This window comes from Pelophylax lessonae (genome assembly GCF_965119305.1).
Source record: "Pelophylax lessonae genome assembly, chromosome: 1".
NCBI lineage: Eukaryota > Metazoa > Chordata > Amphibia > Anura > Ranidae > Pelophylax > Pelophylax lessonae.
The window spans coordinates 449766540-450054897 of record NC_138768.1 but is presented as its reverse complement, the minus strand read 5'-3'; the positions used below and the strand labels follow the sequence as shown (position 1 = coordinate 450054897).

At 43.5% G+C, this 288358-nt stretch overlaps 1 protein-coding gene across 5 annotated transcripts; it reads left to right on the top strand.

The window, feature by feature from the left end:
• Window positions 1-70028: 70028 nt before the first annotated feature.
• ANO8 (anoctamin 8) lies at window positions 70029-238147 on the top strand. Of its 5 annotated transcripts, none has more exons than XR_014225598.1 (19): window positions 70029-70244; window positions 159861-159971; window positions 160070-160202; window positions 167511-167649; window positions 171940-172036; window positions 173237-173353; window positions 179899-180026; window positions 199748-199909; window positions 200312-200464; window positions 201974-202100; window positions 203829-203884; window positions 204137-204211; window positions 205998-206141; window positions 210873-211601; window positions 217736-217927; window positions 218137-218268; window positions 233692-233802; window positions 234410-235678; window positions 237506-238147. XR_014225598.1 is itself a non-coding variant. In XM_082265895.1 (19 exons), the coding sequence occupies exons 1-19, from the start codon at window positions 70163-70165 to the stop codon at window positions 237547-237549; spliced, it is 2907 nt and encodes a 968-aa protein (XP_082122021.1). In that variant the 5' UTR covers window positions 70029-70162; the 3' UTR covers window positions 237550-238147. The 5 variants fall into 5 exon arrangements, 4 of the variants coding, with proteins under 4 accessions (XP_082122021.1, XP_082122019.1, XP_082122018.1 ...); XM_082265895.1 differs by having other exon boundaries at window positions 234410-234584; XM_082265893.1 differs by lacking the exon at window positions 237506-238147 and having other exon boundaries at window positions 200312-200392; window positions 234410-235800.
• The last annotated feature ends 50211 nt before the right edge of the window (window positions 238148-288358 follow it).

Genomic DNA, 288358 nt, shown 5'->3' with positions numbered 1-288358 from the left:
GACAATTCACCAATTACTATAGGGTGTAGGCTGCAGAGGTAGGCAGGAAGGTGTACTGAAGTTGAAAAACCTTCAGCTGTTTAGAATGAGGCAATTAAGGCCTCTATAATTTGTCCAAAGGAAGTCTATTGATTGCTGCCTCCTGAGGCTGTTTGAGCTGGGGAGAGCAGTCAGATGAGAGACTTCTAAAGGTGAGGTGTTGAACTTTTTCTGTGTAAAGAAAACACAAATGGACATTTGAGTGTCTGCTGTAGGATCAGCAGTGTCTGCCCAACAGTAGGTTGGGAAGACTCCTTAGGTAGGTTCCTGTGTGTGAGAAGGTAGACGCCCACAGCGGCCAGGATTTAGTTTGTGTTTTATTTTGATTTTTTGATGTTTTTGCTGCATGAACTTGTTTGAAGAAATTGGAAGAATAAACCATAAACTGTTGTTTTCAACCACTCCTCGGCTATCTCCCTGTGTAACGAACCCCCCCAAAGGGGTCATCCACACCCGCTACCGAGCTAATCCCTCATAATATATATATATATATATATATATATATATATATATATATATATATATAATATATACACACATACAGTGGTGGGATTCAAACATTTTAGTAACTAGTTCTGACATGGTGTAATTTTTTTTAATCTAATGTCAGTTAGGGGTCCGATCTGTCGGCCGCAATGTTGCAGTCCCGCTAAAAATCAGAGCAGTGCGTGACAGACAGCCCAGTAATATCTCAACTGGAAGGCTTTTGTAAGGAAGAATGGGCAAAGATACCTCAAACAAGAATTGAAAGACTCTGGCTGGCTGGCTACAAAAAGCGTTTACAAGCTGTGATACTTGCCAAAGGGGGCAGTACAAGATATTAACTCTGCAGGGTGCCCAAACTTTTGCAGATGCCATTTTTTTGTTTTCTGTTATTTTGAAAGTGTAAATGATGGAGATAAAATCTAACTTTTGTTGACATATTATAAGAATGTCTAATCTGTAATTTGATGCCTTTTGGAGATTTTTTCATCTTTCCTTGGCTTCTTTATGCACATTAATACAAATTTTTACCTGGGATGCCCAAACTTTCGATCCCCACTGTGTGTGTGTGTGTGTATATGTATGTATGTATGTATGTATGTATGTGTGTGTGTGTGTGTGTGTGTGTGTGTGTGTGTGTATATATATATATATATATATATATGTCAGCCTGTCCTCTCTCTGTCAACCCCCCTCTTTGTCACCCCACCCTCTCTTTCACCCCCTCTCTCTCTGTCATCCCCCTCTCTCTCTCTCTCTCTCTCTCTCTCTCTGTCACCCTCCTCTCCCCCTCTCTCTCTCTCTGTCACCCTCCTCTCCCTCTCTCTCTGTCACCCTCCTCTCCCTCTCTCTCTGTCACCCTCCTCTCCCTTTCTCTCTGTCAAACCCCCCTCTCTCTCTCTTTCTCTCGCCCTGTCACCCCCCGTCTCTCTCTCTCTCTGTCCAACCCCCCATCTCTCTCTGTCCAACCCCCCCCCACCTCTCTCTCTCTCTCTCTCTCTCTCTCTCTGTGTCAACCGCCCTCTCTCTCTGTCAACCCCCTCTCCCTCTCTTTCAAACCCCCCTCTTCTTCTCTGTCACCCCCTCTGTCAACCCCCCCCCTTCTCTCTCTCCCTCTCTCTCTCTTTCTCTCTGTCAACCCCCCCCCCCCCTCTGTCTCTCTCTGTTACCCCCTCTACTGCTGTTTAAATCTGGCACAATGTTTGCCCACTAGAGAGCTCTATACTGGGCCAACAAGGGACACCTGAGAACCTTTCAATTCCCTTTGTTTACTATTTTTTTTTTTTTTTACAGGACAGGGAGGATTAGGAAACAAACTATAATGCTATATATGTTTCTTTAGTTTCCCTTTACATGGTAGAGAACTAATATAGGAACATCACTTTTTCAAAATGTAGAAAATAATTCAAATTGATCTGAACAAGAAAAAAAAAGACATTTTTATAAGGGGGGGCGCCGATACAACTCCTCGCCAAAGGCGCTGGAGAGTGGAGACCCTAGGTTTGCCTCTGAGAAAAAATAGACAAAAATATCTGTATTCGGAATGAATCTTTGACTTTTTGTTCGTTAGTGCAGTGATTTTGAGAACTGATATGGGCTGTTCAGACAAACTCTTTTCGAAGGGACACAATGGAAAACCTTTCATAATGTCCGATTTTTAATTTTAATTCGTACAGCATTCATCCAATAAAATGAAATTAGCAAGTCTGTGCATGTTCGGAAACACAGTATGACCATATAAAAAATGATTGCAGTGCTGTAAGTGCAATAAAAAATTATATGAAATTATATCTGTCTCTCTATCACCCCACCTTCTCTTTCACACCACCCTCTCCCTGTCACCCCCCTCTCCTTCACCCCACCTTCTCTCTGTCACCCCCTCTCTCTTTCACCCCACCCTCTCTCTGTCACGCCACTCTCTCTGTCCCCCCTCCCTGTCACCCCCACCCTGTCACCCAACCCTCTCTTTCACCCCCCTCTCTGTCACCCTACCCTCTCTCCTTGTCACTTACCTCTCTTTCACCCCTCCTCTCTGTGTCATCCCCCTCTCTCTGTCACCCCACCCTCTCTCTGTCGCCCCCCCCCCCGTCACCCACCTTCTCTCTGTCACCCTCTCTCTCTCTGTCACACCCCCCGCTCTCTCTCTCTGTCACCCCCCTCTCTCTCGGTCACCCCCCCCTCTTTCTCTCTCTCCCTCTCTCTCTCACCCCCTCTCTCCCTCTGTCACCCCCCCCTCTTCCTCTCTGTCACCCCCCCCCTCTCTCTCTCTCTGTCACCCCCCCTCTCTCTCTCTCTGTCACCCCCCCTCTCTCTCTCTGTCACCCCCCTCTCTCTCTCTGTCACCCCCCCTCTCTCTCTGTCAACCCCCTCTTTGTCACCCCCCCCCTCTCTCTCTGTCAAACCCCCTCTCCCTGTCGCCCTCTCTCTCTCTCTTTCTCAAACCCCCCCTCTCTCTCTGTCAGACCCCCCTCTCCTCTCTCTCTCTCTCTCTCTGTCAAACCCCCCCTCTTATCACTATATAAAATAGTGATAAGTGCCCTTAATCACAAAAAAAGTGTCCTTCGTATCAAATCTAAGTGCAGATAAATATCAATCTCAGGTGTCACCCGTGGTGTCTTGCCTCCACCATATAGCTGAAACGCAAACTCACCAAAAACCAGTTGCTGTCTATATTATACGCAGCAACAATGCTTCCAGCTACTACTGATTTTCCTCTCTGGTTATCAATGTTAATTGATAAGATGTGGTAGGTCTCCCAATCTTTATGATGAGGTCATCGGGGAACTCTCAACTTACCAGGCAGGAAAGTGACCAAATGCAAGAGAAAGTACTCATAGTGTAGTATTTATTATACCAAAAAATTATAAAAACGACAAATTAATTTAAACCTAAAAATAGATAAGCTTGACTCACATCAGCAAACTGCCAAACTCTGAATTGAGAACTGGCAGCTGGACCTCAAGTATAGTGCAACTGAAGCAAATAGTCCATAACGTACATACGAAGCATAGGGCAAATAACACTTACATAAGGTGCCACCCCACTGGACTCAGAATGGTGGCTGGACCTCCTGTATAATCAAGCTCAACAGTGAGTACACCCCTCACATTTTTGTACATATTTTATTATATCTTTTCATGTGACAACACTGAAGAAATTACACTTTGCTACAATGTAAAGTACACTGTTATACAAGCTGTACACTCACTAAATTTGCTGTCCCCTCATAATAACTCAACACACAGCCATTATTGTCTAAACCGCTGGCAACAAAAGTGAGTACACCCCTAAGTGAATATGTCCAAATTGGGCCCAAAGTGTCAATATTTTGTGTGGCCACCCATATTTTTCAGCACTACCTTAACCCTCTTGGGCATGGAGTTCACCAGAGCTTCACAGGTTGCCACAGGGGCCCTCTTCCACTCCTGCATGACATCACGGAGCTGGTGAATCTTAGAGGCCTTGTGCTCCTCCATTTGAGGATGCCCCAAAGATGCTCAATAGGTTTTAGGTCTGGAGACATGCCTTTACACCTTTACCCTCAGCTTCTTCAGCAAGGAACTGGTCGTCTTGGAGGTGTGTTTGGGGTCATTATCATGTTGGAATACTGCCCTGCGGCCCAGTCTCCGAAGGGAAGGGATAATGCTCATTATCTCATCACTTATTTGGTTCAGATGGTGTCAAGCATGTGTGACGGCAACCAGGTGAGAGGAGTAGAAAGACAATTGTGTCTCACCTAAAGTCAAGCATGGTGGTGGGAGTGTCATGGTCTGGGGCTGCATGAGTGCTGACGGCACTGGGGAACTACAGTTCATTGAGGGAACCATGAATGCCAACATGTACTGTGACATACTGAAGCAGAGCATTATCCCCTCCCTTCAGTGACTGGGCTGCAGGGCAGTTTTCCAACATGAGAATGATCCCAAACATACCTTCAAGACAACCACTGCCTTGCTAAAGAAGCTGAGGGTAAATGTGATGGACTGGTCAAGCATGTCTCCAGACCTAAACCCTATTGAGCATCTGTGGGGCATCCTCAAAAGTAAGTACGAGGAGAGCTAGGTCTCTAACATCTATCAGCTCCGTGATGTCGTCATGGAGGAGTGGAAGAGGAATCCAGTGGCAACCTGTGAAGCTTTGGTGAACTCCATGCCCAAGAGGGTTAAGGCAGTGCTGGAAAATAATGGTGGCTACACAAAATATTGACACTTTGGGCCCAATTTGGACATTTACACTTAGGGGTGTACTCACTTTTGATGTGTAGATATTGTGAGGGATTAGCTCGGTGGTAGGCGTAGATGACCCCTTGGGGGGTGCGTTTTCACAGAGAGATAGCCAAAAAGTGCTTGCAAACAACAGTTTGGTTTATTAATGGTGTTTTCTTCACCAGACTGCATGCAGCAAAAACATCCAAAATAAAATAAAACAGAAAATAAATCCTTGCCTCTGGGGGCGGCTACCTTCTCACTCTGGAACCTAACTAAGAGTCTGTCTCCAACCTACTGTTGGGCAGACTTTCTTGTCCTACAGCGGACACTCAATAGTCCATTTATAATATCTTCACAGGGCAAAACAGTCCTTTATTTCTTTCACACAGAAACAGTTCGTCTTCTCACCTTTGAGACGTCTTCACACTTGGTTACCCTCCCTGGTACACATTACTCCGGGGGGTCTTCTCCCAGGCCCACACATCCTGTCTGGAGGCACACGTCTGACTGTCCTCCTTCTCCCAGCCCACATGGCTTCAGGAGACAGCTTCCGGAGGCAGCAATCCTCAGACTTCCTTTGGACAATTATAGAAGCCTTAACTCCCTCATTCTGAACAGCTGAAGGCCTTTCAACTTCTTTACACCTTCCTGCTGCCTTCTGCAGCCGACACCCTATAGTAACTGGTGAATTGTATCTCCGATCTGTGACAACACTCACAGATTTAGCTGACTTCCTGTCACATTTACTTGACGTCCTGTTACAATATGATAAAAAGGATTTGGTACAAATCTTTCCAATTATTCGTTTTAACCTAAGATCCAGAAAACTGGCTTCAACTTTACTATAAGTAAATAATAATTGGATATTCAGAGTGTTTTCATTTAAATAAGACATGAAATCTTGTAAAGAGGTCTCATCCCCTTTCCATAATAGCAGAATGTCATTGATATAACATTTCTACAGTAGTAAATTATTCCACTGTTTGTTATATATAACTTCTGAATCCCAGCTGGCCATAAACAAATAAGCCAGACTCAGAGCAAATTTGGCCCCCATGGCCACCCCTTTAGTTTGTAAATTATAGGAGCCGTTGAACCAGCAATAATTATGTAACATGGAAAAGTAAGAGATTCTCAATAAATTCCTGTTGTAATCTAGGGACCGTACCAGTGTGTAGATAATGTTCCACTGGTCTATAGCCATCATTATGTGCTATATTGGTATAGAGAGAGGATACATCAGCAGTGATTAAAAATATGTTTTCATCTACCAGTACATCTTTTCGTTCAGAACCTGTTTAGTATCTTTCAAGTATAAAGGAGTTTGTGTTACCAATGTTTGTAGGTAGAAACCGATATATTCACCCACTCTGGCAGTGAGGGAATTTATGCCACTGATGATTGGCGTGCCAGGTGGGTCTAATGGATTTTTGTGTATTTTTGGGAGAAAATATATAATGGGAATTCTATAGGATTTAGGAACTAAATAGTCTTTCTTTTTTTATTTAAAATGCCCTGTTCGAAGCCATGTTTTATCAGATTATTAAGCATTTTGTTGCTGGATCTTTAGGGACAGAGGAATAGGTAGTGGAATCATTCAACATACTTTGCATCTTATTGATATAATATATTTTATCCATCAGGATGATGCCACCTCCTTTATCTGATGGTCTGATTACCGGATCTTGCCTTTCTAACAATTTTTTCATCCCTAAATGGTCTTCCTTTTTGTTTCTGATTTTTTTTAACTTATAACTTCTCCAAATCGTATAAAACGAAATATTTAAAAACATTAATATGGTGATTGCCATTACTAGGTGGATTGAATAGGGAAGCATTTCTCAAAGTAGTATGTTGGAATGAAGAACAATGATTATTTCTCATAAAAGGATTCTGAATAAAGTGTTTTTTAATGCTGATCTGTCTAGTATACTTCTGAATATCCATTAAGGTCTGGAACTTGTTTAAGCCTGTTTTGGGTGCATACCTCAAACCTTTGCTCAGAACATTTTCCTCTGCAGGACTCAAATGCACTGAACTCAGATTGAAAATGCCCAATGAAGGTTTTATTTCCGTCTTAAAAAATAGAGCAAACAGTGCTCAAATATCACTGTATGCAACATATAATAAGTCCATTCATTATACTTGGATCAATATAGACATAATAAACAAACATCTTACATTCACTCACAGATTAAAAAAAAGGGGGTCAAGGTATCAAAACAATAATATATTGAAATACATTTAATCACAGAGAGGTGAAAGGAGGAGTCACACTTAGTCCTTATCTTTCGCTAATGATTTAAGTATTAGACGAGGGTATAGTACGGTCCGAACTTACCCATAGATTCCAAACTTTATGGAAGTTGCAGGGGCAGCCTCTAGCCTCATACGTTAATTTGTATAATGGGAGAGCTTGATTAATAAGGGTAAGCCAAAAGGTTTTATAGTGGGGGGTATTTTGGATTTCCATTGCATAATAATGGATTTTTTGCATAAAACATAACTAGACGTATAAGAGGTTGTGTGTTTTTTAGAAAGAGAATCATCATCAATATATCCAAAGTGGCACCTAAAAGGATTACAGATATTGGGTATTTGGGCTTTAGAACTAATAAAAGCTGGGACTTACGACCAAAACAGTCTGACTGCCGGGCATTCCCACATCATATGATAGAATGTGCCTTTCGCTAAGGAAGACAGTTCACATTTTTAGCACTGATCACTGTATTCGTGTTACTGGTTCCCAAAAAGTGTCGGTGTCAAAATGTCCACTGCAATATCGCTGTCCCGCAACAAGTCGCTGATGACCGCCATTACTAGTAAAAAAAATTAAAAATATCCCATCGTTTTTTAAACGCTATCAATTTTTCACAAACCAACCAATATACGCTTATTGGGATTTTGTTCACCAAAAATATGTAGTAGAATACATATTGGCCTACATTAATGAAGAAATTAGATTTCTTTCAGGTTTTTTTTTTATTGGATATATGTTTTATAGTAGAAAGCGAAAAATGTAATTTTTTTCTTTTTTTTTCTTTTTTTTTTTTTTTTTTTTTATTATTGCTCTTTTTTTGTTTATAGTGCAAAAAATAAACAAACACAGAGGTGATCAAATACCACCAAAAGAAAGCTCTATTTGTGGGAAAAAATTACACATTTTTATTCGGGTACAATTTCACATGACAGCGCAATTGTCAGTTAAAGTAACTCAGTACTGTATTGCAAAAAATGGTCTGGTCAGGAAGAGGAGTAAATCTTCCAGAGGTTAAGTGGTTGGTAGCATAAAGAGCAGATCTTGCTCTTTTTTTGCCCCCTCCTGCTAAAGCACTCAAGACGGCAGTCTCTTTTGCCTTTTCCTTGGTTTAGCCCTGCTGACAAGGAAACGGGTAAGCTTCCTGACAGACAAAGGCATAAAAAAGATGAGGATGATGTTACGCCGAGTAAATAGATACCTAACGTTTCACGCTCTACAATTGCGTATGCCTGTTGAATGGCAACAGGCTGTGGTGCATTAAATTATCCATAGCCAATGTTTATTGGGATTTTGTTCACCAAAAAGATGTAGCAGAATACATATTGGCCTACATTGATGAAGACATTTCCCAGTTTACAGTTAAACAGTAGGTCTGGTGCTAGAATTATTGCTCTCACTCTGACATTTATGGGATTACCTCACATGTGGTGCGATCACCATTTACATATTTGTGCGGAACCTAAGACATTGCACATTTGTACATGAGCACAGGAAAACATAGTCCTTTTTAAAATTGTTTTATTTTATTTATTATTTGTTGTTTTTTTTTACACTGCCTCTTTAAATATTCTGATAAACTTTATTGTGATCACAAGGGATTAAACAATACCCCTAGTGATAGCTGATCAGTGACAGGTCCTCCTTATGGAGAGATTTCGGGTCTATTAAACCCCAGATGTCTCCTCTGCCCTCAAAAGCATCTGATCAAACCAAGATCAGTTTATTCAGAAATTTGTTTACCCAGTGCTAGTAAACAAACCAAAATGGGAAATGACTAAATCCTTATTGCTTCCAGCTTTATTCGCCACAGAGGAGGGAAAGCTACATCGGTACTCAGCTGGCCACACTGGTTGCAGTGGTCCCAGGCCCTCCAATCACACAAGAGCCATGAATGGTGGCATTCCTTGTAAAAGTGATCAGGTGGCTGTAGAGCCACTCGGGTAACTTTTTGACTGGTTACAAATTTTGATACCAGGATCCTGGCTGCAGCTAAAATGGTTAAAGGGAATGAAAAGTACTGTTTGCATTGTTTTCTCTCTTCATTTATTTCAGAAATAAAAATGTACAATTACACTGGTGGTCCAAGCAGGGCTTTACAAATGTTCATTCTCTCCTCACGTCTACCAGGATTCTGACTTTCCCTGAAACCCTTCATTCCTTACATGAGATACCTTTACGTCAGCATTTCTGTTACCTACAGCTCCATCACTTTTTTTTCTCTACTCCTTTGATCTCAACACACCCCATATAGTTTGGTTTCCTTTGAAAGTCTTTGTCACTCACCGGGCCTCATCTCTGGTTTACTCCATGATCATTTCTATCAAGCAACCCCCTGTAAGACAATATAGGCAACAATAGGAGCATGAACTGGGTTCAGAGTTGGATCCTCAGGACTGGCAGATCATGACTTTGGCTGTCTCAAAGTGTCTATGAAATGTTCTTATTCTTGAAAATGCGTAAAATGTTATACCACTGGTATTATGCGTTGGTCCATTTGGCTTGCATTATCCTTAATTTTCCTTCGACTTGTTTTTGCGGTTGTAACCAGCAGGGAACAATGGCACATATCTGATGGAATTGTCCAAAGGTAAGCAGATTATGGATTTGGGTCTTTGCTTTGCTTCGTACATTGTTACAGTGTAACATTAAGAGAAACCCTTTTGAGAGTCTTCTTTTTAAAGGGTAAGTCTACCCTAGCAGTAAAATCACTACATCTACAGGCATCCATGATCTAATATTAACCTATCTAGCCCTGTAAAGAAGAAATCAATGTACATACCTTTTTGGAAGCCGATCCGGTCTGGTCTCCAAGGGCGGAAGCTCTGCAGAGGACACAGCAAACAATGGCTGTGAAATTAATGGGAAGTGACGTCACCCATAGACTTGCTATGGGGCTTTTGTTGTCAGCTGCCTCTTCTGCACCTGCATCCAAAGTGAAGCCACTGCTGACAGCTCAGCACAGAACCAGAACGAAATGGCTTCAGGAAAGGTATGTATACTGATTTCTTCTTTACAGGGCTAGATAAGTTAGTGTTAGATCGTGGATGTCTGTAGATGTAACGATTTTAGTGTTAGGGTGGACTTCCCCTCTAAGCCTATAGATACCTCCTTTCGTGCTAAGCCACAACTCGCTACTCATTTGTTTACAAGACCTCACTATCGCTAGGGCATGGAAATCCCCGGTCCTTAGTTCTAAAGCAATGAAGCACTGAATCAACGATTTTATGGTTAATGAAAAACTGACAACTATGCTATCTGATTCTCATGACGAATTGCTTTGAGTTTGGCAACCTTGGATATCGCATTCTCACCCTACGCGTTTTGAGCATCAGTTGTTGGACATTTGTAATGCCTGCGCCTCTGACCCCTTGGAAGCTCTTGTTACTCTTGCTGTTTTCTCCTCCGGCTCTCTCTTCTCCCCTTTTTTCCCTCTTTTCTCTGTCTTTTTCTCCTCCTGAATGTTTCCCCTCTGGATTATCCATTATGCATAGTGGTCCTTTTTGGCTGGCCTTTTCTGGTCATTTCTCCTATTTTGCTGTTGGACAAATTCACCTTATGTGTGTGAACATGTTTCTATTTGAACTATATGTGGACTTTTATCAGCCCATTGTCTACCCAATATATTCATTTTTTTTGGGCACTATTTTGATACTTTAAAACATACTTACTTTAAAGCTTTTTGTATGTTGAGTGAGAAATAATTATTCCCTCCGTGGAGTTTTCATTGCTGTTTGTGTTGAGATTCGCCCCTCGATCTGTCCCGTTGACTATTGACAGGAAGTAAACGGAAATCTCTCCAGAAACAGACAGCAACAAAATTGCCTGTTACAGCACCTTACTATAAATATGACATATTTACATTTTCAGCCAGCATTTGGAGCTGTTGGCTTAATTTCAACTGAAATTGTAAGGGTCCTACATCTCTTACCTCTGTCTGCTGTGTTCAGAAGAGGCCAGTACTATTGGTGTTCCCTGTACAAAATGTCTATTTGTAAAAGTTTAATTTTTTAAATAAATAAATGAAGTTTGCCTAAAACAATTTTTTCATTGTATACATTCTTTCCTTTTTACATAAAATCTTTATTTTTCAAATATATTTACTTCATTCATTCATTTAACACTTCCGCCTAGTAGCACTAGGTTTGATGGTTCGAATTCCAACCACGGCTCTACCTGCCTGGAGTTTGCATGTTCTCCCTGTGCCTGCGTGCGTTTCTTCTAGGTACTGTGCTTTCCTCGCACCCTCCAAGAACATGCTGGTAGGTTAATTGACTCCTGTCTAAATCAGCCCTAGTATGTGTACTGCATGTATGAAAGTGAGTTAGGGACCTTAGATTGTAAGCTTCTTGAGGGCAGGGACTGAACTGAATGTACAAAATATATGTGTAAAGTGCTGTGTAAATTGACAGCACTATATAAGTACCAATAATACATAAATAAAATGCAGGATGCACCTGTGACATTAGTGTCACAGAATTAGGAGCGAACACCACAGAAGCGGTTTGCTTTCAGACTGCCCTTTATTGATATCCACATGTCCCCACTTGAACAAAGCAGGTATGTAATGGTGAGATAAGCCTCTTTACTGATTTAAGGAAGTGTGGGTCCATAATCTGAGCTTGAGCTATTGAGATCAGTAAAACACAGACTTTTTCAGCAAAGCAGTTAAGAGTAGCATAGTAAATATGTGAAAATTAACCTAAAGCTACACCTGATTGTGACAAATGTGGGATAAACTCAAACCACAATGCCACCAATATGTTAGAAACGGCTGTGCCTCATCTCAGCAACTGCCAAATGTACCCACAGTGGTGTCACTAACTTGCTGCTGTATTCAGTGTCTGATGAAGGCACTATCAGCCTCACCCTGCTCAGTTGTTTTCCAGCTAACAGGACCACAATCTACTGTAAGTGCCAGCAGACTGAGAGTGATCAACACTGGGGCTTGAGTGACTCTGCAGTTAACACCTTACACACACAAATTGCTTGCCACAACCATTCACCAAAATCACTTTAACAAGTTTGATCAATAGGAAATGTCTGTAATACACACTGTCATGTAGAGAGCAATATTTCAGAGATTTACACAATAGTAGCACTCTTCAAAGAGACAGGAATTCTAAAGCCTCAAGGCTTTTTTTTACCTTAACGCATTCTTTGCATTAAGGTAAAAAAACCTTCTCTGCTGCAGGATTCCCCCTGCCCCCCTTTTTCTTTCCTGCTCCCAATCTGATCCAGTGCACGAGAGCAGCCGTTGGTTCCCACTCCTGTGAATCAACTCCAGTGACGGGAGTGGGGCTGTGTCCCGCTGTCTGTGTCAATGGACACAGCAGCAGGGCTCAGGAGCAAGCACAAACAAGTGCCTCCATGGGAAGTGCCTCCCATGGGGGCACTGGACCGATAGGAGGAGCCAGGAGTGTTGGCAAGGGACCCGAGAAGAGGAGGTTGCATAGGGCAGGTAAATATAGAAATGTTTATTTTTTTTGTTTGTTACATTTCCTTGACAATCGCTGGTTCAGCCTATTAGAGATAAGTTTTTATACAATTTGAAAATATTGCATATTAAAAGAAAAGGAAAATGGTGAAGAAAAGTTTTTTTACAGAAAAATATATTACAACAGAAAAATAACAATAACACAACAGCAAACAAAAGGGACTAAAAAGTTCTTGGTTTTTGGGTTCTGACGAAGTTAACTAAATAGAGCATAAAATTGGTTCAAGATTTCAGAGTCATGCGCCCTCAGGAAAAATGGCTCTTGGCAGATATACTTTATTTTGATGGTAAAGGAAAGCTGTCAAGCTACAGATGCAACCGCTTTTTATGAACCATCTAGAGCAGCCTTTTTTAACCTTTTCAACACAGCGGAAACCTTGAAATAAATGTCTGGTCCCGGGGAACCCCTGCTAAAAATTAAAAATCTACAACTTATGACACATTAATGTGACAGTCAGTGATGACTTATTAGTCATTGGGAAGAATTACTCCCTTACAGACAGGGCTTTTTTTCTCGGAGAATAGGTGCAGGAACTTCCCCCTTCTGAGTGACCCCTTGTCTCCATCCCCTACCCACCTCCCACGCACAACAAAGTACCTCAGCCAGCAACAAAATATCCACCCCAGCAACATTAGACCCCCCCCCTCCAGTAGCAATAATGGCTCTCCCAGCAACCAGTATCAATAGATCAGCCAACAATAGACCTCTACCTCAACAGGAGATCCCTACCAATAACATAAGACCCCCCCCCCAGAAACAATAGATCCCCCAGCAGCAGCAACAAAAGACCCTCACACAATAACAGATCCCTACCAGTGACAATAGATCCCCAAGATGCCAGCATCAAGAGACCCTCCAACATACCCCACTCCCCTTGCTATTAAATACATACATTCAGTGCTGGAGGTGCCAGAACTGCGTTCCCCCTCGTTCCTGCTGAAAAAAAGCCCTGCTTACAGAAAGCTAAAAGGAACAATGGTGTAATTGGAAACTTATCGGAGGAGCAGAACTTGCCCATTGCTCAAGGAACCCCTAGCAACCTCAGGAGGGACCCTGGTTGAGAAACCCTGATCTAGAGGATGTCACTGAGCCTTTCCCCACTCAATCACAAGGTTTAAGAGGGGGGGGAGGAAGGGTTCTGAAATATTTTAAAATATTCCATTATACAATGTCAATTTTCCACATGCAATCATAATTTCATCACATGCCCCAATTTATTTATGACTGCCATAAGCTAATATAAAATAATCCTGGTAAAGGTAACTTTATGACATGTAATTAGAAATCTCTGAGGCTTTACAGACTTAGGTCAAAAAGTATTTATTCCACTTGAGCTGCTTAAGAATTACCTGGCCTAATAGATATTATAATAACATAGGCCTGTGTAAACCTGCTTTTATAGGAAGTACTGTATGAAAATACTCATAAGCAGATGTTGGGTTATCAGTGATCTGCTAAGTAATGTTACTGCAGCATTGTTAATGGCTAGTTCTGGGGTTGAATAGAACTCCTTTAGGCTCCATACACACTGGGCTTAAAAAAATGCCAGTTCCCTTGGCAGAAGAAAATGCTCATATAGAGCGTTTTTTTTGTACATAGTTTAGGCAAGTTTAGAAGTTTTGAGTTTTTTTCTGCCAAAAAGCTCCAATCAGAAACGCAAACCAGAAGGGTTTTTTTTTTTTCCTGCCTCTAAATGTTGAGTTTAAATATGCCTCTAATTGTCCTAATGTGCATGGACACATAGGATAACACTGATGTGCTTCTACAGAAAGAACACAAAACTCCTGTTTTAAGCCAGTGGGCATGGAGCCTAAAGTTTCCAAGTCCTCTGAGAAAGTTTTACTTAAAGGAGTTGTAGTCAGAAGGTTTTCTTATCCTAATGCAGTCTATGCATTAGGATAAAAGGCCTTCTGTGTGAAGGAGCCTCCCTCAGCTCCCCTAATGCTTACCTGAGCCCCATCTCTATCCAGCAATGTCCACAAGTCCATCAGCCGCCCGGGACTCTCCCTCCTGATTGGCTGAGACAGTGCAGCGGTGCTATTGGCTGTCAATCAAAGTCAGTTAGTCAATCAGGAGAGAGAGGGGCAGGGCCAAACTACAGCTTTGTGTCTGAATGGACACACAGAGCTGCTTGCTGTGGGGGCACTCCACAGGAGGGAGGGGCCAGGAGCATGGAAGAGGGACCCGAGAAGAGGAGGATCTGGGCTGCTCTGTACAAAACCAACTGCACAGAGGAGGTAAGTATAATATGTTTGTTGTTTTAAAAAAAAAAAAAATTTGACACTTTACAATGACTTAAATAAGCATCTTGTCCATTGTAATAGAATTCAAAAGGTAGTGATAGTGTCCAAAGCAGTGTGCGTAGAGTGTGAAAGAACAGAATCCTTAATGGGTCTAGATGTAGCATTAGACCACCACCTGTGTTTTCTGACACTATAGAGACGAGGAGGCACCGAAACCTTGAGAGTGAGGTTGTTCAACTGTATGTTTCTTATGTGCTTGTCCATGAGATTCCCCACTATAGGAGCTTGTTTAAATTTACGTTGTTTTTTCCATTTAGAGGATCCTTTGGAGGGAATAGAAGAGTTAGAAGATACTTGTAAATGAACAGATTGTGAATTGTCGAAGTTTCCATTGTTAATATATTGCTATTTCCTAGAACCATAGTTAGAGTTTCACTTGTAAGCAGTATTTGCGTCAAAGGCCAATTGGTCTCTTCTGAACTTTTTTTCTTTAGTTACAAGGATTTCTTTAGTAAAGTTTTCAATATGTTCTTTCAATCCTATACCTAATTGTGTATAGTTGGAAGCAGTTTTGAAGAGTTGAAGTTGGGCTGAAATTGTGTCCAATTCTCTATCAATCTGTTTCATTCTTGTGTTATATTCCCCCATTAATTGGGTCATCAAGTTTTTGGAGCAGGTTTTCAGATTTCGTTCCCATTCTTTCTTGAAGGCTACATCAAGGTTCTCAAGAGTTGGGAAAATCTGAATTCTTAGTCCAAACAGATTTATATTGTTTTTAATGTAATTTTCAAACATCTGTATATGCCAATAAAATTAAACTTTCCAAAGACGCGTGACAAAACGTGCAGAAGCACATAAAAATGTGTAAATCGCGTTTTTCTATGTACTTCTAAAAATGCACCAAAAAAGCCCAAATCTGCAGATTCAAGCTACAAAAAAAAGCTCCAGAACTTTTTTGAGCTTCAGGCCTTTGGCTTCAGGTGACTTGGAGTGGAGATGTGATCCATCTCCATAGAGAATATTTGATTTTTTTTTCTCCTCCAGCGTTTGTTTTATAGCGTCACGCTACCAGCTACAAAACGCTCAGGTGTGAATGGGGCCTAAGTGTATCTCATGATAACTTTAGGAAACCATCTGCTCTTATCTGAAGCATGAAAAGATATGTCGGACAAGATAAAATATTCCACTGCAGGCTGTCACTCCTTACTGACCCTCCAGTTCTCAGTGGTTGCTGGCCGCTCAAATGCTCTGCGCACAAACTCTCAAAGAAAAGAAGGAAGAACTGCTCACCATTTAAAAGCCTTAAGTCAAAATAGGGCTCCATTCACGCTGGGACATCAAAGTTGAATGATAAGTTGCAGCACATTCTTTTCAATTGCACCCGCTCAAATCACTGCAACTTAAAGTCACATTGACTTTGAAAAGGTGCCTGCACTACTTTGATATGGCTTTTGATGCAGCTTTAATCCAGAGAGCAGAGGTGGGGGACTCGAGTCACATGACTTGACTTGAGTCAGACTTAGGTCACCAGTTTGAGGACTCGAGAATTGCTTGAGTAAGATTAATAAAAGACTCGACTTGACTTTGACTTGGTATTCATGACTTGAGACTTGACTTTGACTTGAGACATATGACTCAAAATTACTTTACTTTTTTAACCACCTAAGCCCCGGAAGATTTTACCCCCTTCCTGACCAGGGCCTATATTGCGATTCGGCACTGCGTGAATTTAACGGACAATTGCGCGGTCGTGCGACGCTGTACCTAAACAAATTTGAAGTCCTTTTTTTCCCACAAACAGAGCTTTCTTTTGGTGGTATTTGATCACCTGTGCCATTTTTTGATCATGCGCTATAAACAAAAAAGAGCGTAAATTTAGCAAAAATAACTATTCTTCACATTTTTTTTATATGAAATTCCCCCAAAAAAATGTAAAAATACATTTTTTTTAACATTTTCGGCCAATTTGTTTTATGCTACATATGTTTGGTAAAAAAAAAATCGCAAAAAGCGTATTTTGATTGGTTTGCGCAAAAGTTATCGCGTTTACTAACAAAGGGAAAGATTTTTGTCATTTTTGTTGTGTTTTTTTTTTTTTTTTTTTTTAAATAATCTTTATTTATCAATTTCAAATACACGCACAAAAACATAAAACAACAAAGCAGTACAACAGTGCATTCAGAAAAGGAAACACAGAGAAGGCACAATCGGCATCATGTTCAATCCGGACATCATCAATAAAACAAGAGTGTCCATAGGGGTCAGTCAATCGAGCATTGTGAAGGCGTGTGCCAATATCGGCCAAATAGCAAGTGCAACCAATGACCCCCAGGATGTACCGCGTCTGTCAAAGCCGCCCAAAAAGAGGGGTAATTCTGCAAAAGAGCCCGGAGAGCCCGACAGACACCGCACACAGTGCTAACAGCAGTATACATGAATATCCACATTATAGAGTACTTCAGCAGAATCAGCCACTGGCCGAGAGGAAGAGACAGTGAGAGAGAATGAGAATCAGGAGGAAGACAAAGAAGAGAAGAGACAGTAAAGGGAAATAGGCAAAACAAAGAGGGTAAAACAGGTAGGGAAAGGGGGGGCCGGAATGGAGGCACAGATCCCAGCGGGAGAAGGCCAGGTCGGAGCCCAAGAGCTCAGTCGTTTATACTAGATGTGTTCACATCGGAGATTTCATCAGAGTAATACATCCACCCCATCCAGGTGTCCTTAAAGCGTTCCTCTCTGCCCTGGGATGTGAGAACACGCCGTTCCGCCTCCATCACCAGGTTGACTTCACGCTTCCATTCAGAGAGCGTGGGGCAGGTGGAACTCCGCCAATGCCGCGGTATGAGGCACTTGGCGGCGTTCAGCAAGAAAGGAACTATGCTACGTTTGTACCGTTTAATGGAGGAGCGTGTATCATGGAACAGGTATTGAAGGGGAGAGCGGGAAGGAGGGGTAAGCGACAGCTTAGATACCCAGAGATGCACAGCGTCCCAGAAGGGCCGCAGCAGGGGGCACTCCCACCAAATGTGGAGGAAAGTGCCCACCTGACCGCAGCCCCTCCAACAATGGGGATCCGAGCCCGGAAAAATCCGGGCCAACTTGGCAGGGGTCCTATACCATCGGGCTACAAATTTATAGGCCGACTCCTGTATCCTAGTGCTAATGGAGGAGACATGGGTCAAACGCAGAATGCGAGAGAGTTGCGGGGGAGTGAACTCTACCCCCAGCTCCCTCTCCCATTCTTTCATAAAATAGGGGGGCAAGGAGGAAACCCCACTCAACAACAGTTTGTACATGTGCGACAGCAGATGGCGGGATTCCGGAGGGTCAACAAACCACTTCTCAAAGGCCGAGAGGCCGGTAATCGGTCGTGGAGCAGTCGGGAGTGTGGCGAAAAAATCAGTCAGTTGCCTATAACGCCAGTCGGACATCGGAAAGTCGCCGAAGCAGTCGCGAAGAGTCGCTAGGGGTAGCAAAGTGCCCGCAGGAGCGAATTTCCCACAGTACAGTTTGCCATCAGTGTTCCAGGAGCGAAAAAAGCGTACGTCCTCGCCCGGGGGAAACCAGGGAAAGCCCCCCAGGGGAGCCAAAGGGGACACACCGGAGGACATGGCGCCAGACGCGTTAAGACCATCCCAGATACGAAGCGTAGCCAAAGTCAGGGGTGACGTCCAGGCCGACAGTCCACGATCACCCGGCGGGATCCACGGGGCACCCGCGAGATTCCGTCCCGCTAGTGTTTTCTCCAAGGGGACCCAAGGTTTAGAGAGACCCTCATGCGCCCAGTTCAGCATACGAACTAATGCCATAGCCTTGTAGTACAGGGTGACATCCGGGAGGCCGACGCCACCGTCCGCTTTCGTCCTTCTGAGGATAGCATAGGCCAGGCGAGGGCTCTTTTCCTGTTGTTTTTTTTTTTTTTACGAGTACTGGCGGCGATCTGTGATTTTTTTTTTTTTTTTGCGGGACTGCGACATTGCGGCGGACAGATCGGACCCTTGACTGACATTTTTGACACTTTTGGGGTTACCAGTGACATTACTGCAGTAATCAGTGCTATACATATGCACTGTTACTGTAAATGTAAACTGTGGAGATGCGACTCGGTGTACATCTTGTAATATGTATGCTTTCCTCAGACATGTGATCGAGGGCGAATACAAATGCGCAAAATGTAAGCACGTTGCTTCCCTGGAAGCTCAGGTCCTGAATCTAGGGAAGCAGCTGGCAACACTGAGACGAATGTCCATACCGGAGGAGAGCCTGGATCGTACCAGTCAGGTGCAGACTGGGGTCTGCACAGAGGTAGGTGGAGTATTGGAGGTGCAGGCATCAGAGCAGAGTAGAGGGGTGACAGTTAGGAGGGGTAGAAGGGGACAAGGCAAGGAGGCTGATCCTGGGCTGGAGCACCCCAATAAATTCGCCCCGTTGCGTGATGTTGGGGAAACCAGTCAGGGACCAGCATTGCTGGAGCAGAGCGACGCCCCTAGCTGCCAGGGGAAGAACTCCTCCAGTGAGGCTGGGAGAAAGGGAAAGGAAAGACAGGTTCTGGTGGTAGGGGACTCAATTATTAGAAGGACAGACAGTGTAATCTGTGACAAAGACCATGTGTGCCGAACAGTCTGTTGTTTGCCGGGCGCTCGGGTTCGGCACATTGCGGATCGGGTGGACAGATTATTGGGTGGGGCTGGGGAAGACCCAGCTGTCATGGTACACGTGGGTACCAATGACAAAGGCAGAGGAAGATGGAGAGTCCTAAACGATTTCAGGGACTTAGGCGCTAAGTTGAGGAGAACGACCTCCAAGGTAGTATTTTCCGAAATACTACCTGTACCTTGAGCCACACCAGAGAGGACGCGGGAGATTAGGGAAGTTAACGAGTGGCTGAGGAGCTGGTGTAGTAAGGAGGGTTTCGGGTTCCTGGAGAACTGGGCCGACTTCTCAGTCGGCCACCGGCTCTTTGGTAGGGACAGATTGCACCTAAATGGGGTGGGTGCAGCCGTACTGGGTGAGAGGATGGCCACAAAGTTAGAGGGGCTTTTAAACTAGGGAATGGGGGGGAGGGTACAGATGTAGAATTAGCCAGTGGAAAACAAGATTCAGAGGGGAGAAATGGGGGCATTAGCGGTAGGGTGTTTGGAGCTCCTATACCCAGGGTGGGTATGGGGAAAAACCACAAGAGCAGCCTAAAAACATCAAATGAGGATATTTGTAACCGGTCAAAATTACGAGGTTTATATACCAATGCCAGAAGCCTGGCCAACAAGATGGGAGAGCTGGAGCTGCTGATGTTTGAGGAGCACTTAGATTTTGTGGGGATAACTGAGACTTGGTTTGACAGCTCTCATGACTGGATGGCGACCATTCAGGGGTATTCCCTTTATCGCAGAGATAGAGAAGGTAAAAAAGGGGGAGGGGTATGTTTGTATATTAAGAACAGTATACAGGTAAATATGAGGTATGATATTAATAATGGAGCTAAGGACGAGGCAGAATCCCTATGGGTAGAACTTCAAAGGGAAGGCACGGTGGGGAAGGTAATATTGGGCGTATGCTATAGGCCCCCCCACCAGAGGGAGGAGGGGGAGGTGGACCTCATTTTACAGATAGGATTGGCAGCAAGGATGGGAAATGTTATTATAATGGGGGACTTTAATTATCCTGATATAGACTGGGCAGAAGGAACCGCACACTCAGCCAAGGCTCGGCAGTTCCTAAATGTTTTGCAGGACAATTTCATGGGTCAGATGGTGAATGCACCGACAAGAAACAATGCGGTACTTGACCTACTGATTACTAACAATGCAGACCTGCTCACGGATATAGAAATACAGGAGACCTTAGGAAACAGTGACCATAGGTCAATAAGTTTCAGTATTAATTACAGTAATAGGAAGCACAAGGGTAATATTAAGACGCTGAATTTCAAAAGAGCCAATTTCCCAAAACTGCGCTCACTGCTAGAAAATATCAATTGGGATAGAACCCTGGGAACAAAGAACACGGAGGAAAAATGGGAGTGCTTCAAGAGCATACTTAACAAAGGGATTGACCAGTGCATTCCAATAAATTTAAAAGAGCAAAATTAAACCCTGGGTGGCTAAACTCCAACATAAAAATGTATATTAGTGCTAAAGAAAAGGCCTTCAAAAAATACAAGACTGAGGGGTCATTGGCAGCATTTAAGCATTACAAAGAGTGTAATAAGAAATGTAAAGATGAAATCAGGGCGGCTAAAATAGAAAACGAGAGACATATAGCGGAGGAGAGTAAAAAGAACCCCAAGAAGTTATTTAAGTATATAAACAGTAAGAAAGCGAGGCCAGAACACATTGGCCCCATAAAAGATGACAAAGGAAATATGGCCACTGAGGACAGAGAAAAGGCGGAAGTGTTAAATAATTTCTTCTCTTCAGTCTTCACAAAAGAATCGGGGGGCTACACAAACCTAGTTTGTAAGGCCGAACTAAACAACACACCTCAGGAAATACCGCCATGGCTAACAGAAGATAGACTTAAAACTAAACTAGAGAAACTTAACATAAATAAATCACCGGGACCGGATGGCTTGCACCCGAGGGTTCTGAAAGAGCTCAGCCAGGTGATTGCCAGACCATTATTCTTGATCTTTAAGGATAGTTTACAGACGGGTATGGTGCCAGCTGATTGGAAAAAAGCCAACGTGGTACCAATATTTAAAAAGGGGCCGAGATATATCCCGGGTAACTATAGGCCGGTCAGCCTAACATCAGTAGTCTGCAAGATTTTGGAGGGGATGTTAAGGGACCACATACAAGACTTTAGTAATGAAAATGGTATTATTAGTAGTAATCAGCATGGATTTATGAAAAATCGTTCTTGCCAAACCAATCTATTAACCTTCTATGATGAAGTGAGCTGCCACCTAGATAAAGGTAAGCCGGTGGATGTGGTGTATCTGGACTTTGCAAAGGCCTTTGACACCGTTCCCCACAAACGCTTACTGTACAAACTAAGGAAGGTAGGTATGGACCATAGGGTGAGTACCTGGATAGAGAACTGGCTCCAGGGGAGAGTCCAGAGGGTGGTGATTAATGGGGAGTACTCGGATTGGGCGGGTGTGGAAAGTGGGGTCCCCCAGGGTTCTGTCCTGGGACCAATCCTGTTTAATTTATTCATAAATGATCTAGAGGAGGGGATATCTAGTACAATCTCAGTATTTGAGGATGATACTAAACTAAGCATGCCAATATCTTCTGGGCAGGATGTGGAAACCTTACAAGCGGACCTGAACAAAATAACGGGGTGGGCAACTACATGGCAGATGAGGTTTAATGTTGAAAAATGTAAAGTAATGCACTTGGGGGCCAGAAACCAGAAAGCAAGCTACTCACTAGGGGGGGAACCTCTGGGTGAGTCTAGGATGGAAAGGGACCTGGGGGTACTGGTAGACAACATGCTTGGCAGTGGCATGCATTGCCAAGCCGCTGCAAGCAAAGCCAACAGAATACTGGGATGTATAAAAAAGGGGATTCACTCCAGAAATAAAGAGATTATTCTCCCACTCTACAAGACTCTGGTCCGGCCACATTTGGAGTATGCTGTCCAGTTCTGGGCACCGGTCCTCAGGAAGGATGTGCTGGAATTGGAAAGAGTCCAGAGAAGGGCAACAAAAATAATTAGGGGAATGGAGGACATCAGCTATGAGGAAAGACTACAAGCACTGAACTTATTCTCTCTGGAGAAGAGACGATTGAGGGGGGATATGATATCAATGTACAAATACTGTACTGGCGACCCTAGCATAAGGAACAAACTATTCAGAGAGAGGAGATACAATAAGACACGTGGCCATTCACTAAAACTAGAGGAAAGGCGGTTTAACCTTAAAATGTGTAAGGGGTTCTTCACTGTAAGAGCGGTAAGGATGTGGAATTCTCTTCCACAAGCAGTCGTATCAGCTGGGAGCATTGATAGTTTCAAAAAACTATTAGATGGGCACCTTGGAGACCACAACATACAGGGGTACACAATGTACGGTTAAAAGCAAACACACACACACACATCATAGGTTGAACTGGATGGACTGATGTCTTTTTTCAACCTCACTAACTATGTAACTATGTAACTATATGTAACTATGTAAAAATGACACTGGCAGTGAAGGAGTTAACTGTATTGGAGAGGGAGGGGTTAAGTGTGTCCTAGGGGCGTGTTTCTAACTGTGATTGGCTGTGGCTACTAGTGTAAGAACAGAGATCAACGGTCCTACATAGTAGAAACGTATGCTCTCCATTCTTACACAGGGGAGACTAACAGGCGGCTGTGTTTACATTAGCCGCCTGCCTTTCTCCCGCTCTAACGGACGATCGTGAGTGCCCGGTGGACATCGGGTCTGCCGGGCACACGCGTGGGGGGGGGGCCGTGACCGCGCGGGAGCGCGCCTCCGGCAGCGCGCGCTCGCTCGCTCCCTAGAGCCTCACAGGCTAGCGACATAACCCTACGTCGCTTTGCCTGTGAGGGGCTTACTTCCGACGTAAATAGTCGTGCGCCAGTTAAGTTATTAAATATTTGCATTTTCTCAAGATGTGTTAAAGCAAAATGAATGTGCCTGTTATGTTTCTGATACCACAGTCACTTAAAACACCTCAGTGTGTTCTGATTTTTAGGACACTGGCTGTTTAACAATGGAAATACTTAACATGTTTTTAGTGACTGTGGTGTTGAAGTGGTGATGACCGGACGAAGGAATTTGAGCTGTTTGGGCATTCAAAGTGTTTCTTTAATATGCAAAGAAATAAGCACTAAGCAGTTTTGTTAATGTTGAAAATAAATCAAAACCTTTCCTGACCACTGACTTTTAACCTCCCTGGCGGTATGATTATGTCAGGAATTATGTACCAAAAGCGGTACAATTTTTTGCATGGAAATTTGGCGTTATGTATTATAGGCCTACAATTCTTAGTAATTACTTACTTAAACCTGACCAAAACAAGACTCTAGTAGACATCCCAGATGTGATCAATTTGAAACACAAACGCATGAATTATAATTTTTATTATAATACAGGTATTTATACAGGTTATTATTATATTATATAATATTATAATATTATATATATAATTATATTATATATTATAATAATATTATATAATATATATATATATATATATATATATATATATATATATATATATATATATATATATATATATATATATATATATATATATATATATATATATTATATTATTAATATTATTATTATTTATTAGGTTAATACAGGTTAAATTTGTCACAAATGACAATGGCAAGGGGCACTGAAAGGGCACTGTGGCTGATACTAAGGTGATACAGTGTAATCCTCTTAGATTACACTGTATCACCTCCTTTTTATGTGTTTGTGTTTGTGCAACATTTGAATTTCTCTCCCAGTTGCGCTCCCATGCACCATTGCTGCTGCAGGGAACGGAACCAGGAAGTCATCAAACCGACGGGCGGGCGGCGGGGATCTCGGCTGGCGATCACAGCAATGGGAGATCATCGCTGGATCGCCAGGAGAAGGTAAGGAACCCCACTGCAGGCTCTGCACATCTACCCCGAGCGTGACTCAGGGATACCGATCCTAGCATGAAAAAAACACCCCGAGTCACGCTCGGGGTTACCGCTAAGGGGGTTAACTGATTTAAAGGTGAAAATTGGGGTAGATGAGTATTTTGACTTGATTTGTGACTTGACCAAAATAAATGACTTGACTTGACTTCTAGCAGGGCCTCGACTTGACTTGCTTGCTTTTTGCCATAGTAACTTGGGACTTGCTTGAGACTTGAAGGTTAAGACTTGAGACTTGCTTGTGACTTGCACATGTGTGACTTACTCCCATGTCTGCCAGAGAGTGTAATTTCAGATCAAAGTTGCGCTCCAAAGTCGCACTGGAAATCTGAGTTGCGCAAGTGTAAATGGAGTCTTAGTGATCTCTCCATTGTATTGACTGCTCCACCTTGTATATGTGAGCCCTAAGAGGGACGAGGGGATGTAAAGGTATGTATTGTAGAACGTATATATTATGGATTAATGAATTCTTAATTATTCTCCTTTTTTTTTTAGAACCTCTTGATACCGTGGTGATGTTCTCAAGGTGGAGAATCAAACTAAAATATTACACCTGCATTTTCATTACAGTTATTGAGGACTAGAATTCATACTTGAGTCAACTGAACGCCACCACCACAGCAACTGGCCCCCTTGCAGCCTTGGTGTCATGTATTTGCAATGCATGTGCACCTTCTAATTTTTGCATCAAATATTACCAGAATGGCCTTTCAAATATATCGTTCAAAGATGTCTAGAGAAAGCATTTTTAGTTACATATCTGTGAAGGTGTTAATATTTCTGTTGATTTTGCTTGGGTAAGACGTCATGAAACCCTTGTATGTAATACACTCCAACATACAGTATACTATATTTATACCAGTAAACAGAGCCTACAGAGTTAAATATCATCCAGGCTGATGATTTGCTGACCATAGGCTCTTGCTTGTACTTAGCATGACTTTTGCAGACGTGGGCACTAAAATTCCTGTCTCGCATAACAAACGATTTTTTTTTTTTTAGTGTTCCCTAGCCTGACTGTTTTTTTTTTTTTCTGTCCACTAAACATAAAATTTATCAGAGCATGTGTGTTAAGCGTTAGCACTGTAGAATAGGTTTCAGTCAGAAGTAGATAAGATATTAATGTAATTAAATTTGATATGAATATTTTCTGGGGAAAAAGATTTCAAAAAAAAAAAAAAAGAAACACAAATTAAAAATATTTAATTTGGAAAAAAAAAGCTGTAGGTCTGCTTATGCAGTTCTTATTTCTCTGAGTTTTTATTACATTAAATTCAAAATATTTCTTGTAATATTTATGTAGACAGTATGTATATGCGTATATTATTTGGATTTTAACTACTTTAGCCCCGGAAGATTTGGCTGCTCAAAGACTATGCCCTATTTTGCGATTCGGCACTGCAGACTTTACTGGACAATTGCGCGGCCGTGCGACGCTGTACCTGAACGAAATTGACGTTCTTTTTTTCCCACAAACAGTGCTTTCTTTTGGTGGTATTTGATCACCTATGCGATTTTTATTTTTTGCGCTATAAACAAAAAAATAGCGACAATTTTTAAAAAAAAATAACAATATTTTTCAAATTTTTTTATATGAAATTCTCAAAAAAAATTTAAACAACATTTTTTAACATTTTAGGCCAATTTGTTTTCTGCTACATATTCTTTGGTAAAAAAAAAAAAATCGCAATAAGCGTATTTTGATTGGTTTGTGCAAAAGTTATTGCGTTTACTAACTAAAGGAAAGATTTGTCATTTTTATTGTTTTTTTTTTTTTTTTTTTACTAGTAATGGTGGCGATCTGCAATTTTTTGCGGGACTGCGACATTGCGGCAGACAGATCGGACCCCTGACTGACATTTTTGACACTTTTGGGAGTACCAGTGACATTACTACAGTAATCAGTGCTATATTAAAATCCACTGTTACTGTCAAAATGACACTGGCAGGGAAGGGGTTAACTTTATTGGTGATCAAGGGGTTAAGTGTGACCCTAGGGGCGTGATTCTGTCAGGGGGCGTGGCTTGCTAGATCATCACAGAGACATACGTTCCTACATAGCATGATCGCATAGCCTCTGTGATGATCTAAGGGAGAATGACAGATGGCTGTGTTTTACATCAGCCGTCTGTCTTTCTCCCTCTGCAGCGGGGGATCGTGAGTGACCGGCGGCTCCGATGACCGGCGGCTCACTCACGCTAGCTCCCCAGGGAAAGAGCGGTCACTTGCCCAGCAGCGGCTGCCTGCCGCAGTATATGTGCGGTGGGCGGTCATTATGTGGTTAATATATATTTGTAGACCCTAACTAAATGACATTAGGGGTCATTTACTAAAGCTGGAGAGTGCCAAATCTGGTGAAGCTCTGCAAAGAAACCAATCGGCTTCCAGGTTTTATTGCCAAAGTTGCCAACAAGCTGAAGTTAGAAGCTCATTGGCTGCAGCAGATTCTAAATGCATCAGTTTTATAAAAAAATAAAATAAATAAATATACCCATTGTGTTTGCTAAATAAATGAGTTTCATAAATAGTTAGCATTTTGATTCTTAAAGCTGAACTTCACTCCCTCAATCAACATAAACTATTTGTAACCATGCTTATTGTAACTGAAATGTACAAGTTTACTAATGCATTATCATAGGTAATCTTTATTGCAAGAAGTTATTTTTTTCTGCCACAAGATGGAGCTTTATGAACTTGGATTAATCATCAGTTAAGACAATTGAATTTTGGGAGTTGTGGTTCCAGCCAGAAAGAACTCCTGTGTTAAACCAACCCAAAAGGACTTCAAAGACAAGCCTGCTGTTGTATGGGAGGGGTTATATAAATTAGAAAACCCAAACCGCACTATCCCTCTTAAAGGCACCACCAAATTTCCTTTGATGTTCTGCAACAATCCTGCTGTTTAGAACTTTAACCCTGAACATCCGAGATACATCTCATAATATACGCCTGATAATTACCCCTTGCTGGACACTTTGCCACCCAGTGCCCTTGGGAACTCAGTGTTCTACAACCATTTCTTTATTACAGAAAACATTCTCTTTATTTCTTAAACTTCTTCAAGAGCTCCAACATGGCTAGCCGAAAGTTTTACTTTGAAGACTGCATTAGAGCCCTTGCTACCAGGGCCGGCCCTACCATGGGTCCCGGTGGGACCATGGGACCCAGGCGGCACTTAGAGAGGGGCGGCCCCCGGCCGCCTCTTCTCTTCGGCTATTGCTAAAAAAAAAAAAAAAAAGGTCCGCGGCTGGCCTGACATGCACACTGCGCATGTGCCGCCGGCCACCGCCGCTCGGAAAAGCCCGTAAAAGTTCGGCTATTTCCGGGAATAGCCGAACATGTACGGACTTCACCGAGCGGCGGCGGCGGGCGGCACATGCGCAGTGTGCATGTCAGGCCAGCCGCGGACCTTGTGCCGACGTTCGTTTCCCCAGGCACTCGGCTCTGATCGGAACTCCGCCTCCCCAGCACACATGGATTCCGCCCCTCCAGCTTCCTCCAGCCTTCTGAACTCCAGCTCCGCCTCCCCAGCCATTTTTAAAACCTAAGGCGCCCTTTAGGAACAGGTAAGTGAGACTGCTCCATACACAGCCACACTACCTGCCATTATGTGGGGCTGCATGCATGCTACAGAAGATGCAGTGCTGCGGGCATGGTACATGCCCACAGCACTGCATCCCCTGTAGTATGCCCGCAGACCCGCATTCTCCTGCACCATGCCCGCACCCTGCATTCTCCTGCACCATGCCCGCACCCTGCATTCTCTTGTACCATGCCCGCACCCTGCATTCTCCTGCACCATGCCCGCAGCCCCGCATTCTCCTGCACCATGCCTGCAGCCCCGCATTCTCTTGTACCATGCCCGCAGCCCCGCATTCTCCTGCACCATGCCCGCACCCTGCATTCTCCTGCACCATGCCCGCACCCTGCATTCTCTTGTACCATGCCCGCACCCTGCATTCTCCGGCACCATGCCCGCAGCCCCGCATTCTCCTGCACCATGCCTGCAGCCCCGCATTCTCTTGTACCATGCCCGCAGCCCCGCATTCTCCTGCACCATGCCCGCAGCCCTGCATTCTCCTGCACCATGCCCGCAGCCCCGCATTTTCCTGTACCATGCCCGCAGCCCCGCATTCTCCTGCACCATGTCCGCAGCCCCGCATTCTCCTGCACCATGCCCGCACCCTGCATTCTCCTGCACCATGCCCGCACCCTGCATTCTCTTGTACCATGCCCGCACCCTGCATTCTCCTGCACCATGCCCGCAGCCCCGCATTCTCCTGCACCATGCCTGCAGCCCCGCATTCTCTTGTACCATGCCCGCAGCCCCGCATTCTCCTGCACCATGCCCGCAGCCCTGCATTCTCCTGCACCATGCCCGCAGCCCCGCATTTTCCTGTACCATGCCCGCAGCCCCGCATTCTCCTGCACCATGTCCGCAGCCCCGCATTCTCCTGCACCATGCCCGCAGCCCCACATTCTCCTGCACCATGCCCGCAGCCCCGCATTCTCCTGTACCATGCCCGCAGCCCCGCATTCTCCTGCACCATGCCCGCAGCCCCACATTCTCCTGTACCATGCCCGCAGCCCTGCATTCTCCTGTACCATGCCCGCAGCCCCGCATTCTCCTGTACCATGCCCGCAGCCCCGCATTCTCCTGTACCATGCCCGCAGCCCCGCATTCTCCTGCACCATGCCCGCAGCCCCGCATTCTCCTGTACCATGCCCGCAGCCCCGCATTCTCCTGCACCATGCCTGCAGCCCCGCATTCTCTTGTACCATGCCCGCAGCCCCGCATTCTCCTGCACCATGCCCGCAGCCCCGCATTCTCCTGCACCATGCCCGCAGCCCTGCATTCTCCTGCACCATGCCCGCAGCCCTGCATTCTCCTGCACCATGCCCGCAGCCCCGCATTTTCCTGTACCATGCCCGCAGCCCCGCATTCTCCTGCACCATGTCCGCAGCCCCGCATTCTCCTGCACCATGCCCGCAGCCCCACATTCTCCTGCACCATGCCCGCAGCCCCGCATTCTCCTGCACCATGCCCGCAGCCCTGCATTCTCCTGCACCATGCCCGCAGCCCCACATTCTCCTGTACCATGCCCGCAGCCCTGCATTCTCCTGTACCATGCCCGCAGCCCCGCATTCTCCTGTACCATGCCCGCAGCCCTGCATTCTCCTGTGCCATGTCTGCCACCCTGCGTTCTTCTGTACCATGCCCGCAGCCCTGCATTCTCCTGTACCATGCCCACACCCCTGTTTTCTCCTGTACCATGCCTAGAGCCCTGCATTCTCCTGTACCATGCCCGCAGCACTGCATTCTCCTGTACCATGCCCGCAGCACTGCATTCTCCTGTTCCATGCCCTCAGCCCTGCATTCTCCTGTACCATGCCCGCAGCTCTGCATTCTCCTGCACCATGCCCGCAGCACTGCATTCTCCTGTACCATGCCTGCAGCTCTGCATTCTCCTGTACCATGTCCGCAGCACTGCATTCTCCTGTACCATGCCCGCAGCACTGCATTCTCCTGTACCATGCCCTCAGCCCTGCATTCTCCTGTACCATGCCCGCAGCACTGCATTCTCCTGTACCGTGCCCTCAGTCCTGCATTCTCCTGAACCATGCCCGCAGCACTGCATTCTCCTGTACCATGCCCTCAGCCCTGCATTCTCCTGTACCATGCCCGCAGCCCTGCATTCTCCTGTACCATGTCCTAGGCCCTGCATTCTCCTGTACCATTCCTGCAGCCCTGCATTCTCCTGTACCATGCCTGCAGCACTGCATTCTCCTGTACCATGCCCTCAGCCCTGCATTCTCCTGTACCATGCCCGCAGCACTGCATTCTCCTGTACCGTGCCCTCAGCCCTGCATTCTCCTGTACCATGCCCTCAGCCCTGCATTCTCCTGTACCATGCCCTCAGCCCTGCATTCTCCTGTACCATGCCCGCAGCCCTGCATTCTCCTGTACCATGTCCTAGGCCCTGCATTCTCCTGTACCATTCCTGCAGCCCTGCATTCTCCTGTACCATGCCCGCAGCACTGCATTCTCCTGTATCATGCCCTCAGCCCTGCATCCTCCTGTACCATGCCCGCAGCACTGCATTCTCCTGTACCATGCCCGCAGCCCCGCATTCTCCTGTACCATGCCCGCAGCCCCGCATTCTCCTGTACCATTCCCGCAGCCCTGCATTCTCCTGTACCATTCCCGCAGCCCTGCAGGGCACTGTGGCATTATAGACAGTAGAAAGCCTGGTGCGCTCATCTGCCCAGTGTCAACTGCTCTGTCCTGCTCTTGCTGTCACTCCGTACACACTCACACCCCTCTGACTGCTTTCATAGTCCTATAGAATGTGGGGGCCTTTTGGAGGGCGTGAATTTTTTTTTTTTTGGGGGGGGCAGCATTTCATTCTCGGACCCAGGCAGCACAATGTCTTGGGCCAGCCCTGCTTGCTACCCTGTTTAGTCAAGAGTTTATAGTTATTTTACCGTCATTGCATTGTAGCCTAGGCCATAGCCTCCTCACTGTAAAGCCTAGTACACACGCAACAAATTTCCGCCGACCGGTCGTCCATCTTTTGTCCAGAGTGGTGTTTTGTTGGTTGGAATGTGCTCTAGACTGCACACAAATTTTCCCGCACGACAAAATTCTACTTCAGAAGTGATGTCATGTGTTGGTTTGCTTTCTTTGTGTTCTTTCTTCTCTGAGCATGCCCAGTCTTGCTCATAAGATTTTTCCCTGTCGAAATCTGTACTGACTGCACGAAAATCGTACGTGTAAAAATTTTATAACCTGCACACCAGATTTTTTTTGGCCGAAAAGTCGGAGTCGGTTGTCGGAAGCATCATACTAACAAGCCGAAAATCGGCAGATCGGTCGTCGTACGAAAATTCCCGGCCGAATTTCGATTTGTGTGTACGGGCCTTAAGAGACTCTAGGCGACTTAGTCTTTGTTCTATTGATACCAAATTCACTGTCGCCTTATCTTGTTCATTTCTAGTGGGGGAAAGCTACAGTTTATGCAGCTTTATGAAAACCTAAGGAGGAACTCCTACTACATTGATTGATACTTGAAACTGTATATGGTAAAACGTTTACTGCATTGTGATTTGCTGTTATTTTTGACTACTCCTAATATAACTTATCATACTCCAAGGTCTCGAGTCTCATTTCAGGGTGACCCTGAGGCATTTACCAAACCTTGTCAATTTGTGTCTGTTGACGGGTATACCCAAGGTGTCAGAGGTCTTTGTAGAGGTCAAGGTAAGAACAGAGGATCCAATTTACCCAGCAGCTCCTGCGGGGGTAGCGCTACATATTTTTCATACCTCTGCTGCTAGCATTAGTAAATAGATAGGAAAGCATATTTGTTTGTTTTTAACTTTTTATTTTACATTTCTTTAGTTACTTCCTTTTTTCTATGGCTAGGCAAATGATGTCTTACATCCCAGCAGCTTTCAGGAAGGGAGGGAGGGTTCTAAGCTCAGACTATTCCTGAGGGCAAATGGATTCCAGGAAGTAAACGATACATTAAACATCTGCCCTTACTCAAGATGGTCACGGCCAGAAATTCCAGGGGGTTTTTTTCAAAATGATTTCTCAGGAAAATAAAGCATGGAGACACGGATATGTAGCACCCTACAGGTAAAAGTATATTGGGCCTTGGCTGCCTAACAGCTGAGAGGGGAGTCTCCCCACTGGCTCCATGAAAGGGTACTCATTGGGCAGTGGAGGAAACCCAATCAGGGACACACTCAGGCCTGTCTCTACCCCAGAAGGCAGATTCTGCAGCAGAGGATTCTGGCAGTGGGTATAAGTTTTTAGGGAACGCATGACGCAGTGTCTTTGGCGGGAAGCAGAGTCCCAGGAGGGAGAGTACGGTTGTCTCTCCTCCTGTCAGAAGGATGTTTCGGGTGGCTGCCTGGAAATCCAGAGAATGCTGAGTTGAGCTGCAGAGGGGATCCGGTGTGCCAAGGACCAGTGGAGGAAGAGGGGTTCAGTTCCAGGAAAGCCTGCCAAGGTCGTGAGTACTGTGAACTGCCCCTAGGGGTCTTCAAAGTGTACAGGGGACCACTCCAGAGAAGGTTCCAGGGATCCAGGAGTCAGCTAGCTGTAAAGGGGGTGCCTAGTCGGAGGACCCTGAAGTGTTAGAGGGGGTACCTAGTCAGAGGACCCTAAAGTGCAAAGGGGGTACCAGTGGTTGGGCCCTCAAGAGTCTGTGTACAGTGTACAAAGTTAAGAGTTGCAGCAGCACAAGCAGTGACAAGGAGCTACCTCAGCCAGTGAAGGGTTGGAGGGAGCTGTACAGTGACTTTTTAGCTAAATCGAGTGTCAGGAGTCAAGTGTTCTACAGTCAGGGCCGATCCTGGGCGGGTGCGCGGGGTGCACCGCGCCCAGGCGCCACGTGAGGGGGGGGGCGCACTGTCACACATAATCCTCTCCCGCAAGTCGCAGGAGTCTCTCTCACTGCAGCCTCAGAGCCGCTACATCCTTTGTAGTTCCGGCTCACAGGCGGAGTGATATCCAATGCACTCTGCCTGTGAGAGGAGGAGCCGTACAGAGGAAGCAGTGGTTTTGCTCTCTACTGCAGCCACCTGCTTTCTCTGTACGGCTCCTCCTCTCACAGGCGGAGTGCATTTGATATCACTCCACCTGTGAGCAGGAACTACGGAGGAAATAGAGGGGCCGTTCTTATAGTGACAGCTGCAGCCCCGCCGGGATATCACACAGGAGCCCAGCACCCCAGAGCCCAAAGAGCCAGCACCCCAGAGCCCAAAGAGCCAGCACCACAGAGCCCAAAGAGCCAGCACCACAGAGCCCAAAGAGCCAGCACCACAGAGCCCACACCACAGAGCCCACAGAACCAGCACCACAGAGCCAGCATCACAGAGCCCACAGAACCAGCACCAAAGAGCCCACAGAGCCAGCACCACAGAGCCCAAAGAGCCAGCACCACAGAGCCCACAGAACCAGCACCACAGAGCCAGCATCACAGAGCCCACAGAACCAGCACCAAAGAGCCCACAGAGCCAGCACCACAGAGCCCAAAGAGCCAGCACCACAGAGCCCACAGAACCAGCACCACAGAGCCCACAGAACCAGCACCACAGAGCCCACAGAACCAGCAAGACCGAGCCCACAGAACCAGCACCACAGAGCCCAAAGAGCCAGCACCACAGAGCCCAAAGAGCCAGCACCACAGAGCCCACAGAACCAGCAAGACCGAGCCCACAGAACCAGCACCACAGAGCCCAAAGAGCCAGCACCACAGAGCCCACACCACAGAGCCCACAGAACCAGCACCACAGAGCCCAGAGAGCCAGCACCACAGAGCCAGCACCACAGAGCCCACAGAACCAGCACCACAGAGCCCACAGAACCAGCACCACAGAGCCCACAGAACCAGCACCACAGAGCCAGCACCACAGAGCCCAGCACCACAGTCAGAGCCCAGCACCACAGAGCCCACAGAACCAGCACCACGGAGCCCAGCACCACCGGCACCACATTCGGTGCCCAGCATACCACAGAGCCCAGCACCACCAGCACTACAGAGCCCAGCACCACAGAGCCCCGCACCACTGGCACCACAGAGCCCAGCATACCACAGAGACCGGCACCACAGAGCCCAGCATAATACAGAGACTGGCACCACAGGCCAGCATACCACAGAGATCGGCACACCACAAAGGAGCCAGAAATCAGGACAGGCAGCCAGGAATCGGGACCAGCAGCCAGACCCCAGGACCAGCAGCCAAGAATCGGGACCAGAAGCCAGCCCCAAGGCCCCAGCAGCTAGACCCCAGGACCAGCAGCAAAGCCCCAGGAGGACCAGCAGCCAGACCCCAGGACCAGCAACCGGAATACAGGACCAGCAGCCCAGCCCCAAAAACCAGGACCAGCAGCCAGGAATCAGGAGGACCAGCAACCAGACCCCAGGACCAGCAGGCCAGCCCCAGCAGCCAGACCTTAGGACCAGCAGCAAAGCCCCAGAAGCCAGGACCCAGTCCCAGAAGCCAGGCCCCAGGACCAGCAGCCAGCCCCAGTACCCATTATTTAAGGTAAGTCTTCTAGTCTTGGGCCTGGGCATAAAAGTGCTATTAATTAATATAATGTTGTTTATTTTTCTATTGTTCAGTGACACTCTAACGTAGTCTCTCATGGGGGCTGGAGGGGACTCTATCAGAGACTCTCCAATAGGCACAGAGAGGGCCTCTGTAAGATAAACCTCCCTGCAGGTCCCATTAGACTCCGTTGTAGTCTCTAATGGGGCCTTTCTAATATAGACTTTAAAATGCACACAGAGATGACCTCTGTTCCAGAGACCCCCCTCCAGGTTCCATGATACGACCCCATTGTGGTCTCTAATGGGGCCTGGTGGGGGCTGTTTCCAACAGACTCTCTAACAGAGGCCCTCTCTCTGTTCCTTGGAGAGACCCCCTCCAGGTCCCATTAGGAAAAGGGGAGGAGATAGTAAGATGACCACGACCACGTGGGGGCGCCATAAATATTTCTGCACCCAGGCGTCTGTTACCCTAGGATCGGCCCTGTCTACAGTCTTGGATCTTCTGAGTTAACAAACAATTTAAAGTCGAGGTTCCAGCACCAATTCAGCCAAGCAGTATTTGCAAGCGTCAGGAAGCGCTGGTCGACATTCAGCTGGCATTAAGACAAAAGTTCCATTTAAGCCTAGAAGAGCCAGAGGAGTATCCCACTCATTCCCTTCTCCCATCCCCAATATACAATAAACCAAACAAACCAAAGATGCCGCAATGGTCATTGTCATGTTCTCACACCTGGGTTCACAACTTAAATGTGTTGGGAGTGTTACCGGTGCTAATGGCAGACCCACCTCAGGCCCAAGGCCTGGAAACATTGCTACAGATGGATGGGGGAGTTTGCTTTGAATATTACAAATTAATTAAAAAGTATTTTTGGTTTGTGATGCTCAGGTGCAGTGCAGTTCCACCTAATAAAATTCTTGCTTTGATATTTTTTAATCCTTTTTTTCATTCTTGTTCTTGGTATTCTTTTGAAGCCACTTCCTGTTTACATGCATACTTGGGATTGAGCCCACATGAGTATCCCCTTAGCAAATAGCTTGCTAGGGGAGGTACTCAGAAAGCAGGAGGAGCCAGGAGCGTTGTTTGGGACCCAAAAGAGGAGGATGCATCGGACCCAATGTTCGCCAGCACCTGGCGATCTCTCAGGAGAGGAAGAACGGCGGTCTGCCTATATAAACAAGGCAGACCGCCGTTCTGTGAGAGGGGAAGATAGAGATCTTGTGTGTCTGCTAAGCAGGAACACGGATCTTTGTCTTTACCCAGTCAAGGCACCCCCCACACAGTTAGAAAGCACTCCCTAGGAGCACATTTAACCTTTGATCGCCCCTGATGTTAACCCCTTTCCCTGCCTGCTGTGTAATTGGAGTGTCAGTGCATTTTTTTTTTTAGCACTGATTACTGTATTGGTGCCACTGGTCCCCAAAAAAGTGTCAGTTAGTGTAAGATTTGTCTATCGTAATGTCGCAGTCCGTAAAAATCGATGATCGCCGCATTTACTAGTAAAAACAATTAAAAAAATTAAAAATTCCATAAATCTATCCCATAGTTTGTGGACGCTATAACTTTTGCGCAAACCAATTATTATATGCTTATTGGGATTTTATTTACCAAAAACATATAGCAGAATACATATTGGCCTAAAATGATGAATAAATTAGATTTTTTTTTTTTTTTTGGGGAAATGTTTTATAACAGAAAGTAAAAAATATTGTTGTTTTTTTTTTTTCTCAAATTTTTTGTTTATAGCGCAAAAAATAAAAACCGCAGAAGTGAGTAAATACTACCAAAAGAAAGCTCTATTTGTGGGGAAAAAAAGGACATAGATTTTATTTGTGTACAGCATTGCACAACAGCACAATTGTCAGTTAAAATAACGCAGTACCGTAAAAAAGGGCCTGGTCATGAAGGGGGTAAACCTTCCTGGGCTGAAGAGGGTAATGAGAAATGAGGGTCTTTTAGACTTCTAATGTCACCCATGCACTCCCTTGAAGCTAATCAAACAAATTGTGCTTGATTAGCTTCTTCCCCAGCAACAGCAGCTAGAGAATGATACAGGGGCATAACTACAGGGGTTGCAATTGCAACCAGGCCCCATGCTCCAGGGGGCCTGTGCGGCTTCCCTGTACACCTGGATAGGAGGGGCGGCAGCATGTAGAGGAATCACTGTCCTTTTTTTTCCTCCTGTAACTGCAGGAGGAAAATGGAGGAGATTGGTTCCTCTGTATGCTGCCCCCGCCACCCCTCCTATCCAGTTCACTTGTATTCTGCTGTCTCTGGCCCCCCTCCCCCCACTGTGCTCCCTTCCCTCTCCTTCCAGCTGCTGCAGGGGATGTGTCACAATAGAGAACCAGGAAGGGGTCGGAAAATATGTAATTTACCAGCTCCTTCCTTTTCTGAATGGACAGAGTCATAGTCAGTGACATTGTAAAAAAAAAAATGATAAAAAATAATATAATTAAAATATCAAAAAAATAAAAACTACTGACACCAGTGGGTGAGCTGAGCTCCCTCTACTCTACCCACTGACACTCACCATGACTGTCTCAGGGCTGTAGGAGGGGTAGTGGAGGCAAAGGATACATGTGAAAGGAATGGACCGTTTTATAGCCTTCCAAATCATTACCAGGAGAGGGCCAACAGTCAGCTGAAGAAATGTAAACACCTTCCTGTGTGCGATTAAAATGCCATGCTGCCTCCAGCCTAAGCCCTACATTAGCGGCAGCGAAAGGATTAAATGACATTAACGTGTTGAAGCTTAGATTCAATTTCAGTGCTGTGTTTACATATACCTTGGGAGGCTGTCACCCTTCTTCTTTCTTCACTACTTATCTGTGACCTAGATCAATTAGGTAGCTGGAAGTGGTCAGCATGACTGATGTGACCAAAAACATATTTTTGGTCAGTGACTTGGCAAGTAGGGAAGAAGGATAAGGATGACGATTCAAGAGCGCCCCCCTCGTACATTTGAATGATTCAATAATTTTGTCTAAGCAACAAATCATGAAGGATTACTGATTACTGATAATGCAGAGCAATGCCATTTTATTTATTTGATAACATGACAAAATGAGGATGGTGCATGACAATCTAAAGAAATCAGTCAGACGATAGCTTTTATTGGTTACATGAAACGGACGAAAATTAAATATTGGTTGTTAGCTATGCATTATTAACTTAAATCGTTTCTGAAATACTCAGTTTTATACACCACTAGACTACACTTTGGTGGCATTATTATATATAAATTTAGCATGTTGAGTGAATCTCACACAAGAATCAGCTTTGGATGTTGCAAGTATGTAAATGTATGTACTTTTATTGTTTCGCGATAAAGGCAAAAGAGTAGCAGCACATAGCACGCTATCTCACGCAATTGGAGCAGTGTACAACAGTAGCAAGCAATCTCCCGCAATTGAAACTGTGTGCAGTAGTAACAAACCATTCCCTGCAATTGGAGCAGTGTACAATAGTAACAAAAAAAATCCCTGCAATTGGAGCAGTGTACAATAGTAACAAAAAATTCCCTGCAATTGGAGCAGTGTACAATAGTAACAAAAAAATTCCCTGCAATTGGAGCAGTGTACAATAGTAACAAAAAATTCCCTGCAATTGGAGCAGTGTACAATAGTAGCGAGCAGTCTCCCGCAATTGGAGCAGTGTACAATAGTAGCGAGCAATCTCCCACAATTGGAGCAGTGTACAATATTAGCGAGCAGTCTCCCGCAATTGGAGCAGTGTACAATAGTGGCGAGCAATCTCCTGCAATTGGAGCAGTGTACAATAGTAACAAACATTTCCCTGCAATTGGAGCAGTGTACAATAGTAGCGAGCAGTCTCCCGCAATTGGAGCAGTGTACAACAGTAGAGCATTATCTCCCGCAATTGGAGCAGTGTACAATAGTAGCGAGCAGTCTCCCGCAATTGGAGCAGTGTACAATATTAGCGAGCAGTCTCCCGCAATTGGAGCAGTGTACAATATTAGCGAGCAGTCTCCCGCAATTGGAGCAGTGTACAATAGTGGCGAGCAATCTCCTGCAATTGGAGCAGTGTACAATAGTAACAAACAATTCCCTGAAATTGGAGCAGTGTACAATAGTAGCGAGCAGTCTCCCGCAATTGGAGCAGTGTACAATAGTAGCGAGCAGTCTCCCGCAATTGGAGCAGTGTACAATAGTAGCGAGCAGTCTCCCGCAATTGGAGCAGTGTACAATAGTAGAGCATTATCTCCCACAATTGGAGCAGTGTACAATAGTAGCGAGCAGTCTCCCGCAATTGGAGCAGTGAACAATAGTAGAGCATTATCTCCCACAATTGGAGCAGTGTACAATAGTAGAGCATTATCTCCCACAATTGGAGCAGTGTACAATAGTAGAGCATTATCTCCCACAATTGGAGCAGTGTACAATAGTAGAGCATTATCTCCCACAATTGGAGCAGTGTACAATAGTAGAGCATTATCTCCCACAATTGGAGCAGTGTACAATAGTAGAGCATTATCTCCCACAATTGGAGCAGTGTACAATAGTAGAGCATTATCTCCCACAATTGGAGCAGTGTACAATAGTAGAGCATTATCTACCACAATTGGAGCAGTGTACAATAGTAGAGCATTATCTCCCACAATTGGAGCAGTGTACAATAGTAGAGCATTATCTCCCACAATTGGAGCAGTGTACAATAGTAGAGCATTATCTCCCACAATTGGAGCAGTGTACAATAGTAGAGCATTATCTCTGACAATTGGAGCAGTGTACAATAGTAGAGCATTATCTCTGACAATTGGAGCAGTGTACAATAGTAGAGCATTATCTCCCACAATTGGAGCAGTGTACAATAGTAGAGCATTATCTACCACAATTGGAGCAGTGTAAAATAGTCAGAGATGTATAGTAACTAAGTAGAACTACTTCACTACTGTACTTAAGTACCGAAAGGCGGTATCTGTACTTTCCTAGAGTAGAATTTTTTTCTCCTACTTCCACTTTTACTTCACTACATTTTTTCGATGATTTCAATATTTCTACTCCAATATTTTTTTTTTTGTGCTGCATAGTTACTCGTTACTATTATAAACTATTATAAATATTACCACTGCCAGAACAGTAGATGGCAGGTTTCATGAAGCTCAAAACATGTGTATTATCAGCGCATACGAAAATAAATGCTACTGTATGTATAAATAAAAGCTGCATTTGAAATAATAAAAAACAATATGATGTTCAAACTTTTGACTTCTTTCTTTAATAACTACATAACACAGTACTTGTTCTTTTACTTTCAGTACTTGAGTAGCAATTTTTTTTTCAAAACTACTGGTACTTTTACTTTCTGTACTTGAGTAGCAAAATTTTTAAAAAAACTACTTGCAATACTTAAGTACAAAAATGTTGAATACTTTAGTACTTCTACTCAAGTTACTTTTTGATTGAGCACTTCCACTTCTACTCAAGTCACTTTTTGATCGAGCACTTGTACTTTTACTCAAGTATGGGTTTCGAGTACTTTATACAACTCTGAAAATAGTAGAGCATTATCTCCCACAATTGGAGCAGTGTTCAACAGTAGCAAACAATCTCCCGCAATTTAAATTGTATGCAATAGTAGCAAGTAATCCCCTGCAATTGGAGCCATGTACAACAGTAGCGAGAAATCTTTGGGAGCAGTGTACAATAGCAGCGTGTCATCTCCCATAACTGTGGCAGTATACAATAGGAGCATTCAATCTCCTTCAATGGGGGGCACAACAGTGGTAAGCAATGTACAATAATAGCACGTGATCTCTCACAATTGGAGTGATGTACAATAGCAGCAAGAAATCTCCTGCAATTGGAGCAGCTTACAATAATGGTGAGCAATCATCAGCAATTGGATCATTTTCTAATGTAGTGAGCAATTTCCCACAATTGGAGCAATGTACAAAAGTAGTGAGCAATCTCCTGCAATTGGAGCAGTGTACAATAGTAGAGCATTATCTCCCACAATTGGAGCAGTGTACAATAGTAGTGAGCAATCGCCCTCAATTGGAGCAGTGTACAATAGTAGAGCATTATCTCTGACAATTGGAGCAGTGTACAATAGTAGAGCATTATCTCTGACAATTGGAGCAGTGTACAATAGTAGAGCATTATCTCTGACAATTGGAGCAGTGTACAATAGTAGAGCATTATCTCTGACAATTGGAGCAGTGTACAATAGTAGAGCATTATCTCTGACAATTGGAGCAGTGTACAATAGTAGAGCATTATCTCTGACAATTGGAGCAGTGTACAATAGTAGAGCATTATCTCTGACAATTGGAGCAGTGTACAATAGTAGAGCATTATCTCTGACATTTGGAGCAGTGTACAATAGTAGCAAGTGTAGCAAGGTTTCCAGGCCTGTGGCCTGATGTGGGTCTGCCATTAGTACCGGAATCCTCTCCAGCCCATGTGAGCTGAGTCCCCAGGTGTGATAATTGAAACAGTGATCTTTGTTTGTGTTTTTTTTTTTTTTTTTATAAATGAAGGGGATGGGAGAAGGGAATGAGTGGGATATTCCTTTAGGCTTGAACTAATTACAATTTGGACTTTGATCCTGGAAAAATCCCCGTTGGCGCTTCCTTGACGCTAGCCAGCGCCAGCCAACGCTCACTGACTCAAAGAATGCTCTGTAAAACAGAGGAAGTATTGAATCCCCGACCTATAGTCCAGTAGATCCAAGACTGAGAACTGTATAACTTCTGACACTGCTTCACTGTGTAAGTCTTTGAATACTTTCCCCCGCCTGGCACAGCTTGAGGTAGTATTTTGTAGAACTCCAGATAGCTAACACTGTAACTGGCACACGCAATATAATTCAGGGCCCAGACTGCAGGTGCCCCCCTTTGCTCCTTGAACTCTTCAGGGTCCATTGACTATGTACCCCCTTTATACTTCAGGGTCCTCAACCTAGGTACCCCCTTTACAGCTAGCTGACCTTGGATCCCCGAACCTCTTCCGGAGGGGTCCCCTCTGACACTAGGCAGACCCCTAGGGGCAATCCGCAGTACTCACGACCTGTGTAGGCTTTCCTGGGACTAGACCCCTCTCTCTCTCCACAGGCTCTCGGCACACCGGATCCCCCTCAGTTCAACTCAGCACTCTCTGGATTCTCAGGCGACACCCCGAGACATCCACCTTCCTCAGACAGGAGGAGAGACAGTCGCACTCTCCTTCCTGGGACTCTGCTCCCACCTAAGACACCTTGCCACACACTTCCCCCCCCCCCCAAACTTCTACCCACTCCCAGAATCCCTTGCAGCGTAATCTGCCTTCTGGGGTAGTTACAAGCTGGGATGTGTCCCCTGATTGGGCTTCCTACACTGCCCTATGAGAAGTCTCTCACAGGAGCCAGTGGGGATACTTCTCCCCTCAGCAGGCACATCTGGAAGCCATGACACCCTGACTAGATAAATCACAGCCCTGCTGTTAGGCAGACAAGGCCCACTATAGTTTTACCTAGCACCTATTTGTAGGGGGCTACACAAGCAATCTCCCGCAATTGGAACAGTGTACAACAGTAGCAAGCAATCCCCTGCAATTGGAGCAGTGTACAACAGTAGCAAGCAATCTCCTGCAAATGAAACCGTGTGCAATAGCAGCAAGCAATCTCCTGCAATTGAAGCAGTGTACAATAGTAGCGAGCAATCTCCTGCAATTGGGGCAGTTTACAATAGTGGCGAGCAATCTCCCGCAATTGAAACCGTGTGCAATAGTAGCAAGCAATCCCCTGCAATTGGAGCAGTGTACAACAGTAGCAAGCAATCTCCTGCAAATGAAACCGTGTGCAATAGCAGCAAGCAATCTCCTGCAATTGAAGCAGTGTACAATAGTAGCGAGCAATCTCCTGCAATTGGGGCAGTTTACAATAGTGGCGAGCAATCTCCCGCAATTGAAACCGTGTGCAACAGTAGCAAGCAATCCCCTGCAATTGGAGCAGAGTACAATAGTAGCGAGCAATCTCCTGCAGTTGGGGAAGTGTATAATAGTCACGACTCACGAGCAATCTTCTACATTGGGAACAGTGTAGAATAGCAGCGTGTCATCTCCCACTACTGTGGCAGTGTACAATAGGAGCATTCAATCTCCTTTAATGGGAGCACAAGAGTAGTAAACAATGTAGAATATTAGCACATGATCTCCCACAATTGAGGTGGTGTACAATAGTAGCAAGAAATCTCTTGCAATTGGAGCAGTTTACATTAATAGTGAGCAATCATCTGCAATTGGATCATTTTCTAATGTAGTGAGCAATTTCCCGCAATTGGAGCAGTGAACAATAGTAGAAAGCAAGCTCCCGCAATTGGAGCAGTGTACAGCAGTAGCAAGCAATCTCCTGCAATTGGAACCGTGTACAATAGTAGCGAGCAATCTCCCGCTATTGGGGCAGTTTACAATAGTGGCGAGCAATCTCCTGCAAATGGGGAAGTGTACAATAGTAGCAAGCAATCTTCTACATTGGGAGCAGTGTAAAATAGCAGCGTGTCATCTCCCACTACTGTGGCAGTGTTCAATCTCCTTTAATGGGAGCACAACAGTAGTAAGCAATGTACAATAATAGCACGTGATCTCTCACAATTGGAGTGATGTACAATAGTAGCAAGAAATCTGCAATTTTAGCAGTTTACAATAATGGTGAGCAATCATCTGCAATTATCTAATTTTCTAATGTAGTAAGCAATTTCCCGCAATTTGAGCAATGCCCAATATAGCGAGCAATGTCCTGCAATTGCTGCAATAGTAGCAAGCCATTACCTGCAGTTGAAACAGTGTACAACAGTACCAAGATATCTCCCGTAATAGGAGCAGTGTACAATAGTAGCATGAAATCTCCCAAATTTTAAGCAGTTTACAATGGTAGTACACAATCTACCACAACTGGAATAATGTACAATAGTAGCATGCAATTTCCTGCAATGGAAGCAGTGTAGAATAGTAGCATGTCATCTCCCAAAATTGGAGCAGTGTACAATAGTAGTAAGAATTACAATCTTCTGCAAATGGAGAACTTTTCAGTGTAGTGAGCAATTTCCTGCAATTAAGCAATGCCAAATGTAGCTAGTAATCTCCTGCAGTTGGAGCAGGATACATTAGTAGCATTTGTAGTTTGTGAAAAAAAAATGTTTTACATGTCTTACAATAAAGGGTAACTCCACTTTCGTGGGGGAAAAAAGAGCAAATAAAGAAAAAACAATATAGCGTAAAATCAAGGCCATAAATATTGAGATATCGACACAATTCTAATCTTTTTGGCTCTATACACCACCACAATGGATTTAAAATGAAACAAACAAGTTGTGCTTTAACTGCAGACTTTCAGCTTTAATTTGAGGGTATTTACATCCAAATCAGGTGAAAGGTGTAGAAATTACAACAGTTTGTATATGTGCCTTCCACTTTTTAAGGGACCAAAAGTAATGGGGCAGATTAACAATCATAAATCAAACTTTCACTTTTTAATACTTGGTTGCAAATCCTTTGCAGTCAATTACAGCCTGAAGTCTGGAACGCATAGACATCTCCAGATGCTGGGTTTCATCCCTGGTGATGCTCTGCCAGGCCTCTACTGCAACTGTCTTCAGTTCCTGCTTGTTCTTGGGGCATTTCCCCTTCAGTTTTGTCTTCAGCAAGTGAAATGCATGCTCAATCGGATTCAGATTAGGTGATTGACTTGGCCATTGCATAACATTCCACTTCTTTCCCTTAAAAAACTCTTTGGTTGCTTTTGCAGTATGCTTCGGGTCATTGTCCATCTGCACTGTGAAGTGCCGTCCAATGAGTTCTGAAGCATTTGGCTGAATATGAGCAGATAATATTGCCCGAAACACTTCAGAATTCATCCTGCTGCTTTTGTCAGCAGACACATCATCAATAAATACAAGAGAACCAGTTCCATTGGCAGCCATACATGCCCACGCCATGACACTACCACCACCATGCTTCACTGATGAGGTGGTATGCTTTGGATCATGAACAGTTCCTTTCCTTCTCCATACTCTTCTCTTCCCATCACTCTGGTACAAGTTGATCTTGGTCTCATCAGTCCATAGGATGTTGTTCCAGAACTGTGAAGGCTTATTTAGATGTTGTTTGGCAAACTCTAATCTGGCCTTCCTGTTTTTGAGGCTCACCAATGGTTTACATCTTGTGGTGAACCCTCTGTATTCACTCTGGTGAAGTCTTCTCTTGATTGTTGACTTTGACACACATACACCTACCTCCTGGAGAGTGTTCTTGATCTGGCCAACTGTTGTGAAGGGTGTTTTCTTCACAGGGAAAGAATTCTTCGGTCATCCACCACAGTTTTTTTCCGTGGTCTTCCGCGTCTTTTGGTGTTGCTGAGCTCACCGGTGCGTTCTTTCTTTTTAAGGATGTTCCAAACAGTTGATTTGGCCACACCTAATATTTTTGCTATCTCTCTGATGGGTTTGTTTTGTTTTTTTTTTTCAGCCTAATGATGGCTTGCTTCACTGATATTGACAGCTCCTTGGATCTCATATTGAGAGTTGACAGCAACAGATTCCAAATGCAAATAGCACACTTGAAATGAACTATGGACCTTTTATCTGCTCCTTGTAAATGGGATAACGAGGGAATAACACACACCTGGCCATGGAACAGCTGAGCAGCCAATTGTCCCATTACTTTTGGTCCCTTAAAAAGTGGGAGGCACATATAAAAAATGTTCTAATTCCTAAACCTTTCACCTGATTTGGATGTAAATACCCTCAAATTAAAGCTGAAAGTCTACAGTTAAAGCATATCTTGTTTGTTTCATTTTAAATCCATTGTGGTGGTGTATAAAGCCAAAAAGATTAGAATTGTGTCGATGTCCCAATATTTATGGACCTGATTGTATACAATTGCGACACTAGTCATATTGGAATTGAATGTTATTAAAAATTACCTTTCCTTTTCAATCTGCAGCTGTTGTAATTTTCTGAAAATGCAATGCAATATGGCTACCTGGAGAATGTGTACTGACCACACCCCAGAAACATAATTTCTTGCTTGTGTGATTGGCTCACCAATTTTCCCAGAAGTCTACCTAAGATTCAAGTCAGATTTCTGGCATACCTTGCAACAAAAATTTCATTTTTGATGAGATTCTCCCAATACGAACACGTCTAAAGGGATGCAGGCCCAGCAGATTTCCTCAGAGCTCTGAAGCTGCCACAGCTGATAGATAATTATGAAACCACTCCCATTAGACCCACTCAGCACAGAGGAACAAACAATGATGTGTGGGCAGGCTGGCCAAGCTGAATGTACCAAACTGATTGATCAATCAACTTGGGTAGAACCAGCCTGCCGGATTCACTTGCGATTATCGCTAGAGGCTGCTATAGCCACTAGCAATAATAACAACTGTTTTCTCCCAGTGGGAATGCTTCTCCCCCCCCCCCCCCTCGGAAACAGACAATGGCTCAGCAGGAGGGATTCCCCTGTCAGCACTGTCTGCGTTGATGGGGGAATGGTGTGAATTTCTTTGCAGGAAAGAAATTTGCACCATCTATGGCCAGTCTTAGTGATTGACAGCTAACAGTTTTAATTGAGCTACAAAATACCTCCCTTGTAACTCTAGCCTGAAGTCTCTGATCTATAGCAGAAAGCCCATGAGCTCTTGACATTTCTGTGTGCCTGGCAGATAATTATTTAAAACTGATGTATCCAGACAAAAAGGCATATTACGGTGTAACATTCATCTGGTATCTCATAAATATTACTTTAGTTCATCTCAGTTTTGAAACAGATTTCCTTTAAAACCGTAAGTGCCGGTTCACATTTCTGCGATGCGGGAACGCTGCGAATATACAGCGTGTTCCCGCATCGCATCCGCACCCCTGGCAGTTCCCACTGCCATATGCGATACGCTGGGGGTGTCAATTAAGAGTTAACGACACCCCCAGATCAGATTGCGTATCGCAGTGCGATCTGAGAGTTCGCACAGAATCGGATCGTGAACCACCATGCGATCTGATTCTGCTGAGGACCAAAAAAGGGGTCCTGTCCGTCTTTTAGTGCGATTGCAGTGCGAATTCAGCCATACAAACTGTATGGTTGAATTTGCACTGCACAGAGATCGCATGTAGTTTTAGGAGCAGTGCACTTCCCAGAACAAGTCTTTTTTTTTTTTTTTTTTTTTCAGGACATTTGAATATTGTAGCATTTTGTTCACCCTATGCTACCTCTGCCCAAGGCCGCTGATAGGGGGGGGGGGACCACCAGCCCTCCTGTAGGGGCCCAGGCACACAAGGGGGAGAACCAACAGCACAGGGAATTGGTGCGGTTGGGCAGAGGGGCAGTTACAGAAGGAAGCCCTGTGTGGCTCTCTGCAGCATCTGAAAGTCAGTCTCTCCCCCTCCTGCCAGCTTTCAGCTGCTGCAGGGAGAGACACAGACACAGGGCTTCGTTCCTGTAATTGCCTCTCTAAAACAGATCCCCCTCCCTGTTTTGCCTGCTTCTGATCGCCCTCTCCCGAGTGCCCCCTTTTACTGCCTACCTCCCCCCCCCCCCCCCCCGCAGCACTGCAGGCTTCCCTGTCCTGTAAAAAAAATAACAATTTGCAAAAAAAATTAAATTAAGCATTGTAATAAATCATTAGAAAAAATATAAATTAAAATAATTGTAAAAATATTCAACATTTAAAAAAATCTATATACATTTAAAAAAAAAAAAAAAACACAATTTAAAAAGGGCTAGTTCACACAGGCTCTCTGTTATGTTTGTGTCCGCTAATAATGATTTTAGTGTATTTTTAGTGAAAATATTTTTGCAGGGGGGGGGGCCTGCAAGGTAGGCTGTATGAGGCCCCATGATTTCTAACAGCAACCCTGCCTTTGCCTTTGGCAGCTGCGGGCAATACTCACAAATCTTTCCACAGATCCATTGTTTAGTACAGTTGACCTTACAGTAAAGGTGGCCATTACTACTAGTGGTAACTAAACAAAAAAACTTGCAGCTGGTCGGCAAGTGGTTAAAGTGAATGTAAACCTCAGACACGTATGTATATGTATGTATGTATAGGTTACCCTATATATAAGTGAATCTGCTTTGGTCCGTTTGGGATATATGCTGTATTAGGTCCATATATGGAGTACTGATGACAAATGTATGTGTATTTGCACAAATGTTTTTAATATGAATTGTAAATAAAGTGTTTTTTTTTTTTTTTTTTTTTTTATAAGTGGTCCATGCCAGTGCCATTAAAGGATTTTTTACTATATACACTTTGCTGTCAGCATGAGTCACTTCTGACAAGTTTTCCTGACACCAAAAGACAAAAGGTGATAGGGGAGGAACTCCTACTTATTGACAGCCTCAGCTCTGATCCTGAGTGCTGTGTGAAGGGGGGGGGGGGGGTGTCCTCTCCCTCCAATCAGCTCTCAGAGCTCTCCTTACTGAGCTCTGCAGAGTGTAACTGTTTTCTTACAGCTCACACAAGCTTTATAAATTCTGGGCTTTGAACAGCTGTAGAGAAGAGATGAGTGCAGATAAACAGGTACAACGTATGTAGGAAGATTTTTTTTGTCTATCACCTAAGGCCAGTCACTTGACTGTGTTTTTGAAAGGGTTTACAACCACTAAACATTTTCCAACGGGAACACCTTTATTGGTGATAACGGTCTAAGGGGAATTCTCCTAAATTTGTGTTGTGCTGCTTATTTCTTCTCTGGGCAGGAAATGAAGTGAAATCTCCTCATTGGTACATAGACAGTAAAAAATAAACTGACAGGGGTTTTAACCTTTCCTCTATTCCAGGGGTGTCAAACTCGATTTCATTGAGGGCCACATCGGCATTATGGTTTCCCTCAAAGGGCCGGTTGTATCTGTAAGACTATGTATTCAGAGTTCAGGAGTGTGCTACATAGAGTGCAGGGTTCAGGAGTGAGCTCTGTACAGAGTGCACTGTTCAGGAGTGCGCTACGTAACGAGTGCACTGTTCAGGAGTGCGCTATGTACACAGTGCAGTGTTAAGGAGTGCGCTACGTACAGAGTTAAGGAGTGCACTACGTACAGAGTGCAGTGTTCAGGAGTGCGCTACGTACAGAGTGCAGAGTTCAGGAGTGCGCTACGTACAGAGTGCACAGTTCAGGAGTGTGCTACGTAACGAGTGCACTGTTCAGGAGTGCGCTATGTACACAGTGCAGTGTTCAGGAGTGCGCACATACAGAGTGCAGAGTTTAAGGAGTGCGCTACATACAGAGTTAAGGAGTGCGCTAAGTACAGAGTTAAGGAGTGCACTACGTACAGAGTGCAGAGTTCAGGAGTGCGCTACGTACAGAGTGCAGTGTTCAGGAGTGTGCTACGTAACGAGTGCACTGTTCAGGAGTGTGCTATGTACACAGTGCAGTGTTCAGGAGTGCGCTACATACAGAGTGCAGAGTTTAAGGAGTGCGCTACGTACAGAGTTAAGGAGTGCGCTAAGTACAGAGTGCAGTGTTCAGGAGTGCACTACGTACAGAGTGCAGAGATCAGGAGTGCGCTACGTACAGAGTGCAGTGTTCAGGAGTGTGCTATGTACACAGTGCAGTGCTCAGGAGTGCGCTACATACAGAGTGCAGAGTTTAAGGAGTGCGCTACGTACAGAGTTAAGGAGTGCGCTAAGTACAGAGTTAAGGAATGCACTACGTACAGAGTGCAGTGTTCAGGAGTGCGCTACGTACAGAGTGCAGAGTTCAGGAGTGCGCTACGTACAGAGTGCAGTGTTCAGGAGTGTGCTACGTAACGAGTGAACTGTTCAGGAGTGCGCTATGTACACAGTGCAGTGTTCAGGAGTGCGCTACATACAGAGTGCAGAGTTTAAGGAGTGCGATACGTACAGAGTTAAGGAGTGCACTACGTACAGAGTGCAGTGATCAGGAGTGCGCTACGTACAGAGTGCAGAGTTCAGGAGTGCGCTACGTACAGAGTGCAGTGTTCAGGAGTGCGCTACGTACAGAGTGCAGAGTTTAAGGAGTGCGCTACATACAGAGGGCAGAGTTTAACCACTTGCCGTCTGCTCACTCGAGCAGTACTGCGGCAAAGTGGTTCGTTATCGTCTGGTGACGTAGACGTACGTCGCCAGACACTCCCCTTTCTCGCGCGCGCCGCCGGAGGCTCGCTCCCGCTGTATTCAGTCACAGCGGGAGACGGGCCAGGGGAGGAGCAGCGGCGATCGCCGCTGTTCTTCCCCGATCATCGGGGAATCGAGTGTGGAGATCCGCCTGCTTGTGTAAACACAAGCGGGCGGATCTCCTAAGTGACAGGCAGGGTCAGATTGCAGGGTTCAGCATAGCTGAACATGCGATCTGTCCTTGTGTCCCTCAGTCACCTCCCCCCACACACGTTAGTAAGCACCAGGCATACATTAACCCCTCCCTCTCCAACAAAATTAACCCCTTCCCTGCCAGTGTCATTTTTACAGTAACAGTGTATATTTATAGCACTGATTACTATAGAAATGTCACTGGTACCCCCAAAAGTGTCAAAAATGTCAGTCAAGGGTCCGATCTGTCTGCCGCAATGTTGCAGTCCCGCAAAAAAAACGCAGATCGCCGCCATTACTCGTTAAAAAAAACCCACCAAAAATGACAGAAATCTTTCCCTTAGTTAGTAAACGCAATAACTTTTGCGCAAACCAATCAAAATACGCTTATAGTGATTTTTTTTACCAAACATAGGTAGCAGAAAACAAATTGGCCAAAAATTTAAAAAAATTTTGATTTTTACATTTTTTGGGGGGGGGGGGGGGGATTTCATATAAAAAAAATGTGAAGAATATAATTTTTTCCAAATTTACGCTCTTTTTTTGTTTATAGCGCAAAAAGTAAAAATCGCACAGGTGATCAAATACCACCAAAAGAAAGCTCTGTTTGTGGGGAAAAAAAGGGACGTAAGTTTCGTTTGGGTATGGTGTCGCACGACCGCGCAATTGTCAGTTAAAGTCGCACAGCGCCGAATCGCAAAAAAGTGGCCCAGACATAAGACAGCAAAATCCTCCAGTGGTAAAGTGGTTAAGGAGTGAGCTACGTACAGAATACAGAGTTAAGGAGTACACTTTGTACTTGCAAGGAGATCATTGGTTGTCACCTCTCCCCGCCATAAGTGCATGCAGGGCAGGCAGGTATATGTGAGAGCCGCCAAGAGTAAAGCTGTTCTTGTAAACCTTGAAGTGATAGTGGTGAGCAGGGGGCGAGAGCCAGAGGTGGTGGAATGGAGTTCCACCACATTCTGGCAAAAAAAAAAGCCCTGGCTGCAAGGGCCACATGAAATGGCCTGGAGGGACAAATTTGGCCCCCGGGCCTTGTATTTGACATATCTGCTCTAACCTATCCAAAACAAAAAAATTTGGCTATACACACACTTTATGAGTAAATTTGGTAATGGCAAAAGAAAATGTAAAATGTACTAACTAAAGATTGTGATTTACCTTATACTAAGTAATATTATATTTGATATACCCAATATGTGTCATAAATAATTCATGAGAAAAGAAAGACATCAGAGCCTTCTTGCTTTCAAGTGTCACAGTTTTCCATTTTGGCTTCTCATCTGCATTGGTTTAATGCTCTCCTACTATGAAATCCTTTCTTTGAATATGGAGGTCAAGACCTGATTGCTGTCTCCTTCAAAATGCTTTGAAATGATTACAGATCGGAGCTATAATTATAAACTCTCTGCGGTGAAGCATGGGAACAGAAAGCTGCCAATAGCACCTCACTATCACGTTCACAGTAAACAAACACATCTATGTCATATAAAATGTTCAATGATGTCACATGTATAAGTGGCATTTAACAGCGACTGCTCATGTGAGGTGTAATTATAGGATGGGAGTGGAGGTGTAGCTGGTTATATGAGGTTGGCTTGTTAGATATAGGATCCTGTCTTGTCTTTTTGGCCAGAAGCTATTAGCTACACCTTACAAAAATGACATAGTTAATAAGACTGACAAAGGACCCATTCATGTTCATCAAGTTCAACCTCTGCTGTCAGCTCTTATTTTGTAAATGATATCATATCATAATATGTTTTTAGCAATTAATGAGTAATATGCAAATTTTTATACAGCTACCTTAGCAAGAACAGGACCATCTTTTAGGTGTCTATTTATAAAAATGAATGTGATAAACATCCACCCATCCTTGATGATTTTTAACTGTATTTTAATACAGTGATTTCTTATGATTGTCAGCTCTACCTAGTGGCCATTTGCAATATTTTTCTCATTTAGGTATTTCAGGAAAAATAATGTATTATTGCCACTAGATGGAGCTGACATTCAAAAGAAATCACTGTAATAAAGTGGAACTTTAGTCAGAAAATTAAAGCGGAGTTCCACCCTGGGAATACCTTTTTTTAATAAAAATACCCCCGGGACAGTCAGGGCTAGTACATTCCACAATGGCTAGCCTCTGATCTGTCCCGGGTTGCACTTACCTTTTAGGACAAATACTTACCTTGAAAAAGTATTGTCCAGCGCTGCCATCTCAGGTGTGGGCAGCTTGAAGCCAGCGCGATCCTCTTCTGCATCCTCTTCCGTCTTCTTCGGTCCCACGATGCACTGCACCGGCCCCGCCGTCACTTCCGGTGCGCGCGCGTCATCCCTCCACAGCTTCTGGGCATGCCCAGAAGCTGTTTAGAAGGGAATGACGCGCGCGCCCCGGAATTGACGTCGGGGCCGGTGCAGGCGCAATGATTCCTGGGAGCGATGACGTTCAGCTCATAGGAATCATTGCAAAGCCAGGAAGTGACGACGGGCCGTGGCCGCCGAGGGGAGGAAGAAGGAAGTAAGGTAAGTATATTTTCTTCTATACAAGGTAAGTAAAAAAAAAAAAAAAAAAAAATGCGATTATCCATTTGTTTTTCAGGTGACCCGGAGCGAGAAGATGGAGGTAAGTATAAATTTAGGGTGGAACTCCACTTTAAGTCCTGCTAGGATGGGCTCCTTTTGTAGGTATACAGTGTAAATCATTAAAAATAAGCGCCTGTACTGTTTAAAATCCAGTAATACACTGTGTCACCCTGCTCTGCTTATGCTCAGGTGTTCTCTATTTTTAGGCAAGATGCTGAATTTGTAGAGACCAATCTATTGACAGCCCAAAGATTTACAACAAAACGGTTTGCACCGCTCAACGCAGACCATAAAAAGTTACACCACCATAGGTGGAACCAAGTAGCTGTCTTTAGAGTGCTGGGTGCCTACCAGGGTCCGCAACCATGGAATGGAGACAAAAGAGTGCAAAGATGGCTGCACATCCAGTTAAAAATCTTGATGTTTATTTTTAAATCCATGAGAAGCAATAACTTGACATGCACTCACACTCCAAAGAACAATTCAGCATTTTTTTTTCTCCAGCCCAAAGATTTACTGTTGCTCAGGGGCTCTGGGCTTCAGCAAAATGGCAGCCTCCCGCAAGAAGAAACAGTAACAATAATTTACAGCAAACACTAATTTTGGTAGCATATTTATTAATGTGGAATGTATGTTCCTTGCTAAAGAACAATATTTTTATCAAGTTGTAATGGGTAAAGTTCCACTTTAACCACTTGCTGACCGTCCTATAGCAGTTTTACTTCTACAAGGTGGCAGCTGTGCGCAGGATCACGTGTATATATATATATACACGTGATCCAGCACTTTCAGGTAGCGGTCATAAATGCTTGCCACTGGCAGTTTGCTTCCTCTGCTTATGCACAGCGTGAGCTGATCAGCAGGTCCCATGGACTCGATGTCTGCCGACACCGGCTTATCATTAGTTCCACAGGTAGAACAGCAGTATGCCTATATACACAAGGCAGATTGCCATTCTGTCAGTACATAAAGCATAGATCCTGTGTTCCTGCAAATCAGCAACATGGATCTATGCCTTCCCTTAGTAAAAGTACCTCCCATCCAGTGCACAAACACAGACTAGGCACACAGTTAACCCTTTGATAGCCCCTGATGTTAACCACTTCCCAGCCAGCGTCATTGTTGCAGTGACAGTGCATATTGTAAGCTTATTAGTGTCACTGGTCCCCAAAAAGTGTCAGAAGTGTCAGCTAAGGCCCGTACACACGTACCGATTGTCGGCCGAAAATGTTCGGCCGCCGAACGATCGTCCGATTTTCGGCTTGTTAGTATGATGCTTCCGACAGCCGACAGCGCACTTTCGGTCAAAAGAATCTGTCGTGCAAGCATTAAAATTTTTGTTGGCCAACACCAGAACGGCCGATTGTTCGCCAGTCAGTACAGAATTTGGCCGACAGACAGCAGATTTGCAAAACTGGGCATGCTCAGAAAAGAAAAAACACACGGAAAGTAAACCAGCACATGACATCACTTCTGCAGTCGGCTGTTGTTGGCCGACAAAATTTGTGTGCAGTCTTTTGCAGTTTTCAACAGACAAGACAGCCCTCGGACAAAAGACGGCCGATCGTTCGGCCGACGATCGGTACGCGTGTACGGGGCTTTAGTGTATGATTTGTCTGCTGCAATATCGCAGTCCCGTTATAAGTCACTAATTGCCACCATTACTATTAAAAAATAAATACATAAATAAAAATGCAAGTAGAAAGTATAATGTGGGATTTTACCAGCACCAAATGAATTTACCAAGCATATAAAATACAAAAAGGTTATTGTACATAATATTTATAAACCGATGCAAAAATGAAAAAATAAGGAAGTCATCTGTATACATTGATCACATATATTGATAACCTCTATATCCCAAATAGCCACACTAAACTAAAAGTTTGGAAATGCACCCTGACATATTTCAACTTCCGTTTTCTTCTACAGGGGGTAGTGCAGAGAGGGTAATCTTCTACAAAAGAGCAATATATTACCAAAAAAATACAGGAAAATAAATACAATCTTTTAGCTTCAAAGCATATGTAGCAACAAGATACAAAATGATCAGCAACATTACAGTGATGGTAGCAAAGGCCAACCCACATCTATAGAGAACCCTTAAAGTTAGTTTCCGATTTGACTGCTGCAATATCGCAGTTCTGCTATAAGTCGCTAATCTACGCCATTACTAGTAAAAAATAAATAAAAAGTATAATGTCGGGATTTTACTGGCACCGAAAGAATTTAACTATATAAAATACAAGAGGTTTATTGTACATAAAAATTAAAAACATGTAAATCATCTGTATACATTGATTACATATGTGGATGCATACTGTATTTACCCCAAATAGCCAAACTAAACTTAAAGTGTGGAAATGCACTCCAACGCGTTTCAACCTCTGTTGTCATCTTCAGAGCATAGTGCAGAGAGGGTAGTTATCTACAAAAGACAAATATATTACCAAAACAATATAGGAAAATTAATACAATATTTTCAATTTCAATCGTTTTCATTAGTTTTTTGTCAGTATAAAAGTAACAAAAAATACTGTAAAGTATAGAGCATCGAACAATCCTCGATTGCCCTATTACAAGAAAGTAGTAATACATTGGTGGGGAAACATCAACAGAGAAACTTGGAAGAGGATTACATCTACTCATGGGTCGAGGATGTATTATTGTTTGTCAAGTGTATATTAATGAACCAATTAAGGATACGATTTGTAGAAACATGCATAGAAATAAACCTAATAATCTAGTCAACAGCAGTAGATATCTGCATATCCGTTATTTTAAGGTTTCTATGTGAAGCATAAGAGCTCTAGACCCTGAGTTCAAAGTTGACCGACCCGACCAGCAACGAGCCTTCCCAATTGAGGAGCCCATGTCCCTCAGCAAATACAAAACTTTTCCAAGTATTGTAGGAAACCCATTAATAGGGTAATGAAATTCCAATGTAACATTAATACCTCAAAGTAAAAGAGAGGAAACGGAGAATACAATACCAATCAGGTATGTACCAGGAGGGTAGTAGAGGGGAATAGGGAAAGAAGAGGACAGGGAAGAAAGTAGGGGGGTGCGTCTGTCCAGGCATTTCATACATCAACATGTAATGTGTTTATGCCTGTCCTTTTGGAACCTGTAGGCAGGCAAACCAAGCGGACCATACTTTGAAAATGGTTTGTTTGTCCCGTAGGATGCTAACAATTTTTTCATTCAGCATAATCCAAGTGAGTTTGCGTTTCACTAATGAGATGTCTATGACCAGACTTTTCCACGCTGTTGTTATAGCGATTTTGGCTGACAAAAACATGTAATATTAAGGGTTAAGTGTGTCTCTGAATATTTCCTACAGGATTATTTATTAAGGTGATACTCGCATCCTTTGTAATATTGACTTGTGTACCTGTGAAGATAAAAGAATGGATCCTCCTCCAGAAGTGGCGAACTTGGGGCACGTCCACCACATATGTAACAGTACATCTATCTGTCCACAGCCCCTGAAGCAGCGGGCCGAAGCATCCGAAAACATCTCGGACAGACGCTCCTGGACCAGATACTATCTAGCCTGGACTTTGTATCCTGCTTCCACCAAGGGTAACAGTGAGAATGCCTCTGTGGATTTTTGCGCTCCTAAATACAATCTTTTAGATTCAAAGCAATGTAGCAACAAGATACAAACTGATAAAAAAACCTACAGCATTGGTAGCAAAGGCAAACGCACATCTATGGAGAACTCCAAAAGTTAGTGTCCGATTTGTCTGCCGCAATATCGCACAGTCCCGCTATAAGTCACCGCCATTACTAGTAAAAAATAAATAAAAATTCTATAAATATATCCCATAGTTTAGGTCGACTATGGCGAGGCCTGTTCTTTTTTTCAGATCCTCAGAGAGTTCTTTGCCATGAGGTGCCATGTTGAACTTCCAGTGGCCAGCATGAGAGAGTGAGAGCGATAACACCAAATTTAACACACCTGTTCCCCATTCACACCTGAGACACTAACGAGTCACATGACACCGGGAAGAGCAAATGGCTCATTGGGCCCAATTTGGACATTTTCACTAAGGGGTGTACTCACTTTTGTTGCAAGCGGTTTAGACTAATGGCTGTGTTTTAGCTTATTCTGGTCTTTTACCCAGTGAGTAGCAGCTTCAGGACATATACTTTTTATTTATATTTATTTATACTCTTTTAGCGCGGGTTTTAAAAATTTAGTTTTACACATTAATGGCTGTGTGTTCAGTTATTTTGAGGGGACAGAAAATTTACACTGTTATACAAGCTGTACACTCACTACTTTACATTGTAGCAAAGTGTAATTTCTTCAGTGTTGTCACATGAAAAGATATAGTAAAATATTTACAAAACTGTGAGGGGTGTACTCAATTTTGTGAGATACTGTATATATTGGATTTTTTTTTATTTTTCATACTGGTAATGACGGTGATCAGCGACTTATAGTGGGACTGTGATAATGTGGCGAACAATGTGACACTAACTGACACTGAATGGAAACTGACTAACTGACACTGACATCACCAGTGACACTAATGCAGTGATCAGTGCTAATACTATACACTGTCACTGTACTAATAATCCTGGCTGAGAAGGTTTAACATCTAGGGGCAATCAAGCGATTAACTATGTGCCTAGCAATGTGTAATGTGTGTTGCTTTTACTAATTGATGTGGCTGATTTTTCTCCCTGCTTTTCAGAGAGGAAAAAAAAAAAAAACAGCCATATTGCTGCTCCGTGTACAGAGCCCTGTGTTGTTAGTTAACACAGGGCCCTGTACTCTGATTCGCTAAGCCGATCAGCAGGTCCTGGCCATAAATAATTGTCTGGGACTTGCTGGCTGACTTGTGCTGTACAAAATCACAGCACAGATGGGGCGGTGGGCGTGCACGCACATGCACCCCCTACCTGGAAATGCCTGATCACATACATGTACTTGATTTGGCACAGAGCCGCCATCCCACCACCCTATATCTACATTGGGCAGTTCGCTAGTGGCTATTAATGCACTACAAACATGGTAGTAGTAAATATAATCAATTTACCCATGGCCAACCAGCCGCCAGCAGGTCGGCTCTGTCCCACGAAACGATGTACCTGTACATCGCTTTGTGGGACCGCTAGTGGGGGCGTGCGCACGACGCTGGAGATGCATGTGCATGCCCATTGGCCACAGGGGGAGCCAATGAGTGGGTCTGGGGGCACACACGATCGCTCCCCATGGAAACAGAATGGCAGTCTGCTGTTGTAAACACGGCAGACCGCTTTTCTGTTAGTAATGAACACAGTGATCCTGTGTTCCTCTTAATTTGGAACACGGGTCTCTGTATTCATGCAGCAAGCCTATCCCCCCACAGTAAGAAAGCACCCCCTAGGGACACATTTGACCCTTTGCTCGCCCCTGGTGTTAACCCCTTCCCTGTACAGTAATAGCGCATAGTTTTAGCACTAATTACTGTAGTAATGTCACTGGTCCCCCCTAAAGTGTCAAAAATGTCAGTTAGGGGTCCAATCTGTCCACCGCAATGTCGCAGTCCCGCTAAAAATCGCTGATTGCCGCCATTACTAGTAAAAAAATAAAGAAAAATGACATAAATCTTCCCCCTAGTTTGTAGACGCGATAACTTTTGCGCAAACCAATCAATATACACTAATTGGGATTTTTTTTTACCAAAAATATGTAGCAGAATACATATTGGCCTAAAATTATGAAAAAAATTTGATAATTTTTTTTTATTGGGATGTTGTATAGCAGAATGTAAAAAATATTGTGTTTTCTTTTTTTCAGAATTGTCGCTCTTTTATTTGTTTATAGCGCAAAAAAAAAAAAATGGCAGAGATGATCAAATACCAGCAAAAAAAAGCTGTATTTGTGGGAAAAAAGGGGCATCAATTTTATTTGGGTACAGCGTTGCACGACTGCGCAATTGTTAGTTAAAGTAACGCAGTGCCGTATCGCAAAAAAATGGTCTGGTCATTAACCTTCCTAGCGGTATTCCCGAGTGTGACTCGGGGTAAGATTTTAGTGCCAAAAGCGGTAACCCCGAGTCACACTCGGGGTAGCGCTAAGAAGATCGCTGGATGCTGGAGGAGGTTTTACTTACCTTTTCTCCGGGATCCAGCGAAGACTGCGAGCGGTGTGCGGCGGCGGAGCTTCCTCCCGATCGTCTGCGAGCCCCGGCTTCCGTCTCCGGCGACGTGACGTCCGCCGGGGGGTGGAACCGGCGGCAAATTCAAATGTAAAATGCACCAAACACACTGATACCATTCAAAATAAAATAAAATCACATTACATTGCCCCCCAGTGCCCTTTCCTGCAGTTTTACTGTACTTTTTATGTAAATATATGTATATATATATATATATATATATATATATATATACAGTATATATATATATATATATATATATATATATATATATATATATATACACATATATATATATATATATATATGTATATATATATATATACACATATATATATATATATATGTATATATATATATATATATATACGTAATTCTTGTGAATGAGCAGCCCAAACCAACTGTATACATTATATACATATATATATATATATATATATATATATATATACGTAAATATATATAATATATGTATACATAATATATGTATACATACATATATATATATATAATAAATGTATACAGTTGGTTTGGACTGCTCATTCACAAGAATTACATGCAAAATAATGGTACCGCTTTCAGCACCTAAAATCCAAAAGAATCATACCGCCAGGGAGGTTAAAAGGGTAAATCCTTCCGGTCCAGAAGTGGTTAAAAATGTTCATAGTATGTTGGAACTGGGCAAATTTTGATAATTACTGTAAAGGATAAAGGACAGATCAATTACCAAGGCTCTTGGTAAGTACGGCATCTCTGTAAAGCATGAAGATCATGGACATAGATTATCATTTTTGTAACTGTTAAGAGGAGTCGAGGTTTACCAATTAAATATTTAGTATGTGCAGTAATGTCTTTTAAGCTACTCCGTAGGGACACTATGCAATCTTAAAAAGAATAGAGTATCCTCAGAGTCACCAGGAAATGCTTCACTTACAGCTTCTAAAATCTATAGTTGTCATCTACAAAAGGATTTCTATTTAGTTGGCTAGAGCTCTGTCTACATGTGCGAATGCTTGTACTTTGTCATGTCATGTTTTTGTGCCAACTAGGATTTGTATACTAGGTGTAATACAACGATATCAGAGTTTATGGAAGGCGTGGTGTTCTGTAATATTGTGGAAAGTGAGGGTTGTCAGCAGGTGCACTATGCAAAGTGGACCTGTAACCGAGGAGCTAAGTACTTTCTTATATGGCTGTGCACTGATACTTGTATGTAGAAAGTAGAGTGATCTAGACACATTTGCACTTTTTTTTTTTTTATATTATATGTGTAGTACTGTCCCCGCAGGGCCTGATAAATAATGACTTGATGGGCTCCCCTCATTACCAGCACACGGTTACCTTGCGATATAGTTCATTGATCCCTCCTTTACCGATGGCTCATCACACAAATAAACGGTCTAGGGGTATTGTTTTTTTTATGTTTATTTGGAACTTGGATAGGAGAAGGGAATAGTGGGATACTCCAGTCCGAACTATTCACATTAGCTGAGGACTTCTATCCCTAATGCCCCGTACACACGTGCAGATTATCTGCAGACTTTTGTGTGCAGACTTACCTTTTCTATGTAGTGCAAGGGCCTGCCGGATTGCATACAAATTGAAAGTGTTTAGGTTTGACCTCATATTATATGGTTTTGGTAAGTATGTAGACAAAAGTCTGCAGATAATCTGCACGTGTGTATGGGGCATAAGCCTTCGAGGTTGATTGGAAGCAGCTAGGCTGCTTAACCACTTTACCACTAGAGCATTTTGCTGTCTTACGTCTGGGCCACTTTTTGCGATTCAGCGCTGTGCGACTTTAACTGACAATTGCACGGTCATGCGACGCCGTACCCAAACAAAATTTACATCCTTTTTTTCCCGCAAACAGAGCTTTCTTTTGGTGGTATTTGATCACCTGTGCGATTTTTACTTTTTGCGCTATAAACAAAAAAAAAAGAGCGTTTATTTTGAAAAAATAACAATATTTTTAACATTTTTTTTATATGAAATTCCCCCCAAAAAAGATGTAAAAAACTATTTTTTTTTAAATTTTTGGCCAATTTGTTTTCTGCTACCCATGTTTGGTAAAAAAAAATCGCAATAAGTGTATTTTGATTGGTTTGCGCAAAAGTTATTGCGTTTACTAACAAAGGTAAAGATTTTTTGTCATTTTTGGTGTTTTTTTTTTTAACGAGTAATGGCGGCGATCTGCGATTTTTTTTGCGGGACTGCGACATTTCGGCGGACAGATCGGACCCTTGACTGACATTTTTGACACTTTTGGGGGTACCAGTGACATTACTGCAGTAATCAGTGCTATGAATATACACTGTTACTGTAAAAATGACACTGGCAGGGAAGGGGTTAATTTTATTGGAGAGGGAGGGGTTAATGTATCAGCACGACTCATTTTTCTATACATTATCTAAGGGTGTGGTCACACTTGAAGTCGCTGCTTCTTATATAAATTTTTTTTCACCTTAGCGCGGTTATCACTCTTTATATATTCAGGGGTTAATGTATGCCTGGTGCTTACTGACGTGTGGGGGGGGGAGGTGGCTGTGTGAGACAGGAACAGATCGGATGTCCAGCTATGCTGAACAGTCCGATCTGTCACTCCCTGTCACTGAGGAGATCCGCCCGCTCTGTTTACACAGGCGGGCGGATCTCCAAACTGGATTCCCCGACGATCGGGGCAGAGCAGCGGAGATCGCCGCTGCCTCTCCCCTGGCCCAACTCCCGCTACGAATGAAAACAGCGGGAGCGCCGCCTACAGGGGAGGAGTCTGGCGACGTAGGTCTACGTCGTCAGACGGGATCGTGCCACTTTGCCGCAGTAGTACTACGGTACTCAGCGGTAAAGTGGTTAATCCACACTGCCACAAGTGTAGAAAGGGTTACATCTCTTGCTCTTCACTTCCTAGCAAAACGACTTAAGGCCCATACACACGATAAGAAAATCTGAAGGGAAATTTCATCCGACGACCGATCTGCCGATTTTCGGATTGTTAGTATGGTGCTTTCGACAGCCGAATCCGACTTTTCGGCTGACAAAATCCTGATGTGCAGGCTATAAATTTTCTGTTGTCCGTAATACAACGTCCGATTTTCGTCTCATTAATACAGATTTCGACGCAAAAAAATCTTAAGAGCAAGACTAGGCATGCTCAGAGACGAAAGAACACATACAAAGCAATCCAACACATGACATCACTTCTGAAGTAGAATTCTGTCGTACGGGAAAATTCGTATGAAAAAAACCTCTTCACTTTCCACATCAGACTAGCATGCCACAAAAAACGGACGACAGATCTTTCGATAATCTGATCGTGTGTACGGGGCTTTAGTGGATGATAATTTATCTTCAGGACACTCTCACTAGCATTCCCTTTCAACCGACACCCGTCCACTGACTATCCTAGGAGCAGGGGTGGCCCCCCTCAGGTCAGGCCCCTTGACATGAGATTCTGTACTCACTATACTGCAGAGACAGATTCTCCAGTGTCTCCCCTCTCAGTCAGCTTCTCTGGATCTCCGGGTTCAGTTCCTCACTGCTACTCTTCAGGCCCTCAGGATGACCCCGAGGCCGCATGGCACCTCTACAGAGGAGGAGGCAGCCGTCCCCTCTCTCCGAGACTCTGCTATCCAGACAGAAGACCTCGAGCACATGTGCTCCTGGCTTTTATACAGTATCCCAGCATACACCAAGGCACTTTTCCTCTGCCAAATCACCAGGACTGTATCATAGGCCTGTACACCCATTCGTCAGGTTTCCTACCACTGTCCAACATGTCTCCCTATTAGACCAGTGTAAAAACACTCTCTAGCAGTGTCGGCTGGTGCTCCATCAGTCGGGGGGCGTCAGACTGACCTGGCCGCGCCCCCATATCAGTCCAGCCTGCACCAACACATCTCCACCACCAGTTTACTTTCCTTGTTCCTCCAGACTGATAGGGCGGCAGCGGCTTCCCCCTCAGGCTCCTTCATGCCCCTTTCTCAGGGGCCGTCTCCTCCCCCCTTCTTGGCCAATAGCATGCCTTCTTCTTTCGGCCAATCGGGAAACAGGTCTCAGGAACCGCTTCCTGATTGGCCGAGAGGAGAATCAGTGTGACAATAGCAAATATTTATTCGCTATTTGTCACACAACTGGGTGGGCTCATGGTGCAGAGCACCCTTTTTTTGAAGCCTATTAGAACTTCAGGCTCTAATCAGGTGCTTAAAAAAAAAACCCCATTGGAATCTATGCATCCGGCACCTTGCACGTAGATTAGGGGGCCGGATGCATGGATAGGGGGGATGGCACCCCTGCGCCCCTAATGGATGGGCCACCACTGCTCTCAGACAGAATGAATTGCATCCTGAGCACAATGAGTAGACCTCACTAACAGATCCTAATCTCTGGTAGGCAGAGAACAATATAGATTTACCTGCAGCCCCTCTGGTAAGCAGACAGAGCTCAAACAATACTTTCTCACTAGCACCTACTTATAGGGTGCTACATATGTGATACTTTATCTATACATGTTTAGTGGTAATTCATTAGGCTGTCAATATATTATTCTTATAATATAATAGTGCTTTCTCTAGGGTTTTAAGGTCTGTACAATGTTGATTCATTGACTTTATACCAGAGTAGACTGTTCTCATGGAATGTTGCTATTCAAGTTACCTTTGTTGCTAAATATTGTGATCTACATTGGATCGCCACAGTACAGTTACAGATTGATGTTCAGATATGTAAATAATTGGTTATCTTTAACCCCTTCATGATGAAGATAAAACAAATCTTAATGCCTAAACACAGTTTTGCCTCTTTGACACGTGTTGGTAAAACTGTACATACGCTCGCTTATTGTTTTTTTTTCCAGTACAAATTGGGCTTTCATTTGGTGGTAAATGTTAAAAAATAGATAAAAAAACTGTATGTAATCCCACGCTATGGATCTATATTAAGCATAAGAATTTAGCTGCTGCCCCCTCTGTAACTGACCACCCGAAGTGGCGTCTGAAAGAGGTGTACTAAATGAAAGTGGGTGTTGGCACTGCTTGAATATAATAAATATAATAAATACGTGCAAATATCCAAAGATGATGTGTGGTCTTATAATTGAAAAATAAGACCCTGTGCAATGATGTATTCATATAAATAAATAAATTTTTTTTTGATAACAAATTTGCATGTGCTAATTATGCTTAAAAATTATTTTCCAGTACCTATGTAATGTATATTATACATATAACTCCTATAAATCCAATAATACTATTATTCACATAGTGAAAGTGCAAGTGCAATATTGAAAAGTGGCTATGTGCCAGATAACTTAGGTGTTAAAAAAAAAATTGATAATGTGCAAATAACAAAATATAAATGAAGTGAAATATATAAAAGAATATATAGTGGATAAGGGGTATCCTCTTTCATAGAGTATATATCATTTTTAAAGATATGCAGTTCATACAGCTGTGCTAAGTGACTAAAGCCTCGTACACACGCACCGATTGTTGGCTGACCGATCAGCCGTCTTTTGTCCAGTGTTGTGTTGGTTGAAATGTGCTCTAGACTGCACACGAATTTTGTCGGCCAACAACAACCAACTTCAGAAGTGATGTCATGTTCTGGTTTACTTTCCGTGTGTTTTTTCTTCTCTGAGCATGCCCAGTCTTGCTCAACTGATTTTTGTCTGCCGAAATCTGTACTGACTGACGAACAATCGGCCGTTCTGGTTACGGCCAACAAAAATTTTATAGCCTGCACACCAGATTTTGTTCGGCCAAAAAGTCGCAGTCGGTTGTCGGAAGCATCATACTAACAAGCCGATAATCGCCCGATCGGGCGGCGGCCGAAAATTCACGGCCAACAATCGGTACGTGTGTACGAGGCTTTAGAGTCCACTATTCCAAAGTGTTGCTGTCCATCAAAGTGCTTCAAATAGGGGATGATTTCAATAATACCACCAAATCCAAGGAACACCCCCGTGGTGCAATGGCTCCCAGTGCTCTCACTCGTGTTCCCCCATGGGGTTACACTCATCAGATAGCAAACCCCTTTACAGGGGTATACGGCTTTGTATGTATTGCTCTCAAAAGCGCAACTCCTCTCCCCTCGCCTCCACTCAAAGGAAATAAAGTCTGTGCTCTCTCAGCAGGAATCCACTGTTCTCCCTCAACATGTTGAGCTTCTGCAGCGTCCAGGTTTTATTGCCAAAGCTTAAAGTAAAAGTTCACCTTAACACTAAAATCCCTGCATCTACAAACATCCACAATCTAACACTAACCTATCTAGCCCTGTAAAGAAGAGATAAGTATGCATACCCTTTTTGGAAGCTGATCCGACCCGATCCCACGCTGAGCTGTCAGCAATGGCTTTGCTGTGGAGGCGGGTTGCAGAAGTGGCAGCCGACAATGGAAGCCCCATAGTAAGTCTATGGGTGACATCACTCCCCGTTCATTTTACAGCCGTTGTCGGCTGTGTCCTCGGCAGAGCTTCTGCCGCTGGAGACCAGATTGGCTTCAAAAAAGGTATGTATACTGATTTCTTCTTTACAGGGCTAGATAGGTGATCGTGGACGTCTATAGATGCAGGGATTTTAGTGTTAAGGTGGACTTCTACTTGAAAAAACATAGGAGCGGGCTCTACTGTGACTGATTACTGTGGTAGCCAGTCAGAGGCAGTGTTAATTTTGGCAGCAAATTTCAATTTAGTTTTAGTCTTAGTCTTAGGACCAAAATGGCATTTTAGTTTTAGTCCTATTTTAGTCTTTTGCAAGTGTTTTAGTTTTAGTCGTATTTAGTCGACTAAAACTCCAGTACATTTTAGTTGACTAAAACGTTCTATATTTTAGTCGACTAAAACGTCCTACATTTTAGTCGACTAAAACTCATTTTAGTCATCTATAATCGAATGGGTGTAGTTCAATTGTAAATTGTAATGCATTATTTAAGCATTTCTCTACAATTTCCAAACTCATTATATACTACTGCTGGTCCTGGAGTGAAAAATCGAATATGTTATTATTTATGGTATTAAGCTTTGAGCATGCACCAGTGTTAATTTTGGCAGAAAATTTCAATTTAGTTTTAGTTATTTTAGTCGTATTTTAGTCTTAATACTAAAATGCCATTTTAATTTTAGTCATCTGAATTGTTTTAGTTTTAGTCGTATTTTAGTTGACTAAAATTGTGTTAATTTAGTCGACGAAAATGTTTTAGTCGGTTTTAGTCGACGAAATTAACACTGGTCAGAGGTTATCAGCCGATTGGGGATTGGGCCTCCTGTTTCCTGATTGTTGTACAAGACTCAGAGCTCTCCATGACAATTCGGTCTGCATAGTGTACTCAGCATAACCACAGTAGTGCATATATGCAGTCCCACATGTAAAGACCCACTTCCATAAGCCCTTTCAATTTTATTTTATTTAATGCCCTCTTAGAAGTTTGGTGCATCACCACCACTGTCATCACATAGAAAACCAGCAATAAAAGCCTAACCTTGCCATATGGCTAAAGCTAGCCATACATGGATCGACATTCAGGCAGTTCAGCAGGGGCCAGCTACTAGTTGATCCATGTATGGGCAGGCTAATTGTACCCAAGTCGATCCAGCGATCGACTTGGGTACAGCCAGCCTGTCGGATTATTGGCATGAGATTACTGCTGGAGGATATAGCCTCTAGCAGTAATCATTGTTTTCTGTAGTTCGGGGAGGTTCCCGCCAGCAGAACACAATAGCGCTGCGGATGGGAATTCCCCCATCAACACTGACTGGGGAATCAAGTGGTTTTCTCTCCTTCCACCACAGGAAATAGAAACTAAAATAATCTATGGGCTGCCTTAGGCCCTTTTCACACTATCCGTCCATCAGACGGATTCCGTTTTTCTCAGCGGGGGATCGAGCTGCCGATCCCCCGCTGAGCAGGAGGATGACAGCTGTGTCTCCGCACTGTGCGGAGACACAGCTCTCAGTTCCCCATGCATCTCTATGGGGGAAATCGGATGGGAACGGACCGTCTGTCCGTTCTCATCCGATCCGATCCGCTGGACGGATGGAAAATAGGGTTTCCATCCGTCCAGATTTGACGGATCGGGTCGGATGTCAGCGGACATGTCTCCGCTGCCATCCAATGCCCCATAGGAATGCATGGGGGGACCGTTCAGATCCGCCACAAAAACGAACAGGCGGATCTGAACGGTCCGCCTGTGTGAAAGGGGCCTAACACACAAAGAGTGTTGGTGATTACCTCTGTTGTCCAGAAAAGCCTCCTCTGGGCCCTGTATGTGAGATTGGTTTTATTCTTTTATGGATGGCTGAACCTATCTAACCCAGTGCTTTGTAACTAATGTCCTGAATATAGATTGGTGTGATAGTGTGCGTTACTTTACAGGCTACCTAAATTAAAAAATATTACATTCTGCTTTTAGATGCACCGTCTTTTTTTCTCTTTAGTAATTTTCAAAATGAGAAATGTAGGAGCTACAAATGCAAGCTCTATGGCTGTCAACCTCAACTTTGTCTCATAAATTAAAGTGTATCTAGACCCAAGATCAAAAAATGTAATACCAGCTGATCAGGCCTTAGATAGATAGAGTGGCTGCATTCGTTTTTTTCTCACCTTAATTTCACCTAGTGCTCCTGCCAGTAACAACTGGAACAGCAATCTCACCTTAGGGCAGGACTCCAGAACATTAACCTCTCTTCTCCATACCATGAGGGGAGGGGCGGTTAATGCACATTAGAGAACTGGCCAGGGTTTTTGGTATTATTATTAAAAATATGCCTGCAAAGTGAACAAGGCTGCACTGGATTTCTAGTAGGATCAAAGGGTATTTTGTGCACATATTAAACAGTTATAATAAAACACTTTCAATTATATATTTAACTGACTAAAAGAAGCAAAAATTAAAGGCTAATTTACACCAGCCACTGGGTTGCAACGCAGCATCTGGTATACGGTGTGGCCCGGTGGGATTGCTGCAGTGCTGATGCGCTGATATTGGGACAGAGGAAGGGAACGTCTCTGAATTAGAAATGAGCTTGCATGAGCTGTGGGGTTAGAGTGAGAGCTTGGGCTAGAGATAAGTTTGGAGGATGCCTAAGCCCATTTGTTACTCTGGCGAGCATGGGAAGAAGAGACAAGGGAGCTAGAAAACAGGAGGTCTTTGGTACAGCGGAGAGGACAGTTTGGGTGATATATTGAGACAAGATTGGTGATATAGCTTGGGGCAGAGTTGTAAATGGCTTTGTATGTTGTTGTTAGTATTTTGAATATTATTCGTTGGTCAATCGGAAGCCAGTGGAGGGATTGGCAGAGAGGGGCAGCAGACATTGAGCCAGGGCTGTCTTTAATGTGAGGCAAAACGGGCAGCTGCTCCAGGCCCAGTCATTGTTGTGGGCCCAAAGCAGGTGCCTCTTGAGACTGCGCTGCCTGCAAATATTTTTCCCGTTATAGCGGGTACAGCCAATCCCCCGCTGCGTGCTCTCCCAGCTTGATACATGCGGCCACATTGTGACAGGGGAGAGGCACAGCTGTATGCGTTAGGACCAGAGAGTTTGTGACAGGGAATGAGGCAGAGTGGCATTTTGTGTTCCTCTACTCGCCCCCATTCTTGGGTCAGCAGTGCAGAGATCAAACACACAGAGCGGGCTGTGCGTGGATTCTTCTCCCTCACCCTTTTCCTGTCAACAGCAGGGGGAGATTAATAAAGCTGCGACAGGACCAGAGCAGCTTGCAGAGGGGAACACTGAGTTGCAGGCAATAAGTGAGCAGTAATAATGTGCAGTAACCTCTAGCAACCAATGAGTAAGCGGTAAATATGTACTGTAACCTCTAGCAACCAATAGGTGAGCGGTAATGATGTGCAGTAACCTCTAGCAACCAATCAGTGAGTGGTAATGATGTGCAGTAACCTCCAGCAACTAATAGGTGAGCAGTAATGATGCCCACTAACGTCTAGCAACCAATAGGTGAGCAGTAATGATGTGCGATATCCTCTAGCAACCAGTGAGTGGTAATGATGTACAGTAACCTCTAGCAACCAATGGGTGAGTGGAAATTATGTGCGGTACCCTCTAGCAACCAACCAGTGAATGGTAAGGATGTTCAGCAACCTCTAGCAACCAATCAGTGAGCAGTAATGATGTGTCCACCCTTTGTCCCAGCCCTACTACCTGGGTACGATGCCATGTTGGCATCAGGAAAACTGAAAGTTGTATTAAATACTTACCGTAATTTTCCTTTCCTGATGCCAATCCATGGCAGCATACACAGGTATGCTGCCATGTTGGCGGCAGGAAAAATTTATTGTTACATATGAAAATTTAAAAAATGTATTTTTCCCCAAAACCCCGCTGCGCAAAAAATTGCAAAAGGTCATCTATGCATATTCCCCCCCCCCTTCAAGATGTATGAGCATTATGTGTCAGCAAATATCTCCCAACATCAACACTAAGCACTAATCTTCATGCTTACCCCCTAAGTATACATTCCCCCTCCTCCCAGTATAAATCCCCATCCCCCCAGCTCAAATCCCCCCCCTCAGCCCATTTCTTCAGCCGTGATCCACAGCCCCGCACCTGCACTTCTGGACCTGGCCTGAAGACAAAGAGTGGTGGCCCTGGCTCACTACCACTTGCCAGCCATATTCCGCAGGTCCCGGGTCCACACCTGCGCTTTTGGACCTGGCCTGAAGGCAAATAGTGGTGGCCTTAGCTCACTTCCTCACGCCAGCCGTGGTCTGCAGGTCCCGGGCCCGCACCTGCGCTTTTGGACCTGGCCTGAAGACAAATAGTGGTGGCCCTGGCTCGCTTCCTCACACCAGCCGTGGTCCGCGGTTCCCGTGCCCGTACCTGCGCTTTTGGACCTGGCCTGAAGCCAACTAGTGGTGGCCCTGGCTCGCTTCCTCACACCAGCCGTGGTCTGCAGGTCCCGTGCCTGCACCTGCGCTTTTGGATCTGGCCTGAAGACAACTAGTGATGGCCCTGGCTCGATTCCTCACACCAGTCGTGGTCCGCAAGTCCTGGGCCCGCACCTGCGCTTTTGGACCTGACCTGAAGACAACTAGTGGTGGCCCTGGCTCGCTTCCTCACACCAGCTGTGGTCTCCAGGTCCCGTGCCCGCACCTGCTCTTTTGGACCTGGCCAGAAGACAAATAGTCGTGGCCCTGGCTCGCTTCCTCACACCAGCCGGGGTCTGCAGGTCCTGGGCCCGCACCTGCGCTTTTGGACCTGGCCTGAAGACAAATAGTGGTGACCCCCCCCGACTGATGTGCACTCTAGGCGGGCGCCTACCTTGCCTATAGGTAGCACCGGCCCTGATTGTCAGTTAAAGTCACGCAGTACCGAATCGCAAAAAAATGGGGAAAATCTTCCGATCCAGGAGAAGTGGTTAATTATTGGAAGTTCTTTCTGCAAAATAAAAAAATAATAAAATAAAAACTGACTGAGCTGTGTGAGAAATGCAGGTGAAAGCAGCCCTCACTGAATAAAGCTTGGTACCAATAAAGAGAATAATGCAGCGTTTGCATTAAACCAAACTTTATGTGTGTAGTAAGAAGAGTGACAGAGAGCAAACATCCCTGTGAGGTAACACACACACATACACCGAGTCATAGACGAAGACGGCGTGTGAAGGAGGAAGTGAGGGAAGAGAGGCGGGCGGGCCCTGGAAGCGAAATATCCACATCGTGTCGGAGGCTCCTTGCTGCCTGAGTGTCCCTTTGTCCCTCCTCTCTCCGCACAGCCCCAATGACAGCGGGGACCCCCGGACCCATGCCATCCTGATCCCGGCCCCAGCATGCCGGACCCAGAGCCGGACAGAAGCAGGAAAGGCCAGGCGGAGGGTGACAAGACAGAGCATGGCACGGCTGGGGTCCTGGGTAAGGCTTAGAATAAACATTAGAAATAAGGAGGGGGCACAGGATGACACATAGGAGGCTGCTATGGGTGACACCATGTGTGTGCAGCCTGCCCTGCCTGGCTCTATGCAGTCTTTGTGTGTGCACCTTGTCAGCTTGGGGATGCACGACCTGCTGATGCTGCTGGTGGCAGCTGTCATATGTGACATTGCAGAGCCTCTACCTACCTACCTCGTGCTCCTTCCTGGAGGCATGCTTTGTGTACTTTATAGTGGGCAGGGAGGACAATGTGTACTGCATCATGAGGGATGAGGATGACACCAGGAGGGGATGGCTAGACTGGGCATTGCCTGCTGCTGCTAGGGGCTCCACATCACTGGGGAAGGAGATCACCGGTGCTGCAGTGGATGAGTGCATTGTGTTTAGGATACAGAACCCCCCCCCCTCTCTATACACTACTACCTGTCTGCCAACAAATAACCAGACTGCCTACATTCCACATGGCTGTCATCCCTGCTCACTTCTGCATAGCACAATAACAACACTTACTAGGCTTGTGTCCAATGACGTGCCCCATTTTGGTGGCCTGATCTCCAGATTGGGAACCTTAATCTGACCATTGATTTATGACAGCCACTGCTTACGTCCATCCCTCATGCCCAACCTGCGGCCCCGTTGGCCACCTAAAGAGATCCGTGTTTCAATATTGCCCTGTTATAGCAATGATTAGTAGCAGTCTCCTGTAATGTGTTTCCTGGAACATGTCTCCAATAACTCCTGTAGCATGTTTACTGTCTCTGATAGTCTCCTGGTGTTTGTCCAGAGTCTCTGCCCATCTCTTGTGTTATATCTGCAGTCTCTGATCATTTCTTGTATTATATCTTCAATCTCTGACCCTTTCTTCTATTAACTCTCTAACCATCTCTTGTATCATGTCTGCAGTCTCTTCCCCTCTCTTGTATTATGTCCACAGTCTCTGACCATCTCTTGTGTTACGTCTGCAGTCTCTGACCATCTCTTGTGTTACGTCTGCAGTCTCTGACCATCTCTTGTGTTACGTCTGCAGTCTCTGACCATCTCTTGTGTTACATCTGCAGTCTCTGACCATCTCTTGTGTTATATCTGCAGTCTCTGATCATTTCTTGTATTATATCTTCAGTTTCTGACCCTTTCTTCTATTATGTCTGCAGTCTCTGACCATTTCTTGTATCATGTCCGCAGTCTCTGACCATTTCTTGTATCATGTCCGCAGTCTCTGACCATTTCTTGTATCATGTCTATAGTCTCTGACCATTTCATGTATCATGTCTATAGTCTCTGACCATTTCCTGTATCATGTCTATAGTCTCTGACCATTTCTTGTATCATGTCTATAGTCTCTGACCATTTCCTGTATCATGTCCGCAGTCTCTGCCCCTCTCTTGTATTATGTCCGCAGTCTCTGACTATTTCCTGTATCATGTCCGCAGTCCTCTGACCATTTCTTGTATCATGTCCGCAGTCTCTGACCATTTCTTGTATCATGTCCGCAGTCTCTGACCATTTCTTGTATCATGTCCTCAGTCTCTGACCATTTCTTGTATCCTGTCCACAGTCTCTGACCATTTCTTGTATCCTGTCCACAGTCTCTGACCATTTCTTGTATTATGTCTGCAGTCTCTGACCATTTCTTGTATCCTGTTCGCAGTCTCTGACCATTTCTTGTATCATGTCTGCAGTCTCTGACCATTTCTTGTATCATGCCCGCAGTCTCTGACCATTTCTTGTGTCATACCCGCAGTCTCTGACCATTTCTTGTATTATGTCTGCAGTCTCTGACCATTTGTTGTATTATGTCTGTAGTCTCTGACCATTTCTTGTATCATGCCCGCAGTCTCTGACCATTTCTTGTATTATGTCTGCAGTCTCTTCCCTGTCACTTGCAATGGCATCCCAAATGCGGCGCGATTTTGCCGCAATTGTCACCTGACGAATCGCAGTAAAATCGGGCAAAAAGAATCGCGGGACACCTGTCGCCCAAAAGAAGCTCTTGTACTTTTTTGGGCAACAGGCATCCCACGATTCTGTTTGCATGATTTTATTGCGATTCGTCGGGCAACAAACTTGGCAAAATCGCTCGATGTTTGGGGTGCCTTTGCAAGTCATGGGAATTGCACAGGTGTCCTGCGATTTGCAATGATTTGGGATTCTGAAACGCCTATATGGGAAAGGAGCCTTAAGCGATAAGAAATTCGGCCGGGAAATTTCGTCTGACGACCGATCTGCCAATTTTCGGATTGTTAGTATGATGCTTTCGACAGCCGACTTCCGACTTTTCGGCTGACAAAATCCTGGTGTGCAGGCATTAAAATTTTTGTCCTCCGGCAAAACACGTCCGATTTTCGTCTCATTAGTACAGATTTCGATGGGGAAAAATCTTATGAGCAAGACTAGGCATGCTCAGAGATGAAAGAACACAAAGAAAGCAATCCAACACATGACATCACTTCTGAAGTAGAATTCTGTCGTGCGGGAAAATTTGTGTGCAGTCTAGAGCACATTCCAACCAACAGACACCACTCTGGACAAAAGATGGACGACCGGTCAGCGGAAATTTGTGGCGTGTGTACAAGGCTTAAGGCTAAGTTCACATGTAGGCGTTTTTCAGCTCTAAGGATCAGCTCAAAAAATGTCCAACAAGACAAATCCTATTCATTTCAATGGCCCCTGTTCACATCTGAGCGTTCCGACGCCTTGAGCAAATGCCTGACGCTCCAAAAAGCACATGAGCTTCTTTTTGGGCAGATTACAGGCCCCATAGACTTAATATAGAGCGTTTTACAGGCGTTTTACCTGTGAAACACTTGTAAAAACGCCTGAAAAATGCCTATAAAATAGCAACGCCTAGATGTGAACGTAGCTTAAGTACTGTGTATTGCCCCCTTTACATCAATGACCGCATGCAATCTTTTATAATAGTTTTCTATGAGGCCCAAATTCTTGCAGGCGGTATAGCTGCCCATTGGTCTTGGCAAAATGCCTCCAGGTCATGCAAATTCTTTGGTTGTCTTGGATGATCTGCACATTTGAGACTATGGTGGCCACTCGAGAACCTTCACCTTTTTCTGCTGTATCCACTGGAGGGTCAACATGACCTTGTGCTTAGGGTCATGGTCATGCTTTAAAGTCCAAGAGCTTCCCATGCAGAAAAATGCAAATTGTCTGCCAGTATTTTCTGATAACATGCTGAATTTATCTTGCCATCAATTTTCTCTAAATTCCCTGTGCCTTTTAGATCTCACACTTCCCAAAACATCAGTGAGACACCACCATGCTTCACAGTCCGGGGGTTGGTATTCTTGTCGCTGTTGACCTCTCTCAGACGTAGCGTTTATGGTTGTCACTCTAAAGCTCTATTTTGGTCTTGTCACTCTAGATCACAGTGTGCCAGATGCTGTGAGGCATGTCAAGGTGGTGTTGGGCATAATGTATCCGGGCTTTTTATATGGCATTGGTGCAGTAAAGGCAACTTGACCATGCAGCTTATTCTTGTTCAAATATTGTTGTTAAAACAATCGCACTGTCTTTATCCTGAGCAGCCTGGATTTCTCCTAAGGTTACCTGTGGGGTTTTTCTTTGTATCCTACACAATTCTTCTGGCAGTTGTGACTGCAATCTTTCTTGTTCTACCTGACCTTGGCTTTGTATCAAGATCCCTGAATGTTACACTTAATAAGTGATTGAACAGTACTGACTGGCATATTCAAAGCTTTAGATATCTTTCTATATTCTTTTTCATCTTTATAAAGATCAATTACCTTGTTACGCAGGTCTTTCAACAGTTCTTTTCTGCTCCCCATGGCTCAGTATTTAGCCTGCTCAGGGCATCCACTTGAGAGCTAACAAGCTCATTGATTTTTTATACACCGACACTAATTGCAGTTTAAAAAGCCACAGATGTGTGAAATTTACCTTTTTAATTGCCATTTTAACCTTTGTGTGTACCAAGGCCAAACATTCCAGGGTATTGAAACATGTTTGATCAGGGCCATTTGGGTGATTTCAGTGGTTCTGAATTAAAAAAGAGCCAAACAACTATGGGATAATAAATAGCTTCATATGTTTACTATACTTATATAAGATTTTTGTTTTGATCAGTCATATTTTTAATGCCACAATTTCATGATTACTGCCAGGGGTATGCAACCTTTTGAGCAGAATTGTACATTTCTTCATTTACTTCCTGGTTTCCATGCCTAGGCAAATTATGCTTTATATTCCAGATGACCTTAGGAGGTGAGGAGGAGCTTTTTCAGCTAAGCACACCCTCCCTCCTGCATGCCTAAGATAAGGACAGATGAATTCCAGAAAGTAAATGCTACATGAATCATCTGCACTTTCAATTCATAAAGGACCTGTTTTGGGATTTGCACCGCAGGTGTTATTTGTATTGCATTGCTGGTTCACACTACCACTACCAGAAAGTCGCCCCGTGACTTGAAGAGACTTGTTTAGAGACTTGTTTAGAGACTTGTTTAGAGACTTGTTTAGAGACTTGTTTAGAGACTTGTTTAGAGACTTGTTTAGAGACTTGTTTAGAGACTTGTTTAGAGACTTGTTTAGAGACTTGTTTAGAGACTTGTTTAGAGACTTGTTTAGAGACTTGTTTAGAGACTTGGAAGAGACTTGTGCACTACTTTGAAGAGACAGGCGACTTTGTCTGTGGGGAATGCCTGGCTAATCTCTTTCTTCTTCCTGGAAAGTCTGATCACAAGTCGTGTCAATTAAGATAAGGAGGCGACTCCCATTGAAGTATATGGGACAGTTGGATCACAGGTCGCCTCAAAGTAGTACAGGACCCTTTTCTGAAGTCGGAGCGACTTCAGTAGTGCCAATTAAGACGGCACTGATTGATTAACATTGCTTTGTTATGTCAAGCTACCTGGGGCAACACAAGTTGCCTCACAAGTCGCGCTAGTGTGAATGGGCTCTAATGTAACTGGTAAATCTTGTTTTGTAATACAATCTCTCTGTTATGTTGTATGTTGATTGGTGAACCTTGTTTGCCTTTTAATTGTTGTAGGAATCTGTCTTCTTTGAAAAAAATGGGTGAATTCTCTAAAAATGGAGGGTGAACAGCATGAATCCTCTGAAAATTATACATTTTAGGCCTCATGCACACTGGATGTTATAATAATGCCAGTAGCGTTAGCTGTAGAAAGCTGTAGAATGAGTTTTGCAGCGTGTTTGTTGTTTTTTTTTTATAGCAAAACTATACTCCCACAAAAGCTTATGTCCCAAAAACGCAGATAAACGCAGAATTGCAGCGTTTTTCAGCTTTTATCAGAGTTAGAGCATTATATAGCTGAAAAACTTCTCTACAAACCCTCTAGTTCTGGGTTTTTTCCCCAGCCAGAAAACACTAATAACAGCCTATGTGTGCATAGACACATAGGATAACATGCTGGGGAGTTTACTGGCTGTAGAAAAAAAATGTCTGATGCCAAAAACAGCCGCTGTAAAAACGTCCAGTGTGCACGAGGCCTAAGTGCCGGTTCACTATATTACGATCACAGACATCGCATATGATTCGGAGCGCACTGCTCCTAAAATCACATGCGACGTCTGTGCGGTGCAAATTCAGCCATACATTTTGTTTGGCTGAATTCGTGCCGCAATCGCAGTGAACTCGCACAGGGCCCTTTTTTTGGTCCGCAGCAGAATCGGATCGCATGGTGGTTTACACTAGTGCGATCCGATTCCTGTGCGAACTGTCAGATCGCACTGCGATATGCGATATGATTTGGGGGTGTCGTTAACTTTGAATTGACACCCCCAGCGTATCACATATGGCAGTGTGAACTGCCTGTGCTGTTGATGCGATGTGGGAACATGCTGTATATTTGCAGTGTTCCCGCATCGCAATAGTGTGAACCGGCACAACAAGTCAATCATTTTTAGAATTTCAAATGCAATTCACCGACCAGAGGTTCCAATAAATGTATTCGCTCTTAGGGCTGGTTCACACCAGAATGCAGTGCGTTCTGGTGTGCCGCACTTGAAACGCTCTGCCTTTTGTGGTTTGCTGCGGGTGCCAAGGTAATTTTAATGGCATCCCAAAAGAAAATCGCATGGTACCACAGTACCATGTGCCTGGGTGCAGCGCATATTTTAAAAGTAGTGCATGCACTACATTTTTCCCTTGCAGGTGTAAAATTGCACCACCCAGGAACGCCCACCATTAGGCTATCTTCTCTGCAGAATGAATATTGAATGGAGAAAAATACCCCATTATGGCCACTAGATGGTGCACACTATCATAGGAAATAGGTATGCTCTTCGGCTCCATTTAGTGGCTATAATGCACGATTTTCCCCTTTCACACATTTCAGCCTGCTGGGAACATTTGATTTTGCACCATTCACACAGAACAAGTTTACTTGCAGTTTGGATGAATGAAGAGCTATGCAAATCTTTTCTAAACACACTTTAAATGGGCACATACCTGAAATGGTTCTTTTTTTATCTTTGGAGTTTAGCTATGATCGGTTTTTGACAGCTTCTTTCACAAAAAAAAAAAAAAAGGTACAGGCAATCAAGAGCAACTGATTAAAGGCCTTTGGGGAAACAAAAGGAAACTAAGGCTGGCCATGGATCAAATTTAATTTGGCCGATTTAGCAGGAACCAGCCGTATTTTGATGCATACATAGGCAGGTAGGTTGTACACAAGTCAATCTATCAATCCATTTGTGTACAACCAGCCTGACAAGTTTTTCCTGAGCGATCAGTGCCGCTGTCTGTGGTCGGCAACACTGATCATTGTATTTTGACAGCTGGGAAGTCTCTCTGCTCTCAGAATACAATACCACAGCAGGGAGGATTCTCCCACCCACCTCAAATGTGTGGGTGGGGAAATCAAGGTATTTTCTTTTATTCAACTTGTTGGTTGAAAGAAGAAAAACTGTATAATGTATGGGTTTGCCTAACTTTCACACATTTTCTCCATACGATATCCAGGGATAATAGGATTACCTAGTGTTCCACAGCACACACTTTACAGGTAATAGACCTTCACACTGCAAACAGAAAGATGGCACTGTCGACCATTAGATCTAAAGTAAAGCCAGCACTACTGAGGGGAATTTTAAACCTTATCAGATATATTGATGATGTCCTATCCAGCTGTTGCCTCATAAATATACAGTACCAAATGTAAATTGAAATAGAAGACTGCAGGGAAAGAAAATGAATTGCCTCTGCTATTAAAACAGACACAACATTGGCATCAGTGCCTGAAGCAGAATGGGAAAGCAATGGAGCCACCATATAATATGTAGAAGCCAGAGGCTTCCCTAGTGCAATGGAATATCCTTGGCAAAGTCAAGATCCCAATGGAACAGTAAGGGCCCTTTCACACGGGCGTTCCGCATGTCCGTAAATCATCCTATTTTTTTGCGGATGATATACGGACATAATGTATGTCAATGGCATTGCGGATGACCATCCACTGACATCCGATTTTTGTCCTTTCAGTTCTGTCCTGTTTTTTGGAACGGAACAGAACCCTATTTTTGTTCCGTGTAAAAAAACGGAATGGACGCGAAATCGGATGTCAGCGGTGTCATCCGCTGACATCCGCAATGCCCATAGACATACATTATGTCCGTATATCATCCGCAAACGGATGGGATGATATGCGGGCATACGGAGCGCATGACACAAATGTTATCCGCTCCGTGAAAAAAAAAAAGTGCCGGAGCGGATCGCAATGCGGTCCGCTCCGTGTGAAAGAGCCCTAAAATAGGGAAGCTAAGAGCAACCTAATTGTTAATCAACCCTATGTAATCAGTAAATGTGTCTCCAAGGGATGGTGGGCATTGGTATTGGCCCCTTAAAGTGATTGTAAACCTCTGACACGAAATCTGAATAAAGCATGTCCCTCAATAGTGTGTACTTGTCTCAGATATGAGCACTAAAGCCCCGTACACACGTACCGAATGTCGGCCGAACGATCGGCCGTCTTTTGTCCGGTGCTGTCCTGTCGGTTGAAAAGTGCTAAAGACTGCACACGAATTTTGTCGGCCAACAACAGCCGACTGCAGAAGTGATGTCATGTGATGGTTAACTTTCCGTGTGTTTTTTCTTTTCTGAGCATGACCAGTCTTGCTAATCTGCTGTTTGTCGGCCGAAATCTGTACTGACTGGCGAACAATCAGCCGTTCTGGTGACGGCCAACAAATATTTTAAAGTCTGCATGACAGATTCTGTTCGGCCGAAAATGCGCTGTCGGCTGTCGGAAGCATCATACTAACAAGCCGACAATCGGCCGATTGTTCGGCGGCCGAATATTTACGGCCGACAATCGGTACGTGTGTACAGGGGCTTTAGTGTAATTCCTGTCTGCTGCTTCGTTCCTCTATCAGCATGAATCACTTCTGACAAGTTTTCCTTTTTTGACAGCCTCAGCTCTGTTCCTGTATGCTGTGTAAAGGGGGGTGTCCCTTCGCTCCAATGGGCTCACTGAGCTCTGCAGACTGTGACTTCAGCTCTCCGACCCTTTTTCTAACATCTCAGACAAGCTTTATAAATTCTGCTCTTTGAACAGATGTAGAGAAGAGAGAGTTGCAGATTAACAGGAACAACTTATGTAGAGAAGGATGTGTTTCATCTTATCACTTGAGGATAGTCACAACACTATATATGTATATATGAGGGTTTACATTTAAAGTAAGTCTCCTGGGAAAGGAAAAATGTTCCCTTAGGCCCCTTTCACACATGCTGTCCGTTTGTCCGTTTTTCATCCATCCGTTGACGGATGAAAAACGGACATCAATGCATCTCTATGTAAAAACGGATGACAACTGATGATCATCAGTTAACATCCGTTTTCATCCACTTCCGTCAATGTCCGTTTTTTTGAACGGATGAATGTCCTATTTTTCATCCGTCAAAAAAACGGATCGGACGAAAAACGGATGAAAAACTGATGTCAACTGATGACAACGGATGACAACGGATGAAAAACTGATGTCAACTGATGTCAACTGATGTCAACTGATGACAACGGATGAAAAACGGATGAAAAACGGATGAAAAACGGATAACAACTGACGAAAAACGGATGAAAAACTGATGACAACTGACGAAAAACGGATGAAAAACGGATGAAAAACGGATGAAAAACTGATACATTTGACGTGACTGAACTGATGAACTGAACAGACTGTATGTGTGAAAGGGGCCTTACAGTGGAGCTCCCCCAGCACTGCAAATGTTAAATGCTCATTTAAGTCTATGGGCCACAAAAAGCTGTTTTACTACCCAATCCTCTGATCTCCTCTTATCACTGAATGAACATTTAACGCTTGCAGTGCGGGGACAGCAAGGGCAGGTTTTTGTTTTCAATGGGGGTCAGCTATAACCGTAAAGCTTGTGGTGGTGGTGGTGGTGGTGGGGGGGGGGGGGGGGTTCTGAAACACACTTTTGGCAGTTGCAGCCAATTTTCATTTTACAGACTGCATATTGCCAGGATTGCTCAAGGCTGGATTCACACTCACATTGTTTGCACTACAGTGCCCATGTTGCCGTGGGAGTGAATATGCCCATATAGTTTTCCTTTCATGTATTTCAATTTGAAATGTATTTTCATGCAGTGCAATGCATGTGTTTTGCTGCATGAAATTGGATAAGTGTAACTAGGCTCTAAAGCTGAACTCCAGACAGATGGTATAAAAAACAGCATATAATCATGTTTATGTATTTGTTAAAAAGTATTGCGTGTGTCTGTATTTAGAGCTTGTGCAAATATCTTATTCCCATTGTCGGTCATGTGTAAGGGAGACCATAGATGATGCGATTCTCTTTCCTGCAACCAAGAAAATTGCTTAAAACCCTGTCACTGAGTTATTGTGTTCTCCCAGCGGGGAGCCGTCCCTGCCGGGAGAATACAGTGGCTATAGCTGACGGCAATATTCGCATGTAAAAATCCGACATTAATTGGTCAACTTGGGGACAATCAGCCTTGCCTGTAGATGGTTCAAACATCAACCAGTCCCTGCTGAACCAGCCAAGATTCAAACCATCTATGGTTGGTTTAAGCTTCTGCAGAGCAACAGCTAGACTGGTCAGCTGTCTGAGCCAATGAGGGCTCTGTCACCTTGCACTATACATTGCGTCTATAATGAATGCACATACAAAAGGAAAGAACATAAAGGTGTATGCTTCTGCTCCTTTATTGTCCAGGAACCAGCAGCTGTTTTTATATTCAGCTATAATATAGGCGATAACCATCACCATGATTTCAGGGGTAAGTCTTGGAAATGTGCAGCAAAGGTTGAACATATAGTGAGATCCTGAGATGATTATTTTCCCTATTATTCCACCTAATCTAATGTAGCCTTTTAATGTAGAGAACTTGTCATCTAATACTGATTTTTCTCACATTTGTAGCTCTGCAATTATCAAAGCTCATGCTCTTTTACACCAGCTTACTTCCCTTAGCAAATAATAGTTTTACACAAGGAGTTCCTCAATAGCATTGCCGGAATATTATGTGACCAATCTTCCCTGTTTGTTCTATCTATATACTTTGTATCACTTTACTGGTTGTAATGTTAATTTAGTTGTACAGAGTTGAACTTCAATAAAATGTTCTTTAAAAAAAAAAAACCTCATGCTCTCTGCTGATTGGAGAACTCTTGTTCTGAGTCTGCAAGGAGCGTGCCGCACTTCTGCAGAAAGAGCACTGCTTCCTCACAGAGAGCAAGGGTCCTCCTTTGCAGCATGCTGGCTGTAGAAAGGCCTTTTCTTCAAGGCTGTGGCTGTTTTCCAAAGAAAACCAACTTTAAGTCCCCTTTCACACGGGGTGGATCCATTTTGATGGACTCTGCTTGCTCAGCAGGGATCACTCCTCTGATCCCCGCTGAGCAGACAGACGAAAGGTTCGTCTCAAATCACTGTGCAGAGATGGACCTGTCAGAATCCCACTCTCCTCTATGGGGAGATTCAACTTGCTGTAAGGATGGCGAAGGTATCGCCATATGTCTGTCAGCTAACATCCACCTCCCTATAGAGGACAATGGGTGGCCCGATCGGGTCTGCCTGAAAAGGACAGGTGGACCCGATCGTGTTAAGGGACCTTGGACTCTGCACACCTTTTTGTTTTCATGCACTTGGAATATATTTAGCTGATTTAAATTTTTAAACTGTTTAATTTGACTTTAAGAATGTTTTTTATTGTAGTATTTTGTTTTTTTTAATATGATTTCAAGGAACATTAGGCCTCTTGCACACTGCAGCTTAAAAAAAGCTCAGTACAGTTTTTTTTTTTTTCTTACTGAGCTAAAATACAGCCCATTACTTGTAATGTGCCTATGCACACAGGCGCGTAAAAACAAAATAAAAAAATCTGCATTTTTGGGCATTAATTTATGCCTCGTGTGCAAATGTGCGCGAATGCCCATTTATATATTGTGCAGAAAAAGACCGTGAGAAAAAGTAGCATTAGCGTGAAAATGCACGCAAATATATACAAAAAAAAAAAAGTCTGAAAAAGTAGATGCTCAAACCAGGAGTATTGTGTGCAAGAGGCCTAGGGGTCCATTCACACTAGCGCGACTTGTCAGGCGACTTGGTCGCCTGACAAGTCGCGGTCGGTCGCTTGCCATTGAATAGTACAGGACCCGTTCTAATTGGAGCAACACAAGTAAACTTAGAAAAAGGGTCCTGTACTACTTTGGGGCGACCTGGAGGCGACCTGCATTGACAAGGTCGCGGTGCACGCTGTGCACTGCGACTTCACAGGTCGCCCCACAAAATCCTGTCGCGGCAGTGTGAATGGGCTGTAAAGGCAAACCTTTATTGGTGTTTATTTTAGATAGAGTAGAGAGGAAATAAAATTCCCGTCAGGTGTTTTTTTTTTTTTTTTTTTTTGTGTGCTGTCTGCCCCATTGGGAATATTTTCCTTTGCGTCAGAACAGGAAGCAAAAGGAAATCTCTCCAAAGTAAGGGGATTTCTGTTTTAGATCCAGCATTAAGCATTGCTAAGAAAACCTCTTGTGCGGAGCTATTGACAGATAAAAAGAAAAAGATTTCTAGATCTAATAATATCCCTGTGTTTTCCACTCCTTACAGAGCGGAGTTTAATAAAATCAAAAACATTGTTAAAAGATATCTGCCTATTTTGTATAATGATCCCATTTATACACAGGTGTTGTCTAAGGGCATTAGGGTAGTCTCCCACAGGGCACCAACATCAGGCAGCCATCTTGTCTCCAAGTTTATTTCCCAGTAGGAAGGAAAATCCTTCACACTGGCTTCAGTTTAAAGGCACTTTTCCATTGGGCACTAGCAGTTGCCCCTGCTGCTCACACATTAAGAGGGGAGACTCTGTGCATTCTGCAGAAATGTTGACATGACTTCTTTCATTATTTGTAACACTAGGTATATGAGATATGCAATTACGTGCAACCTTTGTAAAATTCAGTATGTTGGCCCTACTACCGCAGGTTGAGGAATCGCCTGCATGACCATCTTTATGATATTACCAAGAAACATTCAACCAATGTAGCTAACCACTTCAATGATTGTCATGCAGATGACCCCTCTGTATATATACAGGGTGCAGAAAAGATCATAGTCCCCAGGAGAGGTGGTGATCAGTTCAGATTTCTGTGTAAAAGAAGTTTCTCTTACGTCCTCCGACAGTCGCCGCCTCTTCATATTCGTCACATATGGGGTATTAGACTTTGCTCCGAAGGAGTAGCTAGGCAACAGAATATGTTAACAATAAAGCTTTAACATATCCCACCCTCAAGGGGTGGTCCCCTCAGTCAATACCCTCCTACTTCCTGCAACCATATCTCAGTTTTAATGTCTAGCTTGTCAGGAGTGGCTGGCTCTCTCTGTGCTGGGACTTTTTGTCCCAGACTCTTTCTTCTTTTTGATATTTTGTTTGAGTTTTCTCTCTACCTTTACTTAGCTGTTATTTTTGTCAGCATTAGTTAGTTCTTCGGACGAAGAGGATCATGCGGACTGGGTCTCGGGCTGATCCCCCTGGTCGCAGGTCGTGGGTCAGTGGCTTCCCAGTCTGCCATCGAGCGTTCAGCCAGGTAACGCTCCTGGCACGGTGAACGACCCATCCCTGTTCGGTGCAGGGATGATTGGTGAGGTGGCTACCTCACCGGACGCTGTGCGGTTTCTGAACCGCCATTGTGTGCGTCTTGAATTGCGACTCTCCCTGCCTCATGTGCAGCGGCTTGTTCGCCTGTGCGGGTTCCCCACGCCATGTGAGGTAAGTGTATCTATGTGGGGACCTGTCTGTCTGGGGGGGGTCTCAGTCTGGGACTGTGTAACCTGCCTTTAATCACACTGCTTGTCTCCCTATCTCTCGGCTGCATGCTGTGGGCTGCAAGGGGGGGGGAGCTGTATGACACTGAGTATGTCAGGCTGGGCAGTGTGAGGAGCTGTGTGCTGTGGGGCATGTTTTTAATGGCATGTTGGGGCATATACAGCGATCGCTGCGGCGATCTAACATGTATCCATATAATGGGATAATATTGTGTGTGATTTTATGCACTGTGGAGCGGCGATTTCGGCGCCAAACGACGCCATTTTACCGGCGCCCGCTCCGGCCGCATGGTTTACATGCACGGCGGCCATTTTCTTGTAGCCTCCATAGGCTTACATAGAGCGCCCTGGCAGCATCATTTCCTCTCTCCTGGAAGCACCGATCGAGGCAGCAGCAGCAGCGGAGTCTCCTCAGGTTTTATCCTTCTATTCCTGTGTTCCATTGCCTGTATTCAGTCTGTATATTCCCTGTGGGGGTCTCATTGTGCCTGAGTGTGGTGCGGTGGGCTGCGCTTGCCGCGCTTGCTGTAAGGGGGCAGTTAACCCTTGGTTGTCTGGCATACAGGGGCAATGGATTCTCAGGAGGGCAAGTTTCCCACAGTATTGGTGGAAAGCCAGGGGACCGCTGTTTCCCCCCCAGGGGGGGATTTAGCCACTATTGTGGCTGGCCTTGCTGCACAGGTGCAAATGCTGGTGGCTGCTCAATCTACTAAACGGCCCAGAGTTGCTCTGTCCTCTGATTCTGAGGGTGAAGGTGATGGGGCTGTTCTGGCGGGGACCCCCCTATCGGGGTCCCGCTCCTCTCTTGATCTAGTGGGGTCTGAGGTAGAGGCTGAAGTTGAGGGGGTTGATACTTCTCCCCCTGGCTCGCCTGAAGAGCTTGCAATCATGGATGAGTTGATTGCTTCCATTAAGCAGACGCTACGTTTGCAGGACGAGGTGTGTCCCCCAGCTGCCTTGGCGGCTTATGGGACGCAGAGAAAACGCAGGACGCCGCAGGTTTTTCCCTGCAATGCTGATTTTCAGCGCGCTGTTAAGGACCAATGGCGCGATTTGCGCAAGCCTTTTGCGGTACCAAGTAAATTTAAGCTGCGTTATCCTTTCTCGCCTGCCACTGATGAACGGTGGTGTGTGCCTCCGCCAGTGGATCATGCTATTGCGGTTTTGAACAAAGCCACTGCGATCCCTGCAGAGGGATCCCCTGTTTTCCGTGATGCCACGGATAGGAGACTGGAGTCTCTTGCCCGTCATACTTATTCTGTTACGGGTTCTATGCTTAAGGCTCTGTTTGCTTCTCTCATGGCGGCCCAGGCGATCGCAAGTTGGACGCAGATGCTTAGGCGCGTCCTAGTGGCCGATTCGGCCTCGGCGGCGACCCTGGATATGGTGGATCAGATCCACCAGGGTGTCATGTATCTGTGTGATGCGGACCTGGACCTGATTCCGTTGGCCGCGCGTGTGCACAGCGTGGCGGTGTTGTCTCGCCGCCTGGTTTGGTTAAAATGTTGGTCGGTGGACCAATCTTCACGTAAAACCTTAGCCAATCTGCCTTATGATGGGTCTCGCCTTTTTGGGGAGTCCCTGGATGTGTTGATTAAGGGGATTACCGGGGGTAAGAGCACTCTCTTGCCCCATTTCCCCAAGGCTAAGGGGGCTTCTGGGAAGAAGCATGCTCATTTTCGGCCCCCTCAGGGGTCCTTTCGTGCCTTTCGGCCGCACTACAAGGGCAAACCGTTCAAGGGCCAGGGCTCTCAGAAGAAACCCTGGTCTGGGAAACAGAAGTCCGGCCAATCCGGACCTGCGGCCCATAACAGTTCGGCCTGAAGGGGCGCCCTCACCCAGTTTTGGGGTGGGGGGACGCTTGCTCGGTTTTCTTCAGCCCTGGTTGGCCCGTGTGCGGGACAGATGGGTTCTGGAAATCGTTCGATCTGGTTACAAGATCGAGTTTCTCTCTCGGCCAGAGAGCAGATTTTTTCCCTCAAATCTACAACTGTCTCCAGAGCGACTGCGGGATCTGCACCTGGCGGTGCGGGACCTGAGGGCTCAGGGAGTGGTGGTTCCGGTGCCTCATCGGGACAGATTTCGGGGGTTTTATTCCAATCTGTTCACCGTGCCCAGAAAGGAGGGCAAGGTTCGTCCAATTCTGGACTTGAAAGCTCTGAACCGCTCTGTGCGGGTTCGCAAGTTCCGCATGGAATCCCTGCGCTCGGTGGTGGCTGCCCTGGTTCCGGGGGAATTCATGGCCTCCATCGATTTGAAGGATGCGTATCTTCACATCCCCATATTCGAGGGTCATCAGAGATACCTTCGATTTGCCATTGCGGAGGATCACTACCAGTTCGTGGCGTTGCCCTTTGGGCTCGCCTCGGCTCCGCGGGTCTTCACCAAGGTGCTTGCACCGGTTCTGGCATTATTGAGAGCCCAGGGCATTGCTGTCCTGGGGTATCTGGACGACATTCTGATTCGGTCTGCGACCAGTCAGGGTCTGGAGAAGGACCTGTCTGTCACGATGCAAACTCTGCAGGAGTTCGGTTGGACGATAAATGTTCCAAAGTCGACACTGAGTCCGTCGGTTCGTCTTCCCTATCTGGGAATGATTCTGGACTCGGTGCAGGCGAAGGTCTTCCTGCCGGAAGACAAACTCAGGACTCTTCAGGAGGAAGTCAGGTCCCTCAGGGACGTTCCGAACTCGTCTCTGCGGACGTGTATGAGATGTCTGGGATTGATGGTCTCGGCTTTCGAGGCGATTCCTTTCGCGCAGTTTCACACGCGGGGTCTCCAGGCGGAGATCTTGTCCAAGTGGGACGGGCGACCTCAATCTCTGGATCTTCAGATCTCGTTGAGTCATCGCACCAGGGAAAACCTTCTGTGGTGGCTCCAGTCCCCGTTGGTGTCCGGGGGCAAGTCGTTTCGTCCGATCTCGTGGACGATAATCACCACGGATGCCAGCCTGTCGGGCTGGGGTGGTGTTCTGGGCGTTCTGTCCGCCCAGGGGACCTGGTCGGAGGGGGAGTCTTCCCTCCCGATCAACATTCTGGAATTGCGTGCGATAAGGCTCTGTCTTCATCGCTGGACGGACCGGCTGCAGGGCTGCCCGGTTCGGGTGCAGACGGACAATGCCACGGCGGTGGCCTACATCAACCACCAAGGGGGCACCAGGAGTGCCCGAGCGGCTCGAGAAGTGGCCGACATTCTGTCTTGGGCCGAGACTCATGTCCCGGCAATAACGGCGGTTCACATTCCGGGAGTGGAGAACTGGCAGGCGGACTATCTGAGTCGCCAGACCCTGGATCAGGGGGAATGGTCTCTCCACCCGGCTGTCTTCCAGATGTTGTGCGCGAAGTGGGGTCTTCCAGATGTGGACCTGTTCGCGTCTCGCCTCAACTACAAGGTGAAGAGGTTCGTGGCAAGGACGCGCGACCCTCGGGCAGACGCGTCGGACGCGTTAGTGGCCCCGTGGCATCAGTACAGGCTGATGTACGCGTTTCCACCGATTCAGTTGCTGTCCCGGTTCCTTCGCAGGTTACACTCGGAACGCAGCACGGTGATTCTTGTGGCACCGGACTGGCCTCGCCGGTCCTGGTACGCAGACCTCGTGAATCTGGCGGTCGACGCCCCCTGGCGTCTGCCTCTTCGGGACGATCTACTGTCTCAAGGACCGATTTACCATCCTGCTTTACAGTCGCTGGCTTTGACGGCCTGGCTGTTGAGACCGAGGTCCTGAAGGAGAAGGGTCTCTCTCCAGAGGTTGTTCATACCTTGATCAACGCGAGGAAGTCTTCCTCGGGAAAGGTTTATTATCGTACTTGGAAGGCCTATTTTGCCTGGTGTGAGTCCAGGGGGTTTTCCCCCCGCACGTACTCGGTTTCCCGTGTGCTGTCTTTCCTTCAGACGGGTGTCGATCAGCGTTTGGCGCTGGATACGATAAAGGGTCAGGTGTCTGCGCTGGCCGTTCTGTTTCAACGTCCCGTGGCTTCCAACTCCTTGGTTGGCACTTTTATTCAGGGTGTGCGGCATCTGGTTCCTCCTAGGAGGGATCCTTTGCCCCCTTGGGACTTGAATCTAGTCCTGTCTGTGTTACAACGTGCTCCTTTTGAACAGATCAGGGTGATCTCGTTGTCTATGTTGTCCAAAAAGGTCGCCTTTTTGGTGGCGATCACTTCGGCTCGCAGAGTGTCGGAACTGGCGGCTTTGTCCTGCAAGTCTCCGTACCTGGTTGTTCATTTGGATAAGGTGGTCTTGCGACCTAATCCTTCTTTTCTGCCGAAACGAGTTTCGGAATTCCATCTTAACGAGGATATTGTTTTGCCTTCGTTGTGCACGAAGCCTAAACATCCAAAGGAGGTGAGATTGCATTCTCTGGATGTTGTTCGGGCGATTAGGGTTTACCTTAAATCGACTGAGTCTTTTCGAAAGACGGACTCCTTGTTTGTTCTTCCAGAGGGTCCTCGGAAGGGCATGGCGGCTTCCGCCTCTACCATTGCCAAATGGATCAGGCAGACCATTGAACAGGCCTATGCCTTGCAGGGGAAGGTTCCCCCTGTGCCTGTGAAGGCGCACTCTACTAGATCTCTGAGTACGTCTTGGGCCTGTCGTCATGGGGCTTCTGTAGCCCAGGTGTGTAGGGCGGCGACTTGGTCGACCGTACACACTTTCACAAAATTCTACAAAGTAGATGTTCAGGCATCGGCGGATGCTTCCTTTGGCCGCAAGGTTCTTAGTGCGGCTGTTCCCTAGGGTCCCTTGTTGGGGACTCCTGGCTGTTGGGATAAGTTTTTGTATCCCCTGGTTTTTTGTCTTTTCCTGGGTTGTTGCTCCTGTTGAGCACTTATTTTTGCTGTTGCCCAGCTGGTTTCCTTCCTTTGGTAAGGTTCCTTTCTTTGATGTGGAGACTGCGTTGCCTTTCGGCGCGGATGCGTTTCCCACCCCTCATGTTTGCACTGCTTTGGGACGTCCCCATATGTGACGAATATGAAGAGGCGGCGACTGTCGGAGGACGTAAGAGAAAACGGAATTTTTGTAAAATCTTACCTGTAAAATTCCTTTCTCTGAGTCCTCCGACAGTCGCCGCCCCCGCCCCTCTTTTGGGGTTTGAATGTATACTCTACTGCTATTCCACTAAAACTGAGATATGGTTGCAGGAAGTAGGAGGGTATTGACTGAGGGGACCACCCCTTGAGGGTGGGATATGTTAAAGCTTTATTGTTAACATATTCTGTTGCCTAGCTACTCCTTCGGAGCAAAGTCTAATACCCCATATGTGACGAATATGAAGAGGCGGCGACTGTCGGAGGACTCAGAGAAAGGAATTTTACAGGTAAGATTTTACAAAAATTCCGTTTTTCTGGATCTTCCACTTGGGTACACTGAAACCTGTAGGGCTCACCCATGAATGGGATGTGTCACTTTATGAATGAATAAAGTGCATCCTAGGTTTTTGCGTGTTTGTGTGTGGGTATGTGTGTGTGTGTGTGTGTATATATATATATATATATATATATATATATATATATATATATATATATATATATATATATATATATATATATATATATATATAATGTGTGTGTATATGTATATATATATATATATATATATATGTGATATATATATGTGTGTGTGTATATGTATGTATGTATGTGTATATATATATATATATATATATATATATATATATAGTGTGTATCTATCTATGGTGGATGTTTGTATGTGAGCTATGACTAAGCGCTAAGGAAGCGTGAAACAGCTGGTGATGCGGTTCCCCTCTATTTGTGTTTTTGGCCATGTTTTTATAGACTTGCTGAAATAAAGGTGATTTTACTGGACGTGTGGCCAACCAGATTTCTTTTTGCTCATAAGGGGAATTCTCACTTAGATATTTCTTGTCCTTATTCTGTTTCCAACCACAAATTTTGGATTTTCGCTCATTCTTTGTACCTATGACATTGATCACCAGGAGAAGGAGGGGCGAATTTCCCTTGCAAGGACAACAATAAAACCTTGATAGTGCCCAAACTACTTCTTAATACAAAACTAGTTTAGCTTTAGGTACCCTTTAAATGGAAAGTATGAAATACAGAATGTAAACTTGATTTCCCACTTGTTTACTTACAGCTTGATGGACAGTAGTTTCCCAGTATGATGAGAATGTAAAACAATGAGTAACACTTTTAAAAGAGGTTTTCATCAAAGATCATTTATTAGCGTTGCCGTCACTGTTGTCAAACAATATCAGACTTAGTTGTTGAACTGAGCACAATAAATGACATGGACATGTATAGAAAATGTTCACACTCAAGTGATCAGGGAAAAAGTAATTACTAGACATTTGTAATCCCGGATTTAAGTACGTTTAATAGTTTTGATGTGCGAACAGTGCCCTACATTGCTTCAGGATACATGTAACTTCCTCTCGCCTTTGGAGTGTGTGAATGTAATTTTATTTCTCACTTTCATGTGGATATGTTAGGTAAATTTATTTTTTTTCCTTTGTAACTAGAACTCAGCGATTCATCTTTTACGTGATCTTTTTTTTTTTTTTTACCAGAGTGTCCTGATATGCCATCCGAGATATTTTAGATTTATTTTTTTTTTTTTTTTCTCCAGCTACCATATTATATCGTCTTTGAAGAGAAAATTGGGAAGGATCTGGTGTCTTGTCAGATGGTTCATATGGTTTTCTTGTCTAAGGGACCCTTTACACTGATGCGTTTTTTACCTTGCCGAAAAATGCAATAAAAATATTTCTCTTTAAATCATATGGGGCTCTTCATACCACTGCACTGCGGGTGTGGTGGCTTTTAATAAATGGAAGGCCTACATTTTTCAGAACTGCACTAAAAATACAGCTCTTCATTCAAATTAAGAGGAAGTGCATCAAAACTCATTAAAACGCATCTGTGTGGCTGTGTGTAGGGCAAGCCCATTCATTTGAATAGGCTTCCATACCCGCAGAAATGCAGTGAAAGAAGTACCTGACCCTTTTTTCAAAATTGCACCGCACCAAAAGCACCCCACGATTGCCAATGTGTGGGGTACCATTGATAATTAATGGCACACCTAAAGAGTAGAACATTTTTCTGTGTGTCAGGAACGAGTGCAATTTTTTGCGTGTTCCACAACATACAGTAACATGAACCAAGCCTTGGTCAAGGGTGCCTCAAGACTAAAAATACTTTTCAAGGGCACCCCGACTAGAAAAAGGTTGATAGACACTGGTCTAGGCTATGTGTGAAACATTGACTTCTCCAGTTAAGATTAAGCAGAAGTCAAGAGCCTGGGTCTAAGATCGGTGGAAGCTCTACAGCAGGAGTCTCCAAATTTTCCAAGCAAACTGCGAGTTTACTGTCCTTCAGGATTTAGGTTGGCCGGATTGTGGCCAGTGGGAGTAGAAAATGTCCCGGCATCAGTGCCCCTTTATTGGTTTTAATGGGTAGACTAGTGCCCCATTGATGGTGTCAGTATGGGGAATAGTGCCCTATCATTGGTGTCAGTTGGTGGAATAGTGCCCTAAGGGCCAGATAAAGGCAAACTGCCACATCCAGCTCTCGGGCTGCAGTTTGGAGACCACTGCTCTACGGCAACACATGGACTGGTTTAAAGGCTGAAAAAAAGGTTGACAACAATGACTACTCCTGCTTGTTGCTTGGCTGTTCTGCTGGCCTAGTGTCTTCTGTTGCTCAGAAGTATGTCGTTTAGGAATTCTACTTGAATATGCTAAATGCTTATTCAATGTCAGTAACTTGGGAAGCACTGAAGGTAAAGATAGCCAGGCAGCTGGCATTTTCAGGAGGAGGTTATTAATGGCAGTCTGTGTATTTCCCCCAGCAAAGAACTGCAAGCAATCTGTAATGCTATAATGTCTTGGTCTGCAGGTGACATTCACTTGTGCGTGATTGCAGACAAATGCAAGAGTAGTGGGAACTCGGATATGTCTGTGAGCCTGGGGACTGAAACATCCACCGCGTTTGATTCATATGTCATATAATCTGTACTTGTGTTTCACATGCCATGCGTAGCGTGCTGATGACAACAGTAACTAATGTATCACCAGGGTTATTGTTGAATGGGGAATAGGATAGAATTTATAACCTGTACATTGCAGACTGAAGACTGTGCAGTTTCTGTAATATGAATATTTCCCGAAGTGCCGGGTGGTTTTCCTGAGTTAGTTTGTTCTTAAACCATTTTATACTTGTAAGAATTTTGAATGTTCAATACAACAGGGCTCGACAAACCCCAGGGGCCAGGTCACATTGGCTACTAGAATTAGCGTATACAAAGTACAGCGCCAATAATAAAATGTTGGAAAAAATCCCTGTGAGATAAAAAGTCCAACAGATGTAAATAACAATCCTCAGTTGAAGATAAAAGTCCAACCACCAAAGAGTGGAATCAAATAGATGTAAACATCAACACCGCGTGCATCAGAATATAAAAGATTTCTGCTTACCAGAACTTCAAGACCCCCTGTTAAGGTGGGTCAAATGAGCATGTAGTAGAGAAATCCAAGGAGGGGGTCCTCTAAGTTGAAGGAACCAATCTGTTAAGATCACTCCAGAACAGGCAAGCTTCCGGCATCCAGACAACTCAATGCAGTAGATGAAGATAATACCAAACCTCAAAATGAAGAGGGAGACTCCAATGGCATAGTAAACTTAAATCTTTAATATGTAGAGGAATAAAAAAATGGCAACTCACATTCGGAACAAGTCAATGCACATGGAAATGGTAGCCAAGAGAAGCGTGTCGACATGCAGGCGTGCCTGACGTTTTGTCCCACTTAGGACATATTCAAAGGCAATTCCCGCACCTGCCTACATGCTATTTATGAGAAAAACCTGATATGCGATCCTCCTACGGGGTCCCAGAAGTCTGGAGCCGCAGGAAGTGCGTCCGCCGGAAGTGTCGGCATCGGCGGAGATACATCACTTCCGGTTCACGGCCCTACTGGAAGAAAGCTTGCGTCTCAGTGCTACTCACCCCAGAGGCCCCAGGAAGTGAACTCCCCTCCATGAGGTCGCCATCCTGAGATTGCACTCTGGTTGGACAAAACCTCCTTCCGGCATTCTGACTCCTCCCCACGGCACCCATTCATAACCCGGAACTCCCGCAGGATTCCAATGACACAGTCGCATAAATAGAGGGTAAACAGAATTAACCCATTAGTCAATTGCATAAATAGAGGATGAACAGAACTAACCCATACGCAATCAAAACATGATATATAGATATAGCCATAATCAAAAGGAAAAATCATCATGAGGAAACTGAAGAAAAACCCCATAATGGAACATACATGAAATAATAATGTTAGCATGATTATAATCACATAAATAAATATAGACACGTACAAAATGTCTTGCTAATAATGATAAAAGGTGGGTAAAATAAGCAGGTCTTTTAACCTGTACAACTGACACCTGAGAATTTACTAAAAAAACATAAGCAGAGGTTATTGTCAGTGATGATGGCATGTCACAATGAGATCCAGAGGCAAACTAAGTTTGAATATGAAATACTTATCATTATTATTAAAACCTGTATTGTTTTCTATGACTTACAGATGCACTCTTAAATTTTTTTCATATGTTGGTAACATTTATACGGGTCCTATTATGTATCGTACAAAACTTCAGTAAAGACTTATTGAAAGTGAAAATGAGATCCCGAGATGTAGGCAGCTGAAATGATATATAAATTTGAACTTTGTCTGTAATCTTAGAGCTTGGCCCCATTTATACAACTGAATCTCCACATTGGTCCTTTTGGACATAGCTTGAATTTAATGCTGAAATATGTTGAATTTGGAGTGGTAAGTGACCCTGTTGGGTTGGCACCATCCAAGACCCCCGATCCCTCCATAAAGAGTACCTGTCACTACCTATAACTGTCACAAGGGATGTCAACATTCCTTGTGACAGCAACAAAAGTGATCAGATTTTTTTTTTTAAAACAGTGTTAAAAATAAAATAAATAGGAAAACATTTTTTTTTTTTTTTAAAGTGCCCTCGTCCCCGTGAGCTCGTCCACGATAGAAAATGCATACGTAAGTCGCGCCTGCAAATTAAATCGGTGTTCAAATCACACATGTGAGGTATCGCCCCGATTATCAGAGCAAGAGCAATAATTCTAGCAAAAGACCTCCTCTGTAACTCTAAACTGGTAACCTACAAAATTTTCCAAAGCGTCGCCTCTAGAGATTTTTAAGTACTGTAGTTTGTCGCCATTACACAAGTGTGCGCAATAACATGTTGGGTATTTATTTACTCCGCGTGACATCATATTTTCACAATATAAAAAAATTAGGCTAACTTTTTTGGTTTTAGTTTTTTTTTTAAATTCAGCGTATTTTTTTTTTTTTTTTATTTGCATTTAAAACACCCGCTGCTCAAATACCGCCTGACAAAAAATATTGCAACAACCACCGTTTTGTTCTCCAGAGTCCGTTGAAAAAAAAAATGCAATTTTTATATATATATATATATATATATATATATATATATACATATGTATGTATGTATGTATATGTGTGTGTGTGTTTTGGGGTTCTAAGTAATTTTCTAGCAAAAAATACTGATTTTTAACTTGTAAACAACAAGTGTCAGAAAGAGGTCTGGTCCTTAAGTGGTTAAAGTGACTTTTTTTTTTTTAACAAACATGTTATACTTACCTGCTCTGTGTAATGGTTTTGCACAGAGCAGCCCTGATTTTCCTCTTCTGGGGTCCCCCGCCGACTCTTCTGGCTCTTCCTGCCTTCAGAGTGCCCCAATAGCAAGCTGCAAAGTATAGTATAGAGTGCCCCTATAGCAAGGTAAAAAAACATCTGCCTTTAGAACTTCCTGCCCATGACTACATGTCCCATGAGGCATTGCTCCTCACACATTCATAAGTTCTCTGGCATGTATTGACATGTATGGATGGTGTACTGAGCTGTATATGTGTGCTGAACTGTATTTCCTGATATGTAAACAAATAATGCATTGTGTATGCAGGCCAACTAATCGGCTAACCAACTAACCGATTATGAAAATAGTTGACGACTATTTTCATAATCGATTCGTTGTTTCGGCCCTCCATAGGATAACACTAGCTTTTAGGAGCATAAAAAAAATGCTAATAACTGCTTCTAGGAGCATAAAAAAAATAAAAACACTAGTGTGCACGGAGCCTTTTAGGCTGCATTCACACTTGAGCGTAGCGTTTTTGCGCGGTTTTTACCACGATTTTTACAGCGTTTTTACCGCGTTTTTGGAGGCTGGCATTGACATCTAACAAAAACGCTGGTAATCAGCCCAAAAAGAAGCTCCTGTACTTTTTTCAGTTGCAGGCGTTTTGCTTCAGGGGGCAATACGCTCAGATGTGAACAGGGGGCATTTAAATGAATGGGGTTTTACTTGTTGGGCGTTTTTGGAACGTTTTTTTTTTTTTAGCGTTTTTGGAGCTGAAAAACGCTCAAAAACGCTCGGGTGTGAATGGAGCCTTAGAGTGCAAGGATAACAACTATGTCAAATCTGTACTCTAGCTTTATTACACATTTTTGGACAGTACATTTCAGTGTGAGCCTTTGGAGACCAGTAATGGAAAGGGTTTATATAGCACAATAGAAGTAAAAAAAAAAAAAAAAAGTGAAACAAAAACGAGTTCAAATGCTGCTTCCTGAAAATAAAAGGAAGCCTAGCATCAGAAGGATACACGATATCAGAATAGCTTGAAAATGGCAGATTTGCTGCTTTTATCTGCTGTTTCATCTCCTGTGTATCCAAGGCACTCAAAACTGACAGGTAGAGTAAGGTTCTATCCAGCCACTAATGCAGTTGCTGATCACATCATTTTTCCTTTAACATGATATGTCGAGTGGGTTCACTTATGGACTGCAAATAGTCGATGATGCATTCCAAGCACGCCTGTAAAACATAAACACCTATTTGGATGACGTTTTCTTTAAACCGATATTTTATTCTGTACTTTGCTGATGAATGCATGAGGGTTAAAAATAGATAATTAGTCCTTTTGGAGCTGCTTTTGATGATTGCACTCTAAGCACAGCCTACTTAGGGCAAAATAACTGGTCTGTTTTAGAGCCGGGATGGCAAGTAGCATATACTAACCTTCCACTCACCTCCTGCCACCCTATTTATCCATTGGATAAAAAAACAGCATGATCAGGTCTATAGACATAAGACTCTCTCCTCTCTGCATTACCAGAGCCATGCAGTTCCACACAGCCTTTTAAGAAGACAAGAGACACAAACTGCTGTAGGGAGTTCTCATCTTTGGAGTCTCAAAGGATTCTAAGAAGCCACTATGCCTACCCAAAACAAAAATATCCTTGTTTTAGGATAACTTTGGGGGGTATATAATATATAATGAAAAGAAGTCCAGTATATTTAGACAAGGCTGGTGGAATATGGTAAATTGACACTTGAGGAATAAAACGTATAAACCTGTAAATGAGTTCTATGGTCACAGCATACATGTTCATTCTAGAACATCAGCATTGTATTAGCAATGCAAAAGTTATTACATTCTCCTATTCATTACTGCATTATCAATGGGATTCATTCCTATGGATGTTTTGTGCTAGAAACACATTTCTCATCCTTTTTGCCTATTTATCTTAGGGTTATCTCCATGCAGTGGCGGCCCGTCCATCTGGGGTGCAGGGGCACCGGCCCCCAAATCTACATGCAGGGCGCTGGATGCATAGATTCCAATGGGCGTTTTTTTTTTTTTTTTTTTTAAGCACGTGATTAGAGCTAGAGGCTCTAATGGGCTTGAAAAAAAGGGTGGGCTCGGGGTGCAGAGCACTGCGCCCTGAGCCCACCCAGTTGTGTGACAATAACGAATGAACATTTGCTATTATCACACTGATTCTCCTCCCAGCCAATCAGGAAACGGGTCCTGAGACCCATTTCCTGATTGGCCGAAAGGAGAAGCCATGCTATTGGTCAAGGAGGAGGAGGGAGGAGACGCAGGGGAAGCCGCGGCCGCTGCTGGGGGAAGCCACCGCTGCCTGCCCTCCACATCAGTCCAGGGTGAGTGAGCCGGGGGGGGGGGTGTTGATATGGTGTGCGGGCTGGAGCTGGTGTGGTCAGGGGGGGGTACGGTGTGGTCCATCTGCCCCCCCGGCCCATGGAGCACCAGTCGCCACTGTCACCTTTTGACTTACACTTGTTTCCAGCAAAACGCATCTTCCATAGGAATAAATGGTAATGGAAATAAAATGTGTCTAAAGCAGTCCATAGATGACTCGATTTTCTTTCCTTCCGCCATCAACAGTCAGTGTGGATGGAGGAATCTCCCCCGCAACACTATTGTGTTCTGCCAGAAGGGGGTGCAGGGAGCCTTCCCGGCCAGCAGAACACACTGATTACTGCTATAGCCACAAGCAGTAATCAAATGTAAAAAAATCCATCAGGCTTGTTGTACCCAAGTTCATCAATGGATTGACTTTAGTACATCCAGCCTGCCTGTACATGGATCTAATCTCGGCTGGTCCCTGCTGAACCGGCTGATTTTTCTTTCCATGTATGGCTTCCTAATTCCCACTATCCCCAAAACACACTACATCTCTTATGTAGAAATGTGATGTGGGTTAGAGGTGTTCAATCAGAATCAACCTAATTTACAAAAAAATAGAAATCAAGTTTTTTCTGTCATCCATGGACTTTGTGAACGATGTGGACAGAATGAATGGTAGTAAATGTCAAAGTTGCTCTTTGTTTTAGTATCCTAAGTTTTTCAGACAATTATTTTACTTATTTTTTTGAGTATCATGGGGGCATTATTCTGACCAACATCAATGCATTCTTGGATGAGGAGGCTTAGCATTAGTCTTGTTTGTGTGGAGTTTCTCAGTAAAATGTCTGTATTATGCATGCAGCACATTACTACCCACTTTGGTAAAGATCGCCTTAGGGTTTAAACTCCGCAAACCTAGTAATTATTTCCCAGTACAGTTTCTTAATTATGTTTTTTTAAAAAGGCACTTTGCCCTCAGTAGACAGCTCTAAATTGAGGGTGCATTTTGCAGCTGAGGGCCATACCCCCCCCTCCCCCAGAAAAAATTGTTTGATTTTAAAGAGAACCTTGCATGCAAAAATGACATTGCAACCTTTTAATTACTAGAGTACATCATGTGCAGTACATTGATCCATTTTGTCCACTCAGCTTTTTAAAATGAACAAGGGAATAATCAATCCTATTTACCTTTCTAAAAAATATTCAATCAGGATTAGAACTTGGCTCTTGTAGGGTACACGGTGAAAGATGAGCTTGTGTATAGACGGTGCTGGTGGAATACATATTCAGTATCATGGGTCACTAGGATTGGTACCTAGCATGGCACGCAAAGATTGTATTGTTGAAAATGTCTAGAGGCAGAGTGGTATCACACTCCCTTCTCTAAGATTGATATGGGAAAATAAAACGCATGTGATTGATTACCAGGGATAAAACAGTGTAGACTGCTCTGAGCTGTGAAGAAGTGCTTGGTGTATGGACAGCCTTCTTCTGATTTTTAGGGCTATTTGTGATATGTTGTTTTTTTTTTTAATAAGTAAAGTAGAGCTGAGGGCAACATTTTTATTTTTTGGATAGCCTAAAGTGCCTCTAAAGTGTGCAGCAGCCCCCCTAATACTTACCTCAGCTCCATCTCGATCCAGCGATGTTGCATTAAAGCCTCTGATGTCTGGGTCTCTCCCTCCTGATTGGCTGAGACACAGCAGTGGGTGCTATTGGCTCTTGCTGTTGTCAATCAAAGTCAGTGAGCCAATGAAAAGAGAGGGGCAGGGTCGAGCTGCAGCTCCATGTCTGAATGGACACACAGAGCCTCGGCTCAGGTGCCAACATAGTAAACTGCTTGCTGTGGGGGCACTTGGCAGGAGGAAGGGGCCAGGAGTGCTGAGAAGAGATCAGAGAAAAGCAAAAAAACACTGCACAGAGCAGGTGACTATAACATGTTTGGTATTTTTAAACAAAAAAAAAAACAGACTTTAATATCACTTTAAGGGAGGGTTATGACTTCTGTCAGTTTTTCATCTCTTCGCCACAATGAAATGAAATGAGAGGAAATCCCTCCAAAGTGAAGTACCCCCTGGTTGTCACCAGAATGAGTGTCCCCATTCTAAGATTCCCCTTTATTCCTGTTCTGGTGACAACCCAAAATTTAGGAATTTACTTTTACTTTTGATAATAGTGGTCACCCAGAGAAGGGTCTCTTGTCATGAAAACTCTACATGTCAGCGGTTTTCAGAAATTGAGTTTAATTTAGCTTTAAAGTAACGCATGGTGAATATATCTCTAAAAAAGGCCACCTTCTTACAATGGCCTGTAATATTTAGTCCTTAAAGTGGTTCTAAACTCTAAAAGTTTTTTCTTATCGTAATGCTTTTTCTGAATTAAGGTAACAAAATGTCATTGCTGTCTTCTCTCCCCTGCAAAAACCTACTTACCAGTATGGATCCAGTGCTGTGCATAGCTGCAGTTCTCTCTCCTCTTCCTGCTCTTACAAGCTTGCCTGACAGCAGTGGGAGCCATTGGCTTCTCCTACTGTCAATCAAATCCTGTGAGGAGGGAGTGGAGCATGTGACTTAACCACACTGTGTGTGTCTATAGGTGTTCTGGGGTACACCTGCACATGTGCCCCTAATAATCAGCTTTGTATGGGGGAGCAAACCACACTGGCGGGGGACTTCATAATAGGAGGAGAGAGACTGCCCTGTGCAATGCCCTTGCACAGAAGCAGGTAAGTATAAGGACTCTTTTCACACGGTCCACCTCCGTAGCCGGCGGGTGATAGCTCCGTCTCCGCTTGCAGAGCGGAGAGGGAGGTGTCTCAGCACCCGCTGCCCTCTATGGGGGATCGGATGAGAGCGGACCGCTTGTCCGCTCTCATCAGATCCGCTCCGATTATTGAACGGATGGAAAAATAGAGTTTCCATCCGTCCAGATTTCAGCACAGGATCGGATGCGGATGGCAGCGGAGGTGTCTCCGCTGACATCCGCTGCCCCATAGAGCTGCATGGAGGATCCGATCAGATCCGCCTAAAAAACTGACAGGCGGATCTGATCGGACCGCCCGTGTCAAAGAGCCCTAATGTATTTTTTTTATTTTAATAAAAAAATAAATAAATACAGCTAAGAGCCGGTTCACACTAAGGCGACACGACTCCTTACTACTTCGGGGAGCGACTTGTGCATTCCCATGCATCACGACTTCGGAGCGACTTGCAGGGACTTCACATAATGGAAGTCTATGCAAGTCGCTCCGAGGTCGCCCTGAAGTAGTACAGGACCCTTTTTCTAAGCCGGAGCGACTTGTGTCTCTCCTATTAGAACGGGTCCTGTAGCGGTCAATGGACCGTGAGGGAGCGCGACTTGTCAGGCTGACAGGTCGCCTGACAAGTCGCGGCAGTGTGGACCGGCTCTAAGGCCCCGTTCACACTGGGGCGATCCGACTTGCCGGGGTGACCTCATAGGTCGCGGCGCGCTGCTCGCACCGCGACCTCGAAACGGCCGGGACGGACTTCATAACATTGAAGTCTATGCAGGTCGCCCCAAAGAAGCTCCGGACCCTTTTTCCAAGTCGGAGCGAACGGGTCCACAGCTTCTCTATGGCAGGCGACCTGTCAGGCGACCAGGTTGCCCCAGTGTGAACAGGGTCTTAAACTGATTGATTGTAAAGTTATTTTTTTCAATTAAAATAACAAACATGTTATACTTCCCTCCTCTGTGCAGGGGTTTTGTACAGAGCAGCTTGGATCCTCCTCTTCTGGGGTCCTTCTTTGGCTCTACTGACCCCTCCCTCCCTTTGAGTGCCCCCACAGCCAGCAGCTTGCTATGGGGGCACCCAAGCAGCATCACAGCTCCGTGTATGCATTCAGACACAGGGCTGCGGTTCATCCCTGCCCCTTTCTCCTGATTGGCTAGCTAATTTTGATTAGCAGGATCCAATGGTTCCGCTGCTGTGTCTTAGCCAATAAGGAGGGGAGTCCCGGATGGCTGAGACAGTAGTGAACATCGCTGGATCGAGGTAGGGTTCAGATAAGCATGGGGGGGCTGCTGCACACAGAAGGTTTAGGATGCATAGAATGCATTAAGATAAAATACCGTCTGACCTTACAACCCCTTTAACGATCACTTTAAAGAGGAAGTAAACACTGCCCCTTTAAAGGCTTCTTCTTAATAAAGGCAGTACAGTAAGGCTTTAGAAAAAGATTCTGCATTAATGTTAAGCCCCTTTATATGTCTCTTATTTGTTTTCTAGTGTTTTGTAAAATCTTCCTGTCTGTGAGAAGCCAGCGCTATGTCAGCATACGTCTTCTGAGTCCGCAGTGCACTCTACTTCTGCCCTTTCTTCTTGTCTCAGCTGTAATCTCGCACATGCACAGTAATTGCTTAGTCAAGCCTCGTTTTTGTGGCTGTTACTATGGCAAGCGTGTCGGCTCTCAGCTCCTGTTTGCTGTACTGTGCGGCCGGCATTTAGGCCTCATGCACACAGGGCATTTTTACAGCTGCTATTAGGAGCGTCAGACATTTTTTCTTTTGCACCTTAAAAATGCCCCTCCATGTTATTCTACGGCCTCATGCACACACAGGCTTTTAGGAGCTGTGTGGCATAGACGTTTTTAAGCTGTAAAAAAAACTCAGGACCAGTGCATTCTGGAGCTGCAGTGTTAGGCTGTAAAAACGTCTGACGCTGCTAAAAGCTGCTTAAAGCCGCATACAGCGTTAGGCCACGTTTTTAGGCTGTAGTAGTGGGATTTGAGGTTGGAAAATAAGAGGGCAGAGAAAGGCTGCTAAACGCTAATGCTGCTAAACGTGGCTAAAATGGGCATTACCGCCAATATAAAACGCTTCTAAAAGCGTGTTTTTACAGCTGCTTTTTCCTGGTGTCAGAACTGGATTTGCAGCTCGTTTTTGTGAGTCACATGAGGTGTTTCAGAAACTTGTGAAAGGGAAATCTTGCGGTATCTCAGTCCAGTGCTGTAGAGGGGAAATGAGAGAGCCATGGCATATAATGAAAGGACTGATGGCACGATGAGCGTGCCGTAAACAGAGTAATATATGCTCATGCGCCAGTGACGTCAGGAAAATAGTACAGATTATGTTAGAAAAGAGAAGGTTAAATTATTTTTCACAATGTGATTAGTAAAGTACTTATCGGAGATTTATATGGGGGAAATTCATCATGGAGAGTTTATAACCACTTTAAAGTGATACTAAAGTCCTTTTTTTTTCTGTTAAAAATAACAAACTTGTTATACTTACCTGTTATGTGCAGTTGGTTTTGCACAGAGCAGCCCAGATCCTCTTCCCGGGTCCCTCTTCTGTGATCCTGGCCCCTCCCTCCCGTTAAGTGCCCCCAGAGCAAACGGCTTGCTATGGGGGCACCCGAGCCGAGCCACAGCTCCCTATATCCATTCAGACACAGAGCCACGGCCCACCCCCACCCCTTTTCTCTCCTCGTTGGCTCACTGACTTTGACAGCAGTGGGAACCAATGGTGCCACGTTGTTGTCTCAACCAATGAGGAGGGGAGGCCCGGGACAGCTGAGTCTCTTGTGCAATATTGCTGGATCTAGATGGACCTTTTTTTATTTTTTATTTTTTTATTTATTAACAATGAGTGCCATCATTTATCAAATGGTGTAATGGTCTCTCTGGTGTAATGTTACAAATGATTTACATTCATCAGCTGACAACATTGCATTCACACAATGATACATTGTTTTCTTTTTACTGGGCAGTGCAGTGTTCCCCTCATCGTTATTTTCTTCGTTCCTAAAATATCGGCTGCTTGTACCATTTGGTAAATAATTTTTTTGTTTGATGTTAGTGAACAGACATTTGGGCCAGTTCACACCATGAATCGCACAGGATTCACATGTCACCCAGGTGCAGTGCGATTTTAGCACATTCATTTGAATGAGCTGAAATTATGCCAGACCGTACCAAAAATAGTGCATGCATTACTTTAAAAAACACACTGCAACCAGAACGCATGGCACCATGCAATACGGAGCAGGCAGACGCACTGCGTTTGCGACCTGCTTTTTGGGATGTCATTGAAATGAACTTGGCCTTAATGAAGCCTTGCTTTTCGTTGTCTGACGTTTTTTTTATTAATGAATTGGCTGCTAAAGATGAATTCCAGGTATGGATATTTTATACATAGTTACATTGGTCCAAAGTGTTCTCTGATTGGACAAGTTGGAGGGGTGGGGCGGTGATGTCATTGGGCAGCCTTATATCTGTGTACCAAATGCAGCAGGGCAGCCGCTGAGCGTTGGATCTAGAAGTAAGTGTAGATTACTGTATCAGGGGTGCCTACTTCAGCGATTTTCAGCTTCAGAGGTTCGGTCAGGTATGGTAAATACATAGTTGCATTGGTCCAAGCAGGACAAATATAACTATGTATAAGATTACCATACCTGAAATTCCTCTGTATGTTTGTGCGAAAAGGTTTTGTGACCCTAACGTCACATTCAATAAACATTAGTGAATTGATCCCTGTTTTTCTTTTTTTTTTTATAATTCTGACGTCAGGATTCAGGTATTTTGTGTCCAAGTACTGAAGCCTTGAAAAAGAAAACACTAGTTTTTTTACATTTTTATTCTCCTAAACCTAGGTTAGTGAGAAGAACTTCCATTAATGTTATACAGCCCTCTATATATCTGCTGGACAGTCCAATTGCCGTCAGTAGCTAAAGAGGCAAGTCTACTGGGCCCAGAAATGTGCTAACATTTCAACTGTTTCAAATAACACTTAGCAAGTATACATGCACGTTGCTATATGCGTTTTCCAGGTGTATTTTCCCAGCAATTTTGTAATGATTCTTTAGAGGAAAAGTAAATTACATTTCACAGCATCTGTTTCTTTTGATTCATTAGATTCTAATTTTGTGCATAATAGAATTTAACACATTTTTATTTTTTTAACAATAAACCTACATAATAGCATGTGATAGGTACTTATTATTTATTTTGTTACGTGAGAAATCCACTTCAAGACCGCAATACGTGTATGTATATATAAATATATATATCTATATCTATATACACACATACACACGTTGCGGTTTTGAAGCAGTTTGCTGGGGTTATGGCTGCAGCTGTCAGCCATAACCCAAGTATTGTTTTTTCCAGCCGGCATTTCTCTTTCCTAAAACAGTGACCAAAGCGGCTGATTAGCCTCTGGATTGCTTTCAGAAGCAGTGGGAGGGGTCGTTCAGTCCCCCCTGCCACTCTCTCTGGCTTACTTGTCTCACCAGGGATTCAATCCGGCAGCGGTTCGTGCGGGTGGCCATAGAGGTGAACAGACACTGGAATGTTTTGGATCATACCTGTGGTCTAGAACAGTGGTCCTCAACCCTGGTCCTCAGGACCCACTAACAGGCCAGGTTTGCAAGATAACTGAAATACATCCCAGGTGATATAATTTACTGCTCAGTGATTACAGTACTCTAGTCTGCATCTCCCCAAGGTAATACTTAAAATCTGGCCTGTTAGTGGGCCCTTTAGGACCGGAGTTGAGGACCACTGGTCTAGAAGACCGGAAGCAGCAGCATGACGTCCCTTCTGGTTTAGAGCAGATGTTTGCATTCCCAATTTTTTTTTTTTTGGGAAAGCATCAGCTCAATGTTTGTTTATACATTTGATCTGATGCTTTTAAGGCTGCATTCACACTTGAGCGTAGCGTTTTACCGCGATTTTTACCGTGACTTTACCGCAATTTTCAGGCGTTTTTGGAGGCAGGCATTGACATCTATCTAAAACGCTGGTAATCAGCCCAAAAAGAAGCTCATGTACTTTTTTCAGCTACAGGCGTTTTGCAAAACGCTCAGATGTGAACAGGGGCCATTTAAAGGAATGGGGTTTTACTTGTTGGGCGTTTTGGAACGTTTTTTTTTAGCATTTTTGGAGCTGAAAAACACTCAAAAACGCCCAGGTGTGAATGGAGCCTAAGTTTTGAGGAGAGATCTAGGGTCTTATTGACCGGAGATGTCTTCATAAAGAGGACCTGTCATGCTTTGTTATCACAAGGGATGTTTACATTTCTTGTGATGGCAATAAAAGTGACACAATTCTTTTTGAAAGGACGGTATAAAAATACAATTTGTTAAATAAAGTAACAATAAAAAAAAATGTAAAGCTCCCCAGTCCCCCTGTGCTCGCACACAGAGACGATTGAATTTGTAAGTCGAACACGCGTATGTAAACGGTGTTCATACCACACATGAGGTATCGCTGCAAGCCCTATAGCGAGAGCAATAATTCTAGCTCTGGATCTTTCTATGTAACTCTAAACTGGTAACCTGAAAAAAAATTTGAAAGTGTCGCCTATGGAGGTTTTTAACTATTGTAGTTTGTCGCCATTCCACAAGTGTATGTAATTTTTTCAGAGTGACATGTTAGAGATCTATTTAACTGGCATAACATCATCTTTCATACTGTGCCAAAAAAATTGAGTTATGTATTTTTTGTTTGCATTAAAATTTTAAAATGTATTTTTTTTTCCATCAAATTCCATTTTAATACCACTGTGCAAATATTGTGTGACATAAAAAACTGCAAAACCCACCAATTTATTCTCTAGGGCCTCTGATTTAAAAAAAAAAAAAAAAAAAAAAATGGGGCTTCAAAGATATTTTCTAGAAGAAATTTTTTTTATGAAAGTGTATTTTTTCCAAAAATAAAATGCGTTTGAAAAAACCACTGCGCAAATACCGTGTGACATAAAAAGTATAACATAGTTACATAGTAGTTGAGGTTGAATAAAGACGATAGTCCATCCAGTTCAACCTGTATAGGTGTGTGTGGACGCAATCATCTCACATACCCTTGAATATTATGATCCTTGAGATGTACGTTCAAGAGTCTTTTAAAAAAGTAGCCATACTCCGTGCAGTTACTACCAATTGTGGTAGAGAATTCCACAATCTTGTAGCCCTTACTGTAAAAACCCCCCTGCACTGCCTAAGGTTAAAAATCTCTTCTCTAATCGCATTGTATGGCCACGTGTCCTCATGCATTAGTTGTGAGTGAACAGTTTTTTTTCTATGCTGAGATCACCGTTGAGGTACTTGTATATCGCTATCATGTCCCCTCTCAGGCATCTCCTTTCCAGGGAGAATAAATCAAGCGCTTGTAAGCACTCTTCATAATTAAGATCCTCCAATCCCCTAATCAGTTTAGTTGCTCTCCTCTGGACTCTCTCCAGCTCCAACACATCCCTTCTGAGTACGGGCGACCAGAACTGGACAGAATACTCCAGATGTGGTTAGACCAGTGATTTATAAAATTGTAGGATTATAGATTTATCTCTGGAATGCACCCCCTTCCTTATGCAGCTAATATTCTGCCAGCTTTGGCAGCTGCAGCTTGACATTGCATGCTATTACTAAGTCTATCTTCTACTAAGACTCCCAGATCTTTCTTCATTTTTGGTCCCCCCCCAAAGCGTATTGGGCCTTTATGTTTTTAGTCCCCAAGTTCAATACCTTACACTTCTCCACATTAAACCTCCTCATTTGCCACATAGTTGCCCACTCTGTTATTTTGTTCAGGTCATTCTGTAAGATTTCTGCCTCACTATGTGAAGTTATTGCCCTACTTAATTCTGTGTCATCTGCAAAAACTGATATCGAGCTAATGATGCCGTCCTTAATGCTATTTATGAATAAATTGAATAAAATTGGTCCCAGGACTCAGCCTTGGGGGGGCCCCACTTACCAGCCCAGACCAGTCTGAGTAAGCATTATTTAATAACCACCCTTTGGACATGCCCCTTTAACCAGTTTTGTATCTAAGAGCAAACTTTGTGGTCGATGCCTGCAGACCTTATTTTAAAAATTAAGCGTTTGTGGGGAACTGTATCAAATGCCTTAGCAAAATCCAGGTACACCACATCTACAGGTCTCCCCCCCCTATCTGGCTAATAGCTCACCTCCTCGTAGAATGTTAACAGATTGGTTTGACAAGAAGGCCCTTTTGTAAACCTGTGCTGATTACTACTGATGATGTTGTTCACTTAAGCAAACTTGGATATAGTCCCTTATCATCCCCTCCGGAAGTTTACATACCATTGACGTCAGGCTGACCGGCCTATAATTTCCTGGTACATGCCACTGCCCTTTTTTAAATATTGGTATCACGTTAGCTTTCCTCCAGTCACCTGGTATATTTCCTGTCAAGATACTATCTGCAAAGATCAGGAACAGTGGTCTAGATATAACCTTACTGAGTTCTTTGAGTACTCTCGGATGTACACCATCCGGGCCTGGGGATTTTACTTGTGTTAATTTGATCAAGCCTTTCCCTGATTCCACCCTCTGTTAGCCATAGCGGCAAGTCCTGTGAAGTACTGCTAACCATACAGTCATGGTCAGTGTACCCCTCCGTTTCCTGTGTAAAGACTGAGGAGAAGAAAGCATTAAGCACGGTTGCCTTCTCAGTGTCCTCTGTAACCATCCTCCCATCATCGTTAATTATGTGTGCAACATGCTTTGACCTGTTGATATATTTAAATAATTTTTTAGGGTTCTTTTTACTTTCCTCTGCTATTTGTAGCTTGAAGTTGATTTTAGCCATTTTGATTTCGTATTTACAGTTCTTATTTGATTCCTTGTATTGCTGGAAAGTCGTTCTATTTCTTGAAGGCCTTTTTTTTCACTAATACGTTTTTTTACATTACGGTTTAGCCAGCCAGGTTTGGCTTTGGCTCTTCTAAATGTATTTCTTATAGGAATGCACTGCAAGATGCTATTGTTTAATATGTTCCTAAAGCATTGCCATTTTTCCTCTGTGGTCAGTGTTCCTATTGTTTGGTCCCAGTTTATTTTCTCTATCATTGAGCACAGTTCGGGGAAGTTTGCCCTTCTGAACGATCGTCATTTTATTCTCTAGGGGCTTTGCTAAAAAAAAAAAAAAATATATATATATATATATATATATATATATATATATATATATATATATATATATATATATAATGTTTGAGGGTTCTAAGTAGCTTTCTAGCAAAAAATACAGATTTTGACTAAAAATTGTCAGAACTTTCACCACTAAATGGTACAAATATATTATAAATTTTGTTGGCACTTTTAGCCACTGAATGTTTGAATTAAATGTCAGATCAAAATTGCACAATGTGCAATGGCTCATTTATGTACCAAACATAAGCTAGTGTTGTGTAGCCTTTTAGGATTGCGTGTCTGCTATGGGCCTCACGTTAAATGACTTTTCTTAAAAGAATACATCCCAAAAAAATAAAAAAAAAACTACACAGTTAAATAGCTACAGTGGATATAAAAAGTCTACATACCCCTGTTGAAATGTCAGGTTTCTGTGGTGTAAAAAAAATTAGACAAATCTAAATCATTTCAGAACTTTTTCCACCTTCAATGTGACATATAAACTGTACAACTCAATTGAAAAGCAAACTGAAATCTTTTAGGGGGGAGTAAAAATAAAAAACTATATTAATATGGTTGCATAAGTGTGCGCACCCTCTTATAACTGAGGTTCAGAATTAAGCAATCACATTCAAACTCATGTTAAATAGTGGTCAGTACACACCTGCCATCATTTTAAAGTGCCTCTAATTAACCCCAAATAAAGTTCATCTGTTCTAGTAGGTCTTTCCTGACCTTTCCAGGGCATTAGACATACCATGGAACACAGTGAAGACAGTCAGTCATCATCAGGTGGAGAAAATATGGCACAACAGTGACATTACCAAGAACTAGATGTCCCTCCAAAATTGATGAAAGAACGAGAAGAGAACTGGTCAGGGAGGCTGCCAAGAGTCCTACAGCAACATTAAAGGAGCTGCAGCAATATCTGGCAAGTACTCCTCTGGATAGATTAATACCCAAAAAGACTGCTGTAAAAAGTGCTGTAATAAAATCAAAAGGTGCTTCAACAAAGTATTAGTTAAGGGTGTGCACACTTATGCAACCATATTTAAGTTTTTTTATTTTTACTTCCCTCCACCTAAAAGAATTCAGTTTGTTGTTCAATTGAGTTGTACAGTTTATATGTCACATTAGAGGAGGAAAAAGTTCTGAAATTGTTGATCTTTGTCTCATCATCACAGATACCTGACATTTTAACAGGGGTGTGTAGACTTTTTATATGTCCAAAGTATGACATTATTATAACATTTTATTTATTATTTTTGTAAATTTGTATGTCAGGCAAAAATAAATTATTTCTATGTTGCTGTTGGAGAGCTTCCTGCACTTCCTGTCTGGTAAAGGGTTATCAAGAAGCAATGGGAAATATCTGTAAAGCCCCTTTCACATGGGCGGTGCGCCCGGCAGACTCCGTTTTGCTTGGCAGGGATCGATTCGCCAATCCCTGCTGAGCAGGCGGATGACCGCTCTGTCTCTGCTTACTTTGCAGAGACAGACCTGTCAGATCCCTGCTCTACTTTTTGGGAGATTGGATGAAAACGGACCGCCTGTCCGTTTTCATCCGATCCTCTAGACGTATGGAAAATAGGGTTTCCATCTGTCTGGATTTTAGAGAATTGGATTGGATAGCAGCGGGTGTCAACGGAGATATCACTGCTGACATCCACTGTTTCATAGGGGTGCATGGAGCATCCGATCAGGTCCGCCTGAAAAACTGACAGACGGACCAGATCGGAAAGCCTGTGTGAAAGGGTCCTAACGGAGAGAGAGAAAGCAGTACAAACAATACAGGGGTTTTAACCCTTCACACTGTATACAAATAAAAAAAAAACGTTTTTCTTATAAGGGAATGTCTAGAATCCTTATTAGATTTTCATTTATGTCTGTGTCCCCACAGATTTTTCCTCACTTCCTCTCTGGACAATCTATTGTCACCAGGACAGAAAGCGAAGGAAACTGCAGATATCAGTAATATGTTACAAGGATTCTATTTTGCAACTCTATCCAAAACTAACATAACAGGGGAAAAAAAAAAACAAGCTTTTGATTGACGTACACTTTAGACCTCATTCACACTTGTGCGACTTGTCATACGACTTTGGACATCAAAGTCACATAACAAGTCGTACCCCATGTTTTCCAATGATAGCCATTCATATTTGTGCAACTAAAAGTCGTAGCGATTTCAAAGTAGTTCATGCACTACTTTGGTCTGACTTTCATGCAACTTGAGGGCCATAGACTTCAATGTTAACCCTCAAAAGTTGCATGAAAGTTGTACCTAAATGTTTTACATACAACAGTGGGTCTGACTTTGCAGAGGGGCAACAAGTCACTTCCAAGTCGCACCCATCCAAAGTTGCACTCCAAACTCAACTCGTTGGGGTCCTACGAATGCGAATGGAGCCTTATGCGCCTCGTACACACGCATCGATTATTGGCGGGGAATTTTCGTCCAATGTCCAATCGGCCGATTTTCGGCTTGTTAGTATGATGCTTTCGACAACCGACTCTGACTTTTTGGCCGAATAAAATCTGGTGTGCAGGCTATAAAATTTTTTTGGCCGTCAACACAACGGCCGATTTTCCGTCAGTCAGTACAGATTTCGGCAGACAAAAATCAGATGAGCAAGACTGGGCATGCTCAGAGAAGAAAAAACACACGGAAAGTAAACCAGCACATGACATCACTTCTGAAGTAGATTTTTGTTGGCCGAGAAAATTCGTGTGCAGTCTAGGCACATTCCAACCAACAAAACACAACTCTGGACAAAAGTCGGACGATCGGTCGGCCGATAATCACTGCGTGTGTACGAGGCATAAGATAACCAGAGAAGATTTATGTAATTTGGTAGTTCAGGGGAACAAGTGAGCAATATCAAAGCTATGTTTTATAATCTAAAAAAACAATTCTTTATGTCACGTGCTTTCCATTGTCTTTCACCCTTATATCAGTTGCTGTTTTTCTTGATGCAGGTGCATGTTTTTCTTGCTGTGGAGGAATAGTCTCAGGGGGCTTCCTTCCTCAGGCATATTAAATATTCTTAGTGCACACAAACAATCATGATCTCTATTGTAATGGAAAAGAGCAGTCTCAAAGAAATGTCAGAAAAATCTGAAAGTTTATTTTATTTGGGCTCATGGAAGGAAATTTCATTCTATTCCACATAGACTGCAGGAAACAGGAACAAAAACAAACAAAAGGTCCAGAACAGCAACCTTCTATTTTTACTGTTGTGAGCTTTAAAGCAATTTTTTTACCATGGAAAAAAAAAATCAATGAAAAAAAGCACCCTATAAAAGTAAAGTACTACTACTCAGCAGCCCTGTAATCTCTGAATTGGATCGTTGCTCTCTTGCAGAGCTAAAAGGTCCGCTAGAAACCTTAGCATCCATGGATTCGGGTGTCTGGTGCCTTGTTGTATAGTGTTTTACCTGCTCATCAAGAATTCTTAGTGTGTCCCTTGGCAGGTGGAACTACATACAGCATGCAGTGCATCCAACACGCTCACAAATTTTGGATACTGAAAATTCTGCTGGACCTTTTAGCTCTACAGGAGAGCAAAGATTCAATTTACCACCCATGGGAATGGTAAGTAGTTGTACTGTTCTTTTACAGTTTCCTGTCTTTTTTCATGAGTCACTTTAAGGACCTAATCACGTTTTAGGGCAATATTCATTTTGAATGGCACCCCAACACATTTGCGTTGTAGCACACTTCAATGAATGATAGTGCTTTGCTATGCATTTTGTTACAAAAGAAGGGTCCTGTCTGATTTTGGACACATGGGGGTGTGTTGGCAGCCCATTCAAAATTAGTTCCTTATTGCAGCATATGCACACACTGCAAAAATGTAAATGTCCTATAGCTAAACTTATGACATATATTAAAAAAACATTTTTTATTCATTGCAAATTAAAGAACACATTTTTTTTCCAAATATTTTATTTAGAAAGGCAGAACAGTGGAAAAGTACACATTGTCGGAAAGGTACAACAATCACAAGGTGTAAATACCAGCAATGCATAGTGTATAATCAAGACAAAGTTCAAATAAGTGCAAAAAAGTAGAGCCATCCCCCGTGCTCAGAAGAAAGCCCTAGGACAATTTTAGGAACATAACATACGGTAGTAGGGTACCTCAACTTCCATAGGCATATCGGTAGGGTAACGAGACATTCCCAACTGTCACTACCTGGCCTTTTCAAGGTGTCAGAGACACAAGAGAAAGGAAATAAAGAACACATTTTAAATGTAGCTAGTGTATGTCTCTGAATATAATATACAAAAAGGAGAAGGCTGCCCTGGGACTTTAAAATGAGGTGGACACACGGGGAATAGATATATGGTAAAATAAGTACATTTATTGAATATAGAATAATTGTCATGTAAGGCCACATATACATAACAAAAAGGTGAAACATAAATACATATGCATATACATGCTTGTAAGTATAATATGAAACAATGCATGATGAAACTGAGGCATCTTAGAACTCAACGCGTTTCATGAGGACATATCTCACTTCTTCAGGATTTGAGGCTTATGGTCGGGTCTAGAGAGTACATAAAGTATCGTTGTCAGGTATACAAATATACAACATAATGTCTAATGGAGTATAACCTCATAATGTCTAATGGAGTATAACCTTATACTCCATTAGACATTATGATGTATATTTGTATACCGACAATGATACTTTATGTACTCTCTCGACCCGCCCATAAGCATCCACTCCTAAAGAAGTGAGATATGTCCTTGCGAAACGTGTTTAGTTCTAAGATGCCTCAGTTTCTTCATGTATTATTTCATATTATACTGGCAAGCAAGTATATGTATACATGTATAACCTTTTTGTTATGTATATGTGGCCTTGCATGACAATTTTTCTATGTTCAATAAATTTACTTATTTTACCATATATCTATTGGCCCCCGTGTGTCCACCTCAATTAAAGTCCTAGGGCAGCCTTCTCCTTTTTGTATATTGTATTCAGGGATGGAGGTGTGACACTGGTAGTACCGGACCTTTTTATCCCTGAATGAATTACTCCGTATGCTGCTACTCCTTCACTGTAAAGGATCAGGAGGATCTTGGATCAAGCTGTACTGCCTAACTGCAGTCAAGAATAGTGAAGTTTTATACCTGGTTGTGCTATCTGGCTGGAGTTCCAGGACCACAAGACTGCCTGAACAGGATTACAAATTCCCTGTCACATGACACCATTTATACTGTATATCAGTGATCGCCCGATATAGTTTTTTTAATGCCGATACCAATATTTTGGTCATCGGATATCGGTATCAGCTGATATCTGCCGATATTTTTGGACATTAAAAAATTATTTATTTTTTATTTTTTTAAGGTACGCCTTGTGGAGGGATCTGGGGGTCTAAAAGACCCCGAACCCCTCCTCGGCACTGAAAAGCATTCAAAACCCGGCGAGTCGCGGAAGGCGGCGGAAAGGGGGGGGATGTCCCATCCCGCACCTTGTAATTACAGCCGAGCGGCTTCTCAGCCTCATCAGTTGTCATTACAAGTCAACCGACCGTCGGCTATCGACTGATAGCTGCAGGCATCACCCCGGTACATGCACTTTCCCTAAATATTGGCAAATCCAAACGCTGATACAGACATATCGGGGAAAGTGCATATCGGCACCTGATATATCGGTGTTGCCGATATTCTGTTGATCTCTACTGTATATAGGAATCTCAACTATTTACGTTTGCATAGAGTTCAGCTTGCAGCACATTTTAACCGCTTGCACGCACATATACTGCAGCAGGGCAGCCGCTCTGTGCCAGATCACGTACCTGGTACGTGACCTAACATTTTTGGGTCTGGGGCGAATTTAAATGTCTGCCAGCATCTGCTGATCGGGAGACAGAACGGTGATCTGCCTATGTAAACAAGGCAGACCGCCATTCCTTGAGAGGGTAATGTACTGATCCTGTGTTTCTGCCAAGTAGGAATACAGATCTTTACCTCCCCCACAGTTAGTAAGCACTCCCTAGGAAACATTTAACTCTTTGATCGCCCCTGATGTTAACCCCTTCCCTGCCAGTGTCATTAATACAGTGACCGTGCATATTTTTTTAGCACCGATCGCTGTATTGGTGTCACTGGTCCCCCAAAAAGTGTAAGGTGTCCAATTTGTCTGTCACAATTTTGCAGTCCCGCTATAAGTCGCTGATCGCCACCATTACTATTAAAAAAATATCCCAACTTTTGCACAAACCAATCAATATATGCCTTTTGGGATTTTTTACCAAAAATATGTAGCAGAATACAAATTATCCTAAATTGATAAGACATTTTTAAAAACTTTTTATTTTATATGTTTTATAGCTGAAAGTAAGTAGGTTTTTTTTTTTTTTTTCCAAAACTTGAATCCGCAGAGATGATCAAATACCATCAAAAGAAAGCTCTAAAAGAAGGACAATCATTTTATTTGGGTACAGTGTCGCACGACCACGCAATTGTCAGTTAAAGTAAAGCAGTGCATATTGCACAAAATGGTCTGGTCATGAAGGGGGGTAAACCTTCAGGAGCAGAAGTGGTTAAAGAAGAATTCCAGGCTTTGGCATGTCATATGGTTACAGTGGTCCAGCTTGGTGGCTGTCACACTCTCCACCTTGTGATATCAGGGAGTGCTTTGCATTCATTCAGAAAATGCATTTTATGAAATTCACAATGCTTCAGGCCACCCACTCGGCATGGGGCCCAGTGCTTTCCAGCTTCCATGGGTATTGGTCATGTGTTCCATAACTGGAATTCTTTTTAAAATATGATAAGCAATTCTACCTTGCAGCACTAAGGTCCTGGAGATCCCTGTCAGGACACTATCTACATGGAGTTTACATGTTCTTCCTGTGTTAAGGTGGGTTTTCCCAGCTACTTTAGTTTCCTCCTGCACTCCAAAGACATGCTGGTAGGTTAATTGGCTATTGTCTAAATTGACCCTAGTATGTGTATGCATGAGACAGACCCTTAGTGCACACTAGAAATTTATTTTTTTTGATTTTGTTTAACCTAACGGGCTTTAGGTGTTAGTGTGGCGATCTCCCCACAGAGCTATTGTATTCTGACAGGGGGACTGCCATTGGCTGTGAGCGTTGATCGGATGCTGGTTTGAGGCCCCTTTCACACTTATGCGACGCGATTTTGCAGCGTGATTTTGACGCAACTTTGCAGCGATTTTGAAAGCAATGGCTATGGCTCAAAACACAATCAAATCGTGGCAAAGTAGTGCAGGAACTACTTTGAAGTCGGTGCAACTTCAAAAAGCACTGATATGAATGGGGCTCATTGAAAATAATGGAAAACGACTTGTCATGCAATTTTTGCGGTCCAAAATCGCGGGACAAGTCGCACTAGTGTGAAAGGGGCCTTACAGAACCCGGTTGTGAGATTAGCTTCTGTCAGATGAGGAGCTGTACACAAGCAACAAGTCGGCCGGTTTCTGCTGAACCAACCATTTTTGGTCTGTTTCCGGCCCATGTGTACCCAGCATAAGATCCTTGAGGATCTGATGTAAATGTACAATATCTAAAACATTGCATAAATTGTCAGCTATATATAAATACTTGTAAAATTTATCAACTTTTTATATTATTACAAATTGCATATTTGTACCTGTTTGGTTGTGGAGGTTGCACTGGTACTGGTTGTGTTGTAAATGAAGGCCCATATTATTACTAGTCGGCCACAGGAATTTCCTGTCTTGACAGCTAAGAGGCGGTCTTTGTTCCTAAGGAATTTCTCCCTTGTTGGCTGAGGCAGCAAGATGTTGCTCCCATGGCTAGATTCAGTGCCTGCGCCAGCGACAAAGCGACATCTCGCGAGGAGAGATTCCATAGTTTTAGTTCTGATATTTAGTGTATACAAAATATATTTTCAGTAGAAGTTGACACTGAGCTCTCTAGCTTCTCTAGCTGCCCCTCCTGGCTGTGGACATCGACTTCCCTCATGTGGCATCTCATCTGAGCTTGCCACTGGAGGGAGGAGGCACATTCATCTTGCAGCATGCTTGGTTAGGGAAAGTAGGCATACATCTGAGATTACTGTACACATTTTGATTGACAGCTTTGGCCTTCCTTAACCATGAAGTCCCTGGGGAAAGATAATGGTACCAGGACTATGCATTCTGGCTTGCATAGGCAAAGAGCCTTTTGCATAGCATCTGTTCCAGTGAGATGCTTGTACCTCCATTACTTTACATCTGTCAGGGTTTGCTCTGATGCTTGAAAAAACTGTTACTTTAAAGCTGAAATCCAAGTATGAATTTTATTGAATAATTACATTGGTCCAGCTCTTGGATCAATGTAAGTATGCATATTCCATATCTGTGGGATCCCTGTGGATGCTGAAAATCACTTTAGTTCCCATGGCTACTATAGTGATGGTCACAGTCTTCCAGGTCCCCCTTGTGTTCACGTGAGGTTGTTTACAAAATGCCTTGCAATTTTTCTTAATAAAATTATTTAACCTCCAAAATACAGGAAAGGTTTCTTTACAGTAAGAGCTGTGAAAATGTGGAATAGACTTCCTCAAGTGTTGGTTCTGGCCAGCCCAGTAGATTGTGTTAAGAAAACACCTGGATTTGTTCCCAAATGCACATAATATAACTGGATACTAACATTTTGTGATAAATTAAAGTTGATCCAGGGAATATTTGAATGCCTCTTGGGGGATCACCCCAACCAAATTTGCTATGTAACTTTGAAATATAAGGCAGTTGGACGAGGTGGAGATTGTAATGTCATTTCCCTGCCTCTCCGCCTTGTCCAGTCACTGAGAAGTCTGAAAACTCAGACAGTAGCTGCTTGGCATGGCACTATAAAGACAGCAGCATTGCTACTACAGTGATTTCCAGGTTCCACAGGGATCCCACTGATATGAAATATGCGCTCGGTTTAAGATGGGACCAAATGTAACTTTGCAATTGAATCCATACCTGGAATTCAGCTCTAAATTTAAACTCCAGGCAGTGAAATACATATCGGTTTTCATACATGTAATTTGATTTATCTGTCAAAGGATTTGTACTTCTATGCAACCAGCTTTGTCATCTAGGCACTCCTGCCAGATGACTCAGCCAGGCCCTTGACCTCTATTGCAGCAGCACAGGTAGGTCAATAATACTACCCCAACCTTCTGACAAGACGGTGAAGGAGCAGCAGCATACTCCTAAAGTCATCGCTCGTCTTTCTCCTCCTGTCAGCATGTGTGCATGCAGCTGACCCAGATTGTCTCCTGGCCCCTTCTCTTTTTTTAGTCTGCTCTTTGCAAATATAGTTAAGCAGATAATCTGTCAAAAAAGGTCACTACAGACATTAATTTTAAAATTACGACAAATTAACACTATACGCATTGAGCACTCATGCCCGTTGCAGTCCCAATATACAATCTACAAGATACAATCTCCTTGTATCCTGTCAGTTCGGTTCACACCAACGTGGTGTTTAGAAATTAATGAAATGTGATTTTTAAATCGGGTTAAAGAAATAAAAAAAAAGGTAAACTGTGTGATATGCTGTAATGTATTGCAGCATTTCTATACAACGCACACCAGTGGGCGCAAATTTTATATAACATAATACGCACCTGCTGGTTTGAATGGGCTCTTAAGCAAGCCATAGATTATGCGACTTTCTTTCCTGCAACCGGTTGCAGGAAAAAAAATAGCTTGATTCCCCCATCATCACAGCTCCCGTGGAGCTATGGTGTTTGACTTTGGTACAATCAGCCTGCCCATGCATGGGTTGAATCTCACCCGGTCCCTGCTGAAGCAGCTGAGATTTGATTCATCTATGGCCAGCTTTAGGGCTACTTTACATCTTCGCGTTGCAGCAACATGCAAGTTTCGGCAATGCTTAGTTTTGCACATGTTTCCACTGCATATGGCAACTCACATTCATTATGAATAGCACCCCAGTGCACCAAGGCAAGACACGTCCATAGTGCATTGTGGTGTGTTTTGGCAAACATTTTGTGACCTGTCCAAAACTTTTATTTTTGTATCTACTGTAAACCCAACAACAATAAATGAAATGTATTTCAGCCTATCGTTCCTCAGATGTGGTGGCTGAACATGCACTTTTTCCTTATTTTCACCTGATAAACCTGCCAGGAGAACACTTCCTGTTGTAGGTTGACAACTGTACTGTATCTAGGACATGGCTTGACAAATTTGTTTGAATCTAGGAGCCAGCTAAAGTTAGGAACAGTTTTTTTTTTGCTTAAAAAAATCACTGGGTGGTATAAGAGGATGCACGTCTCCTTAGGACTTTTGGGGTGTGGGGGTTTGACACTTGAGGCTGCTAGGGCTGGAGTTGTCGGTGTGTTGTGTAGGCTGCACTCTGCTCACCTGTGGCGCTGCACACGGGGATGGATGAGTTTGCACGGATTGGCTGGTGCCGAGGGATGGGGGTGGGGGGTGGGGTTGTGGGGCAGTGTGGGGGAGCCTTTCTGCACAGCAGCTGCCGGTCTACTGGGGGAGTGGGCGGAAAATGTACGGGTGTGCCGGTGTGTGGGGAGGAAAGGAAAAACTTTGGCTCTGCTACATTTTTTTTTTTTTTGTTTTTGGATGTTGGAAGTGGAACTGGGTTGGGTGACTGGAGCTGCATGTCTGTGGTGTCCGGCAGTGGGGGGGTTGCTCACTCCTGGGGTCAGCAGTGAGTGGGCTGGCGTGGGTCAGGGCGCCTGGGATTTGTCAAGCCCTGATGTAATGTGTATCGCAATTGATGTTTTCATGCGAAGGCACCCGATGCATGTGTTTGTACGTAGGTATACGTGGGGGTAGGGGGCATTTTATATGTTTGGGTGTAACTTTAACTTTTTACAATTTCAAAAAATGAAAAATAAAAAACTTTTATCACATAAGGGACAAAAAGTCCCCAATGTGGTGATTTTTTTGGTGACAGGTTCTCTTTAATGAGACATTTCTCTCCTGTGCTCCACTGATTATAATGCAGTACACATCACATTGCAATAAATTTTTTACCGGCCTTGATGGCTGGGGACACTGACAGCGGGGACTCGGAAGTAATGTCATACACATCACTTCTGGGTCAAAAACAAGATTGGGAGGAGAGCAGATGTGTCTATCTGGCAGCACCTGACAAGTATACCCTGCTGATTGCAGGTCTAAATTTAGCAAAAAACCACCTGCCCGGAACTGGATGTCCCGGGTGTCAGTTGATATAATATGTGCATCCCTGCAGTAAGTGGGCTGACAAAAGCCCAGGCACCAGGATGCAATTTCTAGTCGCCATGCCAAGCTGGCACCTGGGATATGTCGAGCCCTGATCTAGGAGGAGCAGTATTGTCCCTATAGGAAGGGAGCGTATTATGTAACACCTTCCCCCCTTTCCATAACAGGGGTTGGTGTTTTATACTCCAGAGATAGCAGAAAACAATGGTAACTGATAACGGGCCAGAGGCAGAGAGTACGGGAAGTTATCAGCTCACAAGCTTTCTGGCTGCATGAACAGTAGTTATTTACTTTTTTTGCAGATATATTTAACACTTTAAGCCTCAGTTCACACTGCTGCGACCCCATTGTTGTGCGATTTCCAGTGTGACTTTGCAGTGCTGCTTGCGACTTTTAATGTGATACTAGAGTGCATGACTTGAGTCCCATTAGTTGGAATGGTCGCCATTGAAATGAATGTGTTTTTACTTGTCATGTGACTTGCGACACAGAATTGCATGACAAGTCGCACCAGTGTGAACCGTAGCTCAATCATATACTTAACAGACCAAAATGTAGCAAATAAGAGAAATTTATTGTCACTTTAAATGTAAATGGGCCCCTACGTAGGTGGCAGCATGTATGACAAATGGAGGTAAATGACGTAGACCTATAAAAAAAAATAGGATATCAGAAATAACATTGTGCTGTTTTTGTTTCTTTGTTTTGCATATGAAAATAATGTTCCTCATTGTTGTAGAAAGTTTATTCTGCGCCGGTTGAATAAATAGGATCAGCTTCAGACGTGTTTGACCTAATTTATGACCCAGTAGAAGTGAGTTTAGAGATGTCATTTTTGTGTTGGGAAGGAGAGAGATTGGTAATCTGTGTGTAGCAGATTTCAGTGCGAGCAAGGAGCGGCGTGATGCAGTGTGGAGAGAGAGGCAGCTCGTGTGACCTTAATCCGAGGAGCCAAGGTGAGTTAGGGGCTCTGGAGGAGGGGATGTGAATGATACAAGACCCGTCAGGAGAGGCTGGCTCTGTCACACATCTGGATTGGGCAGATAAGACGCACACAGTATTGTATAGTGCACAAAACATTTTATATACACATTCAAGGCAACTTCATGTATAGCGTGCTGCCAAGGGGATTGATGGACAAGTTTTAGTTTTCTTTATATCAGAACGTGTGACCCTTTTTATCAGTTTTTTTTATAATTCTGTTTATAATAAAACAGTTCAATCTTCTACAGACAAAATAGAACTGTCATAGTGCTTTGTGTGTTAATGTAGTGATAAAAAAAAAAATATATATTTTTTTCTTCATTGATTTTATAGGTTATAGATATTCTGAGGGGATATTTACTAAACACCGCTAATGTGGAATTCTTCACGGTAGCTGAATTAGGTAGACCCAATGCTGGAGATGGTTGTATTTTGTCAGCCTGGCAGGCAGGGCATTCTAGCATCTTCATTCTACTTCTGGGGGCTGATGAAAAACAAACATTATGGCCTTCTTTCTATATATTATCGTATGACAATATTGAATTGCATTGTATAAAAGCTACAGATGTGACATCTCTATATGGCTAGCAATCAAAAATGATATAATCTTTCACACTCATCTTGGATATTACAGCTTTATTTCATTTGACTTCAACCTGAAATCGCCAAAAAAAAAAAAAAAAGAAAAGATCTAACGTGAATATTAATTTACCCCTTTGTACTGCTTTGTGTTTGTAATGTATATACATCCATTCCCTAGAGCGTTTAGGATGATCAGTAGAGGTCATGTCATCTGTGTTTCAGCAGAGGCTAGAGGAAGGGAGAAACAATCTGTCTAAACATGTCAGACATTATCTTTTCTCTATCGCTCATTGACAGACGTAGTCTTCTTGATTCTCAAGAGCTGGGTTATGTTGTCTCCGCAGGAGTAGGACTAGGCAGAATGACAAAACGTTCTGGCTCCACCCTAGGGGGCAGTCCCTGAGGGTATATCCTCCCTCTCTCTGCTACAGGGAATCAGTTTTTTTCTGTCTAGTCAGGAGTAAGGACCTAAGCTCCTTGCTGGGATCTTTTGGTCCTGGCAAGACTTTTTTCTTTAAAGAAAGACATTTTTTAGGTAGTTTTTTCTCCAGTGTTTTTTTCCTGTGAGATCTTCAAGCAAAAATGCCGGACTGGGCGACACTTGTGGTCACCCCAGCCGGCCTACGAGCGCGTGCAGACCAGGCACTGTGCTTGGTCGGCCGCGACATATTCAAGTAAGTATGCGGGGCCGGGCGACGGGCTGGATGTGAGATCCAGTGGTCACCCCGGTTTCTGCCTAAAAGCGCGTGCAGACCAGTGCGCTGAGTCGGCCGCGACGGAGTCCCAGTAAAGGGACTGACTTTGCGAGTTAAAAGCTCGCTTGGACGCCAGGACCAGAGAGTCGAGGCGTCCACAAACCCCCACCTCGGTGGAGAGGGTATTATGAAGAGAGGGTGCCTGTCGGTTCGGTATGGTGAGTAAACGTTCCCTTTTTTCCTCATTATGAGGCAGTATATATTATGGGCCCCTCCATATATGGTCAGTATATATCTGACACTTGCAAGTCCCCCTTGTAATACAGCATGTGTTTGTGGGAAGTGGACTTGGTTCAAGAGCTAACACTCTACCCAGCAGACTGTAACATTACAGCAAACATAGGAGGTATAATCCTACCTTATGTGCAGTGTATCTCTGTAGATCCATATGTCACCTCTCAGCAGAGTGCAGGTGGATGTGCTGGGAAGACGATATCGGCGGTCCGCCGCCATTTTGCCGTAGACCGAATGCATGTATGTCCTCAGGTCACGTCGGCCGCCATGTTTTTGGAGTCTCATGTCTCTTCTATGGGGGCGGCCATGTTTTGTGAGCCCAGCTTCCTCGTGGAGGGCTGGGAACGTCGGAAGGCGTACACAGGGGGCGGAGCCACGCCTTCTGCCCGGGAAAAAGCAAACAGCTCCTTCCAGTCTGTAAAGACAGACGCTGGCTGCAGTTTGTTGGAAACTGCACTGCATCGGTTGGTGAGCCTTGGGGGTCCCTCTCTCTCTCTCTGTGGGATCGAGAAGCAGGTACTCTGAGGGGCGCTATTGCGCTAGGGGGAGACACATAAAAAAAAAAAAAAAAAAATTTTTAAAAAAAAAAAAAAAAAAAGGTTTTTTTGTTTATTGCTGGCAAAAGTGTCCTGTATTAACATGGACCCTGCCACTCATGTATCTCCTCCGGATCCCCTCGAGGGGTCTGCGGGATCCTCCAGCACCCCATTGACAATTGAATCTTTGTCAGCCATTGTGGAAACTTTTGTGTCCCGGGTGGAAGTGGCTTGTCAGGGACAGGGCGCAAGAAAGCGACCCCCGCCTAACCCCTTATTATCTGAAACCTCGGATTCAGACTCTGAGCCTATTTCTGCAGTTGCAGGTACTTCATCTGGTATTGGTGTCTCGGGTCCTGTCTCTTCAGACAGTGAGGAGGATGTTTCGGCATCCGCCATAGCCCGAGAGGAAGCGTTGGTAAACGCACTCATTGTATCTGTTCAAGAGACCTTAAGGTTACAGGGTATTCCATCAGAAATAGCTGAAACTGAGATCCCCTTTGGGACTAAGAAGCGCATCAAAGTGGCAAAGGTTTTTCCATTGCCCAAATGTTTTGGCAATCCAATCGATGAAGAATGGCGTCTGCCAAAACGCACTTTTAATATTTCCAAACGCTTTGACAGGCGTTATCCGTTTGAGGAAACCCTGATTAAGAAATGGACAGAACCACCTGTGGTGGATTCACCAATTGCTAGATTGAATAAAGCCACGGTTATTCCTTTAGAAGACGCTCCGTCTTTTAAAGATCCAGTGGATCGCAAGATAGAAGCTATGTCTCGCACCATGTTTTCCTTGATTGGATCAGCTTTCAGGCCAATAATTGCTATTGGTCTGGTTTCGCAGGCTGTAACTGAATGGACCAAGTGGTTACGCCGGGACTTAGAAGAAGTCCCTCAGGCGGTATCAGATTTGTTGGAACAAATGATACAGGGGTTACAGTTTGTATGTGATGCGGCGTTAGACGCCACTCCATTAATGGCGCGAGCATCAGTCTCAGCAGTGGTTCTCAGGCGTACACTGTGGCTAAAAGGTTGGATAGCCGACCAAGGTTCCAAAAAAGCATTGGCTAAAATCCCCTTTTCAGGAGAACGTCTATTTGGAGCCAACTTAGATGAGATCATTAAGGATCTCACCGGTGGAAAAAGCACCTTTTTTACCGCAAAATTTTAAAGGTAGAGGAACTCGTCAAAGACGAGGGCCTTCTTTTTCTGCTCACAAGAGGTTTTTTCGTCCAGCGGGTGAAAAAACTAAGTCCTCCAAGGTTCCTACAGGAGGCGTCAGGGGTCGTTGGTTGGGCAAGCAAAAGCCCGCCCCTTCCAGACCTGAAGATAAACCTTCCAAAGCCTGAAGGTGCGCCCCCACCCATAACTGGGGTGGGGGGACGTCTTCGCCGGTTCCCGGATCCATGGCTTTCCAGAATCCCGGACAAATGGGTTTGCGAAGTCATAAAGTCAGGGTACAAGATCGAGTTTCGATCTCTCCCACCGGCGCGATTCTTCCCTTCCAATATCCGACTATCTCCGGATCGTCTAGAAGATCTGCGGAGAGCAGTCACAGATCTACTACCACAAGGAGTGGTAGTCCACGTTCCTTGGACAGAACGGTTTCTAGGGTTTTATTCAAACCTGTTTACAATACCCAGGAAAGAGGGCAAAGTGCGTCCAATTCTGGACTTAAGAGCACTCAATTCTTTCGTCAACATAAGAAGATTCAGAATGGAGTCCATTCGCACGGTAGCAGCCTTTCTGCATCCAGGGGATGTCCTAGCGTCCATAGACATCAAGGACGCCTATCTTCACATTCCCATTTTCGCAGGACATCAGCGTTTTTCTACGCTTTTCCGTAGAGGAGTACCACTATCAGTTTGTGGCGTTACCTTTCGGTCTCGCCACGGCTCCGCGGGTCTTCACAAAAGTGTTGGCCCCAATGTTGGCACTTCTGCGCCAAAGAGGTATGTCGATTCTAGGTTACCTAGACGATCTTCTGCTTCATGCAGAGTCTCCTCAGACCTTGCTACAAAACATAGAAATTACTATGATTTCTTTACAGGAATTCGGGTGGCTGGTGAACCAGCAAAAGTCTTTTCTGGTTCCCACCCAGAGGCTCGAATATCTGGGTCTAATTCTAGACACAGTCAGGACAAGAGTGTTTCTTCCGGTAGGGAAACTTCGAAAGATTCAATCAGCAGTCCAGTTGTTACTGTCCAACAACTGGTCTTCCCTTCGGACTTGCATGAGGGTTCTGGGGTTGATGGTGGCTTCCTTCGAAGCAGTCCCATTTGCCCAGTCCCATACCCGAATTCTTCAGCAAGAGATTCTCCTCAGATGGAATCGGAATCCGGAATCCCTGGACAATCAGATACGATTGAGCAAACAGACCAGAGAGTCTCTGGTTTGGTGGCTTCGGTCTCCAATGCTCAGCCAGGGAAAGTCATTTCTGCCAATATATTGGACAATAATGACCACGGATGCCAGTCTATCCGGATGGGGAGGAATTCTCGGTCAATTATCTGCCCAGGGACTTTGGTCCCCGGAAGAATCCAGATTACCGATAAATGTATTGGAACTGAGAGCGATCAGACTTTGTCTGATTCACTGGACCGAGCAGCTCCAGGGCAGCCCGGTTCGGATCCAGTCGGACAATACCACGGCCGTGGCTTATGTCAATCATCAGGGGGGCACCAAGAGTGTCCGAGCGGCCAAAGAAGTGGCTTGCATTCTTCGCTGGGCGGAACGATTTGTTCCAGCAATCTCTGCGGTGTTCATTCCGGGGGTGGAGAATTGGCAGGCAGATTATCTCAGCCGTCAGACCCTGGATCAGGGGGAATGGTCCCTCCATCCAGACGTTTTCCACCAATTGTGCCTACGGTGGGGCACCCCGGATGTGGATCTGTTGGCATCACGATTCAACAGGAAAGTTCAGAGATTCGTGGCTCGCTCCCGCGATCCTCTAGCAGAAACCGCAGACGCACTGATCGCCCCGTGGGGGCAATACCAGCTAATATATGCCTTCCCTCCTCTCGCGTTACTGCCAAGACTTCTTCGCAGGGTAGAGGAGGAAGGAATCCCAGTAATCCTGGTAGCTCCGGACTGGCCTCGTCGAGCTTGGTACGCCGACATGGTCAGACTGGTGGCGGACGTCCCGTGGAGACTTCCTCTCAGAGAGGATCTACTGTCTCAGGGACCGATCTTCCATCCTGCTTTACGATCGCTGGCTTTAACGGCCTGGCTATTGAGACCCAGGTGCTGAAGGACAAAGGTTTGTCAGCTTCAGTTATTCCTACTCTAGTTGAAGCAAGGAAAGCGACTTCCAGAAAGATTTATCATCGCACATGGAAGTCCTACATTGCATGGTGTGAACCTTTGGGGTTCCGTCCTCGGTCTTATTCGATTAGTCGAATATTGGCTTTTCTGCAACAAGGGGTTGAGCAGAAACTGGCCTTGAGTACTATCAAGGGTCAGGTCTCAGCATTAGCCATCTTCTTTCAGAAGCCTTTGGCTACTCATTCCTTGGTGCGGAATTTCATCCAGGGGGTGCGACATCTGGCTCCGCCAGTGCACGCGCCGTTACCCCCCTGGGATCTTAATTTAGTGTTGTCGGTTCTTCAGAAACCTCCCTTTGAAGATATTAGGGAGATTCCTCTACCCACGTTGTCCCAGAAGGTGGCCTTCTTGGTGGCTATTACTTCTGCACGCAGGGTGTCAGAGCTGGCCGCATTATCTTGTCGTTCACCATATCTGGTGGTTCATAGAGATAAGGTGGTTCTTCGTCCGAATCCATCCTTCCTACCAAAAGTGGTTTCAGAATTTTCATCTGAATGAAGAAATTGTATTACCTTCCCTGTGTCCTAAGCCCAGTCATCCTCGGGAATTTGCTTTGCACTCCTTGGATGTGGTCCGGGCGATCAGGGTATACTTGAAAACGACAGACTCGTTTCGCAAGACGGATTCACTTTTTGTGATCCCAGATGGACCCAAAAAGGGGTTGCCTGCATCTGCCGCGACCATTTCCAGATGGATCAGACAGACGGTAGTGCAGGCTTATTCTATTAAGGGTCGGGAGCCCCCGTTCCCTGTTAAGGCGCACTCCACTCGGGCACTTAGTGCGTCATGGGCCTTTCGCCATCAGGCGTCAGTGGTCCAGGTGTGCAAGGCGGCTACCTGGTCGTCGGTGCATACCTTCTCTAAACATTATAAAGTTGATGTAATGGCATCGTCTGATGCCTCATTTGGCCGCAAGGTTTTGCAGGCCGCAATTTGAGGAGACCAGTGGTCTACCTCGAGGGTTTTTTTTTTCCGTTGGAAAATTTTTTCTTTAGTCTCATTCTTTGTTTATAATGAGCCTTTAAAACTTCTAGTTTGGCACCGATTGGGCCTACTAGATTGGATTTGATTTTGTCAATCCCACCCCTCATTTGTGGCACTGCTTCTGGATGTCCCAGCTCTTGAGAATCAAGAAGACTACGTCTGTCAATGAGCGATAGAGAAAAATGGATTTTTGTAAGAACTTACCGTAAAATCCTTTTCTCTTAAGCTCATTGACAGACGTAGTACCCGCCCCTCTATCATTGAGTTGGGTTGGGTTAATTTCTCTGTACTGCTTTAAACAGAACTGATTCCCTGTAGCAGAGAGAGGGAGGATATACCCTCAGGGACTGCCCCCTAGGGTGGAGCCAGAACGTTTTGTCATTCTGCCTAGTCCTACTCCTGCGGAGACAACATAACCCAGCTCTTGAGAATCAAGAAGACTACGTCTGTCAATGAGCTTAAGAGAAAAGGATTTTACGGTAAGTTCTTACAAAAATCCATTTTTATCAGTTTGTGTGCACAGCATCCAATTCAGCAGCTTGGCATGGCATTGGTTAAGCCTGGTGCTGGAGGTAGGCAGCTGTGTGTGACTTTGCCAGTAGGGTAGTGAGCACATTTTACTGCAGTCACATTACACGGGCTCCTCCCAGCTGCATGAATGGGACAATTCATAGTACCGAGGACTGACTCATGACTGAGATGCACAATTAGCAATTGTCCAATCAGAAACGGAAGCCTAGGTCCATTCACTGTACAGACACTTGGTAACATCACAATACAGCCAGTGATGTTCTGCCTGTCATGCAGGTACACTGTGTGACCTGTGCTCTTGTGTGCACTGTTCTTGTAGATACGTGTCTGCAGTGTTTAGATCATAGGATGCCTGCCTGCATCTCTGTTTATGGCTCTGTTTTCCAAAATGAGGCATGGAGAAATCTGTACACTACAGTGCCCAGTAAAATACTAGAAAAATGTAAATAATAGATGAAGGAATAACATTTATAGTAATATATATCTAACCTAGAAACCACAGAGGTGCTTTCTGCAAACATAGAATGGATTCATTCCGTAATGTTATGAAAGAAAAAACAAAAAATGTTTTATATATATATATATATATATAATATATATATATATATATATTTATACACACACACAATCTAAGAAAAGTGAGTACACCCCTCACATTTTTGTAAATATCTTATATCTTTTTATGTGACAACACTGAAGAAATGACACTTTGCTACAATGTAAAGTAGTGAGTGTACAGCTTGTATAAGAGCTGGTCCACACTGAGGCAATCCAACTTCGGGGGGGCGACCTGTGAAGTCACGTGCACCGCGACTTCGGCGCGACTTGCAGGGACTTCACATAATGGAAGTCTATACAAGTCGCTCCCAGGTCGCCCCAAAGTAGTACAGGACCCTTTTTCTAAGTCGGAGCGACTTGTGTCGCTCCTATTAGAACGGGTACTGTACTACTCAATGGACCGCGACCGACCGCAACTTGTCAGGCTGACAAGTCGCCTGACAAGTCGCGCTAGTCTGAATGGGCTCTTACAGTGTAAATTTTCTGTCCCCTCAAAATAACTCGACACACAGCCATTAATGTCTAAACCGCTGGCAAAAAAAGTAAATACACCCCTAAGTGATAATGTCCAAATTGGGCCCAAAGTGTCAATATTTTGTGTGGCCACCGTTATTTTTCCGCATTGCCTTAACCCTCTTGAGCATGGATTTCACCAGAGCTTCACAGGTTGCAACTGGAGCCTTCTTCCACTCCTACATGATGATATCACAGAGCTGGTGGATGTTGGAGACCTTGCGCTCCTCCACCTTCTGTTTTAGGATGCCTCACAGGGTTTAGGTCTGGAGACATGCTTGGCCATTCCATCACCTTTACCCTCGGCTTCTTTAGCAAAGCAGAGGTTGTCTTGAAGGTGTGTTTGGGGTCAATATCATGTTGGAATACTGCCCTGCGGCCCAGTCTCCAAAGGAAGGGGAACATGCTCTGCTTCAGTATGTCACAATACATGTTGGCTTTCATGGTTCCCTCAATGAACTTTAGCCCCCAGTGATGGCAGCACTCATGCAGCCCCAGCCCATGACACTCCCACCACCATGCTTGACTGTAGGCAAGACACACTTGTCTTTGTACTCCTCACCTGGTTGCTGCCACAACGCTTGACACCATCTGAACCAAATACGTTTATCTTGGTCTCATCAGACCCCAGGACATGGTTCCAGTAATCTATGTCCTTAGTCTGCTTGTCTTCAGCAAACGGTTTGTGGGCTTTCATCATCTTTAGAAGAGGCTTCCTTCTGGGATGACAGCCATACAGACCAATTTGATGCAGTGTGCGGAGTATGGTCTAAGCACTGACAGGCTGACCTCCCCACCTCTTCAACCTCTGCAGCAATGCTGGCAGCACTCATATGTATATTTCCCAAAGACAACCTCTGCATATGATGCTTAGCACATACACTCAACTTCTTTGGTCGACCATGGCGAGGCCTGTTCTGAGTGGAACCTGTCCTGTTAAACTGCTGTATGGTCTTGACTACCATGCTGCAGCTCAGTTTCGGGGTCTTGGCAATCTTCTTATAGCCTAGGGCCATCTTCATGTAGAGCAACAGTTCTTTTTTTCAGATCCTCAGAGAGTTCTTTGCCATGAGGTGCCATGTTGAACTTCCAGTGATCAGTATGATAACACCAAATTTAACACACCTGCTCCCCATTCACACCTGAGACCTTGTAACACTAACAAGTCACATGACACCAATGAGGGAAAATGGCTAATTGGGCCCAATTTGGACGTTTTCACTTAGGGGTGTACTCGCTTTTGTTGCCAGCGGTTTAAACATTAATGGCTGTGTGTTGAGGTATTTTGAGTGGACAGCAAATTTACACTGTTATACAAGCTTTACACTCACTACTTTACATTGTAGCAAAGTGTCATTTCTTCAGTGTTGTCACATGAAAAGATATAATAACAAATTTACAAAAATGTGAGGGGTGTACTCACTTTTGTGAGATACTGCGTGTGTGTATGTATATATGATCTCCCTTTTTATTTCAGACAGCCCCGACCTATTGTTATAAACTTGTGCTATTATCCATAACTTCCTATATCGTGTGCAATTTATGTAACCTCATACATACATACATACATACATACATACATTAGGCTTGTGACGGTATCAGATTTTCATGCTGCGATTAATTGATTAAGGTTTTGCCACGGTATACGGTATTATCACGGTATTCTATTATTAAATTTAAATTATTAAATTTCCACCTCACTTCAATTTCATTGCTAAATTTAGGGGCTTTGGTTCACTTATGCACATTATTATATAGTCAGTCAGTACAGACTCTGTGAACCAGGCCTAAAATAGGTCATCAAGCAGTTTCTGGCCTAACTGGTGATAACTGGTCCTGGCGCTCGGCTCCGATCCGATGGCCTGGTCATTAAGAGGGCAAATCCTTGTGGTCAAGAAGTGGTTAAACCTGAAGGAGGTGTTGTTTATAAATTACTTTACTATTGCTTTAGGCCTGGTTCACATGTATGCGGGTTGGTGGTTCACATGTATGCGGGTTGGTGGCCCACATTTGCACAGGCATAGCAGCCCATTGATTTGAATGGGCTTGAGCCGCTATGCCTGCGTTTTCGGCTGAAAAAAGGTGCATGCAGAATTTTAAAAAATGCAGTGACCATGAAATCCATCCTTCTTTTGCACCATGCGACTTACCTGCCGTTGCTGCACACGCAAACTGTTTTTAAATGCCGTGCCCACGTATACAAAAAATGCAGAAAGCTTGCCAGAGCAGGAACTGCAGGTTAGTCGCATGGTGCAAAAGCAGGATGGATTTCAAGGCCACTGAATTTTAACAAAATGCTGCATGCACCTTTTTTCTGCGGAAAATGAGGGCATAGCAGCCCGTTCAAATCAATGGGCTGCTATGCCTGTGCAAATGTGGGCCGCCAACCCGCATACATGTGAACCACCAACCCGCATACATGTGAACCAGGCCTAAAGCAATAGTAAAGTCATTAATAGATAAAAACACCGGTCCTCCTGCAGGTTTAACCACTTCTGGATCGCAAGGATTTGCCCCTTTAAAGACCAGGCCATCGAATCAGAGCGCCAGGACCAGTCATCACCAGGTAGGCCAGACACTGCTTGATGGCTATATAATAATGTAATGTGGGCTGCTATATGTGTGTGTGTGTATATATATATATTTCTCTAGCGCTCATTGACAGACGTAGTCCTCGGTGATACACCACCTTCGGGTTATGTTGCCTCCACAGGAGCAGGACTAGACAGGAAATTAAAAAGCTCTGGCCACACCCCAGGGGCAGTCCCAGAGGGTATATCCTCTCTCTCTCTGCCTCAGCAAATCAGTTATTTTCTGTCTAGTTAGGAGTAAGGACCTAGACACCTTGCTGGGATCTTAGGTCCTGGCAAGAATTTTTTCTTAAAGGATTTTTTTAGACAGCTTTTTTTCTCCAGTGTTCCTGTGAGATCTTCAAGCAAGAAAGCTGAACTGGGCGACGGGCTGGATGTTGAGATCCGGTGGTCACCCCAGTTCAGCCTACGAGCGCGTGCAGGCCATAGCTCCGCGCTGGGTCGGCCGCGACAAAGTCCCATTAAAGGACTGTCCACGCGAGTTAAACGTCTCGCTGAAACGCCAAAGACCATGAGTCACGGCGTCCGTATCGGTCGACAGCCCTCCCGCCCCGGTGGAGAGGGGTACTGTCAGGAGTTGGTGCCCGCCTGGTTCCGGTATGGTGAGTAGTATGTTCCCCCTTTCCCCCTGACGGGTTTTGTGGTGAACGCGGGCCCCTCTCTGTATGGTAAGATAGAGTCCCTTTCTATCCTACAACATGACACAGATCCTCCTACTTTGAGTGTGATTTTATGTGTGCAAAAAGCCAGGAGGCTTGGTTTGGGAGCTAACAATCTAATTGTATACATGTTTTAAAGATGTAATCTGTGGCATTCTGGGAATCTTATGGGTTAAGAATAAGCTACCTACCAGTCAGAAGCCACGGACATGTAGACTGCCTTCCTAATCAGATCTCCAGCTATTAGCAGGCCTCCCGAACGGCCATGCGGTCCGCCAGGGCCGGTACCGCCAACCACGCCATATCCCCATGCAGTGAGAGTGTTGTGTGCCCTGCAGCACACCGCTATTCAGTACGGGCCGCCGCCATTTTTTTTGCTGGATCGCACGAGCCGCCATTTTGGCGTAGCCTCGTGTCTCCAGCATGGGGGCGGCCATGTTTGAGGTGATCCAAACACCTCGTGGAGCTTGGGGGAGGCGCCGGAAGGCGTACAGAGGGGCGGAGCCGCCTCCTTTCTTCCTGGGCAGCCAGCCAAAAGACTTCCTGTTTGTTAAGACAGCGCTGTAACCTGTTGCAGTTAAACTCTGAGCATCAAGTGGTGAGCCTGGGGGTCTATCTCTCTCTCTCTCGATCGATAGGGATCCCTAGCAGGTAACACTAAGGGGCTTTTGTGGCGCTGGGGGTCGAAAAAAAAAAAAAAAAAAAAAGTAAGTTTTATTTTTGAATTATATTATCCAGGAAGTAACTGGAGTTATCATGGACCCTGCCACACATATTCCCCCACCTGTTTCCCTCGAGGGGGCCACGGGACCCGCCGGTGCACAGAGTATAGAGTCATTTACAGCAATTTTGGAGTCTATGGTGGCTCGGGTGGAGGCGGCCTGTCAGGGACGGGGGTCAAGGAAGCGACCCCCGCCTACCCCTATACCATCTGACACCTCTGACTCAGATTCAGAGGTGGTCACGGCAGTTGCAGGTTCCTCTGCAAGGGCTGTTATCCCAGGTAAAGCCCCCTCAGACAGTGAGGAGGACGCTTCTTTTCCTGCTATTATTCAGGAAGAAGCATTGGTGGACGCACTAGTTGTGGCAGTGCAGGAAACCTTAAAACTTGAGGCTTTACCGGCAGAGGCAACTGAAACAGAGATTCCTTTTGGTACTAATAAGCCCATCAAGACGATGAAGGCTTTTCCTGTACCTAAATGTTTCGGTAATCAGATTAAAGGAGAATGGGAGCATTCTAAACGTACCTTTACTATTTCCAAGCGTATTGCTAGACGCTATCCGTTTGAGGAATCCATCATTAAGAAATGGACGGTACCACCAGTCGTGGATCCGCCTATTTCCAGGCTGAATAAAGCCACGGTTATTCCAGTGGAGGACACTTCGTCCTTTAAGGATCCGGTGGATCGAAAGATGGAAGCAGAGTCCCGCACCATCTTCTCTCTGATAGGGTCAGCTTTTAGACCAGTAATTGTTATTGGTCTAGTTTCCCAGACACTTACGGAATGGGCGAAAATGGTACGCCAAGATCTTAGGGGAAAAGATATTCCCCAGGAGACATCTGATTTGATGGAACAGATTATACAAGGGCTACAGTTTATCTGTGACGCAGCCTTGGACACTACTCCCTTATTAGGGCATGCATCTAAGACAGCGGTGATCCTCAGACGTGTGCTATGGTTAAAATGCTGGTCAGCTGACCTAGGTTCCAAGAAGACCTTGACAAATCTCCCCTTTCAGGGGAATCGTCTATTTGGGGCCAACCTAGATGAAATCATTAAGGATGCCACTGGGGGCAAGAGCACTTTTTTGCCACAGGCTGCTAAAGCTAAGGGACCTCGCAACAAGCGAGGACCTTTCTTTACCGCCCATAAAGGGCGCCCGGCTGGTACTAGCGGGAAAGGCAAGACTCCTCCAGGAGGGTTCAAGAAGGGCTGGTCGGACAAGCAAAGGACCAACCCAGCCAAACCCGAAGCAAAGGAGTACACAGCCTGAAGGTGCGCCCCCACCCGGTTTCAGGGTGGGGGGACGTTTTCACCGGTATTCAGGACATTAGATCGAGCATCAACCACTACTACCGGTGCGATTCTTCCCTTCCAACATTTAAGTACTACAGGAAGCGGTAATTACAGTTCCCTGAATAGATCTTTTCCTTTACCTTTTCCTAAGATTAGTCCTGATACCTCACAGGAATCGGATCTGGTTGACCAGATAGGCCAAGTAGCCTCTAGTCGGGTGACTTCGGTCCCTGAGGTTCAACCAGAAAAGATCACCTTTCCTGATAACTATCAGGTATCTGATAAATGTGTGGGAACAGAAAACGACCAGACTTTCTCGGATGGTCGGGGCCAGATACCTCTAGGGACGCCTGGTTCAGATCCAATCAGCGCCAGTGGTCCTAGAAATTCTAGGCTGGCCTCCTCAAGCCGGCCTGGCCGACTTGGACATGTTAGTCGTAGACGTTCCGTGGGAACTTCGTCTCAGGGAGTGTCTGTGGTCTCAAGGACCAATTTACCATCATGCTTTACAGTCGCTGGGTTTAATGGCCTGGCCATTGAGACCCAAGTACTGAAGGACAGAGGTTTGTCAGCTTCAGTCATTCCTACCCTTATTAAAGCAAGGAAAGCGACTTCCAGCAAAGTCTATTATCACACATGGAAAACTTATATTGCGTGGTGCGAATCTTTAGGATTTCCTCCACGTACCTATTCGGTGTCTCGAATATTGGCCTTTTTGCAACAGGGGGTTGAGCAGAAGCTAGCCTTGAGCACCATCAAGGGTCAAGTTTCAGCATTAGCAATCTTCTTTCAGAAGCCTTTAGCTACCAAATCCTTGGTGCGGAATTTCATCCAGGGGGTGCGGCACCTGGCTCCTCCAGTCCGCGCGCCCTTACCGCCTTGGGATCTTAATTTGGTTTTGTCGGTTCTACAGAAACCTCCCTTTGAAAACATCAGGGAGAGTCCCTTGCTTACTTTATCCCAGAAGGTGGCCTTCTTGGTGGCTATTACTTCTGCTCGCAGGGTGTCAGAACTGGCTGCATTATCATACCAGTCCCCATACCTAGTGATTCATAGGGATAAGGTAGTACTTCATCCTAAGCCATCTTTTCTTCCCAAGGTGGTTTCAGATTTTCATCTGAATGAAGATATTGTACTACCTTCCTTGTGTCCTCAGCCCAAGCATCATCGGGAACATGCGTTGCATTCCTTAGATGTGGTTCGGGCAATCAGGGTATACCTGAAAGCTACGGAATCATTCCGTAAGACGGATTCACTTTTTGTGATCACGGATGGCCCCAGAAAGGGTTTTGCCTGCATCTGCCGCGACCATTGCCAAATGGATTAGACAAACGGTGGTACAGGCTTATTCTATTAAGGGTCAGAGTCCTCCGTTCCCTGTTAGGGCGCACTCCACTCGAGCGCTCAGTACTTCCTGGGCCTTTCGCCATCAGGCGTCAGTGGTCCAGGTATGTAAGGCGGCCACCTGGTCGTCGGTACATACCTTTACAAAGTTCTATAAAATTGATGTGACGGCATCGGCGGATGCCTCATTTGGCCGCAAGGTTTTGCAGGCCGCAATTTGAGGAGACCGGTGGTCTACCTCGAGGGTTTTTTTCTGTTTGAAAAAAAAAAAAAAAAAAAAAAAATTGTTTTCTCTTTTTGTTGAGTCTCATCATTAAGGATGAGCATTGTAAACTTCTAGTTGGCACCGGTTGGGCCTTCTAGATTGGGATTTGATTTCCATTTTCCCACCCCTCAGTTGTGATACTGCTCTGGGACGTCCCGAAGGTGGTGTATCACCGAGGACTACGTCTGTCAATGAGCGCTAGAGAAAAATGGATTTTTGTAAAATCTTACCGTAAAATCCTTTTCTCTTAGCTCATTGACAGACGTAGTCCCCGCCCCTCTGTTTTTTTGAGTTGGGTTAAAATCTCTAAAGACTGCTTTTTCACATAACTGATTTGCTGAGGCAGAGAGAGAGAGGATATACCCTCTGGGACTGCCCCTGGGGTGTGGCCAGAGCTTTTTAATTTCCTGTCTAGTCCTGCTCCTGTGGAGGCAACATAACCCGAAGGTGGTGTATCACCGAGGACTACGTCTGTCAATAAGCTAAGAGAAAAGGATTTTACGGTAAGATTTTACAAAAATCCATATATATATATATATATATATATATATATATATATATATATATATATATTAGAGCTGCACGATTCTGGCCAAAATGAGAATCACGATTTTTTTAGCTTGGAATAAAGATCACGATTCTCTGTGTAACAAAAAAAAAATTGGGATAACTTTACTGTTACGTTTTTTTTTTTTTTATTCATTAAAGTCTATTAATTGCGTTTGAAAGACTGCTGCGCAAATACAGTGTGACATAAAATATTACAACAATCGCCATTTTTTTCTGTAGGGTCTCTGCTAAAAAAATATATAAAATGTTTGGGGGTTCTAAGTACTTTTCTAGCAAAAAAAAAACTGATTTTAACTTGCAAGCAACAAGTGTCAGAAAAAGGTCCAGTCTTTAAGAGGTTAAACTTCCTTTCTCCCTGGCAGAGGGAAGGAAAAGATACAATGTAATCATTTTTGTTTATAGTTACTGGGAGACTTAATGCTGATAGGCAGCTGTGTGAGTGAATGAGTCATCCAGCTCACTTAAATGTATCAATTCACAAGTCAGACTGAGGAGCAGATAAACTCGGTATTTTAAAAATGCCACAATAACAATACTGTGGCTATGCAATACCGCGATATATCGAATTACCGAAAACCGGCATATGTCTAACATACATACATACATACACATTCTGACAGGATAAAAAACAAAAAAAAACAAACATAAAAGTGTTAGGGGTCATTCACACAAGGCGTTTGAGTATATCCACCTGTACAAATGTAAGCTGGTCTCTATATTTCAGTGGACATTAAAAAGGAAGTAAACCCTCCTCTGCAACTTGTACCTATAGGTAAGTCTATGATAAGGCTTACCTATAGGTACTGTAAATATCTCCTAAACATGCACCGTTTAGGAGATATTTACCTTACATGCAGCCAGTGACGTCTCCTTCAGAGTGCCGTGCCGTGACCATCGGCTCCCGCGCAGTGACGTCACCGCGGCTCCGGCCAATCAGATGGCCAGATGCCGCGATCCCGGAAGACGGGCGACTGAACATGTCGCCCATCATACAGGTAAGTGGGCGGCACGGCGGGGGCTCTTTCTAAGGTAAGTATTTCATAATGAGCTTGTATGCGATGCATACTAGCTCATTATGTGTTTCTCTTGCAGGTTGAAAAAAAAAAATAATTGGTTTACAACCTCTTTAAATAGTTTGTGTGGACCAAGCTGGTCCACATTAACTATTTATTTTACTTACAGATGCAGCGGCTGTGTACATTCAGTATATAGGATGTACATACAGTATTCATCTCTGTGTTCCAGTAGCAGGACAGAAACTTCCTGATCCGCTCCTGGAACAAAATGAAATCAGACTGAGCACTGGAATGTAAGGAGCAAGATCTTGGCTGGAGCAGAGCACAATCTGGCAAAAGAAGTGCAGAGGTATGGCTTAAATAGGAAGTTAATGGGAGGAGCAGGGAGATTAAGGTTCAACAGAAACAAGATATAAAGTGGTGTAAAGGGATCGGGCAGGGAGCTGTCCAGCATTTCAGGTGGCACAATAAGAGCAGCTACTGCAAGATACAATAGTTGTCCTGAATTTAGATTTGGATTCTGATAGTAAGCTTCTCTTAGTATTGCCGATTGTGTCAACACTGCCAAAAATCCCCATGCTGTATGCATTAAATTGGGTGTTAAAAGGAATTTGTTTTGGCATAGCATTCTGTTGCAAACTTTCTTTAGGTCTTTCCAATTCGTCCATTAACCAACGCATCTTCTGTGCAATCAAATACCTGGGACAAGACCTGTTAAGAAAACTTTCACCCATCTCCTTTGATCCCTCAGACCACACCTCCTCCCAGACCTTGTTCCCCTAAACACTTTGGGGAAGCGCTGCTACTAGCGTGAAACATGTTTCATTTGTGATATCCCCATAGTGTCTGTGATGTTTTTATGATATTAAGGGGATTTCGAGGAGTGCAGCGATTCTTGAACTTTTCTTTGATCTCCATATTTACACTTCGACTGAACTGAATCGAATAATCAAAATTGAATACAATTTTAATGAAATAGGGAGAGGAATTCAATGTAGCCCTGCCACAATATGAAGTATTGTGAATGTAAAAGATGAACTGGTTCCCAAAATTTCATACTATTTTTGTGGGGAGCAGGTACCTGGTTTTGACAGGTACCCACTCCCATTCAAGCAGGAGTTTGGGGTCCCCCCCCCCCTGCAGGACCATTCACATGGAGCAAAGGCTCATGCATGTGCAATGAAAAGTTGTCTCTGACTCCTCAAACATTCACAGCTGGCGTCCCAAAGTAAACGTGGTTGAGAACCACGCTATATACCTGGACAGGTAAGTGATCTATTCTTCAAAGTCAACAGCAACAGTATTTGTTGCTGCTTACTTTTAATTTTTTGTTTCTTGGGTGAAGGACCACTTTAAGATAAGAAAAGGCCTGTGGACAGCTGAGACGAACAATGAGGTCTGGCTACCAGGTAACATGTGGACATAAGAAGACAGGACTTATCTTTTTTTTTTTTTAAAGAGGGGGCTGTGAGGTTGGCGCTTCTCTGGTGTGCAGAGAAGCGCCAACCTCACACCCCCCCCCCTCTTTTTTTTATTCATTTCAATATTTCCATTTTGAAATCTAGAGGTGGCAGCACACTCCAACACATTGGTTACCACACATACCTACACAATTTCCAGAGCGTGGGATGGTCCCAGACTTCTCTTTTTTAAAGCTCTACAAAGCTTTCATGTTCCAAAACCCAGAACGGCACTTATTACGATCTGAGAAAAACAATGGTTTAACCACTTGCCGACCAGCCCCCATACTTCTACTGTGGCAGGTCGGCTCTGTCCCACAAAATGGTATACCTGTACGTTGTTTCATGGGACAGCTTGTGGGGGCACGCACGTGCAGATTGGCCACAGGTGGAGCCAATCGGTGAGACCGGTAGCCGGGATGTCTGCCGGGCACCCACCATCGCTCCCCATGGAGACAGAACGGCGGTTTGCCGATGTAAACATGACATACCGCTGTTCTGGCAGTAATGAACACAGGGATCCTGTGTTCCTCTTATTTAGGAACACAGTTCTCTGTGTTCATCCAGCAAGCCCATCCCTCACACAGTTAGAAAGCACTCCCTAGGGACACATTTAACCCTTTGGTTGCCCCTGGTGTTAATCCCTTCCTGGTAATGTCACTGGTCCCCCCAAAAGTGTCAAAAATGTCAGGGGTCCGATCTGTCCGCGCAATGTTGCAGTCCCGCTAAAAATCACTAGTCCCCATTACTAGTAAAAAAATAAATAAAAATGCCATAAATCTTTCCCCTAGTTTGTAGATGCGATAATTTTTGGGAAAACCAATCAATATACACTTATTGGGATTTTTTTTACCAAAATTTTGTAGCAGAATACATATTGGCCTGAAATGATAAAAAAAATTGATTTTTAAAAAGATTTTATTGGGAATGTTTTATAGCGGAAAGTAAAACATTTTTTTTTTGTTTTTTTTTTTTTTCAGAATTGTCGCTCTTTGTTTATAGTCCAAAAATAAAAATTGCAGAGGTGATCAAATACCACCAAAAGAAAGCTTTGTTTGTGGGGGGAAAAAAGGACATCAGTTTTATTTGGGTACAGGGTCGCAATTGTTAAAATAGCGCAGTGCCGTATTGCAAAAAATGGCCTGGTCATTAAGGGGGTAAAACCTTCTGATCCGGAAGTGGTTAAACCTTGTAGCCTAAATTGAGTGCCATGCAACACGGCTGTTCCAATCCATCTCAAATATAGGCAAAAGTCCAACGTTGCAGCACTTTTTTTTTTATTGAAAAAAGATTACAGTGTTTCACAGTGCAACAGTTTTGGGCTTAAGCTGGAAACACACTATACAACTTGGTAGATTTCCTTTAGATCTACCTTCAACTATGTAGTGCAGGGGCCTGCCTGATTGCATACAAATTAAAAGTGTTTAGGTTTGACCTCATATTATATGGTTTTGCTAAATCTAAAGGAAAACATCTAAAGACAATTGTCTAGTGTGTATGGCCCATTAGATCAGCCCCTCCTCTGTCAAGGAAACACATGTATTAAAAATTTTAGCAAGCAAGCGTATTTTTGCAAACCGAAACTAAAATATAAAGTAATCACCATGGTATATGGTAACTATACTTAGGCGGATTTTGTATAAAATCAATTCAAAACCTAATTTGAGAGAAAAAAGGTTTATATTTTTCAAAATGTTCAAACCCTACAAGGTAAAGTGTCCAAACGATTAATCAATTGAACTGCTCTCTTTCTCAGCAGCAGTTCATGATCTGTGCCCATCCTATTTTTGGGATATGGTATACCACCCTCAATTTTTAAATTCTACAGAATCTTTAGCTACAGGTAATTGTATAAATGTATTTCTAATTGAGTGTTCGTGTCTTGCAACTCTATCCATTACCCATTGTGTCATTTCTCCTACATATTAAAGTCCGCAAGGGCATTTTAAAATGTATACCACAAAAGGAAGATTGGCATGTGTGGTATCTGAATTTTAATTCCATATTCCCTTTGTGGATCTTTTGTTTTATTCTTCCTTCTTTTTTGATCATATTCTTTTTGATCACTTTTTTTCTTTAGCTTTCTGAAGAAGAAGTTTTGAACTTTTTTGTGCTCTATTTGCTCATGCTACCATGTTGCCTCTAGGAAATTGTTACAGAAGTTTTGCTTTGTATCCCTTTTTCTTTATACTGATTATCCTCTATATGCATATTTACCTTGGTGATTGTGGTTATTTTTTCAGTTCCTGTTTGAATAAATACACTTGCTTGTTAAATTGTTACTAGATATGTTTCCTTGCCTGAGGAAGAGCTGATCTAACGGTTTCACTTTCTTTGAAACCTTGATAACGAAAACCCATATCGCGCTAAAACACAAGGTCTGCTAATGGATCAGCTTCCCACTCTCCTCGGAGTATAAAATACTGGAAGAATGCAGTAAAAAAAAAAAATGTCCTTATTCTCCAGGTTCTGTCTGCTTTCTGTCTCTGAAGCTGTATTAAACTTTTATATGTGAAAGAAAATGCTGACCGGTAGTGGTCTCTTCTGTCTTAAAGGTAATGTACTCTGAGCTGTGCATATGGCTCAGATCACATTTATGGCACCAACCGTGTGCCAAGGTAAAGTAAAATCCTTATGGGTGTGACTTCATTCAAGCGGCCGGGGAGCACACACCCCAAGGGAATACTGGAAGCGCTGGGAGCTGTGACAGCTCAGTGCTGGAGAGCTTCATTTGAGAGGTAAGTCTGTCCATAGTGTGCTAGTATGTGCTGCATACTAGAACATCATGGTGACAACGTGCAGGGGGGGACCATTTAAAAAAAATACAAAAAAAAAAAAAATTGCAGAGCTCAGTACTGCTTTAACCTGGCCTCACAGTAGGAACTTGGGGAGAGATCAAAATACTAAAACCTGCAAGAAGATACTATGAATAAGAGCATTTAAGCAGGATTTGGGATTCTCAATTTCCCAAGATCCAGCAAATAACACCGTTAGATCACTCTCTTGTAGGCAAGCTGACCACAGGCCAGTGGGGAGTAAAGCCCCGTACACACGTACCGATCGTCGGCCGAACGATCGGCCGTCTTTTGTCCAGGGCTGTCGTGTCGGTTGAAAACTGCTAAAGACTGCACACGAATTTTGTCAGCCAACAACAGCCGACTGCAGAAGTGATGTCATGTGATGGTTAACTTTCCTTGTGTTTTTTCTTTTCTGAGCATGCCCAGTCTTGCAAATCTGCTGATTGTCGGCCGAATTCTGTACTGACTGTCGAACAATCGGCCGTTCTGGTGTTGGCCAACAAAAATTTTAATGCCTACATGACTGATTCTTTTCGGCCGAAAGTGCGCTGTCGGAAGCATCATACTAACAAGCATACAATCGGCCGATCGGTCGTCGGCCGAATATTTACGGCCGACGATCGGTACGTGTGTACGGGGCTTAAGGCATTTGGAGTGTGCCACAAAATGGGATCTTATGTAATAATGCAAGGTCCGCTTTAAAGCAGTTGTAAAGGCAAAGCATTTCTTACCTCAATGCATTCCTTGCGTAAGGGCACTTTACACTGGTTCACTTCAAAACTTCTAGTAAAATGCCTGTGTGGTAATGGGGCATTTTTTCTGCCCTTCTGCAGTGTTTGCAGTGCAGTTTTTAAAGGACATGTGACTGCTTAAAAAAACGCTTAGCAGGGGCATTTTTGGGGTGTTTTTGATGCGGTTCCCATTTATTTCAATGGGGAGGAGCATCTTTGGTGCGTTTTTTAGCTCCCCAAACATGCTCCAAAGATGCCGATTGCAAGATTTTTTTGGCAGCAGAAGCACACCGTTCAGTGTGAACACATTTTGTTTTAAAGGGAAGCATTTTTCTTTAGCTTATCAGGCACTTATTTTAGCACAAAAGCGCATAAAAAAAACTCCTCAGTGTGAAAGGGCTCTTAAGGTAAAAATGTACTAATAGTTGTATCGTTCCCCCCCACCTTACCCCTACTTACCCAAGTCTTTGTTGATCCAGCGCTGTACCCATCTGCAGCTGCTCTCTCCTCTTTCCCCTTTTTCACAGTCAGCAGCAGGACCCATTGGCTCCTGCTTCTGTCAATCATATGCTGTGAGGAGGGGCCAAGGCTAAGCCACACTGCGTGTCAATAGGCGCACACAGCCTAGCTCAGGAGCAAAGCCACTCCCTATGGGGGAAAAGGAGGAGCCGAGAGCGCCTGCGGGGGACCCCAAAAGAGGAGGTTTGGTGCCGCTCTGTGCAATACCAAGTATACCATGTTTATTATTTTGATAGAAAAAAATTGCCTTTACAACCTCTTTAGGTCAGACCTTGAAAAATCTCATCCAGATCTATTAGCTAACTTTAACTACTTCAGCCCTAGAAGGTTTTACCCCTTAATGACCAGGCCATTTTTTGCAATACGGCACTGCGTTGCTTAAACTGACAATTGTGCAAAGCTGTACCCAAATAAAATTGATGTCCTTTTTTTTCCCCACAATTAGTGCATTCTTTTGGTGGTATTTGATCACCTCTGTAATTTTTTATTTTTTTTTGCGCTATAAGAGCGACGATTTTGAAAAAAAGAAAATATTTTTTTTTACTTTTCTGCTATAAAAAATATCCAATAAAAAATATATAAAAAAATTGAATTTCTTCATTAATTTAGGCTAACACTAATGCTACAAATTTTTGGTAAAAAAAATCCCAATAAACATATATTGTTTTAAAAAGTTATATCATCTACAAACGATGGGATATTTTAATGTAATTTTTATTTATTTTTTTATTTTATTTATTTCAGGTACTTGTATAGCGCTGTAAATTTACGCAGCGCTTTACATGTACATTGCACATTCACATTACTCGTAATGGCGGCAGTCAGCAACTTCTAGCGGGACTGCGATGTTGCGGTGGACAAATGGGACACCTAACTGACACTTTTTTGGGGACCAGTGACACCAATACAGTGATCAGTGCTAAAAAAATGCACTGTCACTGTACTAATGACACTGGCAGGGAAGGGGTTACCATCAGGAGGGATCGAAGGATTAAATGTGTTCCCTGGGAGTGCTTTCTTACTGTTGAGGGGGTGGGGGGTTGCTCTAACTGGGTGAAGACAGAGGTCCTTGCTCCTGCTTAGCAGTAACACAAGATCTCCATCTTCCCTCCTGTGAGAACGGCGTTCAGCCTTGGTTACATAGGCTGACTGCCGTTCTGCCTCTCTCGGTAACAATCGCAGGTGGTCGGTGGACATCGGGTCTCCCTGACCCGCTAATTCGCTCCCCCTCCCTTTAATCAGCATGCGATTGGGTCTCGGTTGGCGCATGCGCAGCACCTGGAGGCTACTGTACAAAATGACGTACAGGTACGTGATTTCGCACAATATAGCTGACCTGCTGCAGTAAATGTATGTTGCGTGGTCGGCAAGTGGTTAACCATTGTTTTTTTTTTTTTAGATCGTAACAAGTTCTGTTCTGGGTTTTGGAACGTGCAAGCTAGGAGCTAAAAAACCTAGCAGCAAGCAATACTGATTGTATAGCAAGAAGTGTTGTTGCATGCGCTACTTAGTGTACATTTTCAATAAGTAGGGAAACAGAAAGGTAAAAGTCCTTTATTGCATATAAAAAAGTATGTCTCTTGTGCAGTAAAAAGCTGTCCTGGTTGCCTTTTTTTAATTTCTACATAAAGTTCCACCTCAAGTTATTTTTGGTTAGAACAATTCTAATATTTTGAAATATCTAACCCACACTCCTTGATATAAGTAATTTCATGACAACTTGATCATATAATTGTCTGCAGTCTTACACTACTTTTGCCTGGACATGGTTTTGAAATCATTAACTTAAAGCGGTGTTCCAGCCTCCCCCCTCCAAAAATGAAAAGTCAGCAGCTACACATACTGCAGCTGCTGACTTTTATTATTAGGACACTTACCTGTCGTGCGGCTTCACTAGTGGTTCCCTACTGCGCATGCGCGAAGCACGCTGCGCATTTGGATTGGCTCGGCAGCGGGGGAAGGAGGAGGGGGCCAAACTTCAGAGGGTCCGTCTTCCGGAAGTGGGGAAGGGTACCTGTCAAAAAAAGGTACCCGCCCCCCCTCCCCCCCTGAAAGGTTCCAAATGTGGCACCGGACAGTGGGAAGAAGCAAATAAGTGAAAGTTCCACTTTTGGGTGAAACTCTGCTTTAAGTTATTATGAGGAGTGCCTGTTACAGATAGTTTATGCTGTTCATTTCAGTACCTTGCTTAGACTGTGCATCATGTATACAACGTAATGAAATGGTTTTCCTATTGAAAGAGGAAATCCATTTCTAATTTTAGTGTTGTGCTGTTTTCCTGGAGAATCTTAAGGTGAAACGTCACCCATAACAACTTGATGAAAATGAATGTTCTTTAGCAAGGAACATACAGTACATTCCACGTTAATAACTATGCTACCAAATATAGTGTGTGCTGTAAATTGCCTACAGCATTGTTTGTGTTTCTTTATGCTGGGGGCCGCCATTTTGCTGAAGCCCAGAGCCCCTGAACAGCACTAAATCTACTGTCAGCAGATCAGCCTCTGGTGGCTCTCATTTTCGGCACAATGCCAAAAATGGAGAGCACTTGAGCATGTACAGACCAGGGTGAGACAGTGTATTACTGGATTTTAAACAGTATAGGCACTTATTTCTAGCTTAAAGCGGAGTTCCACCCAAAAGTGGAACTTCCGCTTTAGGGAGTCCTGACCCCCCGACATGCCACATTTGGCATGTCATTTTTTGGGGGGGGGAGCGGGTACCTAGTTTTGACAGGTACCCTCTCCCACTTCCGCTCGGAGCGCCGCGGCGCCCTGAGCGGAAGTTCTCCTCTCCCCCTCCCTCCCTGCAATCTTCTGGGACACGTCAGAGGTCCCAGAAGATTGCCGGCCAATCACGGCGCGCAGCGCGACTCGCGCATGCGCAGTGGGTACCCGGCTGTGAAGCCGCAAACTGTAACAGCCGGGTGCCCACAGCAGTGATGCCGGCGCCGAGGGAGAGGATCGAGGCTTCCAGCGGCCGCATCGCTGGACCGTTGGACAGGTGAGTAAATGGCTGGAACTCCGCTTTAAGTAAAGAGTGTGCACCTGCGCCTATGGATACCTCTTGCTTTATGAATCAAATATAATATATAAATTTGTGCACCATAAATAATTTAATAAAATATTCTGTGAGTAAATAAATAAATCTATAAAGTACAGCTGCAATAAACTCCTCCCGCCGGAAGACGGGTAAAGTAAATATAAAGAAGAAGGGGATATAAGAAGGATAACCCCCCACGTTTAGTGCGCTTGCAACCTGTATATAAACAAATTATATATGTGTATATAATATCACACCCTAAATTGTGCAAACAACCAAGTATGTGCAAATATTGCTAAAACAAACCTATATATTACATCCAATTGATAAAAATATTAAATACAAAGACTGGTGAGATAAATAAAGGTGTAAATAAAATAAATATATAAATAGTGTCCACAATGGGTCAGTCTATATGGGGTGTAGGGATTACACCATATATATGGGAAAGAGGTCCAAAGTTCCAAAATTAATATTCCAAACAGAATAGGGAAGAGGCGGTGGTAGGGATGTTCATAAGGGTCACCACAGTGCTCAAGAGGGGTTTGTCAGAAGGCTCACCAGAATTGTTGGATCCCCTCTTACCTTACGGTAGGGGGATTATTCAGGCTTATAGAAAGGTGAAGCTTCTCTCTCCAGGGCTTGAAGCTGTGTAGCTGGTCCTCACGCTACTCCTGGGTATGAGTTCCCTTTTTGATGCACTCTGTGGCCGACCAATATTATATTAAAAAGGATATAAGAAGCCTCATAGTGAGATCCGTTTAAAAAATATATATTTTATTCAAAAAGTAATCTGTCATATAAAAACTGTGCATGCGTAAGAGACAGATTCAAACATGAACTAGGTAAAAAAACGTAAAACAATAAGAAAGGAATTAGCAATGAGAAGGCAGGCACGGATGGTGTGGTATCACTGCGATATAGTGAAAGGAGACGGGGAACGCCGGCTTCCGTGTGTGTTCCACTCCGTCCTGTCCAACTACCAGTCACGTGCCCCCTGCGTGCGTTTCAAAATGACGCGTTTCGTCATCAATATGCGACGTCTTCAGATTCTGGAAATCTGCAAATTTACACAGTTATACAAGCTGTACCCTCACTACATTACATTGTAGCAAAGTGTCATTTCTTCAGTGTTGTCACATGAAAATATATATTAAAATATTTACAAAAATGTGAGGGGTGTACTCACTTTTGTGAGATACTGTACATTGCAGGTCTCCTGGTCAGTTATTGTACATGACATTTTGCAGGTGACTGGTCATATACTGTGGAAGAAGCCTGCAAGATCAAGGAATAAGGTAAGTATTTATACTTATTCCAGTCCCCCTGGACAAATTGATCATTTAATCCATTTTGAGGTAGAGGGGGCACAGCATGATTAAATTTACAACAGCATTTTGTTTAGATACAGTGCTTTGAAAAAGTATTCACACCCCTTGAAATTTTCCACATTTTGTCATATTACAACCAAAAACGTAAATGTATTTTATTGAAATGTTATGTGACAGACCAACACAAAGTGGCACATAATTTTGAAGTGGAAGGAAAATGAGCCAGCATTGTTCTACACTTTGCGATGATCCTAGGATGTTGGCAGGGTATCTCAGTCCTCAAGTTCATTGCAGGCCTCCTTGTCAGTTCTTGTACATGATGACATTTTGCAGGGACTGGTCATATACTGTGGAGGAAGCCTGCAGGATCAAGGAATAAGGTGAGTATTTATATTTATCCCCCTGGACAAATCGATCATTTAACCCATTTTGGGGTAGGGGGGCACAGCATGATTACCGTATATACTCGAGTATAAGCCGAGTTTTTCAGCATGTTTTTTCATGCTGAAAATGCACCCCTCGGCTTATACTCGAGTCACTGACTGGAGTGTCTTTTTAAAAATGGCGCCGCTCGGCGCCGACGTGTCACTGCGCATGTGCCGCATGCCCGGAAATAGCCGAACGTGTTCGGCTTTTCCCGAGCATCGGTGGCGCATTTGCGGTGACGTATGGCGGCGCCGGGTGGCGCGATTTTTAAATCGAAGACGGCGCCTCACCGACAGGTAAGTGAGATGCCTCCGCAGCCCCTGCATTTCCTCATGCAGTGCTGCGGGCATGGTACAGGACATTCTCCTGTACCATGCCCGCAGCACTGCATCTCCTGTGCCATGCCTGTAATTACTGTGCCATGCCTATACCTACTGTGCCATGCCTATACCTACTGTGCCATGCCTATACATACTGTGCCATGCCTGTACATACTGTGCCATGCCTGTAATTACTGTGCCATGCCTATACCATCACCTGTACTATGCCTATACCATGACCTGTGCCATGCCTATACCATGCCTGTACCATGACCTGTGCCATGCCTGTACCGTGACCTGTGCCATGCCTGTACCATGACCTGTAACATGCATGTACCATGACCTGTGCCATGCCTATACCTTCACCTGTGCCATGCCTGTACCATCACCTGTGCCCTGACCTGTGCCATGCCCTTACCATGACCTGTGCCATGCCTATACCTTCACCTGTGCCATGCCTGTACCATCACCTGTGCCCTGACCTGTGCCATGCCCTTACCATGACCTGTGCAATGCCTGTACTATGACCTGCGCCATCTCCTGTACCATGCACGCAGCCCCTGTTTTGTGTCTCGTGGTGGTCCAGTAGCTGCAGCATTTCCCACCCTAGGCTTATACTCGAGTCAATACGTTTTCCCACTTTTTTGTGGCAAAAGTAGGGGTCTCGGCTTATATTCGGGTCGGCTTATACTCGAGTATATACGGTAAATTTACAACAGCATTTTGTTGAGCTACAGTGCCTTGAAAAAGTGTTCACACCCCTTGAAATTTTCCACCTTTTGCTGCAATTACAGCTGCAAGCCTTTTTTGGGTATGTCTCTACCAGCTTTTCACATTGAGAGTGACATGTTTGCCCATTCTTCTTTGCAATATAGCTCAACCTCTGTCAGATTGGATGGAGAGCGTCTGTGAACAGCAGATTTCTAGTCTTGCCACAGATTCTCAATTGGATTTAGGTGTGTACTTTGACTGGGCCATTCTAACATTCCATTGTAGCTCTGGCTGTATGTTTAGGGTTGTTGTCCTGCTGAAAGGTGAACCTCTGCCCCAGTCTCAAGTCTTTTACAAACTCTAACAGGTTTTCTTCTAAGATTCTCTGTATTTGACTCTATCCATCTTTCCATCAACTCTGACCAGCTTCCCTGTCCCTGCTGAAGAAAAGGTGTATTCAGGGTGATGTACAGTGTTCGTTTTCTGCTACACATGGCCTTTTGCTTTTAGGACAAAAAGTTAAATTTTGGCCTCATCTGACCTGAACACCTTCTTCCACATGTTTGCTGTGTCCCCCACATGGCTTCTCAAAAACTGCAAACAAAGCTTCGTATGGCTTTCTTTTAACAATGGTTTTCTTCTTGCCACTCTTCGTTGATTTGTTGAGTGCACGACTAATAGTTGTCCTGTGGACAGATTCTCCCACCTGAGCTGTGGATCTCTGCAGCTCCTCCAGAGATTTTTTTTTTTAACAGTTTTTATTGAGATATTTTTTTGTATACACACATTCAACAAACAAAAGAAATATATGAAAAAGAAAACAAAAAGAGAATATTAAAACTCCACAGGAGAATTAGTGTTAAACACACCAATTGACCGTTCACATGCCAGTACTACATACATACATACAAATAGTTATTCAACCATTCATTAGCTTAGTTCTACTCATACAATCAGATATAGGTTGCACAAATCGTAAATGTATAGGGTTGCACACTAGCCTCAATTAGTTAACATCATGACCAACACACCATGTCCAACATGTTACAAGGATCTCCAGATCCACTGGCCACCTCCAGAGTTACTATGGGCCTCTTGGCTACTTCTCTAATGAATGCTCTCCTTACCCGGCCTGCCAGTTTAGGTGGAAGGCCATGTCTTGGTAGGTTTGCAGTTGTGCCATACTCTTTCCATTTTTGGATGATGGATTGAACAGTGCTCCGTGAGATATTCAAAGCTTGGGATATTTTTTTATAACCTAATCTTGCTTTAAACTTTTCCACAACTTTATCCCTGACCTGTCTGGTGTGTTCCTTGCCCTTTACGATGCTGTTTGTTCACATAGGTTCTCTAACAATTCTCTGAGGGCTTCACAGAACAGCTGTATTTTATACTAGGATTAAATTACACACAGGTGGACTCTATTTACTAATTAGGTGACTTCTGAATGCAATTGGTTCCACTAGATTTAGGTAGGTGTAAGGCCCCTTTCACACGGGCTTTCCGATGAGATCCGCCTGTCAGTTTTTTTTCAGGCCGACCTGATTGGATGCTCCATGTGCCTCTATGGAGCAGCAGATGTCGGCGGTGACATGTCCCCTTACACCCGCTGCTCTCCGATCTGATGTGGTACGTGAAACCCAGATGGATGGAAACCCTATTTTCCATCTGTCTGGAGGATCGGATGGGATGAAAACGGACAGACGGACCATTTTCATCCGATCTCCCATAGAGGACAGGGGGGATCTGACAGCTCTGTCTCTGCAAAGTAAGCGGCGATGGAGCTGTCATCCGCCTGCTCAGTGGGGATTGGTGAAAAGCCCGTGTGAAAGGACCCTAAAGGGGGCTGAATAGAAATTATGCCACGCTTTTTTTTTTGTAGATAATTATTTGTAAAAAAATATGTAAAACCATTTTTTAATTTCACTTTCACTTCATAATTATGTGCCACTTTGTGTTGGTCGATCACATAAAATCCCAATGAAATACATTTACGTTTTTGTTTGTAACATGACAAAAGGGGTAGGAATACTTTTTCAAGGCACTGTACACTGATAATCTGCAGCCCCATCAGAGCCCCCTCATCTATGCCCATCAGTGGAGCTTTATCAGCGCACATCAGTGAAGGAGAAAAATTACTTATTTAGAAAATTTTATGATAGAAACTTAGAAAAACTTTTATTTTTTTCAAAATTTTCAGTCTTTAATAAAAAACAGTGGTGATTAAATACCACCAAAAGAAAGCTCTATCTGTCTCAAAAAAAATGATAAAAATTTTGTTTGGGTACTGTGTTGTCATTCAAAGTGTGACAGTGCTGAAATCTGAAAAATAGCCTGGGCAGGAAGGGGTGAAAATGCGCAGTTGGCAAGTAGTTAAAATAGACCTGCGCACAAAATACACTTTTTTTTTTACACTATTTTTTTTCTTAAGAACTATAATCTAGACCAGAGCACAGTTTCTGTTTTCATCTGCCATACGCACTTAACTTCAGAAATGTTGCATGTCAGGTTATATGGTTACATGAGCAAAAATGTTCCTGTTTGTATCTCCTGCTGCCGACTTGCATTTTTAAAACGTATAGCAACAATCCTCCATATTTTCTGAGATTTTTAAAACCTTATTTAGGAGAATTTTTGTAAAACCCTGAGCTCTTTCATATCCCAGGGATTGTTACCTTAAGGATAACTAAACCCAAGAGACAAAATGTAATACATCGCTGCTTGCCAGTCTCTAGATGTAGAGGCCAAGTTAGATTTCTTTTTTTTTTTTTTTTTTTTGAGGCTAAGAATGTTTCCAGCAAGTGCAGGAAACAACTGATCTTGCCAGAAATGCAGTGTCCTTGTCCCTTCATTCGAGCTTACCTGGAGCCATAAAACAATCCTATTTGTGTAAAATAATAATCTCATTACCTTTCCATGTAATAGAGATGAACAGAGGCAGGCATGTTTGAAGTTCAGCCTGTGTGCCAACCGTGACTCCCTCCATAGATACAGTGAAGGCGTGAGCATAGCCACCCACAACAGGGAATGTGTAATTTTCAGGATTACCAGCGCTACTCCCATAGGAGCCACGGGACTTTTGCCCAGGCCTCATCAGCCCAGCAGCCAGGCACACAGTAGTTTTTACAACCAGCTGCACAGAACACTCGCTCATTTCTTCAATGACCAATATGGGCAATGTTTTTGTTTTTGGAGAACTTGGATAGGGATGGGGTGGAATACTCCAAGAATAAGAACTATGTACATTGAGGACTGTCAGGGTTTACCTTGGTTGGAGTCTGTAGAGCAGAGATGTACGCTCACCCTTGCAGATATCCAGAGTCCAAGGTGACCAGGTAAGGAAGCCACCTGGGCTGTGAATCTGTGCACTGGGGCTTGGCAGGAAAAGTACTCCAATTAGCAGTACCGGCAGAAATACAAACGGAAGGATAGTCCAGGAATAACCGTAGTCAATGGATGCAACGAGTCAGGACATGAAGCTGAGGCAAGGTCAGAAGCCGGAGTCAGTCTGGAAAACAAGCTCAGGAGACAAGAACACAGGACCTAAATCTGCCAACCAGGAACAATGAACTGACACTGCTCTCAGGGAGAGGCAGTGTTTTATACCTTACTTAAACTAGAAATTAGCTTCAGGTGGGCAATGAGAGACAGGAGCATTCTCAGGTAAAGTCCAGCCCCCTAGTGCTGCAGGCAACGCCAGATAAACAAGACTGGATCCATATGAGCTGAAGTGTGACTCGGAGGCAGGATAACAGGCCTAGAACATCAAAGTACCCAGGTTCAAATCCCCTGCAAGGTGCCCAACGGCGGCCACGCCTGGCTGTCTGTATGGCATGGCGAGAGCAGTGACAAGTACTTAATCGTCCTTCCTGCTTTAAGTAGTAGTAGAACAAGTAAAGCAAAGTCCCTTTTTCTTTAGTTAACAGTATCTGGACAGAGCTCTTCGGGGCTATCAGCCAGTATCACCTTTAACCACTTGCTGACTGCCCTATTGCAGTTTTACCATGACAGGGCAGTCATGCTGCACAGGATCACGTGTGTATATATATGTGTGTGTGTGATCCTACACTTCCTGGTATCAGACGCCAGTGTGCACCGCTAGCGGCTCACTCCCGATGTTATTCTACACAGCGGAAAGTGATCAGCAGGTCCCACGGGCCCAATTTCTGCCAGCACCTACTGATCATTTGGTACGAAGGGCAGATCGGCGATCTGCCTATGTAAACAAGGCAGATTGCTGTTCTGTCAGTAGGGAAGGCATTGATCCTGTGTCTCCGCAAATCAGGCACATGGATCTATGCCTTCCCCTAGAAAAAAGCGCCTCCCACACTACAGTAAAACACCATCCAGGCACACAGTTAACACCTTGATTGCCCCTAAAGTTAACCCTTCCCAGCCAGTGTCATTAGTACAGTATCTGTGCATATTTTTAGCACTGATCACTTTATTGGGGTCACTGTTCCCCAAAAAAGTGTCAGTGTCCAATTTGACCGCCGCAATATGGCCGTCCCGCTATAAGTTGCTGATCGCCGCCATTACTAGTAAAAAATAAATATATCCCTTGGTTTGTAGACGACGCAGCGTTTTCACAAACCAATCAATATACGCTTATTATGATTTTTTTTTTGCCAAAAATATGTAGCAGAATACACAAACTGATGAAGAAATTTTGATGAAATTTAGATTTTTTCTTTTAATCGGATGTTTTATAGCAGAAAGTAAAAATATATATATATATATTTTTCTTTCAAACTGGTCGGCCTTTTATAGCGCGATAAATATAAAAAATGCAGGGGTGATAAAATACCACCAAAACTCTATTTGTGGGAAAAAAAGGACAACATATTTATTTGTGTGCAGTGTCATTACTTTAACTGACACAATTGTCAGTTAAAGTAATGCAGTGCCTTATAGCAAAAAATTGCCTGGTCATAAAGGGGGGGTAAGTCTTGCGGAGCTGAAGTGGTTAAATAGACCCACAGCTGACTATACTAAACAGAGGAGGGGTAGCTAAAGCAAAAGGTCCCCAAGATTCAGCAAAGTCTGTACTCACAAGGCCCAAGGATAGATGGATGCCGCCTTCCAATCTTCCAAACGATACCCTCCAGTGATACCAGACAGATCTGTGGCAGACCCCTCCCCTCAGTCAGCTTCATCTAAGCACCCGGGTCTCTGCATTCCTCCCCTTAGGTCGCCCATTTGAGGCTTTTACGTGGCAGCTTGTGCCTGGTGAGGCAGCATGTTTCCCCCAGGTTGGGACTCCTCCACTCTGGGACAAGACTCGGAGCTCAGCGTGCTCCTAGAATAAATAGTCACCTGGCCACTCTAGGGTAGGCCAGGGCTGCATCCATGTTAAAGCCATCATCTGCATGAATTTACACCTTCTATCCAGAAACTTCCCCAGTCTCCTGGACACACAGGGAAAGCTTATGACAGCAGCAGAGCACACAGATCAGACTTCACTAGCAGATTGTGGCTGCACTGATTACAGTGAGCCAAAAAATGCTTTTGCCTAACAAAAATTATCCACACTGCCTACAGTGTGGCAACTAAATTTACCTATGAAAACAAAACTAAAGCTAACCGAATACCTAGCGCCTATCTAGGAGGGTGCTACATTGGTGAAAATAAAAGAAAAGAATCCTGAAACTAATGATGCAGCCACTAGATCAAAGGGTAGTATGCAGCAATCTATTTTTTGTTTTTTGGGTTTTTAATTAGCGGATTACAGGAAAGCAAGCAGAAACAAAGTGTGTTTTTTCTTTGTAGAAGTTGTAGCTGTGTGTTTTTCCCCATTTATGAGGTTGTTTATCTTATGCTAGGGCTAGTGTTATATTCTTCGCTTTAAATTGTGTCAAGAAGTCATTTGTCGAATGATAGATACTTTACAAAAAGGCATTTAGATGCTTTGTTTCTTACCCTTATACAGTGCAGCATAGGAGCTTGAAAGAGAGGGGCTGACAGCAAGGCATAATTTTAGGGTTACAACCCCTTTAAAGCCTGTCTATGGCCACAATGTAAAATGCATTTTAGTGCAGAAGATGAATTCCAAGATGAAAACTAGAACCATTTCGCACTTGGGCCTAAATATGTTGGGCGTGAAGTGTACATATTTAATTTTTTTATATACTCCTATTGTTAAAATGTGTCATACAGCTAGAGGTTACCTTTTATTTTGTATTACAAACAAACCATTTTAAACCTATAGAGTCTGTCTGCACTGCAGAATTTTTCAAAGTAAAATTGCACATGAAGTCCTCTGTATATAGAAAATACTGCTTGCCACAGACAAAATCTCATCTGTTCCCATGTAGTCAAAAATCTGTTTGACATACATCATCCAAATGGAACTTGGAGACACGGTCACCTTGCCCATACGGTGCAGAGAAAACATCTTGTAAACTCCTCCCGATACTACGGTAACATTATCTGCACACTCTGTGCTCCTTTATCCTTTACAGCCAGTGCTAAAATCTGCATTGGTGACCCAAGTTAGTGGTGATGTCACTCCCTCAGTCACATGGCAGTACTCCGGTCTAGTGATTGGCTGGCAGACACTGTCACAGGGGAGCAGGTCACAGGCACCCCCGTACCTGAAAATTGTTGTTGCAACAAGGGAGGTCAGGTAAGGGAGTTTAGGGGATCTTTGTCTTATTGCACTTCATGGGCAAGACCACAGTGTCTCTTTAAATGTTTTTAAACTTCTACTTTCCTTCTACCAACACTTATTATAATTTAAAATGCAAACTGCTGGTTAGGCACTTGTTTTCTTGCAGCCAGCAAGCCTGCAGCATTCAGGCTTTGTTTACAAGGGTTTGTTTGAGCTACCAGGGTGTAGTACTGTGCATATGGCAGGCAGTGGCCTATACTGCTATAAGTTAACCATCTGTTCATATTGTGTCCATATACTGGAGAACATCATAGTCTATGCAGCTTCCTTGTTTATTATTTTAAGAACACTTGCCTGTTTCTGTTTTGGGGCTTTTAGTCTTTTAATGCGGACAATGTCTACTTCATTGAATTGAAAAAATAACTGTTAAAACCCTTTGCCTAGATTTGCTTTACTTATGAGCACAAATAACTATTCCTTAAGTCAGGTTTAAAAATTTAAAGTAGTGCTTAGCACTATGTGCATTCATTGGCCAGAGGAATTGAAAATATGTTTATGCTTGAATCATGGGCCCAACCATGGCTTTGGCATACATGAAAGTAGATAAACAAGAAAGATATGAACAGTTTACTGAGAAGGGGCCTAAAACATCACATTTTGACAGTTTCAAAGAGAAACTACCAAAACACAAGACACCTCATTGGTATCAACAGTGTTGAAGGCCTTTGTTGGAAGAACATGGGAGACAGTGGATGGCTTTGGACTTAATGGCAAATTGTTAGTCCACAGTAGAGCTGTTAATATCAAAATAAAGTGGGCTTTAGTAACTGATACCTCAGAGCATAATGTATTGCACTCTTGATTGTATGTGCAAAACATCAGCTGGCCACGCAGAGCTTTTCTATTCTAAACCACAAGAATTGCTTACAGTGGGCTAAGTAGTGGTTCAATTAGTCCCAGTTCCAGCTGTAGGACTGTGATGGATGATTTTTGCCTTAGAGTTAAATTTAATAGATGCAGTTTCAGCACAATGATCTAGCACTGGCAGCTGAAACTGCATCTGAACAAATATAACTCCAGGATAATATATATCCATCCATACTTCTCCAGCACTAAAGACCTACACATTGATGAAGGGAGGACCTTTTGTATAATCCTCAAAATTTGTTCAATGCCATCCTTCTAAAGACGACTCTATTGGAACAAATAAAAATTTTTTTCTGGACTAATTTTCATGACTTGACGTACTTTTTTTGTCTGGCAGCAATAGAAAATACTTTGAGCTTCGACTCCAAATATACTGGATGTATATAGTTTATATTTATGAAATACCATTTAAAGGGTCAGTCTACTTAATCCAATTTCAGGTATCATTGGGTGGTATAAATTCATATTAAAATGTTTGGGCTCCCTAATAAGTGGTGAGGCTCATAAGGAAGTGGGACAAGTGTCAACTAAGTTAGTTAAAGTCAGTATTTTGCATAATACAGAACCCTGATTTACTATAGTGGAAGTAATTACAGATTTATTTCTGTATTCTGTATTTCTAATTTGCTTTTCTTAGTAAAGAAAATGTCTAAAACAGATGTGTCACAGGTGTCAAAATTGTGATTCAACACACACACCATGTTTCAGTAATTAGCTACATTGGTAATGACAGTAAACTTGTATCAGTCACTCTTCATTTCGCAGACAATTAAGAAAGAAGAGTAAAAATACTTAGTAGTAATGACTAATAGTTGGAATTCATAAGTGGTACTAAGTGACCTGGGCTGGCAGTCAAATTCAACCTGAGCTGAAATTAACCCTTCAGCTGTAGATGGAGTAGTCATTGGATTGCTCTATATTTAACAGGAGTGGGTTGCTGTGACAAGATCAGGTTCCAATGACCTTTGCAGTGTCCAGATATCAACCCTGCCTACAGGTTTCTTGATATCAGTTCATCTTCTAGAGACATTAAAAAGAAAGGAAAGCAAAAACAGAACTGTCTTTTTAATAATATAAAACATTTATGTGCCCTAATGAGCATTGTATATAGACAGTTAAGCAACTACACAGCGGTATGTAATGGTGACAAAGCTATTCACATGTTTTAGAATACCAACAGTTTTTTTATTTTTTAAAAAGATGGAAGACCTTAGTCTAAATTTTTGATTTTGAAAAACAAATTGTGTATTTTCTCATAGTAAATATGGGACAGTGAAAAAGTTTTCCTTACTCTAAGCCAGGCATCCCTAAATGGCAGACTACAGTCCGAAAAACAGACCGAATGACAGTCCTATACGGTCCGCGGCTCAGCCACTTAGCAGCCTGGGTATCCATGCCCAGCTGACATCCTCCTTCCTTCGCTGCAGCCAGAACATTCATCCTAGTATAGCAGGCAGAAGGTGCCGCATGCCCGGATAGGACAGGGCATGCTTTTCAAGTTAACAAGTGAGGTATTGGGGGGGGGGGGGGCAGTCCTAGCAACAAATCACCTGCCTGTTTACATAAAAAGCATGTATCGCCCTCTGGACATGCTGCGCTTATTGCCTTCTACCTATAAGGTAGCATCAGAAAGGTTGAAGTAGTATTGTGATCAGCAGTGGGAAATGTAATGTAAGGGAGGGGGCATTCATATAAAGGGGATTGAGTTGCAAAGAAGGAAGAGGGGCTGTGAAGGGGACCATCATACAAAAAAGGGGATAGAGGGGGCTGTGAAGAGGACTTGGATACAAGAAGGGGGGGCTGTGAAGGGGACTGAGATGAAAGTAAGGGGGAGGGGGCTGTGAAGTGGACCAGGGTGCCAGGAAGGGGGGCTGAGATGCAAGTAAAGGGGGGCTGTGAAGTGAACTGGGGTTCAAGGAGGAGAGGGGACTGAGATGCAAGTATAGAGGGGCTGTACAGGGGACTGGAGTGCAAGGAAGGGGGGCTGTGAAGGGGATTGGGATACAAGGAGGGAGGGCTGTGAAGGGAACTGGGATGCAATGAAGGGGGGCTGAGGACACTGATGTAAAAGGTTGAGGTCTGTAATGTGAAGGGGGGCAGAGGACATTTAAGGAGGCACTAATTAATGCTAGTCTGCAATTATACAAAGCCATCTATTTAGCAAGAGGGTGCCCCAAGAAATTCCACAAAGTTTGGGACATTTGGGTCCCAAGATCCTTCTACTAATATTGACCCTGAACCTACCGGTTATTAAATTACTTTGCAAGGCGTTGTAAGAATATATAGGTATGGTAGAAAACCAAAAATCATTTTGCACTTTAGAGAATGGTGACTTCCAGCTTACCAAAACAAGGTTCAATATTAACCCTATTAGCTGATACCCTACAACGTGCAAAAACCATCCCTCCAAAGCTAATGGAGCAAGTTGTTTAGTTTTAGTGTCAATCTTGGCAGTTAGGATTTTTTTGATGCTTGGTTTTGTTTTTTTTAGGTATGTGTGCCAAGCCTGGGTATGCCCAATAAGCTCTGTTTTTGTATCTTAAAAATTGAAACTGAAATAAAAAAAAAGTAAAGGAGGCGCTGTGATGTAAAATGGGGGGACGTGGATGCAAAGCAGGCACTATAATGTAAAGAGGGACTGTTTTGTAAAGGGGGGTGCTTTGATGTAAAAGCAGGGGGGCTGTATTGTAAAGGGGGTGCTGTGATGTAAAGGCGGAAACTAATGTAAATGAGGGATGTATTGTTAAGAGGGGTGCTGTGATGTAAAGGGGGTCACCAATAGTGGTGCACCGAAATTTCGGCAACTGAAATTTTCGGCCGAAAATGGTCATATATGCCGAAAATTAATTGCCGCCCCAGCAGCAGCTTTCACTTTAAATTATATGGTGCGTGACCAGCCGCGGTCTGCTCCCGAGACCCGCCGTTTGTACCTCCTCACCCGCCCTGTGCTTGACTGATTGCTAGAATCGCCAGCTGCCTGGAGTCTAGCAACCAGTGACGTCACGGTCCGAGAGGAAAGCGAGGTAGAGAAGAGGACCCAGCATGCAGAGCGGAGTAGGATCTTCCTCGTCCTCCGCACCTATTACTGACTCTCTGGCTCCACCCACCTCCTCCCTCCATCTTCTACTGTATGGCTGATGCGGATAGGAGGGTCAGGAGCAGAACCAGAGTCAACCTGCTATCTGTGGGGAGCAGTGAGTGACAACATATTATGTGTTATGATGTGCATAAAATAATTTGGGGGAAAAAAGTTGTTTTCGGCCAAGGGCATCCTGAATTTTCGGTTTCTGTTTCGGCCCAGAATTTTCATTGCAGTGCATCCCAAGTCGCTAATGTAAATAAGGGCTGTATTGTAAAGAGGGGGGGGGGGGGTTCTGCAATATAAAGGGGGCACTGTGAGGTAAAGGGGGAGCTGAGATGTGAAGAGGGCTGTGATGTAAAGGGAAGGACTGATGACACTGATGTAAAGGGGAAACTAATGTAAGTGGGTGGGGCTGTGATGTGAAGAAAGTTATAATCGTAGCACAAACCTGAGAGTCTGACCTCTGCTGGATGAAAATTTTAATGTTCGGAGCGCTGTGAATTTTAGTTCAATACCCCTGCTCTAAGCAGTTTACCTCTCTATGAGAAAATGTGACAAGGACTCTTGATTGATCACTATAGGCGACGACTATGTTTTTGCTCCTGTTTCCTTGTTTTCGTTTATTCATAACGCATAATAAAGTGCATAAGGATACATCTGTGTATAGTTTTGAACTATTTTATGGCATTTAAGTTTTTATGGCATAAATTATGTTAAAAATGCAAATGTATTGGCATTTGTTGCATTGACATGCATTCAAGTAACAGATCGTCTGGTGCAAGTGCCTTTTGAGGTTACACTATACTGTAAATAAAGAAAATTAGCATGGATCAGTATCTCAACCTTTTTTTTTTTTTTTCTTTCTAATTAAATTGCAGATTCTTACATATGTTTTCACCATATTTCTGCCAATGAGATTTTTCTTTTTTGCAGTGCAGAGAAACAGGAAAAAAAAGTCTAATATTTCTTTCCCATTCTGGTCTTGGTGCTTAGAAACCAGGTTACATTTGAGGGACAGAGCAGTTCCCCACAACCTTTCCTCTTGGTTTCCCGATCTAGAGTAGAGTAGAGTCTCCTCTCAGATAAACTCTACAGGGTCAGACTGCTTGGAATTCTGGTGTAATATTCTTCTGCTAAAGAAAAAAAAAAGAATGAAATAGAATCCTTGCGTTTGACTAACCCATTTTTTCGGATTTGTGTAACATTTATAATTGTACAAGAACTTGGGCACATTTAAAAAGTCTGTCCATAAATGCATTAAACACATATTATACCAGTAAAATGCATATTAGTAATAGTAAATGCCACTTTATATCTTTCCATTAGATAAAATGTATGCAGATGAGAACAACATCAATTAGCAACAGACTAATTTGAGTTCTAATGACAGATTGCTTGAAATGCGCATCATTGTAAAAGCGGAAACTAAAAGGCTATTTAATTGCTATGCATATTAGTGTTTCATACTTGAAATTCTGTTTAGCGGTGTGTTCAGTATTTTAGCTTGGCTGATGATCTCATGGAGTGCGAACATGAAATCTGTGTAATGTTTTCTATTACTAGAAAGTTTGTTGCATCTCCTTAGGAAAACATGTAATCTGGGGCTATTGAAATTCACACTGCTATTAACTGCTTCTATTTGCTCTAGTAAGTTGAACAATAGCAATGCGCAAAGTGAATAGTACTGTAGTCTTGTTCGCATTTTTTTTCCTTAAATAGTAATTATCGACTGTTTTTTTTGTTTCAACAGATAAGCTTTTTGGAAAGCGCCTCCTCCAAGCTGGCAGGTACATCACATCACATAAATCCTGGATGAGAACTGTGCCCACTGAAAATTGTGATGTGGTCATGACATTTGCAGGTATTTTCCGCAGTTTTTCTACAAAGCTTTTTAACATCAGGATATTTTCATGAAGTCATGATGTGATTCTCTGCTGGTTACTTTTTATGTGCTTCCAGACACAACAGATGATCACACACTGCTCTGGCTGCTGAATCATGTGCGACTGGGAATCCCTGAGCTAATAATGCAGATCCGTCATCACCGACATACCCGAATCTATGCCTTTTTTGTTACAGCAACATATGAAAAGTATGTGTCCTAAAAATATCCACTATAGCAATTTAAACCTTTTATTTTTTTGGCAAAGCTGTTGCCTTCAGTTACAAAGGGTGTTTACTGTACTAAAATGGATGTTGCTGAAAAAAGAAACTTCTGAATGGGACCAGTGTTAAAAACCCAAAATCTGACTGGTTTGAAAGCTAAGCTAGTTGACTTTTAGTTGTGGACCTTTTTAATTCTTCATTAAATTTGATATTCAGGTCCAGAAAAAAAACATTACAGTGCAAAAAGTAAAAACTTCTTCAAAGGGTTGTGCAGGCATTGTGTGGTAAAAGTTGATTGTCCCCTATTTTTATTTTTATCATTTTTAACATTATACTTTATGCTAAACCTACATATCTATTGGAAATACAAAGAAAAAAAATTGAATACATAAAACCAGGTTATTACAAGATATTCCTCAAGTTACTGGAAAACCTTTTCTTGATAATTAGCCTGTCCATCTTCAAACCTACTAGCCTTAAAACCCAAGGCCACATTTTAAAAATGTGGAAATATGATAGGTGATATTACCTATTCGAGGCAACTTTCTGTTAACCAATCTTTGAGTAAATATTTTAATGTGATCAATATAATTAAAACTGCCATCTCTTTCCTGGGACGTCGGTAGAAACACAGTCTTTTTTTATTTTTTTTATTTTAATTAAACGTTTTTATTAGAACAAAAACATACAAAAAGTACAGTTTACAAGCATACGTACAGATGCAGTTCAGTACAATCAGTAACCAGGTAATACACACAGAAGATATCAGGAGATCAAAATAAGGCACGACACAGTCTTTTTTTTAATGATCATTTTATACGTCTCCTTATTAAACCACTTACCCAACCTGAAATTCAAATCCGTATTCGTATTAAAAAAATATTACATGTTATTGGAGTAGGGGAAGGACTTGATTGTTTACAAATACCTACAGTAAGGCTCCATTCACACCTGGGCGTTTTTGAGCGTTTTTCAGCTCCAAAAACGCTGAAAAAAAAACGTTCCAAAACGCCCAACAAGTAAAACCCCATTTATTTAAATGGCCCCTGTTCACATCTGAGCATTTTAACGCCTGAAGCAAAAAGGCCTGTAGCTGAAAAAAGTACATGAGCTTCTTTTTGGGCTGATTACCAGTGTTTTTGATAGATGTCAATGCCTGCCTCCAAAAACGCCTGAAAAAAACACCTGAAAATCACAGTAAAAAACGCGCAAAAACGCTACGCTCAATTGTGAATGCAGCTTAAGACCAGGTTCTGTGCTTCTGCTTCTTTGTGCATGTCTTCACATGCGCATTTCTGATATGTAGCAATGCGTTTTCATGCTTCGTTTTTTGGTTTTGGCCAATGACAAGGTATAAAAGTTTTCTTTTTTTTTTTTTTGGCATAGTGATAATAGAGCAAAAATGTTTGTATGCAGATGTGTAATTTTAATAGGCATCCATTAGCATATACATTAGCAGTGTAGTTATGTCAAAGAAGAAATCCAAGTTTGCTTACTTTGTGTGGAAAAGTAACTGTCTCGATCTTTGTATACTGCATTGACTATGTCCTGCCATGCCCTCTCATACTAGGTGCAGTCTTTGTGGGTGGTTTTGGATGGGTCATAGAGGAAATGTTTTGCCCTCACCAGCCAGATTAGCTCCTCTGTGTCAACCATTCTGTGGCCTTCTCACTTTCTCATCATGTGCAGCCAGTAGAGTAGATGTTGCCTGGGGGGGGGGGGGTCGTCTTGTTTTTATGCTGCAAAATTCATGCACACCTCTGTTGAGGCCTATTGATGGAAAGTTGCACTTGCACTATCCTGCACTAAACACCTGCAGCTCTTCCAAAAAAAATATTGGATCCCCTGCTGATTTTGTACATGTGCCCACAGACATAGATCAGTCTATAATTTTAATGGTAGGTAGACAGAATGACAAAAATCTAGAAAAACGCATTTCAAAAAAGTTATAAATTGATTTGCATTTAAATGAGTGAAATAAGTATTTGATCCCCTATCAATCAGCAAGATTTCTGGCTTCCAGGTGTTTTCTATACAGGTAACAAGCTAAGGTTAAAGGCACTCTCTTAAAGGAGTGCTCCTAATGTCAGCTTGTTACCTGTAATAAGACGCCTGTCCACAGAAGCAGTCAATCAGATTCTAATCTCTCCACAATGGCCAAGACCAAAGAGCTGTCCAAGGATGTCAGGGACAAGATTTTAAACCTACACAAGGCTGGAATGGACTACAAGACCATCGCCAAGCAACTTGGTGAGAGGGTGAGAACAGTTGGTGTGATTATTCGCAAATGGAAGAAACACAAAATAACTGTCAATCTCCCTCAGTGTGGGGCTCCATGCAAGATCTCACCACGTGGATATTCAGTGATCATGAGAACAGTGAGGAATCAGCCCAGAACTACGCAGGAGAATCTTGTCAATGCTCTTAAGGCAGCTGGAACCATATTCACCAAGAAAAGAATTGGTAACACGCTGCGCTGCAAAGTACTGAAATACTGCAGCACCCACAAGGTCCCCCTGCTTAAGAAAGCACATGTACAGGCCCATCTGAACTTTGCTAATGAACATCTAAATGATTCAGAGGAGAACTGGGTGAAAGTGTTGTGGTCAGATGAGACCAAAATCAAACTCTTTTGCATTCACTTAACTAACGTGCATTTTGACTAGCCAGTCTCCAGACCTTAATCCCATACAAAATATGTGGAGGCAGCTGAAGGTTCGAGTTACCAATCATCAGCCTTGAAACCTTAATGATTTGAAGAGGATCTGCAAAGAGGAGTAGGACAAAATCCCTCCTGAGATGTGTGCAAACCTGGTGGCCAATTACAAGAAACATCTGACCTCTGTGATTGCCAACAAGAGTTTTACCTCCAAGTACTGAGTCATGTTTTGTGAAGGGGTCAAATATTAATTTCACTCAAAATGCAAATCAATTTATAACTTTTTTGAAAAGTATTTTTCTGGATTTTTTCTTTTCGGTCTCTCACTGGTAAAATAAACCTACCATTAAAATTATAGACTGATCATTTCTTTGTCAGTGGGCAAACGTACAAAATCAGCAGGGCATCAGATACGATTTTTCCCTCACTGTAGATGTGAACAGGGCCCCATAGAATAGAATGAAAAATTACATCTTGTGACATCCATAAACATGCAACAAAATGAACAGGTGTGAAAGGAGCCTGAGCTTTGGGTTTACCACTCACCTATAGCCAACAACACAATAAGGCCTACCTATCAGATTTCTTTCTTTTCAAGTGGGTGGGCATTGAGCACATTATGGCTCAAGCACTTGGGGATTGTGGGCGGTTTCGTTCTGCTTTACAGAAGAATCGTAGTCCCTTTTTTTCCTATTTTACAGAGATGAATAAGATATGTTTATATTTATTTATTTTTCTCTATCGTTCATTGACAGACGCAGCTCCACATCTTTATTACTATTGGGTTATGCTCCTCCAATCAGGAATAGTCACTAGGCAGGAAAAAAACTACCATGCCCATTGGGCTGTCCCTGCAGGCATAACCCCACACACTCTGCTTCAGATTGCAGTTTTGTTTCTACCAAGTTTTAGGAATAGGACCTAGCTCCCTGCTGGGACTTCGGTCTTAGCTGTAAATAGGGGCTGCTACCTCTGTGGGATCTCAATTTGGTATTATCTGTTCTTCAAAAGCCTCCTTTTGAGTACATTCGGGAGATTTCTCTGCTTTCGTTACCTCAGAAGGTTGCCTTTTTGGTGGCTATCACTTCTGCTCACAGAGTCTCTGAATTGGCGGCGTTGTCTTGCCACTCACCTTATCTGGTGGTCCATAGAGATAAAGTGGTACTTCAACCTAATCAGTCTTTTCTTCCTAAGGTGGTTTCTGATTTTCATTTGAATGAAGACATTGTGTTGCCTTCACTCTGTCCCAAGCCTAAGCATTCTAAGGAAATTGCTTTGCATTCTTTGAATGTGGTTCAGGCGATCAGGGTTTACCTGGAGGCCACTGAGTCTTTTAGAAAATCAGACGTTCTTTTTGTCCTTACCGAGGGACCTCATAAAGGATTGGCCGCGTCTGCTGCGACCATATCCAGATGGATCAGCCAGACGGTGGTCTAGGCTTATTCGCTGAATAACCAGGTTCCTCCTTTCCCTGTGAAGGCGCATTCTACTAGGGCATTGTGTGCTTCTTGGGCTTTTCGCCATCAAGCGTCTGTGATGCAAATTTGCAAGGCGGCAACTTGGTCGTCCGTGTATACTTTTACAAAGTTCTACAAGGTAGATGTGTTGGCATCTTCGGATGCCTCTTTTGGCCACAAGGTTTTGCAGGTTGCTGTTTAAAGAGAATCTTTTTTTGTTCTCTTTAAGGGTGTATGTTTTTTCGGGGAGACCTCCTTTTTACCTGGTTGGTTAAGTTTAGCCTGTGGGGAATTACTTTCTTCTTTGCGTTGTTCTCCCACCCCTCATGTGTATACTGCTTTGGGACATCCCAATGGTAATGAAGATATGGAGCTGCGTCTGTCGATGAACGATAGAGAAAATTGGATTTTTGTAAAAACTTACTGTAAAATCCTTTTCTCTGAAGTTCATTCACAGACGCAGCACCTGCCCCTCTACTTTTGAGTGTATGGGGTCTTCTAAACACTGCTTGCAACAAAACTGCAATCTGAAGCAGAGTGTGTGGGGTTATGACTGCAGGTACAGCCCCATGGGCCTGGTAATTTTTTTTTTTTCCTGCATAGTGCCTATTCCTGATTGGAGGAGCATAACTAGTAATGAAGCTATGGAGCTGCGTCTGTTGATAAACTTCAGAGAAAAGTATTTTACGGTAAGTTCTTACAAAAATCCAATTTTTTTTTAGAAACTGGCATGAAGTAAAAAATACAATATATTTATTTGCATGAACATGTTGTAAATACAGTATCTCACAAAAGTGAGTACACCCCTCACATTTTTGTAAATAATTTATTATATCTTTTCATGTGACAACACTAAAGAAACCATACTTTTCTACAATGTAAAGTAGTAAATGTACAGCTTGTATAACAGGTGTAAATTTGCTGTCCCCTCACAATAACTCAACACACAGCCATTAATGTCTAATCCGCTGGCAACAATAGTGAGTACACCCCTAAGTGAAAATGTCCAAATTGGGCCAAAAGTGTCAATGTTTTGTGTGGCCACCATTATTTTCCAGCACTGCCTTAACCCCCTTGGGCATGGAGTTCACCAGAGCTTTAGAGGTTGCCACCGGAGTCCTCTTCCACACCTCCATGATGACATCACGGAGCTGGTGGCTGTTAGAGACCTTGCGCTCTTTCACTTTCAGTTTTAGGATGCCCCACAGATGTTCAATAGGGTTTAGGTCTCGAGACATGCTTGGCCAGTCCATCACCTTTACCCTCAGCTTCTTTAGCAAGGCGGTGGTCGTCTTGGAGGTGTGTTTGGAGTCGTTATTGTGTTGGAATACTGCCCTGTGGCCCAGTCTCAGAAGGAAGGGGATCATGCTCTGCTTCAGTATGTCACACTACATGTTGGCATTCATGGTTCCCTCAATAAACTGTAGCTCCCCTGTGCCGGCAGCACTCATGCAGCCCTAGACCATGACACTCCCACCACCATGCCTGACTGTAGGCAAGAAACACCTTTGTACTCCTCACCTAGTTGATGCCACACACACTTGACGCCATCTGAACCAAATAAGTTTATCTTGGTCTCATCAGACCACAGGACATGGTTCCAGTAATCCATGTTCATAGTCTGCTTGTCTTCAGCAAACTGTTTGCAGGCTTTCTTGTGCATCATCTTTAGAAGAGGCTTCCTTCTGGGACCAATTTGATGCAGTGTGTGGCGTATGGTCTGAACACTGACAGGCTGACCCCCCACCCCTTCAACCTCTGTAGCAATGCTGGCAGCACTTAAATGTTTGTTTCCTAAAGACAACCTCTGGATATGATGCTGAGCACGGGCACTCAACTTTTTTGGTCGACTATGGCAAGGCCTGTTCTAAGTGGAATGTGTTCTGTTAAACCACTGTATGGTCTTGGCCACCGTGCTGCAGCTCCGTTTCAGTGTCTTGGCAATTTTCTTATAGCCTAGGCCATCTTTATGTAGAGCAACAATTCATTTTTTCAGATCCTCAGAAAGTTCTTTGCCATGAGGTGCCATGTTGAACTTCCAGTGGCCAATATGAGAGTGTGAGAGCGATAACACCAAATTTAACACACCTGCTCCCCATTCACACCTGAGACCTTGTAACACTAATGAGTCACATGACAGCAGGGAGGGAAAATGGCTAATTGGGCCCAATTTGGACATTTTCACTTAGGGGTGTACTCACTTATGTTGCCAGCGGTTTAGACATTAATGGCTGTGTGTTGAGTTATTTTGAGGGTAATTTCTTCAGTGTTGTCACATGAAAAGATATAATAAATTATTTATAAAAAATGTGAGGGGTGTACTCCCTTTTGTGAGATACTGTATTTGTGTAATATGATTTTGTACCTGCTAAGCTCTTCCAAAATCAGTATGCAAATAAAGTCCCCTTGTAAACATGAAAAACAGAATAAGTTGGCATATGTGTTATGGCTTCTTATGGAGATAAAAGAAGGGAGTTGCCTTAGTTCTTCTATCCCCAGCATCTCCATTATGTTGAATTTTCTTAGTGGTGCTGCAGATCTTATGCATACTGTATGCAGAGGACCTTCTTTAAGTCTTCAAGAATGTATGTTTAATTTTTGTCTGCATCTCCAGGACTATTACAGCCACATAAGGACCCCGAAAACTGTAATCATTTTCACACAATGAGGGTTGCTCCTTTGAAATAGTAACTTTATTTATAAAGGGGACAGTGTTGGCATAATTAGCCTTTCCTAGAATTTTACCTAATCTAAATCTTGTTTTTGTGTGTAAAGTGTGCTGGTGTGGCATCTGTGCTGGCTCCAGTATCTTTCTGATTTCCACTATCTGTGACATCTGCTATAAGAGGTTGATGTGAAAGGTAGTTTGCTAGGCATCTTTTACGTGCCAAATAGAAATCTGGTAAATCAGATGCTTGCTCTTTTTGTTGAAGGTTCTGTCATTTTCCTTTTTCCAGTACACACCTCCCACAATTTGGCACTTTTTATACATGAATATTGGCCACACCAATCCCATTTCTACATACATTATTTTTCCGATGTCTCCATCCTCCTTTACTTCGGTTTGACATGATGCCTTTGTAACATTATGTGCCAGAATTTACATGTACATATGTTGCTCCATAGTACTGCCTCGATAAGTGTTTTTTTTTTTTTCTTCCTGTTTTACTTTTTGCAGTTTGCTCCGCGGTGCGGAGGAGATCGGTCTGCGTAAAAACATTAAAAATGAGTTTGGGGGTGGAACGCGTGCTTTTTCCTGTGAAGAGGACTATATTTATCAAAACATTGAAAATGAGCTGAACTTTTTCACATCTCAGGTAATTCTTCCTGTTTTATAATGTACGATAAATATTTGGTTTACGTGTCATAATTTCTTTTTGTGTTTAACTTAGACACATTTTATTCTTGGGATCTTTCATGAAAGAGCTGTAACCCATAGAAACAAATCCGAAATCATCTTACTGATCTGATTGTTGATCTGAATGCTATGGGTTACAGCACTTCCAATATTATTGCTCATACAATGCCTTGATGAATATGCCCATTTGAGTACTTTTCATCTCTTTATAATTCAGAAATGGTTCTAGCAATGACGGATACAATAATTATTAGTGTGAACATTTGCATGTCAGCATGACCTTTGTCCTGCAGTTTGCAAGAGCAACAGAGAAATCAAACTGTACTGTTGTGAAGTGTACTTCTATAAGGCTTGGCAGTCAAACCTATGGTTTAATGATGCTGGAAAAAAAAAAAAAAAAAAGCACTACAATGGGCTGCAAAGTGTTGTGCTGGCACAACACATTGCTGCACATGGCAGCACGCATTCACATTGCACATAGAGGTGGGCGAATGATTTGGGCCAGGCAAAAGTTAAGGCCGAACATTGCCTGTTTGCCCATTCGGCAAACACCCGAATTAGCAAAGCTCTCGGCAGGTGTTCCCTTGCCGAGCACCCTGCAATGCACTGTGTGCTGCACAGTGCATACTGAGCCCTGATTGGCCAAAGCTTTGCCCAATCAGGGTGCAGTAATTAGCTGTTTTTTGAGAAGCGGGCCGGGAAGCCAGCTGTCACATCCTTGACAACGACGACGAGCGAGTGCCAACAATGCAGACAAACTGAAGGCCACTAGCAAAGCAACCTGGGCTTCCATAACATCTCAGCAGTTCAACAGGCTGATTGCCTCCATGCCACGCCACATTGATGCATTAATTCATGCAAAAGGAGCCCCGACTAAGTATTGAGTGCATACTATACTGCAGGGCTCAAAATTTCAAATCCTGGGCTACTAGCCAGGCCTTAAGAGTTACTTGCCACCAGTTGCCCTTACCATGGCCTGACCCTAATTCCGCCCCTAAACACACCCTCATAAATTATCATATTTTATTTAGATTATACATAGTACAGGAGACAGCCAGAGAGACTGCAGACATGGTACAGTGGAGACAGTCAGAGAGACTGCAGACATGGTACAGTGGAGACAGTCAGAGAGACTGCAGACATGGTACAGTGGAGACAGTCAGAGAGACTGCAGACATGGTACAGTGGAGACAGTCAGAGAGACTGCAGACATGGTACAGTGGAGACAGCCAGAGAGACTGCAGACATGGTACAGAGGAGACAGTGACACTGCAGACATGGTACAGTGGAGAAAGTCAGAGAGACTGCAGACATGGTACAGTGGAGACAGCCAGAGAGACTGCAGACATGGTACAGTGGAGACAGCCAGAGAGACTGCAGACATGGTACAGTGGAGACAGCCAGAGAGACCGCAGACATGGTACAGTGGAGACAGCCAGAGAGACTGCAGACATGGTACAGTGGAGACAGTCAGAGAGACTGCAGACATGGTACAGTGGACACAGTCAGAGAGACTGCAGACATGGTACAGTGGAGACAGCCAGAGAGACTGCAGACATGGTACAGTGGAGACAGAGAGACTGCAGACATGGTACAGTGGAGACAGTCAGAGAGACTGCAGACATGGTACAGTGGAGATGGATGCTTCCCCCCTCCCCTCCTCTGTGTGCAGGCATGGCCAGACTCCTCTGTTTACTTCCCCCCCTCCCCGACCCTTACTTCCTTGTCCCTGCACAAACTTCTACCCAGTAGGCTGTTACCTTGAAGTCTCTCTTGCTGCTGACTCTTCTTCCTCCTCCTCGCTGCCCTGGGACACGCATCTTTTCTGCCCGCTCAAGTCCGGAATGTCAGTGAGAAGAGAATCCATGGGGCTGTGCTGGAAACTACATTTCCCAGCGTGCAGCGCGGCTCACAGCCCTCCATAGAGATGACTAGGGAGGCGGCTCCTGCGGCTTGTCTAAAGCCGAGCAGACCCGCCCCCCACCCTAGCCGAGCCGAGCGGATCTGCAACCACCTGAGCCAAGCTGGAACACTCGCTTTCAAATTCCACTCGCCAAATGCGACCAGGCGAGTGGAAATTTTGAGGGCTGCTATACTGTACATGGACATACTTTTCAGTAAGCCAACATTTCTGTATTAAAAAATCTTTTTTTTTTATTGGTCTTATGTAATATTAAAATTTTCTCAATTTTGGGTTTTCACTAGCTGTAAGCCATAATCATCAAAATTAAAAGAAAGAAATGCTTGAAATATCACTCTGTGTAATGCTTCTATATAAAATATGAGTTTCACTTTTTGAACTGAATTACTGAAATAAATTAAAGTTTTGATGATATAATTTTATGAGATGCACCTGTATTTATTTCCACATTGTATTTCAGTTTTTTTCTAGCCTATCTGAACAAACTAAATGTGTGGGGATTTTCACAAAGTTAGTTTCCTGAATTCTATGAGACGTAATCACTATGCCCTGTGGGTAGGCACTGCTGTGTCAAACATTTCACAGAGCCTGCCTGCCTTCTGAACTACAGAGGTGCTGAGAGGATGAGTTTCAGAAGGTGGAGTCAGTACAGGAATCACTGCTTGCAGGCAGTAAGGTACCATGGGATATGTAGTCCTTAGAAACTGAAAATAAAGAGCAGAGGAGAAGCTGCAAAGCATGCAGGGAATTTAGGAAGTTGAGGAAAAAGATGACCAGCAGACAGGCAGCACTCACAACATGACAAAAGATTTTCCAGAAAACTTATATTGGGTTGTCAATAAAAGATATTGTGTATATTGTTAGTACAATGCTGATGTTCTAAAATAATAGTGTATGTGGTGGCCATAGAACTCCTTTAAGTCTTTTTGCCTTTAGATTACATACAAAATAAAATAATTTTTGCAAGACCATCAAACCAAAGTTTTTTTCCTGAAAAGAAAGATATGTGCATTACTTCATTATCTTAGATAAAATGATTGCAAAAAATCAAAAGGCACATAATGGAAAGGTCAAAACTGCTTTGGTGCAAAAGCTGAAGTGGTAAAAGCCTACTTTATTTCCTTTTCTGTGCAGCTCTGCACTGCAGAGATTGCTCTGATCCCTGGGTATAGGCCAGTGTTTCTCAACCTTTTTTCAGTCAAGGCACCCTTTACCATTCTGCACAATGTCAAGGGACCCCATTCTAAAATGGTAAAAAAAAGAAACTAATAGTGTTACATAATGCAGCAACATCCACACATGTAGGACACCCAAAGTTAAAGGTGATTTATTCTTTCAAAGCAAAACACGCTTTTGCACACAGATACTGACTAGTATTCCAATGTTCATCTTCCTCGCTCGGCTAATGTGACCCCAGTGCTGACAGAAAGGGGCAAGAGTGGGCAAACAAGGAAACAAGGATGCTGTGCAGGCGCTTGATGTCGTCCTTATCAACCAATGTCATTGGTTGTTAGGCCAGCGAATAGAAGGTTGTAATGGTGCATAATGAAAACTTGTGGCTTTCTCTAACTATAAAAGGCAGGCTTTATCCACCCTCTGGTTTGTATACAATTTTTGGGCAATTTTGCCAAGGCACCCCCTGAAGAAACCTGAGGGCACCCTGGTTTAAAAAGGGGTAGTATATGCTGCACAGTGCAGTTGGGGAACCAGAAAACAATTAATTGTAACCACTAGAACTTGGGACCTATCTCTACAGTGGGAATCAGGCTAGAGAGTGGGAGGAGATAGGTGGAGTTTACCAAATTGAGTTGAATGAACAACCCGGAAGCAATCAGATCTGAGCCCTTTGGTTCCAGGGCTTCAGAATCCCAGTAAGATGCTGATCTGCAATCTGTATGAAATAAAGGCATAGGCACCATAAAGAGAACTTGACAGTGCTAGCACTATCACATGGGGATTGTCCACTTCTTGTGATAATGGCGTTCTACTTTTTAGCAAAGGTTCCTGTAGCTGAAGATGGGAATTGGTTTGTTCTGTGGAAGCCTGGCGCATAGGAAATAATTGCCAGTCTGCCACAGTTCTTGTTTCCCAAATCTAAAGCTTAGAGCAGGAGCCTGCTTCTATTGAGATACAGTGAACTCAATGTCTGCATTGGGTGGGTCAAACAGGGAGGCTGATCCCTTTGTAAAACAACCCATTTAGTTTATTTTAAAATAGAAATTCAAGTTTTTTTGGTATTAATCACATCCTGTTTTTCCTGGCATGTATGAAAATTCACCTTGATCTCATTTGTACCTAATAAAATACTAACTGATCTGTTTTTTTTAGGAACGTCAGTGCATCATCCGGTACTGGATGGAAAACCTCCGAGCTAAACAAGGAGAATCTCTGCACAACATTCACTTCCTAGAGGGCCAGCCAATCAGTGAGTACTGCATGGCAATCTACATGAAACAGGATCATTGATAAACCTGTAAAATGTATACAGACATTTTTATAAGGTAATTTTGGAAAGTAGTATTTCTAAAATTGTGCTTTGCACACTTTATTGCACATTTTTCAATGGTTTTCATTCACTACAGGATCTTTGCGCAGAGGCACATTTTATAATATACCTACAGCAATTTCTGCCACCCATTTTTAGGATAGAGGGGGATGTCTCAGGTCAGATTATTATCTGTTCCTCCACTATAGAGATTTCCCCTCTGTTCTTGGTCTGGTGATAGGTGATTACCAGAACAGGACGTGAATGAGAATATCTTTAATCATTCACATGGTAAAGCTTGAATGTTGAACTAAATGGCTGAGGCAACAAAACGTAGCTTCAATTTATGTTCCAAGGCAGCAAAAGGCATATTGGCACAACATACCTTCACTTTGACACTGTGGCATTATACCCTGCTTGCTCCCTAGCAGGCCTCTTCTTCAGATGAGCATTTAACAGCCTGGCATATCGCATGCTAAAAGCTACAAGTACAGGGTACCTCCTTCTACCTTTAAGTGAAACTTATTTTTAAAATAGTATTAAACCCTAAGCATTTTTTTTTTAGCTTAAAAGAGAAGTATGGGATCTAGAAAAAATAAAACCTTTATACTCGCCTAGGTGGATGCAGCATCGATCCGATACTACATCTGTCCCGTCAGCTCTGCAATGAGAACTGAGCGGTCGAAGACAGCTGATCGCGCAGTCCTCCGCATTCCATGAGCAGAGAGCCAGGGACTGTTAGTCGCTGGCTGTCTCCTTTGCCCCTCCAGCACTTACTTGAGTGCTGGGCTGTGGAGGGGGCAGGAGAGGCTGGCTCAGGCTTTCAGCGGAAAGCTGACACGCTGGACCAGGTGGCAGTCCAGGATCTTTTGAGAGCCTGGACCTGCTCTGTGATGTCAGCCAACAGCGGACTTCAGCAGAGGAATTTTGATACTATACTTTTGTTTGCAAAAGGAGCAATTATTTCAGTTAGAATAAAAATTCTGTTTGTAACATTTATGTATTGTATATTGTCTTGCTAGAAATATCTACTCATGCATGGCCAGAAATGTAATATGTACATTTTGTTTTTTCAATCCCCACCCCACGTGTTTCTTATATGTTCTGACCTACTACTTCAATACATCTTTCATTCCACAGTCCCAGAACTAGCAGCCCGTGGAGTTATCCAACAAGTGTTTCCTGTTCATGAACAGAAAATCCTGAGCCGGCTTATGAAATCCTGGGTCCAGGCAGTGTGCGAGAGACAACCCCTGGGTAATTATGTACCTTGTGCTTCTCTAAGAATATACAAGGGGTAGAGGGTCGATGTGCTTTCTGTCAAAAATGCATTTTGTTGTAGTGGTCAAAAGTCTCGGGACAGCACAAAATTAGAGTAGTAGCGGTTGATTTATTAAAGGACTTTGCAGTTGCACTTATTTTCCCCAAAGCTTAGTGAAGGTAGTGAAAATCTGATGATTTCCATCATGTGCAAGCAAAAATATATTTTTTTATTTTTTTAATTTCCTTGCAAACAATTGGGGATTCTGTATAAAGTGAAGCTAGACCACATTCACTAGGCTCTGGGGCAATGAGTGCATCTGGTTTTGCAAAGTGCAGTCTTTTTGCCTGTAGTAAATGAACCCCATAGTTTCCTTAGAGATCAGAATAAAAACAAAGAACTGCGTTGCCTGGAATGATGTAATACTACAAGCCAGTCTCTTTGAATCTTGCAGCATAGTAGAGCATATGTTTGTGACGTATAGTACCTATGCATGCATGTCAGTCTAGTCTGGCTTTCTAAAATGCCAGCATGTTATGTTTTGGCCACTGTATGGTGTATGGAATAATGCAAAAGTTCATAAGCAGCGAGCAGTAAAACAATACAACAGTCCTGGGTCATTCAGCATGTGCGTGTTAGCGTGCTGAATCTGGGTCACAGGAGTGCAGAACTAAGTACACTCCTGTGATCCATAAGCGAAGTATGGCCAAAAGTGCTTTGGCCTAACTTCTCCTTTTTAAAATGTATGATCTTAGAGAGTAGTTATGTTTTTATATCTGGTAATACTGATGTCAGATGCAGTATATCACTCTAGTGAAATATAGACTCTAAGAGCAACAGCTGTACTAACTCAATAGATAACATGTAAAATAGGGAGCTCTTTTGCTATGGTACTGGTTTAAACTACTGTATGTTTTAGAAAAGAAGGCATAACTGTCAATGCTGGTAAAAATAAACTAGATCTAAGGACTTCTGTTAAGAAGTACACAATAAACAACTACTCTTTGTGATAAATGCATATTTAATGTATTCATTTACCATGCCTCTCATACATACAACTAACAACAAAGATGACCCTATTCCTTGTACAAAGAAACCTTTTCTTTACAAATACTAACTGGTTGTTCGAAATAAGTGGCATTCTGGTAACATGAAACTGTTATATGATGCTATACACACTACAAAATAGTGAAATAGTAAATTACCATTGCTAGCTTGCAATTTCTTTAAAGGATAAGTGCATATTTGTGGTAACATGCTATGCTGCTCCACACATCTGTTTGATTCAGTGCCAAGAGCCATACATTATGATTTCACTAGATCTCTACAGCACCCAACTTCTGTGAAAATGTAGAAATGCATGTGTTAACAACACAGGGATGAAAAAGCTGCAGAAAATGGGCTTCAGCACAGGTCCTGTAAGCTGAGCCAATTTTATGACACCGGATATGCCTACATTGATATGTCTGTTGCACTTGGTGCCCAGATCAATTAATGTTTGGAACACTGCCTAGGAAAGAAAAGAACTTTAGATTGGCCGCACCCATGTTAATGGTTTCCACAGGACAAGAAAAGACAGGAGGTTATGGCTATATATATATATATATATATATATATATATATATATATAGTGTATGTGTGTATATGTATGTGTGTGTATATATATATATATATATATATATATATATATATATATATATATATATATATATATATATGGAACAAAATTATAAACGCAACACTTTTCTTTTTGCCCCCATTTTTCATGAGCTGAACTCAAAGACCTAAGACTTTCTATGTACACAGAAGGCCTTTTTCTCTCAAATGTTCTTCACAAATCTGTCTAAATCTGTGTTAAGCCCCGTACACACGTACCGATCGTCGGCCGAACGATCGGCCGTCTTTTTTCCAGGGCTGTCTTGTCTGTTGAAAACTGCAAAAGACTGCACACGAATTTTGTCGGCCAACAACAGCCGACTGCAGAAGTGATGTCATGTGATGGTTAACTTTCCTGGTCTTTTTTTCTTTTCTGAGCATGCCCAGTCTTGCAAATCTGCTGTCTGTCGGCCGAATTCTGTACTGACTGGCCAACAATCGGCCGTTCTGGTGTTGGCCAACAAAAATTTTAATGCTTGCACGACAGATTATTTTCGGCCGAAAGTGCGCTGTTGGCTGTCGGAAGCATCATACTAACAAGCCGAAAATCGGCCGATCGTTCGGCAGACGAACATTTTCGTCCGACAATCGGTACGTGTATACGGGCCTTTAGTGAGCACTTCTCTTTTGCTGAGATAATCCATCCACCTCACAGGTGTGGCATATCAAGATGCTGATTAGACAGCATGATTATTGCACAGGTGTGCCTTAGGCTGGTCACAATAAAAGGCCACTCTAAAATGTGCAGTTTTACTGTATTGGGTCAGTCAGTATCTGGTTGACTCACGCATTTGCCTCACACAGTGCAACACATCTCCTTCACATAGAGTTGATCAGGTTGTTGATTGCGGCCTGTGGAATGTTGATCCACTCCTCTTTAATGACTGTCTGAAGTTGCTGGATATTGGCAGGACCTGGAACACGCTGTCGTATACACCAATCCAGAGCATCCCAAATATGCTCAATGGGTGACATGTCCGGTGAGTATGCTGGCCATTCAAAAACTGGGATGTTTTCAGCTTCCAGGAATTGTGTACAGATCCTTGCAACATGGGGCCGTGCATTATCATGCTGCTGGTCATGGATGAATGCACAACAATGGTCCTCAGGATCACATCACGGTATCTCTGTGCATTTAAAATGCCAGTAATAAACTGCTCCTGTGTTCATTGTCCATAGCATATGCCTGCCCATACCATAACACCACTTCCACCATCGGCCACTCGATCCACAACGCTGACATCAGCAAACCGCTCACCCACATGACACCATACATGCTGTCTGCCATCTGCCCTGTACAGGGAAAACCGGGATTCATCTGTGAAGAGAACACATCTCCAAAGTGCCAGATGCCATTGAATGTGAGCATTTGCCCACTCAAGTCGATTATGACGACAAACTACATTCAGGTTGAGACCCCGATGAGGACGACGAGCATGCAGATGAGCTTCCCTGAGACGGTTTCTGACAGTTTGTGCAGAAATTCTTTGGGTATGCAAACCGATTGTTGCAGCAGCTGTCCGGATGGCTGGTCTCAGACGATCTTGGAGGTGAAGATGCTGTATGTGGAGGTCCTGGGCTTGTGTGGTTACACGTGGTCTGCGGTTGTGAGGCGAGTTGGGTGTCCTGCCAAATTCTCTGAAACGCCTTTGGAGACAGCTTATGGTAGAGAAATGAACATTCAATTTATGGGCAACAGCTCTGGTGGGCATTCCTGCAGTCACCATGCCAATTGCATGCTCCCTCAAAACCTCTGTGGCATTGTGCTGTGTCATAAAACTGCACATTTTAGAGGGGCCTTTTAATGTGGCCAGCCTAAGGCACACCTGTGCAATAATTATGCTGTCTAATCGGTATGTGGATATGTTGGCAAAGGAGAATTGCTCACTAACACAGATTTAGACAGATTTGTGAACAATATTTGAGATAAATAGGCCTTTTGTGTACACAGAAAAAGTCTTGGATCTTGGAGTTCAGCTCATGAAAAATGGGGGCAAAAACAAGTGTTGCGTTTTTTATAATTTTTTTCAGTGTGTGTGTGTGTATGTATGTGTGTGTGTGTATGTATGTATGTATGTATGTATATATGTGTATATATATATATATATATATATATATATATATATATATATATATATATATATATATATATATATATACACACACACACACACACAGAGGTGCATCTCATAAAATTAGAATATCATCCAAAAGTTTATTTCAGTAATTCAATTCAAAAAGTGAAACTCATATTTTATATAGATGCGTTACACAGTGATAGTGATATATTTCAAGCACGCCTTTCTTTTAATTTTGATGATTATGGCTTATAGCTATGAAAACCCAAAATTCAGTATCTCGGAAAATCAGAATATTACATAAGACCAATAAAAAAAATAAATAAATAAATAAAAAAAAAAATAAACAATTTTTAATACAAAATTTTGACATACTGAAAAGTATGTCCATGTACAGCAAAATACAAAACAAAAAACCAATGCGCTATCAAGTGAGAGGCAATCCCTAGGAAAAAAAAAAACGGTGTGTATATATAAAGAACTGGATATAGCAGCCAATCCTTGTAGTGTCACCACATAAAAAATGAATAAAGGGGTATGGAGCGGCGCTATATACAAAAATAAAATAGTGAAATAGTGAAGAAATGTTTAGAATGACATAATCTAAATCTCATGCTTCAACACATATAACATATAAAAATATTGTTATGCGCTCATAAAACCCACATATAAACGTGTCCAGATACACTGTGCAATAGTGATGGGTGATCGGCAAAAAGTCTGTTGATTCAAAAAATATGTGACCCAAACAGTGACAGATGTGTCCTTTTCCCCACAACCGATATCCAACCTTGAGTGCAGTGGCCGCTCACCTTAGGAGGAATGATATTGCCTTTTTTTGGGAGTCAAACATTGGCTGAAGAGGATCACCCCATTATTGGTCAAATGTAGCTTATATAAAATAAAATGAGGACCTCCATAGTGTAATAAGCCGGGTGACGTCACTTCTTCGGTCTACAGCCGAGACCGGAACTTCGGAATTTATGGCCGCTATCTTCCTGGGACCCCTCGGTTTGGCTCCTAGGTTACATCTGCTGTCTCCTACTTAATTGTAAGTGACTATTGTTTTCATTAAAGCCTTATTTTACTTATTACACTATAGAGATCCTCATTTTATTTTATTTAGCCAGGCTTGGATGTTTTTTTTTTTTTTTCCGTAAGAAAAGGCTTCTGTCTTGCCACTCTACCCCATATCCCAGACATATGAAGAATACGGGAGATTGTTGTCACATCACACAGCCAGTACTTGCCAGATATTCCTGCAGCTCCTTTAATGTTGCTGTAGGCCTCTTGGCAGCCTCCCTGACCAGTTTTCTTCACGTCTTTTCATCAATTTTGTGGTGACATCCAGTTCTTGGTCATGTCACTGTTGTGCCATATTTTCTCCACTTGATGACTGTCTTCCATGGTATGTATAATGCCTTGGAAATTCTTTTGTACCCTTCTCCTGACTGATCCCTTTAATAATGAGATCCCTCTGATGCTTTGAAAGCTCTCTGCGGACCATGGCTTTTGCTGTAGGATGCGACTCCGAAAATGTCAGGAAAGACCTAGAACAGCTGAACTTTATTTGGGGTTAATCGGAGGCACTTTAAATAATGGCAGGTGTGTACTGACTCCTATTTAACATGAGTTTGAATGCGATTGCTTAATTCTGAACACAGCTACATCCCCAGTTATAAGAAGGTGTGCACACTTATGAAACCACATTATTTTAGTTTTAATTTTTACTTCCCCCCTCCTAAAAAAAAAAAGATTTCAGTTTGTTTTTCAATTGAGTTGTACAGTTTATAGGTCACATGGAAAAAAGTTCTGAAATGATTTATCTTTGTCTCACATTTTTTTTTTACTTCACAGAAACGTGACATTTTAACAGGGGTGTGTAGACTTTTTATATCCACTGTATGCCATTATATAACATTGTGGCATCAATGCCCTTATCAAAGTGGTTTTGCCTAACGTGTATGTCCACACACACTCTTATTTTCAGTTATTGATAGAGTGAAGATGGATTAGAACCTCTTATAAGCTTTTTGCTTTCTGGGACTTCACTCGAGAGCTTCTGCCTCACAACCTGTTTTGGTGAAAATTGTTTCACCGTTTTTTTCTTTTTCTTAGTAGAGTAGGGGAAGAGTAGAACTACTGTCAGCTTTTTTTTTTTTTTATGTATTTGTCCTTGTCGCAGATTATTTTCTCTCACATCCTACCAGGTTACTGGGTCAGGAGTTGTGGGGAAAAATCTAAAATGGGGCCCAAAAAAAAAAAAAAAAAGCAGACAAGGGTTGTAATCCTTCTGCGCTCTATCAAAAAAAAACAAAAACAAAAAAAGTTAGGGCTGGACATACACTTAAACCACTGTTGACTCATTGAGACATTTTTAGAAAATGCATGTTTGCTGAATATATCAGAGGCATTTCAAAGACAAGCTAATACTTGCAGGAAACAATAGATTATGCCAGGCTAAAGAAAATAAATGAGCAATGACACATATTTATCGCAGGAAGTATTTATTATGCTATAAAAATCCTATTTATGGATTGCCCTACATTTCAAGTTCAGTGACCTTTTTAGAGGTAATTACAGCATACACATGGTGAAAATTTAAAATAATATATTAATTTCCTCATTGTTTTTTAATTTCAAGTAGCTTATATTGTATTATCAAAAATAACTATTGTATAAATTGCTAATACAATGTTGATGTTATGAAATAACTGACCATAGATCTCCTTTTTAATTTGCTCTTTTTAAGAAAGTGTACTTTTTGGTGGTATGTTTTGTAATATATGTTTTTATTTTCTGTACAGATGAAATCTGTGAGTATTTTGGGGTGAAGATTTCCATGTATTTTTCGTGGCTTGGATTCTACACATCATCGTTGGTCTACCCTGCTGTTTTTGGAATGATGCTCTGGTTTTTCACTGAATCTGACCAGGCAAGGAATAACATTTTGAACAAAAAATAACATAGCTGACCAACCTCTGCAAAAATAGCAAGGTTATATAAGGGATAATGTACGCACATATGATTTTAAACTCAATAAGCAATGACAGTTAATTCTTAGAAATAACCCTTTTCCCTCATTTTTTTTTTTTGCCTTAACTGTATGTTGGGAAGAAAATACATCCCTTTCAGCGTTTATTACTTTTGTGTCTTTAAGATCTGTGTTTCAAAGAGACCTCAAGATCAATTTTTGGAAGTGAAAAATCTTTAGCTGGTCAAACAAACCATCAAAAGCTCCTTTATTTGGCTAGATAATGCAGTTCTTCTGTGGATCTGGCTTGCTAAAGATCTAAATTTAACTAAAGGATCTAATTGAAAGGGCAATTTAAAGCTAAGCTTCAGGAAAAAAACATTTATTATATTTTTCTAGTACCAACCATAGCTTCTTCATAATAACTGATCATTTTACTTCTACTCCTACTATTCTCCTGCCAAATGATTGTATGTGAACTACCAAGAGGAAATGCTTACTGTGCAGTGTGATGCGTTGCCTCGCTGTCCCCCTATAGTCTTAAAGAAGAAGTACAGCCAAAGCTCGTTTGGCTGTGCTCCTCCTATGGATCACAGGAGTGCAGTTCATTCTGCAGTTCTGTGAGCCGTTTTCAGCAGCTGTCAGCTGATGTCACCGAGCCAGTCCAGGCTGGGGAAAGATCGTGACCATATAGTTGGGATCCACCCAGATACCTGGACTGGCACCCAGCTCAGCCTCTCAGTAAGCCGCTGAGAGCCTGAGTCAGCTGCTCCTGTCCCCTCCACAGCCATAGCCCAGCATAGGAGGTGAAGAAAGGGGAGCCGTCACCAGCTCTTTGCTCATGGAGCACTGAGAACCGAGCGATCAGTGGGGTTTCAACGCTCAGTTTTCCACCTTATGGTTGACGGGGGACAGATGCAGCATCAGGCCGGTGCTGCATCAAACTAGGTAAGTATGATTCCAAAAAAAACGAAACTCTTCCTTTAAGCCAGCCATAGATGGTGCAGGAATGAAAATCGCTCGACCTCCCTCATCAACGCAGTCAGTGTTGGTGGGGGGAATTCGTCCCGTGGAGCTATTGTGTTGTCCCGTGGGAGCCGTCCCTACCAGGTGAACACACAGTGATTATTGCTAGTGGCTATAGCCACTGGCATTGCATGAAAAATCTGACATGCTGGTTGTACCTAAGTTAATCAATCAATCAATCTAGGTACAACCAGCCTACCCATACATGGTTAGAATCTTGGCCGGTCCCATCTATAGCCGGCTTTACTGTGAGTAGTATTACAACAGAGCAGAAGGATCACCAACAGAGGATATTGGTGGGTTTTACGTAAGCCTTACCTCCCCTTCTTGGTTTTGCTGTCTGCATCACTCAGCCTGTCCCTGGTAGAAAACTACTAGCTCTGAAGAAGGAGGCCAGTCCTTGGAAACACATCAGCCTGAGGGGGTCTCATCCAGGACCCCCCACTCCTAGGTTTGGTGATTCGAGCAACCAATGAGAGATAACCACACCTGTGGCCTGACGAGTGTGTTTTTTAACTTATGTTTGCTAGTAGACATCTTTATAATTGTATTCATATTTTTTAATAAATCTTTTAATAAAATGCTCTAGGCCAGTGCGCCCTCTTTTTCTTTTTCTATTCTCACGGCACTGTCAGGACTACCCCAGTCCTAGAGGGCAGCAAGGCATTTGAGATTATCCACGATTTGACCAGGCAACTGTGACACTACACAGTCAGCTGACTCTAGCACAGGAGTGTGTTGTTCTTGTCTGCATCACTCAGCCTGTCCCTGGTAGCAAACCAATAGCTGTAATGACAACAGAGATGATCCTTGACCCCAGAGGCTTGAACATAGAGCTAGATTTAAACTGCTTCATTAGTGATCAGTAGTCTATGAAGAGCGATAGACTAGCGGTTCACTCTTCCTTGTTTAGTTTCCTGAGTATTCTGTCATTTATAATATCAAGGATGGGTTATACATCATCTTTAAAACCTCCTGTGATATGCAGGGTTTAATTTAATTTAATTTAATTTAATGCATTACCTTTTGTGCATTTTGGCATTGTTTGTTTTTAAGAATTTTACAAAATAATGAATGAATTTTATATTGAGACAATGTTAATATTAATTAGGTGTGCTATTTGTCTCAATATTCTTTTGTAATTTTTTTTTTATTATTTATCATTTTTATGTGGGGTGAATTTTCATTTAGTCGTGTTTCAGCTCATTTTTATTTACCGTATATACTCGAGTATAAGCCGACACGAATATAAGCCGAGACCCCTAATTTTACCACAAAAAAGTGGGAAAACTTATTGACTCGAGTATAAGCCTAAGGTGGGAAATGCAGCAGCTACTGGACCCAACTGGACCACTACAAGACACAAAACAGGGGCTGCGGGCATGGTACAGGAGATGGCGCAGGTCATAGTATAGGCATTGCACAAGTCATGGTAAGGGCATGGCACAGGTCAGTACACAGGTGATGGTACAGGCATGGCACAGGTGATGGTACAGGCATGGCACAGGTGATGGTACAGGCATGGCACAGGTCATGGTACAGGCATGGCACAGGTCATGGTACAGGCATTGCACAGTATATACAGGCATTGCACAGTAGGTATAGGCCTGGCACAGTATGTACAGGCATGGCACAGGAGATGAAGTGCTGCGGGCATGGTACAGGAGAATGTCCCGTACCATGCCCGCAGCACTGCATGAGGAAATGCAGGGGCTGCGGAGGAGTCTCACTTACCTGTCGGTGAGCCACTTTCGATTTAAAAATCGCGCCGCCCGGCGCCAATACTACGTCACGGCAAATGCGCCGCCAATGCTCGGGAAAGCCCGAACACGTTCGGCTATTTCCGGGCATGCGGCACATGTGCAGTGACACGTCGGCACCGAGCAGCGCCATTTTTAAAAACACAGTGAAGCCAGTGACTCGAGTATAAGCCGATGGGGGCATTTTCAGCATGAAAAAACATGCTGAAAAACTCGGCTTATACTCGAGTATATACGGTAATATGTATTCACTTTGGTTGTTTTTTGTATTATTGATGTTATGTATCCGCATCGCGCTGCAAGGCCTTATTACTGATTGCTTTATTATTGATCAGTTGAGTGGCTACAATTATTATTGATCAGTTGAGTGGCTACAGTTATATGCCTCTGTGTGGTATATGCTGTGTATTGATGACAGCCATATATATGTAGGATTGATCATCAAAGAGTTAAAGGTGCTGGTAGTAATTTTATCTGTCTCCCAGGGATTTTACTTGAGTAAGATCATTCCCTTGGATATGGGGTACGTATTACTGCCCATTGTTATACACATATATGTGGAGCAGGGACCGCCTAGGTGATCATCACTTAAGCCACGGCTGTGTGGATGCGGTGCTTTAAATCCGGTGAGCTGTGCCGTATGGTCACTCCCCTTTGACAAAGTCGGAAATGACGAAAAGCATCAGGGCGTGACCATACTGCAACCGTAAGTGTCCAGGGGTGAGTAGCGGAGCGGTTTGGAAGTCTACACCAGCGTGGAGCGGGTGAAGGGAGCCAGGATCATCCGTGAGTGACCCCCTATATTCTATTTGACTGCATTCTCATCAGCTATTCTTGTGAGTGAATTTTTAAGGGATAATAAAATTGGAGTTTTAAACAGTATCACACTAGTGCGGGCCTTTCTGTTTGTTCTTTCCCCAAACTGTTGCCATCTATTGGGAGACCGTGGAGGAGCTGAGGAGAGGGGTGTGTACTAGCATAAAGGACCCACAGTGGATGCCATTTTTGATCAGCGCTGGATACAGGAACCAGGAGCCAGGCCATTGTGGAGATCATTTATTATGCCTTTTTGCCTTATCCTTGAGAGTGGGTAGGCATTGGCCTCTGGTGAGTTACCATCTGCACTCTATTTGTTTGCACAGTGGTGAAGGAGTGTGAGGTGGTCTCGGCTGTACACTGGGATTCCTGTGGGTCTGATCTTCAAATATAAGCCTATCGACTGATATATAGACTCTGTCAAGACATTCTATCCTATCTGGTGGACTGTGCATGTTCTGTGGATTGATATTTTATGGGACAATCTTATTGTTGCCCCCGACTAAGTTTTGTCTACGCTACTAATACCAATTATCTTTGGATTTAATGGTGTTCTCTCTAAATGACAACAGAGAGCAGCGGTAAAGAGGCAACTGATCTGGTGCTTTATATGTGCTGGTCTGATAGATGTCCAGGTGTCCTACTAACCTGCAAATCAATGCTGCCTAATCTCAACCAATGCTGTGAGGAAGTCAATGTAAAAAAAAAAAAAATCCAAATTTCTTTCTTGACCATTGAGGGACTCAGCCTTTTACTGTCAGGTTGCACTGCTGCCTACAGGAGGATTGGACACCAGTAAAGAACAAAAATCTGTAAACCAGCCCAGGATAATCCCTCCTTTTACCCATCATGCCTCAGTTTTCTGCTGGTGTCCTAGAATAGAGATATTTTCTTCTGCTTTTCTGGGAAAGGTCAAACTAGTTTTGCTAGCTTTTTCTTCAATTCTTCTTCAAGCTTTTTTCTTCAACCAAGATTCCTTGGTGCCATGCTGTTTGGGCTGGTCTCATTATGACGGCTATCTGGATCAATCTTTCCTTAGCCTAGCTTCAGAGTGCCATATGAAGTGGCCTTCCAGCACTTCCCAGCAGAGTTCTGCTTTAGGTGCTTTCCAGACCCTGTTTTAGTAACAAGTTAGCCACAAGGCGCTTTTCAGGTCCATACCAGTTGACATTGCTTCAGCACTTGCCCTGTCTCTGTGAGTAGGCTGATTTGGTTTCTTTGCACTTTTTTGAGTTCCTTGCTGGTTTACCTGTAGAAGAAGTTAATGCTGGGGGACTGAGTAAAGTCATCCATGGGTGGAGTTTTGCACACGTGGGCTCCATGCGCTCTTTCCCTCCACTTCTGCTCCTGCTTTGCAAAACTCCCATAAGGGATTCCCATCTCTGGTCTATTCCTGCTGCCCGTCTACGGTGTCACTAATCATCTCTGGCCATCAGACCCTCTTCGACCACCAGCTCGCTGAGTTTTTTTGTGTTTTAGCCTATCAAAGTCTTACTCCTAGTTAGTCTAACTATGAGTATGGCTCGCTGAGTTTGTTAGTCCTAACGTGTTTTAGCCTATCGAGGCCTTACTCATAGTCTAACTATGAGTAAGACCTTGATAGGCTATAGGCTGAAAAGCATTCGTGTTGGCTCGGTTTCGAACAGGTGTACTCCTTGGATGAAATAAAGAGAAATTTTATTTTATCCTCATCTGGTTGCCGACTTATCTACATAGAAGGACTCGTGTTGTGAGGTGGAGACCGCATTTAGGCAGGGTGAGTGGAAACGGAGCTGGTCGGCCCTGATTACATGATTGAGCTGCAGTGCTATTATCTTGCATGTGAGTTTGTGAGTACCTCACAACCTCACTTACCTTTATATCCTAAGCTTAGTTGAATTACCGCCACAAGGTCAATAGATGTCTGCATCTAGGCACCTATGGGACAGTCCAGCTGCAACTGGTGACCCCATTAACAATTTCCATTGGTTGTCAGAAACATGCTCCTTCTCCTTCCCTTGCAGAGTCGCTGATTTCCCCATGGCCTTAGGAGGTTTAGCCACTGGTCGCAGTGACCATCTCTGACTTGGCGTGACTTGGCGTCCCCCACAGTCTATCTCTGATAAGATGTTTTTGAGGAGTTAGGCTCCTGCCATTATGTTAGACATACCAGGGACCAGTATCAGAACTACCAGGGTCGCAAAGGTCGCTGGCGCAAGCATAAGGCAATCTATGCTGAATTTGGCACTGAGTTTCGTTTACTTGCCTATCTGTGTCAGCTAGTGTGTGAACCCAGTTCACTTGTCCTCCTATCTTGCGGGGTGCCTGAGGTCCCAAACTAGCGATTGCCCCCTCTGTGGCATCCGGAATGTCTCACCGCCAACCGCCTGCACACAGACTTCACTGAAGTTCACAGACAGTAGGAGGAGCCACCGTGGAGGAGGGACATTACATTGCAACAGCCGCACTGATAATCAGGGGGACAGAGTAACGGGGGTGGGATGGCAGTTAATAGGAATATCCATCTGGAGGAGTAGTGGGGAAAGGGGGGGTGTAAGAGGATGTGTGCTGGGAGGTGCTTTGGGAGGGGGGAGGACTTGGGGGGGGGGGGGGTGGGGGGTTCCGCTGTGATGGGACTCCTGTGCTCTCTGCTGCATCCCCCACAGTGCTGTTGGGTTTCCCTCTCCCCTCTCCTGCCGGCTGCTGTGGGGGATGCTTTCAGGACGGAGAGCAGGGAGGGGGGCCATTAAATGTATCATTTACCGGCCCCTTCCTTGTCTGATTAAATAGTCAGTGATCCGTACCAATCACTGACTCTGTCCATTCATAACTGAAGCATAGAAAACGCTTCATAACTGTGTTTACTATGCTTCGGTTTGTGAATGAACAGGAAGCTCTGTACAGAGCTATTCCTGTCCATTCATTCTGTGCAGCTGATAATGCAGAGGTGGAGACTGAGGGCTGTGTCCTCGATCTACTTTCTCTGTCTCAAAGGGGGGACATCATAGGTCTGTTTAGATCACTGATATTTCACCAAAGCCCCCAGTGGGGCTCCTAAAATAATAATAATAATAAAAATAATTTTATAAAAAAGTAAAAAAAAAATGAAATGCATAAAATAAATTGGTAAAAAATGACCAACACCAGTGGTAGAGCTACCAAGGTTGCACTTGCGACCAAGCCCTGGTGTTCTGCCATCATTGGGGAGCCCAGACCAGGGTCACAGGGGACCCTGAATGGTTTCTTGCACTGGGGCACTGAAGGTTCTAGTTACGCCCCTGCCAGGGACCATTCCAGCTCTAGTTGATGCTGTATGAACTACTTTACATCTGCAGAATCAGACTGCTGTTTGGATATCTAGGCAAAACTTTTTTTTTTCCATTTTGGATAGTAAAATAGTAAACCCCTGTCAGGTTTTTTTTTTTGCCATTTGTAGCTGAATTTATCTGTCAAACTATGGCAGGCTGGGTTAAATCCCTTAAAAGTGATCTCTCCACCACTGCAGAAGACCTCTTCCTGATCATCTGTAGAGCAAATATCTGAAGCCCTATATTTCCGTTGTTATAGCTTGTTAGAAGCATCTAGTTGTGATAGCTTGTTAGAAGCGCATGAAAATGCGCTGGTGGATGCATTGATTGTATCAGTGGGGGAATCTTTAAAATTGGAGAACGCAGCTACTACTGCGTCTGCTGCGACGGTGCGGTTTGGTACCCGCAGAACCTCCAAGGCGGCAAAGGTATTCCCCTTTCCCACCTATTTTGATAACATTGTCGCAAGTCAGTGGGGTTTCCTCAAACACACTGTCGGGGTCCCTAAGTGCTTTGCTGGAAGGTATACGTTTGAAAAGTCCCTGCTAAAGAAGCTGACAGTACCACCCGTGGTAGACTCTCGGGTTTCCAGGTTGAATAAAGCCACCCTCCTTCCGTTAGAGGACTATCCGTCTTTTAATGACCCCTTTGACAAGAGAGCTGAATATCTGGTATAATACCTTTTTACCATGGCCGGTTCCATTCTGCGACCAGTGTTTGCCATAACCTTGGTTTCACAGACATTAATGTAATGGGCTAAGCTGACAACTTCCTCCTAACCTGACAGAGCTGGCGGACCAGGGGTTGCAGTATATCTGTGATGCCTCTCTGGATGCAGCCCCCTTAGCCTGCAGGGTGTCCGTGACAGCAGTGACTCTGCACCGCAAGATATGGCTGAAATACTGGTCTGCGGACCAGGCTTCCAAGAAGGTATTGACTGATCTCCCTTTTGTAGGAGACCACTTGTTCAGAGCTTCCATGGAGGGGATCATTAAGAGTCTTACAGGAGGTAAGAGTACTATGCTTCTGCAGTCTGCAAGGAGTAAAGAGACTTGTCGCAAGCGTGGTTCTTTCTTCTCAGTCAGTAAATGATCCTTTTGTCCTTCGGGATGTAAGGACCAGGGATCAAAATCCACCTGTAACCCCGCAGTGGGTTCCAAGAGGCCCTGGCTGGGTAAGTCAAGAGTGTGCCCCTCCAGGACCTCAGACAAGCCCGCTTCTGCCTGAAGGGGCGCCCTCACCTGTACTTGGGGTGGGGTGGCAGCTTTGCTTCTTTTCAGATCCATGGACCTCCTGGATTCAAGACAAATAGGTCCACGATTTGATTCAGTCTAGGTACAAGATTGAGTTTCGGTCCTTGCCTCTGGCAAGATTCTTTCCTTCCAATCTGCGTTTGTCCCCAGATCGTCTACAAGGTCTTCTTGAGGCGGTACAGGATCTGCTTTCACAGGAAGTCATCGTACAGGTTCTGGAATCTGAATGCTTTTAGGGGTTTTATTCAAACATGTTTACTGTTCCCAGGAAGGAAGGCAAGGTCTGTCCCATTCTAGATCTCAAGGCTTTGAAACGCTTTGTGCGGGTTCAGAAATTTCTAATGGAATCCATTAGCACGGTGGTGGCATCCCTTCATCAAGGGGATTTTCTGGCCTCTATCGATATCAAGGACGATTACCTTCATATCCCAATATATGTCGGGCATCAGCGTTTTTGTCGCTTTGCTGTGGGAGAGGAGCACTATCAATTTGTGGCATTATCCTTTGGTCTCGGCTCTTCGAGTGTTTACAAACGTGTTGGCCCCAGTATTGGCCCTGAAAGACAATCTGGACATTTTGGTGTGAACTTTGCATGAGTTCGGATGGAAACTGAATTTCCAAAAATCTGTTCTGGTTCTGTCCACAAAACTGGACTATCTGGGCCTGACCCTGGACACGATAGCCGGGTGTTTCTTCTGGAGATCAAACTCCAGAAGTTGCAGGATGCGATTCGGCTTCTGTTGTCCAGCTGGCGATCATCCCTCAGGACTTGCATGCAAGTGCTGGGCCTGATGGTCTCCACCTTCGAGGCAGTTCCATTTGCTCAGTTCCATACCAGGTCTCTACAGAAAGAGATCCTTGTCAAATAGAACAAGAATCCACAGGCTCTAGACAATCTGATTCTGTTGAGCCGGAGTACAAGGAGATCCCTAATCTGGTGGCTCCGATCTCTGGCGCTTCGTCAGGCAAAATCCTTTCTCCCCCTATACTGGACAGGGGTCACAACGGATGTCAGCCTCTCTGAATGGGGAGGTGTCTTGGGTATGGATCCGGCTCAGGGGGTTTGGACTCGGGAGGAGTACAGTCTGCCGATCAGTATCCTGGAAATTCGGGCGATCAGGCTTTGTCTAATTCATTGGACGGATTGTCTGCAGGGGCGCCCGGTGAGGATTCAATTGGACAATGCCACAGCCGTATCATATGTCAATCATCAAGGGGGCACCAAAAGTGCCTTAGAACAGCCTGGGAAGTAGCCAGCATTCTAAGATGGGCAGAAGGCATTGTTCCAGCCATCTCTGCCGTGCATATTCCAGGGGTGGAAAATTGGCAGGCGGATTACCTCAGTCGGCAGAAGTTGGATTAGGGAGAATGGTCTCTCCACCAGGAGGTGTTTCGTCCACTGTGCCTCAGGTGGGGGACTCCAGATGTGGACCTGTTGGCCTCTCGTCTCAACAGGAAGGTGCAGAGGTTCATAGCAAGGTCTCGGGATCCTCTGGCCGATGCCACGGATGCTCTTGTAGCGCCTTGGAGCCAATATCGTCTAATGTACGCATTTTCTCCGCTGACTCTTCTGCCGAGACTTATGCGAAGGATCGAGGCAGAAGAGATTCTGGTCTAGTGGCACCGGACTGGCCTCGCAGGTCCTAGTACGCAGACCTAGTACTGCTGGTCGCCTATGTCCCTTGGAGACTCCCTCTCAAAGAAGATCTGTTAGCTCAAAGACCGCTTTTCCATCATGCTTTACAGTTGCTGGTTTTGACGGCCTGGCTATTGAAAGCCAGGTGTTGAAGGATAGAGGGGTGTCTAAATAGGTGAGTCCTACATTGTTAAAAGCTAGAAAATCTACTTCTAGGAAGCTTTATCGAGTCTGAAGGGGCGTACATTATTTGGTGTTAGTCTCGGGGGGTTTCCTTCTTGTGTCTCGTGTCTTGAAGTTTCTCCTAAGAGGTGTAGATCAGCGTTTTGACCTTGGGTACCATCAAAGGCCAGATATCGGCCCTGGCGATTTTCTTTTAACGCCCATTGGCCACAAATTTCTTGGTTCAAACCTTTGTTCAGGGGGTCCGCCACCTGGGTCCCCCGGTGAGGTCTAGGTTGCCTCCGTGGGACCTCAATTTGGTGCTTTCGGTTCTTCAGAAACCGCCCTTTGAAAATATTTTTGAGATTCCTATGCTCACTTTGACACAGAAGGTAGCTTTCTTGGTGGCTATTACTTCTGCACGCAGGGTGTCGGAGCTGCCTGCGTTGTCCTGTCGTTCACCTTACCTGGTGGTTCACAGAGACAAGGTGATGCCTTGTACCTGTCAGTCGTTGCTTCTTAAAGTCGTCTCTGGTTTCCATTTAACCACTTGACAACCGCCCACCGCAGATTTACTGCGGCAGGTGGCCGCTCCTGGGCAAGCTGACATAGTACTACGTCGCTCGCTTAGAAGACTCTAGGGGGCGAGCGTACGCCGCCACCGGCGTGCTCCCGCCCCCACTTGCCAGCCGGGGAGCCAGTGCGTGTGACAGGCGGCTCCGATGGCAATCTCCCCCGGCTGACAGAGAAGGACGTATGGCTGATGTAAACACAGCCGTCTGTCATTCTCCCTGAAGTGATCACAGAGGCTATGTGATCCTGCCACAGTTAGAATCACTCCCCTAGGCTTACATTTAACCCCTTGATCACTAATAGTATTAACCCCTTCCCTGCCAATGGAATTTTTACAGTAACAGTGCATATTTTTAGCACTGATTACTGTAGTAATGTCACTGGTACCCCCAAAAGTGTAAAAAATGTCAGTTAGGGGTCCGATATGTCTGCCACAATGTCGCAGTCCCACAAAAAATTGCAGATCGCTGCCATTACTAGTAAAAAAACAAAAAACAAATATGACATAAATCTTTCCCGTAATTAGTAGACGCAATAACTTTTGCGCAAACCAATCAAAATACGCTTATTGCGATTTTTTTTTTTTTTACCAAAAATATGTAACAAATTGGCCTAAAATGTAAAAAATTTTGATTTTTAAAATTTTTTTGGGGAATGTTATATAGCAGAATGTGAAAAATATATATATATATTTTTTTCAAAATTGTCGCTTTTTTTTTGTTTATAGCGCAAAAAAGAAAAATCGCACAGGTGATCAAATACCACCAGAAGAAAGCTCTTTTTGTGGGAAAAAAAGAACGTCCACTTTATTTGGGTACATCGTCGCACGACCGCGCAATTGTCCGTTAAAATAACTCCAAATCGCAAAATAGGGCCTGGTCATTAAGCAGCAAAATCCTCTGGGGCTAAAGTGGTTAAATGAAGACATTGTGTTGCCTTCTGTGTCCTAAGCATATGGATGTGGTTCGGGCAATCAGGGTGTACCTGGCGGCGACTGAGTCGTTCCGGAAATCTGATTCTCAGTTTGTCCTTACGGATGGACCCCGTAAGGGAATGGCCGCGTCTGCAGCTACCATTTCCTGATGGATCAGAGACGGTGGTGTAGGCTTGTTCCATTAAGGGTCAGGATCCTGCCCTGTTAAGGCGCATTCTACGAGGGCGCTTAGTGCCTCCTGGGCCTTCCGTCATCAGGCGTCAGTGATGCAGATATGCAAGACAGCCGCATGGTCGTCTATGCACACTTTCACATAATTCTAAAGGTGGATGTGGCCGCAGGCCGCTGTTGGAGAGGTTTAGTCCTCTTTAAGACCCGGTTCACACTCATGCGAGTGCCGGGTTCGCATGTAATGTCGGAGCGCACTGCTCCGACATTACATGCGATCAGCTGTGCGGTGCGAGTTTAGCCATACAGTTTGTATGGCTAAATTCGCATCGCACCCGGTGCAAACACGCACAGGAGGCATTTTTGCAGCCGCATCAGGATCGGATCGCACAGCGGTTCACACTTGTGCGATCCCATCCTGTGCGAACTGCACGATCGCACTGCGATATGCGATCAAACTGGGGGTGTCGTTAAGATTACATTGACACCCCCAGCGTATCGCATATGGCAGTGTGAACTGCCGGGGGTGCGTGTGCGATGCGGGAAAAGGCTGCGAATTCGCAGCCTTCCCGCATCGCAATAGTGTGACCCGAGCCTTAGGGGGGATTTGTTATTTTTGTCAGGTGAGCTCCAGTTGTTCCTGGTTGAGCTTTTGTTTTGCCTGATTGGCTATGTTTAGCCTTTGGGAATTATTTATTTTTTCTTTCTGTGTTTTTCCCACCCCTCATATTGACATTGGTTTGGGATGTCCCATTGGTCAAGAAGATATGGAGCTGTGTCTGTTATTGAACGAAAGAGAAAACTGGATTTTTGTCTTACCGTAATATGCTTTTCTTTGATGTTTATTGACAGACACAGCACCTGCCCCTCTATTGAGTTGGGCTTTATATTCTTCTGACACTGCTTGTTATAAAACTGAAGTCCTATAGCAGGAAGTGGGGAGTATACACCCTGGGACTGCCCTATAGGCGTGGTCAATTTTTTTTCTGCCTAGTGTCCTACTCCTATGGAGAGCAGCATAAACCCATCAGTCAAGAAGATGTGGAGCGGTGTCCGTCAATGAACATCAGAGAAAAAAAATTTACATTAAGACAAAAATCTAATTTTTTGGCTCATTTTGCCTGAGGAAAGAACCTGCCTAATAATTATGCACACCTTGATATAGGGTGTTGATTTCCTTAGGCCACACCTTTCCTCATTACACAAATACACATCACCTGATATGCTTAAATCCAATAAGCATTTGAGTTTATATAGCTTGGAGTTGCAAAATATGCATAAAAATGATTTGGTCAAAATACTCACTTGGATAATAATATGCACTATTATATTATTATAGCAATAGTGTAGTTGGTAGGATTGGGCAATTTCGTTAAGCATGTTATCCTGAGGCAGCCTTTCGATTTTCACACATATTTCAAACTGTGCTGCCAGACAAATGACACAAAGGGATTGATTTACTAAAACTGGTACACAAAGAATCTGGGGCAGCTGTTCACAGTAACCAATCAGCTTCTAACAACGACTTGTTCAATTAAGCTTTGACAATAAAACCTAGAAGCTGATTGGTTACTATGCACAGCTGCACCAAATTTTGTGTGCAGCAATTTTAGTAAAATTTAGTCTCTCCTGAATAGGTCTAGACTAAACAATCTTCCTGGTTCAGCAATAAAGCTTCCTATACTACCTCCCTGCCTAAGGCCTTCTCATTGGATCTTAAAGCAGCAGCATCACTACTGTGCAATGAGGATGCAGCTGATCTACAAACCACATAGCCCAGGAATCCGTAATATTAAACTAGGAAAATCTACTGACTAGCAAAGGTGTGTATCACAAGAATGGCTGACCAAAATTACTAATCTATTGGCACTTAAAAGGGCAAATACTGTATGCATATAAATACCTGTTTGGCTGGAGTTTCACCTTAAAACAAGTAACAATGTTGAGAGCAAAACTAAATTTCTCTTACGTCCTCCGACAGTCGCCGCCTCTTCATATTCGTCACATATGGGGTATTAGACTTTGCTCCGAAGGAGTAGCTAGGCAACAGAATATGTTAACAATAAAGCTTTAACATATCCCACCCTCAAGGGGTGGTCCCCTCAGTCAATACCCTCCTACTTCCTGCAACCATATCTCAGTTTTAATGTCTAGCTTGTCAGGAGTGGCTGGCTCTCTCTGTGCTGGGACTTTTTGTCCCAGACTCTTTCTTCTTTTTGATATTTTGTTTGAGTTTTCTCTCTACCTTTACTTAGCTGTTATTTTTGTCAGCATTAGTTAGTTCTTCGGACGAAGAGGATCATGCGGACTGGGTCTCGGGCTGATCCCCCTGGTCGCAGGTCGTGGGTCAGTGGCTTCCCAGTCTGCCATCGAGCGTTCAGCCAGGTAACGCTCCTGGCACGGTGAACGACCCATCCCTGTTCGGTGCAGGGATGATTGGTGAGGTGGCTACCTCACCGGACGCTGTGCGGTTTCTGAACCGCCATTGTGTGCGTCTTGAATTGCGACTCTCCCTGCCTCATGTGCAGCGGCTTGTTCGCCTGTGCGGGTTCCCCACGCCATGTGAGGTAAGTGTATCTATGTGGGGACCTGTCTGTCTGGGGGGGGTCTCAGTCTGGGACTGTGTAACCTGCCTTTAATCACACTGCTTGTCTCCCTATATCTCGGCTGCATGCTGTGGGCTGCAAGGGGGGGGGGAGCTGTATGACACTGAGTATGTCAGGCTGGGCAGTGTGAGGAGCTGTGTGCTGTGGGGCATGTTTTTAATGGCATGTTGGGGCATATACAGCGATCGCTGCGGCGATCTAACATGTATCCATATTATGGGATAATATTGTGTGTGATTTTATGCACTGTGGAGCGGCGATTTCGGCGCCAAACGGCGCCATTTTACCGGCGCCCGCTCCGGCCGCATGGTTTACATGCACGGCGGCCATTTTCTTGTAGCCTCCATAGGCTTACATAGAGCGCCCTGGCAGCATCACTTCCTCTCTCCTGGAAGCACCGATCGAGGCAGCAGCAGCAGCGGAGTCTCCTCAGGTTTTATCCTTCTATTCCTGTGTTCCATTGCCTGTATTCAGTCTGTATATTCCCTGTGGGGGTCTCATTGTGCCTGAGTGTGGTGCGGTGGGCTGCGCTTGCCGCGCTTGCTGTAAGGGGGCAGTTAACCCTTGGTTGTCTGGCATACAGGGGCAATGGATTCTCAGGAGGGCAAGTTTCCCACAGTATTGGTGGAAAGCCAGGGGACCGCTGTTTCCCCCCCAGGGGGGGATTTGGCCACTATTGTGGCTGGCCTTGCTGCACAGGTGCAAATGCTGGTGGCTGCTCAATCTACTAAACGGCCCAGAGTTGCTCTGTCCTCTGATTCTGAGGGTGAAGGTGATGGGGCTGTTCTGGCGGGGACCCCCCTATCGGGGTCCCGCTCCTCTCTTGATCTAGTGGGGTCTGAGGTAGAGGCTGAAGTTGAGGGGGTTGATAATTCTCCCCCTGGCTCGCCTGAAGAGCTTGCAATCATGGATGAGTTGATTGCTTCCATTAAGCAGACGCTACGTTTGCAGGACGAGGTGTGTCCCCCAGCTGCCTTGGCGGCTTATGGGACGCAGAGAAAACGCAGGACGCCGCAGGTTTTTCCCTGCAATGCTGATTTTCAGCGCGCTGTTAAGGACCAATGGCGCGATTTGCGCAAGCCTTTTGCGGTACCAAGTAAATTTAAGCTGCGTTATCCTTTCTCGCCTGCCACTGATGAACGGTGGTGTGTGCCTCCGCCAGTGGATCATGCTATTGCGGTTTTGAACAAAGCCACTGCGATCCCTGCAGAGGGATCCCCTGTTTTCCGTGATGCCACGGATAGGAGACTGGAGTCTCTTGCCCGTCATACTTATTCTGTTACGGGTTCTATGCTTAAGGCTCTGTTTGCTTCTCTCATGGCGGCCCAGGCGATCGCAAGTTGGACGCAGATGCTTAGGCGCGTCCTAGTGGCCGATTCGGCCTCGGCGGCGACCCTGGATATGGTGGATCAGATCCACCAGGGTGTCATGTATCTGTGTGATGCGGACCTGGACCTGATTCCGTTGGCCGCGCGTGTGCACAGCGTGGCGGTGTTGTCTCGCCGCCTGGTTTGGTTGAAATGTTGGTCGGTGGACCAATCTTCACGTAAAACCTTAGCCAATCTGCCTTATGATGGGTCTCGCCTTTTTGGGGAGTCCCTGGATGTGTTGATTAAGGGGATTACCGGGGGTAAGAGCACTCTCTTGCCCCATTTCCCCAAGGCTAAGGGGGCTTCTGGGAAGAAGCATGCTCATTTTCGGCCCCCTCAGGGGTCCTTTCGTGCCTTTCGGCCGCACTACAAGGGCAAACCGTTCAAGGGCCAGGGCTCTCAGAAGAAACCCTGGTCTGGGAAACAGAAGTCCGGCCAATCCGGACCTGCGGCCCATAACAGTTCGGCCTGAAGGGGCGCCCTCACCCAGTTTTGGGGTGGGGGGACGCTTGCTCGGTTTTCTTCAGCCCTGGTTGGCCCGTGTGCGGGACAGATGGGTTCTGGAAATCGTTCGATCTGGTTACAAGATCGAGTTTCTCTCTCGGCCAGAGAGCAGATTTTTTCCCTCAAATCTACAACTGTCTCCAGAGCGCCTGCGGGATCTGCACCTGGCGGTGCGGGACCTGAGGGCTCAGGGAGTGGTGGTTCCGGTGCCTCATCGGGACAGATTTCGGGGGTTTTATTCCAATCTGTTCACCGTGCCCAGAAAGGAGGGCAAGGTTCGTCCAATTCTGGACTTGAAAGCTCTGAACCGCTCTGTGCGGGTTCGCAAGTTCCGCATGGAATCCCTGCGCTCGGTGGTGGCTGCCCTGGTTCCGGGGGAATTCATGGCCTCCATCGATTTGAAGGATGCGTATCTTCACATCCCCATATTCGAGGGTCATCAGAGATACCTTCGATTTGCCATTGCGGAGGATCACTACCAGTTCGTGGCGTTGCCCTTTGGGCTCGCCTCGGCTCCGCGGGTCTTCACCAAAGTGCTTGCACCGGTTCTGGCATTATTGAGAGCCCAGGGCATTTCTGTCCTGGGGTATCTGGACGACATTCTGATTCGGTCTGCGACCAGTCAGGGTCTGGAGAAGGACCTGTCTGTCACGATGCAAACTCTGCAGGAGTTCGGTTGGACGATAAATGTTCCAAAGTCGACACTGAGTCCGTCGGTTCGTCTTCCCTATCTGGGAATGATACTGGACTCGGTGCAGGCGAAGGTCTTCCTGCCGGAAGGCAAACTCAGGACTCTTCAGGAGGAAGTCAGGTCCCTCAGGGACGTTCCGAACTCGTCTCTGCGGACGTGTATGAGATGTCTGGGATTGATGGTCTCGGCTTTCGAGGCGATTCCTTTCGCGCAGTTTCACACGCGGGGTCTCCAGGCGGAGATCTTGTCCAAGTGGGACGGGCGACCTCAATCTCTGGATCTTCAGATCTCGTTGAGTCATCGCACCAGGGAAAACCTTCTGTGGTGGCTCCAGTCCCCGTTGGTGTCCGGGGGCAAGTCGTTTCGTCCGATCTCGTGGACGATAATCACCACGGATGCCAGCCTGTCGGGCTGGGGTGGTGTTCTGGGCGTTCTGTCCGCCCAGGGGACCTGGTCGGAGGGGGAGTCTTCCCTCCCGATCAACATTCTGGAATTGCGTGCGATAAGGCTCTGTCTTCATCGCTGGACGGACCGGCTGCAGGGCTGCCCGGTTCGGGTGCAGACGGACAATGCCACGGCGGTGGCCTACATCAACCACCAAGGGGGCACCAGGAGTGCCCGAGCGGCTCGAGAAGTGGCCGACATTCTGTCTTGGGCCGAGACTCATGTCCCGGCGATAACGGCGGTTCACATTCCGGGAGTGGAGAACTGGCAGGCGGACTATCTGAGTCGCCAGACCCTGGATCAGGGGGAATGGTCTCTCCACCCGGCTGTCTTCCAGATGTTGTGCGCGAAGTGGGGTCTTCCAGATGTGGACCTGTTCGCGTCTCGCCTCAACTACAAGGTGAAGAGGTTCGTGGCAAGGACGCGCGACCCTCGGGCAGACGCGTCGGACGCGTTAGTGGCCCCGTGGCATCAGTACAGGCTGATGTACGCGTTTCCACCGATTCAGTTGCTGTCCCGGTTCCTTCCCAGGTTACACTCGGAACGCAGCACGGTGATTCTTGTGGCACCGGACTGGCCTCGCCGGTCCTGGTACACAGACCTCGTGAATCTGGCGGTCGACGCCCCCTGGCGTCTGCCTCTTCGGGACGATCTACTGTCTCAAGGACCGATTTACCATCCTGCTTTACAGTCGCTGGCTTTGACGGCCTGGCTGTTGAGACCGAGGTCCTGAAGGAGAAGGGTCTCTCTCCAGAGGTTGTTCATACCTTGATCAACGCGAGGAAGTCTTCCTCGGGAAAGGTTTATTACCGTACTTGGAAGGCCTATTTTGCCTGGTGTGAGTCCAGGGGGTTTTCACCCCGCACGTACTCGGTTTCCCGTGTGCTGTCTTTCCTTCAGACGGGTGTCGATCAGCGTTTGGCGCTGGCTACGATAAAGGGTCAGGTGTCTGCGCTGGCCGTTCTGTTTCAACGTCCCGTGGCTTCCAACTCCTTGGTTGGCACTTTTATTCAGGGTGTGCGGCATCTGGTTCCTCCTAGGAGGGATCCTTTGCCCCCTTGGGACTTGAATCTAGTCCTGTCTGTGTTACAACGTGCTCCTTTTGAACAGATCAGGGAGATATCGTTGTCTATGTTGTCCAAAAAGGTCGCCTTTTTGGTGGCGATCACTTCGGCTCGCAGAGTGTCGGAACTGGCGGCTTTGTCCTGCAAGTCTCCGTACCTGGTTGTTCATTTGGATAAGGTGGTCTTGCGACCTAATCCTTCTTTTCTGCCGAAACGAGTTTCGGAATTCCATCTTAACGAGGATATTGTTTTGCCTTCGTTGTGCACGAAGCCTAAACATCCAAAGGAGGTGAGACTACATTCTCTGGATGTTGTTCGGGCGATTAGGGTTTACCTTAAATCGACTGAGTCTTTTCGAAAGACGGACTCCTTGTTTGTTCTTCCAGAGGGTCCTCGGAAGGGCATGGCGGCTTCCGCCTCTACCATTGCCAAATGGATCAGGCAGACCATTGAACAGGCCTATGCCTTGCAGGGGAAGGTTCCCCCTGTGCCTGTGAAGGCGCACTCTACTAGATCTCTGAGTACGTCTTGGGCCTGTCGTCATGGGGCTTCTGTAGCCCAGGTGTGTAAGGCGGCGACTTGGTCGACCGTACACACTTTCACAAAATTCTACAAAGTAGATGTTCAGGCATCGGCGGATGCTTCCTTTGGCCGCAAGGTTCTTAGTGCGGCTGTTCCCTAGGGTCCCTTGTTGGGGACTCCTGGCTGTTGGGATAAGTTTTGTATCCCCTGGTTTTTTGTCTTTTCCTGGGTTGTTGCTCCTGTTGAGCACTTATTTTTGCTGTTGCCCAGCTGGTTTCCTTCCTTTGGTAAGGTTCCTTTCTTTGATGTGGAGACTGCGTTGCCTTTCGGCGCGGATGCGTTTCCCACCCCTCATGTTTGCACTGCTTTGGGACGTCCCCATATGTGACGAATATGAAGAGGCGGCGACTGTCGGAGGACATAAGAGAAAACGGAATTTTTGTAAAATCTTACCTGTAAAATTCCTTTCTCTGAGTCCTCCGACAGTCGCCGCCCCCGCCCCTCTTTTGGGGTTTGAATGTATACTCTACTGCTATTCCACTAAAACTGAGATATGGTTGCAGGAAGTAGGAGGGTATTGACTGAGGGGACCACCCCTTGAGGGTGGGATATGTTAAAGCTTTATTGTTAACATATTCTGTTGCCTAGCTACTCCTTCGGAGCAAAGTCTAATACCCCATATGTGACGAATATGAAGAGGCGGCGACTGTCGGAGGACTCAGAGAAAGGAATTTTACAGGTAAGATTTTACAAAAATTCCGTTTTTTTGCCCATGAAATTCATGTTTTTGTTTTTGTTTTTTTTTCTTCTGCTGTGCTCATGTTCTTCATTTTGTATTGTTTTTCATTTTGAATTTCTTTCCTTAGACCAGTCGAGATATTTGCTGTGTGGTCTTCGCTCTCTTCAATGTTATTTGGGCTACCTTGTTTCTGGAAGGCTGGAAACGTAGAGGGGCTGAACTGGCATACAAGTGGGGGACGTTGGATACCCCTGCTGAGTTTATTGAGGAGCCCCGACCGCAGTTTAGGGTAAGGGATGATAATGCATTTTGAGTAAACGTTTATCTGCTTCATAATTTGTAATGATGCGTTTTAGCTTAAGAGCCTATTCAGACTAGGGCGACTTGTCAGGCGACTTGTCAGCCTGACAAGTCGCGGTAGGTTGCGGTCCATTGAGTAGTACAGGACCCTTTCGAATAGGAGCGACACAAGTCGCTCCGACTTAGAAAAAGGGTCCTGTACTACTTTGGGGGCGACCTGGGAGCGACTTGCATAGATTTCCATTATGTGAAGTCCCTGCAAGTCGCGGTGCACAGCGGTGCCCCCGGAAGTCGGATTGCGTCAGTGTGAACTGGCTCTAAAAAGTCTATTTACTATATTGTTGTTTGCTTTCTGTGATGGATAATTTTTTCCCCTTTTTATCATGCATAGGGTGTCAAAAGAATCAGTCCAGTGACAAACTGTGAAGAGTTCTACTACCCCCCATGGAAGCGTCTTCTGTTCCAGTCCTGTGTCAGTCTGCCTATCTGCATGTTCTGTCTCTGCTTCGTCTTTATTGTGATGCTTGCTTGCTTTGAGCTGCAGGTTAGCAAAATCCTTTACATCACAAATTATGTTTGATCACTGTATGTTATTGAAGATATTTTATATGATATTGAAGATATTTTTTATGATCTTATATCTAAACCCATAATATCTTGCAGTGTATCAATCCATAGATTTGGTGGCTGCATTCGTTTCCTTTTGTTCAAGCGAAGTACATTTTTTTCGAAGTACAGCAAAGAAGCTGTTGATCCTATCAGAAATCTTGTGTTTTTGTAACTTTCTGTGTGTGAACTGAAATCTCAAACAACTTGTATCAGCTTTTTCAACTATCTTCTGTGAACCACAAAGCAATGCCTCTCTATGTAATGGAGATAAGGAGAGGGGAAGGTGTTTGTAGTCTATACGTCTATATAAGGAGTGCTGCCTGGGTCACAATGTTGCTCCTCCATAGATACAATGAGCGTTGTCAGCTTTGTACAGGAAGTCTGTTGTTGGGAGAATCACAAGGTGAAAAAAGTCTAAAAAAAGGAAACTGATTCAACCACCGCATCTAAGTACTGAGGTGCTGTAATATATGCATTTTTTTTTTTTTTTTTGGCTATTGGGTTTAGATAAGCATTAATCTATACATCCAACCAAGTTGTGGATAAAATGAGGAAGGGCCCTCTGGTCTGGTTTTCACTGCTTTTTTGGGGCTCTGTTAGAGAGACTCCCCCCCCCCCCCCACTTACTGACAGTGTACAGTATAACAAAAATTTCTAAAGCGCTGACAAAAAATAAATAAAATATGTTTTTTAAATCTCCCTTTAGTGTATTAAAAAGGGAAATGTATAAAAAAAAAAAAGGGAAATGTATAAATACATAAGATAGTTGCTTTATTTTAGTAGTACTTCAGTACATCATCCACAATACTCTTATTTACAATTGTCTATTAGAAGTTAGAGAATTCAGTAAAGAAAACCTGGGATCTGAATTAACCAGCTTTTTAGTTTCCCAGTCATGATGTTCTTAAGTGGTTCTAAAGGCAGAAGGTTTTTTATCCTAACGCATTCTATCCAATAAGATAAAAAAAAAAAAAAACCTGTGCAGCAGACCCCCCAATACTTACCTGAGCCCCATCTTAATCCAGCGATGTTGCACGAGAGCCTCGTCTGTCCTGATTGGCTGGAACACATCATTGGCATCTGCTGCTGTCAATGTCAGTGAGCCAATGAGAAGAGAGAATGGCGGTGCCGAGCCTTGGCTCCATGTCTAAATAGACACACAGCAGCGGCTCGGCTCGGGTGCCCCCATAGCAAGTTGCTTGCTGTGGGGCACTCGGCAGGAGGGAGGGGCCAGGAGTGCCGGCGGGGGACCCAAGAAGAGGAAGGTTTGGGCTGTTCTTTGCAAAACCACTTCACAGAGCAGGTAAGTATATATGTTGGTTTTTTTTCAACCAAAAAAAAAAACAGACTTTAATATCACTTTAACATTGTTATAATGATAGAGTGGATATTTGCAGAGCAATCAGCTGGATATCACTTATTCTCATGTTCTTTTCTTTTGCAGGAATTCGTTCTTAGTATAAGAGAGCTCCCACGGTTCGTTCGCTTCTTCCCCAAGATCCTCTTGGCCATTATAGTTAGTTCTTGTGATGAGGTGTACAGGAAGATTGCGTACTGGTTAAATGATATGGGTATATTGACTTTTATAAATACATTTCCGTTTCATTACTTTATCTTTGTATACAGTACTGTATATCATCTCACCATTTCAAGTAAATGTATATATTATTTTTGGGAAAATAGAATGTTTACTTCCTAGAGCAGCAGTCAAGCTGTCCCTTTTCTGCAACTGCTACCTCCATATAAATTTGGTGTCATTCGCCATCCCCCACTTTGGACTTACCTAAAGCTGGTCTCTGCTGTTTTCAAATATTTCATTGCTTAGAATGACTCATGCTTCTGTTAATGTCTGTATACTTAGATGTTAAGATTCACAAAGAAAAAGCTATTTAAAGGCTAAGTTCACCTTTTACATAAACTGGCCACAGCAAACAAGGGGCCCTGTAGTTTAAAACACACTGTGCTGTTTGTAAAAATATTGTTTACTGCCAATGCCATACCTGTTGTCCTTTTCGGTCAACCAAGAAGCTTGACTGAAATACTTCCAATGTTCTCAGTCCTATGTTCTGGCTTATTTAGAAGACACCACAGTTGGGTGCTCATCCCCAACATTGCTGGAGAGAGCATTTTTCCTGATTCAAAAGCTGGGCATGTGCAGTGTGATTTCTCTGTTTCATAGTAAAGACTCTCTGGTTGCACATCTTCACTAGGATTCTCATACCCTGGGTTACAACAAAATGGCTACCAAGCTGCCTTCTGCAAGGACAAATAAAGAGATTATTACTTTAGTTGTCCTCAAAGAATATTGCTCAGCAGCCATTTTGTTGTATCCCATGTCTTTGAAATAAGCCAGGACTTAAAAACATTAGGTGTATTTCGGACAGTTCTCATGTGTGATTGACCAGGCCCACAGAATATGGCATTTGCATGAATATTTTTAACAAATGTTACATTAACTTTAAAACTACTGGGGCCCCTTGTCTGAATAGGGCTGTTTATGTAAAACATTAACTTATTAAACCTTTAATGCACATTTGGTGGCAGTTTGAAGTTAGTAAACAATCTAACCTATGGACAGTGTATCATTTCTTCAACTCTAGTAAGCTATAAAACATTTAAACCTGATTTTGGCATTTCTTCTAACAGAGTTTGCTGTATAGTAAACCTACTGGCCTGACAATTTTTCCATGATTAGAGAAAAATAATTGGCTTATATTTATCTTAGAATTAGTAAAGTAGGTATATTGGGTGGGATGGGTGGAGAGCAACTGTGGAAAACTTGGGCTTGGTTCACATATGTGCTATTTGGATGTGGGTTTCCCCGCATCCAGTTTGCATGACATGCGAGTGTGACTGGCTCACAATGGAGCCAGTTCACACAGGTCGGGGGCAGCCAAGGAGTGGGTTGCAAAAGGGTTCTGTGCATGTTTGAGGCCCGGTTCAGGCAGAGCTTTGGACAGAACAGGAGTACTGGACCCCAGGCACGAACCCGCGGCCGCCCATATGTGAACCCGGCCTTAATCTTTTAACTTGTAAATCTTTTATAACCAGAGACAAACTCCCCTTGTATCTTTGGTGTCTAGTTACAACGCCAACTGATGCAGCCTTTTAAAAATATGCTAGAGCACTATATATATATATATATATATATATATATATATATATATATATTTTTTTTTTTTTTTTTGGAATACCTTGTTACAGTGCACTTTTTTTTTTTTTTTTTGTTTTTTGTTGCTGATGTGACAGATTGCTGGTCTTGGCACCTTTCCTTACCTCTTATTTTGTTGTGCTTGCAGAAAATTATCGTTTACAGAGTGCCTATGAGAAACATCTAATCATCAAAATTGTTTTAGTAAGTATTATGTTAGAAAAGTGGGTTTGTTAGAACATAGGGGATTCACCTGTGACATGGAGTCAGAGCCTTTTATGGGATGTATAGAAGGGACTAGAAGTTGCTTATTTTCTTCTAACTATAATTTAATAGACCTATAATAATATACTTTAGGGGAGCTCGAATGTTATTTTGAAAAGTGGTAGGAGTTTAGATTTAAAGGGCAACAACTGTGTGTGTAAAGCTAGTAAGTTCATGTTTCTTTGTCTCCAGTTCCAGTTTGTAAATTCCTATTTGAGTCTTTTCTACATTGGTTTCTACCTCAAAGACATGGAAAGACTGAAAGAGGTGAGTAAAGGCACCATTGTCAGGCTTATCATTTGCATTTTAAGCAATGAGATATCGGCCTCAACATGAAGTACATTCAGGCCTTTCGCTTTTTAACACGCTGTGCTGAGCTATACTAACATGTGATTTTAAGGTAGTGGCCCCTTATGACAGTGTCATAAAGTGAAAGGTATTCTGTATTACCAATGACAACCATCAACATGACTTCTTTCATGTTTCTGTTGCATCATTTCTGGTGCATGGTGTATTTAAACCAGTGTCAAATAATCCAAATCCAGCTTTCAATGAAATATGATTGTTGATGCAATATAATCATAGGATGTTTTGCAACACATATACTTAACACGAGCTACCTTTCAATTCAACTTTTGTTTTATTACTTTTTTTAAATTTTACTTTTGACGTTCCCCTTCAGCTTTATTGCTACAGAATTATTAATAGTCATGGGTTTTATTAATGCCCAACCAATGTGTTGAGGAGAAACGCCATAAGAAAGAAGTATATATAGTGAATAGCTGTGAGGAAATTTCTTTTTTGTATGGTTTGTATTCTTTTAGGCATTATACCTCTCCTATTATACCTTCTCCTTCTCTCAACATATTAATATGTGTTACATTCTCTTCTTACATAATCATTCCCTTCACCATCCCATCTTATTTCTGAACTCTTATCATCCGCTTCCAGGTCACTGTTCGATGAGGAACATGCATGTCTTGTAGGTGACATATTTTGAAGGATATATCCAGTTTGTGCACATCTAAATAATAAAGACCTATTCATAAAAAATATATTTTTTAAGTAATCTTTGAGACTTTACAGCAGTAACTGATACAGTAATTAGGACCCACTCACACAGCTTGCATTGCTGTATTGCATGTCGCATGTGTTGGTGTGGTATCATTCATTTTGAATAGTACCCCAATGTATCTCCAAGACACAAATGTGCTTCAACACACCACAATGCATGATGTTCGGTGCACTGCATCGAATTTCGAAAAAATAAAGCTAGAAGCTATTGTATTTTTTTTTTTTTTTGTATGTTGCAGCCTACTCGTTTTTAACGAACCGGTTATTGCAGCACACTGCAACACACGAAGTTGCATGCACTGCACATGATGTTAATTGGCTCTTACTGATTCTCAGCACTGCTAAATTGCTGGTCAGTAAACCAATACTATGGATGGGCATGAAGATCCATGTTTAAACAAGATGGCACTGTTCTTGTTTGTTATTGGTGCTCATTGAAAAAGTGAAGGATAGGAAACAGTTGCAGTAGTATCTGTTATAGAAGAGATAACAGTTTCATTAGTGCTTTTCAGTGTAGCGCTTTTTTGTATTGATTAGCCAGTCAGATTTGGTTCAACCTGGACTAATCCTTCATAGGTCTTTCACATATCTTAGACCCACTTGCTACTCCTACAGATGCCAAGAAGTGACTCACAATATTCCATGCATGTATAAAGTGCTGTTCTATTAAATAACTGTGCTGCCTAAATCTTGATCGACAGTGACTGGTTTAAAGCAGGTTCACATGTCAGGGTTTTATTGCAGGGAAAATACATTTCTATTTTTTTTTTTTTTTTTTTAATAAGAGTTGTAGAACATTTCTATTCAAGTAATATAAAATAATGTTGTAGAAAAAGAACTGAACATGTGACACTGCTTTAACCCTTTTCTTTCTGTTCCTACTTTATAATTTTGTTTATTCTCCTTTGTTCTTATCTCTCTTTTTTCCCCCTCATTTTTTTCCTTTACCTCACACCATCCTTCCCCACCCTCCTTGCAGCAACTGCTTGTTTTCTCTCTGCCCCATAGCTTCACCCGTCAGATTAAAGACGCCCTCCTTCCTTTCCTCACCCTCCAGTTCCAACTGTTCCTCATCTTCCTCAGGGCACTACTCAGATCAGCCCGGCGCTTCTTCAGGTCTAAAGTATGAAACTGGGGGATGGGAGGGGGAATTCTGTGCTTTTATTTATTGTATGGGAACTTTGTGAACTATACTCCCATTGCTGTGGTGTTAAGCTAACTATTGTAGTACTTAAAGAGTTCAAATGTTTCCTTGGCTTATTACCATCTCCAGTCAAAGGTTATTTGGTATAGAATGGAGGGTGGTTGGAGGTTTATGCTTCCCACTGAAGCCTGACTACCTCTATAATCTTCCTCAGTAATCTACTTTGCTCTTACCTTCCACTTTATTAAGCAGAAAGAAGAAAATGGGGTAAATTCTGCACAATAAATCTTTACACCTAGGCTGTAATGAGAAGTATAATAATGCATGCAGAGGCCCATAATTACCCTCCATCCAGAACAAAGTTTTTGTGTTCTGACATCTGAAAATGTAGCAAAAACTGCTCTGCTATTTTAAACCATATAGTGCTGGTTCACACTATAGCGTGTGCGGCGATCGCATGTAATATCTGAGCGCACTGCTCCTTCATTACATGCGATTGGATGTGCAGTGCGAATTCAGCCATACACTTTGTATGGCTAAATTTGCACTGCACCCACACAAAAGTCGCACATGACCCTTTTTTTCAGCCGCATCAGGATCGGATCGCACAGTGGTTCACACTTGTGCGATCTGATCCTCTGCGAACTGTCAGATCGCACTGCGATATGCGATCAAACTGGGGGTGTCGTTAACATTTAATTGACACCCCCTGTGTATCGCATATGGCAGTGTGAACTGCCAGATGTGCGTTTGCGATGCGGGAACAGGCTGCGAATTCGCAGCCTTCCCGCATCGCACAAGTGTGACCCGGCACTGAAAGACTTTCTTAAGAGCAGGTGCCCACTGTTATGGTTAGTAGCCAGTAAATAAGTTCTTGGTTGTGCCTCTGTGATCCTGGTTTCAGTGGCTCACCTTTCCCAACTTTGGAGATAATCTCCATGACTAAACCATACCTACCACCACAATGTCCTAAGAGAGCACCTTGGTGCCCAAAAATGACTACATTGACAACGTAAGGTATAGTATTAGTTGTGTGGCTTTAGCTCCAGAGTTAAGAACGTCAAGCCCTTAGTGTTTCAAAATTAAAGAAGTCAAGCACTTAGCAAAGAAGAGAAACCAGGATAAGAGAGGTATACATAAAAGGCATTTCTGTCCGTGTCTCCATGGCCTTTTTTAAATGGGGCAGAGAAGCATGAATAGATTGTGGAATTGGTTGGATATGAAAGACAGCTGTCTATCATTATCCTCCTAAAAAGTGACACTAATCTTGACTACAACCTAACCTCATTATTTTCGCAATATAGGCATAACAACATCAAGTATGCCTTAGGCTGGCCATACATTATACTTTTTTTTTGTGCAATTTTCCTATTTTCTCCTAGTTTTGTATTTTGTTAGATTTACCAAAACCATATATTATGAGCTCATACCAAAACACTTTCAATCTGTATGCAGTCTGGCAGTTCCTTCCACTTAAAGGTAAATCTAAAGGAAATTGAATAAGAAAATTGTATAATGTATAGCAAGCTTTACTATGCTTGAGTAGAGCCTAATTAGTGCAGTAAGTGGTCATCGTGATTCCAAAATACTAAAAATAAGCAATAAAGGCTACCTTTGCCATCTGTTTTTTTTCTGCAACATATCATTTTATCTGATACTACAGGTGCACTTTAAATTTGCAAATTCTAGTTGTAACATACGTTTGCAGAGAGCTGCAGCATTTAGAAAAAATGATCTTAACCATAATCTCTACATTTGCTTTGTAGGCTTTAAAGGATAAAATGGAACTTTGCAAGCTTTTTTTCTGAAATATCTGGCCTTAGCTCTGCCTGGAGGAGGCAGAATGATTATTCCTCCTTATATGACTAACAGAAACAGATATATAATGTGCTCTCCAAAGCAGTCGGATCAGTAGTTGACTGTATGGCTTCCAAAAAGTGGGGGGTGGGGGGGGGTGGTATTCAGCCTTTTTGGATGGCCATACACAGTATTTTAGATAGAGAGATGCCTCACACAGAACAGTGGTAGTGAGACACTGCAATAATGTCATCTCTAAGGCTGGCCATAGATGATGCGATTTTCTTTACTGCAACCCCAGGGTGGGGCCACGTCGAGCCGTCTCTGCCAGAAGAAAACAGTGGTTTTTGCAGTAATCGCATGCTAGCAATTTGACAGGCTGGTTGTACCAAAAGCAATTGATGATCGACTTGGGTACAATCAGCCTGCTCATACATGGATTGAATGGTTCAGCAGGGACTGGCAGAGACTCAAACCATCTGTGGTGTTTGATTACTTCCCTTTTTTCTTCACAGAAAAGGGAAGAATCAAAGGCTGATTCACACATGGCTGAAAAAATGGGTTTTGCCACCAGTTTCATGGCAAGATCCACAGTAGCAAAAGTTGAACTCGGCTGTGATCAAGGTGTGTAGTTCACTTGGCTTCTAAGATCAAAGCTGATTTTAGATTTGCAAATGGGAAAAAAAGGATTTAGGTTGGAAAAATATCTATCTGCATTTTTTTTTTTTTTTTACATCTTGCCTCTAAATGTTTATAAGGCACCTACTTCTTGAGGAGGATCTCCAGTTATTTTTTAATAGAATAGAAGAAGGTTAGAACCTCCCTTGCACAATGAGTAGTGCTGTAAAAAGTATTTTTTCTTTATTGAGAAAATAAGCAGCAAGAAAAGTAGAATGGGGGAGGGTTAGAAAGTCTACAAGCTTTGTTTGCTGTTGCTGTTCCACTGAGGAAATTTTCCGTCCCTTCCTGTCTTATGCCTGTCTTAAGCTTAACACACACGAATGTCGGGAGACATCGGCTGGTTCAATAAAACTGGCAGACTGTATGCCAGCCGGTCCAACAGAAGCTGGTCAAGCATGCTGGCAAACCAGCAGTTGAACTGGCCCCCAATCAGCGCTGTCAGCTCAGCAGGGAGATCACTGTACTAATGTGTCCTTTTTTTTTTTTTTTTGTTCGTTGAACAAAAAAAAAAACGATTAGTGTCTACTGGGCTTTAGTGTCACTTATCAATGGGACAGAAAATGCAGGCTAATCTTACTATCAGGGAAACCACAATAATATACCCAGCAGAGGTGTTAATTCTTCTCCTTTTGTGTCCAAAATAGTTTTTTGATGGAGTACTACTTAAAAGGGATAGTTCACCATTAAAAAAAAGAAAAAACGTCCTCTGTAGTCACTATAAATAATGATAATAACAGTAATAATAATAGCATCACTCTAAGCTAGTCGGATGTTAAAACTAGACCTCTCTTCTGCTAAAATACATGTGGACCATTTTCCCATTGACGGAACCCTGTTGGAATAACTGCAAATGCTTTTCATGGCTCTGTCATGTCTTACTGGTAAGAAGCAGATATTAGGATGAGTGACCCCTTAAACTACAATGGTAGCATTTTCTTTTTTTTACCGAAGGCTGCGCATGGGCAGTGTGCTCGCTCTCTTCTGTTGCGGCTGTTGAGCTCATCCGACCTGGCAAAAGAGAAAGTGCACTGTGCATGTGTGGCCCTCAGGAAAAAGACAGTGCCCTCTCCTGTAGCACTAGGGGGCGATCTCACTAATTGCTGCCCCATCCTAGTAAGAAGACAGGAGAGAGCCATGAAAACATTTGAAGTTTTTCCGGAAGGCTTCTGTCATTGTGAAAATGGCCTACAGGTATGTTAGCAGAAGAGAAACCTAGTTTTAAATTGTATTAGTTTAAGGTGATGATATTGTGCATATTGACTGCATAAAGTGTTTAGATGAAAAATCTCTAAATTCCACCTGTCACCAGTGGACAGCACATGGAGTAACATTCTTATAAACGTTACAATACAATATTACAACTTAAGAGATATGGCCATTTTGTGATTGTTGTGGATTGATATTGATTAGAGGCTTCTCACACTGCGAGTACCTCCATGATGTTACAGCCAGCATCAGTGGGATGTATGAAAACTAGATCAGCTAAACGAATGTGAGTTCTAAAGGTTTTGTAATAAAAAATACATTTTCTGTAGAACTGGCTAGCTAATGCACAGTATAGCTTTAAATTTTGAATTTGTTTAAAGTATAAGTTCACTGTTTTGAACGTATCCAGCAGCTGCAGCCACTCCCTTCTACCCCTCCACCCAGTGTCAGTGGGCATCTTCTCTGGGCGCCCACTTTCGCTGTTTTAAAATAATGCGGCCAAGTGGGGCTAAGCCGCACCATGTAAAAACATTTTAAATGCATATCTTTTTGCAGGTAAAAAAAAATTGCATTTATTATTTTTTCTGCTTGGAGCCTGTAAAACATTGCACCTACAATCAATAGATTGCGGGTGCCATGCAGGACTCCTGCAGACTTGTCAGTGTATCTGTCTGTACCTCGTACGAGCAGGCAGATGCACACTGACAGGAAGAGATAATGAACTACCTGAGCGCTGAACAGCGCGCCATGGTAGTTCATTGAGAACTGCACTCCGACAGCCGCAAAGGCTGATGGTACTTGATATTTCTAATTTATAGAACAAGGTGAATGAATGATGCGGGCGGAGTGAGAACTGGCGTCCAGAGAAGCCCTAAATGCGAGTAGAACATGTAACCTGTTCCAAAAGGTTAACTTATCCTTTAAAATGTATTGCTTTATGAATTTTATCTGTATGCTGGATACAGCCTATACTAATTGAAGCTTCTCTAAGATGTACTTTGTTGTGTTTTTTTTTTTTTTATACAGATGTTGGCCACACTCCTGGTCATACGCCAGTTTCTGCAGAATGTAAAGGAGGTCTCACAACCTCACCTGTATCAGAAAATGCAGCAAGGAGAGATTAATCCTAAATCCATGTGGCTTATTATTCAGTATGCACTAAGAAGGCTTGTGCAGAAGTATGCCTTCCCTCAGCGGCCAACCAAGCCACCTGGAGACCTTTTAGAGCCTGGTGCAGGGGGGCGTAAGAAATGCTTGAATGGCGGTTGTGGTGTCCCAGAGGAGGAAGAAGAAGGTGCTTTCTCTGAGGAGGATGAATCAGAGGAAGAAAGTATCATGGATTGTGGACTGAAATTGAAAAGAGTTAGCTTTCTTGAAAAAGGTGAAAAGCATGCAGAAGAGTGCCTACTGTCCCAGCAAGAGGATGAGATGAGCTTCTTACAAGAAGGGAGCCCTACACTTGTGGAGAAAGGCAGTGACCCAGCCTCAGTTTTTCAGCTGGGGGATGATGAAGAAGATGAAAAAGAACTTGTGGCAGGGCTTCATGAATTGGAAGAGCAGGAACCTGCAGTAAAGCTGAGGCCACGGAGAAGGAGGAAAAGGATGACTGTAGAACCTGAGATTAATAAGGAAGGTGAAGATGATGAGGAACCAGAAAGAAAGCAGAAACGAGAGTCATGGATGAACCCTCCAGAAGACCATTATCCTACAAAGTTGACTCAAGCTGAGGTGGAAAGTTGTATGAAGAAATATGAGGTGAGAGAGTGGTATTGTTTGTATGTGTGGCCATTCTATGCTTAGCCTTGTAAGATTGTATTATGTTTTTGAACCTGACCAGCAGTTAATGTTTGTCTTCCCTTCACTCCCCCACCACTCCATTTGACCACCGGGAAAAAAAATAAATACCTAGTACTTCTGAGTATGCAGAATCGTTTGACTCACCCCCCTTCCTCTCATGTGGCAGCACTGGTGCATGGCTACTTTGGCCTCCTGCGCTGAAACATTGGGGTCGCAGAGAGTCCTCAGCCCTCTGTAAACTCGGAATAATGATGGAAATGATGGAAAGGTAAGCATAAACTGCTGTTTTAGCTGGCCCTAAACTGAACCTGTTTTTAAGCCCTCAAAGTTAGAGTTACATAGTTAGTTACATGTCCATCTAGTTCAACCAATAAAAAAAAATAAATATCCTACAATTCCATATACACACTCCTATACCCAGAGTTGAAACCCCAGCAAAGCATGATCCATTTTGCTACAGCAGGGGAAACAAAATTCCTTCCTGATCCCCTGAGAGGCAATCTGATTCCCTGGATCAACTTTACCTATAAATAATAGTTCCCATTTATAATATTTAAAAAATAATCCAGGCATTTTTTAAAGCAATCTACTGAACTGGACAGAACCACCTCTGGAGGGAGTGTAATTCCACATTTTCACAGCTCTTACTGTGAAGAAACCTTTCCGTATTTCTAGAAAAAATCTCTTTTCCTCTAGACGTAAAGAGAGCCCCCTTGTCCTCTGTGATGAACTTAAAGCGAATAACTCAACACCAAGTTCACTATATGGACCCCTTATGTATTTGTACATGTTGATCAAATCCCCCTTAATCTCTTCTTCTCAAGAGAGAATAAATTCAGTTCCTCTAATCTTTCCTCACAGCTGAGCTCCTCCATGCCTCTTAGCAGTTTGGTTGCCCTTCTCTGCACTTTCTCCAGTTCCGCTTTTGAGAACTGGTGCCCAAAACTTAACCTGCATATTAGGGCTGCAACTAATGATTAATTTGTCTGTCGACTAATCTATCGATTATTTTTTCGATTAGTCGACTAATTTATTTACATTTTTTATTTTTTTGCTTAATTGAGTGTTCTTTTTTTTGATTAGCTAATTAATCCTTTAAATAACAAAAAGTACAGACCCCTCAGTAAGCCCCCTCCCAGTACAGACCCCTCAGTAAGCCCTCCCACCTAGTACAGACCCCTCAGTAGGCCCCCTCCCAGTACAGACCCCTCAGTAAGCCCTCCCACCTAGTACAGACCCCTCAGAAGGCCCCCTCCCAGTACAGACCCCTCAGTAAGCCCCCCCCCCACCTAGTACAGATCCCTCAGTAAGCCCCCTCCCAGTGCAGACCCCTCAGTAAGCCCCCCCCTCCCAGTACAGACCCCTCAGTAAGCCCTCCCACCTAGTACAGACCACTTAGTAAGACCCCCTCCCAGTGCAGACCCCTCAGCCTCACCTGCGATCACATGATGCTGCTGGAGTGGCGCGTGACGTCTCGTCTGTGTGGGGCAGTGGGATGGATCATCGGCGTTGGCGGCAGTTTGCAGCCACAGAGAGTCAGCTCAGTTGATGCGACAGGCGCAGCCGCCCCGGGACGTAATGCCGCTCACAGCGGCTGACGTAGAAGAGCCGGACACTCTGGACTGGAGCGCAGCGGGGGCCGGGGGCGGGGCAGTGCAGCCTGCAGCGGCCCCAATCAATGCAGCGGCCCGGTGTAACGTTCACAGAACACCGTCCTGCAATGCGAGCAGGGGGCGTGTGACGTGACGCGTCGACGCCTTTCACGCACGTCGACGTGTTTCTGTAGTCGACGTAATCGATTACGTCGACGCATCGTTGCAGCCCTACTGCATATTCCAAGTAAGATCTTACTAATGATTTTTACGGGGCAAAATAATAACTCTCTCTGGAGACCATACCTCTCTTAATACAAGAAAGGAATTTTCTTGCTTTGGAAACAGCAGCTTGGCATTGCATATTATTAAGCTTGTGATTTACCAAAACCCCCAGATCCTTCTCCACCATTGATTGCCCCAGTTGTACTCACCCCCCCCCCCCCCCTAGTATGTATGATGCATGCATATTCTTAGCCCCCAAATGCAAAACTTTACATTTATTAACCTTAAACCTCATTTGCCACATAGTCGCCCTATTAAGCAGTGCATTGAGGTTGGCTTGTAAGTTGAGACATCCTGTAAGGATGTTATTCCACTACATAGCTTGGTGTCATCGGCAAAGACTGAAATTCTACTTTTATTCCTGGACCGTATATCATTTATAAAAATATAAAAAAAAAAAAAAAAAGGGTCCCAACACTGAACCTTGGGGTACACCACTAACAACCTTAGACCATTCATATTATGAATCGTTAACCACTATGCTCTGAATTCTGTCTTTTTTTTTTTTCTGAATTCTGTCTTTTAACCAGTTTTCTATCCATTTACAAACTGATCTTTCCAATCCTGTAGACTTTACCTTAAACATTAGCCATCTGTGGGGAACTGTGTCAAACGCTTTTGCAAAATCCAAGTATACCACATCCACAGCCACCCCTTTGTCTGTTTTACTTACCACCTCCTAAAAAGAAATTGGGTTTGTTTGACAACTTCTGTCTTTAATGAATTAATGCGGTCTGTTGCTTTAAAATATTTTTTTTCCAACAATAACTCCTCTATGTGGTCTTTTATTAAACTCTCCAGTATCTTCCCAACTATAGAAGTTTAAACTAACAGGTCTACAGGTATTTGATAAAGACTTTGATACCTTTTTAAATTTAGGCACCACATTGGCCCTAAGCCAGTCTAGTGGTACTATTCCAGTCCTTAACGAGTCCCTAAAAATGAGAAACAATGCTTTGAAAAGACAGGGCTCAATTCTTTTAGGATCCGTGGGTGGATGCCATCTAGTCCGGGTGCTTTATCCACCTTTATTCTGTCTAAATATTTCTGGACCATATTACTTTTGAGCCATTGTGGATCATTTGGGGTTGTGTCAATACCATCCTGATCATGGACTTGAGCTCCCCCATTCTCCTTTGTATACACAGAGCTGAAGAAGGTGTTTAATGAATTTTGCCTTCTACGTGCTTAAACGTGACCTTTTTACTTTACCTTTTAATATATTTGAAGAATTTTTTTGGGTTTGTCCTATCTTTTACAATCTGTCGTTCTTTTTGAATTTTTGCATCCCTAAAAACCTTTTTACATATTCTGTTATATTCTTTGTAACATTTATACAATGATGGTGTTCCTTCATTTTTATATTTTTTAGAAGCTCCTATTATTTATAGTTTTTTACCTTTTGCCATGAGCCACATCTGTTTTATTTTTTGGCCTTTTAAACTTCTTGCCCATGGGAATATTTTTGAGTTCGCATACAGTCTTTTTGAAGATTTTCCATTTCTTTTCTGAGTTAATCTATGCCAATATTCCCTCCCAGTCAAAGTCTTTGAGAGCAGCCCTCATCCTTGGAAAATATGCTCTCTTAAGTTAAGTGTTTTTATATTTCCTGTATGTGTTTGGTTCCTTTTCAGGTTAATTTTCTCTTTAAAGCCCCTTACCTATAACAGCATCATGACACAACCTTGGTAGTACTAGAAAACAGAGGGTGGCGCTCACTGGCGTCAGTAAATGACTGTACTCTATGGAAGACTGTGGAATGTCTCTTTAAATAAATATAGCGTTTATTGAATACATAATGAACCATAAAAAATAGCCAGAACAGCCCCAACATTCCTGAGTCTCCTAGGGTTGTTTTAAGATCAGGGAGAACATTCACATTCTCCCTGATCTTACAACAACCCTAGGAGACTCAGGAATGTTGGGGCTGTAGTGGCTATTTTTTATGGTTCATTATGTATTCAATAAACGCTATATTTATTTAAAGAGACATTCCACAGTCTTCCATAGAGTACAGTCATTTACTGACGCCAGTGAGCGCCACCCTCTGTTTTCTAGTACTACAAATTCATGTTCTCATCCCATGTTTAGGGTTGGCAGCCCTGGTCAGTCACTACCCATTGGTCACTCAGAGGTTACCGCACTAGTCGGTTGGTTTATTACCTAGGGACAATTCTTTGGGATCAGCGCCTGGACTTTTTTTATGTATTTCATGACACAACCTTGTCTGCCCATAATTCCACTTTCAGACAGGGTGGATCCCATAAAGCAGATCCACCTACTCAGCAGGGGATATCTGCTAATCCTCGCTTAGCAGGTGGATGACCGGTCCGTGTCCGGTGCACCTGTCCGTTTTCATCTGACTATCCTCCCCATAAGTGTGTTTTTTTTTAAATCCAGAACAAAGTTTATTAAACTGTGCAATATACAATATATGCTCAACATGAGTGCAAAATGGCTCAAAAGAAAAGTATAACATACATGGCAGGAGATGCAGTGCAGTGTAGGCATCAGAGAAATAAAATATCCAAATGAGCAACAAATATCAAAAGAAATAAAAGAAACAAAACCAAAAAAAAAAAAAACCCCAAAAACGTCTGGTGTGGTTCACACAAGGTAAAAGGAAAAGGGTACGGATAACAATATTAATAGCGATAAAGGACACAAGGGTCCATAGAACGAAGAAGACATGGTGTGCAACATAAGTAAACCGCCCTGAGCTTAAAAGAAAAAAAAAAAAAAAAGGTGTAAGCCCCAGCCACAGTGTGAAACAGGTGAAGAGAGTCATCAAGAGCAACATGTCAAAGGCGACTGCAGCCACCGGTCCCAAATTTTATTATATCTATTGGGACATCCCCTATTATTATAAATTTAGTTTTTTGTTGAACAAAGTAGCATTCACCTCAGCAATCCAGGTGGCCAGTGTAGGAGTCGAGTACTGTATCCAGCTCCGCGCCAGCACCTTCCTGGCACTAAATAGCGTCTCGTGCAAGAATTTCAACGTAGATTTATCCAGCTCCCAGTCCGGAAAGAGACCCAAAAGACATTGCCGAGGATCTAGTGAAACCGGAGAGCACATCTGGTCATATAGGAATTGCACCACCTGTTCCCAAAAACAGTTAACACGCGGGCAATTCCAAATAAGATGCTCAAAGGTTCCAGCAGATAGGCACTTGGGGCAATCCAGGCTCCGAGCGGGATCAAACTTAGACAACCTAACCAGTGTAAGATAGGCCTTATGAAGGATGTAGATTTGCGTAAGCCTGTCTGACATTTTTGGAGACACCAACTTGCCCACCTCCAACACCTCACTCCAATCCTCATCATCCATCTCCCAGCGTCTACCTCCCAGAGAGGTTTAACGGAAAATGCCAGTTGTGTAGCCGACGGGGTAATTAACATGTCATAAAAGATAGAAAACAGTTTCCGCGGTTCGCTCCCCTTCAGAACAAGGAGAACATCCAGGGGTTGTAAAAGGGGGTAAGTCCCATCAAATTGGGCGCGGAACGCATGTCGCAGTTGTAGATACGTAAAAACATATAGTTTGGGTAACGGAACTCCGCTTTCAAGAGGTCAAACGTTTTAAGATTGCCGCCGCTCAGGACATGGAACAGCTGATAAATACCATGACGAATCCAAACACTAGGGTCAGGGAGGTGCAACAGCTCCCCCAGATGTCTGTTATACCACAAGGGTGTATCCTCATGTAAAGGGGGGGCAATTTAGTTTCGCGACGGCCAAGTCCCAAATCCTCTTGCCATGAAAAGGAAGAGCTAATCTGGGGGAACTGCCAGCAGAACCCCCCCAAGCCCTCTCAAGATATCGCAAAAGGGATGAGGGAAGTGGCCAGCAGAATCCCGACAAACCAGAGCTTGATACCGTTGCTTATAAACTTTATCAAAGTAGTACAACCATAAGTGTGTTTTTAGTGGACAGGATGGGATTGGAGGCCAGCAGGTGAGAGCAGACAAATGTCCACTGACATCTGCCACCCAATAGAGAGCTATGGATGATCTGATTGGGTCCGCCTACAAAACTGACAGGTGGAGCAGATCGGTCTGTCATTATGAAAGGGGGCTAAAGGGAATATTTATTGATATTTTTGTAACATTTTGTATTTACCTGTTTAACTTCTAAGGCTGGTTTTATAGCGCATTTATTAAAGTGCATGATGAGGTCTGCTCCATTCTAATCTTTGTGGTTTGCTTCCCTTAGGATACCTTCCAGGATTATCAAGAGATGTTTGTTCAGTTTGGCTATGTGGTCCTTTTCTCATCTGCTTTTCCCCTTGCTGCAGTATGTGCCCTTGTCAATAACATCATTGAAATTCGCAGTGATGCCTTCAAACTCTGCAGTGGATTTCAGAGGCCATTTGGTCGCCGTGTGGACGGAATTGGACAGTGGCAAGTAAGGAGCTGGTGGGTGTGGACGGCAGTGAGAGGTTTACAATATACATGGTTTAATCAACTTTGTACTGCTGATATATTTTTATAGCTGTAGCTTTTTCACCTAATGTTCACTGATCTTTATCTGGCAAAAAATTACTAACAAAAACAAGCAACTGAGTTAAAATAGTCATTTTTTTTAAGGTAAAAACATACGCACTTTTCTTTCAGAATGTAATGGAGGCAATGGGTGTAATAGCCATTATTGTGAACTGTTACCTGATTGGACAATGCGGACAGCTTCAGAGACTGTTACCCTCGCTTGGTCCTGAATCAGCGATTATATTTATTGTTGTCCTTGAGGTTTGTATCCCTGTTCTCATATTGTTCTCTTCTATCTTATGTTTTCTCTTTCCTTTGGACAGCGAGGTCCCTGAACAGTTATAGAGGTTAGCAAGCGCAAAAAAATGTTTAAATACCAAATGTTTTATTGCAACACAGTTGTGTGACTATTGTTGAGATTTTAATGCGTGTACATCCTGACTGATCTAGCTAGCTATTTTCACTGCATACCCTATCTACTTATATTATAGATTATAGCCAATGGAGTTTGAATTTTGTTGGATCACGCACACACAGTATGTATTTGATGCTAAAGGGCCCAAGTATATGGGGTGGAAAGAAAATGCACACCACAGTTAAAGATGAAAATCTGCTCCATCTGTTATTCGACAGAGTGAAGTCCATTGCTTGCTCCACTAGATAAAAATTTGATTTGCCTAATATATGCAATAACTAATAATAATTAAAAAATGAAGCACCACTTACCAGTTCACATTATGCAGAATACACAGCATAGGTTGAACTGGATGGACTGATGTCTTAGTTTTTTCAACCTCACTAACTATGTAACAGCAGGGCCACTTTTTTAATGTCGTAGGGGCTCATGGTATGTGAATCTCCTTCACCTATGACATTGTCTAATAAGAAAGTAGTATACTCTCCTTGATGCGCAAATGTCACAACGGGACACCCCACTTTACCAGTTCCAGTTCCCCTATTCCTAATCATAGTAAGCTGACTTTGGATTCAACATTCATTTTATAAATTGCATGGCCAAAAGATGTAGTTTCATGGAACCTTCAACAGATTTCATCACTCAGCTTTGTAAGGGCCTCTAGAAATAGGGTCAAATCCAAGCTGTGCAGATAAAGGCCATCTGTGTTTGCTGTCCCTTTCTGTATTTTCCATAGAAACATACTTGTGCCCATTTAGCCAAGCAAAACTTCAGGGACATCGCTCATTACTGTGCTTTCTGGTGACCCACCCTTAAACTGTCTAATATTCCTTTCTCCTCCATTGAGGGAAACAGGTAGTCATAGTCTGTTAAAACTGTCCCCTACAGGAGGATTACGCACAGGTAAAAAAAAAAAAAAAGTTGTAGGCCAGGAAAACTCCTCCACTACCCAGCATTCTGCTGTTTCTTCCTAGGGTTTTAGAACAGTGGTCCTCAACTCCGGTCCTCGGGGCCCACTAACAGGCCAGATTTTAGGTATTACCTTGGGGAGATGCAGACTAGAATACTGCAATCACTGAACAGCAAATTATATCACCTGGGATGTATTTCAGTTATCTTGCAAACCTGGCCTTTTAGTGGGCCCTGAGGACCAGGGTTGAGGACCACTGTTTTAGAAGGATGGATGTCTTTTTCCTCAGCTCTGCTGGGAAAAGTCTGTTTCATCTTCAGTTTTTTTGTTCAATCAAGATTACTTCCTACATCACTGCTTGAGCTGGTCCCTACCTTCAGCCTAACTTTGGAGTGCGGTACCCAGACCCCACTAGACTGGACATTGCGTTGCTAACCCTCTGACCTTCAGGCAGGCAAAGGGCTCTGTGTTTGGTGTTTGCAAGACCCCCTTCTGGCAACAAGTTAGCCACTGAGCTTTTTCCTGGTCTTGCTCTAGCTCTAAAGACTGACTCTGTGAATAGGTTGAGCACCAGGAGTTACCTCCCTATTTGCATAGCTGGGACCCTTTGAATTTGCTGTTTTCAGCCATTTGTACCATGGAAAGGGTTTTACATTTTTTTATTGGATATGTTTTATTTCAGAAAGTAAAATATATAAATATATATATATTTTTAACAAAGTTGTCAGTCTTTTTTTGTTTATAGCATAAAAAATAAAAACCGCAGTGGTGATCAAATACCACCAAAAGAAAGCTCTATTTGTAGGGAAAAAAGGACATTCATTTTATTTGGGTACAGCTTTGCATGACTGCGCAATTGTCAGTTAAATTGCCGTATCGCAAAAAAATGGCCTGGTTATAAAGAAGGGTAAACCTTCCAGAACTGAAGTGGTTAAACTTGTGTCCTGTATGATCACTTGAGGTGCTGGACAGCAGTTGAGGGCAAAGGGGACTGACTTGGTGTTTAAGGCATGTCATCTCTTCGAACCTACCCTTGACGTTATCATCAAGGATATCACAATAGGTCAGAGCACTCCACTGACTCAGAATAAGAAGTCTAAGGTCAGCTGAATCCTATCCTTCTCCTTCTCCATCACCTACTCCAGGGATAGGCACACCTAGATCCTCTAACCTTGGTTCTCTGGCAGCTCGCAAGGCTGGAAGCAAGATAACCTGCTAAGCCTTCAGAAAAGTCTTCAGCATAATGGTATGCCCACACTTGGGGGGAAGTTTATAATTCTTGCAGGTCCTTGGGCAATTCTTTGTTCAGGCATCCAGGTGCAGAAGGGCACCCCTAGGTTTACATGCCAACTCGTTGCCCCTGGCACTTTTTCCAGCTGTTCAGTTTCTACTCCCCTGTAACCCCATGCAAATTAACAGACCTTTCCTGTCCACTTAGGGGGCCTCTTCAATCCAGGGGTTTTTGCTGTAACTTCTGTGTCAATTCTCTTCCCTTAGGGCATGTAGGACATTTTGTGGTACCTGGTACCTATCATCTTCATCATTCCTCTCTTTCTCCAGAGGGACCCTCTGGCCTGCTTGGTTAGCTGAGTTCAGCACTTGCTGTTCTCTGAATACTCTGTATATTCTGGCACTGAAATCTGTCTGTCCCTGGCATGCTTTTTATGAAGGAAGGCCACAACTATTTATTCTTATGTCTTGGCACTTTTTGCAGGAGCGTCAGTTGTTGATGGACAGTCCTTTCTGAGGCAATTCCTCTTTTTTCCATCTTTGTTTTTGTCTACCTCAGTCCCATTTCTGCTGTTGTGGGTTCTTTCCTTATAGCACTGTTGTGCCTGCCTCGAGGACCAGGTAGTTCTTGGTCTGATCACTCTCAATAATTTATTGTCTCAGGGGCTACTTTTTGAATTTCCAAAAACAGGTGGTTCTTTCACTATTGCGAGATCCCTCTTTGGGTAGGTCTCCTGGTTCAGACACTACTGGGCAGCATCTAGGTACAGATGTGTCTTTACCACCAAGGTGGAACAGGAGTCCTTCCTGCATTAGGAGAGGTAGTATATTTGTGGACAATACCGTGGGTCTTAATCTTTTCTGTGCTGATCTCAAGGGAAATCCTCTGGAGACAGTGCTTTTGGACTTGGAGAGGTTTACGCACCAAGGTGCATCTCAAACCCTGCCTTGCAGATTAAGGATGTCAGAAGAGGGCCCTGTGACACCTTGGGTTGTCTGGGGGCAGAACAACCTAAACCACTGCAGAAATCCTCTGACAGGAATCGGGATAGCCTTTATAACTTTGCGGGACCTTTCCATCTGTGGTTAGGCCCATTTTCCTTGGATAAGTCACTCTTAAAGAAGGCCATTCTGGCGCTTTTCCCTGTTTTGGATTCACTTTTTTTGGTGGGTTTAGGTTGACCAGCTCCTTGCCTGGTCCATAGTTTAGTGCTCCCTTCTGTGTGAAGTCATTCTTGTCTGATTGGTGACCATTCTTTGCTTGGTCTTGGGCATCAGGTTATTGCTCCATGTTCTCCCTCTGGTCATGTTAGCAGGTTTCCCTATCGGGCACGGGGTTCTGCCTCATTCGTTGTCAGATTTAGAAGTTGATGCTTCAGGTTGCACTTGGGTTATGTTTTTGTTGAACCTGTTTGCAGTTGCTGCTGTTGCCCACCCCTCTGTTTGACTGCTTTTATACATCCTGACAGTATATGGCTTTCAGTGGCCTTTAATGGACGAGAAAGGGAAAAAATATATATATTTTTGTACTAGTTATAAAATTCTTTGAGGGTTCCATCTCTGTGTTACTGTATGATACAAACCTAGGCATGCTGTGTAGAAGTCATGCTACCCTTGGCTGGCCTACATTTTTTTTTTTGCCAATATCCTCCTGTAGGTGACAGTATAACTCATCAGAACATGACTGTGTCCCCTAGTATCTAATAAACAGTATAGCTCGTCAAGGGATCACTGTTTCATATATACGATTGTGAACACTGCATTTCTGGGTATGTGAATAGAATTAGGGCTTACTCCCAGTGAGTGCATTGCAGTGCCTTATGCATTTTCTTGTACTTTCCCTACTGCTAAAAAAAAAAAAAAGTGGAAACACTTTTTTGCAACAGAGATGTGTTGCAGTGCACTTAGAAAAAAAATTGGCTGCCTGATTTTTCTTCACTACACTCGTACACGATAAAGCATGCCAGCGCAACATGGTAATTTGTAGTACATTTTTTGATGAATACAGCAAGGAGTTCTGTTTGAGACCTGTACAAAACACTGCTTAAATCAGTGCAGTACATTGCATAAATGCACGTCTTTGGTACAAGCACACTTCATCTGCTCCAGGATGATTTAAAATCCCTGTTGCGTGATGACGCTTTGGAGAAGCCCCTATTAGTGATCTGTAAGGCTTTAGTGCTGTCAGTTCATGTGGGTCTTGATCTACTGCAATCGAAATGGATGATGGGCGGAGGTGCTTTACCTGTATGGCAAGGACGGGGAGATGTTTGGTATTACCCCTTTACCCAGTTGGTAGCTGTGAGGGGATAGATGGATACAATTTAAAATTCTGCATATGGCCTATCTGACAGCGACTCCATCGTTTTTTTTTTTCCTGTGGTGGAACTCATTTGTTGGCGGTGTGGGGATGCTTCTGCTGACTCTCCATGTATTTTGGTCCTCCATATTCAGGAATTGTGCCAAAGTTGTCTGATTTATCCACTCAGTAACTATGATCTCAGTTCTGCTGATGGTTGCCATTTGTCTCCTGGGTTTAGTCCACCACCTGGCATTCACCAGGGCATCTAGGACCCTTCTGAGTTTTCTTCTTTTTTATGCTAGGAAGGCAATTGTATTAGCCTGGAAATCGGAGCAACCTCCCTCCTTTAGAGTGTTGGAAAAAAATGGTTAATTTGGTGATACTGTTGTATAAAATGACTTGCCTCTCGTGTGGATGTCCCGGAAGAAATGCCACAAAGTGTGGGACATGTGGCTTGAGTTTCCCTCTACCACCAATGCTAGGTGTGCAACTGATAATAATGTAACAGCCTGAGTTTTTCTGTCATATTGAGTGGCGTGGCTGTGTAGGGGCAGAAAAGATTCCTGTCCCACCCCTACCCTTCCCCCAGGTGGGGAGTTAGCTTTGCACTTTACTTGTACCTGCCATTTTTTGTATTTCTGCCCTTGGTGCCTAGGTCTTTAAATGACCATTCCTATTGTGATCAGTTCTATATTGATTATATACTTATCCATTTTTGACTGTAATACCCTTCTTGTTGATCGAGAGTTCTACCTGAGCTGCTAGTATTTTGTTGGGTTTTTGTTATGGTTTGAACTATTCTGAGTCGTTTAATGCCCAGAGACTCTGTTTTGTAATTGTATCTAAAACTTGTAATACAACCCAATTCAAAAAAAGTTGGGACACTGTACAAATTGTGAGTAAAAAAGGAATGGACTAATTTACAAATATCATAAACTTATATTTTATTCACAATATAATATAGATAACATATCAAATGTTGAAAATTAGACAACACAAACAAGAAAATATGGGACTTTAAATGAGATCAACTGGACCTGTAACATTTTATTAAATGAATACATGTATGGACCATGATAAGTGAATACATACAGAGAGATGACATAAAACATTATTTTACATATTGAATATAGGTAAGTACAATACAACATGGATCAAACATAGGTCTCACAGAGGTATGACAAATTCAATATGACATCATGTCTCTGTAGACTCGCGGTCTCTAAAGATATCAAGAATTAAAACATCTGAGTTATAGTAGGCTCTATGCATTTCATGGACCTCCGTCCATTCGTCAGGAGCTTAGATAGTAAATAATATTTGAAATTGGAAGTAAAAATTGTATTGAGATAACTTGTTTTACAAGAAATTTAAGTCTAAAAAATCTAATAAAAGGTGTGTGGGTTACCACTACCTTAAGTAATGTAATCTGCCAGAACACATCCAGTGCTGGAACAAGAGAACCAAGCCGAACCGGGGGACACTCAACCCGGGGCTGAGGCGCAGACACAGCCATTCGCATACAAAGGGGAAAGAGCCAGCAGAAAGGAAGAGACCACATATAGAGTGGGGCTCAAATGGTAAAAACGGCACCCCAAACAAGGAGTGATGGAGGCAAACTGGGATCAATGAGATCTAAAAGTATAAAGGCAAAATAGTTACAATGATAAGATACTCAAATTAAAATTTAGAATGGATTAGGAAGTATAAATAATACAACCATGTAAGCCCAGAGATTGCCAGTATATGATCACTAAGGTAGTATCCTCCTAGGAGGTGCAAAGAGAATGTGCATAAGAAATAATAAAAGTGACATGTAGAGGTAAAAAATATAAGAGAAGGCAAAGAAGTGCGCTGAAGGGTGATAAGAGGAAAAGTGAAGGGAGACCCCTCGTAGCATAAATAGGAGATAAATTATCAAGTGCTCAAGAAGTGCTTATAAAGATGAGAGTGGTGGGAATGGAATACGGGACATTACCAGAATAGCCCAAAAATTATGAGAAAATCAATCCAAAGGGTCTAGTGGGTATAGAAACCAGTCCGATCCATGCTGGATGCCTCGATGCGTGCAACTGTGCCAACGCCATGTCAGCGTCAACCTTTATGGACGGAGGAGGCTCCCCCCAACATCCGGTCTGCCGTACTGGTAGTGGGTAAGAGCAAGCCATCCATGACGGAGGTGGATGTAAGTGTTGGCCATGGAAACATGACGCCAATTAGGCGCCAAGCACCAAGTACACCAAACATGGCGCCGATGGGAGGCATGACATCCCGCCCCAAGCCCGGATGTACCCACAGAGACGGGCAAGGGGGAGAGGCGACAGGCCGCCCATCGCAGCCCCGGATCGAGTGATCCGGACAGACCTAAAGGACTCTCGTTGTACACTGGATGGTGGGAAAATTGATTAGACATAAAATGGTATTAAAGATACATCATGTATAAAAAAAATTAAATGACTGAAAAAAGGTTAGAAAAGATGTGGCAGTGCACAAGAAATACGGGTAACTTCTACCCAATGCGATAAAAACAGAACAAAATTATGAACTGCCAAACTGCAAAAACACAAACAAGAAAATATGGGACTTTAAATGAGATCAACTGGACCTGTAACATTTTATTAAATGAATACATGTATGGACCATGATAAGTGAATACATACAGAGAGATGACATAAAACATTTTATTACATATTGAATATAGGTAAGTACAATACAACAGGGATCAAACATAGGTCTCCAAGAGGTATGACAAATTCAATATGACATCATGTCTCTGTAGACTCGCGGTCTCTAAAGATATCAAGAATTAAAACATCTGAGTTATAGTAGGCTCTACGCATTTCATGGACCTCCGTCCATTCGCCAGGAGCTTAGATATTAAATAATTTGTGAAATTGTAAGTTAAAATTGTATTGAGATAACTTGTTTTACAAGAAATTTAAGTCTAAAAAATCTGATAAAAGTTGTGTGGGTTACTACTACCTTAAGTAATGTAATCTGAAGGCCTGACAAAATTCTCTGATCTCTGTGATCACACTACGGGCAAACCCAGACCGATAAAAGATATCCTGGACGCTTACCATCTCCCGGCTTCGCACATCTTCCCTATTCTGCAATGTCATAGTTTTATTCGATCCTCAGGGGCCTTGCACACCAATAGGTTTCTAGATCCCCTACTGGATCCCTTGTTGCTCGCTGGGACTTACAGCATCTCCGACATCTACAAACCCCTCCAAACTCTCACGTCCTCTAACCTTGCTGGATCATCGGCGGCCAATTGGGCCAAGGACTTTCCTATGGAGGACCTGGTCACGAAGCTGTTTCAAGGATACCATTGTACTCTTCGCCTGACCCCTAATGAATCGTGGAGGGAGACGCAGCTAAAAATCTTGCACAGAGCCTACATTCCTTTTACGTCCAACGGGCAGTCTCCTTCCACACGTCTATGCCCCCATTGCAAGACTGACCGCCCATCATTACACCACCGATTCTGGGCATGCTCTTTTATTTCTACGTTCTGGGACCAGGTGTTGGCGCTCATCCACAAAATCACACTTCTTCAGTTGCCGAAAGACCCCTTATTACTTGTTTTTGGATACTGGGACAAACGTCTGCAAATATGGACTAGCCTTCCGCTACCCCACCCTCGGATTTGGATCCTCACCTGCTTACTAATAGCTCGCAGAGCTATCCTCGCTAATTGGATTACAAATGAGGGCCCTACTGTAACACAAGTCCACCGTGAGCTCTTGAGCCTTATGACCAAAGACCGGATCAATATGGACTCTAACTCTTCATCCTCATCGGATCGTTTCTTAAGCAAATGGCAGGACTTCCTGGATTCGCTACCCATAAATGCTGTCTCTGCAATGACGGCGGACGCCTTTGTTTATGCTGTTGATGGGCAGTAAAACCACCGCTGTAGGTTATTTTGTTATTCTGTCTTATCCTGTACTTTCGCCATCGCACAGGTACCCCTCCCCCCTTTCTCCTTGATTCCCTCCCACCCTTTATACCTCCTCCCCATGATCCGCCTTGTTTGTCCCCCCTTCCTCTTCTTCTTTCTCTTTCGCAACTTCTCTTCCCCCCCCCCCCCCCCCCCCGTGGCACTAATCTTATTTAGGTGTATAAGATCCATCCAACTAGGGTTCTAGTATATTTTGTTTCTTTTCTGGATCTGGTTCTGTGAATCTCCTTGTTTCTCTGGGTCAGATTTGAGCCCCTTATATTGCTCAGCCTTCGACCCCAAAAAATGAAAAAATGTTCTGTAACAATGTTATACTTTTTACCATGTATCGCATTTTGACTTTAATAAAGTTTCTTTCAAAAAAAAAAAGTAATGTAATCTGCCAGAACACATCCAGTGCTGGAACAAGAGAACCAAGCCGAACCGGGGGACACTCAACCCGGGGCTGAGGCACGGACACAGCCATTTGCATCCAAAGGGGAAAGAGCCAGCGCAAAGGAAGAGACCATATATAGAGTGGGGCTCAAATGGTAAAAACGGCACCCCAAACAAGGAGTGATGGAGGCAAACTGGGACCAATGAGATCTAAAAGTATAAAGGTAATTATGTAAAATAGTTAGAATGATAAGAAGTTGAAAATTAGACATTTTGAAATGTCATGCCAAATATTGGCTCATTTTGGATTTCATGAGAGCTACACATTCCAAAAGAGTTGGGACAGGTAACAATAAGAGGCCGGAAAAGTTAAATGTACATATAAGGAACAGCTGGAGGACCAATTTACAACTTATTAGGTCAATTGGCAACATGATTGGGTATAAAAAGAGCCTCTCAGAGTGGCAGTGTCTCTCAGAAGTCAAGATGGGCAGAGGATCACCAATTCCCCCAATACTGCGGCAAAAAATATTGGAGCAATATCAGAAAGGAGTTTCTCAGAGAAAAATTGCAAAGAGTTTGAAGTTATCGTCATCTACAGTGCATAATATCATCCAAAGATTCAGAGAATCTGGAACAATCTCTGTGCGTAAGGGTCAAGGCCGGAAAACCATACTGGATGCCCCTGATCTTCGGGCCCTTAGACGGCACTACATCACATATAGGAATGCTACTGTAATGGAAATCACAACATAGGCTCAGGAATACTTCCAGAAAACATTGTTGGTGAACACAATCCACCGTGCCATTCGCCGTTGCCGGCTAAAGCTCTATAGGCCAAAAAAGAAGCCATATCTAAGCATGATCCAGAAGCGCAGGCGTTTTTTCTCTGGGCCAAGGCTCATTTAAAATGGACTGTGGCAAAGTGGAAAACCTGTTCTGTGGTCAAACGAATCAAAATTTTAAGTTCTTTTTGGAAAACTGGGACGCCATGTCATCCGGACTAAAGAGGACAAGAACAGCCCAAGTTGTTAACAGCGTTCATTTCAGACGCCTGCATCTCTGATGGTATGGGGTTGCATGAGTGCGTGTGGCATGGGCAGCTTACACATCTGGAAAGGCACCATCAATGCTGAAAGGTATATCTAAGTTCTAGAACAACATATGCTCCCATCCAGACGTCATCTCTTTCAGGGAAGACCTTGCATTTTCCAACATGACAATGCCAGACCACATACAGCATCAATTAGAACATCATGGCTGCGTAAAGGAAGGATCCGGGTACTGAAATGGCCAGCCTGTAGTCCAGATTTTTCACCCATAGAAAACATTTGGCACATCATAACGAGGAAGATGCGACAAAGAAGACCTAAGACAGTTGAGCAACTAGAAGCCTGTATTAGACAAGAAATGGACAACATTCCTATTGCTAAATTAGAGCAACTTGTCTCCTCAGTGTCCCCAGATGTTTGCAGACTGTTATAAAAAGAAGAGGGGATGCCACACAGTGGTAAACATGGCCTTGTCCCAACTTTTTTGAGATGCGTTGATGCCAGGAAATTTAAATCAACTTATTTTTCCCTTTTTAAAATGATACCTTTTCTCAGTTTAAACATTTGATATGTCATCTATGTTGTATTCTGAATAAAATATTGAAATTTGAAACTTTCACATCATTGCATTCTGATTTTATTCACAATTTGTACAGTGTCCCAACTTTTTAACAAAAGAAATGTCAAATGCACACTATAGGGTCTATTGATCATATTTGTACCCAACATTTATGGATTTTTCCAAAGAAATCTGGGGTGAACGTTGTATGAAGTTTGTGTGATAAAGATATAGACCCATATATCTTGGTGCATGTAGTAAATCTTTTTTAAAGCTTAACTCTAGGTATGATTTTATGATTATAGCAAATGGTATTCACAGCCATTTAGATCCAAAATTGATAGACCAGGAATGTATATTTCAAATTTTAGCAGTAACTGGGGAAAATTATTTTCAATTGCGTATTAGATCTTTCAGGGTCTGTTATGTTCACATTTTGCGTGTGCTTTCTCAGGCATTACAAGTGGGATCTGCTTTCTCTGTTGGATATTTCATTTCATTAAGGTAGACTTTAGCAGGACAAGACCCTGTCAGTGGGAGCAAAGCCAGGAACTAGAGCAAGATCTCACAAAAAAACTGATTAAATTGACATTTTTATTCTTCTTCCAAACCATTGTTTGTTTTGCCATAAAACAACAGGGTTCAGTACTCTGATCTGATCAAAGAGAATCTCTTGTGTATCACTGTTTTATTCTCATAGTAGAAAGGTGTTTTCCATCAATAAAAAAACATTAACTTGTTCTTGCTGGGGCTTATTTTGATATCCCTGAGCTTACTATATTCCATAGTTTTTCACAGGAACCTTACAATAGGTGACAGGTTGGTGAGATCTGAATGTAGGGCCTTGAAACCAGCAATAACTTTTTAGATGTAAATGTTCATACCCGTGTTTCTGCTGTATTCAATGCACTCTGACACTGAAAGGGAAAATCTTTGTTCACCCCAAATAGGTGCGATGGATTCCAATAGGAGTCATTACACCTGTCAATCCACCATGTAAGTGAAACCATCTGGAAAATAAAAAATCAGGGTGCCTAACACTACCATATACTGAAAGCATAGGGCTTGCTACCTATGTCTAAATATTTTGCAGAACATTAAAAATCCCGATTGTTACTTTGCAAATTTCCATCAGCTTGATGAAAGTTGGGGACTCCTAAAACTGTCTCCATGTACTTTCTGATGTACTATTTTCCAATAAAATAAAGGATTAATGAGCATCTAAGGAATCAAAAATCATATAGGATATCCACGCTAAAACATGTCAATTACAAATAAGCAGCTGCTTAAGCAATCTGTGACACTAGATGCAAGAATTGTGATAAATATAAGAAGCAGCGCTAAAAAATTGAACTCAATGTTGTGAAAACACAGAAATGAATCAATGTAATTACATCATACTTTTTAGATGAAAAACATGTAAAAAGAAATCACACCAAATATATAAATAGTGTCCATAAGGGCCCATACACAAGGGCTGAAAAGAAAACCTGTATGTGAAACAAAAAAGTCTAAAGTAAAAACAATTGTCCACAATTCACTTGCTCCACCAGTGTTTCCACAATCACAATTCGTAGTGCTTCCACCACCAGGTGATACCAAGTATTAAAGCCTCTTACCGGATCCTGTGGACCATCATATAGTATGGTCAAATGCATGTGTTACATCTCCTTTTGAAGGGAAACTCCAAAGCGCCAAACGTGATCCAGTCAGGGTTGGTTCATCAGCAGGTTAAAAAATAAAAAGCATATACGCCCATAGTGTAACCCATAAACATTTATTCAAAAAATAACAAGTGAAAAACTTGCAAAGGGAATCACACTAAGCAAATCCTTGGGTGCGCGTCATAGCCACGCCCAACGACACTTCGTCATTACGCACGCTTGCTGACTGGCGGGAGAGTCTAGTGCAGCCACACAGCCTGGTGCTTTTTGAGAGAGCAATTGTATATGTTTTTGCTATATGCAAGTTTTTTAAACCTATTGCCCAAGGATTTGCTTTGTGTGATTCCCTTTGCAAGTTTCACTTGTTATTTTTTGAATAAATGTTTATGGGTTACACTATGGGCGTATATGCTTTTTATTTTTCATCCTGCTGATGAACCAACCCTGACTGGATCACGTTTTGGAGTTTCCCTTCATAAGGAGATGTAACATGTGCATTTGACCATACTATATGATGGTCCACAGGATCCGGTAAGACGCTGTAATACTTGGTGTCACCTGGTGGTGGAAGCATTACGAATTGTGATTGTGGGGACACTGGTGGAGCAAGTGAATCGTGGACAATTTTTTTCCCTTTTGGACTTTCTTGTTTTCTTTTCAGCCCTTGTGTATGGGCGCTTATGGACACTATTTGTATATTTGGTGTGATTTCTTTTTTCACCTAATAATTTTGATGTCATTATATTGATTTATTTCTGTGTTTTCACAACATTGAGTTCACTTTTTTTTTTATCTTTGCTTCATATATTTATTACAGCATCTAAGGAATGCTTTTTGGTATATACTGTTTTCCCTTTTATTGGCTGAACTAGATGGACTTGTGTCTTTTTATTATCAACCAGACTAACTATGTAACCGTACCTGTATATAGGCACTCAATTATTTTAATTTTTTTTTTGCCAAATGTGATATACACTTCAGTAATGTTGAAAGGTGGTACAATTGCTCCAGCTTATGGCTGTCAAGTGCTAGAGCATTCTAACACATTTAAATGTGTTCTACAATACTTTTGATATAGATTCTCAGTATACACTTCAGTTCAGGACCTGTAAAAAAGTGATGGTTTTATTTTTGGACATGCTAATTAATTACTAAATATTCAATATTAAAATCTGGTTCAATGCTCTCTGTTCTTTTATACTATACAGTGGGGAAAATAATTAATTATTTGACCCCCTGCAGATTTTGTAAGTTTGCCCACTTACAAAGAAATGAAGGGTCTATCATTTTTATCATAGGTGTTTTTTAAATGATAGAGACGGAATATCAATCGAAAATCCAGAAAAAAAAACACGATACAAATGTTATACATTGAGTTGCAGTTCAGTGAGTAAAATAAGTTTTTGATCCCCAAGCAAAACATTAATTAGTACTTGGTGGAGAAACCCTTGGCAAGCACAGAGGTAAGATGTTTCTTGTAGTTGGTTACCAGGTTTGCACACATTTCAGCAGGGATTTTGGTCCACTCTTTACAGATCTTCTCTAAATCCTTAAGGTTTCTTGGCTGTTGCTTGGCAACTCAAAGTTTCAGCTCCCCCCCCCCCCCATCAATTTTCTATAGGATTAGGGTCTGGAGACTGGCTAGGCCACTCCATGACCTTAATGTGCTTCTTCTTAAGCTGCTCCTTTGTTGCCTTGGGGATATGTTTGTGGGTCATTGTCATGCTGGAAGACCAATCCACGACCTATCTTCAGTGTTCTGGCTGAGGGAAGAAGGTTCTCGTACAAGATTTTAAAATACATGGCACCGTCCATGGGCCCCTCAATGTAGCAAAGTCGGCCTGTACCTTTAGAAGAGAAACAGTCCCAAAGCATAACGTTTCCACCTTCGTGCTTGACTGTAGGGATGGTGTTCTTAGGGTCATAGTCTGCATTTTTCTTCATCCTCCAAATACGATGAGTCGCGGTAATGCCAAAAAGCTAAATTTTGGTCTCATCGGACCACAGCACTTTCTCCCAAACCTCTGAATCATTTAGATGTTCATTGGCAAACTTCAGACGGGCCTGTACATGTACCTTTTTGAGGAGGGGGACCTCGTGGGGGCTGCAGGATTTCAATCCATGGAAGTGCATTATGTTACCAATGGTTTGTTTGGTGACTGTGGTCCCAACTGCCTTGAGATTATTTACAAGCTCCTCCTGTGTAGTTCTGGGCTGATCCCTCACTTTTCTAATGATCATCCTTACCCCATGAAGCGAAATCTTGCATGGCGCTCCAGACTGAGGGCAATTGATGGTTATTTTGTATTTCTTCCATTTGCGAAAATTCACTTCAATAGTTGTCTCCTTATCACCAAGCTTCTTGTTGATGGTCTTGTAGCCCATTTCCGCATTGTGCAGGTCTACAATGTTGTCCCTTATGTCCTTTGACAGCTCTTTGGTCTTGCCCATGATGGTGAGGTTTGAATGGAAGAAAATAATTCTGTGTACAGGTGTCTTTTATACACACAACAAGTTGTCGTTAGGAGCACCTTTTTAAATTGACAGGACTAATCTGTGTACTACATGAGCACATACTGTAGCCAGTCTGTGGAAACCAGAATTATTGTTGGTTGGTAGGGGATCAAATACCTTTTTTACTCACTGAACTGCAACCCAATTTATATCATATTTTATATTTGTATCTTGTGTTTTTACTGGATTTTTGGTTGATATTCTGTCGCTATCATTTAAACTCTACCTATGATAACAATTATAGACCCTTATTTTCTTTGTAAGTGGGCAAACTTCCAAAATCTGCAGGGAATCAAATAATAATTTTCCCCGCTGTATGTACTAGTCAGAAACACTAGCCAGTCGTTTCTTGATTTTTAGAGCTGCCTCATCACAGTTTTTAACACTCCAGTATGTGGATTGTGTATATTTGCTAATAGAAGACTAAACCCTTACTTTTGGAAAAAAAAAAAGAATACTAAACCCTTTGGGGTCAAGCATGTCTAACCTATACCAGTTACCTACCATTTGATACCTCATTATTGACCTTGTCATCAGGTTTATTGTACACATGTATGAATGCCTTTTTTCATCCTGTGCATTATGTGCTTTTAAATCACTTCCAAGTAGATTTCAATTTGATTGCATTTTTATTAAAAATTATTACGTAATATTTAATGGACTGCTCATAACATTTTTATCTTTCCATCTTTGTAGCACTTTGCACTGCTCTTGAAGTACATAATACATGTGGTGATTCCAGATATTCCAGGATGGGTGGCGGAGGAGATGGCAAAGTTGGAGTACCAGAGGAGGGAAGCATTTAAGGTACATATTCTATCCTTCAAATATGCCTACAGTACACAAAAGCTCAGTTTAATCTTTTATTGTACACTGTTAAAGTAAGGATTTAGGGATGTTGCTTGCTAAAATCTAACACAGTGTTACTGTCCTGCTAGAATGATGTATGGGAAACAAGATTTTCTAGAGCTAGGAAGGAGCCATATGTATTTCTCCTTAATGGACCTTTACTGCTAAGGGCAAATGGCTAATGTTACCATGTTTAAACTAACCGATGTACATGAATATTCATGTACATCATTTTATATCAGTGATGCTAAAAAGGTGATTTAGATGATCTTTGGCGATCAAACATAAAATACATAGATGAAAGAGCCTAATACCCAATTCTGAGATTGCAGACCTGTGAGCTTGCCTTCAAACATTCACGAACGAAACCATAACATTTTCAGAATTATAGCATGTAACTATTAAGATACAGTTATTTGAATCAACACGTGTAGTTTTAGCATTTACAATTAACCTACTTTTGTGGTGCTACTGTCCTATATGATATTTACTATTCGGGAAACAACCTACAGATATGCCTTAATGTAACATTTTTTTTTTATTAAATCTCATTTATTTTTAACAGAAACATGAGCGCCAGGCTCAACATCGTTATCAACAGCAACAACGCAGAAAGCGGGAGGAAGAAGAGAGACAGCGCCATGCAGATTACCATGCACGAAAAGAGCGGGAATCAAGGGGTGGGGAGGAAGGAAGATCTGGACAGGACTCTCAAACACATGACAAAAACTCAAGTAAAAGTAAGCCATGTGGTCCCCAAGGGGGCAGTACTCATGATAAACCGAAAAGGCCAAGCTCCCTGCTGGCCAGCAATAATGTGCTGAAACTCAAACAAATTATACCCCTGCAGAGCAAATTCTTGTCGGGGACAAATGCCAAATCTCCACAGTCTCCTCCAGGGGGTGATACCAAAATTCCCAGCTTCCTGAGTTTCAAGTTCTTGAAATCCCCTGAAACACGAAGAGAAGCGCAGCCAGAGAGAGCCCACTCACCAACCAAGCCTTTCCATCCTGGCAAGTTGTTTAACTTTGGCAAAGGGGAAGGGCAAGGGCAAATGGGTGGCAATGGTTTAGCAGCACCTATCTCAATACAACCTCGTGGGGCAACAGCTATGACTGCCTCTTCAGATGGAACAGTTCCTGGAAAGTCTCAACTTAATGGAGTTTCCGAAGACATGCCTGTGGATGAGATTGAAGAGGGTCAGGGAAGGGTGCATAAACAGTGAGCCACCTTTGCCCTACAGCTGCCTCCATTCCTCTTTTGAAAAAGGGCATGACAGTGCTGTCAGAGGTGCGTTATTGTCAGGGGAATTACTTTCCCAGATTCTCTTGGAGTCCAGGAAAAGGAGGATTCTCCAGATGTTGAGATGCCACCTTATTTAGCTACACTGGTGCAATATGCTGTGTACAACGGTGCCACCTTAAGACAAGAAGGTGCTGCGTTGTATCATGATGCTTGGTATCATTATACAGTTCCAGCCTTACTGGATCATGAACAATCTGAGCTGTGTATTGTTACTGGGTATCTATAAACATCTCAAGCTTTTTGATAAGTGGAATTTGTTTTTGCGAAACACTGCGCTGTACCATGGTGATCATGATGAGTATCATGCACATGCTGGGTCTGGGTCTTCTCATTACAATGATGCCATGGTGTATAAGGTAACAGAATATATCCAATACATATCTGAGCCCTCAACGATGAGCTTGCCAAGGTGTATAATGATGATAGTTTTTGTGCTGAAGACTTCCACTCTGTCCTCCTGGCCAGATAAATCGCAATATACTGTACGACCTTTTTCAGCATTGGCTAAGGAGTGGAGATGACATCTGGGGTATTGTAAATTACATCCTCTTTGGCATTGTCTTTTCATAAGCCGAGAAGGGGGTTAAAAAATCATTACTACAGTTCACCATGGAGAAGTCCATCTGTGTGTCTGGTAATTTCACTGCATCATTCCTTTCACATAGATTATCAGTATAATATTCTCTGTAAAATCCCTCTAACATGCAGATTTACAGTTCTATAATGATGGCCATAGCACTGGGGTGCAGAGTGTTGCTTAAAGATTCCTCCAGTGCTTACTTGATACAGTCCTCTTTGAATATATGGATTCAAACATTTAGCGTCTATAAACATCTGTTGGTGGAGTTTACAGAGAAGCTAAGCAATTCCATGCAGCTGCCTTTGACTCTGTGTCCAAACACTGCCTGTATGGCCCATAGAACCCAGCCAGATTCCTTTTTTTATTAAGATGTGCTAGGTATATGACTGCTGGGATCGGGTTGCTATTAGCATTATAGAGCCTTCACTTGTGTTTCTACATTACGCCCTGTAGCAATGTATGTGTTTTTTTTTTTCCCCCATAAGAGCTGGATGGTTAATGACCATGCCAAAAAAAAAACCTCTAAAATAGCCTCACCATTGGCTCGCTATATACAAAGCATTTTTCTGGCATATATATTTGTGTTTTTTTTTGTATACATATACACACAGACAGGCATATTTTAATAAGGTAGTGCAAAATGTAATCAATACGTGCAAAGGGCTGTAATTGATAGCAACCAATCGGCTTTCATTTTTTAACACATCTCCCTACAGTAACCTGATATCTGCTTGGCTGATATGGATTTCTGTCCTTTGCACATATTCATTGCACTGTCTAATTAAACCTGAAAGGGCTTTACATGGAAATATAGTATGTGGCACACTGACTAGAAGGCTAAAACAACCAGTTCTTTATGCGTAAAACTGACATTGGAATAATACGAGTTCTAGCACATTTCTCTTGTTTGCACTCTTTGAAACCCCTTCTAATAATAATAGCTATACATCCTTATGGGGTGGGCCTCACATAAAGATTGGCGTTTCTAACTTAACATAGTATTATCCACCAATGAATGCAAACCTATACCTTGGAGTGTCCACATTCCCAAGCACTGTATCTTTGCTGTGACAGTCGCAGTAAAACATCTTGGCTAGTTATCAGTGTCCATAGACCTAAAAAATCACTGTTCTGCAGTGAGAAAGAAAAAATCTTGTTGTCAGGGAGCACACACACTGCTACATTGTGCTCAAGCATTGTGTAACAAGTTGAAAGCTTTTTGACCAGCTTAGCTCTTTTTTGGAATGGCAAGCATAGGTCCTGTCATGATGCATTAAACAAAGTCCAACTTAAATCACATAGACCTGTCAAATATTGTTCCTTTTTTGTAATGCAAGTAAAAGATAATGCTAGTGTGAAACATTCTAGTCATGTATGTACAGAGTTTCCACTCTGTTTCTGCTCAAGCCCCAGTTATTTTTTTTTTTTGGGGGGCACTGGGGGAACTATTTGTAAAAAAAAAAAAGGGGAGTGTAACCTCCCCCCCAAGAAAGAAGATGGCTACAACCTATCCATTCAGTAGATGAGGGACACAGATGTGAGTGTTGTGTACAGTTTGCACTCATTTTCACCATTTCACCAAACCGCTCTGATAAAAGTGGCTTTTTAAAAAAATCGAATTTACATGTCTGTTGTGTTTAAATGAGAGGCTATTGAGGAAGACACACAGAGCATTTGAATTAGTTTAGAGACTGAAGAAGAAAACAGCTTCATACTTCAGATATTCAGATTTCTTTGCACTATAGTCTAGTGAAGTTCTTTTTATGTTTTTTTCAGCCTCCAATCTGTCTACGGAATCACACCTGACATGCTGTACTTAAAGTGGAACTCCAGCCCAAACTTGTTAGTTTTGGAAAGACTGGAGAAAGGTTAGATTCTCTGTTGGGTATTTGTTTTCTGTGTCCATGCTGGGGAGATTTCTCCTCACTGCCTGTCCCAGTTACCACCAGGGTATTGCTCTAAGTTGAACATCCTGTTTCCCTACTCAATAAATTCCTTGGGTGTATGCACTGGTAAGCAAGGGATTATTACTGAGAAAATATTGAAAATTTTGTTTGGCAGGAGTAAAGATTTAACACCTAATGATTAAAGGACAAAAGTAGGTTATATGGTCTGTAGCATTTGTTGACTTGTAGGTTGGAATTTACAGGTTCAGAAAATATTGTTTTGGCTTCTCATAATGCAAATAAAAGATAAGGGTAATATAAACGAAACCAAAAAGTCATGTATAGGGTTGCTGTTCCACATCCGCTCAAGCAACACTGGATATAATATACGGTAGATGTTATCAGCATGAAGTAATGTAAACGAGTAGAGAGAGATTGACAAAACTGAAACCTACATAAAGAGGAGTGTAGGACAGCACTTTATTTTAAAATTGCACAATTCTACAAAGTATTCCGTGCAGTTTTTCTTTAGTTTAAGGACACTTTAATGTTGCCTTTGCAGCGGTTAGCTGGATCCAGCAGATTTCAGCTGCAAGAATCATGAATTCTTGCAGCTGGGATCACAAGTGCAAACAACTGTGACTGCGTTAAAGTTACTGAGGAGGCGTTACTGTTTACATGATCCACATGTTTATCATATATGGGGATAATCCTACACCCCCACCTCCCCAGAGAGTAATTCCCATACCATAGATTAATGCCCTTCTCAGGATGTAGATAAAAATCACAATAGTCTGGGATATAGGGAACCTCCCTCATCCCATATATACATATATATACATTCACATTTGTATATTGGTGTGCATGTAACCGAACAGAAGTTATTCTCCCCCTTCCTCCCTGAAGTCACCTGGAAAATGTCACAGGTCCCAGAAACTGCGGGACTATTCTCAATGCGCGTCACAGCTCACGCATGTACAGTGGGCACCCAGCTGTAAAGCCACAGGCTGTCAAAGCCAGGTGCCTACAGTTGAAATGCTGACGCCGGGGACAGAGTACGGAGGAAAGGGATTGTTCGGGTAAGCACATTGCTGGACCCTGGGACAGGTGAGTGTGTGTTTATTAAAAGTCAGTCGCTACAGTTTTTGTAGTTGCTGACTTTTAATAAACACAAAAAATGACTGGAGCTCCTCTTTAAGAGGAGAAACTCTCCTATGATGGACATATTTTACAGTGGTGTTTTACTTGAAAAAGTAATGTATAAAATCTGTCCCACCTCAGCCTGTAAGAAGAAGGCTTCTGTAAAGAATAGTGCATGAAAGCAGTCAGAATCTCCTTTTCCTTCCTCTTGTAGGGAAATGAAAAGGAATGACTAATTGACTGCCATGGGCAGTAAAAACTGTCCTTCTGTAGATGTATTAGAGACTTCACTCAGCTGGCTTTAGGAAAAAGAAAGAGTGAGACAATATGATTTTGATGATGTGAGGATAAAGCCACTTGATAATGTTAGGCATTGTTTATGTAAAGAAACTAAGCTTCAGCCGGCCACACATGCATCAAAATTTGGCCGGTTCAGCAAGGGCCCAGGCAAATTTCAATGCAAGTATAGGCAGGCTGTACCTATCCAACTTGGGTGCAACCAGCCTGTTGAATGTTTGGCACCCTGTGTTGATGGGGAAATTGAGCAATTTTCTTTTCATACACTTGTAGTGGAAGGAAAGAAAATCAAATCATCTATGGGCTGACTATAGATTATGCAGTTATCTGTCCTTCAACCATGGATTGAAGGGAAAAAGAAATCACTCGATTCCCCCATCAACACAGTCAATGTTAATGGGGGAGATTCCACCTGCTGCACTATTGTATTGTATACAATAATCACTGCTGCCAGCTTTAGCTGCTGACAAGTGATCATAGGAAAAAAACCTGACAGTACCGAAGTCAATCAATAGATCAACTTCAGTACAACCAATCTGCCCATAGATGGATTGAAATTCTACCAATTCCTGCTGAACCAGCTGATTTTCGATGTGTCTATGGCTGGCTTTAGTTGTTTTGTAAGTTGGTTGATTAAAGAAACTATTCACTAGAAGAAAGGTATCCTTATACAAGGGACTGGCATGTGTCAGAATGGTATTTTTTTTAGATTTTAAAGAAAAGGGCATTGTGCATTATAAGGGTCTGTGTTTAAAGGCTTTGGGCTTGTGTTGATAGTATCAGTTTGAGACATATGAGATCTTTCATAATTCATCAGCAGGTGCATTTCACCTGCTTCAAGCAGGTTTTGCATTCTTACAGACTTGCACAGAATACAAAACCCGTAAAAAGCAAACAAACGCCTGTCAATGTTCATTTACACTTGGTTCGACTTCAACACACATTAAAGCGCCTGCTGCTTCATTCAACATACTTTTTTGATGTGTTTTTGATGCTTCTTGATGCTTTTTTGACGCTTTATTGAAGCTCGGCAGATGCCCTGTGTGTGTAAGTCGATAACTCATACCTGCAATTTCTCCAAAATATAAGCGAAGCTAAAGCTGAATTCAAGCCTCTCAAAAACTGCAGGTGCTTCAAGCGAGCTTTGTCATAGACTTCTATGGAGGGTTCAAAGATGCTTTAAAGCACCACTAAAGCCACTTGGGGTATATATTTTCAAGCAAAGCAAACGCAAGGTGTAAACAGGGCTTATTTAAGCTAACCATATTTAAGCGAACCATTTTATTTAGTGACAGGTGCTTTTGCGGTGTTAAGAGAGCTTTAAAAAGAGTTTGTCCAATGCCATGTTTTGAAGCAAATAAACAAGCCCTTAAAGTGATTCTAAATACAAATGTTTTTTTCCTAAAATAAAAAAGAAGCTATACTTACCTGCTCTGTGGAACAGTAATGCACAGAGTGGCCCTTTACCTTCTCTTCTGGAGTCCTTCTTTTGGGCAGTTGGCATCTTCTTCCTCTGGGTGTCCCTCAACCCTCAATAAGCCGTAGGGGCAGCTGTGTGGGCAGCTTACCAAGCCAGGCTTTGTGCGTCTATAGACACACACCATGCCGGTAAACCACTCCCCCGCTCCCTCCCCACAGGAGTTTGACTGACAGCAGCAGGAGCCTAAGGCTCCTGCTTACTGTGAGACCAGGAAGTGGGGATAGTGACACTACAGCTGGAGAGGTGAGAGCAGTCTGCTAAGCGTTTGGGGAAGGGGGGAGGGCAGTTAGCAGAATGTTGTTGTTTGTTTTTTTTTCTTTCTTTTACCCTAGTTCAGGATATGCATTAAGGTATATATCTATTATGAATTTTGAACCTCTTTAAGCTATTCCTCTTTGTAATTCTTTGTGGAATTTACATACTTTCCATGAGTTTACTTTTAGACCCTAGACCTACACCTCGATGCAGCTACTTACAGTTGGTTTCACAATATGCGGCTGCTGATGCCAGTAACAGGAGGGGAAAGATCTTTTCTGCAAACTAAGAACATGATGAATGAGGTAATAATGACTGCAACAGCAAATAAGAACTGGAGAAGTGCTGTTTAGTACTTGTCCTTGATGTAAGAACATTTAGTACATAATGGGTCCACTAGTGTATGTATGTATGTCTCTACATTGGTGACTTTAAGCAGTGCAGTTCAATTAGGCATGTTGGGGAACTCCTCAAGTTTTCTCAGCCTTTGTGTATAAAAATACTGGGTCTTCTGACATAGACTTTATCCACACAGGCCTGTTACTCTTACAGGTACAAGAATGAAGATAGAGGACAATGGAGACAGACTCCAAAAGACACATGAAATGTTGCCAGACATGTAAAAATGTGCTGGTTGCAAGTCTACGTTAAACGCCACCCTTCCATTTAAGCCCCATCCCCCTGCCATAGGAAGGTTGTGGTTTGAGTACACAGCTCCAACACCACTCCAAAAATAAATATAAAGGGTATCAGCTGTTATTCTTCTTCAGAGGTGGAAGGACAACCCCTAAAATACTAAGATGAAGTTATAAACTCTCATGTTAACCCATTGCATGGGCACTAATATTTTAGTGCAGACCACATACTAAAGAAAATTGTATACTGAAACGGATGAGTGTTAAATATCTTGGTGACATTGGATGGTCTTACATAGTTGGTAAGGTTGAATAAAGACAGTGGTCCATCTGTTTCAACCTGAATGTGCGTGTTTGTCACTACTTTTTGCCATATCACTGTACACCTTGTTCAGTGAGAAACTAATCTAAACGTTTTTTTTACTTAACTCCCTGCTGTCAGCAGCAACTGTGGAAGGGAGGTTTATGTCTTTAACTCACTTAACAGTTGTATGCGGTGAGGATGTAAAAGGCATATAACTAGAGGTATAAGTGGTTGGATTGTCTTGTCTTGTCTCTCTTCTTGTGTTTCCAGCCATAGTGGCTTTTAAACCTTTTTTTATCGACCCCCTCTTTGTAATACCATGACTAGATTCAGAAACTATGCAAGTGCTCCTGCTCCTTCTAGAGGGCTGCGATCTAAGAAAACCAATACACAGCTAAAGTAACTCTTTACAAAACAGTATGAAGGGAGATTCTGTCAGGTGCACTGTAAAAATAAGTTGTTAAGAAATGGCATGCCTTTATCACCATAGAGGTGCAAAAGAGAAATTTGTAACAATGCAACGAATGTGTTGAGAAGGCCCATTATAGCTAAAATGTGACCTATTTAAAATAAAGAACTTGTTAATAAAAATAATTTATATTTTATGCATCTTATTTATTTAGCTTAGTGGAGGTCATTCAAGAACAAATTCGACTTTAAAGCCAGAAATTGGCTTTGAGGCAGCTAACCTTTTAAATATGGACCGTCATGCTTTAGCGAACTCAAGGATCACATGTGATTTTATAAACAGCTACAGGCATAAACTCATACTTGACCTCAGCTAGCCTCTAATCAGGAGGGCTACAAATTGGATGTTGTCCATAAGTAAATTGCCAAATGCTAGAAGCAACAATATCACATCTAGGAAGGTTCTTATTTATCCAGGCCATGTACAGATCCCTGGTACCCAACCTGTGACCAGGGGCACATACAGCCCTTTGACACATATTCTGAGCTCCTAAACTATTATCTGTGCTGTTCCTTACCTAGGCACCTACTCAAGCAAGTGAAGGAAAAATATTCCTTAGTAGTTACTGTATATGGTTTGGTTTCATTCATTCACACTCTTACTTTTTCTGAGCTGTCTATCCTTTCTCTGGTTTTGTGTTATAATGCATTCATATCAAATATGGCAGAGGTCATTTTTAAGGGGGCTGTAGGGAGCATGAATGTAGAAGCACTGATTTTTAAAGGGATTGTAGTAGCTGTGATCTCTAGTAGTCTCATGTAATGTGTATCTAATCTATGACTGTCTCCAGATGCACGTCCCCAGCCTCCAACAACACCTAGAGCAGTGATGGCGAACCTTGGCACCCCAGATGTTTTGGAACTACATTTCCCATGATGCTCATGCACTCTGCAGTGTAGTTGAGTATGATTGGAAATGTAGTTTCAAAAACATCAGGGGTGCCAATGTTCGCCATCACTGACCTAGAGCTTCTTCTCCTGTTTCATGTTTGCAGTCTCTGGCCATCTCTTCTAGCATGCTGTAGTTTCTGATCAACTCCTGTTGTATGTCTGTATTCTCCGAGAGCTTTCTGTGGTCTTCACTTCACTGAATATTATGTGGGATACTTTGTCAAAGGCTGCATTTGAGCCCCTTATATCAAGTAAGTTGACCAGCACTGGTATAGATAGTAGTAGATTGTTGCATTCAACTGGCTTCCTTGGTTCTAATGAGTGTCAGGAAGCTACACAAAATGGCATATAATTTGCAAAGTTTTTTTTTTTGTAATTATCTTTTTATTAAAGTTTTGTAAATAGGAATACATGAGAAAAACAGAACATAATCCAGTAGTTTACAAATTGTTATCAAAAGATAAGAAGATTTGAACATGCTACGGTATATCAGGCAATTCGATAACACTTCCCCGTAGTGTGGAAATGGAAACCAATCCAAGATAGAAATATGCATAGTCAAAATCTCATCATAATGGACATATGGGAAAAAAAGAAAAAGGGGTTAGAAGGATTAAGGGGGAAAAGGAAAACACCATGAATCTCCATGTATGAGGATACGTGTGCTGAATACGATATATTGATATTAATATTAATATAATGCGTTTTAACAATGTTAGTTTGTATCTGAGTAAGCTTTGTCAGAACAGTATTCTGAGTTATCCCATATATCCCAAACTCTGGCAAAGCTCGCCATCGTATCCTCAGCCATAGCGGTTAAATTCTCCATTTTGCGAATATCTACAATGGCGAGTATCAGCAGAGAGTGTCTGAGAGGGGAAGTGGACAACCAGTTGCATGGGATTGTTCGTTTGGCAGCTGATAAGATAAATGCCATTCATTTCTGTTCATACCTGGAGATTCCCGGAAAAGTTAAACCTAATAAATAATGGATAGGGTTCAATGGTATCTCCGTTTTCAAAAGGGTTTGTAACCTAGTTTAAACATACATCCAAAAAGCTTTAACCGCTTGCCGACCGCCGCACGACTATTTACTGCGGCGGTCAGCCCCTCACAGGCAAAGCGTCATAGTACTACGTCGCTAGCCTGTGAGGCTCTAGGGAGTGAGTGCGCGCCGCCGGAGGCGCGCTCCCACTCCAGCGCGGTCACAGACCCCCCCCCCCGCGCGTGTGCGCCGGGCACTCGCGATCGTCCGTTACACCGGAAGAAAGGCAGATGGCTAATGTAAACAAAGCCACCTGTCATTCTTCCCTGTGTAAGAATGGAGATCACACGGTTCTACTATGTAGGACCGTTGATCTCTGTTCTTACACTAGTAGCCACAGCCAATCAGTTAGAAACACACCCCTAGGGACACACTTAACCCCTCCCTCTCCAATAAAGTTAACTCCTTCACTGCCAGTGTCATTTTTACAGTAACAGTGCATATGTATAGCACTGATTACTGCAGTAATGTCACTGGTAACCCCAAAAGTGTCAAAAATGTCAGTCAAGGGTCCGATCTGTCCGCCGCAATGTTGCAGTCCTGCAAAAAAAATCGCAGATCACCGCCATTACTCGTTAAAAAAAAAAAAAAATGACAAAAATCTTTCCCTTAGTTAGTAAACGCAATAAATTTTGCGCAAACCAATCAAAATACGCTTTTTGCAATTTTTTTTTTTACTAAACATAGGTTGCATAAAACAAATTGGCCTAAAATGTTAAAAAAAATTTTGATTTTTAAATTTTTTTTTTTGGGGAATTTCATATAAAAAATGTGAAAAATATTGTTATTTTTGCAAAATTGACGCTCTTTTTTTGCTTATAGCGCATGATCAAAAAATCGCACAGGTGATCAAATACCACCAAAAGAAAGCTCTGTTTGTGGGGAAAAAAAGGACATGAAATTAGTTTAGGTACAGCGTTGCACGACCGCGAAATTGTCCGTTTAAAGTCACGCAGTGCTGAATTGCAAAATAGGCCCTGGTCAGGAAGGGGGTAAAATCTTCCGGGGCTTAAGTGGTTAAGAAGAGCGCATTCCCAAAAAATATAAAAATGTGGACCAAGTTCTGTAAGACATCTCCAGCATAATCTTGATAGGTCAGGATTTCGAGCATGTAACATGACAGGGGTTTTATACCAAAACATAAGGAATTTTAATGGCTGTCTCTCTCTGCGCCGCACAACAAGAAGCTTTGGAAGTAGAGTTCCAAATTATAACCCACTGTGCTAGCAGTATTGGTTGATGAACAATACGGGACCGTTTGCACATAAATGCATGACTAGATTCAGAAATTGGGTTAGCTTCATGGAGTATATTATGAATGGAAGAGATCAAATGGGGTTGGTAGGGTCCTGCAACAAATAGGCGTTCAATGCTCGATGGTTTATCTAATGCTAACGAGGGAGGTATGGAATGGAAGAGATGCCTAAATTGTAGGTAGGAGACAAAAAGGTGTTTTGGAATGTGGTATTTAGTTTGAATGTCCAAAAATGACATAAATTTGCGAGTAATAGGGTCAACCAGGTGGCGAAGTTGAAAAGCTCCTGCTTGAATCCAGGGATACATGCGTTGGTATGACAAGCTATCAGGTATCTCCGGGTTAAAGAGAATATTTAGGAGAGGAGGGCATGGCGAAGAGAGAGAAAATTTGTTGCAGCAGGACCTCCATATTGATAGAGTGAAGAGCTTCTCCTAATAGATGGTCTGAGATAGAAATGAGTGTTACTAGTACTGTACACCCCTGTGCCATGATTTGGTCAGATCTTTCATCCTACAGGTCTCAATTAATTTTTTGGGGTGTGAGCGAATGGCAACAGCAAGAGGCTCTAAATATAAGATAAAAAAAAGCGGTGAGAGGGGACAACCTTGTCTTGTGCCATTGCTCAAGGGGAAAGACTGCGACAAGAAGGAGGCAAATTGAACCTGAGAGGTAGGTTTGGAATAGAGGGCTGTCATATTTTGAAGGAAAGAACCTGAGAAGCCATAGTGTGAGAGGATTATTGGAGAGAAGGCCTTGTAACCCATCAGGACCCGGAGATTTATGTAGGGGCATCTGGCAAATCACCTCTTCCACTTCTTCAACTGTTATATTCATGTTTAACTTGGATAAATCAGATGAAGTTATTTTAGAGAGGCATAGAAGGCATCAAATTTTGCTTCTTGGGTAAAGTGGAATTGTGATTCCGAGTCTAAATTGTTTTAAAGTTTATGATAAAAATCGCCAAATTTTTTGGACATGCTACGGGGACAGTATGTTGGAGTACCATCTGGTTGCATCAAGAAGTCTGGTATGGAAAAAGAAGAGCATGGTTTTAGTTTGCGAACTAATTTTCTGTGAGGTTTATTTGCAAATTCATAAAATTTTTGCCTGGCCCATAACATGGATTTTGGATATCTTGCTTATATCTAGAGCCTTAATGCGATTGCGTAAAGCTACAACCTTCTGGAGATGATCCACCGTAGGGGAAAGGAGTAAAGATGCCTCCGCTGTACGAAGTTGTGTAATTGGCCTCTGATACTGTGCCCTCATTAAGTTGGAAAACCTCTAAGAGGCCTTTAATCTTAGGGATACGCAAAAGTGTTTCATTCAGACGACAGTGGCAGGTTTTACTAGGGATCTTGGACAAGGCCAGATTCAGGAGGTTAGACGCATGATCTGACCATGTAATAGGGTTGATTTCAGATCCTGCTAAATGTGTTAGTAGGGCTGCTGAGATAAAAAAAAATAATCTAAACGGCAGTAGAGTTTGAGATGGCGAATAGAATGTAAACTGCTTCTGTGTGGGGTGTTTAATCCACCAAGTTTCAAATGGGATTGTAAGCTCTCATGAGCTTTCTGAAAGACATGGACAACCTATTGACCTGAGCAGAGGGGTTAGATTGGAAAAGAGCTCGTCTGTCTTTAGTAGGCGACATACATAGATTGAAGTCTCCACCAATAATCATAAAAGGCTGTGCAAATTTCTGCATTTTTTCAAAAACTTATGTAAGAAACTGTATTTGTCCACAATTGGGGACATAAATATTGACTATAGTAAAAGGAGTGGTCATGTAATCACAGTCCAGGAAAATAAATCTGCCCTGGGGATCAAGATAGGAGGACTTGATCCTAATTGGGCATGCGTTTTTTATTAATATTGCAACACCAGCCTTCCCCGTGGGATCTGAAGCAACATAAAAATTAGGAAAGTGTCTGGAGGCAAACCGAAATGGGCCATCCACACGGAAATGTGTTTCCTGGACCATGATCACATCTGCCTGTGACGCTCTAAATTCCTTTAAAGCCATCCACCTCCAACCATCCAACCACATTGTATGAATCAACACTTAAAGCCATAACATATAATTAGAAGGTAAAAGCAAAAAACACCCATTATACTCAGTCCAAATATAGAGTCAATGGTGTGAAGGAGAAAAGGTCAAAATAAAAAAATGGAAAACAAGTAAACGCTGAATGATTATCAGAAATCTTGAACAGTGACAGGTCAAAAAGGGACCTGAAAAAGTTGACAAAAATAGGTAAAGAAAAAATGGTTGGAATCCTGAGATGTCCACATACCTCAGGGAGCCAGGGCATCGGCTCAGGACATTGTAAAGGAGCATGTCGTCCTCTGAGATTCACTGGAAAGGTCCCGTCTTCCTCCATGGTAGCAGAAAATAAGGAAAGGAGAGACTGGCTGTTCATCCAGAAGTCAAAATGGTGATAGAAAACAAGTAAAAAACATAGAACGTGAAAAAGTTATGAACATGAACTGATAACCTTTGGTAAAGGAAAGTTAAACTTGCAGACCTACAGTCTGGGTATAGAGATGGTATTTTTTCCATCTGTGTATAAAGGCAATCAAACAGGGGTGACAGGGAACTGTCCTCAAGTAGGTAGTTTGGTGACATGGACTCGTTGTGGGGTAGCAGAAGATTTGCGTGCAGTCTTCCGTGTCAGCGTCCAGATTTTCCCTGGTGTGACTGGGGAACATGGTGTGGAAGGGGAATGCTGATGATCTTCTTCTGGGAGAGGTGGAAGGCCAAGATTGTGTAAGAAGGCCTCACTTTCTTGGAAGTCACGCATTGAATATTGTATCCTGTCTCTTGATGCCGATAAACGAAAGGAGAAACCCCATCGGTAGATAATCTGATGTTGTTGCAGGTGGAAAGTAAGCCTCTTAGCCAGAGTAATAGGCGATAAGTCGCTGAAGATCTGTATCTTGTTTCCCTTGTAATCTAGGCGGGTTTTATTGCGCGTGGCCACTGTGAGGGCCTCTTTGCTTTCGTAAAAGTGAAAACGAACTATGATATCTCTGGGATTTGTGTTAGGAGACGGTTAAGGGGCCAAAGAACTGTCAACTCTGTCCAGGCGCCAGTCTATATCTGGAATATGTGGTACTAATGTATTGAAAAGACCCAGCAAAAAAGGGCAAATTTCTTTTTGACTTAGTTTCGGGGACGCCGCAAATTCTCAAATTTTGACATCGTTCTCTGTTCTCCAAATCTTCTTGTTGTATTTGCATCTGGGAAACAGTGTGTTTCAGTGCCGCATTGTCGTTATCCAAAACGTGAACATGTTGCACCAATTCATCTAATTTATTTTCCAATGTATCCGTTTTCTCTCCCAATTGGTTAATTTCACCACAAAGCTCTTGAGCTATTTTCCCCTCTTCTTTAGAGATGACATGGGTTGTATTCTGTAAAAGATTTTGTAATTTAAGATCCAGGACCTCCACTGTTACAACTGAGGTAAGTTGTGTTGTGGAGATAGGAGGGATGATGATTAGAGCCCCCTGAACAGTCCCCTCTTCTTGGCTGAATAGGCCCACAAGCTCCGACAGGTCCTTCCGTTCACTAGAGGCCGGGATGGGGCTCTGTACTGGAAGCGCTCCAGGCTGGAGGGAGGCCGCACCTTGGGCCGAGGGAGGGGAGACGTTTTTCTAGTTCCCTATTTTGCCCATGATGTGCACAATGCTTACCGGAGTCTTTGTAGTACTCCCAAAGCTTTAGCTGCTACAGAAGTGGAGCGGGAGTCACTGGAGGACACGGACCCGGAGCAGGAGACTTATACGTCCGCCATCTCAGAAGCCACGCATGCGCCCCCAAGTTTTTTTTTTTTAGCCCCTTTTGAGTGCATTTTGCTGGCCAATATAGGTACTATATGTGTACCCAAGAGTCAGGAGATTATTCTTATACTGTAGACACACAGGCACAGCTGCCAGTGCTTTGACAATGGAGCATGTGAACTTGTGGGTGCATTTGCTGTGTAACTTTTGGTGCAGTGTGTAGCAGTACTGACCTCTAATATAGGTGCTTAATGGTTTCTCTCCACCATGAAGGTTTACGGGGGTTTGACTTAGATCTGATGGATATAATGAATACTAATTTGGGTCTCTCAGACACATTTATTTGCCTGTATAAATAAGTCATGCATTTACTATAACTCGTGAGAGCAGCTACCATTACTGCAAGAAACTAGCATAGCACTTAGTGGTGGCCAAATCCCCTAATGCTTGATTGTTGTTCATTTGATTTCTGTGTTAATTTGATACTTTATTCTGAAAGGTTTTCAAGTAGCCAGCTGATATCTACACAATGTTCTGATACAGAATACAAAAGGAACAAGGTAAAATAATCTTATGAGAGCATCATATAATGGCATAATTAGGAAAATGATGATGTAAAGAACAAAGCGACCCCACTGGCGGCTAGGCATAGAAATGAGTGAAGATTTCCTCTGCTCATCTCTATGCCCTAGGAGGACTAGTGTGACGTCATAACGCCACTTCGGGATGCGGACACGTGAACAGGGCCATTCTTTTTTTTAATCTTATGCTTTTAAGGGTAGAGGAGAGATTTGGGGTCCTTAAGACACTGGATCTCTTCATAAAGTGGATCTCTCATTCTGTATTTTTCACAAGGGATGTTTACGTTTCTTGCTATTAGCAATAAAAGTGATAAAAAAAGTTTTTTTTTTTTAAAAGGGCCCCTGTCTCTGTTTCGTTGCGCACAGTGGTGAACACATAGGTAGGTCATTTCCACATATTTAAATGGTGTCTGCACCACACAGGTGAGGTGCCACCATAAACATTGGAGTGGGAGCAATATTTCCAGCACTAAACCTCCTTTGTAACTCTAAACTGGTAACCTGTAGAAATGTTTAAAACCTTGCCTATGGAGATTTTTAGGTACCATAGTTTGGTGCAGGGGTATATATTCTTTTTTTTTACATTTTTTTTAAATTAAAGTGAGTTTTTTTCCAAAACCATTGTGTTTAAAAAAAAACGCTGCGCAAAACCCGTGACATAAAATAGAAATGCAATGACCACCATTTTATTCTCTTGGGTCTCTGCTAAAAAAAAAAATATAATGTTTGGGGTTTTAAGTAATTTTCTAGCACAAAATACAGATTTTTACTTGTAAACAAGAAGTGTCAGAAAAAAGGCCTGGTCAGCAAGTGGTTAAAGCTGCAAAGAAAGAATTGCTGAAATGCATGTGTATAGCGGCTTACTCTAAGAATGTAAGGTCAGGAACATTATGACGACCCTGTGTAAGCTCATGTCTATCATTAAGTGGCTTTGACTGGTACACGTATCCTTAAGCAGGGATCTACTGAGATGGCCTGCGGCTGACCCTTGACGTGTGCAGATTTACAGCTGTTTGGTAGAGGATTGTCTTCATGAATGAAGCATTCTGGTCTTGTTAATTATAGCCGGTTCTCTGTATTTTCCTACATTTTGCCTTCTGTACATCATGTTTTCTAATATCTGTTTGTTTACTGACGCCTCCCTTGGGTGTAGTCTTAATGGTTTTTCAAAGACTTGTCATGTTAGCAGATGTATTTTCTATAGGTTATAGTAATTGAGCTTGTGGCTTTATGACCACAATCATATTGCTATTTAGCTGACTTCTACCCTTGATGTGAAAAGCACATTTCAAGAAATGTCTCCAACTTGTAACATATTACTGCGTGTCAACTGATATAAAAAAAAAAAAAAAAAGCTATGCAAAGAGATAATTTTGTAATTTTAATGTAAAAAAAAAATAATCTAAATATATATAGGAAAAATTAGCTTTAACTAGTAATTCTTAGGTCCTGAATGCTTGGGTACAGAGCTAACCTACCCTGAGCCATGTGCTTGACAAAAAAAAAGGTGAAAAATGAGATAGATGTAGTGCTGAGCAGGATTTTGAGAGAATTTATTGCTAGTAGGCTAACATCTCTGCTTTCAGTACTGAGCCTGTCTTAAAAGATCAGCAAGAATAAGTGCTACTGTGACATGCATCAAAGCCCAAGATCAAACTAATAACAAGGACATGATAACCATTTGAATTTGAGAGCATTTTTAAAAATATTACACTAAAATATTATTTTAAAGTTGTTTACAGCCCCCGGTATAGAGAAATAAACCGTAATAGAAGGAATGGAATACCAATAGGGTAGGTATACTTTTAAACCCCAAAATAACTCCTAATTTAGACTACTACTCCTAATTGCAAATTAAATGTACTTTTGCTGTATAATGCACCGGAGAAGAGAAAGCATTCTCCATTTTATAATAAAAATAACAAACTTCATTGATACAAATAGTTAAAATAAAATTATACTAAAAGCTTGGCCAAGCTTTTAGTAGAATTTTATTTTATTTTAACTGTATCAATAAAATGGAAAATTGCTATCAATACTTACCATAATTTTCCTTTCCTGGCTCTGCCCCATGCCACCATGACCTGGAGTCATTCCGCTCCTTGACCCCATGTAGGATATCCCTTACTAGAGAGAAAACCCAGACAGTACCTGGAGTACTTGTACTATAACTAGTCTGCGACGGACCAGGGATGGTGTCTGTTGGCACGGGGCAGAGCCAGGAAAGGAAAATTACGGTAAGTATTGATAGCAATTTTCTGTTTTGCTGGTTCAGCCCTATGCCACCATGACCTCTGGAATTAACTAGACCAGAAATACCAACAGGGTGGGAAAACAAAAAAACTCAAATCCAGGTGCTGCTAAAATAATTTATCAACAAGTAGACAAAGCACACGACAGGAGAGAAAAACCCATCTCTCTGGATTGAAAAGATATCACGTCAAGCTTGTAATGCCTTACAAAAGTATTCAGAGAGCTCCAACTTGCTGCTCTATAAACCACGTCGGCTGACACCTTGGACAAGGCTGCCCAGGAAGAAGAAACTGCCCTGGTATAGTGCGCACGAACCTCCTGAGGGGGAAGGCCTTCTAGCGAGTAAGCCATCTGGATTGCCTTCACGACCCATGTTGAGATGACCCTCGGCGAAGCCGGCATGCCCATCCTAGGACCTCTCGGATAAACAAAAAGAGCCTCAGACTTGCGAAATTACTCTGTCCTCTCCAAAAAGGTTTGTAGAATTAACTTCAGATCCAATTGACACCATTCTGATTCCTCAACACTTGGCTCTGAAGGCGGAAAGGCTGGGAGGACTGAATGCCAGTTAAAGTGGAACTCCGAGGATACCTTTAGTAGGAAATTTGGAGAAGGGCGAAGCACCACTCCATCCGGAAAATAAGGCTCATTACAGCAGAATGTGGTGATGTCCGAGACCCGTCTAACTGCAGTAAGAAAAACAATTTTCAGTATAAGATGAAACAATGGACTTGTCATATCTGGAAAGAAGGGTGACCTTAATAGTCCTCTCAGGACCAATGGTAAGTCCCATTTAGGAAAAAAAGGATGAATTGGAGGGCGAATCTTAATCGATGCCTTAAGAAACCGAATCACCATTGGCTCCTTGGCCCAAGATATATCCGTCAACGCTGTCAGAGCCGAGATCTGGACCTTTAGACTGTTGTAGCTTAGGCCTCCATCTAGCTCGGACTGGAGAAAACTAAGAATATTGGCTACCGAAGGGGTCTGGAAGGAAAATTCTTGCTGAGAAGAGGATTCAAATCTTTGCCACACCCGGGGATATGTAGATTTAGTAGATGGCTTCCTGGCCAACAAAAGGGTTGACATGACTGGCTTGAGGTTGAGATCTTTTAGCAAGTCCCTTTCAAATGCCACACAGTCAAGGCTAGGCGAGCTGGAACATGGTGGAATTGACCATTCTGGAGAAGCAAATCCCGGACCTGGGGTAATCTGGAGGGCAAGTCGCCAGGTGACAAAGGAGGGGAAACCATGGTCTTCTCGGCCAGAATGGAGCGATCATTATTGCCAAGCTCTGCTCCTCCACAATCTTCATTAATGATCTGAGTATTAAGGCAGTCAGAAGGAATATGTAAACTTGACGGAAGTTCCACTTCTGGGAGAGGGCGTCCTGGCCCAGGGCTTGTGGGTAGAAAAAATGGGAGAAGAACTGAGGGACCTGGCAATTGCTTGGGGGCGCCATAAGGTCCACATTGGGTAGTCCCCATCGGGAGAATATCTCCTTTAGATTCTTTGGATTCAACATCCACTCTGTGTGATTGGAGAATTTGCGGGTTAACTGGTCTGCTAGAGAATTCTGAGAACTTGGAATATATGTTACTGATAGGTCTAACAGGTGAAGTTCGGCCAACTTGAAAATCTCCGCTGTGACTTGAAGGTGAAAACTCCTGGTACTTCCCTGCCTCATCACATAAGGGACCGCTGTCTTCTTGTCCATCAGAAGTCTGACTCGCTTGCCCTGGTTGACTGGAAGGAACATTCTCAAGGCTTCCCTGGCTGCCCTGAGCTCTAACAGGTTGGTAGAGCATGGAACTTGAGGGCACCAAACTCCTTGCGCGTTCAATCCCTGGCAATGGGCACCCAACCCTGGAGACTTGCATCGGAAGTGATGGTTATCCAGCCTTTGGGGTTCATGGGCTTGCCTATAGATGGACTGCCTGCCCTGCTCCACCATCACAGGTCGTTGCGAATGAGCAATGGCAAGTGAATCTTCTGATTGAGGGAACCACAACGCCACTGGCTCAGAAGGGAGAATTGAAATCGTCTTGTGTGCCACTGCGCCCAAAGGACCGCCAGAACACAAGCTGCCAGGTTTCCTAGGAAACTCATTCCGCTGTGGACTGTGACAACAGGAGAGACCATGATCTCTGTGGCCTCTGACGAAATTCGATCTACCTTGACTTCGGGAAGAAATGTTCTGTATCTGAAATATTCTGAGTTTGTCGAAAAGCATACAAATACAAATAACGTAAATACATGAGGGTTTGACATGGATTTAACTGGCTTTTCTCCAGAGTTATCATCCATCCGAATCTTGCTAAGGTATGCAGGGCCTGCTCTCTGTGCTGTAACAAAAGATCTCTGGACCGAGTTAGAACCAGAACATAGTCTACAGAGTGAAAAATTTGTATGCCTGTTCTCCGCAGGAATGCGACCACTGTAACCAGAACTTTCAAGAAGGTCCTTGGAGCCAAACTGAGGCCTCTGAATTTATAATGGTTGCCTGCCACAAAAAAAAAAATCTCAGAATAGGCTGATGGTCTTCGTTCACCGGCACATGAAAATAAGCATTTTCAAGGTCGATTGCTTTGAAAAGCTTCCTTGAAGCACAACTCACACAGGCATTTTGATGGTAATGGCACAGAGCCACAATCCCATCATGCACTAGAGACCGTATCCAAAAGAAGAGACAGATCTTGGGTGGATGGCGCATGCCAGGATAGCCTTGAAGATGGACCTGCAGATGCTGAGGAAGGGCTCAGCTGAACATGATGTGGTTTAGATTTCACCTTAGAATAAAGAATCTGAGTAGATGGGGAGCGAATATCGCTAGATGATGAAATTGCCCTCTTGCATTGCAACTTGTGTGAGAAGGATCTCTTCCCCCTGAAATAAGGAGGAAATATTAACTTCCTAGAGAAAAAGGACAAAAAAAAAAAACAGCAGACCATAGGCATCCCCTACCTTTCAGTAGTCTTCAATGCCTCCAGAGTAGGAATCGGCAAGCTCATCCTGGGCTGTAATAAAAGGCAGCGTATATAAACAGAAAGCCAGGCAGAGGGACAGAGGCAAGCAGAAATCCAGCTACTTACTGGTCCAATGCAGCAGACAGCAGAGAAGAGCAGAACCTAGCTTTAGAAGACCGCCAGGAGGACAGCCTGGGAGCTGCAATAAAAAGGGGGAAATAGTACCAAGTATACTAAAACCCTCCCAAAACATCCTACCACCCAGCAGCATACCGCTCCTAGCCAGGGAACTGAGAACAGGCAGCCACAGAATCCTTAGCTGTGACAAGGCTTTAAAAATCTGCGCCTCCCGGCGCCCAATCAGAGGCAGCAATCCCTGGACCAATCGCGGCTGTGCTGCAGGGCAACAGCCAATCAGATTTGGCTGGATGTCAGCATCCCGCGCAGGAGGACTGCAGGGTGCGCGGCAATTACGTCACCCGCAGCCGAATCAGGAAGTCTTACCATGCGGGGAAACAGAAAGCCAGGCAGAGGGAGAAAAATAGAAGAAGAGAGGGGAGACAACCCAGGTTAGCGCCGTATCACGCCTCACAGCATTCTTATGCCTGCGCTAACTCTGGCACCAGGAGTGCCCACTCTCAGGGGGATTTACCCCCAACAGGGGGCCTTCTGCTGCAGGGACTAACAGCAGGACAGCAATGAACGTCCGGAGCAAGGAGAGAAAAAGAACAGGTACTCCAGGTACTGACGGGGTTTTAGGTCTACTAAGGGATGTCCTACATGGGGTCAAGGGGCGGGATGACCCGAGGCCATGGTGGCATGGAGCTGAGCCAGGAAAGTTTGTTTTTTTTACTATAAAATGGAGAGTGCTCGCTCTTCTGTGTTTTGTACGATATACAGTACAATAAATTTGCAATTCAGTTGCACGGGTCACCTTCATTTACTTGTATTGGACCATTTTCCGAGACTGGAGACCTTAAGTAGTTGGATGGTAGTTGTTTAGTTTAGGTCAGGAGAGTATGACAGGGTAAGTGCACTTGTTTAGCTTACCACTTCCAAAAAAAATGCTGCTCCAGCCTTGCCTAGGTGATACTCCTATAACCAGAATCCTAGGTGTTTTGTCACATGACCATTGCTGAGCGAGAACCAGCCAGTCAAAAAGCTGATCTTTCACTTGACAACATATGAAGGCCACTTGATGACGTGACTAGATGTGTAGATAACATGATCCATGCAGGCGTGAGCCTAGAAAAGCATTACTCCCAGAAATTTTTTTTTAATCCTACTCCTTTTTTTATTCTCAGTTTCCTTTCTTTGAAGCAAATCAATAGTAAAATGTTAAAGGGTCAGTCCACCCAAACTTGAGATTTCAGTTTTTGGTTAATGATGTCGATTTAAACCAACTAGCAATTTCTTATACGTCTTGGGGTCTCTGTGCACAAGACTTTGGCTCTGGAGTTCTCAGATTACTTAATATTATGTTATGTAACGTGAAACACAAGTGGATGGGAACACCCCAAACTCCAAGTTCGGCAAGAATACAGCTAGGACCTGTAGCAGCGATATCTTGCCATAAAAGTGACTCAGCCTACTATATTCCATCATTCATGCAGTAATCCTTTAATACACTTCTACAATCATTCTAAGTTGGGGAACATGACCTGTTTTGTTGCTTGAGGACTGGAAATAGGAAACCTTACAGTTGATATAAGAATCATTATCTAAGAATATCTGCTCAGAAAAGGGTGGCCTGTTAGGATTATGGCCGAACCATGCTCTTAGTGACCTTTTTTGTTAATAGAATCATCACACCACATAAGAATCCCTGAAGCAAATACATCACTAATAGCTTTAAAAAATGTTAAACACATTTTAAGTCTATGCTTGATCAAGCAACCCAACTATCTGATAACCAATGTGTGCATTAAAATGCACTATGGCATGGTATGGAAAAGCCTACAAATCAAAGACAAGCCATTGAGACCACTACCGGTCACATTTTTACAATATATCTAGTTGTATAGCCTATAAGAAAAATAAACGCAATTAAAAAAACATTGCTGGATTTGATAAAGGAACCAGACATTTTAAATATTATAGGTTGGCATGTTTATAGCCTTTTCGAACAATTCTACATGCTGCAATTTTCAATAAAGGGAATCTATAGCCCTTTTTAGTCCCGTGAATATTAACAGTTTAATGTAAATCTATACTCAAAGTTTAAAAATCTTTTGAAAACATTTTTGGGTGTATAGTTTGTATCTGTACATGGGGCAGCCAAGTTTCTCATTGCAAGCTCTGCTTCGTAGTGCTGCACAATGCTTGGGCTTTAGTATTCCTCAGTACAAGGGCATAATTTTTACTTAGTAAAAACATGTACTCTGCAGCTTATCTTGTAAATAATTAAAAGCAGCAGCTGTTAAACAAATACTGACTATATTAGGAAAAGAAAATCTGAATATAGAAAACTGCTTTCAGATAAACCTTTTTAGTAAATCTCTGAAATTACTATAGTTTCCCTTTTAATTGAAAATTGTATCATGTCGTCCTTTAGCTGAGCTAACAAGGAAGACATCAGCTCAGCAATGGTTTCAGTGAGAAATGCATTCCCATCACACTAAGGTTTCGGAGAAATATCTCTTCTAAGTGTTTCTGTACTGAAAGTTAGGAAAATGTTGTGCGGTGTTTCCTGTAGACTCGAAGACCTCTGTTCTCAGTGAACCCATGCTCGGGTGATGATGTGTGCATCAGCTCAGCACAGGAATAGCATGCTGCAGTCTTCAGTGTAAAAAAAATAATAAAATAAAATAAGTCAGCATGCAGAATTTATCCGATTGCCCTTAACCTGTAACCTACTGCTGCAATGTTGATTTACAGCAGGTATGATTTTCCTTGTTTGTTTAAGATTTTTATCACCTTGGAACCCTTGAAACTGGTCTCTAGCAGTGTTGGCAAACCAAGCAATCATGTTTTTTTCTCCAGCATGCTCAGTATTAGGGTTAAAACATCATAAAGTCACTGCATGTGTGGGTGATATGAGATCAAATGCAAGCATGGTTACCAACCCAACGTACAAACTTAATTTGGTTTAAAAAAATATTTGCAGTCATTTTCTTTTAACCTTTCTTGATGTATCAGTTGACGCAGCCAATAGAACAATTCAGCAAAATGCATGAGCAAGCCTAATTACCAGGTTCTGTCTAATACCTTAGAGTACAGACACCTTGATACACCACAGCCACTTTTTTACATGGGTCCTTCCGTTTTCATTCTACATTGTGTAGTTTAGCAGAAGACATTTGTATTAATAAAAAAAAAACAAATGGAGAAAAAAAAAAAAAAAACACGTGCTCACCAGCCACCTTGGATGGACTGTCCTAAGGTCAATTTTATTTTCCTTCTACTGTTGCCAGTAAATGTTTGTCCTAGGTGGCACTATACAATGAACATTATACTGTCATTATTTCGGTAAACTTTAGTCTGAATCCATTTTCTGTGCATCGTTATTTTGAGGCTAATATCACACATGGCGCTGTTTTGGATTTTTAAAGAATGAACTATACAATTCTCTAAGCTACGTTAATAACAACTGGGAACCTCAGAAAAAAATTATTGGTAGCCCAATCTGAACATATTTGCTTGCAGGGGAATGTATACAAACTTTTTTTTCTAGCCTCTACTGCTGCTGGCTTAGCAATAAAGCAGCAATATTTGTTTGCCCCAAGGTAGCTTGTCAGTCCTATACAGACAACCTGTTCACTGAGGAGTTCATCGTGCTGAGGGAGCATCAGAGTGCAGATATTTGCATTTGTTAACAGTGGAAATAAGAGTCATTAAAGCATTGCAAAATAGTACTATTGATCCGATATCTGTCCCATAGAGGTGTGTTGTAAACATGTCATTATTATTTTGTGTAAGGGTAGGTTCCCCTTCCCTGGCCTAGCATCAGTAATTCCCTTTGATGACATAGAGCAGTGATGGCGACCTTGGCACCCTAGATGTTTTGGAACTACGTTTACCATGATGCTCATGGGCTCTGCAGTATAGTTGAGCATCATAGGAAATGTCATTCCAAAACATCTGGGGTACCAAGGTTCGCCATCACTGACATAGAGCAAGGCAAAAAGTCAGTCTTTAGTGCCTGCCCCTAGTGGAGTCTCCACTCCCATCGTGCCAATTGTCCATCATAAAGGGCTCAGCAATTGACAGGGTCTTGCACAGAGAAACATGGAGACCCCGTGTCTATCATGGGATGGATGGACTGCCATTAACCCACAAGCATTTGGCTGTAAACAGCAAAAAAAGCAGAGACTAGGCATTGAAATATTTAATTCCTGTATTTGAGATGTATTTGGCATTTACTGATGCATAGGCTGGGCCTAGCTTTTTTTTATTCAAAGGGTAACTCCACTTTCGTGGGAAAAAAATTGGCAAATAATAGAAAAAAAATAATATAGCATATACAATTACAACACAAATCATATTGTAATTGAATGTTATTAAAAATTACATATACATAGTAGTTGAGGTTGAATAAAGACAACAGTCCATCCAGTTCAACCTGTGCAGGTGTGTGTGTCTGTGTCTGTCAGTGACGTGATCATTTCCCATAACCGTGAATGTTTTGATCTATGCGATCCACGTCCAAGAGTCTTTTAAAAGTAGCCATACTCCCCACAGTTACCACCAATTGTGCAAGAGAGTTCCACATTCTCACCGCCCTTACAGTGAAAAACTCCTTACGCAGCTAAAGGTTAAACCGCCTCTCCTCTAATCTTATTGTGTGGCCACGTGTCTTCTTACACTCCGTGAGACTAAATAGTTTTTTTCCTATGCTGGGATCACCATTGAGGTATTTGTAAATCGCTATCATGTCCCCTCTCAGGCGTCTCCTCTTCAGGGAGAATAAATTAAGCCCTCCAATCCCCTAATTAGTTTAGTTATCCTTCTTTGGATGCTCTCCAGTTCCAGCAAATCCCTTCTGAGGATTGGCGACCAGAACTGGACAGAATACTCCAGATGTGGGCGGACCAGGGTTTTATAAAGTGGCAGGATTATAGCTTTATCTCTGGAATGTATCCCCTTCCTTATGAATGCTAATATTCTGCCGGCTTTGGCAGCTGCAGCTTGACATTGCATGCTATTGCTTAGTCTAACTTCTTCTAGAACCCCCAGATCTTTCTCCATCCTGGATTCCCCAAGAGGTTCCCCCCCTAGAGCATATTTTGCATTTGTTTTTAGCCCCCAAGTGCAATACCTTACATTTCTCGACATTAAACCTAATTTGCCATGTAGTTGCCCACTCTGTTATTTTGTTCAGGGGGCCTCTCTGAGAAGATGACCGTCTTTAATGCACCAATGGAAGTGGCCTGCAATCTTCTGACATGAGTCAAGAAGCGTTGTCAGCCTTCCAGTCCTACGTTCCTCTTGAATGGCATCTTTTACTACAAGATTTAGCATATGAGCTGAGCAGCCCCTATGGCCTTAATCATGTTGGCACCACCATCGGTGACCAGAAACCATATTTCTACTTTAGTGCCTGCGTTATGTCCAAACCACTGTGCTGCCATCTTCTGCAGTGCTTGCAATATGTTTTCTGAGGTCTGCTATTCATCCATAACCTCGGAATGAAGGAGGAAGCAGCATTGCACTGGCCACTGCACCTAAGCTTCTTGCCCCTGAACTTGGTGGTATATCTTTGGGTATATTGGGCTGCCACCAATTTGCCATCAAGGACAAAAAGGCATGCTTGTCACTCGGAGCGCTCCATAATTCAGTGGTAAAGTTGACTGACTGGCCAGCAGCCTTTCCCAGCTCCTCCTTCAACATTCCAACACATGATCTATAAAATGAAGGCACTATACTGCCAACAAACTTGGTGCAGGATGGTATTTGATAATGGGGTGCAAGAGCCTTTCAGGAGTTGCTTAAAGGGCTCCTCTTTCACCAAATAAAAGTAGCCCCTCCAACTGCTATCAGCTGTGCAATAAGGCGGGTAATTTTTCTTGTCTGCTCCCGGGACATCTTCCTGGGAAGCAAACCTCTAAAATGTTTCTGGGTGCCCTGTATAATTTCACTGGCAGTTGGGACAGAAGTGCCATGATCACTCTTGGCTTGCCTAGTGGTGGTGGTCGTAGAGACTTTGGTAATTTCCCTGGTGGTGCTAAGTGGAGGAGCCACACCATGTTTCTCCCCAAGCAGCACAGACTTGTCGGCACATGCCAGCGTTGGTTAGATGACCCCTCCTTTTGCCACGGCTGACCTCCCTGCTGCATAATTTGCACTTGGCTATCCGCCCATCGCCAAGTGAAACAAAGTGGACGCATGCTTTAGAACGATGGCTGGTTCTGCCACTGGGCGCTGAAGACTTCTTCTTGGTTGAAGTGGTTTCTTCAGCCTGTATTCTAATTCACTTGACATTGCATGCTATTGATTAGTCTATCTTCTACTAGAACCCCCAGATCTTTCTCCATCCTGAATTCCCTCAAAAGTTCCCCCTAGAGCATATTTTGTGTTTATTTTTAGCCCCCAAGTTCGATACCTTACATTTCGCTACATTAAACCTCATTTGCTATGTAGTTGCCCACTCTGTTATTTTGTTCAGGGCGCCTCTCTGAGAAGATGACAGTCTTTAACGCTCCGATGGAAGTGGCCTGCAATCTTCTGACACGAGTCAAGAAGCGTTGTCAGCCTTCCAGTCCTATGTTCCTCTTGAATAGCATCTTTTACTACAAGATGTAGCATATAAGCTGAGCAGCACACACCCACATATCTACTATCCCCTATGGCCCTAATCATGTTGGCACCACCATCGGTGACCAGAAACCCTATTTCTGCTTTAGTGCCTGCATTATGTCAAAACCACTGTGCCACCATCCTTTGCAGTGCTTGCAATATGTTTTCTGAGGTCTGCTGTTCATCCATAACCTCGGAATGAAAGAGGGAGCAGCAGTGCACTGGCCACTGCACCTGAGCTTCTTGCCCTGAACTTGGTGGTTTATCTTTGGGTATATTGGGCTGCCACCAATAAGCCATCAAGGACAAAAAGGCATGCTTGTCACTCGGAGCGCTCCAAAGTGGACTGACTGGCCAGCAGCCTTTCCCAGCTCCTCCTTCAAAATCTCAACACATGATCTATAAAGTGAAGGCACAATACTGCCAACAAACGTGGTGCAGGATGGTATTTGATAATGGGGTGCAAGAGCCTCCACGAGTTGCTTAAAGGGCTCCTCTTTCACAAAATTAAAAGGAGCCCCTCCACCTGCTATCAGCTGTGCAATAAGGCAGATCATTTTTCTGGACTGCTCCCGGGACATCTCCCTGGGAAGCAATCAAGCCACTAAAATATTCCTGGGTAGCCTGTATAATTTCACTGGCAGTTGGGACAGAAGTACCATGATCACTCATTGCCTAGTGGTGGTGGTCTTAGAGACTCTGGTAATTTCCCTGATAGTGCTAAGTGGAGGGGCCACACACCATGTTCCTCCCCAAGCAGCACAGACTTGTGTCGGCGCATGCCAGCGTTAGTTGGATGACCCCTTCTTTTGCCACGGGTGACCTCCCTCCTGCATAATTTGCACTTAGCTATCCGCTCATCGCCAAGTGAAACAAAGTGGACCCATGCTTTAGAACGGCGGCTGGTTCTACAACTGGGCACTGAAGACTTCTCCTTGGTTGAAGTGGTTTCTTCAGCCTGCATTCTATTATCCTTTTCTCCGGTACAGTCTCCTGTGATGTCCTCCTCTTCCATGTTACAATCTGAAGATAAAGTGAGACGATCCTTTGAGGGCTTCTCCATGGTGTGTCCTGTGCTGATCTCTGTAGGAGTGTCCTCTATTAATGTCCTCATCATTCCAGCCTCCTCCGTATATCCCTCTCATCCATCTCCTCTACTTCACCCTCAACTTCCATATTCTTTAGATCTTCTCTCTTCCGTGCCTTCAGGTGACTGGGGTGGGGTGGGAAGCACATTCTCCACCCTGCACACCACTTTCTCCACACCATTCTTTTCAGCATCATGTCTAGAGGCACGACATGTCACAGGGCTTTTAAAAAGAAGCGCCTCTACACAACACTCTGGATCTTACCTTTCCTTTTCAATCTAAAGCTGCTACATGTAATTCACTGTAAAATGCAATATGACTACCTGGAGGTGTCCTGTACACAGATGGTGTACAGAACACCTCCAGAAATGTAATTTCCTGCTTGTGTGATTACCTTAATGATTATCCCAGAAGTCTGCACTAATATACAAAATTGATTTTGCACATCCCCTGCAACAAAAATTACATTTTTGGTGAGATACTCCCAATAGGCTAAAGGGATGCAGACCCTGCAAGTTTCCTCATTAGAGCCCTGCAGGTGCAGCAGCAGCAGCTGATCGATAATTCTAAAACCACTCCCATGCAGATTCACTGAGCACATGGACACAAATAGCTATTTCTTCAGAATAACAAAAGGTAGGAATCTGCATCAAAGCTTGTTAAAATCCTTGTAATGTACATAGATCACTTGGGGGGGGGGGGGGGCGTGTTTTTTTTTTCTCTTAGCAAAAGTGGAGTTACTCTTTAATGGGCTACTTATCCTTTAAAGGGAGCGTGTGAGGATATTAAGATAGCTGACACAGATTTGTTTAAAAGTTGCAGGTTTGGCTTTACCACCGGAGTGTCTCAGGCCTGGGACAATACAACATAGGGAGTTCAGATTTCTCTTGTTGCATGCTGTTCCTGGTCAGTCAGTCACAGTGAGCCCTCAAACCATCCCCCCTATTTGTATCCTCACAGGTACTCTTCAAAAGCACTAAAAACAAGCGATCAGATGACAAGTCTTTTCTTCCACTAGAGATCTGCAGAGCTTGGCGTGATAAACTTTATACATCTGTAGGCAAGATTTAGAACATACTCAGCTTACCGTCTTTTAAATCAACAGCCTGGGGAAATGGGATATTTATTTCTTTATTTTCTCATATTTTTGTAAAATCAGCAAAAATGCAATAAAAATATATTTCAACAAAATAACTCTTGTTTTTTCTTTCCAACGTTCAATGTTTTATTTTCTGTGAAAAAGAATTTATAATATTTAAATCAAGTAAGTTATTGGGCCATTCACACCATGTGCAGTGACCTCTCTTTCCCTGATTTTCCCACACTGGATAAATGCAAGTCACTGCAAAGGCACATTGAAAACAATAGTGCCTTGTGCACACCACAATGTTGTGTATGGGGTATTAAAACACAACCTTTCTGCATTTAAACTCAACGTACATGCAATGCAACTGAGAGTAAAGATATATTAAAAATACATTGTTAGTATCTTGAACCTTCCAGGAACCTATCGCTTCACAGTGGATGACCTGAAAATACAGGGGGAGGGGGGCATTTCCTAAAACGAGCGTGTAAAATCTTGTGCAGCTGTGCATGGTAGCCAACCTGCTTTTAACTTCAGCTTGTTCAGGTAAAGAGGAGCTCCAGTCTCCTAACCCCCCCACCACTTGGAAGTGCATTCGCTGTAGAGGGGGATATGCAAGGAAAATAAAAATAGCATTTTTGCTTGCACGTAATTAGATTATAGAAATTAGCAGAGCTTCCTCTCATTTCAGATCTTCCCCTTAGAGCTATAGTGACTGCACTTCCAGTGCACGGTGGATTTGCCTTTAGTAAATAAACCCCATAGTCTATAGTTATAACTTTACCTAAAAATTATAAGATCCAGTTATATTATGTGTATTTAGGAAATTCAGATCCAGTTATATTATGTGTATTTAGGAAATTCAGGCCTTTTTTTTTAAGCAATCTACTGAGCTGGCCAGAACCAGCTCTTGAGAAAGTCTATTCAAATGTTCACAGCTCTTACACACATTTCTTTATTAAAGTGGGGAAAGACTAGAACCTGTCAACCTTTGTTTTTTTCTGCAGCCAGTAAACTCCCCAGCATGCTATCCTATGTGTCCATGCACATATAGGGCTATTAGCAGTTTTTAGCAGGGGTGTTTCTGGCTGGGGAAAAAAAACCAGAACTAGTGGGTTATGAGAGGAGTTTTTCAGCTGTACAAATGCTCTAACTCTAAAAAAAAATGTGGCTGTTCTGCATTTATCAACGTTTTTGAGCCATAAGCTTTTGTGGGAGTCTGAAAAAAATCAGAAAAACTCCTTCTACAGCTTTCTACTGGCATTTTGATAATGTCCAGTGTGCATTAGGACTAACAGTAAATGAGTAAATCTCTCTTAAAGCGGAGTTCCGGCCTATTTTGCAACTTTAGTGATTCCTGGAGTGCTCGCTATGCTGATCAACAATTGGGCGTTTTCAATTTTTTACCTTATTTTCAGGGCATTTTTGATTGTACTTCCTCCTCCTCCCCCCCCCCCACTGACATCACTGGTGGAAGCACTGATTTGTTCAGTAAGGAAAACTTTACAATTGATTGATGAGCCCACACAGTCAGGAACGTGGGTAGTTTTTGCTACCGCTTAGCCCAGAAATCGGGTCAGGTGTTTCCCTGTCCTGAGGAATTTCACGATATTGTGAATAAGCAATGGCAGGGTGTCTAAAGCGCTTTAAACGTGGATACCCCTTTGCTGACATGGTCTCCAACCGCTGGGGGTGCCACCTAAGGTGGACTACCCTGTTTCCAGGTTTAACAAATCTACTGTGGTACCCATGGAAGATTCCCGGCCTTCAAGGACCCGGTGGACAGACGGGTGGAATCTTTCCCGCCACCTCTATGTTTTGGCGGGTTCAGTACAAAAACCGATCTTGGCTTTCCGTTCTGGTTTCACAGACCATAACGGTATGGGTTAAAGTGCTTAGGGGTAACTTGAACGCTGAAATAGTTCCCCCTACCTTGATTGGACTCACGGACCAGATGGCCCAGGCCCTGGTGTTTGTGTGATGCGTCCTTGGACGCGGCCCCTCTGGTTGCCAGAGCGTCAGCGGTAGGGATTGCCATACGCCGCATCGTGTGATTTAAGAGCTGGTCGGCTGACCAAAAGGCCTCAACAGATCTCCCCTTTCTGGGCGAGCGATGGTTTGGAGACTCTTTGGATGAGTTGATAAAAGGCTTAAAAAGGCAGTATCAGCTGATTTATGCTTTATCTCCTATACAGCTGTTGTCGAGGTTTCTCCGCAGGATGGCGGTGAAGAATGTTCCGTTGATTCTGGTGGCTCCAGACTAGCCTCATCGGTCTTGGTACGCATACCTGGTAAAGATGGTCATCGTGCCTCCCTGACTGTTGCCTTTGAGGGAGGACCCACTGTCTTGGGGGCTGATCCTCCATCCTGCTTTACAGTTGTGCTTTTTAATGGCATGGCTGTTGAAGGCCAGGTGCTGAGAGAGAGCGGTTTTTCTGAGTCTGTGCTTCCTACCCTGCTGAGGGATAGAACAGCGACTTCCAGAAAGATTTATCTTCGCACGTGGAAGGTGTATATTTCATGGTGTGCATCGCAATAATTGCACCCTTGCCTTTTTTTTTTTTTTTTTTTGTGGCTAGGGTCCTGGCTTTCTTGCAGAAAGGAGTTGAGCAATGGTTTGCCTTGGGCATGATCAAGGGGCAAGTGTCGGCTTTGGCTAATACCTTGATATGCACCTTTCTTCAAGGGATTGTCGTATGGCTCCTCTGAGACGATCCCCCTTGCTTCTGTGGCATTTGACTTTGGTTTTACCTATTTTTCAAAAGCCTCTTTTTGAGAATATAGGGACATATCTCTGTCTTTGTTATATCAGAAAGTTGCCTTTTGGTGGCTATTACTTCTGCTCACAGAGTGTCTGAGTTGGCGGTGCTTTCCTGACGTTCGCCTTATTTGGTCGTCCAGAGATAAAGTGGTTTCTCTGACCTAATACGTTTTTTTTTTTTCCTGCTGTGGAGTCTGATTTACATTTAAATGAGGACATTATTTTGCCTTCACTCTGTCCTAAGCCTCCCAAAGAAATTGCCTTGCACTCACTGGATGTGGTTCAGGTGATCAGGGTTTACCGGTTGGCCAGAGTCCTTTAGGAAATCAGACTGTCCTTACTAGGGATCCCGTAAGGGTTTGGCTGTGTCTGCCTAATCCATCTGGATATAGTCGCAGCAGACGGTTGTACAGCCTTATTCATTGAAGGGTCAGGTTCCTCCTTTCCCTGTGACGGCGCGTCCTACAAGAGCGCTTTTTGGGCTTTTCCTCATCAGGCCTCTGGTACTCAAGTGTGTAAAGTGGCGACTTGGTCATCCGTGCATACTTTTACAAAATTCTACAAGGTAGTTTTGTTGGCATCTTCGGATGCATCCTCTGGCCGCTACGTTTTGTAGCCTGCTGTTTAAAGAGACTTGTTTTTCTCTTTCAGGGGTTTATATTTGCTTTCTATGGGTAAGCTCCTGTGGTTCCTGGTTGAGCTTTGTTACCCAGCTGGCTATGTTTGGCCTTTGGAAAAAACGTTACCTGTTTTTTTTTTGGTTGCATTCTTCCCACCCCTCATGCTTTGGGACGTCCCTATGGTATAAGAAGCATAAGAGCTGCGTCTGTCAATGGACGATAGAGAAAACTGGATTTTTGTAAGAACTTACCGTAAAATCCTTTTCTCTGGAGTCCATTGACAGACGCAGCACCCACCCCTCTGTTATGGGGATGGTTTGCGTCTTCTTTTTCACTGCTTGCTATAAAACTGGCTTGTGGCAGAGTGTGTGTGGGGTTATGCCGTGAAGGACAGCCCCTGTAGGCGTGTCAGTGAATTTTTTTCCTGCCTAGTAGTACTCCTGTAGGGGGCAGTATAACCCTAGGGTATAAGAAGCATAAGAGCTGCGTCTGTCAATGGACTCCAGAGAAAGGGATTTTATGGTAAGTTCTTACAAAAATCCAGTTTTACTCCTTACACATTCTCCTTGATTATACCATTGCCATCTACCAATCTAATATACCATGCTGGCCATAATTAAATTTCATTCATTATAAACCACTTTCAAGGGCAAAAATGCAACCCACCAGCATCCATTTATATTTTCAGCAGGAATGCTGGTATATTGGCTTGAGTCATACAATCGAACGTTATGAACTGGCCTGAACACTTGTGGGTACTGTCTCATTTGTACAATGTTTGTATGGCACCCTAATAAGACTGCCACTTACCCCTCATGCTCTGCATTTGGTCAATGAGTAACCCTTCACAGTTACTGTCTGTCTTGCATACTATATGTATGATGATGATGTGAACTGGCTTGAGTTGGAAAACAGCTATTAATCCCTTCTGCTCCACAATTGGTCAGTGGGTAACCTTGCTGGTATTGGCTCACTTGCACACTGTTGTATGGCAGCCTACTGTGACCCAGTCACGAACGGCCTTTAGATGCTTCTGCTCTGCAGTTGGTACTGACCCACTTAGTTGGTATGGGTGCTTAAGGTGCCCTAGCCAAATCAGCAATTAACCCTTCTTTCTCTGCAGTCAGTCTGTATCTTTGTTTTAAAGGTGTCCCACTTAAATAATGTTGTGGGGCGGGCCAACATTGACCCAGCCCAGAATGGCCATTAACCCTTCCTGCTCAGTGTTTTCTGGGAGTATCCTTTGTGGGTATTGTCTAACATATTGTATGTATGGCGGCCTGGACTTGGATCACTCCTGCTCTGCAGTTGGCCAGTGCGAAGGCCCTGTTGTACTTTGCATACAGACCTAAGGTGACCCTGTCCTAAATTGCCATTTATTCCTTGCTGGTACTGTCTCACTGCATCTTTTATGACCAGATAAGGTTGCCTAATCACAATCAGCCATTACCCTCTTCTGCTCTGCAGCTGGGTCGTGAGTAACCACTGATGAAATGAAAAAATTACATTTATCTATGCTGATTCTAATTACAGAGATTTAGAGCAGTCTTCTCATGAGTTAAAGTGAGTGTAAGCCCCCATTCACACTGGTGTGGATTTGAATTTGCGCTACTTCAGCCCAATTCCAAAGCCAAAGATGTGTGATTTGTACTGTGGATTTCAATGCGGCTTGTGATTTCATTTAACCACTTTACCAGCGGAGCATTTTGCTGTCTTACGTCTGGGCCACTTTTTGCGATTCGGCGCTGTGCCACTTTAACTGACAATTGCGCGGTCGTGCGACGCCGTACCCAAACGAAATTGACGTCCTTTTTTTCCCATAAACAGAGCTTTCTTTTGGTAGTATTTGATCACCTGTGCGATTTTTACTTTTTGCGCTATAAACAAAAAAAGAGCGTTTATTTTGAGAAAATAACAATATTTTTCACATTTTTTTATATGAAATTCCCCCCAAAAAAGATGTAAAAACCAATTTTTTTTTAAATTTTTGGCCAATTTGTTTTCTGCTACCTATGTTTGGTAAAAAAATCGCAATGAGCGTATTTTGATTGGTTTGCGCAAAAGTTATTGCGTTTACTAACAAAGGGAAAGATTTTTGTCATTTTTGGTGTTTTTTTTTTTAACGCGTAATGACGGCGATCTGCGATTTTTTTTTTTTTTTTGCGGGACTGCGACGTTGCGGCGGACAGATCGGACCCTTGACTGACATTTTTGACACTTTTGGGGGTACCAGTGACATTACTACAGTAATCAGTGCTATAAATATGCACTGTTACTGTAAAAATGACACTGGCATGGAAGGGGTTAACTTTATTGGAGAGGGAGGGGTTAATGTATGCCTGGTGCTTACTGACGTGTGGGGGGGGGAGGTGACTTTGTGAGACAGGGACAGATCGGATGTCCAGCTATGCTGAACAGTCTGATCTGTCACTGAGGAGATCCGCCCGCTTGTGTTTACACAGGAGGGCGGATCTCCACACTAGATCCCCGACGATCGGGGCAGAGCAGCGGCGATCGCCGCTGCTCCTCCCCTGGCCCGACTCCCGCTGTGAATGAAAACAGCGGGAGCGCGCCGCCTACAGGAGAGGAGCCTGACAACGTAGGTCTACGTCGTCAGACGGGAACGAGCCACTTTGCCGCAGTACTATTACAGTACTTAGCGGTAAAGTGGTTAACAGAAGTCTATGCAAGTCAACAATAAAATCGCTAAAAAATAGTATAGGAATCTTTTTGATAATCACTGTGACAGTTCCATTGCGAGGGATGGGGTGTGACTAGTTATGCGATTTGGAACTGTCAAATCGCATGACAAATCACACCAGTGTGAATGGGGGCTAAAGGAAACATTTAAAAATAAATAACAAACGTCATACTTGTACCTACATTGCAAGTGCCTTGCTATGGGGGCACTCATCCGGGCTCTGTGTGTCCAGGCTCGGGCCTACCCCCGGCTCTCTGGATTGGATCCTCGATCTCTAGAAACCAGCACTTGGAAAGGTCTCATTGCTGAATGTAGAGACATAGCCCTGTCTGTTTTTCTTCTTTGGTCAACCCTAGCTCTCTGCTCTCATATTTCAACTCTACTGTGCAGGAGCCCACTTACTCTTATCTTTACAGGTGGGTCTTGGACCTAATGTCCTCCTTATATACTGCGACAGGCAGTGCGGCAGGCAGCCGCTGCTGGGCAAAGTGACGTAGGGATACGTCACTCGCTCAGCCGCCTGTGGAGGGCGAGCATGCGCCGCTGGCGGCTCGCTCCCGCCCCCGCTTGTTCCCTGGGGAGCTAGCGCGAGTGACCGGCGGCTCTTATGGCCGCCAGTCACTCACAAGCTCCCGCTGCAGAGGGAGAAAGACAGACGGCTGATATAAACACAGCCGTCTGTCATTCTCCCTGAAGTAAGCACAGAGGTTATGTGATCCTGCTATAAAGGATCGCATGTCTCTGTGGTTACTTCACTAGCCACGCCCCTTGACAGTTAGAATCACGCCCCTAGGGTCACACTTAACCCCTTGATCACCAATAAAGTTAACCCCTTCCCTGCCAGTGTCATTTTGACAGTAGCAGTGCATATTTATAACACTGATTACTGTAGTAATGTCACTGGTACTCAAAAGTGTCAAAAATGTCAGTCAGGGGTCCGATCTGTCCCCCGCAATGTCGCAGTCCCACAAAAATCGCTGATCGCCGCCATTACTAGTATAAAAAAAAAATGACAAATCTTTCCCATAGTTGGTAAACGCAATAACTTTTGTGCAAACCAACCAAAATAAACTTATTGCGATTTTTTTTTTTTACCAAAAATATGCAGCAGAAAAATTGGCCTAAAATGTTAAATTTTGAATACATTTTTTTTTTTTGAGAATTTCATATAAAAAATGTGAAAAATGTTTTTCAAAATTATCGTGTTTTTTTTTGTTTTTAGCGCAAAAAAAAAAAAAAAAAAAAAATCGCACTGGTGATCGAATACCACCAAAAGAAAGCTCTGTTTGTGGGAAAAAAAAGGACATCAATTTCATTTGGGTATAGCGTCGCACGACCGCGCAATTGTCCGTTATCGCCAAATCTTCCGGGGCTAAAGTGGTTAACGGCAGTTGCATTGATGTGCCCATTTTTACTCTATGTTTCAGCAGTGAGATAAGAGGATGAAGAAGATGTTAGTCTCTGGATCATTCTATACGCCTGACAAGCAGGTGCTGCAATTGGGGGGAGATCATCTTTTTCGTTTAAAAGGTACTCTCAATGAAAGGCAGCTTTATTGGCCTAAGATAGCCTCCTAGATATCCTCTCCGTCACTACGTTGTTTGTGGAATCCTGTTCTCCCTTAATAAACACACATAAATTTATATTCTGGAACTTGATTATATTAGATCGATTAGATTTTCCCTACAGCAGTGGACTATCTGTGTAGAACTACTGGTCTTGTAGTGTGTGGGGTAAAATTGGCAGGTGGATTTTCCCAGCCGTTGCCATCTCAATTCCAGAACATGGGCCCTTCAGCCAGATGTTTCTAGGCCCCAAGAGTTGGTTCTGGCCAACTCAGTAGATTGTTTTAAAGGGTAACTCCACTTTCGTGGGCGAAGAAAAAATAGCAAATATAGCGTATACAATTGCGACACATCATATTGTAATTGAATGTTCTTAAAAAATGACCTTTCCTTTTCAATCTGCAGCTGTTGTAATTTTCTAAAAAAAAAAAAAAGGAATGCACTATGGCTACCTGGAGCTGTTCTATGCACAGAATGTGTACTAACCACACCCCAGAAACAATGTCCTGCTTGTGTGATTGGCTCACCAATTTTCCCAGAAGTCTGCCTAAAATACAAATCAGATTTCTGGCATCTCCTGCAGCAAAAATTAAAATTTGGTGAGTTAATCCCAATAGAAACACATCTAAAGGGATGCAGGCCCAGCAGCTTTCCTCATTAGAGCCCTGCAGCTGCCACAGCTGACAGACAATTATGAAACCATTCCCATTTGACCCACTCGGCCCAGAGGAACAAACAATGATTTCTTCAAAATAAAAAAAGGTAGGAATCTGCAACAAAGTTTGTTAAAATCCCTGCATTGTACAGAGATCACTCAGAGGGGAATGTTTTTTTTTTTTTTCCAACAAAAGTGGAGAAACGCTTTAAGGAAGGCCTGGATTGTTTCATAAAAGCACATAATATAACTGGATATGAATATTATTAGGTAAAGTTGATCCAGGGAATATCCGATTGCCTCTTCAGGGAGCAGTAGTAATTTGTTCCCCTGCTAGGGCAAATTGGATCAAGCTTTATTGGGATTTATTTTGCCTCCCTCTGGATTAATTGTGGGTATTGGAGTGTATACAGTGACTTGCGAAACTATTCGGCCCCCTTGAACTTTGCGACCTTTTGCCACATTTCAGGCTTCAAACAAAGATATAAAACTGTAATTTTTTGTGAAGAATCAACAAGTAGGACACAATCATGAAGTGGAACAAAATTTATTGGATAGTTTAAACTTTTTTAACAAATAAAAAACTGAAAATTTGGGTGTGCAAAATTATTCAGCCCCTTTACTTTCAGTGCAGCAAACTCTCCAGAAGTTCAGTGAGGATCTCTGAATGATCCAATGTTGACCTAAATGACTAATGATTAAAAATAGAATCCACCTGTGTGTAATCAAGTTTCCGTATAAATGCACCTGCACTGTGATAGGCTCAGAGGTCTGTTTAAAGCGCAGAGAGCATCATGAAGAACAAGGAACACACCAGGCAGGTCCGAGATACTGTTGTGGAGACGTTTAAAGCTGGATTTGGATACAAAAAGATTTCCCAAGCTTTAAACATCCCAAGGAGCACTGTGCAAGCGATAATATTGAAATGGAAGTATCAGACCACTGCAAATCTACGAAGACCTGGCCGTCCCTCTAAACTTTCAGCTCATACAAGGAGAAGACTGATCAGAGATGCAGCCAAGAGGCCCATGATCACTCTGGATGAACAAGACTCAATATAGAGAACCTGCACTTTATTTTACCATCTCTGGTAAGCACATATCCATAGGGAGCCCGATCTTAATATTGTGATCCCTCAATTTATGGACTTATATGGACTTTATTTTCCATCATTTATCAATTAGCGTGACTTGTTATATATATATATATATATATATATATATACTCTGGATGAACTGCATAGATCTACAGCTGAGGTGGGAGACTCTGTCTATAGGACAACAATCAGTCGTATACTGCACAAATCTGGCCTTTATGGAAGAGTGGCAAGAAGAAAGCCTTTTCTTAAAGATATCCATAAAAAGTGTCGTTTAAAGTTTGCCACAAGCCACCTGGGCGACGCACCAAACATGTGGAAGAAGGTGCTCTGGTCAGATGAAACCAAAATCGAACTTTTTGGCAACAATGCAAAACGTTATGTTTGGCGTAAAAGCAAAGCTCATCACCCTGAACACACCATCCCCACTGTAAAACATGGTGGTGGCAGCATCATGGTTTGGGCCTGCTTTTCTTCAGCAGGGACAGGGAAGATGGTTAAAATTAATGGGAAGATGGATGGAGCCAAATACAGGACCATTCTGGAAGAAAACCTGATGGAGTCTGCAAAAGACCTGAGACTGGGACGGAGATCTGTCTTCCAACAAGACAATGATCCAAAACATAAAGCAAAATCTACAATGGAATGGTTCACAAATAAACATATCCAGGTGTTAGAATGGCCAAGTCAAAGTCCAGACCTGAATCCAATCGAGAATCCGTGGAAAGAACTGAAAACTGCTGTTCACAAAAGCTCTCCATCCAACCTCACTGAGCTCAAACGGTTTTGCAAGGAGGAATGGGAAAAAATTTCAGTCTCTCGATGTGCAAAATTGATAGAGACATACCCCAAGCGACTTACAGCTGTAATCGCAGCAAAAGGTGGCGCTACAAAGTATTAACTTAAGGGGGCGGAATAATTTTGCACGCCCAATTTTTCAGTTTTTTATTTGTTAAAAGTTTGAAATATCCAATAAATTTCATTCCACTTCATGATTGTGTCCCACTTGTTGATTCTTCACAAAAAATTAGTTTTATATCTTTATGTTTGAAGCCTGAAATGTGGCAAATGTGGTCGCAAAGTTCAAGGGGGCTGAATACTTTCGCTAGGCACTGTATCATGGGTGCTCAACCTCTGGCCCTCCAGGTGTTGCAGAACTACAAGTCTTTTCAAACCTCTGCCTTTGGAAGTCATGCTTGAAACTGTAAGTCTTGCAATGCATCATGGGACGTGCAGTTTTGCAACAGCTGGAGGGCCACAGGTTGAGTATCTATGCTGTATATGAAGGTTTTCTTTTTCATTGTTGTTTGAACTGAATGTACTTTTTTGAGTTGAGTTGAACAGCTTTAGCCTGTGTTTCTTCCTTTCACCGCCCAAGCACTGTTCTTTCTGCTCTACCCCAAAATCCCTACACATTCCAGGAAAATTTCTCTCCAGTCTGGATGTGGCATGCACTGAGTCTACCTCTCAGCTACAACTTTCTAAGCCACTGTTTTCACTTTTCGTTATTCCTGAGAGTCCCTTCGTTTTTGGAAGAGCCTCTGTTTACCAATTTGTTGCATGATTTTTAACTTCCCTGTAAAATCCTTTTCTTGAAGTACCATACAGGACATGCCCTCTCAATGCTTCATTGGTTGCTGGGATTGGAAGGAGAGTATATTGAGGTTGACCTTAAAATTTTGTCAGAATCAAAACACCCGAGGGTAGCATATAACCCAATCATCTAAGATCTTGTGTTCTGTGATGTACCCCCACAAGAAAATAGTTTTACAGGTAAGTCAAAAGGCCTATGCTTATTTCTTGCCCATTAAGGGACATAGGAATCCTTAGAATACTGAGATATCCAAAAACAGCTAGAGTGATGAGTGGGTAAACAGTAACAACTGATAACAGGCCCAACAAAACAGAACTGGGAACAGCCTGCAGCCCCAAAAGGCAAAAACAATATTGTCACCAGCTAGGCATGAGAGACTCAACACAAAAGGGAGCACCAAACCATAGACCAAGTAAAAAGCTGGATAATCTGTGCCCATCGATTTGTGGAACAAGCAGAAAAGGAAAGAAATTAAGGCCCTAATAGGAACAGGTATCAGACAAGGAACCTGGGAAAAAGGTCCTCATGAAAAGGAAAGACCAGCTAGGTAAAGTAGGATGGCCCTAATCCTCTACCCACCTACCCACATAAGGGTCAAGAAACAAGGCACTTCAAACCATTAAAGATTGTTTGAACAAACCACTACCTCATCAAGGCAAGACTTTTTAGGGAAGTACCCTGAAATAGACTAAAGACTATCTGCAAACAGTGTGAAAATGAGTCCTGAGCCCACCAGAGAACCAAAAATCCAATTTTAGGAATGCATTGCACACCACACGCCAATACACAAGAGGCACATCTGGGGTGAGCTCTAAGAGGGATCTTGCTGAAAAAAATAATTGTGCCTATTCATGATTTTAAGGTCCACGTTGCTAAAAATGCTCCTGGCTCCCCAGACGTAACAAGGCAGCAACATCCAAAGAAGAAGGTACAGGAGACATATCAGGTCAGTGAAAAATATTTGCCTTGGTGAACCTAAAATGGATAACTGCCATAAAGTCTGTCCTCATTTCTGTAAATCAACCAAGGAAAAGGGATCTAAACGCCAGGTGGGCAGGTCCAACAAAGTCGTTTAGGGCATTCCTTGTTTCTGTTAGATAATACCTGCAGGAGGAGATTGGTTTGTTCTGCTCAGAAACATACCAGGGTGACATGGGGCAGGGTCTGAGACACACCTAGATGCATGAACCTCCCCTACCTGTCCAAAGGCTACCAGTTGGCAATAACAGGCCTCTAGTGGATCACACTAAGGAAACTTGTGCAGGAAAGAATAAAAACCATTACAACTCAAACCAAACTCTCCTCTCTTGTTGCAAGGACGACTCCCAGAATGTTCCTTTCCAGTGGTGAAAGACACACCAGTACTTTTAATAGAGTGTCCAAATCATGAGACCTAAGCACATATCCCAGGATGTAGAAGGTAGAATCCAGAATATAGCCTCTCCAAAAGTAATTCTCCAAAAATTGGAACCTTGATAGGGAAGCTGACAGATCAGGCCAGGAAATAACAGATTCTAAAATGCACGAACATAAATCTGCTCAGACACAAAACCCACGACATGGTGGGGAGGTGGACTGAAAAGATGTTATAAAAGTAACTCTGACTTGGACAGAGTCCTCCTGTCCTCTACTCTGGTTCCTCTGCTGTCCGCGCTCTGCAGGGCTGGCCTGGCCGGTGGTTGGTGCACTCACTGCACATACTGCGACAGCGCAGGCGCGCGCACCCTCCCTCTGCCGTGTGACATCACGCCACCGCCATGCCTCCAACAGGAACGCCCTCCCTACGCTGGCCTGTCCCTGATTGAATAGGAGTGCAACTAGTTCCTATCCAGTAGAAGGCCCCTGTCCTTTCTCAGGGTAGGAAATAGAAAATAGTTCACTCACACTGAGCAAGCTAAAGGACCTTTTAGCCCCCTAATGGTCAGGTCCTGTATAGGGGTAGGAACTGTCCAACTTACAATGAGAGAGCTAGTCCCTATACAGCTAGAGACATACCCCCATATACACCCAGAGACATCCCTCCATAACAGACCCCACCCCCCATATACAGCTAGAGAAATCCCTCAATAACAGACACCCCCCACATACAGCTAGAGCCAATCCCTCCATAAGAGACACCCCCACATACAGCTAGAGAATCCTGAAGTTCAAGCAGAAAGAAAACCCCGCACATACCTGTCTTACAGAGCAGCCACATTGGTTGTGACCAGTTCCTGTCCACTTCCTGTATTTCTCTGCACCATGTGACCAAACAGTCACATGGTCTGCTGACATCACAAGGGTCCTTCTATTGGGTAGGAGCTAGCCGCTACCGATTGAATATGCGCAGCGAGGGAGCCTTTTGCTGCGGCACCCATGTATTTATAAACAGCATTTTAATTTGGGGGGCCATGGCCCCCCCTAGAGAGGCCACTGCAGGTAGACCTCCAGCCAATGGCAACAGGCATGAAGTCAAATATGCCATAGCCTCCCTCCTGAACAACCATGCTAGTTAAGTTCACCTACAGGAGAATTTTCAGCACCAATACCTGATGAGATTAGACCCATTTAAATTTTGTAGAGCAGGGGTACTGAATTAAAATTCAGGGCAGTTTGGCCAGTAAAAATATTTTCCTGCAGAGGTCCAAATCATTTTGTTCTATGACTCAAAAACCCTTTACATCACAGCCCCCCTTTTAAATCACAAGCCCCCTTTACATCAGTACTTTGTCCTAAGTCCCCTCCTTCACATTACAGCCCCCGCTCTTTCACATCACAGTCCCCATGTGCAATTACAAGCCCCCACCGCCCCCCCTTACAATCACAACTCCCCCCTCCTCACAATCACAGCCCTCCCACATCACAGACCCCCCCCCCCCCACACACACACACACACAGTTACCCCTTGCAATCACAGCCCCCCAAAAAGTTACAGTTCCCTCCTTCACAGTCCAACCTTAACACAACAAAGGCACACACAAAAGAGGATTCCCTCCTGCCCTGCCTCCTACCCTGTCTGCCTGCCGCAGCTTCTGTTAAACTTACAGCAAAACAGAGGGCAGGGAGCGTGACAGGTCTGCACTGATGGCAGGAGACACCCAATAGCTCTGGCTAACAAGTAATTAGTTGCTAGGATCACCTTGCATCATAGTAACCCATCACCTGCTTGGTAATTTGAAGAGTTGGGCAGCTACTGGCCTTTGTGCAGGCCTACCGTGCCTCCCATGCTCTACCCTGCTTTGAGTTTAACAGAAGAGTGGTACAGGCAGGCAAGTACATACAGAAGTGGAGTCCACCCAGTCTTTGTAAGGTGATGCTGCTGCGGTCCAAACAGAACCATCACTTGGTCCATGTCCACACTTTGGTCCATCATTTAGTGATGCCCATCAGGTGAACTTCATTCACAAGGGACCACTTTCTTCGCAGTAGGTCATTTTAGTATCCCCACAATAGGTATGCCTCGATAAGGGTATTAGTACAAACACAGGAGCCAACATCTTTAGGAGTAATAGGTGTGCAGGGGCAACAGGGAGGATTCACCAATTGGGTGGTTTTCTTTTTAAGGCAGTAAACCCACCATAGCTATACACCATCCTATAACAAATCTTCCACAAAAAGGAAATGTCTAAACATGTGGGTAGGGTCCAGGACTCATTAGGGTGCTTTCAGTTCACACAGAGGAATCCATCAAATAGCACATGTAGTGGAAAGGTCTTTGCAGCGGTCTCAAAAAGACCCAAGCATAGAGACAGCAGGCTGATCCTACAGATGCAGAGGACGACGCATTGTATTATTAGGGGCCAAAACATAACAGCTGAAGACTGATACCTCAAACAAATTTATTAGAGAGACTTTAGGGACTCAATCTGAGTCAGAGATGGTCATCGTGACTGGTGGCTCTGTTAGTTCTATGGCTGTGTCAAAATCGTAGATGGATACTGCAGGGGCAAGTACTTGAGTCTCTGTGGTCAGTGATCATGAAGAACTGGATGAATTTGGCCACAAAATCTTATCTGACTGCAGACGAAGCAAAAAGACAGGACCTTCCCAACAGAACTAAAGAGTACTCTGATTAGGTAGCCCTATGCCCATATGTTATAGGGTCAGAGCAGCTCTAACTGGTCACATCAATGCATCAGAACATACATACATACTAGTCTTTAGATCAGTGGTGCATTTAGGTTTTGTGCTGCCCTAGGCATGACTAAACTCATGCACCCCCCAATTTTAAATATCACCCACCCCTTCCTGCCAAGGCCACACCCCTTCCTGCTTAAGACCCCCCCCCCATCTTCTGCAAACCACACCCCTTCAGGCTTCACAAACACAGCGGCTGGTGTGAAAGGATCCTAAGCTGTGTTGAGAGGCTTTTGCTTGCTTCAAGTAGGTTTTCAATAGCTATGTAGGTCTATTGGAATGCAAAATCAACATTAAGCACAGTTAAATGCAGGTCAGAAGGAGGTCAAGTGCACCTGTCAATGAATTCTGAATGATCACTGAAACATCTCAAACTGATGTCAGAACAAATGCCATTACTCAGTGATAGCAAAAGCACTTCCAGTGGTTGAAGTGCTCATATTCGACTGCCAAAATACCCCTAAATTACATCAAAATGGGCCAGCAGATAGGGTTGGGCTAAACCAATATTTGTGGATTATTGGACATACAATGCTGATCTGACAACACAGGTACCGCCCAACCACAGTTCCATTTGAAGGTGGTCATGTGACATTCACAAACCAGTTTAATAGTCAAAGCATTAGGACTCAATCAGGCCAAAAATGACCCCAAAATATGTCAACGCACAGATTGAAAGATCTTTCACTTGTGTATGTTTAATTACAATACATTTTGCTAAATAAAACAGGATTAACTGGCATTAAGATGTTCATACAGAGAAAAACCTAAGACAAATCAGCAGGTTGCAAAAAAGTATATGTTCCAGCTTTACTTCTCATCCAGAAGACTACAAAAGCCCGGTATGCTGGAGAGGAGGATAGGCAGAGCATTAGGCTGCTAAGACCTTTTGCCAGTGCCACACTTACTAGTATTGGCAGCCACCGGTCTGCCTTACCATCAGGCCAGTCATCGGCCGCCGGCCAGGGTTATCATACTGGCAGCAGTGCAACCACTATATGGGGGCGCCAGACCGATTTGTCTCCTAGGCCCTGCCACCCCGGCCCATAAGAATGACACTAAAAGTGTAGCGCAAGCAGTAAGAATTATTTTCTTGCAGGAGCCAGGAGGGTTTTTTTTTTTTTTTCCCCTTGCAAAGTGCCACCCTTGGCCTAGGCCAAGATACAGCGTTGCTTTAGATAGCATTCTGTATACAGGCACAATCAGAACTTCAACAGACCTTTGCCAAAAAAAATTAAGTATATAACATATACACACACACACACTTTTTTTTTTAGGTCACTGGATATTGCATGTTTAGCATGCACCTGGTTTCAATAAACAGGAATCTCAAAAACCTGTTGCCCCTTCCAGCAAATCTTAAAAGGAAAGAGTAATTGGTTAGGAAAATGTATCCCAGTTGATCAATTATTCCCTAAGGACTATCATCCAAGGTTGACCGAGTAGCTACAAACAATTATCATCCAGATCAGCTGATAACTTGTCTGAAAATACCTTCAGATTAAAGAACTACATGCACATATAAAAGAACCAGATAATTTATTTATTATGTATATATCAGTCTTCCATATTCCCTTTACAGCAGGAATAGAAAAGGAGCAGCATAGTAAGCCAGTCAAGCTATACAGCATTGCACAGGATTGTGAAACCAATCATGCTCTACAATATTGTATAGCGTTATCAACCTAATAGATTCAACAATAGTGTGTTGCTGTTACTACACTATCTACTTACAAACTAAAAACAAGTTCTGTATTGCCTTAACCACAGTGAAGAAAAGTGAGGTCAGGGAATGAAACTCCCATTCATTTTAACAGAAGCAGTTTACTTATAATTCTTCTAGGTCTATAATAAATTAAGTGGGTGGGCACAGTATTTTATACCTGTAGAGAGAATTCTAGAATGGGTTTTTTGACTTGCTTGTAAAAAAAAAAAAAAAAAATCTTTTTTTGGGAATACAGTAAAGGGCACAAGCATAACCGTAGCCTGAGCTATATACAGCTGGTTGGACACAGACAAGCAACACTATAAGAACCTCATATAACCTATCCAACACCTAGTATTTTTTTATTTTTAAGCAAGCAATAAAAAGGATACACAAAGGACAGCATCATGTGTCCTGTATTTCAAGAAACAGATTTTACAGGCAAAAAGTCAAAAAAATTAAATATTTGTCTTACCATAAAAAAATGGATTTTTGTAAAATCTTACCATAAAATCCTTTTCTCTTAAGCTCATTGACAGACGTAGTCCTCCTTGATTAATATCAACTCGGGTTATACTGCCCTCTACAGGAGTAGGACTAGACAGGAAAGAAAACGTTCTGGCCACACCCTAGGGGCAGTCCCAGAGGGTATATCCTCTCACTTCCTGCTACAGCAAATCAGTTATGTCACAAAGCAGTGTTTAGAGAATTTAACCCAACCCAACTCAAAAACAGAGGGGCGGGTACTACGTCTGTCAATGAGCTTAAGAGAAAAGGATTTTACGGTAAGATTTTACAAAAATCCATTTTTCTCTGTCGCTCATTGACAGACGTAGTCCTCCTTGATTAATATCAACTCGGGACGTCCCAAAGCAGTGCCACAAATGAGGGGTGGGAAAATGGAAATCAAAATCCAATCTAGAAGGCCCAACCGGTGCCAACTGGAAGTTTTAAAGGCTCATCAATCACACGATGAGACTCAACTGAAATTCCAACGGAAAAAAACCCTCGAGGTAGACCACCGGTCTCCTCAAATTGCGGCCTGCAAAACCTTGCGGCCAAATGAGGCATCTGACGATGCCATCACATCAACTTTATAAAACTTTGTAAAGGTATGAACCGACGATCAAGTAATCGCCTTGAAAACCTGGACCCCTGACGCCTGATGGCGGAAGGCCCAGGAAACACTAAGCGCCCGAATAGAGTGCGCCTTAACAGGGAACGGAGCATTCCGACCCTTAATAGAATAAGCCTGTACCACCGTCTGTCTAATCCATTTGGAGATAGTCGAGGCAGATGCAGGCAACCCCTTTCTGGGGCCATCCGTGATCACAAAAAGTGAATCCGTCTTACGGAACGATTCCGTAGTCTTCAGGTATACCCGGATTGCCCGAACCACATCCAAGGAATGCAACGCATATTCCTGAGGATGATTGGGCTTAGGACACAAGGAAGGTAGCACAATATCTTCATTCAGATGAAAATCTGAAACCACCTTAGGAAGAAAGGATGGCTTCGGATGAAGAACTACCTTATCCCTATGAACCACTAGATATGGGGAATGGCATGATAATGCAGCCAGTTCTGACACCCTGCGTGCAGAAGTGATAGCCACCAAGAAGGCCACCTTCTGGGATAATGTAAGCAAGGGAATCTCCCTGATATTTTCAAAGGGAGGTTTCTGCAGAACCGACAAAACCAAATTAAGATCCCAGGGCGGTAAGGGCGCGCGGACTGGCGGAGCCAAGTGCCGCACCCCCTGGATGAAATTCCGCACCAAGGAATGAGTAGCCAAAGGCTTCTGAAAGAAGATTGCTAGTGCTGAAACCTGACCCTTGATAGTGCTCAAGGATAGTTTCTGCTCAACCCCCTTTTGCAGAAAAGCCAAGATTCGGGTCACCGAATAGGTACGTGGGGGAAATCCCAAAGATTCACACCACGCAATATAAGTCTTCCATGTGCGATAATAGACTTTGCTGGAAGTCGCTTTCCTTGCTTTAATTAGAATAGGAATAACTGAAGCTGACAACCCTCTGTCCCTCAGTACCTGGGTCTCAATGGCCAGGCCATTAAAACCAGCGACTGTAAAGCATGATGGAAGATCGGTCCTTGCGAACGCAGATCCTCCCTGAGAGGAAGTCTCCAAGGAGCGTTCGCGACTAGCATGTCCAAGTCGGCCTGACCGGCTTGACGAGGCTAGCCTAGAATTTCCAGGATAACTGGAGTTCCCTCCATCTCTATCCTGCGGAGAAATCTCAGCAGCAATCTGAGAGGAGGGAAGACATATAGTAGCTGACACTGCCTTTACAGGCCGTTCAGCGCGTCTGCTGCATCCGCTAGAGGATCGCGGGCGCGCGTTACCAACCTCCGCGCCTTCCTGTTGAGCCGATATGCCAACAGATCCACCTCCGGGATGCTCTGATGAAGACACAGATGGTGAAATCCTTGGTGATCGACCTAAGTCATCACCCTGATATTGTCTGACTGGATCTGAACCAGGCTGCCCTAGAGCTGCTTGGTCCAGGCAATCCGACAAAGTCTGATCGCTCTCTGTACCCACACCTTTATCAGAAACTTGATTCCTATCAGGAGTGATGATTTCTCCTGGTTGAGCATTAGAGACCGAAGTCACCAGACTAGAGGCTCCTTGGTCCGCTTGCTCAACCGGATCCGATTCCTGGAGGGAACTGAGAATGATCATTGGAAAAGGTAAAGAAAATGATCTGTTCAGGGAACGGGAACTACCGCTCCCTGTAGCACCTAAATGTTGGAAGGGAAGAATCGCACCGGTAGCAGTGATCGACACTCGATCTTGTATCCTGATCGTATGATCTCCTGAACCCCTTAGTCCGGGATTCAGGAAAGCCCTAGATCTGAACACCGGTGAAGACGTCCCCCCACCCCTAAGCCGGGTGGGGGCGCACCTTCAGGCTGTATTAGCCTTAACTTCAGGTTTGGCTGAGTCGGCCTTTTGTTTGCCCGACCAGCGACTCTTGAACCCTCCTAGAGGGGCTTTGCCTTTCCCGCTCGCCCCAGCGGAGCGAACGAACCCTTTATGAGCGGCAAAGAAAGGTCCACGCTTGTTACGAGGTCCTTTGCTTTAGCAGCCTGCGGCAAAAAAGTGCTCTTGCCCCCAATGACATCCTTAATGATCTCATCTAGGGTGGCCCCAAATAGGCGATTCCCCTGAAAGGGGAGATTCGCCAAGGCTTTTTTGGAACCTAGATCCGCCGACCAGCATTTTAACCACAGCACACGTCTGAGGACTACCGCTGACCTCGATGCATGCCCTAACAAGGGGGTGGCATCCAGGGCTGCGTCACAGACGAACTGCAGTCCTTGTATAATTTGTTCCATCAAATCAGATGCTGCCTGGGGGATACCTTTCCCCTTTAGGTCATGGCGTAACAATTTTGCCCATTCCGTTAATGTTTGTGAAACTAAACCAATGACAATCACTGGTCTAAAGGCTGACCCTATCAGGGAAAAAATAAGTGTGGGACTCCGCTTCCATCTTCCGATCCACCAGATCCTTAAAGGACGGAGTGTCCTCCAACGGGATAACAGTGGCTTTATTCAGTCTGGAAATAGGTGGATCCACCACTGGTGGTACCGTCCATTTCTTAATGAGGGATTCCTCAAACGGATAGCGTCTAGCAATGCGCTTGGAAACAGTAAGGGTACGTTTTGGATGATCCCATTTCTCTTTAATTTTATTACCAAAACATTTGGGTAAGGGAAAAACCTTCGCCGTCTTGGTAGGTTTACTAGTACCAAAAGGGAATTTCCATCTCGGTTACCTCTGCCGGTGAAACCTCAAGTTTTAAGGTTTCCCGGACCGACACAACTAGTGCGTCCACCAATGCTTCTTCTTGTGCTATGGCGGAGGCAGGAACGTCCTCCTCACTGTCTGAGGGAACTTTACCTGAGACAACAGCCCCTGCAGAGGGACCTGCAGCTGCAATGACCATCTCAGAATCTGAATCTGAAGTATCAGATGAAATAGGGGTAGGCGGGGGTCGCTTTCTTGACCCCCGTCCCTGACAGGCCATCTCCACCCGGGATACCAAAGACTCCAAAACTGCTGTAAATGCATCAATATTCTGTGAACTGGAGGGCCCTGCGGCCACCTCGAGGGGATCAGGTGGGGGTACCTGTGTGGCAGGGTCCATGATTATTCCAGATACTTGCCGGAAAAAAAATAATTTGCAAAAAAAAAAATAAACTTTTTTTTTTTTTTTCTTTAGACCCCCAGCGCCCCTCAGTGTTACCCCTACAGAGAGAGAGAGAGAGAGAGAGAGAGAGAGAGAGAGACCCCAAGGCTCACCACTTGATGCTCAGAAGTTTCAATACAACCTGTTCCAGCACTGTCTATTACAGACAGGAAGTCTTTGGGTTGCTTTCCCGGGTGAAAGGAGGCGGCTCCGCCCCTTTACACGCCTTCCGGCGCCTCCCCATAGCTCCTCGAGGTGTTTGGTCACCTCAAACATGGCCGCACCATGCTGGAGACACGAGGCTACGCCAATATGGTGGCCTCGTGCGATCTGCAAGACAATGGCGGAGGCCTGTGTAGGATAGCGGCGGCTAGCAGCGGCCTGCGGGATGTATGTATTCGGCCTGCGGGAGTGCCTCGGCCCCACAAACTTCACCATGAATGGTGATAAGCCTGGCCGGCGGTACAGGACCCTGGCGGGCCGCATGCGGTCCGTGGGCCGTCGGGAGGCTGTGCAGCCCGTGGAAGTGACCTGGTTGCTGGAGGAATGGCGATCTGGACTGCAGTAACTCAGGCATAGGCATCGGCCTGTGTACACACTCTGACAGGTAGGATACCTTTTTACTTCAATAGTAATGCCTTTTAGTACTGCCACTGACTTCAGGTCACCCTTACAGTCTTACAATGACTTTAGATAGTCAGCTCCCAAACCAAGCCTCCTGGTTTCTATTCACAAAAAATCACACTCAAATTGGGGGATCTGTGACCTGTTATAGGATAGAGGGGAGACCCATCCTACCATCCCAGAGAGGGGCCCGCGTCCACCACAAACCCGACAGGGGGAGAGGGGGAACATTCTACTCACCATACCGGAACCAGGCGGGCCTTGAAGATCTCACAGGAACACTGGAGAAAAAAAAGCTGTCTAAAAAAAATCTAAGAAAAAAATCCTGCCAGGACCGAAGATCCTAGCAAGGCATCTAGGACCTTACTCCTAACTAGACAGAAAAAAACTGATTTGCTGTAGCAGGAAGTGAGAGGATATACCCTCTGGGACTGCCCCTAGGGTGTGGCCAGAACGTTTTCTTTCCTGTCTAGTCCTACTCCTGTAGAGGGCAGTATAACCCGAGTTGATATTAATCAAGGAGGACTACATCTGTCAATGAGCGACAGAGAAAATCCTTTTCTCTGATGTTCTTTGACAGACACAGCACTAGAATCTTCTTGACCATTTTGTTATGCATCTCTCCCTTCGTTGCGGCCAAAAGCAGCATCCGCAGATGCCAGCACATCTGTTTTATAAAATTTTGTGAAACTGTGCACAGATGACCAAGTGGCCGCCTTGCCAACCTGCACCACTAACACCTGATAGGGGAAGGCCCAGGAGGCACTAAGTGCCCGTGTAGAATGCACCTCAACAGGGAACAGAGGAACCTGACCCTTGATGGAATAGGCCTGCACCACCGCCTATCTTGTCCATCTGGAAATGGTTGTGGCAAACGCGACCAACCTTTGAGGTCCATCCGTAAGGACAAAAAAGTAAGGCTGATTTCCTAAACTGCTCGGTTGCCGCAAGGTACAACCTGATCGCCCGACCCACATCCAGAGAGTGCAAGGCAATTCCCTTAGGATGTTTAGGCTTGGGACACAGGGAAGGCAACACAATGTCTTCATTCAGAGGGAAACCAGAAACAACCTTAGGAACAACTCACAAGGGTGAAGCACCACTATCTCTGAACCACCAGGTAAAGTGGACAAGACAACGCCGCTAGCTCAGACACCCTGCATGCAGAAGTAATAGCCATCAAGAAGGCTACCTTCTGGGACAATGTAAGCAGAGGAAGCTCGCAAATATTTTCAAAAAGGTGGGTACTGGAGAACCGACAGGACCAAATTGAGATCCCACAGAGGCAACGGAAACCGTACTGGGGGAGCCAAGTGGCAAACCCCCTGAATAAAAGGTGCGATCCAAAGCATGTGTAGCCAAAGGACTGTAAGAGACGACCGCCAAGGCTGAAAACCTGGCCCTTGACGGTACCCAAAGCCAGGCGTTGCTCAACACCTCATTGGAGGAATGCCAAAATCCGAGCCACCGAAAGGGAACAGGGATGAACCCTAAGACTCGCACCATGCAATGTACCTCCTAGAGGTAGACTTTCTAGCCTTTTACAACGTGGGAATCACTGATGATTTAGACAAAAAAATTGAAAGAAAAAGATGGGGCTTTGCAGGCCAGTGGGAGTAGAAGGATCAGACCAAAAACCAGTTTATAAAACCAAATAACATTTTATTCATACATACGCTAAAACGCATGGACCGCTATGCATCATAAATTTAGTTTAACATACAAATGAATAAAATCAAGCAAAATGGGTCTTAAGCAACATAGAAATACATCCCGTAAGGGAAACAAGATCACAGCCTGTGTAGGATGGAGAGTGGGTCTCACGGTGGAATCGGTCAATGTAGGTCCCCAGCAAGCCGACGAGTTTCGCTCAAGGCTTCCTCAGGGCCTGAGAGACCATAACAGACCGGTATTTCTCCTTTATTGATAATGACTCAAATCAGATGACCGGATTGTGACGGCACAGATACTGAATGAAGATTGCTGTTTCCGTATTTAGGAAATAGATTCAATGTTGGCATACATATAGACTCTTAATGCTGTGTTCAAAAAAATCTGGACCCCCGCATGCCACAACAGGAAAGCCTTATAATCTCCTCTGATATTATATTCTGGGAGTGGGCGACTCTCCGTGTCCTCTCCCTGGTATATTCAGCAATATGGGTACTCAGAGTTGAGTTTACAATATCTAATGTAGTATGGAGATAGCCTCAAAGGTACACGGGTAGGCACATTTAGCTGATATAAGGGGGTATCATAGTTCAGATTTAGATGTCCCAGGAGAAAAGCAGTAGATACCTATTTGTAATGGAATGATGGCTTCAGGCAGGAGAGACCATGAATAAATATGTCTATCACTCTGTTTCATAGAAGGGGTATAACATCCCGAGCTCCATAAGCCCTCAATAACTGCAATGTGCCGACATCCTGCAGGAACCCGTGGTACCCGTGTACCTTTGAGGCTACCTCCATACTACATTAGATATTGTAAACTCAAGTCTGAGTACCCATATTGCTGAATATACCAGGGAGAGGACACAGAGTCGCCCACTCCCAGAATATAATATCAGAGGAGATTATAAGCCTTTCCTGTTGTGGCATGCGGGGGTCCAGATTTTTTGAACACAGCATTAATAGAGTATATATGTATGCCAACATTGCTGTTTCCGTATTTAGGAAATAGATTCAATCTTCATTCAGTATCTGTGCCGTCACAATCCTGTCATCTGATTTGAGTCATTATCAATAAAGGAGAAATACCGGTCTGTTATGGTCTCTCAGGCCCTGAGGAAGCCTTGAGCGAAACGCGTCGGCTTGCTGGGGAC

What these genes read in the sequence shown, in the direction of transcription:
- ANO8 (XM_082265892.1), top strand. Translation starts at nt 70,163, where the DNA reads ATGCCGGACCCAGAGCCGGACAGAAGCAGGAAAGGCCAGGCGGAGGGT. An exon ending in TAATCATCAAAATTGTTTTA is followed by an intron (nt 203,885 to 204,136) that starts GTAAGTATTATG and finishes CTTTGTCTCCAG; the next exon opens with TTCCAGTTTGTAAATTCCTA. An exon ending in TATTTATTGTTGTCCTTGAG is followed by an intron (nt 218,269 to 233,691) that starts GTTTGTATCCCT and finishes CCATCTTTGTAG; the next exon opens with CACTTTGCACTGCTCTTGAA.